At 41.6% G+C, this 288,358-nt stretch overlaps 5 protein-coding genes and 1 pseudogene across 41 annotated transcripts in view; 3 read left to right on the forward strand and 3 right to left on the reverse strand.

The window, feature by feature from the left end:
* CFAP43 (cilia and flagella associated protein 43) overlaps positions 1–67,100 on the forward strand; it is a gene marked incomplete at both ends in the record, with an annotated part of 102,198 nt that extends 35,098 nt beyond the window's left edge. Inside the window, 28 exons of the mRNA XM_080822915.1 lie at positions 1,162–1,310; positions 3,690–3,793; positions 5,836–5,976; positions 6,779–6,951; positions 8,194–8,343; positions 10,384–10,514; positions 12,455–12,608; positions 13,314–13,415; positions 14,170–14,247; positions 27,731–27,856; positions 32,290–32,394; positions 33,424–33,540; positions 34,451–34,678; positions 36,263–36,469; positions 38,584–38,673; positions 38,968–39,048; positions 39,702–39,827; positions 46,118–46,237; positions 48,973–49,080; positions 51,347–51,433; positions 52,898–52,986; positions 54,928–55,141; positions 56,292–56,404; positions 57,387–57,546; positions 63,617–63,781; positions 65,636–65,716; positions 66,357–66,510; positions 66,934–67,100. Coding sequence (XP_080679041.1) covers positions 1,162–1,310; positions 3,690–3,793; positions 5,836–5,976; positions 6,779–6,951; positions 8,194–8,343; positions 10,384–10,514; positions 12,455–12,608; positions 13,314–13,415; positions 14,170–14,247; positions 27,731–27,856; positions 32,290–32,394; positions 33,424–33,540; positions 34,451–34,678; positions 36,263–36,469; positions 38,584–38,673; positions 38,968–39,048; positions 39,702–39,827; positions 46,118–46,237; positions 48,973–49,080; positions 51,347–51,433; positions 52,898–52,986; positions 54,928–55,141; positions 56,292–56,404; positions 57,387–57,546; positions 63,617–63,781; positions 65,636–65,716; positions 66,357–66,510; positions 66,934–67,100 — 3,720 coding nt within the window. The remainder of the gene's footprint in view (positions 1–1,161; positions 1,311–3,689; positions 3,794–5,835; positions 5,977–6,778; positions 6,952–8,193; positions 8,344–10,383; positions 10,515–12,454; positions 12,609–13,313; positions 13,416–14,169; positions 14,248–27,730; positions 27,857–32,289; positions 32,395–33,423; positions 33,541–34,450; positions 34,679–36,262; positions 36,470–38,583; positions 38,674–38,967; positions 39,049–39,701; positions 39,828–46,117; positions 46,238–48,972; positions 49,081–51,346; positions 51,434–52,897; positions 52,987–54,927; positions 55,142–56,291; positions 56,405–57,386; positions 57,547–63,616; positions 63,782–65,635; positions 65,717–66,356; positions 66,511–66,933) is intronic.
* Positions 67,101–70,630: 3,530 nt separating this feature from the next.
* Positions 70,631–74,442, reverse strand: SFR1 (SWI5 dependent homologous recombination repair protein 1). Of its 4 annotated transcripts, XM_080823553.1 has the most exons (5): positions 74,229–74,404; positions 74,035–74,146; positions 73,492–73,613; positions 72,470–72,880; positions 70,631–71,259 (listed from the first exon to the last, which is right to left on the reverse strand). In XM_080823553.1, exons 3-5 carry the CDS (start codon positions 73,585–73,587, stop codon positions 71,068–71,070), a joined length of 699 nt encoding a protein of 232 aa, XP_080679679.1. In that variant the 5' UTR covers positions 73,588–73,613; positions 74,035–74,146; positions 74,229–74,404; the 3' UTR covers positions 70,631–71,067. The 4 variants fall into 4 exon arrangements, with proteins under 4 accessions (XP_080679679.1, XP_080679677.1, XP_080679678.1 ...); XM_080823551.1 differs by lacking the exon at positions 74,035–74,146 and having other exon boundaries at positions 74,366–74,442; XM_080823552.1 differs by having other exon boundaries at positions 74,035–74,415.
* A 33,566-nt stretch (positions 74,443–108,008) lies between these two features.
* On the forward strand, positions 108,009–160,321 carry COL17A1 (collagen type XVII alpha 1 chain). Its single transcript, XM_080822720.1, has 56 exons — positions 108,009–108,200; positions 114,442–114,504; positions 116,623–116,667; positions 118,096–118,200; positions 119,168–119,299; positions 122,692–122,739; positions 123,906–123,941; positions 125,074–125,121; positions 126,493–126,636; positions 127,878–128,036; positions 128,642–128,713; positions 130,174–130,245; positions 131,004–131,072; positions 132,138–132,299; positions 132,671–132,751; positions 133,881–133,925; positions 134,823–135,005; positions 135,577–135,798; positions 136,097–136,126; positions 136,312–136,338; positions 137,716–137,742; positions 137,844–137,906; positions 138,630–138,734; positions 139,427–139,489; positions 140,099–140,134; positions 140,690–140,743; positions 140,983–141,018; positions 141,491–141,526; positions 142,090–142,152; positions 143,312–143,347; positions 143,612–143,683; positions 144,498–144,524; positions 145,446–145,481; positions 147,357–147,392; positions 147,627–147,707; positions 148,982–149,017; positions 150,505–150,558; positions 150,690–150,731; positions 150,886–150,939; positions 151,605–151,664; positions 151,994–152,020; positions 152,297–152,329; positions 152,417–152,482; positions 152,778–152,828; positions 153,341–153,466; positions 154,214–154,351; positions 154,846–154,911; positions 155,251–155,355; positions 155,666–155,755; positions 155,860–155,970; positions 156,421–156,567; positions 156,815–157,174; positions 157,771–157,908; positions 158,159–158,221; positions 158,381–158,461; positions 158,848–160,321. Exons 2-56 carry the CDS (start codon positions 114,453–114,455, stop codon positions 158,898–158,900), a joined length of 4,404 nt encoding a protein of 1,467 aa, XP_080678846.1. The 5' UTR covers positions 108,009–108,200; positions 114,442–114,452; the 3' UTR covers positions 158,901–160,321.
* A 3,897-nt stretch (positions 160,322–164,218) lies between these two features.
* On the reverse strand, positions 164,219–223,163 carry SLK (STE20 like kinase). Of its 2 annotated transcripts, XM_080822721.1 has the most exons (19): positions 222,861–223,163; positions 203,185–203,349; positions 200,986–201,034; positions 200,503–200,652; positions 194,032–194,104; positions 193,672–193,866; positions 192,802–192,883; positions 191,223–191,351; positions 189,510–190,880; positions 187,455–187,585; positions 187,111–187,234; positions 183,805–183,984; positions 181,311–181,403; positions 173,403–173,532; positions 172,587–172,711; positions 171,427–171,615; positions 170,743–170,868; positions 169,716–169,829; positions 164,219–165,474 (listed from the first exon to the last, which is right to left on the reverse strand). In XM_080822721.1, the coding sequence occupies exons 1-19, from the start codon at positions 223,008–223,010 to the stop codon at positions 165,328–165,330; spliced, it is 3,723 nt and encodes a 1,240-aa protein (XP_080678847.1). In that variant the 5' UTR covers positions 223,011–223,163; the 3' UTR covers positions 164,219–165,327. The 2 variants fall into 2 exon arrangements, with proteins under 2 accessions (XP_080678847.1, XP_080678848.1); XM_080822722.1 differs by lacking the exon at positions 181,311–181,403 and having other exon boundaries at positions 164,236–165,474.
* A 38,121-nt stretch (positions 223,164–261,284) lies between these two features.
* STN1 (STN1 subunit of CST complex) overlaps positions 261,285–288,358 on the forward strand; it is a 43,582-nt gene continuing 16,508 nt past the window's right edge. For 7 of the 32 annotated variants that reach the window (XM_080823001.1, XM_080822987.1, XM_080822999.1 and 4 more), the window contains exons 1-7: positions 261,435–261,719; positions 262,012–262,206; positions 269,484–269,579; positions 275,584–275,652; positions 280,959–281,126; positions 281,868–281,982; positions 285,253–285,427. In XM_080823001.1, the coding sequence (XP_080679127.1) occupies positions 261,701–261,719; positions 262,012–262,206; positions 269,484–269,579; positions 275,584–275,652; positions 280,959–281,126; positions 281,868–281,982; positions 285,253–285,427 (837 nt within the window). In that variant the 5' untranslated portion in view covers positions 261,435–261,700. Of the gene's footprint in view, positions 261,362–261,434; positions 261,720–262,011; positions 262,207–269,483; positions 269,580–275,583; positions 275,653–280,958; positions 281,127–281,867; positions 281,983–285,252; positions 285,428–288,358 lie in introns of those variants that run through there. The other 25 variants (XM_080822983.1, XM_080822995.1, XM_080822980.1 and 22 more) reach the window with 10 other exon arrangements.
* On the reverse strand, positions 271,513–272,476 carry LOC308355062 (glyceraldehyde-3-phosphate dehydrogenase-like; annotated as a pseudogene). Its single transcript has one exon. The product of its transcript is annotated as a glyceraldehyde-3-phosphate dehydrogenase-like (transcript).

The following is a 288,358-nucleotide window of genomic DNA, read 5'->3' on the forward strand; positions in this document are numbered from 1 at the left end:
TGCCTGGGACTGTGTTCCCCATGAACATTTCAGGCAGTGGGCTTCAGAGAACTTGGCCCAGTACTATCATGGCAGGATATCTGGGCACTAGCAGCTTCCCTTGATGGTACTTGCTGAAGTACATAAGACCCTTCCAGATACTGCTGTCCATGGTTAGCCTTAGCCTACTATTGCCCTGGAATGGAAGATAATTTCAACAGATTATTTTGAGAAAACATACACACACACACACACACACACACACACACACACACATCCCATTAAAGACTTCCAGTTTAAAAAAAAAAAAAAGACCCTTGCCATTTTGTTTACAGTTGCGCATGAGGTAGCACTGAAGACTCAACCTTTAAAATTCATCTTGAAAATCAAATGAAAACTTCCTTGGTTGAGCAACTGTGCATTTTAATGAGGCAGGACACCTGAGTTCTCAGCTTCATCATCAGCTACAGGATCCTGACGCAAATTGCTATTCTTCTCTTGGCCTCCATTTTCTCTTCTACAAAATGATTATCTCTTAAGGTCTTTTCTATTTCTAATGTTCTTTGATGTTATTCAAAACAACCTACAAAGTATAATTATAGAGAATGAAGCTGATTGCTTAAGTGTCATGAAAGCAAATGTATTCTCCTAGACATCATATTCCGTAAGTGATTGTGAGATGAGCAGGAATCTGTGATGCAGGGCTTTGGTTACATAGTGCTGCGATATGGTTATTTTCTTGTCTTCTTCCATCATACCAGCCTCCCAGGGTCTACTACTATCCAACAGATGAATGCTGATTTTTAAAAATCACTAACATTTGGTGACGATGTCCAAAAGATGCTACAAATGTATTTTAAATTTTATTTTTTCATTATGGTCGGTATAATCATTTCATAATCATTTGGGAATAAAAATGAAGTCATGGTTTAAGGCTCGAGAAATCTCTTTATATTTTTGTGATTCTAATGTTAGGATAAAAGAATAACATCTAGAGATTCGTGTGACTTTTGCAGTCGATTAGCTCAGGAATGCTGCATGTCTAATTTGTAATACCACACAACACTTGCCGTGCTCCTCGTTCGGAGGACTTTTCAAATAAACCATAGGTTCTTATGTGTGGTAAAGCAGGCTTCATGTTCCGGCACAGTGAAGTTAAGCATCTGGAATTATTTTAAACAGGCAACAGTGCTGGCTTGCTCTCCTTCCTCCCTCTCTGCGGCCGTGGGCACCACGGGGGGCTCCATCCACTTCCTCGATGTCAGGGATGCTGAGGCCCCTCAGGCGGTTCACAAGGCCTTCCCCTCCGAATGGTCTGTGCAACACCTCCTGTAAGTACTTCCTGCTTCCGGCAGCGACACTGTAGTGGCTTGTCTGTTCAAATTCCAGTAAAGCCATAGCTTATTATTATTATTATTATTTTTAAGATTTATTCACTTGAGGGGGCAGGGGTAGAAGGCAAGGGAGAGAGAGTTTTAAGCAGACTCTGTACTGAGCACAGAGCCCGATGGGGGAGCTCTATCTCACAATCCTGAGATCATGACCGGGGCCAAAACTGAGTTGGACGCTTAACCATCCATCCCACCCAGATGCCCCAAGCCATAATTTCTTTCAAATTTAAGTTTTACCTGTTTTGATTTGAAAATGAACACATTGGCTCAGTTCAGTGTTCCAAAAGGCCAGAGGGGTGCATAGCAAAAGGTCTCCCACTCTTGTCCCCAGACACCCCGTACTCCTCCCTGGAGACAGCGTGTTCCCAATTTCTCATTTCTTCTTTCCAGAGATAGTCCATCCATAAATAATCGTAAAGGTAAACACTTCCTTTTAATTACACAAATAATTGTCAAACACTTAAAATGTGCTACGTAGTAGGTTCTATTGACTTCATGAGATGGATGCTCTTGTCTCCGTTACAGAGCAGGAAGATGAGACACAAAGTGTTTAAGTGACTTGCTTCATGTTACACACATTGAAAATGGCAAATGTCAGGAGCAGACCCGGGCATTGGTCTCCAGAATCACTGCCTTTGCCTTTATTTTTTTCAAGTTTTTATTTAAATGTCTTTGCTTTTAAACAGACAGCAAACCATATACAATGTTCTATACCTCTTTTTTTTTTTTTTTTTTCACTTCAGGGTTATCTCTTGGACCATGTTTTCTCTTTACATATAAAGACCTTCCTTATTCTGTTTTATGGCTACATAATATTCCATTATATGGATATACTATAATTTCTAATTTTTTATTTTAATTCCAGTATTGTTAACATACAGTGTTATGTTAGTGTACACTATAGTGTACATGATAGTGATCAACAGTTCTATTACACACTACTCAGCACTCACCATGCCAAGTGTTCTCTTTCATCCCCATTACCTGTTTCACCCTTCCCCCACTCATTTCCCCACTGGTCACCATCAGTTTGTTCTTTATAGTTAAAAGTCTGTTTCTTGGTTTGCCTCTCTCTCTCTCTCTTTTTCCTCTGCTCGTTTGTTTTGTTTCTTAAATTCCACATATGAATGAAATTATATGTTAATTGCCTTTTTCTGACTAACTTATTTTGCTTAATATTATGTTCTCTAGTCCCATCCATGTTGTTGCAGATGGCAGGATTTCATTCCTTTTATGACTGAGTAATATTCCATTGTGTGGACATACACCACATCTTCTTTATCTACTCATCTATCCGTGGCACTTGGGCTGCTTCCAAAATTTAGCTATTGTAGTTAATGTTGCAATAAACATAGGGGTGCCTGCATCCCTTTAAATTAGTGTTTTTGTATTAGGGGGGGTAGATACCCAATATACCATAATTTTTAAAAGATTGTATTGATGGGCATTTAGATGATTTCACATCTTTTGAAGTAATACTTTTTAGAAGACAGCACAAAGACATTGGATTTAAACCCATATGTTGCCATTATTCATTCTTTTGTTAATTTATCATAATAGTAAGTATTATCAGAACTGACATTTGTGCCCTGCTTTACAGTTTGAGGTGCTGGCAGACAGTATAGCTTATTGAATGTGATTCTCACTACACCGGTCAGAAAGGTATTATGCATGTCCCTATTCCACAAATGAAGGAATTCAGGTTCAGAGAAGTGAAGAGAGAAACCTTTGGAGAATTGCCCAACAAGCACCTGAAGGAGTGGGGTTTCCACCCACCTCCTTGTTTCCTACAAGAGGCCTCCTCCCTCTCGGGGGGAGAGGACCCCTCACCTGCCTCCATCTATAAGTTTGTTGCCTCCTCTTTCTCAGATCCTCTTCTCTTATTTTAATTTGGATCTTCTCATTTTTCTAATTTCATGAAGGTGCTGGAACATTTCACTACTTTCTTCCTCCCCTTGTGGGGCACTGGTACTGCAGAGGGCTGCAATGTCACACTGATCACTGGTGTGAGGGCTGTTTATTTCCCCTGGAAATACCTTTCACTTATGATGAAATGCTTACCCAGTGCTACTGCATCTTCTTGACTGTGCACTTACAAGCTGCAGTTTGGAAACAGCATTAGCCTAGAATGTCATGATTGCATTTATATGTCATCACTTAGCTTTTTTTTTTATAAGATGGAATAGTATTAAAAGTCACAAATCATAAGAATGACTAGTTTTGAGTGTATCTCCATGCTGTCATCTAGTAAATTTGTTTACCGTCTTACTAGTGAAACAAAATTGGATCCTCAGATTTCTTCTTTTCTTTCTTTTCTAGTTATGACCAGCAGGGGATCTATCTATTAGCTGGAACATCAGAAGGCTACATCTTTGTTATCAATGCCAATCCATCAAGCTTGTTTCAGATCCTTGGATTTGTAGGTACTACGTGAAGTGCTTATTAATTTAAAATATTGGTCACTTCATTCCAAAGAATTTAAAATTGTGGAAATGGAGCTCTAGTGAAACAATTATTTGTGGTATATTTTCTAAAAAAAAGAGACATTTAAATAACTGTTGTAAGTTACATAGGAGAATGCCTACATCATATTTAAAGGGTTTTTGGTACGTCTACTTGGTACATAGTTGATGTTAAATAAACCTTCTTAAATAAATTAATGAATTTAGATATTTCTAATGTTAGACATTGTATATAGTGTATATATGCATATTATATACATTATATACTATATAATATATGTATATTATGTGCATATATATAATGCTAGATATTTCTAATGTCATTACAAAATGAAGTTTGGTTGGTTTATCCTTGAAATATATTTTAAAATATTCCTATTTAATAAAGATATCTAAAGAAAGCTTTAATACATACATCTTTAATATTTCCTCTTTAAACAAAATTATATCCAGCTTTTTCAGTAATGCCATCCCCATGCCCAGGGAAACTATAGACCTGGCAGGTGAGGTAACACTTATAAATAGTAAGACCTAATACTTTTCTTTCTGACTTAAGGACCAAATGTATATGTATGTTTTTCCCAAAACATATTGTTAAATTTATTATTGGCTTTTTAAAATTAGGTGTATTAGGTGTAAAGTTAGATGACTATTAGGTGTAAAAATGCTGAGCCTAGGCCAGTGGGGGGATGGGAAGGTCAAGGAGTCAATTTAGTGCTGGAGGAATAAGCAGAGTGCTCTGTGGTCTCAGAGGAAGAAACAATTAATTCTGCCAGGTGTGAGGGAAGGAGTAGGGGTAGAGGGGAATACAGATAAGAAGGTGTAGAGGATTGGGGGTGAGTTCTCTGAGGGTGTAAGTTGTGGAAGATAGGGCATATTAGTAATCCAGCTCAAGATAAAAGACTGAGCAAAGGCACTTGGAATGGCAGGAAGTGCAGTGATGCAAACAGGACAGACCAGAGTAATGAGAGCACTGGGAGTCACCCACTCCAGAAAGAGCTTAAGGGAGGAAGGCTGGATGAGGGTATGGACCGACATAAACTCAGCTGCAGTGAGGGCTGGCGGTCAGAAAGTGAAGTCAATAAGTAGCAACTCCTGTTTTAAGGAGTTTGCAGCAGAAAAAAGAGAATTGACATAGATGGCAACTGTGGTGGGAAAGCAGGTTTGCAGCAAGGGCTCAATTTAAGGACCAGGGAGTCTTGAGAGCTGAATAGAAGAAACCATAAAAGACACAAGAAGATGTGGTCCTTGAGTACACATGGTCTAATACGAGATTGGTGGCATGGACCCAAAATAAGAGATGCAAAGGACTGCATTTTGTTCATACAAAAATGCCTTCCGGATAAGAATATTGAGGTCCACTTTGTATCAGATGTCTTTGGTCTTCTTTGTTATGTCAGGGGAAAGATCATCAGCTGAACACCTGAGGGGAGGGGCAGATAAAGTGGACACATATAAAACAGCCCCTGTGGAAAGGGGGAGTAAAGACTTTGGAGAGAGCCGAAGGTGTGCCCCAGGCATGGCACCTTCCAGAGACCTGATTTCCAGGGGACCAGACTCATCATGCCATGGGCATTTCCACCACCCCTGCAATATCTTGACTACAGATGCAAAGAACACTGATGCCTGAGTTGATTCAATATCAGGAGTGGACAAACAGGCCACAGAGGAGCATCGAGGGGCTGGAGCATTGGGGGTGCTGCTGATGGGGTGAGCATGGCAGACTCCAGAGGTTTCCTTGACAGGGAAAGAAGCTGAGCCGCACTGAGTGGGCTTGAATCTGCCAACCCAGATATCTAATCATGACAGTTCCTCATCATTCATCAAAAATGTCCCCATCACTTATACTTAAGTGACTTAAGGTCACTTTAAATATGCAGTAAATAAATTGAAATCTAAAGATTTAGAGAAGGCGATTCTATAATGTGGTGTCTTACTTGGGAAGATAAAAGATCCTTTTAACTTATGAAAGATCACTTAGGATGTTTTCTGTTTGCTTTCAGAGGTGAGCAAAGACATTTTACAAATATCCACAGTGTCTCTTTTGGATACAGACATAGTAGAAGTGATGGTGCTTTCCCCACTTCCAGAAACAGGAAGAAGCAGATTGGAAATATTTACTCTGCCTAAAATACTACCACGAGGTAAAGAAAAATCAAGCAAACAATTTTGTGCCAGGCCCAGATGAGTAGTTGCTTAACTTTCTTATTTTTTTTTTCACCTTGTAATTACATTTTTCTTCCTTTTAGCATGTGAAGAGGTAAAATGGCCATCTTTTGTGTATCTTACAAAGTAAAAATGGTGTAGCTGCTAACAATGTGAAATGTGGACTTTCCTCTAGGCCTTGTCATTCGTATGAACATATCTTGTTACAAGAGAAGAAAAACAGGATCAACTGGCACTTTTGTCAGACTGATTTGTCATTTTGATGTCATTTGATATTTGATTGATAACTCTTGTTTTGTGGCTTCTAATATACATAGTTAACTTCAGACAGGTTACTGTGTAGTTACTTCTACTGATAGAATTGTAGAAAGCTTTTTGGATAAAGAGGTCTGATAAAATACAGACTTTTAAATAACAAATATAATTGGGTAGCTAGTTTGCAAATACATAATTACAGAGTATAAAAGAGCTGAAAACCTCCAAGTATTCTTGTGTCTTAATTGAGAATCTCAGTATCTTTTAATATGTCTTACTTAATTGAGTAAATTAGCCAAGGCCTTAAAAAGGATATTTTATGCACTATCAGTCATTTAATACTCAAGTAGTTCTAATGAAGTTCTAATGAAGTTGTTTTGAATCGTTTATCCTCTCAAGAGCCTCTGCATTATTGATTGAGCATTTAAATTTTTATTTCATTTTTCGTAGTTATTCATAATGATTACAAAATAAAATCAATGTACAGTGCAAATGATCTTTCTTCTTCTTCCCCAGATCTTACAGTTTCTGTGAGCTTTACTGATGAAAGAGGGAGGCTGAAAGATGAGCTCATTCACAGGTTCCAGTATGAGGTAGAACACAGCCTGTCCTCCGCCGTGCTGGACTTTCAAAGTCAACAAATATATGGCTTCTGTAACCAAGTGTCGTACATCTGCAGCTACCTTCTTCCTGAAAAAGTACGCCAATACTTAAGTGTGCTCTTATTTAGCTTAGAAACCAAGATTCACACACTTTGCTAATCAGACACAATCCATGCTTTAATATTATAGTCCATTTAACAAATGGGTTTATTATAGTAGCATAATATTCTTGACTTAGATACATTGTTAGCATTATTAATCTGTCATACATACCTTTGAGCACCATCATACTTGTGTTACATACATCGTACTTTTATTATTTTAGTGTCTTTAAATACAACATAGCCTCAGAACATCTCTTCCACAGGTGTCAGGTGTCAGCAGTTTTCCATGGAACTTTGCACCTGAGCCATATGAAACATTGCACAAAATAGATAAACTATGTTTCTGCCATCCTTACATTACACTCATTGCAAGTGTCTCTCATATGATACCACTCCTGCTACACACACTGGCCCAGACTATATATCCCCCTTCCCTCTAAACTCTCCTCTCCCAGGGTAGCCAATGTCAGCAAGATATGAGACACAGATATGCCAAGAATGAAGAAATGTTTGTGGCAAGGAGAATTCAAGGAAAGCTTTACAGAGGAAGTAGTATTTGAATTGGTTTTTGAAGAATAGGTCAAACTTAGACATGGAGAAATATTGTGTACAATCTTGGCAGGAGGTGGGGGTTGCTGTAGAGGGGGACAGGTTGGTGGAAATGGAGTGGGGAAGGGCATTCCAGACAAAAGTCATGGCATGTGTAGGGACTTGGAGGTGGAAGTACATGAGGGAATACTGACTCATTTAACTGCACCTGAGCATGGGGATATGTGAAAAGAATTAGTAAAAAATAAAGATTGTCAGGGATGCCTGGGTGGCCCAGTCAGTTGAGCGTCTGCCTTCAGCTCAGGTCATGATCTGGGGGTCCTGGGATTGAGTCTCGGTCAGGCTCCTGCTCAGCAGACAGTCTGCTTGTCCCTCTCACTCTGCCCCTCCTCCCTGCTTGTGTGCATGTGCTCTCTCTTTCAAATAAATTAAAAAAAAAAAATAGATTGTTGGTGTAGGCTGGGATATTTAATAGTAGCTAATGTATAAAGACTTCTCTTAGTTGGTTAGAACAAACTTTAATTCGCAAACAGATGAAAATGTGGTGCAAGAAATGTGGTGTATTGGTTTATTTCTATTGGCAGTGTTTGCAGATTTGAATCTGACCATATAGAAACAAGTGCAAGCTTTAAGTTGCTGCTCCCCTGATCTTTTCTATAATGGGGTCATGTTCTTTGATTGGCAGGTACACAGTGGCATTTGCATTCTTAAGCCATACCAAAAAGTACAAAGCAAACACTATGGACCCGGAATGCTCTCTCTCTCTTCACATGGGTTGTGGCTCATAACAATAGCTAAAGGTGGAATTCTGTGTATCCGAGATGTTCATACTTTGGTAAGTTACCCTTTTTAAAAAAATCTTGGGGTGCATATCTTGATCTCATATAAAGAACAAAGACCATTGGGGAAGGAATTTGGCTTCTTTTTAGGTAAATTAATTCGTAACTTATTTGCCACTGATGGTAGTATTGACTTAAACATTTTACAGGTGATTTTATGTACTGAGGTTTGAGTTTCCAAGGGGGGAAACCAGTAGGCCGAGATCTGCCAATAAAAAGCTTGGGACAGAGATACTGTAGGTGAGCTGCAGCTCAGCTCCATCACCACTTGGTTGTGTATTTTGGAGACTCACTGAGCTTCAGATGCTCATCTGTAATATTGGGGGAACCTTCTATGTTCTCAACCTGTGGGATTCTGATGAGAGCCAGGGAGAGGGTATATGCAAAACTGCTTTGGAAATGGTGCATTATAGTGCAAACCTAGGGATTATTATTCCTGGCCTAGAGCGACTCTGGGCTGATTGCTGCTACTCTCCTTCCCCCAACCCAGTTCTTCAAGGGATGCTGGAAGAGCATAAGGGAGAGGGTGTGGCTCTTATTGAGCCTTCCCTCATCACTTGGAAACCTCAACATCACCCATAGTGCTACCAGTTCTGATTTCCATTGAGAAAATGAAAATAGTTTCTTCTCTCCCAGATGTAGAGAATCCTTTTCTAGGTTTTGAGACCAAGTTGTACTGGTTATCAGTATACTTTAATGAGGTCAGTGATTCTTACCCAGGGTTCTACCCCCACACCTGAAGCCTTGCAACTACTACTTGAAACACTCCTGCAGATCCACAGATAAACTGGGCCCTGGTATGCACATCTGGCTCTCCTTGTGCATCTGTGTAAGAAACCATATTTGGACTACAACTGGGCAAAACTGTTACCATTATTATATGGGAACAATCTTGAATCGTTTAGAGATTATTTTGAAGTTGACAATTTGCAAACTTTGCTACATTGTCTCTTATTCAAATGATTTATAATAGATGTTACTGCTGATGGTGGCATGATGTGGCAAGGCATCAGAATTCTTCTGGGTAATTCTATGCAAAGAACCTCATATATGAGGTTATTCATGGCAGCACTGTTTATAAAAGCAGCCTCATGACCACCAATGGAGGACTGGATAAATAAATAATGTTATATAAACAATACATAAAGAAAATATGGAATATTATGCAGACTGAGAAAATCTTTATGCCACAATATGAAAAGAACCTCAAGATCTACTTTTAATAAGGAAAAGCAAGGCACATAATATATTATGCTACAACTTATATTTAGAATTATGTCTACATAAAAATTTGTTCATATACATTTAAAAACCTCTGAGAGGATATTAAAAGTATTAATTATGCCGATCGGCTTTGGGAGGTGCTGGGGAATGGAGACAGGAAGGAGATTTCACTGCATACTCTTACAGTTTTTGAATCTTGAACCATTTGAATATATTACCTATTTAAAAAGTTAAATTAAAAAAAATCATGGTTGAGAACCAGTGTGACATAGAAATCCTAATTTTTAGTCAAGGATCTTAAACTGTTGCCCTTTGTAACAAATCAGTGATATGTTTTGTTTGGATTCTACTTGAACTGGTTTAGCATCCTCCACGTGGGGCATATTACCCTCCATTCTTCACAGTGCTTATTCCCCTCTCAACCACTCATCACACAGAAATGAAACCTACCTTACTCTTGAAGGCATCTGAATCTGCCATTTCTGCTCGCTCAAGTCCCCTCCCCTAACTTTGTAGCCCTCAACAAGTTTCTTCTGTGTGTCTAGTTTTCCTATTACAAATTGGTGTTAATAGTCTCTCTCCCTCCATTCAACACAGATGAGAAAGTAAATCAGTATCAGTGAGCATGTTTTGAACTAGGGATTTTCAGTACTATGTATTACTAAGAGGCTACTTCCATACCAAATAAAAATTTGCTGTTAGCAAATACAAAAAGATTTATCCACAGGCAAAAGTGCATGTGACCCTCTTAGAAAAACCATATGGTCGAATTGCATTTATAATTTCTGCACTTTGTTCCTAAAACTATTAAGGAAACGTTTGCTCGAAGTCGGAGTCATTCTCACCAGGGGCATGGGATTCAATCAGTGAGAATTTCAATGGATGGACAACACATTCTGGTGAATGGGAGAGATGATGGCACCCTTGTTTACCTAAGATGGAGGTGTGTATGGTATACAGTAAGCAACATTATGCGGTATAGTGTTTTAAAATAAAGATTTTGTTACTATTTATGTATAGCAAGGACATCATAACAGGAGACAACTGCTATCGAAAAAATTATTATATTCACTGGCCAAAAGAAGGAGGTTTGCCAACCTGTGTGGCAGAGGAAGGCACCTAGGTAGATAATGAGGCAGAAAGAACAAAGGAAATATGGGCAAAAGCCTTATTTTGGTTTCCATGGGAAGGAGCAGACAGGTTTAGCATTGGTTAGTTTGGATAATTTCAGCAGGTTCTAGGGCATGGGTGCTGGCCCTGGTTGTCTGATATTTGGTCCAAGGGTGATTAAGGCAGGGAAATGGCGGCCCTGAGTTAGAGGTGTGGGCTCTGGATTGATTGGCTTGCCTTTGAGAGGTGGCTCCAGGGTGAGTGGTTTCCTGTTTGTACCAATTGGTGGGTCTTGGAAGGGGCAGTCCCACCAGGGTCAGCAGGGCCCCAGATGTCAAAGCATCAAAATACAAAAAATAACAAGACATAGTACATATGAGATGATAGTCCTCCCTTTCACAACACCTGTTGGAGGAGTACAATGAATGAGGACCATCGTGAAGAGTAGATCATTTTTTAAGCTCCTATTCATCCCTTAAAAACCTGACATAGATTTGTATGCCTGTGCACACACAGGTAGATATACTTCCCTAGCAGGACTTTGCTTAGACAATATCAAATTATGTAGACTTTGCTTAGATTAAAATTAAAATTCTAAGTAAAATACTGCTTGAGCATATAAATGATGACCAAGGGATAGAGAGCCTGAAGATGACAGCCTGGACTTTATATGTTGTCTTGTTTGGCCTTTTGATGGATATCATTAGTTAATGTGCAATTTATTGCGGCAAAAAAAATATATCATGGTATTCCTATGATTAAAAAAGTAACAAAACATGTGACATTGAAAATGTTAAATATTTGTAAATGTTAAGTAAAAGTAAATGGAGATTTTACATCATAACAGTTTTGGTCATCACTTATTTCAGAGACTTATTTGAACACTGCATCTTCATGCCCATTTTATGCATGGAATCTGAGTAAAATACTAACTTGTCTCTCATATGTAAGTCCTAACACATCCTGTACAGTAAGTGAACAAACAGCATCTCCAGCAATAACGAACATATGCTGGAGCCCTCTTTCTAGAAGTAAGGACATTCCCATCCATGGATCATTAATCACGTGGACTTCTGACGCAAAACAAAGTTGAGTTTGAAACCTTGGTCCAGGACTTACTAACTTGTGACCTCAGGCACATAATAAAACCCTCTCTAAATCATCTATAACAATGTTCCTCAAGGTGGGGTCTGCAGCAATTGTAAACTTGTTAGAAATGCTTGTTTTCGGTCCTTACCCAAACTTTCTAAATCAGAATCTCTGTGGATGGCGCCCAGGAATCTGTTTTTAACAATCCCTCATCCATGCAGTACTGATATGTCTCAGGTTTGAGATGCCCTGGCATATTGCATGGGAGTAATGCTTCCCTCAATGGCGGGTGGGGGTTATGAGGAACAAATATGACAGTGCGATTGTGTATGTGAAACAGTAAAATGCCTAGTATATTCTAAGGCTTCACCAGAACAGTGGCTCTTCTGTGCAGTGGCCAAGGCGGGTAGGTACAGACGAGGTGTAGGGTAAGGGTCCAGGGGACAGTGTGAGAAGAGGTCACCTCAGAGAGGTCAAGAGGACTATCATGTCCTGGAGCCGATGAAAGGACTCACCTATCTAAGAAGTAGAGTCCTAATAACTACAGGGCACTGTGGAGAATTAGCCCCATATTTCTTTGTGTAGAAATGGTTAGGTATCTGGAAATAATGCTGCTAAAATGTGACTTTTTAAAATTGGATTTTGTAGTCCTTTTCTTTCTTTCTTTTTTTTTTATTAATATAGGCGGCTTGGAGGAAACCTAGCCAGTGACATTATCCATTATTCCCAGAAACTTTCAATTTCTCTGAGCAACACCATGAATGAGGAAAATGGTTATTTAAGTATACAACAAGGAGAGTCCTTGAATTTGGAATCAAAATCTGAACATGCAGTTGAGTTCCTATATAGCGTTTATCCTTCTTTCCTTCCTTCCTTCCTTCCCCTCTTCCCTCCACCCACTCTCTCCCTTTCTAAATAAGATATCAGTTTTCGGTAGAAAGGAGGAATGGGGGCGCCTGGGTAGCTCAGTGGATTAAGCCTCTGCCTTCGGCTCAGGTCATGGTCTCAGGGTCCTGGGATCCAGCCGTGCATCGGGCTCTCTGCTCAGCGGGGAGCCAGCTTCCTCCTCCCTCTCTGCCCGCTGCTCTGCCTGCTTGTGATCTCTGTCTGTCAAATAAATAAATAAAATCTTTAAAAAAAAAAGAAAGAAAGAAAGGAGGAATGGATGGTGCAGAAGGGCAAGAGAATTTTTTTTTAAAGTGTAAAGACCCTAAGAAGGAAGAAAAGACTGAGATCCTAAGTACAAATGGCAGGGCCAGGCTTGATAGGCAGGAGCACGTGGTCTGCAATGACAGGAAAGAAGCAAAGAGTGATTTGGTGAATGCGTGACCTGTCTGATCATTTTTGCTTTCTCAGTGAAAGGTGTGACTGACCTAAGGACAGACTGATATGAATTAAATTAGTAAAATATTACATCTTGGGCAGGCAAAATATTTGGTATTATTTTAAAAATGCAACAAGTGCAAAGAGATCCAAAGCAATTATATGAAGTAGAGTGGGAGGAAAAGCATTTTAATTTTAAGAAATGTCTGTCTTCTTTAAGATAAATGAGAATATGAAGCCAAGCATTGATTCATCACAAGAGGAATTAGTCCAAGTTGAGAACATAAAGGAAATTCCCTGGATACAACAAAAAAGCGAAGAGGTATTTATAAAACATGGAGGAGGTTTGAAATAATGCTCTGTATGTGTGCCAAATAGATTAGTTTCCTATGAAAACCCATTGGGAAGTTAGAAAGTAGAATGAGATACCACTGGGCAGAACATTACATCATACAAGTGTAATAACTTTCCTGAAAGCAAACACCCTAATCTAGCCCAAGCTTTTAGATGAAGTTATTAGCTTTAGGAACAGTGCTTAAGCTAATATGAAACAGAACAAACATGTCTAGGGGAAGCCAAAGTGAAGAATGATCAGATACTTCGTGTTGGGGTGAATGTTGGGGGCTGCTGCAAAGTTGATTTGAAGAAAACAGGTGGGCCAGGAACAGGAGAAAGGACATGGTGGCTTTAGATGTGCAGGAAAGTGACAAAACTAGCAGCTGGTGTCTGAATTTAGCTTGTTAGTCTCACTCAAGTTCCCAATAAAATAGCTGACTGGTTGCTTTTGTCAGCTATTCTCTATTTAATTTTTTCACTATTTATCTTCTTTCCTTTGGCCTTTGAAATGACATCAGTTGCAAGTTGCTTCCAGGGTCACTTGCACAGCAGCATTGGACTTAAGCAAGGCAGTGCAGGGGTGGTATTTCATGTACACTCCGTATTCTTAGTCTTTAGAAAAGTTGTTTCCAGAGAAGTACTACCTATGTATGTGTACCTCTGTGTGCATCTATCTACCTATCTGTCATACAACTATAATTTCTCTTGCCTGTTTAAGTGATGTACTTGTTCCATTTCAGGCCATCAAAAATGAGGTTAAACTGTTTTCCAGAAAAAGGAAAGAGATAAAAACAGGAATCAAAGCACTTGCTAAAACTGTAAGTGGTGCGAATTCATAAATGAATATACTGGCCCTCAGTCTAAAATTCCTTTTTTGAACTTCATTTTATCCAACACCACATGAGAAGCCGTACTCATTTTTCCCTCTGCCAGTAAGCTCAGTTTTCTGAGGCGCTGTAACATGGTGGAATTTGTCCCATTCCACACCATATATAAACAGTGGTTTTCTTCTCGGGCTTCCTGACGCTGGGTCTCCCTTCTTTTTTTAATACATATTTTTATCAAAGTTACATGTATACACTTTTACAGGTTAAATAATGAGTTATATAATTAAAAATAGTGTTTTTAAAACAGCACCTGCCCTACTTTTCTTCTCTAAGATTCCTGTACTTCCAAGATAAATGTTTTCAATTCTTTCATCTTTTTTGTTTGGATATTACCTTTATCTTTGTAAATGGTTTTTTTAATCCTGTTTTTTCTTGATATTTCTATTTTGGCACTAACTGTGGGCTTCCTGGTATGGAAGATGAGTAGGTTCTTTTACACCCCTTCACTACAACATACACATAAATCCGTATCAGTATGCACACTATTAGAGTTACATAAATACTCTCAAAGCTGAGCCACATGGTATGTTATGATTACATTTCCATTTTTACAATCATATTTTTCCTGGAATAATTGCCTTTGTTTTAGAGTAAGCCTTTCTATGTACCTACTCACCAATTTAGACGCTCTCAAAATGCTAAAAACTGTTCTCAAGACAGTCAAATACCTGAGGTATTCAAGCTGTCAGTGGTTTGTTTGTTTTTATGACCTCCTTTTCCATCTTCCAGCTCTAGTCTAAACACCTTGCTCCCTAGACCAGGTACATGGTCTGAGGGAGCATGAGTCCTAAGAACTCTTCTTGTCTATGCGTCTGGGAAATTCTCTGCCCCCTGAGTTGGAGCCCCTCTTTCCAAGGCCCAATGCATTTTTCTTTGTTTTCTTGGTGTACATCTTCTAGTAGCTTCCTAAGCAGGACCGCTGTGTTGTTGCCTGCTTGAGGACATCATTTATCAGATAGCTGTGCTTCTGGGAAGGTAATGCAGTGTGGATGGTGTCTGTCCCCTTAGAGTTCTACAATGCTTTGGCTCCGTTCTTGTGAAAGGGCATGTGGGAGGGATATTTTTGAAGCTTGGTTTTTCTTTTTTCTTTTTCTTTTTTTAACTTTTTTTTTTTTTTTAAGATTTTATCTATTCATTTGACAGACAGAGATCACAAGTAAGCAGAGAGTCAGGCAGAGAGAGCAGGCTCCCTGCCAAGCAGAGAGCCTGATGTAGGGCTCGATCCCAGGACCCTGGCATCATGACCTGAGCCAAAGGCAGAGGCCCTAACCCACTGAGCCACCCAGGCGCCCCGAAACTTGGTTTTTCTTAAAATTTCTTTATCCTACTGTCACACTCATTTGATGGCTTGCCTCGGTGTTCCTTGATTTCCCCTCAGAATTTTGAAGGCTTGCTCCATCATCTTCTAGCTCTCAGTGTTTGCTTTAGAGAATCCAATACCTTTCTGATTTCCCAGTTCTTTCTAGGTAACCAGGTTTTGTCTCTGCAAACTTACAGGATCCTTTATCCCAGCTGTTAGGAAATTTCACAATTATGTACCTTGACAGATTTGATGGATATTTTTGGTTTGCTGGTGCAGATATATTCCCCACCCCCACCTTTCTCAGCCCCAAGAGTCTGGCCTTTGTGGATATTATCAATGTGCTATCTTGCCTCTCGCTTCTGGCTGGGCATAGTCAGTGAGGAGCAGGAGCAGATCAGAGGGCAGGGTCTTTATTCCTCCAGTGGCCTCTTTGTGGTATTATGATTTGGCAGTGACAGCCAGCCCTTTCCTGCAACTACAGATCTCTCCAGGTTCCAGTAACTACTCCCCACCCTTACCCTTCACTCATAGGCGTGGTGATCGCTTTCGGTGTTGCTACCCTAAGATGCTTTATCATGCCTTGTTGGTTTCCTTTACCCTGACAATACTTTTATAAAAGTCCCTCTCCCCAGTTATCCCATTTGGGTGTGTCATCTGTTTTGTACCAGGGCCCTAGTTCATTTGCTAGTTTTTGTCTTTCTTGAGTGCTAGACATTGGTGAGCACTTTCTATAAAAAATCTTTGTCCTTCAGTTCTGGGAAATGTCCTCAAATTTTTCTCTGGGAATTTCCTCCTCTTTGTTTGATTTTCCTTATTACTAATTAGGTTGACTATCCTCTCATAACTCTAAAAGACCTTCCTCTTCTGTGAATTCCTTGTTCATATCCTTTGCCTATTTTTCTATCATGTTGTTGGTCTTTTTCCTTTTGATTGGGGAGTTCTTTTTTATTTTTATTTTTAATTGATATTTGTCATAATTGGGCTAGTTAAGCTGTGATAATAACTAAACTCCAAAAATAGAGTGGAGTAGGGATTGAAAGTTTATTAACTGGTCATTAACTGCTCTGTTCCCTGCAGTTGTTCAGAGATGCAGGGGGAGGAGATTCTGCTGTCTTCAGCAATGCCTTCTGAGGTTGCCTTTTTCGAGCTCAGCACAGTCAGCTGGGAGGGAGAATGAGCACAGAAGTGTGCAAGGGGAAAATCTAGAGCTGGCTTTATTATCAGATTGAACCATATGAAATCACAGTTTTATATGGTTCAACCTAATATACTACAACTGTTTTTGTCTTGTGCCTTACCTTTTACAATATGCCTTTTGAAATGCAGAATTTATAAGTTATGATCCAAATGTACTGATATTTTATTTAGAGCTTTTGTTCTGTATATCTGATTTTTAAAATGTCTTCCAAAGTCTCACGGTTTTTTTTCTAATACTCCTTTTATTTCACCTGTAATTTATTTTCATGAATGGTATGAGGTATGGATCTAAATTTATTTTTTCAAATGACTAGCCCATTTCACCCATGCTTTTTATTGAATGTCCCACCTTTTCTCCAATGACTCAGAGTACCTCCTCTGTCAATCCCTGGATTCCCATATATGCACTATTGTTTCTGGACTCTCTATTCTGAAATAGAGTATTGATCATTTCCCAGGAAAATTCCAAACTATCTTGATAGCAATCACATTATAAAATGTTTTTATACCTTGAAAGGTAATTCTCCCTTTACTCTTCTTTTAAAAAAAAAAAATTGGCCTTTTTTATGTGCATTTATTTTTCTATTTGAATTTTAAGATTGGTTTGTCAAGCTCAATGTAAAACTCTGATTTGACTTTGAGAATCATTGCTTACCTTTGATTTGGGTAAGAATTTATTTGCTATTTCTGAAAGTTTATATATACATAATATTTATAAAAATATATGATATAAATCTTTAAAATATTTTAATTAACTCATTTTAGTTAATACATAGTGTATTATTAGTTTCAGGGTGGAATTTTGTGATTTATCAGTTGCATCTAATACCCAGTTCTAATACCCAGTACTCCTTACATCAAGTGCCTCCTTAATACCCATCACCCAATTATCCCATCCCTCCACCCACCTCCCCTCCATCTACCTTAAGTTTGTTTCCTATAGTTTCCTATAATTAAGAGTTAAGAGTTTGCCTCCCTCTCTGTTTTTTTTTTTTAAGATTTTATTTATTTATTTGACAGAGAGAGAAATCACAAGTAGGCAGAGAAGCAGGCAGAGAGAGAGGGGGAAGCAGCCTCCCTGCTGAGCAGAGAGCCCGATGTAGGCCTTGATCCCAGGACCCTGGAATCATGACCTGAGCCGAAGGCAGAGGCTTAACCCACTGAGCCACCCAGGTGCCCTCCCTCTCTGTTTTTATCTTATTTCATTTTTCTTTCTCTTCCCCTATGTTCAACTGTTTTCCAGAGTGTCTGCACCAGTTTGCATTCCCACCAACAGTGTAAGAGGGTTCCCCTTTCTCCATATCCTCACCAACACTTGTTGTTTCCTGAATTATTAATTTTAGCCATTCTGACCAGTGTAGGTGGTATCCCATTGTGCTTTTGATTTGTATTTCCCCAATGCTGGTGATGTTGAGCATTGTTTTGTGTATCTGTAGCCATTTGTATGTCTTCTTTGGAGAAATGTCTGTTCCTGAATTCTCTCCATTTCTCGACATCTGTTTTTTGGGTGTTGAGTTTGATACATTCTTTATAGATCATGGATAGTAGCCCTTTATCTGATAAAACATTTGCAAATATCTTCTCCCATTCCTTAGGTTGTCTTTTAGTTTTGTTGTTTCCTTTGCTGTGCAGAAGCTTTTTATATTGATGAAGTCCTAATAGTTGATTTTTCCTTTTGTTTCCCTTGCTTTTGGAGACATGTCTAGTAAGAAGTTGCTGCAGCCGAGGTCAAAGAGCTTGCTGCCTGTGTTTTCCTCTAGGATTTTGATGGATTCCAATCTCATATTTAGGTCTTTCATCCATTTTGAGTTTATTTTTGTATATGGTGTAATAAAGTGGTCCAATTTCATTCTTCTACTTGTGGCTGTCCAATTTTCCCAATACCATTTGTTGGAGAGACTATCTTTTTTCCATTGGATAGTCTTTCCTACCTTGTCCAAGATTAGTTGACCATAGAGCTGAGGGTCCATTTAGGGGTTCTTTATTCTGTTCCATTGATCTATGTGTCTGTTTTTGTGCCAGTACCATACTGTCTTGATGATGACAGCTTTTTTTTTTTTTCAATTTTTTTTTAATTTTTTATTTTAATAAACATATAATGTATTTTTATCCCCAGGGGTACAGGTCTGTGAATCGTCAGGTTTACACATTTCACAGCACTCATCATAGCCCATACCCTCCCCAATGTACATTGCCCCACCACCCTCTCCCATCCCCCCTCCCCCCCGCAACCCTCAGTCTGTTTCTTGAGATTGAGTCTTTTATGGTTTGTCTCCCTCCCAATCCCCTCTTTTCATTTTTTCTTTTCCTACCTCCCCCCAACCCCCCCCCGCCTTGCATCTCCACTTCCTCATATCAAAGAGATCATATGATAGTTGTCTTTCTCCGATTGACTTATTTCGCTAAGCATGATACCCTCTAGTTCCATCCACGTCGTCGCAAATGGCAAGATTTCATGTCTTTTGATGGCTGCATAGTATTCCATTGTGTATATATACCACATCTTCTTTATCCATTCATCTGTTGATGGACATCTAGGCTCTTTCCACAGTTTGGCTATTGTGGACATTGCTGCTATAAACATTCAGGTGCACGTGCCCCTTCGGAGCACCACGTTTGTATCTTTAGGATATATACCCAGGAGTGCAATTGCTGGGTCGTAGGGTAGATGACAGCTTTGTAATACAGCTTATAGCCTGGAATTGTGATGCCTCCAGCTTTGGTTTTCTTTTTCAACATTACTTTGGCTATTCAGGGTCTTTTCTGGTTCCATACAAATTTTAAGATTGTTTGTTCCAGCTCTGAGAAAAATGCTGGTGGTATTTTGATAGGGATTGAATTGAAGTGTAGATTGCCTTGGGAAGCATAGACATTTTAACAATATTTATTCTTCCAATCCATGAGCATGGGAAGCCATTGGGCCCTGGACTCTTGTTTGTTGGGAGATTTTTAATTACTGCTTCAGTTTCCTTGCTAGTTATGGGTCTGTTCAAGTGTTCTATTTCTTCCTGGTTCAGTTTTGGTTTATATGTTTTTAGAAATGTAGCCATTTCTTCCAGATTGCCCAATTTGGCATATGATTGCTCATAATATTCTCTTATAATTATTCACATTTCTTCCATATTGGTTTTGATCTCTCCTCTTTCATTCATGATTTTATTGATCTAGGTCCTTTCTCTTTTCTTTTTGGTAAGTCTGGCTAGGGGTTTATCAATCTTATTAATTCTTTCCAAGAACCAGCTCCTAGTTTCATCGATCTGTTCTACTGTTTTTTTTTTAAGTTCCTACATCATTGATTTCTGCTCTAATCTTTATTATTTCTCTTCTCCTGCTAGATTTAGGCTTTATTTACTGTTCCTTTTCCAGCTCCTTTGGGTGTGAGGTTAGTTTGTGTATTTGAGACTTTTCTTGCTTCTTGAGAAAAACTAGTATTGCTAGATACTTCCCTTGTAGGTCCACCTTTGCTGCATCTGAAAGGTTTTGAACTGTCACGTTTTCATTCTCATTTGCTTCCGTGTGTTTTTTTAACTCTTTAATTTCCTGGTTGACCCATTCATTCTTTAGTAGGATATTCTTTAACCTCTATGTATTTGTCGTCCTTCCAAATTTCTTCTGATGGTTGACTTCGAGTTTCATTGCACTGTGGTCTGAAAATATGCATGGTATGATCTCAGTCTTTTTGTACCAGTTCAAACCTGATTTGTGACCCATTTTGTGATCTATTCTGGAGAATGTTCCATGTGCACTCAAAAAGAGTGTGTATTTTGCTGCTTTAGGATGAAATGCTCTGAAGATAACCGTTAAGTCGATCTGAACCAGTGTGTCATTCAGAGCCCAACTTTCCTTATTGACCTTCTGCTTAAATGATCTGTCCATTGCTGTGAGTGGGGTGAAAGTCCTCTACTATTATTGTAGTATTATCAATGAATTTCTTTAATTTTGTTATGGATTTCTTCATATATTTGGCTGCTCCCAAGTTAGGGGACAAATATTTACAATTGTTAGATCTTCTTCTTGGATAGACCCCTTTATTAGGATATAGTGTCTTCATCTTTTATTACAGTCTTTGGTTTAAAATCTAGTTTGAGGTAAGAATGACTACTCTAGCTTTCTTTTGATGTCCATTAGCATGATAAATGGCTCCCCACCACCTCATTTTCAATCTGGAGGTGACTTTGGGTCTAGAATGAGTCTTTTATAAGCACATATTGATATGGGTCTGATACCTTATGCCTTTTGACTGGAGCATTTAATCCATTTACAGAGTAATTATTGAAATGTATGATTTTAGTCCCATTGTATTACCTGTAAAGTTGCTAATCCTGTTGATTGTCTCTGTTCCTTTCTGGTCTTTGTTACTTTTGGGATCTCTCTCTGCTAAAAAGGTCCCCTTTAATATTTCTTGTAGGCCTGGTTTAGTGTTCACAAATTACTTTAGTTTTTGTTTGTCTTGTAAACTCTATCTCTCTTATTCTAAATGACAGCCTTGCTGGACAAAATATTCTTGGCTGAATATTTTCCCCATTTAGCATGTTGAATATATCATACTAGCCCTTTCTGGCTTGCCAGGTCTCTGCGGACAGGTCTGCTGCCAGCCACATGTGTCTACCCTAATAGGTTAAGGATCTTTTGTCCCAAGCTGTTTTCAGGATTTTCTCTTTATCTTTGTAAATTGCAAACTTCACTATAATATGTTGAAGTATTGACCTATTTTTTTTTTAATTTGGGTTGATTTTGAGGGGAGTTCTCCGTGCTTCTGGACTTGAATGCCTGTTTCCTTCTCCAGATTAAGGAAGTTCTCAGCTATAATTTGTTTAAATAAACTCTCTGCCTTTTTTCCCCCACTGTTCATCTTCTGGGACTCCTGTAACACAGATATTATTTCACTTTATGGAGTCACTGAGTTCCCTAAGTCTACCTTTATGATCTAATAGTTCTCTTTCCCTCTTCTTTTCAGCTTTGTTATTTTCCATAATTATCTTCTCTATCACTGATTCACTTTTCTGATTCATTCATCCCCAGTTTTATGGCCTCCACTTAGGACTGCATTCAGTTATAGCATTTTTAATTTCAACCTAACTAGATTTTAGTTCTTTTATCTCTGTAGTACGGGATTCTCTAGCATCTTCTATGCTTTATTCAAGCCCAACTACTATCCTTACAATTGTTGCTTTAAATTCTAGTTCAGACATTTTACTTATATCTGTATTGATTACGTCTCTGGCCATCATTTTTTCCTATTCTTTCTTTTGGGGTGAATTTCTCTATGTTCCACAGTTCATTTTTCTGGTTTGTAGATGTACAGCTTCCTTCTCTATAAGACTTCCGACCAATTTCATGGGTGTTCAGAATGATCCAATCTTTATCTCTCTGTGTTCCAGTGAGGAAGCAGGTTAGGGTCAGCCTACTACTCCACCATCTTACCACTCCCCCTGTAATATAAATCTTACATATAATATGTATTATGTAAATTTAATATTTATATGTAAATAAATATATGTCTATTCAATTAAAAATTCTTCAGTGACATTTTAGTCTAAAAGTGATTTTGTATAATTTTGTTGTTAGGTTTATTTTAGATATATTTTGGGGTTTTTGCTTTTGTGAATAGGATATTTTTCTATTACATTTTCTTTTTATGTTCTTTCTTTTTTTTTAAGATTTTATTTATTTGACAGAGAGAAAGAGAGAGAACAAGCAGAGGGGCTGGCAGGCAGAAGGAAAAGCAGACTCTCTCACTGAGGAGGGAGCCTGATGCAGGGCTCAATCCCAGGACCCTGGGTTCATGACCTGAGTTGACAGCAGAGGCTTAACCAACTGAGCCACACAGATGCCCCTCTATTGCATTTTCTAATTGGCTACTACTAGTATATATGAATGTTACTGATTTTATCTTTTAAATATGATCACCTTGCTAAATTCTCTTTTTAGTTCTGCTCTTTTGTCAATTGTTTCTCTTGGATTATCTAAGTAAACTATCATATCTTCTGGAAATCATGTCTCTTATTAATTTTTATGCTTCATTTCTTTCTTGTCTTATGCCAAGGGCTTCTAATATGATTGTGGTCATGAGAGTGGACATGCTTATCTTCTTCCTGAACTTAATGGGAAAGTTTCTAACTTTTAAGTGTGATACTTGCCTCAGAATCTGCTAGATATCCTTTCACGAGTAAAATTTCTTTCTATCCCTTGTTACTTAGGAGTTTTTATTGTGAATTTTGGTGCAAACTTTATCAAATATCCTATATTCCTCCCATAGACATTGGTCATTTTACACCAGATTCCATTTGCTAATATTTTGTTTAGTATTTTTGTATCTCTATCTACAAGTAATATTGTTTTTTTGTACTTTCTTTGTCTAATTATGATATCAGGCTTATACTAGTCTTAACAAGTGATTCGAGTAGTTTTTCCCCCTCCCCATGCTTTGGAACAGTTTGTATAAAGTGTGAATTCAGGATGCCTGGGTGACTTGGTGGGTTAAGCCTCTGCCTTCAGCTCAGATCACGATCTCAAGGTCCTGGGATCGAGCCCCGCATCCGGCTCTCTGCTCAGCGGGGAGCCTGCTTCCCTTTCTCTCTCTGCCTGCCACTCTGCCTACTTGTGATCTCTCTCTCTGTCAAATAAATAAATAACACCTTTAAAAAAAACGAAGTGTGAATCCTTTTTTTGTTTTAGGATTTCATTAAAAAACAAACAAAAACTCACACAAACATATAAAACCATCTGTGCCTGATTTCTGTTACAGGAGTTGATTCTTTGTTTCGAGTTTTTCTATAGTCATTAATCTTGTCAGGTTTTCTATTTCTTTTGAAGTATAGATTTGATAAATTATGTTTTCTTAGAAAATTGTCTCATCTAGATTTTAAAATATATAAATGTGTATAATATTCCAAGTCTTTTCTGATTTTTCAGTTATAGCTCTCTGTTCCTAATTGTATATTTATGCCTTTTATCTTTTTTCTTGATCACACTTTATAATAGTATTTCTATTTTATTAATATGGCACAGTTGTGTTTTTTATGGCACAGTTTTTATTGATGTGACTATTATGATAAGAGAACATTATATATAATTTTATACCTATACATTTGACTCTTTTAGGGTTTTATCAATTGAGAATTTTATTTGTTCTTCCCTAGTTCCATCAGGTTTATTTGTCCTCATTTTGTTACTTTTTTGAGTTGAAAACTTGGTTTATTTCCTATTGTTTTCCAATGTGTGAAAGGCTATAAATATACCTTTGAGTACCACTTTGACTGTATTGCATTGATTTTGATAAGTAATTTTCTAATCTTTCCTTAGTTGTAAACCTTTGTAATTCCATTTTGAACACATCAACCAAAGGGTTTCTTAGAAGAGTGTATGCATCTGTCTGTTTCCATTTTTCAGATTGCCTTGAATATTATTATAGATTGTTTTACATAACTTTTTTTTTTTTTGCTAACTTTGAATTTATTTCACTGTCGTCAGTAAATAAAACTTGTTGAAATTATCTTTGTAGCATTGTGTCCAGTTGCTTTTTGTAACTCTGTAACTATTCCATGTGCATTGTAAAGAATGTTTTATTCTCTGGGGTTTGTTTGTTTGTTTGTTTTTTGTTTTTTAATTTCCTATTAGATCAATCTAATTGTGTCAAGTTCTTTATATCTATATTTATGTTTCTGCTATTTGAACTGTTATTTTCTAGGATTTGATTAGCAGTGTGTCAATTTATCCTTGTATTTCTATCAATATTTATATTAGATGCCCAAATGTGCACAAGAGAGCTCCTCAATAAATTATTCCTTTTATCCTAATGAAATATCTGTCTTTTTCTCTTTTAGTGTTCTTAATCTACATTTTGGTTTTTATATTAACTTTTGCTATATTTCTTTTTGCTGTATTAATTTTTTTGCTATGTATTTCACTTACTTATATACCTTTTTCCATTCCTTTATTTCCAACTTTCTTTTGTCTGGTAATTAATATACAGCTGGATTGGTTTTGTAAATCATGTCTGGGCTTTTTAATAGGTGAGTTTAGGCACATTTATTGTGATTATTGATATGCTTAAAATTATTCCTGCCATTTTATTTTTGGTTTTCTATTTAACATATTTTAAACATTTCTTTTTCTCTTTTTTCTATCTTCCTGGATTGTTCATACTTTTTTTTTATTATTGTTCTATTTTTCTTTACTATTTTGGGAGTCATAATTCTATTTCTATCTTTAAAATCCCGACTCACATACTTGACTTTCTATTTTTCTGTGTGATCTGGTGCCTTCCTAGTCAATGGAAGAGCACAGCAGCACTGATGTCTCCTGGAATCTTAATCCCATCCTGAATGTCCTGAATCAGAGTATGTTCTTTAACAAGACCTCCAGGTGATTCTTGGCACATTAAATTTGGAGAAGCTCTGGTTTAGAGTGTATCATACCATATTCACTCTCCATATAAGACAAGACCCTCAGTGTATTATTATTACTTTTTACTTTTTCAGCTTCCTCTGTTTCCTTCACCTTCTCTTAATGATATCATTTGGAATGATAGCTCTAAATTGCTAGTTTTTAAGACTCTTAAAAACATGTCAATCTTATTTGGATTTAAGTCTTTCTATCCAACTTCCTCTGTATTAAGTACATCCTTAATAATCCTTTCAGAGGTATGGGTATTGGTGAACTTTCTGAGCTCCTGACTGTCCATAAATTATATCAACCTTGCACTTGAACTATGGTTTAATGACTATAGAATTACAAATTCAAGGTTTTTCTTCCCCTGAAAATTTTGATCAAAAACTATTGATCCAGTGTATTTTTGCATCCAGTGTTGCTAAGGTGGGTCTTCTATGAGACAGATTCTTCTATTTGGCAATATTCTTTTCCCCTTTAGAAATGTTTTGGATTTGGTTTTTAAGTTTCACAACATTTCTGTGTCTAGATCTGGCCCTGATCCACACTGGTTATGCCCTTTCAGTCTCGAGTGTTGATGCTGTATTATGTCTTCGAAAATTCTCTCATTATTTCTTTCAACACTGTGGCCCCCATTCTCTTTATTCTCTTCTTCTGAAGTGTATTTATTATAGGTCCTTTGAGATGTGTCATACAAGTGCCTTCAGTTTTCTTTCACACTTTTTCTTTATTTATTAATTTTTTGCTTATACCTGGCAGAATTCTTAACTGATTCTTGCAGATCACTAATTAACTTCAGTTGTGTCCATCTTGCTATTCAGCCCATCTATTGAATTCTTTTTTGTTTCAAAGATCAAACTTTTAAGTTCTATAATCTCTTAATTCTTTTTATGAGATACAATTATTTTTGCATCCCCAGTTACTGTGAAATTCCACTCCTGTTTAATGAACTCTCTTTGTTTGTGTAACAAGTCTTCTGTATATTGAATTTATTGTCTCTCTTCACTGGTCTTGTTGTTCCCCAAATATTAGTAGTCTATTATTATTTTTACTGTTCTATGCTTATCTTTAAAATTGACGTGCTCCATTGTAATTCCACCACACCAGCTGAACCTGCTTGAGAAGATGTGTGGGAGAGTGACTTCAGCAGGTATTCTGATCTGGTCAAATGAGAAGGAGTGGGTGGTGTTGGGAAGTGGCTTGGCCACCTATCTTATGGCAGGGGGAGATGCTCTCTAATTTCTTCTAGCCACTGGCACACTCCTTGTCATTGCCTTGTCCTTGTCTCCCACCCAGATATTCATTCCAGTTCCCTCCACTTGGCAGCAAACCCTTATGTTGCCATTGCTGGGCGCCCGGGGAGTTTTATCAAGTGGCAGTGCAGATACATACAGGTTCTGTTGCCTGTTTCCGATATAGTACCCCTCAACTAATCACTCTGCCAGTTACTTCTGGGTTACCCCACGCTCCTATATCTGGTGTAGCTTCTGCATTTTCTCAAGTATTGTCTCGTGGGCACTTGGGGCTACCATGTATTATTTGGATCCATCTGATTTTCATCTTTCAGATGTTACAGTTTCCATGGTACTAAAGGATACTTTTTTCCCTCTTAATTATAATAATAAATTTATCTATTTATTATACACTGCTTTCCTCTTACTTTTATGGATTGAAGCAGGAAAAGATGATTGTAAAGCCCATTCTTAGTCAACCATTTTGAAATTGAAGTCCTAAATTTTTCTATTATATTTTCTGAAATTTTTTGTTGATTTGTAAGAGTTCTATGTATATTGAAGATAATACTTTGTCATATATGTTACAATTATATCCTTTGGCCCTGAGTTTTCTGAAGTTATAAACTTTTAAAGATAATTTTTAAGATAATTTTTATTTTAGAAATGTTCAAATATGTATAAAAGGAGAGAGAATAATAGCATAATAAATCCAATGACCAATATTATTTCATCTATACCCTTACCTACTATCCCTTATCCTGATCATTTTGAAGCAAACCCCAGATATCATATCATTTCATCTTTAGTTAAGTTTGTACCTCTAAAAGACAAGAACTCTTTTCTTTTTTTTTTTAAGTAGGCTCCACACCCAGCATGGAGCCCAATATGGGGCTTGAGCTGACAACCATGAGATCAAGACCTGCGCTGAGATCACGGGTCAGATGCTTAACTGACTGAACCACCCAGGCACCCCAAAATAAGAACTCTTAAAACACATAACCACAATACCACCAGCACAACTAAATATCAACAATTTCTTAATTTCATTCAATGAAGTGATGAATTTTTACATTTTTGTTGTTGTTTTTGAATTAATGAATTTTAAGGATTAAATCTGAAAACTAAAATGACCACAATAAGCCCATAATCTAATGCTTTACTTGATAGTTACACTCAGATAAACAAAACATCTCTTTTTTACTGACTGCTGTCTAAAGAGACTCAGAAAAGCATGTCTATAAAGTTTAGTTCTTTACTTGTCATTATTCTTTCTTATTTGAAAATTCAGGTTCTCGCTATGATGGAAGAAAATGAAACAGTAGATAATATTGCAAAATTAGACCAAAAGGAATTTGGCCTAGATCTTGAAGAACTGGAAAGGCTTCATGATGAAAATGAGGAAGAAGTGGCAAAGGTATTGAAAAATCGAATTTAAGCACCATAAAGAAATATAATTAAAGAAGTAAAAAGAAAATGAGAAGGAGAAATTTCTAGGATAATGTGAACAAAACAAAACCTAGTGCATATAAATGCAGTGAGTCAGAGAATTATTAAGTTTGGGAGTTGGAGGAGGGCACCTGAGTGGCTCAGTCAGTTGAGCGTCTGCCTTCAGCTCAGGTCATGATCTTGGAGTCCTGAGATTGAGCCCCACATCAGACTCTCTGCTCAGTGGGGAGTCTGCTTCTCTCACTTTTGCTCTCACATAAATAAATAAAATCTTTTTTAAAAAATTGCGGGGGGATAGGAGAAAGAGGAGTGTCTAGGCCTGCCACACATCTGATGTTTGTCTCTCCTTCATGACATTTGTTCCAACCATCTTCCACGATATATTTAAACATTTTTAGAAATCCTCTCAGCCACCTTATGCCAACTTTGGACCTTCCAGTTTAGTGAGCCTGCTCTTTCTTTCTTTCTTTCTTTCTTTCTTTTAGGTAGGCTCCACACCCAGCATAGAGCCCAAGGCAGGGCTTGAACTCATGACCCTGATATCAAGACCTGAGCTGAGATCAAGAGTTGGACACTTAACTGACTGAGCCACCCAGGCCCCACTAGCCCTTTCTTAACGACAGTTGATATCTTCCTCTCTTTATTCACTGATTTTTCTACCCTTTGAGCATCATCTACTCTATGGCCACCCTGAAATAGAGAAGGTTAACAATTAGTATATTCCCTATGTATCTTCTCTCATCTCTGCTAGTGATTCCAGGTTGTATGGCCATCATATAAGGTAGTTTCAATAGCTTCATCATCATCATACGTTTTCCCTCTGGTTTCATTTCTTTGAGTATGGCATCCACAAAAGAATTTCAATTATTTTCTGTCCAGTTTAGAGAAAAGTATAAATTGAAACCTCCATTTCTCGGATACTGTACTTCTATTACTATAGCCTTTGCATCTCTTTCTGGTGGTGACATTACAGTTGTATGGATTTTTTTTTTTTTTAAGGTAAAAGTCCTAATTGTGTTTTACACAGAATGTTCTTAAGCTACCTTTTTCTCAACCTGCACACCACATTTGATTTTTTGAGTGTGCAAGTATAAAAACACTTTTTTCTAAACAAAAGAAAGAAATATTGGGGTGCCTGGGTGGCTCCGTGGGTTAAGCTCTGCCTTCAGCTGAGGTCATGATCCCAGGGTCCTGGGATTGAGCCCCGCATCGGGATCTCTGCTCAGCGGGGAGCCTGCTTCCTCCTCTCTCTCTGCCTGCCTCTCTGTCTACTTGTGATCTCTCTCTCTCTGTCAAATAAATAAATAAAACCTTTAAAAAAAAAAAAAGAAATATGGTTGGATTCAAAGGCATTTAAGTGAATTATAATTGGTTAAACAACTGTAGCAAAAAGAGGCTAATAATTTGATGCCTGTAGCAGAGAGGCTTCCAGTCATGTGCTCTCCTGTTAAACATGTTAATTAGTGACTGGGATAAAGATCTAGAAATGAGGCATATTTGTCAAATTAGTGAATGATGTGAGGCTGAGAATGAAAGGAAACAGACTGGATAACAGAATCAGGACTAAAAGGACCTTAATAGACTGACACAAAGAGGTAAAATTTACCTCAAGGAGGTAAAATTCGTCTATCTATTCATTCATTCTGCAATGTTTATTGAACATCTATTACATGCCAGGCACTATTGTCAGTGCCTTGAATACAATGACTGAGACATATAGATTCTGCCCTCATGGGGATGATCTGGTGAAGACAGACCCTAAACAAATCTCTCTATATTGCATGATGTAAACTGAATTCTGTGATAGATGTGGGGCATCTACTTCTGTGGTCAAAGACAGTTGAAAGAGGTGACCCTTCATTTGGGATTCAAAAGGAGAGGAGTTAGCTATGCAAAGAGTTGGGGGAAAAGAATGGCAGACTAAGGAAGCACCCTGAATGTAGGCCCTGAGGCAGAAATGGAGAAATCCAGAAACAGAAAGGCCAGAAAGGCAATAGCACAGTGGACAGGAGAGAGCTTCATAGAATGAGGTGGGAGAAGAGGCCAGCTCTGAAGACCTTGTACATCACAGTAAAGAATTCGGCTTTTGTTACACTCAACAGAAATCTATTAGAAATAATCCCCAACAACGTGAATGCAACTAGAGGGTATTATGCTGAGCAACATAAGTCAATCAGAGAAAGACAATTATCATATGATCTCTCTGATATGAGGAATTTGAGAGGCACGACGGGAGGTTGCGGGGTAGGGAAGGAAAAAATGAAACAAGATGGGATCCGGAGGGTGACAAACCATAAGAGACTCTTAATCTCACAAAACAAACTGAGGGTTGCTGGGGAGTGGTTGGTTTATGGACAGTGGGAGGGTATGTGCTATGGTGAGTGCTGTGAATTGTGTAAGACTGATGATTCACAGATCTGTACCCCTGGGGCAAAGAATACATTATATGTTAATAAAACTAATTTTAAAAAGAAGTGATCCCATTTTATTTTTATAATAAATAGGCACCAATTTAGAGGTTTTTTTGAATGTTACTTATTTTAGTGGTTGCACCCATCCCAAAAGGTAGGTTGTTGTTGTCCTGACTTAAGGAAACTAAGGAATTAGACCTAGAATCACTTGGCTAAGGTCTTATAACTTGAATAAAAGCCACGAAGCATTCTCAGTCTGCCTACCAGGGCTTTTCCCCTTTGACCCAGGCTTCACCCAAGCCTGGAATGCCTCCTCCCATTCTGATACCAAGTTCTCCTAGCTTCTCAGCTTGACCACTCTGCAATGAGTTTGGGTTGGATACCTACCCCCTCACTCTAACGTTGCTTCTCCCTCCAAGCTCATGTGTGACCGTTCATCCCCACAAACCTGCTCCTCTGGCCTGCTGACCTACAGACCACTGATAAACCCACCCTGATTACCCCCACCCCATGCCTCTGCTCCAGATGCTTCTTGCTCCTTACCAAATTCCTGCATATTCCCCCAGAAGCCTTCTTAATCCTCTGAGGCAGTCTTTGGTACAGAGAAAGACTCTCCATATAGTTATTTCCCCAATATTATTACCTTTGTTGGAGCTCTGGACTTTAAAGAAGTATCAGTCTCAGATTGGATGTGATAGTGAAACCAGATGGTCCAGCACAGAACAGTGTTAGCAGATGGCACCATAAACCCAGGCACATTTGGGAAGAGAATACTAGTCCCTGGGAAGAGTCAGTGGATCCCAGTCAGGGATCCCAGTCCTAAAGGGACAAGGATATTAGTTAGCCCTGGTCGGGATCTCAACCATAGGGAAAAGACCAAAGCCCAGTAATGACAACCTGGACATAGAACTAGGGACCAAGTCTGGAGGGGTTGATCAAATAACCTCAGCAGTGGAGAGGGGAGGGCGGGGTAGGCTGGGAATCAGACAGGTTCTGACAACTGACAGGCCAAAACAGCTGTTTATTTAAGGAAAAAATAATTTAAAACTGTATTAGCCATTAACTCAATGGATAAAAAAGAAATCAAATACAAATTAAAACAAAGCCTTTGATCAGACAGTGAATAAAAGAAACATGAATGATTGAATGAACAAATAAGACATTTTCTAATCCAGGAGATATTATTCTTAACTAGTTTGCTGATAATTCTGCGAACAAAGAGAAATGCTAAAGAGGTCCTGAAGTGGATCCTAAGGACTAGAGATTGTTGGTCCTCACTTTCACATTATGTCTTTCAGCAAACTCCATTAAAACAAGAATTCCTAATCACTTAAAGATCAAGCAGTTGGCTTACTTAAGCAGTTAAAACCAACTAAGGTAACATATTTTTCTAAATGACAAAAGGTGAAGCATATGATCCCTTTGAGTCATGGAGCACTTAATTATGGTAGACATAAATAATAGAAGAATTAAGTGACCCCAAGACAGAGGTCATGAACTGGCACTTCAAATATGCATTGATAAGAATTAAGCCAACACTTAGATATCTGGTAGTTTCATTAAAAATACACATTTTTAAACTTCTCTAATAAAACAGGAAGATCTGGCATAGTGGGTTTGCTCCCCAGCCCTGCACCAACCCACCAGATCTGTGATAGTGGGCACTTTAGGGGTCCAGTCCACCACGCAATTGGCCTCATACCACCTTGGCTCATGTTTAGCACCTGCCTGCCTTTAGAGGTTTCTGTGTTGACACCCTGGTCCTCCAGGAAGGGAATTCCAAACCTCCAGACTAAACTTTAGGAAAGGTCCTTGAGACAGGAAAGTGTCCCCAGGTGCATCTCCCAGCACAAGACAGTTCCGTGTAATGGAGAAAGAAGACATCCACTAAATGTGCAGCCGTGACTGATTAGTGAATTTGCAATTCAGATTATTTTTTAAGAAGCTACATATTCGTGTTCATTGTTTCCCTTCATCTACGTTCTGCAAGATAAGAAAGGATGCAGAGATGCAAAACCTCGCCAAAGCCTATTTGGCCGAACTTATTAAAGAAGAATGCTGGAATTCGATGGCTGTGAAAGGTCGAGCTCTTAAGGTAACAGACATAATTCCAGATACCACACCTTAGCCAATGAGAACTTCCATTGAAAGTCTCATGGCAGAAAGATTTTTAAAAATTTTAAGAAAATTCACACATGGAAAATCATTCAGAACATCCTCTCCCTCCCTGTACCAAATTCCACCAACTCACGCCCCTTTCTCTCTTGTTTTCGTTCTTCCCTCTCTGCTTAGTCCCTATGCATTTCCAAGCCACCATCTCTTAAGATTTTCTTTCCTCTATGAACCACCTGCCTCTGCTCTTCCTATCTGTCTCTTCCAAAAGGCCACCTCAGTCACATTCACACAGATTGAAAACTAGACATAATATTGTTCACAGTTCTACCTGTGCCCTCTAAACATCTGGGTTATTTAATGCTTTTTCATTGAGATTCCTCCCAACACAATTTCCCTCTTTGTATAGGGTGATCAGAAGTCCCAGTTTATGCTGGTGGTCCTTAAGTAACTATTAAGAACACCCTTCTCACTTTCAAATCTGTCTCCCCCACCACCAGTTTGGATAATGAAGTATATAGCCACAATACATATTTGTGATTGAGTATTGCTCTTAAACAGGGTTTTGTAAGACTGGCACATTTGGGGCTGGATAATTCTTTGTTGTGGGGGCTATTCTGTCAATTATAGGATGTTTTGGCCTCTAGCTACTAGGCCCCAGTAACATTCAAAATTCCCATTAGTGAAAATCAAATGTATCTCCAGACATTGCCAAATGTCCCTGCAGGGCTGGGGAGGAGGAAGGGAACAGGGCAAACAAAATCACTCCTAGTTGAGAACCACTTTTCTAGAAATAAGTCCTTCACAAAAGCTCAGTATTTCTATCCAAAGTTTACACCAATACTAATGATGTACATTGTTTTATTTTAGAGAATGTTTCCACTCTCAATTCCACTCATGCATGATGACCTATGAATTAATTTTGGTCAGGGATAATATCCCTCACTCCACCTCTGATATGCACAGTTGTACTACAAATGAATTTATTTCATCTTGCCTTTTTTTCCCCAAGTGCTTTCACCTGCCCTACGTGGTTGAGAACTTTCCAATGAAAGAACGCACGGAAGAAGAGTTGAAAGAATTAAAGAGAGTTTTGTGGCAAAAGAAGATTGAAACAGAATGTCTTAAAGTACAATTTTAAATATATATGTGTTTATATAAGTAATGTGTTTTATTTTAGGGTCTCCATACAGATTTGAGTTAGGATACAACTTAAGTTTATATATTATTTACATTTTCATTCCTTGTTAATTATAGAATATATTTTAATAAATATAGGAGCTAAATCTACACAATAAATCAAGACACCTTTAGTCCTATACAATATTAGCTAGCCCTCAAATAAGAGAACATAATTTTAAAAAATTAGATATAGGGTTTTGTTCTTGCTCTGGTCAGAAGTGGTCTTCATCTGTCCTACTCTTTTTATCTTCTTGTATCACGAGCATTGTATTTTTAAATAATTGGCCAAAGATGTAGTAGTATCTGTTTTGGTGGAATTATGGTTTTCCTAGAGCAATTCCAGCTGTTTTTTTTGTTTGTTTGTTTGTTTTAAAGCAGCAATCTCTAACAGATCACTAGAAAAACATTGCCCCATCAATGTAGTTTTGGCCAGAAACTTGCATCCATTTTTTTTCCGAAACATAAAATGAAGGCATATTTCAAGTCTCCTTAACCTACACTCACCAGTCCTCTGTGATTAAGTTTCTTTGTAAACATGAAGAAAAGGTGTATTTTTTAATGTTTCTGTTCCAAGAAAGACTCAAGATATTTATAAGCAGCTGTCATTCTGACAGAAAGATAAATATTACATACTATCAAGGACAATTTTTACTTTCTTGACTTATCTACAGTTTGTCCATTTCCAAAGCTTAAATCTCTTCTGAATCAGTTTCAGGATCTATCCATCACTTTGAATTCAGTTGTTGGCAAGACAATTTAACACCTAAAATGACTGAAATATTTAAGTTGCCGCAAAATTGCCCTTTAGAGAATTCTTGCTGTTGCATAACTTTCGTGTCACCTTTTTCTATATTTAGGTACGGAAAGAAATTATAGAGGTGCAGTCCGCAATTACCTTGGCTAAAAAGCATCATGAAGAGGAGGATGAAGAAGAAGAAGAAGAAGTGGCAGTAAAAAATCCCAACTTGCCCAACTACCTGCTTGGCAGTCTGAGTACTGATTTTGGCGTACAAGCCTCTTTCCTGTCAAGCCAATTGGGACTTCATTCCAGAGAGGAGAAAATCAACCAAATTATATTACTGAAAGTGGGTGAATTTTTTCTTTATCCTCTAAAATCTCTAAAAGTCCCCATGAGGCATCTTGCAAAGGTTCAAACTGAAGTCTAATGCTAATCAAATGATGTATTTAAGGTACATAGAGAAATATCCAGATGGCTAGTATGTCCGTGTTCTTCAAAAGGAACTTGTGTACAGGAGTTCCTTTCATCTATTTGGACTGGGTTCCATGATAACAGGTTTTCTGAAGAATACCTACCCTGGCTGACACCACCAACAAACTATTCTTCTGCTTAGATCTTCAGGAAGCTCAAAGATAAAAGAGGTTCTCAAATGCCATCTGCTAGGTAACTCAGATGTCCCTTAGGACCTCCTTGGAAGATCAAGATATGATTGCTATCTGTCCCCTTAACCTGGGGAAATACAATTTCCTCTCTAAGACTTCCATAACTTCTCTTCTGGGACTCAGGAATAAGGTGCAGCATCCCGCAAGCTCTAAGCTCCTACTCCTTACTCTCCACTGAATGAGTCAGTCTCAGAACACATCTGTATATGCCTACCAGAAGTTTTTGAAATTTCGGTGACAGATTGCACCCATGTGAATGGTTCGAGATGTAATGTTGGCTCTTCCTATTCCTGAAAGTCGTCCAACTGTATCTACCATTTGAGTTCCACCTCCTACCGTGATACTTTGCTCTCTTTATTTTTTTTTCTTTTCTTCTCCTCCAACCCCTGAAATTCCTGTGCATTTATATCCAAAACTGTTTCATTATCTCTTTTGTTGCTCAGCTTTTGCTGACCTACACCCTCAGTGTCTCACCTTTCTGCTGTTTTATTAAGGCATTTTCCCATAAGCAGGTTAATCTCAGCCCAAGAGAAATTCTCTTGTCAGCTGTTAAGATCATTTTTCTACCTGCTTTAATGGTTTCATTGTCAGTAGGATAGATATATAGACTGAATCTGATGGTAAAATAAAGGCTACTTTGAGTTGACCATCATCCCACTCACCCACGCAGGTGGGAGAGCAATCCAGTCGGACCCACTGCCGTCTGGACAACTGGCTGATGCAGATAGCCAGCTTAGGTCCCCTTCCTACATGAGAATGATATGACCATACAGAGGAAGAATATTGTGTGTGGTGGTGCTTTTCTGGGAAATTCTCCAAACAACCTCTATAAGCTATCCTTTCCTTACCACATCTCCCCCAAACAAGGTTTCAAAGAAAAGCCATTTCCCAATTTAAATATCACATAATGCTTTTTAAATATTTTATGATGCATTTTTTTTAGAACATATACAAAAATTGAGAGAATGGCCCAAAGCGTCTCCAAGTATCCATCATCTACTTCAGCATTTATCAACATACTTGTATACTGAGTTACAGCTTCCATTTCAGGAAGTAGATTGTGGTATAACAGTTGTGTTGTTGCCTTAATCCTACCCGTGATAGGAAGCCACTGTGGATTACTGAACGAATAAGTGACTTAATATAAACTGTATTTTAGAAAGATTAACTTCCTGATGATTTATAAATTGATTTTGGAAGGAAAGTAAAGCCGTGGGACCTTGTCACTAGTCATGGGATGTGTTCTCAGTGTCACATTGATATTTCAGGATGTCATTTACAAGGTAAAAACTGCTTTCAACCGTGAGTTTGATGCTGCATATAAACAAAAAGAGTTCGAAGTTGCACGTGTGAAGGAAAGAAATGTAAGAATTCGAGAAATTATTTTAGATCTGGACTTGGAAGAAGTGATCTGGCAACCAGAATTTGATGATTGTGAGAAGCCAGAGAGAGCCCTTGTTGTGGAAAACAAAGAGGTACTGGCTAGCTGTGCTATCCCTTCCCTTTTCTCTCAGGACATTTCCCCACATTCTTTCCTACTCATCTCCTCATGTGCACTACTGGAAGTGACTGTATCAGGTGGTATCCTTGGTCACAAGAAACAAAAACAATTGACATTGCCTTAGCAATAATGAAAATTTCTTTTGGAATCCTGTGGAATCTAGGGAAGATTTGGAAGCCTAGAAAGAAACAGGGAACCGAAGACCAGAATCCTGCAGGGAGTCAAGAAGTCCGCTTTCTTTATCTCTTAGCTCACTTCTCTCTGCATTTCGCCTTCAGGAGTTTCTACTTTGTTTCTCCTTACTCAAGTGGATAGCTGGTCCAAACGAGAATCTCTCAGTCCTAATTCCACATTTGGCTAGGAAGACTTTCCTTGACCCAGCCTAGGTCCAGTACCTGTATCAGAAAAGGTTGGATCACATTGTGGAAGAGAGCGTGATGAAGCTCCAGTAATTATCTGGGTCATTAAGGCAGTATGGATCCCAGAGAAAGGGGCCTCAATGGTTAGTCTTTTTCTTTTTAGGAGAGAGTATGAGGCAGGGGCAGGGGGCGGTGCAGTGGGAGAGGGAGAGAAAGAATCTTAAACAGGCTCCATGACTAGTCCAGGGACCAACACAGGGCTCAATTTCACCACCCCGAGATCATGACCTGAGCAGAAATCAAGAGTCAGATGTTTAACCGACTGAGCCACCCAGATGCCCTGCTGTTCAGCCTTCTTAAAAGTTGTTTAGCTGGGGGGCGCCTGGGTAGCTCGGTCATTAAGCATCTGTCTTCGGCTCAGGTCATGATCCCAGAGTTCTGGGATCGAGCCTCACACTGGGTTTCCTGCTCAGCGGGAAGCCTGCTTCTCCCTCTCCCACTCCCTCTACTTGTGTCCCCACTCTTGCTGTGTGTGTGTGTGTCTCTCTCTGTGTCAAATAAATAAATAAAATCTTTAAAAAAAAAAAAAGGTGTTTGGCCAGAAGTGGTTACAAGTAAATGCTTAAAGAAAATAATTAAAATATAACCAAATTTAAAATACTAAAAAAAAAAAAAAAAAAAATCCTTGCTCATATGAAACCAGGTTGATTGCTTTGGGACAAAAGCTAATAGTGTTGCTTAGAAATAATAACAAACTCTTTTATAGTCCCTGTTAAAAGCCAGGTCCTGTTCTAAGTGCCCTAGATCGATGGAAACTAATTTATCATTATAAGACCTTACAAGGTAGGTACTAATAACACCTCTGTTTTACAGATAAGAAAACTAAGGCATAGCGAGGTTATGTAGCTTGACCACAGTTAGAAAGCTAATAAGTGACACAGTTGGGATTTGAACCCAAACCCTGTCCTTCAGAGTATGTCTTCATCTCTACAGTCTACTGTACTTGTTTAAGGAAATTATTTCTTCCAGAACCAGACTCCTGCCATGTAACCTAAGACTCTGGAGCACAGTGAGAGCAAGGACCCCACTCTGCGGCTGTCACCAAGATCCCACTGTGGGCAGTCTTTGTATGTGCATAATTAACCTCACCACACTTGATTCTACATCCGGAGAGTGACCTTGTTACAAGCCAAACTTATGTCTTTCCCTTGCTTAAACCCCTGCAGTGGCTGCTCATTTCACTTCAGATAACGAGCTCCTCTGTGACTGCCAATCATGGCTCCTTTCCTCTTCAGCTGCTCTCATTGCCTTGCTCTGGGCTGGCCACGCTTGTGTTCCCACAATCCCTTGAATGCTCCAAGCTATTAACCTCTCAGGACCCTCATCCTACAGGATTTGGCTTAGATGACACTCCTTTGAACCATTTTCCTGCCCCTCTCATCTGAATTAGATCCCTGTTACAATCTCTTTAATGATGGAGAAGAGCTTTGAGAACTAATAGAGAAGTAACGATCAATTTTCCCAACACTCTCATTCTTTATTTCAAGATAGGAAATTGATTGTGAAATCTGGGTGGTTCCTTTATCCTCATAATACCTTCTAACCTCCTCCCTGGTGTGTGGAAGGGATATTTGGTTTAAATTCTGTAAGAACAGCAGGAAACCACATTTTCTCTTTCGGAGTCCAGGGTGCTGACCATTACACTATGGGGCCACATTTTCTCTTTCAGATTACAGCTCAGAGACTTATTAATCCATGGCTGAAAGCCAAAACAGAATTGACTGCGACCCATGAAATGGAGCGATGGCTTCAGACACAGGTATGCAGTTTTGCTCAAACTTACCTATGACCCTCTTTCCTTTAGGGATACTTGTTCCTAATTTGGTTGAATAGTCTTGTACTTTACTCCACTATAGAAACCCATCGGGGCATTTGTCGTGGTCAGAGGTCCCTGGAATCTCAGTGGCCTCTTTCTCCTCTTCCCTCCACGCCATTTACCACCCTGCCCAATTCTAAATGGAGTCATTCTGGGTGGGTGGGAGGCTGCCTCTGGTTCTACCAGAGGGCCAGATCTCTGTCTTAGCTGCCCTCTCTGACCGTGGCTCTTCTCCAGGGCCCCAACACAAGGCGCCGAGCCCTGATGGACATGATGGGAGGAGTTCTGGAAGTCAAGAAGGAAGATATTTTGAGAATGGTAAGATTTCTGGACGTTCTTATGGAAGATGGAACAGGGATAGAGAGAGCTACACAAATTTGATCATTCTTGTCTACATTGGCCCAAGTTTTAGAAATTCTACAACAACAAATATACAACCTCCCTGTACTTCATAAACATATCACATTAGGTAAATGAGAAATTTGAAACCTTGGACTTGCCTCCCCATCTTACATAATGCAAACAAAAGAACAAAACAAACAACCATAGTGTTTCTGGTCTCTGTAGAAAGCAGTGATAATGTTGCATCTGTAATTCTGTGGATGTAGCAAGAAACATTCCTTTTGATACATGCATTACATGTCCCTGGAGCCCAGGTGTAGTTTTATGAACTACATGTGAAGTTATCGACTTCATATTTATGAAGATATCAACATACATGTCTGAACCTGTCACCTACGAGTCTCTGTACCTCCCAAACTGCCCACTCTTGCTTATGTCACAGAAAAACAGTTGTAACGTTTTTCATATCCTTTCATCAAAGTGTCAGGCCATTGTCTTGCCAATCTGAAGAACTATATCCCTTGAAAGGGCTCTTTTTTTTTTTTTAACTGTAACGATAACTCTGACCTTTTACTGTACTGTTATATTTATGTTTGAGCCACAGTGTATGCTTTCCTTTTTATCTTCAGGTGATTCCTCAACCTGCTTTCCTGGCAAAACCTGATGCTCTGTGGTCTGAAGAAGAGAGGAAACAATTCAAAGACTATGAGAAGAAAGTCAAAGAGTTAAATGAAGAAAGAGATAAGTACAGAAAGGTCAGAAGATCAAAGAATTAATATATCCTGCCAAGACTTTGTTTCAGTATCTTTTCAAATTAAGTGTTCTTTATTCCCTCAGTGTTGTTAGTAGCTTAAGGGTACTGTTTCAACTTACATTCTCAAGAGAATTTGGGGAATTGGGTAGAGATAACTTTGAAGAGTTAACACAATTTATTTATTTATTTATTTATTTATTAAGATTTTATTTATTTATTTGACAGAGAGAGATCACAAGTAGTCAGAGAGGCAGGCAGAGAGACAGGAGGAAGCAGATTCCCTGCAGAGCAGGGAGGACCCTGGGATCATGACCTGAGCCGAAGGCAGAGGCTTTAACCCACTGAGCCACATAGGTGCCCCGAATTAATACAATTTAAAACAGAAAGAATGTATTACAATGTGTTGTTTTTTTTTTAAAGTTCTTATTGATTTCAACATTTCCCAGATTGTTAGAGTTCATTTGGTCCTCCATTCATTCTTCAAATGTTTAATGAACATCTATTAGCATATATTGTAGGCACTGCTCTGTGTCTTCTATATCTGTTAGAGTTGAATATTAACTCTTGCTTGACTTCCTCTCAATCTCAAGGAAAGGACTTGACTGAAGAATAACGCAATCAATAGCACATACTTTACAGTTCTAACTTGAGATATTTGCAAAGCAGTTCTCCTACTGATATCTCCTTGCATCACAAAGAAACATTCCCACATTAAAATTCCTTAAATTCACAGACCTGTACCCCTGAAACAAATAATACATTATATATTAATTTTTTAAAAAGAAAAAGGAAAAAATAAAATTGTTCACAATTATAATAGAGATATAAAAGCTGATGGTATACAACCAAATAAAAAACATCTATTCCTCTGTGAAGAAGGTAAAATCAGTCTGAGGCAGGGCAGTGTGTCAGCTTTATTGTGGCTGTGTGTCCTGAGCAACTTCCTTGGACCCATTGTAACCTGCTCCCATTTTTATTCACTGCAGTCCTTTAACAGTGCCCTCACATCTCATCCTAAGATAGTATTTCCCGAAAAGCCAAAATGAGCAGTCTTAAAAGCAGTAAAAATTTCAAGCAGTTAGGAAGTATAGATGCCTAAGGTGGTGGGTGGCATTTATTCCATGGTTTCATATTGTGAAATAGTCTGCTGCCTACACTCTCACCTCCCTGCTCCGTGGTCGCCCTCAGTGGATAGAAGCCAGCGGTGGCAAAGCCAGTACTCAGCCTTCTCTGCACCTGCACCATGCACCACACAGTGGGTAGAGAAAAAAATACAGCTTTTCCCTCTAATGACCTTATCTTTACTGGGTCTTTAGAGCTGTTTGGTGATGCTATTTCATTTCCCCACCCCCAGCTTAGTCCATACCACCTGGGGGATCTTGTCAAAAATGTTGATTAGATTCTGTCATTTTGAGGAAATGGAAGGATCCTGAGATTTCTAACAAGCAGCCTGGTGGTGTCGCTTGCTGCTTGTCAGAGGACAAACACTTTAAGTAGCAAGATCCTAGAGGAGCATGTCTCACGTTCTTCTCTCTCTCTAAACTTCCAACACCTGACCCCCTACCATTCTGGCCATATGCCTCTTTTTCCACATCGATTTTCCCTCTAGTATAGACGAATGTTGTAATATTATACACTGGATACATCTCTCACCGTATAAATAAGAAAATGGAAAAAAAAAAAGGGATTCCTTTCAAGAGGATTCTGGAATTCTTTCTACTATCCTTGTGACTTTTGAGTTAATCTGAATTTATTTCAAAGTAAATAAAGTTAAAAGGGGAAAAAAAAGTCCCTGGACCCCACTTGCCTCTCAATCCACAGTCCAGTATCTCCTTAGAAAAACCCTTAGAAAAATCTGTGTTCACTGTCTCCAATTTCTCTTTTCTCAGCCATTGGAAAAACCTTTATATTATGGAAAATATCAAACATATAAAAATGTAGAGAGAATAACATAGTGGCCCCCTCATCCAGCCTCAACAGTTATCAAGTCATGGCAAATCTTATTTCATTTTATATCTCCACCAATTTCCCCCAAACTAGGTTTTTTTGCCAATTTTTATTTTAGAATTATTCAAATGTACAGAAATGTTTCATGAGTAGTACCATCTGTATACCATATTCCTGTGTCAATAGTGCACATATTCTGTATATATAGTATACCTGTACCATATACTTTCACCTGTCAACTTTTAATATTGCCACATTTGTTTTTTGCATTTTTCTCCTGTATTTATATATATATATATATATATATATATATATATATATGATATCAAAACTCCATACTATTACCTCCAATTCCAATTCAACATACCATAGGGTTCATCTCTTTCCCTAATTTAGCACTTAGATCTCCTTTCCAGTGCAAGCTCTATTTCCCCATATGTAAGTATATTTATTCATTTGCCCAGTCCTACAATATACATATAATCCCTCTAATAAAAGCAAAACATCATGGCAGGTTTTAAGATTTCTTTGCACCTTGGGGCACCTGGGTGGCTCAGTGGGTTAAAGCCTCTGCCTTCAGCTCAGGTCATGATCCCAGGTACCTGGGATCGAGACCGCATCGGGCTCTCTGCTCAGCGGGAAGCCTGCTTCCTCCTCTCTCTCTCTGCCTACTTGTGATCTCTGTCTGTCAAATAAATAAATTAAATCTTAAAAAAAAAAAAGGATTTCTTTGCACCTCTTCTTGTTCTTAGGCTATATCCCATGGAGGGCAGGCTACCTGCACATTATATTCAGAATTTATTTGGACTAATCCTTTCTTTCCCCTTTTGTGTGGATAACATTATCAACTTGATAAAAAGTTCTTCATGCACCCTGTTTTTATTTCAGGGGGAAGAGGCCAGTGTGTCTTCTGATTTCATGATTTTCTTTTGTTTCTGCAGGATCCTTAATCTTCACTTCTTCATTTCTTCTTTCCTTTTACCCAAGTCTCTAAAATACACCTCCCTCTTCCACACTGCCTCACTCTCCCCAGAAGCAGCACTGCCTGAGACTGCACCTCCAGTCCCTTCTTTACGATTTTCCGGGAGCTCCTCTTTGGGCACCACAACACTGTTGTCTTTTACCCAATTTATAGCATTAGTTTCCCTGCCCTCCCCCTCCCCGATCTGTAGCCCTCCCATTTTACTTCACACCATTCTCCTGGTCCTTAGCTGTGTTAACTAGGCCAGCTCCACTGACCTCCTTGGTGTTCCTCAAAGATACCCAGCACACTATGATGCCAGCACCCACAGCTCATTCTTGCCATGGTCCCTCAACATACTATGGCCATGCCCTGGGGTGCTGTCAACCCATTTAAACATACTTTGGATCTCTACTCGGTTGTCACCTCATCTTCCTACATAACATGGCGAACTCCCTCCCACCAGCCCCGCTCTATACCCTGACCCTACTTTGTTGTTCTCCAGAGTGCTCATGCCACCTGGCCTACCTTATCCATACTTGTTTACACGTTACCTGACTCCTCTATTTGAATGCAACATGAGGGAAGAGAATAGGTCTGTTTTGTTCATTACTATAGTTTTGAGAACTGTGCTTGACCTGTAATAAGCCCTCAGTAAATATTTCCTGAATGAATGGATAAATTTATTGACATTTATTATGTGCCAGACACTCTCCTAGGCCCTAGTGATTTGCAGATGAAAAGCTACCACCTTCACCCTTAAGAGCCTAGTCTGTCAACTACAACAATACCTTCTGAAATTGTAGGCAATATTTTTGTCCAGGGCTGGGAGAAATTCTTGGTCTAATGGATTCCACATTGTTCATCCACACCCTCCTATTGAGTCTCCCACCTTTCATCTCCCCTGCTTCTCATTTTGCAGCATCTGATACAGTTTTAGTTAAAATTAGATTTTCCCAGGAATGTTAGAAGAAAAGTGATGCCCGGTTCTTTAACAAATATTCTTTTGGTTCCCAAGGAACACTTGCTGAGTAGACAGACACAGCCCTGCCCCCTCATGGTGCTCATTGTCTTGGGGGGAGGGTGTTACACATTAACTGGACACTCACAAAATAGTTCTTTAACTGCAGTATGATGAATCAGGATGGACAAGTTCAGCTACCATCTATGACAATAAAACATAGAGGCACAGATGTAGATTGGGGCCATTGGTTTTCACTAGGTCCCCTTTTCAGGCTGGCGTGCCCATCCCCTCACTGCTGTGTGTACTGCAGCTAAAGGCTCAAACCTGAGACCTCTGATGCCTTGTCCTTGGCTCATCAAGGGGGCATCCTTGTTAGAGCATACCAGGTTATACCTACTGCCCCTATCCAAAAAAGCCTATAACTGACTGATGAGACGAGGATAGAGAAGTCCTGCCCAGTTGGCCTAAACTGGGACAGCTCAGCAGAGCCTCTCCATTACCCTTGAGCCCTAGGAATCAGGTAAAGGCTGGGCCACCTAAGAGCACATTGTTGCTCAGCTCCTGCTCCTTCCCTGCCTGCTTCCCCTTCCGCATTTTACAGGTATCTCTGAAAAAGCACTCCCTCCAATAATTGCATACACTGGAATCCTGTTCCAGGTTTTGCTTCTAAGACTCAAGGTAGTGCCTAAAACAGGACCCTAGGTAGGTTCACTTGAAAAAGTGGCTTTTATGCTCAAGTTGGAAGAATGAGAAAAATGACGGGTTGAAGAGCAGAGAATGGAGATCAGAGAGATAGAAAAGCACATGAGAAGAGCCTGTAGTGAGAATAATGTGGAGCATTTGAAGCACAGAGCAAAACGCCATTCTAACACTAAAAGAGTTCCTTTCAGACTGGAGAGAAGGGTGGGCTTTGGACCCTTGGACAGTCTGGTCTCAGCAGGCTGAGCCTTTGGTCATTTGCCATGTGATGGTGCTTCCATTGTCCAGGAACACATGGCCTTGATACATAACTACTGGGCCCACAGTCTTTGGGATTTTTTTCCATTTCTATGAGATTGTGTCATAAATTATGAAAAGCAAACTGACCCTGCAGTGTGCTTTTCCTGTATTTGTTTTATTTTAATGTTTTCTCATTGCTTAATTAGCTTAATTTGAGTGGTGTTTATCCTTGCATCAAGTGCCTCTACATTTTGCTAAATTCTCTCCATCACCTTCCCAGAATTAGTCCCTCTCTTCATTAAACGAGCATAGACAGAACTTGGCCTTTTTTTTTTTTTTTTAAACTTAAAGAGGGAGAGAGTGGGAGAGCACGCATGCACACATGCACACACTTGTGTGCAAGAGGAGTAGGGGAGGGGCAGAGGGAGGGAGAGAGAGAAAATCTTAACAGGCTCCACATCCAGCATGAAGCCTGATGCAGGGCTGTCTCATGACCCTGAGATCATGACCTGAGCTGAAATCAAGAGCTGGACACATTAATGATGTACTCAGTAAGGGCTAGTTGGACATAATAATAAAATAATTTTAAAATAGAAGTAAATAAAATTTTTTTAAAGAGCTGAACACAACCACCTGAGCCCCCCAGGTACCCCAGAACTTGGCTTTTTAAAGTAAATTTAAAATAATAATGCTATTATTACCATTATTGTAATAATTTATTCAAGTAAGGATTATCAATGGATGCTAAAACTGGTGGATAAAAGTTTGATGAGGGATGAGATTTTTACATGGTTTCTCAGTATCTTCCCACAAATTAATTACAAATGGAAAAACAGTAACTGTACAATAGAGAAACTGGCAGACACTACTTAACCAAGTGATCACAGTTAACATCACCAATAATGAAACAAACCAATGTCATGTCTCCTCATGTGGAGCACTGAGGAGGATACAACATGATTCATGTAGTGTTCCTGTCAGTGATGTACCACCAGAGATTTTGTTTTACTAGGCCTATCTCTGCCTGCGCCATTAGCCATGATTAGTTATTTCCTTTTTTTTCCCCCCACTATAACCTTCTTAAAACAAAAATCTCAGATTTGGGGTGCCCGGGTGACTCAGTGGGTTAAAGCTGCTGCCTTCAGCCCAGGTCATGATCCCAGGTTCTGGGATCGAGCCCCGAATCGGGCTCTGTGCTCGGCGGGGAGCCTGCCTTCCCACCTCTCTCTGCCTGCCTCTCTGCCTACTTGTGATCTCTGTCTGTCAGATAAATAAATAAAATCTTTAAAAAAAAAATCTCAGATTCAAAATATATTAAAGAGATCTAAGTGGAACATCTCTGATTGAAGAAGGTGAAGGACCCAGGATACTTCCCAAGGCCTGTCCTCCCCAGCTCCTACCTTGCAGCAAAATATGAACACCCCTTCCTTGGAGCATTTGATATTCCTAAATGTTAACTTTGTTATTGACTTCTTTCCAGTCATTGGAGGCAGAAATGAAGAAACTTCAAAACTCCATTCAAGAAAGCACACAGAATTTTGATGAACATTTGAAAAGACTCTTTAAAAGGAGAGTGAAGGCAGAGATGGTTGTCAACCAGGTAAGTAAAAGCTTTACTTACAGGACCCTTTCTTTTATGGAACGTCCAGGGCCTCTCTTTGTTCTTAGGAAAAAGACCAACAGCCTTTCTGGCACCATGTTCTAGCTCATGCTGACCTGCTTCCTGCTCCAGCCTCTCTTGTGCCACCCTCCCCCTCACTGCCATGCTTCCTCCTCTGGTGCCTCAAGCTCACCTCAGTGCTCCTTCCTCCCAGCTCTGCCTCCTGGCCTGTGTCTACTCAGCTATGTACGGCAGGCCCCAACTTACAAGCCAGCTCCTCAAGACTAGGCTGCAGTCTCCTAGTATGTGCTCTGCTCTTTTACTTTCTAAAACTTATTGCAACTGAATTTTAATTTATATGACATTACTTTTTAATGCTCCCCAAACTATAAGTTCCATGAAGTCTGTCTTATTCATTCCTGTATCTCCAGCAACTAACAAAGGGCTGGGCTCATACTACATGTTAAATGAATGAATAATCCACCTGCCCCCCAAAAGATACAATGAGAAATCTGGCTTAATTTGATCCAGCAGGAAAAATATAAATGAAGTATACAGTAACTAGAAGCAAGAAGATCAAGGATTGAATGAAGCCTTTAAATTCTGAGGAAAAATTATTCCTAACATTGGATTCTATTCCTGGCCAGACTATCAACTGAGTATAAGAGGAGAATAATGATATTTTGAGAAATACGAGATCTCAAAATTTTATATGTGTCTCCCAAAGCAAGCGGGTCAGGCAAAAAAGATGAGAGAAGATAAGAGAACCTCTAGGTTCCCAACCTCTAGGAGGTTGTCTCTGTCCTCAGGGTCCCAACAGGAATGGTACACTTAAAGAGTTACATTTAAGAGGGTTTAATGCAAGGACTCTCAGGGTTAAGGGGAAACAGCAAGGAATGGTGAAAACTTAGAGATTAGAAATAGCAGGAAGGCAGTAACCTCTCTAGAGCTAAAGAGGCAAAGGAAGACCTATGGCCTTGAGAGAGGGTCTGCTCCTCAGGAGTCGTGACCATAGACAGAACATAACCATTGGCCCCACAGGGAGTGAGTGTGTATATGGTAGTTGGGTGGGAGGACATTGGGAATAAATGCCCTAGCACTAGTCATAAGAGCCAGATTAGTCCTAATGCCCAAAAAAATGGAAACAATCTAAATGTCCAACAACTACATATAGTTAAATAAAATATGGCTTATCCGTATAATGGAATATTATTTGGCGATAAAAAGTACTAATACATAGTACAATATGGATGAACCCTGACTTGTATGAAATGAATGATTTATGAAATATGTCTTAATAAAGCTGTTATTTTAAAAAGACAAGCTCAGAACATCTTTTCATACAAGATAATGAGGAAACTGTCAAAGACTAGCAGGTATTATCCAAAGGACTCAGGAGCCAACTTTAAAAGCTCCCCTAGGGCTCCTGGGTGGCTCAGTGGGTTAAAGCCTCTGCCTTCGGCTCAGGTCATGATCCCAAGGTCCTGGGATGGAACCCCACATCGCAGCATCGGGCTCTCTGCTCAGCAGGGAGCCTGCTTCCCCCACCCCCGCTCTGCCTGCCTCTCTTGCCTACTTGTGATCTCTCTCTGTCAAATAAATAAATAAATAAAAATCTTTAAAAAAATAAAAACAAAAAATAAAAGCTCCCCTGAAGGGAATAATTTAAGATTCAATAATGATAATCATTGCCATTATCTGAAACCCACAAAAGGTGTTCAAATTTGTTAATTTGTAATTATTTTAAAAAGAAGAACGCCTACCATTCACCTTCAGAGGATAACAACAAATTCATTATGTAAAAACTGATAGAGACCATCAAGTAGTGATTCCACCTTCCTATGTGAACTGTACTACTAGGTAACTACATTGCAGATAAGGAGAAGCATCGGTCTATTTATAAAAGAATTTTAATAAGTGAAAAAGGAACAATAGGAATAGAATATCACCATCCTGCAACTCTCCATAGATTAATGGGCCTGGGCACGGAGTGTCTAAGTTACTAACATCACGAAAAGGCAGACACCCTAATATATGTGTACTGATCAAAGAACATAGTATCACCTACGGTATTGCCAAAAGGATCAAACATGTGTTTGATCAGGCCTCTGATCAGCTGCCAGTTTTCAGGAAGTACATGACATGAAGGATACTGATGAAATCACTGTAAGTATGCAGATTTCAAAACCCAGACTAGGTAAAACTGCAAGAAAATGTGAGGAAAGGAAAGGGGTGGAAGGGAAACTGGATTATAAGAGATTTTTTAAAATGTGACAATTTTTAAATGGACAGGTGATGCTGTAGTGCCTACAGAGATATACGTGGGTAATAAAACCATAAAGAAACACAAGGGCGTGATTACTATGAATGTTGGGAAAGTAGTTACTACCAGGGTTGAGACTGTGGAGGGGACACATGGAAGGGGCTTCTGGGATGGGAAAGTTCTATTTCTTGAACGGTGTGGTGATCCCAAGTGTGCTTTACCTTTATAATAACTCATTAAACTGTACATGGTCTTATGTATTTTTCTGTATATATGTTTTATCTTACAGTGAAAAGATGAAAAGTTAAAATAACTGAGTCATTAGTGCTACAGCCTATATTCCCTTTTTCTTAAAAAGAATTTCTCTTATTTGTATGTCATTAACCTGCTTGATGAGTGTCAAGTCTATGACCTCAGCAGAAAATCCTTTCTCAAATGCATGTACTGATCACCTTTTTAAATATTTCTACAGGAGGAACTGAAAATAAATAATCTTGTATTTTCTTTACTGTTGGATGAAGAAATAAGCTCCAGAGAAGCATTCCTAAACAACTACCTTACAAGGAAACAGGAGGAGAAAGTAAGGATAGTATCTGATATCTTGAATAAAAGGATTTTCTGACAGACGTGCTCCTTGTTTAACAAGCTCTCAGGGGTGCCTGGGTATCATAATCAGTTAAATGTCTCCCTTTAGCTCAGGTCACGGTCTTGGGGTCCTGGGATCGAGCCTGGGTTCCTGGGATCAAGCCTCGTATCCAGCCTCAGGTCAGGCGGAGCTCAGCACAAGAATCTACTTGTCCCTCTTCCTTTGCCCCTCCCCCTGCTCATGTTCTCTCTCTCCCAAATAAATAAATAAAATCTATATATGTTAAAAAAAAAAATACACACACACACACTCACACAAAACAAGAGCTCACACACCTAGACCCTTCCTTTCACATTCCTCTCAGCTGTGTGTCTTCCTTGGCTCCCTGGCAGGGACTTGGCTCCAGGGTCAGGGGAAAGTACCTGCTCTTATCTGTTACTGAAGTTATGGGATTCTGCATCTGTAATCATTTAGTCAAAAGAACCATGTGACTTTCATATGACATATGGTTTATAAAATGCCACAACATAGCTTCATGGTTGAAAGGACCCACTTTTAACCGCTGACTGGCTGTGACACTGTGGGACCTTGGACAAGGCGTAAACCTTTTAGGTTATGCAGCAAGCTCTGCTCTGAGAATATTGTTCTCTCCGGATCATTTGGAACCCTAAGTTTTACTAAACATGTAAGTAATGTGTTAGCTTATAGAATGAAAAACTGTCATATTCAAGAAAACTCTAGTAAATAGCATGAATAGATACGTTTCATTAGAGATGAAATGAATGCAAAATGATTGTCACATAATATTTTTCAAAAAGATTTTGGACACCTGGGTGGCTTTTGGATACCTGGGTGGCTCAGCTGGTTAAGTGGCTGCCTTTGGCTCAGTTGTGATCCTAAGGTCCTAGGATCAAGTCCCTCATCTGGCTCCTTGCTCAGTGGGAAGCCTGCCTCACCCTCTGCCTGCCACTCCCCCTGCCTGCTTGGGTTCACTCTCTCTGATTAAAAAATAAATTAGTAATAATAATAATAATAATGAAACAAAACAAAAGATTCAGCTTTTATTAGTAGTATTAATAAAGAACATTTATGAATGAATGATTTAAGGTATCATATATATGACATATGAACTTAGTTTTTGCTTCAAGTCCATGAAGGCAGTCCTACTCATAACAACCCTGTAAGGAACCGGATTCCTTTCACGGGTGAAGAGACCATCTCAGAGAGGCTGGTAACATGCCTGTCACCCATTAGAAAGTAAAATAGCAGGAATTGGAACTGTGAAAATAAATGAAGACCATCCAAATAAGAATAAGCCAACTACTTATTGTGAACTTGATCGAGTTTAAAAGTCAGCCACCATTACTTGTGTTTGGTGGACACTCAAAGGCAGACACAGGGATGGGAAAGCTATATAATGGAAGGAAGAGAAGGGTTCAGGTGCACTCTGATTAGAAGTTGCTGACATGGGGTGGGGAGGGTGCCTGGGTGTCTCAGTCGGTTAACCATCTGCCTTTGGCTCAGGTTGTGATCCTGGGGTCCTGGAATCAAGCCCCAGGGGGCTCCCTGCTCAGTGAGGAGTCAGCTTCTCCCTTTCCCTCTGCTTCCCCTGCCCCCACTCATGCTTGCTTGTGCTCTGTCTCTCTCTCTCTGTGAAATAAGTAAATAAAATCTTTAAAAAAAAAAGAAAGTTGTCGGCATAGGGAAGCCAGGGGCAAGTTAGTTAGAAGACAGGCAACCTATGTGATTAATTTGAGGAGCATATTCGGCTTTCTCTGTTTGGTCCTAAACTGGAAATTTTGGCAAAAATTAGGAAAGGCTGAAAGTTACTGATGAAATCCTGGCAGTCTGGGACTGATCGCTGCTGAGGATATGGTTTAGTTTCCCACCTTGTTGCTACAGGGATTGTGGGTCAGAGTTCTGTTTGTATATATGGTCTGGCCATTATCTGTTTATATATTCAATTTCTCAGAAGCCAGGCCATGTGAATCCCAAGTCTGTGCAATTTCATCATCAGACTTCCCTGCTCCACAGTCACTTACACTCTCACATAGCTGGTTATACTTAGAAACAGGTGATTAGATGTTTTTTCTTTCAAAGTCTCCAATTGATTTATTTTCTGCTATGAATGTTATCTGTAATGGATATTTCACTGATTCATTTATCTTGTATTAGGAAATTTCTTATTCTTAGTATCCCAGTATGTTTGTTTATCCTGAAAAAACTCAGTTCCAGTTGCCTCTTCTTGATGTTATTATAGAACCAGACTTCAGAGGCCATCCAGAAAGCCAGAGAAGACCTTGATGTGTACAAGGAACACTATGACAACTTGTTGGCAGAAGACAAAGTGAGAACCATTGTCTTACCCATTCACCAATGCAATAGCGTTGCTGCTTCAATTTGGGGAAGATTAAAAGGGATGTAATTTAACTTCCTTATAGATTCTATCCTGCTACAATTCTCAGTTATCAGTGAACTTCACTCTGAGCCATTGTATATTTCTGATAATCAGTGTGCAAAATAAATTTTTGTAACTTGTCTGGTTTAAATTTTCCCTTGTACAAAAAAAGAGAGCACTCACCTAGACCTTAGGGCTTCTCAAACTTTAAGTTGTGGTCCCCACTAGTTGGTCATGCAATCAATTTAGTAGGCTATGAGCAGAATTTTTAAAAACTTAATTCCAGGGGCACCTGGGTGGCTCAGTGGGTTAAGCCTCTCTGCCTTCAGCTCAGGTCATGATCTCAAGGTCCTGGGATCAAGCCCCACATCGAGCCACGCATCAGGCTCTCTGCTCAGCAGGGAGCCTGCTTCCCCTTCTCTCTCTCTCTGCCTGCCTCTCTGCCTACTTGTGCTCTCTCTCTATCAAATAAATAAATTTTTTAAAAAAATAAATAAATAAAACTTAATTCCAATATAATTAATATATGGTATTATATTAGTTTCAGATGTATAATATAATGATTCAACAATTCTATATATTGCTCAGTTCTATGCATTATGTATAGGTCGTGATAAGTATATTCTTAATCCCCATCACCTATTTCACTTAATACCCCCCACCCACCTGTGGTAACCATCAGTTTGTTCTCTATATTTAAGAGTATGGTTTTTCATGTATCTTTTTTTCTTTGTTCATTTCTTTTGTTTCTTATTTCCATTTATAAGTGAATTCATTCATCTTTTTCTGACCTACTTCACTTAACATGATACCCTCTAGGTCCATCTAGGTCCATTTGTTGTTGCAAATGACAAGATTTCATTCTTTTTATGGCTGAGTAATATGCCATCATATAATCTTTATCCGTCTATCTATTGATGGGCACTTGTATTGCTTCCAAAATTTGGCTACTATAAATAATGCTGCAATAAATATAGGGGTACATATATCTTTTTGAATTAGTGTTTTCGTATTCCTTGGGTTAATACCTAATAGTGGAATTATTGGATCATATGTATGACCAGTAGTTTTATAATGGAAAAGAACAGGATAGAAAAAACATAAAGAATAGAATATAATCCCTTGCATATTTTACTGGTAAATATTATTTTGTGAAAATTTTAGTTCTGAATGATTTCTAGAACCTTATTTGAAATAATATTTGTAATTCACAGAGATACTTTCTATTCAAAATAAATCTTTGAAGATCCTTGCATAGCAAGGGTTACACTCAAATAAGGCTACTTTACAAACCAAATTTTCATGGCTTTTTAAAATCAAAGTGATTCAATCCTGTATTTTGAAAAGTATTGTCAACAAAGAAAGGGCTTCTGAAAAGAGTTGCAATCCAAGCAATAATCTCTCTATCCTTAGGTTCTAGATCGCAGCTTTAAAAAAGAATTTTCCGAAATTCCCAGCCATCAGGTGGATACACTCTACAAACTTTTTAAACGCCGGCCAAGGTTTGTTTCTCCTTTACTATCATTTTTCTGAGAAAAAAAGTTTGTAAATGAAGAGGAGTGTTGTTAGATTTTGGCTTTTTCAATCCCAACTAGATAGAAATATTCAGTGTAACATCTTTTATGTGAAAACGTTCAAGTGTCTTTATCATAACTCAGGAGTTTTTTAGACTATTCATACATCTTAAGGTAAACAATGAAGTAAAATGATTTCATTATTCAAAAAGGTAAGTATCTAGGTAAGCATTGTGCTATCATAGTCCTATGAAAGTAATTCCTCTTAAAATATTGATGTTATACAGATCTATAGTTTTTCCCAAGGTGTGTTCTAGTAAATATGAGGCCCTTGTTGTATGAACTGGGATTACATGTAAAAAGCTACCAGGATAAAATGTGTTTGATAAAATCCTGGGTTAAAAGAAAAAGTTAAACAGTTTACTAAAGAATTTCTCAGAACTTGTTTTTGGCCTTTGGATCTCCAAGTATAAAAAATAGAGGGGTATCTGGACGTCTCAGTTGGTTAAGCATCTGATACTTGATTCTGGCCCAGGTCATGATCTCAGGGTCATGTGATTGAGCCCCAAGTCAGGCTCAGCACTGAGTGTAGAGCCTGCTTCAGATTCTCTCTCTCTCGGAGTGCCTGGGTGGCTCAGTCATTAAGCATCTGCCTTCAGCTCATGTCATGATCCCAGGGTCCTGGGATCAAGCCCCACGTCGGGCTCCCTGCTCAGGGGAGCCTGATTCTCCCTCTCCTACTTCCCCTGCTTGTGTTCTTTCTCTGTCTCTCTCTCTCTGTCAAATAAATAAACAAATATTAAAAAAAAAATTCTCTCCCTCTCCCTCCCCGCTACCACTCATAAGTACACATGCATGCTCTCTCAAAAAAAAAAAAAAAAAATAGAGTAAGCAGTATTTTCCAAACTTATTTGGCCATTCAGAACATATCATGTGATTGTGTTCAAGACAAAGTTTGGAAAATGCCAATATAAATGATTGAAAATAACCATTATCAAAAAGGGTTCGAAAATAATCAGGGTTTCATACTCAGAGTAGCATTAGAATTCATTTCACAGATTTCCAAAGTTTTACATACTCGGATTTCCATAAATTTCAATGGAAGATAAGCTAGAAACCATAGAATTTGTTACAAAGGCATAAGCTCATATTCTCTCCCTTTTAACAGGTTACACGCAACCCAGGAAATTCAACCTAAAACATGACTCATATCTTGGTTTCCCTATTTTTAAAGGAGTGAGTCATAATAAGTCTTATGAAGAAAGAAGCAACACTTCCCACATATTGGGAGGCAGCAGTGGAAAGAGCATAAGCTTTATTGTCAAACAGAATTAGCTTTAAATCCTAACTCTACCATCTATCAGATCTGTGGTCTTGGACCAATAGCTTCTCTCAGGCTTTCTTCATCTAGAGAAAGAGGATAACAATAGTAACTTCACAGCATATTGAAAAGCTTCCGGATAATAAGTGTCTGGTACAAATCTTTGGTTGGCTACATCTTTAATGTAGATTTTAAAAGGTGCTTTTCCAGTTCAGTTTATATCAGAAATATTCCAGGCTACTCATCTGCAAAAAGGATACTAGCAGAGAATATGTGGGACATAACCAGGGATTATCCACACTCCCCTTGGGCATTTACTTGCCTGCTTAAAATCACAGAAGGGAGATTTCTTTAGTGCAGGTAAAGCTGCCAGTGCTGACAACAGTCAGAGACATCAATAGGCCAGCCAAGGTCATGCCTGGGCATCCAGGGAGTATGGAAGGTCAAAGTGGGTGCTTTTCTCTTTGGAAAAATCCACCCACCAGCCTCCACTTGCCAAAAGAAAATGTCATGCAATGTCATACTGATGCTAAGAGTTGTATAATTTAACTTTGATTTCTTGTGTGTGAGAATATGAAAGGTTGATGGGTTTTTATTGGTAATACCAGGATTCACAAACAAAAAATGCACTCAGATACGGCCAGTATTGTGCCTTTTGGAGAGCGACAAGAATCTGGGAAATTGAATAAGGATGCATTTGTTCAGTTAATGAAAGCCATGGATGACTTGGACAATATTAATAACATGCCCGAAGGCCTGGACCCCTCAGTCTGGGATCATTTCTGCGTGACCAGACGAGCAAAAGTGGAAAATGAACAGAAAGTATATACTAACATTTTATTTTATTCCATTTCAATATCATTTCACTTAGTATACTAATATCAAATATGTAGTTTCTAGTGATCACAGCTTCCAGAAATGCTAATTATTTAGGTTTTCCTGCTAGGATAGTAGTTAGTAACACTAGTAATAATAACGATGAGATAAAATATTAAACTTAATGGCATTGAGGGCTAAGTATAGGTGTATACTTATAAGCCTATGTTGTCCAAAATAGTTGCCCCTAGCCACATGTAGTTATTATTTACTTAAAATAATGTAGCCAGTCCTGGTTGAGACATGTTGTAAGTAGAAAATAGACATAGATTTAGCAGTCTTATTATGAAAAAGGAATGGAAATGTCTCAACGTTTTTTTATATTCATTACAGTTGAAGCGATGTTTGGGATAAATTGTATAAATAAAATATATTAGTGAAATTAGTTTCACCTGTTTCATTTCACTTTTTATGCTGTGACTCCTGCAAAATTGAAAATTAAATATGTGGCTCGTATTTGTGGCTCACATTGTATTTCTCTTGGGCAGCACTGTCATAGACACAGCTGCCTTTCTCTCTGCCCTGGTCTTGAGTTGTCCTCAGCCCTTTTTGCACAGATTAGAATGTATTTCACTGGAACTTACTTTATATTGCTAGAATATTTTTTTTAATGTGGCAAATGTAACAATTTGAGAATGTATTAATTGGGAAAAGATTCGTTCCTTTTGCTGTTCCTTAGCCACCCAGGGCCTCCCCTCCCCCAAAATTCCCTAAATTCAGTGCCACAAACTTCAGACTGGCATAGTTTTGCTCAGGAATCTATAATTTTATCATTTTATCTGAAATGACGAGAACAAATTGTAAAATAAGACATAAGGAAAATTATATTTTCTTGCATATTTGTTTTTAGTGAGAAGCAAATTGAATATTTTTCGAAATATTCACAGAATGTGCCATGTAAATTTTAGGTACCGTATATTACATAATGGCAGGGATCTAAATTTTAAATTTTAAATTTTACTACTCTCCTAGAAAGACTTGTTAAGGCTTTGTAACTAAATAAAACATCTATGTTTTCTTAAGTTCTTTAAAATTAATTTGCTTTTATCTCCAAAGCCCCATATGCTCTAAGATGTTTGTGGTTTGGTTCCTTCAGGTAAAGCAGAAAGCGGCTGGCTTAATGGAAATGATAACTTTCCTCCGGAGGAGAACAGAGGATGATGAGAAGTTGCAACAGGAAATTGAAAAAGTGTTCCATGAACAGATGGTGTAATTTGAACTTTTCATTCATTTACACAGAGTCTAAGCTAGGACTAAGTTAGTTTGTGTTGTCATGGGGGGAGAAAGCCTACTCGCTGCACAGACTGGTCTCTCTTGTCGGGCTTTATAAATTCTTTTTGAAAAAGTGCATTTTGTTACAAAAGACCTTGCTTGAGAATGGAACTTACCTATAGGTTCCATTGCTCTTATTAGAAAGAGGCAAGTTTGGGGAAAACCTTACTGTTTTTTAACCTGCTCCTTCCACATAAATACAGTACAAAGAATTTGTTTCTGCTAGTCAGCACTTTTGGGCTCAAGCCACACAAGCAAACTCTGTGGAAAATTAAGCAGATATCCAAGAAATTCCCATGTAGGCAACTAACCAGCAAATATCTTTTTCTTTAAGAGAGCTTGTATTTTGTTGAGTGATTGGGGTACTGTTCTAAGTTTTGCTTCACTTTTTCCATTTTTGCAGCCACCTTGATAAATGCTTCTCTGGTGTTCCCAAATTCATCATTATACATCATCCTCAGATTTAGGCTCTAAGGAGGAATGGGACTTAGCCAGAAATAGATATAAGTAGCATACAGATTAAACATCGTTAATAAAATATCAGAAGTCAATACATAAAGTCAGAACTTCAATAGCTGTGTTATTTGGTAGCATCTCAATTTTTTTCCACTTACAACCAAAGTTATATTAATCTTTTCTTAATCATAAAGTGAAACTTTGTGACTGCATTTCTGTCCATGCCATTCTTTGAGCAGCCCAAGTGTAATTCCGTATCAACAAGATGAGGTATCATAGAGACCTCCAAGAAAGCTCATCATCAGGAAAAGATATTCTGTGTTAATCTCTAGCAGGTTTTCCTTCAGCTTAAGTTTGAAATTCAAGTTGAAAATTAAGTTTGAGTTTTAGGTTCTCAAATAATAGATGAAGTTTGAAATATAAGTATATTACAACTACTTACTTTGAAGTTTTTTCAATGTAGATTACAGGAAGAAAAAGTGAGATTCCAGTTGAATTTGACTATCCAAGTTCTCCTTAAACAAGGACAAGTGGAGCTGGAAAATTTTCAGTTATTGCTGGAGTATCCTGATGCAATTCTTATCAACAAGAGCATAATTGAAGACTTGAATTCTGTGATTCGGGTAATTATTACTTTTTTTTTAAAGATTTTACTTATTTGACAGACAGAGATCACAAGTAGGCAGAGAGGCAGGCAGAGAGGGAGAAGAGAGCCCCGCTGAGAAGAGAGCCCGATGCAGGGCTTGATCCCAGGACCCTGGGATCATGACCTGAGCTGAAGGCAGAGTCTTTAACCCACTGAGCCACCCAGGCGCCCCATAATTATCATTTTTTAAGAAGAAAGCCAACATATAACCTGCTGTACCAAATTTGTTCATTATTCTCCCATTTCCATGATAAATCATTTTCATTCAGTTAAATCAGTGTTTCCTAACTCTGGCTGTACATTAGAATCACCGGAAGAACTTTACAAATGTGTCCAGGCCCCACCCTGAGGCATGGCATTTTTTAAAAGCCTCCCAGATGATTCTAAGGTATAAGAAGTTCAGCACTACAAAGATAATTTTCATTCTAATGTGCCATCATTTTGTTAAGCTCAATCTAATTATCTAATGATAATTTTAGATAAGATTAGCTCACTGATTTCAAACCTTGCTTATTTTCTAATATAAGCATTTAATGTTACAAATTTGTCTCTAAGCATGATTATAGTTATATTATGCAAATTTTGATATTTTGTGTTTTCATTTTCTTTCCATTTAAAATATTTTCTAATTTCCCATGTAACTTCCTTTTAGACTTATGGGCTATTTAGAAATGTTATTTAATTTCCAAATATTTGGGGATTTTGTACTGTTTGGGAATTACATGCTAATGTTGCCATACCTTTTACTTTTATAAATACTCCAAATCCACAAAATACTGTCATCATTTTTGCTTTAGATAATTATCTTTTAGAGTGATGAAAAATAAGAAGAAAGCATTTTCAATTTTCTTTCATTTTCACTATTTCAAGAGATCTTCTTTGTGTGGAGTAAAGTGTCTGTCTTATACCATATATCTTCTGCTTAAAGAATTTCTTTTAACTGAATTGCAAGTTTGTCTGTATTAAATTCTCTGAGTTTTTCTTTGTCTGAAATTGTCTTTGATTTACCTTCATTGTTGATAGTTTGCTAGGTTCCCTGGACTGGCGGGTTTTTTTTCTCTTTTTCCCTCATCCTTTTCACTATAAATGTGTTCATTTTCTTCTGACTTACTGAGTTTCTGACAAGAAGTCTACTATGTATTTTTAAATCTTTGTTCCTCTTAATGTAATATGTCTTCCTGTGGGCTTTTCTCTTTATCCTGGTTTTCAGCAGTTTGAATATATGCCTAGGAGTGTGTGTATGGGTATACAATCCTTTTAACATGCTGTTGAATTTGGTTTGCTAATATTTTATTAAGGACTTATGCATCTGTTTCCATCAGGGATATGAGCCTGTAATTTTCTTTTCTTGTGGTGTCCTTGTCTGGCTTTGACATCAGGGTAATTCTGGTCTTGTAGTATGAGTTTGGAAGTGTTCATTCCTCTTATATTTCTTTAAGGAGCTTGAGAAGGATTGGCATTAATTCTTCTTTGAATATTTGGTAGAATTCACCAGTGAAGCCTTCTGGTCTTGGGCTTTTTATTTTGTTGTAAGGTTTTATTCAGATTCAATATTTAGTTAGTATATTTTATTCAGATTTTCTGTTACTCTTTGAGTCAGTTTTTGTGGTTTGTGTATTTCTAGAATGTTTCACCTAAGTTTATCTAATTTGTTGGCGTACAATTGTTCAGAGTAATCTGTTATATAATATATAATATATATAATATATAATCTGTTATAATCTTATTAAATTCTGTAAGGTTAGTAGTAATGTCCTTGATTTTATTTCTGATTTTAGAAAATTGAGTTCTTTTCTCCTTTTTCTGATTCTAGCTGAAGGTTTGTCAATTTTGACTTCAAAGATTTTGGTTTCATTCATTCTCTCTGTTTTTCTCCTATTTTCTATTTCATTTATCTCTAATCTTCTATCTCCTTCCTTCTACTGGCTTTGAGTTAAGTTTGGTCTTCTTTTGATGATCCTATAAGGTATAACATTAGATTATTGACTTGAGATCATTTTCCTTTTTTAACATAGGTGCTTATAGCTATAAGTTTCCCTCTGAATACTGGTTTTGATGAATCTCATAAGTTTTGGTATATTACGTTTTCATTCTCATTCATTTCAAAGTATTTTCTGATATCCTTTGTGACTTCTTCTTTGACCGATTATTTTTAAAGGTGTCATTTAATTTCTACATATTTTGTGAACATTCCTCTTTTCTTTCTGTTATTGATTTCTAGTTCTATTACCTTGTGGTCACAACAAATGTTTTATATGATTTCAATCTTCTAAAATTTATTAGGATTCATTTTATGACCTAACATATGGTCTATACCTGAGAATGTTCCACTCGCAATTGCAAAGAATGTGTATTCTGCTATTATTGAGTGTCTGTTCTATCTATGTCTTTTAGGTCTAATTAGTTTATAATGTTGTTTAAATCCTCTATTTCCTTATTGATATTCTGTATACTTGTTCTATTCATTATTGAAAGCCGGATGGAAATCTCCAGTTATTATTATGCAACCATTTCTCCTTCAATTCTATTGGTTTTTGTTTCATATATTTGGGGGCTCTGTTTTTAGTGCATACGTGTTTATAATTGTTATATCTTCTTGAAGAATTGGCTTCTTATCGGCAAATAATGTGCTTGTGTGGTATTAGTATAGCCACCCCAGCTATCCTTTGATTACAATTTGCACAGATGGTATCTTTCCATCCTTTCATTTTCATGTTGTTTGTTTCACTGAATCTAAAGTGAGTCTCTTCTAGACAGAATATCATTGGATCATTTTTTAATCCATTTTGCCTATCTCTGCCTTTTACTTATAGAGTTTAATCCATTTACATTTTAAAGTAATGGCTAGTTAAAAAAAAAAGGAATTTACTATTTTGTTATTTGTTTTCTATCATATTTTCTGGTTCCTAAATCCCTCCATTATTGTCTTGTTTTATATATAGTTGGTTTTTTTGCAGAGTACCATTTTGATCCCCTTGTCTTTTACTTTTCTATATGCATTGTAGTTGTTTCCTCAGTGGCTACTATGGGAATTAAAATTCACATCTTAGTTTTATTTTTTTTTAAGATTTTATTTATTTATTTGACAGAGAGAGATTACAAGTAGGCAGAGCAGCAGGCAGAGAGAGAGAGGGAAGCAGGCTCCCCCAGAACCTGATGTGGGGCTCGATCCCAGGACCCTGAGATCATGACCCGAGCCGAAGGCAGAAGCTTAACCCACTGAGCCACCCAGGTGCCCCCACATCTTAGTTTTATGACAAACTAATTCAAATAAGCACCAACTTAATTTCACTAGTATATAAAACTCTACTCCAGTACAATTCTGTCCCTCCCCTTTTCTGTTGTTATGGTCACAAATTATATCTTTATGCATTATATGTCCATTAACATAGATTTATTATTACTGTTTGGTGCATTTTTCTTTTATATCATAGAGGAAAAAAGAGTACTTACAAACAAAGAATATAATAATACTGACTATTATATAGTTGACTGTATAGTTGCATTTTAAATTTAGCTTTTTTTAAAATTTCTTCTTATGACTTTGAGTTACTGTCTAGTGCCTTTTGATTTCAGGTTGAAGGACTCCCTTTAGCATTTCAGATACAGCAGGTCTACTAATGAGGAATTCCATCAGCTTTATTTTCTCAAAGTATCTTAAATTCTCCTTCATATTTTGTTGTTAGTGTAAATGCAAAAATCATTATCAAAAATGCTGATGGATTCAATGTGAATAATAAAGAGAAGGATCAAGAATAAATTAAAAAATGTTGGCTTTTGAGCAACTGGATAGATGATAATGTCATTAACTGACACAAGAACTAGGCGTATGTAGCTTTGGCTGGGACATAAAGAGTTTTGGGCTTTGTTAAATTGAGATGCATGTAAAACATTCTAATGGAGGGGCACCTGGGTAACTTGAGCTCTTGATTTCAGCTCAGGTCATGATCTCAAGGCCATGGGATCAAGCCCCACATCTGGCTCCTTGCTCAGTGAGGAGTCTGCTGGAGATTCTCTTTTTCCCTTTCACTCTGCCCCTCCCCCCTCCCATGCATGCTCTCTCTTTCTCTCTCCTTCTCTTTCAAGTAATAAATAAATTTTTTAAAAAGCCATTCCAGTGGATATATCAACTGGACAGAATTTAGAGCTGAGATATAAATTTAGAAGTATTCTAGATATAGATCACATACAGATAACTACATATGAATTATTATATAGAGATATTTACATATGGATAATTTAAGCCATGAACATGCTTGAGACCAGCTAGGAATGGGACTTTGGCCAATGTCCAAAGTCCAACTCTGATAGACCTATCGGAGAAGGAGTCAAGTAATAAAACTGAGAAGGAGTTGCCAATGAAGGAAAAAACCTGAAAACTATGAGAGAAATGGCTCCAAGGACAAGGGACTCATGCACTATGTCAGTTACTTGACAAGAGCAGTCTCAGTGAAGTTGGGGCAGGTCAATTGGCTATGGTTGAAGAAATAATATGAAGTGAGGTTGTAGAGATGGTGACTATAAATAAATCTTAGGAAAAAAAGTTGACCAAAAGGAGAGCAGAAAGGAGATGTGGTAGCTCTACAGCAGTATTTTCTAACCTTGGCACTGCTGACATTTTGGGTCAGATGATTATTTGTTGTGGAGAGATGTCCTGTGTATTGCATAAAGTTTAGTACCATCCCTGGCATCTACCCTCTAGATGCCAGTAGTAACACCTCCCTCCGGTTATGTCAACCAAAAATTTCTGCAAACATAATCTTAATTTCCTATGGTAGGGCAGTATCTCCAACATTTGAGAAACACTACCCTAGAGCAATGCTTGAACTTAGGATGTTGGAGTTGTTACATACAATAAGATCTCCCAAGGGTATAATTGTGGGATTTGGGTGTCTAAGTGAGATGGGTATCATTGAAAGTGAGTAATTCAAGGAATTGAGAGGCCCAGCAGTGATCAGAAGATGGAAATAATTTTTAAAAAGAGTAACGGGTGGTATGGTATAATATAATGGCATGAACTTCAAAAAGCTAAGTTTTTGAAGAAGAAAGATATAAAATGTTGACTGATAGAACTCATAAAATTTATTTTAGAGACATAAGAGTTTCACTAATAGCAATCTGGGAGAACAACTTCATGAAAATATTCCTGAACTTCATGTAGGCAATTTGAAATGAAGTGCAAAAATCTGGGTGTTTAAATATATTTAATCCACTCAATTTTATTTTTTAAATTTTTTTTGCTTTTCCACTAGCTACCAACCAGATACTGTTGTGCCTAGATGCATTAAACTACAGTCCTTTGTCTATACTGTCAGGAAGGCAGAGTAGACAGTAGGGGTATAAACACATACAGATTGGTAGATTGGTGATGGCAAAAAGAGTTTCTGCCTAATTATTGACATATAAAGTAAATTGGCTATGCTATTCAGATGTATTTTATAATCCTTTCTGTTTTGGCCTATCAGCTTTTTAGTGATCAGTAATTTTTTAATATCTGCTACACTTTTAAAAAGAAGGGGCACCTAGGTGATCAGGCTGATTCATCATTTCAGCTCAGGGTCGTGAAATCCAGCTTTGAGTGGGGCTCCATGCTGGCCATGAAGCCTGCTTAAGGTTCTCTCTCCTTCTCCCTCTGCTCCCCCCTTCTCATGCATGTACTCCTTCTCCTCAAAATAAATAAATAAATAAATAAACAAATAATAATAATAATTTTTTTTAAGATTTTATTTATTTATTTGACAGAGAGAGAGCTCACAAGTAGGCAGAGAGGCAGGCAGAGAGAGGAGGAGGAAGCAGGCTCCCTGCCAAGCAGAGAGTCCGATGCGGAGCTCATTCCCAGGACCCTGGGATCACGACCTGAGCCGAAGGCAGAGGTTTTAACCCACTGAGCCACCCAGGTGCCCCAATAATAATAATTTTTTTTAAAAAAGAAGATAGAATTACCTCCATGATCCAAGTGTTTCCTAAGAATAGCATTCAGCTTCAGATATTCTGTATTCTGTATGCAGAGTCCTATGAATATCAAAATGTACTTTTTTTTTTTCAAGACTCAAGGACAAAAGAAAGTTGCTAGCATGGTGGAAAGTAAAGATGTCCACAAAGGAATATTTCAGATTGAGTGGGAACATAGGAAAATGGAGATGGAAATGGAAGACCTAAATCAGAAGGCTTGGGATATTCAGATGCTGTTTTTTTCAAGAGATCGTCAAAAGGTGAGTTCTCCCTGCCTCACTATATAATTTTAATTTCATTCCTTAACGTTTTCTTTCATTTAAACAGTGTTTAATAAGACGCTTCTGCAGTATCAAGCACATTATAAGCCAGTAGTTTTTCTCAATGTGTCTACAAATTCTTTGTCTTCTGAGGATTTCCTGATTGTCAAATCTAGTGGTCTGACCCCTAGTCATCACCATCCCTCAACTCTTGGTAGCATTTGACCATCTTAATTGCCCAACTCTCTGACTTTTATCAATCCTGTTTTCTGCTATTTTTCTTCCAACATGTCAGGACACTCTGCCTCTTTTACTGAATTTTCTTTTGCTTCTAACCGCCCCCCTTTTTTAAAGAGTTATTTATTTATTTAAGAGAGGAGGGGGGACAAGTGGGAGGGGGAGAGGGAGAGAGAATCTCAAGCAGACCCCGCAGTGAGTGGGGAGCCTCACTTGGGGCTTAATCTCACAACCCAGAGATCACTACCTGAGCGGAAACCAAGAGTCAGATGTTCAACTGACTATGCCACCCAGGTGCCCCCTAACTCTTAAATATAACTATCCTTTATGATCCTGCCTTTTGCTCTGTTTCCGTCCATGCCCTCTCCTTTAAGGATGTCGATTTTTCTAACTTCAGTGATCACTTCTAAAAGACTGATCCAAATTCTCTGTTCCTGATCTCCCTCTAGCTCTATTTCTACGTTCCCTATTCCCAACAGCAACCCTTCTTAATGTGCTTAGTTCTGTTCTTTTCAACCCCTTACTCAGGCTTATAGTTGTAGTCATCTTTGATTCCCCTCTCCCATCTTCCAAGTCTTGCCTAGTTTATCTGTTTATTCCCTCATTCTTTGTCCCCACTGCCGTTAGCCTGGCTCAGTGTTTCTTTTCCACGATTTAGACTATTGTATTATAATCCACCTGGGGGCACCTGGCTGGCTTAGTTGGAATAACATGCAGCTCTTGATCTCAGGGTCATAAGTTCAAGCCCCAAGTTGGGTGTAGAGATCACTAAAAAAAATAAACAAACTTTTACCAAAAAAAATCTCTTAGCTGGTCTCTTGACCTTTGGGCTCTTACTTATCTATACTATATGTTGCTCTCAGATTAATATTGATGTTCAGCCCTGGTAACCTTACTACTCAGCTCAAACATTTTAAACTGCAACCTCTTACCTAGTAAATGAATTATGAAATTTTTAGGTGGATGATCTGCATCCTTCAACTAACTTTTTAAATTCATTCCCACTGTTCCTCACATTAGTGTTCTCAAAACAAACTGATTAATATTTTCTCGGATTTTACCTCTGTGTCTTTGCTCATTACTGGTTCTTCAACCTAAAATCTCTTTCCTCACATTTTTCACATCCCAAATCTATTTTTCAAGGTCTAGTTTAAATGCCACCTTCTCTAAAAGCCTCTGGATTTTCCTAGTCCAGAAAAACCACATCCTTTTCCAAACCATCTTTGAATTTGCATGTCACTTTACATATTTTCTGGCAACTAATCATATCTACATGCTTTTTTTTTTTTTGAAACCTAAAGTCATGTTATCTATCTTTGTATCTCCCTTAGTATCTTTAACTGGAACAGTATTAATATAGGGCTCAAATGAGACACTTAATAAATATTTGGTGAGTTGAATAAATGAGAAAATAAATTCTAGGCATTTGTGATTATTAAAATACAAGTGAGTGTATCAATAGCTAAATACAAGTAAACATTATGGCATGAAAGTCAAATCAATCTTAGATAATTTTTATGATAATGGTAACTTTGAAAACTAAGAATGTTTTATAAAGTTATCTATTGAAAGAATAAAATATCTTACATATTTTGTGGGGTCTTTTTCTTCTCTAAGTACCTAAATGAACCAAACTATGAGACTCTGATTGCCATTCAGATTGGAATAATGGAGCAAACCATTGCTGTTTTAGAGAAGGTAGGTCTCAAAGATATTATTCATTATAATCCCAACAGCTGTGAATTATTTGAACAAAGTAATAGTATTCCAAGTCATGAATTCAGACAGAACCTAATAAAACCGTGGTCCATTATTGTCATTCAGGATCTAATTAGAGGTCCTGGAATAGTGTCTTTGCAACCATAACAAGTATGGTAGACTGAAGTACTTCTTTTACTATTAGAATTAATCCCTTGGGAGATATCTGAGTGTACATGAATTTCTAATTTCACATTAAGTTGTGATTTATGTAACAGAAGTGTTGATAGTCTTTCTTTGACTTTGTAAAGCCTTTGTTTTTTCATTATTGCTTAAGAAATGCTCAGTTTAGCTTGTATAACTTATATAAGATGGAAACAAAGTAATCTCAAGGCTTTGTATTTTTTTAATCTCTCATTTTTAAGAATATACAAGATTTTTTCTAAAATGTCATATTAAAATACCATTCTATCTTTAAACAATTTAGTTAACTACTATGTTCAGGCATTATGTTAGGCAATAGGGATATGGGGATAAGATGATACCTTGATGATAATTTAAATTAAAAAAATAATGTCTTTGTAAAAATACTTTTTTTCAAAACTACTTTTGCGGGGTGTCATGGGAACAAAAATCTCAGACCCACAAAAAGAATGTGGAAAACTGCAAAAAACTACTAAAAAAACTGGGAAGGTACAGCAATCAAAAAGATGTAGCAAATTATACTCTAAGCTGCAATTTACGAGAAGAATTGGTGGCTGTCTCAGAGAGAAAAGACATCTGTAATGCAATAGGTAAGAATATTTTTTCTTTACTCAACTGTAGGTCTCTTTGGTGACTAACATAACATAATAAAAAAAACTATAGGGGTGCCTGGGTGGCTCAGTTGGTTAAAGCCTCTGCCTTGGGCTCATGTCATGATCTCAGGGTCCTGGAATCGAGTCCCGCATCAGGTTCTCTGCTCAACGGGGAACCTGCTTCCTCCTCTCTCTCTGCCTGCCTCTCTGACTACTTGTAATCTCTGTCTGTCAAATAAATAAATAAAATCCTTTAAGAAAAAATTATAAAAAAAAATAGTAATCATTATTCCTGAAATCTGGTTAGTAGTTATAAAGCTGCCAGCATTTCTTCCAAATATTTAATTGATTCTGAATTCTGTTTCTATAAAGTAGAGATGATAATCCAACTAATTCTTTCCTTCTTCATTTTTGGGGTAGGGTCTAAACTGACTTGTGAAAAGATTGCCAAGGAACGATATGAAAACATGATGCAACACCAAAAGCTAACAAAAATTGCAAAACAACAAGCTGAACAGATTTCAGTATTGCAGGCTGAAGTTGAACGATTAAGGATGAAAACATTTCCTGCTCTTGTTCAAATATAAAAATGCTGGTGGGAAACACAAGGGAATCAATCATTTAAAAAATAATTTCATTTTATTAAAATGATTTCTTTTTCTCCCATATCAGGAAATTTAAGTAGAGCTGCTTCTTAGTTGCATATTTTTAATAGCAAATTATTTAATTTTAACCTTAATCATTATAAAAATGTGTCTTGCATTAATGTGTAAAATATTATGAATTGTTTTCATTCAGGAATGAACTGAAAATATTCAAGATGTATTTTACTCTCTTACTCATTTAGTCTTAGTTTTTGTCATAAAGACAAAAAATTCTTCGCTACTCCTGGCATTTCTAATTTTATAAAATTACCAGAAAACTTAAGAGTTAATGGATGATTTTTATATTTTTTTCTATATTTCCCAAGTTTTCTTCAGCAGAAAAAATATAATAAGAAAAAAATTTCTCAGAACATTTAGGACATTTCTCAGAACACTTATTCCCAATTCTAGCAATGAGAACAAAGTGAACCATTTCCTTTTACCAAGCCTTAAATCATTTGAAAAGTACAACATATTTTTTCTGCATAAACATAACATAGTCTTCTACATTGCATATTCTTTGTAATACATGATGATAATTAAACAATGAAAAGATTGAATGCTCAGAAAACTGCTTCCCCCTTCCATAGACTGTGAACTGCTACATTCCAAGATGATACCATCAGGTTCATTGACCAGTCCTCACAATCTTTTGACATGTCATGGTCTCAATTCTTCTGAAATCCGTGAATTAAATGTTAAGTGTAATCTGCAACAGCATATTCAGTGTGCGTAGGTGTAGGTAAAGCAAGAGAGCTATTATCATAAAAAAGCTTGTATTTAGAAAAAAAATCTTTAAGAGATTTAAAATATTCTAGAGATTGCTCAGGTCTCTTGATCCCCCATATACTGATAAATGCTGGATGGGAATGTAAGAGAAGTGATAGGCCCAACATCACTTTTGATGGCCCTCCTTAGTACCAGAATGACTCCTCAAGTAGTCGATTTGGCTGATTTCAGCAGACAAGTGCCCACTGGTAACATTCTCTACATCTTGGATCCTTCAAAATTATCTTTGAGAGGGTGATTGTGGGGGTGGGAACCTGGATCCAAGGGTGAAGTGTATGAAGAGTACAAACACTTTGTATTAGGATGAGATCATCAAAGTTCTCTGTCCTGCTGGTTTGAGTCAATAAAGATTCTGCTAGGTGTTTTTTTCCTCTCCATTTTTTCTGGTGATATAAATTCCAGATGACCAGGATTGGTTGCCTTATTAGGCTCCATTTGCTAATAGTCAATGCCACAAATTTCACCATGGATTCCTAGATCTTAACAGCCTATGTAATTTCCTTTTTAAAATTTTTTAATAAACATATAATGTATTATTGGACCCAGGGGTACAGGTCTGTGAATCGCCAGGTTTACACACTTCACAGCACTCACCATAGCACATACCTTCCCCAATGTCCATAACCCCACCACCCTATTAACAGCCTATGTAATTTCTTTCTTAGTGGCTACCCTGGGTGACTCTGACAATTCAAGCTTTTTGCTTTGAGACATGTATAGAGTGGAGGTTAGCAGAAATCTCTTGTCTCTACTAGCAGCACTTTTCAACAGAAGTCATCTTCTGGTTTGGGGGGTTGGCTTTGGAAGGGCACGTGGGTCATCCACACCAACTCACTCTTGATACCGTCCATGGTACTAATTCCTCTCAGCTTCTGCTGAACTAACAGCAATTGTATTTTTATAGTTCTTTAAATTATATTATATAGTAAGATAATTAACTGGGTCAAATATAGCATGGTTCTTAGTAGGGCTCTCTTGCTGGGTTACCTGGTTTCAAATCCTGGCTCTGCCACTTGAGCTTTAAATAACTATTTAGTTAAATAACTATCTTAAATTTTCTCATCTTTAAAATTGGGATGCCAATAATTTTAATACTCAAATGAGTTAACATAATTTGTAAACTGGCACAAAGCAGTTGCTAAATGGTAGCTTTCATTTTTGTGAATAAAAATATAGTATCCAGTGATGTTTAAAACAAATGCATCCCATTAAATAGAGGTGAAATTCAACAGAAATTATAAAAAAGGGTCTCGCCTCATGGGCATCTTGGGCATTAAACTTTCCTGTAAGCCTGATCCATGTTCCAAGAACTATCTCCTGTTGCAGGAATGTTCACTGTGCTGCTAGAGCCCTTAGCACCCAGTCAGTGCTTTGGAAACGTCCATTACTATGTCCCCAACTGCTCTCCCCAACTCTCCCAGAACTAGAGTCCCACTGATGCTATAGTTCCTCCAAGTGGACATGTGAGGGTGACTCCAGGGGATGTGCTAATCAACAATAAGTAGCTGCAACCAAATACCAGCACCATCACTAGGGAAACCATTTCCCATGCCACATTTACACCTTCTAGCTGTGCAGCAAGCAGCAATGGAGGCTGATAGCTCCCAACAGCACAGCTTCCTAGGAATACCCATCTAGAAATCTCAGGGTCAGAAGAGGCCCATGTTAGGCCTGAGTCAGTCCTCTTGGGTTCATGGCAGCTAATGACAATACCAGTGTCTAGAAGGTAGGAATTTGTGTATGGCAAGAGGGGAGTGTTTGGCAAGGGGGAAGGGTAGTACCAGCATGGACACTAACAATTAGAATGGATGTAAAAGCAGCCATCTTAATGTCTCCTGCTAGGTCAAATATTGATTTGTTAGATCATGGGGTGGGACTGGGCCAAAAACAGGGTATGCTTGGAGGAGGGGCCTTAGGGTAGTGGCTCTTTATCTACTAGTAGAGAAGTACTTTCTTTCAGGATTTTTTTTTTATTTTATTTATTTATTTGATAGAGATCACAAGTAGGCAGAGAGGCAGGCAGAGAGAGGAGAAAGCAGGCTCTCCACGGAGCAGAGAGCCTGATGCGGGGCTCGATCCCAGGACCCTGGGATCATGACCTGAGCCGAAGGCAGAGGCTTTAACCCACTGAGCCACCCAGGCGCCCCGGATTTTTTTAACTAAGTAAAGCTGTTTTAGCCTTTAACAGGACCCAAAAGCAGAAATCCAGACGGCCCTCAGGAAGGACTGGAGGATAGAACCAGGAAGCCACTGATCCACAAAGTTCTCTCTCCATCTAACATCTTTGCCTTTCTTAATAAGGGCACATACTATCCTTCTTAGCACACCAGCTTTTCTGCTTCCAAATCTGCCTACAATAGCTTCAGCCACAAAAAGAGATGGGGTTTCTTTCCCTGAGCACAATTCCAATTCTCAGAATGGGCCAGCTTGGGTCATATTTCTGTATACAACCACAAGGAGAGGTAACGTGTACAATATAGCAGCCAGAAACACAGCCTTATGAAAGTGGCTTTCTAGCTGAGGAGTCACTATGAACTGAATGGATGAAACTAGAAAGGTAGATGAACGTGAAGGATCTTGTATGCCTTGAAGGCGGGAATGAGGATATGTTGTTTTTAAGAGATAGATGGTCATTTCACTAAATGAGATGAAGAATAAACAAATTTGAAAAGACAGCGAAGAATAAAATGACATATGGACAAGTTTAATTACCTGCTACACCATCCAGATGGAAGTATGTGGTAAATGGATAGAAACACGGTCCATAAACTTAGGAGACAGGCATTTTTAGACCACTTTAGGTTTAGACATTCACCAGACTGAACTATTTTTTAACATTTAAAATAAAACCTTAAAAAAGAAATAGAACTTTTTTTACCACAATAAACAATATATTAAAATTGACTTACAGAAATGACCAAACCATTTTTTAAACATGATTTAATTTTTTTTCACATTTCTTTAAATATGAAGTTTTCTTTGGCAAATTTATCCAGACTACTAAATTTTCATTTTAGATCTTATTTTATATTTACGTAATGGTTTCTACCTTCCTTTTAAAATGTATTAAGTATCTTTTAAGTTATCATTCTCAAAAATATTCTGGGGAAATAATTATGAATTAAACATCCATAAATTCTTCTTCATTTCTGTTATAGTGTAGCAATTTATCGTCTAACCCACAGTGGTCTATCAACTGAGAAAGGCTGAGTTTCCTGTTCTCCGCAGACATGGCTGACTGCAACTCATAAAGCAACAGCTGGCTACAGCTTCTCCACTTCTGTATTAACAACTGTAACTGAGACAGGTCATTCTAAAAGAGGAAAAAAAATAGGTTAATACCTAGCTAAGCATACTATTTTAACTTAATGAAAGTTGTTAAATTAGTAAATGAGTAGGTTTGAAGAGTAACACACTTGGTCAGGATTGGGACTTCTACCCAGGAAAAAGTAAGATGGTTTTAAGTAGAATGACTGCAATGACACTCAAATTGAGTTCTATGGCTATTTTGTTTGGTCCAACCTCTGGACCATCTTTACCCTCAGGGACAAATCAAATCATGAAATAGGGCAAAACTATGTAGAGAAGAAACAATATAGATTAAAACAAAACAAAACACTTTTTCGATTATAGCTGTACTTCTAAAAAATGAAAATATTCAATTAAAATAAAATTAAAATATTCCCAACATCACTATCTTATAAAACCCAGGTAGTTACATTTAGAAAAATCCTAAAAATTCAAGACAACAAATCAGATCTAAAATTCCAATTTATACCACGCTGTTGGGGAAGGAGCCACTACATATACATGAATGACCCGGGTCAGTAAAGGTTATCTTCTCCCAAGTGCCCAGATGAAATCTAAAAACCTACTTTGTATTTGTTGTCTTATCAAACAAAGTACCTGGAACATTGGAATAAGTTGGAAGAACACAAGACTATTACTAAAAATAGTTTTTATTGGGGTGCCTGGGTGGCCCAGTGGGTTAAAGCCTCTGCCTTCAGCTCAGGTCATGATCCCAGGTTTCTAGGATTGAGCCCCGCCTCGGGCTCTCTGCTCTGCAGGGAGACTGCTTCCCTTCCCTTCTCTCTGCCTGCCTCTCTGCCTACTTGTGATCTCTGTCAAATAAATAATAAAATCTTTTTAAAATATATTTTTTATTGTACTTTGTGGTCTATGTTTAGCTTTTTTAATCATTCACTGGCAACTATCACTTTTGTTCTCATTGTACTTGATTTTATCATTTGATACTAATATTGCTACAGGCTGGAAACTAGAGAGAAAAACTTCAAATGCATATTAAATGAGAGCTGGGACTTTCTAAAGTTGTATCTGGTGTGTAGGAGCCTCTTCCACTCGAAATCTATGACTTTCATTTGAGTTACAGTTGTTGGCAGCTAGGTTTCTCAATGTATGGCTTATTGCTTATTATGCTTAAATAAACATTTTCTCTTTGAAATTACTTTCCTATCATTTATTTAAAAATAAATATTAAGAAGTGGTTCTGAAATTATTCTCACCTTTGATCTATACATTTTGACCAGTTTTAGCCTCCGAAGAAGGTCTTCTTTCTCTTCAATCTGCTTCATCAATTTTGTTCTTTCTTCACTTAATCCCTGTTTGGGAAGATCCTCATTCACAAAGTCACTTTGGAGATCACTGCATGACTCAGTATCAAGAGATTTAGATTCACACGCACTGATATTCTTGAAGGCATTTTTCAAATATGTACTTTCTTTGAATTCACCATCTTTGTGTTTAAAATTTTCCTGAAGTTCCAAACAGTTTTCTTCTGTTGAAGATCCTGGTTTCTCAGGAAAATTCCGATCGTTTTCTTCATTCTCTACCTTAAGACGTTTTACCACACCGTAACGGGAATTAAATGAAGATCTAGTTTTCCTTAATCGTTCTCTAAGTGTTGCACTCATAGGCTGAAAAAAGCACAAAACATTAATCAAGAAAAACATTCCTGTGTAAACAAACATACTAGAAATAAAAACCTTATATTTCTTTGACAGAAGTGGTTGACACCACTAGATGGCTTTGTATCTCCACATATCTAAAGTAACCACCACAAAATGTAATTCCTGCAAGCCCTATTAATTTCATGTTTTAGAAACGTCAGAACCCTTCTAAAACAGTGTTGAGACACCTATCCTTGTCATCACAAATACCTGTTCAGCAACTAGCACATTCCTGATGCTAATGAATGTTTCAGTTACAAATTAAGTAAAAGACCTAGATCCCTGCCACCAAAGACCTTCAGAATACTGCGGATTCAAGCTTCCTCAGTTTGGAATTTTGTAGTAACCTGATCTGAAACTAAATGAAAATAACTGATTCAAGATGAAAATGAGGGGTGGGGATAGGGGGTCAAACACATTATCTTAGGCTAAAGACCTAAAATTATTTAATAGTTCGGTATCTACTTACTGATCTACACATTATGTTAATTGACAGTTTTCTGTAGATTTAAACCCACTACTGGCACAATACCTAGAAATACAGAACAGCTCCAGCGAAAGAACTAAGATATTCATACTTGTTTTCTTAAACTGCTTGTACGGGGAGATGGTGGGTTGGCGCAGGACCGTGGAGTGCTAGGTAAAATCACAGCTGAGCCGGACGGGCTTTCCATCTTGGAAATGAAATCTTCGCCTACCTCTTTTAAAAAAAAAAAAAAAAAAAAAAAAATCAGAATGTAAATAAAATTAGCTGATACCGCGATATATTCAATTTTTGTGAAAGAACTTTTTACTCTTGTACATATAACATCCACAAATACGCCAGCAACAACTTCACTTAGTTGTGATCCATTCTTGCTCTTTTTGCAGTTTCCCGTTTACTTTCCTAAGTAAGACTGTGTTGGTCCACATGGTGATTCCTGGGTTTTTTTCAGGACAAATTAGCATTTCATAATAAACACTCCACTTGTTTTATCTATCAAAATATCCTCAAAATCCGCCATGTAGAGGGTAGCGAGAATGATTTTGTAATTCTCCGGGAATCCTTTAATTTCGTTACTCCGGCTTTATAATGAAATATAATTGAAATCTTGACTCGAAAAACTGACGTATCACAGTACCTTAAACCCTAAAAAGCTGTGTGACTAGAACCAACGACCACTCAGGCCTGACGAACAAGGAACACAAGCGCAGATAAATGCCCGTGTGTGTCGTTTAAGTAGCGAAGAGACCCTGGAAAGAGAGTTGGCTTAAGCCGTTTTCCTCAAACAAAGGCATCCACTTTAATGGGGTATGGAGGGGAGTTTCTTCCTACCTCCCACTACTGCAGAACACCCACACTAGCCCTCGAGAGACCCCAACTCATTCTCATCCCCAGAACCGCAGAAAGAGAGGTCCACTCGACTCCACCACAGACACCCGAACCAGCCCAACTCTCATACATTCACTCACTAGCCGACACTCCACCACCCTCCGCCATCCCCAGAGCCCAGAGCATGCGCGCTGGCCTGGCCGGGCGAGACCGCACGAGAGGCGGAAGAGAAGCGCGATTGGCTGAATTGATCGACGCGCGCAGCTCCGGGGGGGGCTCAGCGGCCTAGAGCGGCAGGACGGCGCGCGCGCGTGCGCGCGCGGCCTCCAGCGACTGCGAGGAGGTGGAGGCCGGGGAGGGGGGGTCACGCGATGTCCACAGAGACGCGTGATTGGCCCGGTGGACTGACGCTCTCCGCTCTGCCCCGCCCAAGGGCGGAGCGCTGCGGGGGAGGGGGGGGCTAGGGCGCTCTGTGCGCGCGGCCGCGAGCCTCAGCCGGGTTGGAGGCGGGGGTGGGCAGAGTCTCTGAACGCCAGCCGGGTGGATTCTTAGCGCGCCGCGCTTCTCTTCGCGGCTTCCCCCCACCTCTTTCCAGGCCTTGCCTTCCCTTCCAGCTTCCTTGTTTTTGTGTGTGCAAAGTACGCCTGGGCGTGCCCCTCCCCCGCACCTAGGTTTTCCTGTCCCCGCTGCCCCCCCTCCTCCCGCCGTTAGTCTCTGTCCTCACTCCCCACACAAAACGTCCGTCCTCACACCGGGCAGGACCCGAAGCCGCAGACCTGGCTACGGGTTAAATTTACGGCCCTAAACTCTCCTAAGGCAAAGAACGCAAAAGAGGAGAGCGCTGGTTTAGGTGGCCTGTTGAGAATCCAACATGTTAGAAATCGCTCCAAGAGGCCGGGCGGATGGGTTGAGCTCTTTTCCAGTCACTGACGTCGCAAACGGCGGCTCTCTCACAGGTTTTCTACTGCATCTACCCCCAAATTTAGATTCTGTAGCTTGGCTTCAAGTCTGGTCAGACTGGGGTCAGACCCCTTTGGGCTACACAGGAAGCAGACCAATCACTGAATAAGATTGTGTTGGTGCTGAATTCAGATGTTTGTTTCTGTTTTTCCAGAATCCAGATGTTTGAGGCAGATCTAGCCCTTGCTGAATACTGGGCAGCGCCTTCGTCGAAAATGGTCCTCCTGTGGGGCCCTTGCTGGCTCAGTCGCAAGAGCGCAGGTCTTGATGGGGAGGGGGCGGGGGGAGCTGAGTTCGAGCCCCGCCTTAGCTGTAGAGATTACTTTTAAATATAAAACATTAAAAAGAACAAAACCCTCACTTCCTGGTAGCGATCTTCTGTTGCTGTGCAACAACAAAGTTAAATAAATCGGGTGGAGCACTGGGTTTGGGGAAAGACAATTACTCAGGATTTTCTGAGTCACCTGGAAGTTGGGAATTTTAAGGAGCTGGTGTTTTCAACCTAATGAATGGCCATTTTAAACGTTGGTACTGTCTCTTTGCAAAGAGCTGATAGCTTAGAGGTGCCAGGACCCTGAGGAATTAACTGAGTCCTAAGTAGTCAGATACAGAGAAACTGAAGACAACCCAGTGCAGTGATTAAGGAGGTAAACCTTGGAGGCGAATTGCCTAGGTTCAAATCCTGACACCATTATTTTATATGCTTTGTCAAGTAGTGTCTCTATGCCTGGGTTTCCTCATCTGTAAAACAGGTATAATAGTATCAACCTCCTAGGGATTGGAGGATTAAATGAGAATTCGTGAGGGGCAAGGAAAACAGCAGTAGATATTTAGGACCCACTCCATAGTTGTTATTTTATATATACTACTATATTCACCATTCCTTAATTGATATAACAGTATGCATGGTAATTCTTTCATCCTTCTGCTTTATCTCCCCAAAAAGGCCAGATTTTTAAAAGATGCTGTAATCCATAAAACCCCATACAATTTAAGCCAAAAGGAGCAGAACACTTGGTGCCTCCATATATAATTAATATATATTCCCCTTCTAAATTTTAAAAAATTGCATAAATTCACCTCAAGGAATTTACAAAATGAAAGAGAGAACTCATGATTTTCTTTTTCTTTTCTTTTTTTCTTTTTGAAGACTTTATTTACCCACCTGACAGAACACAAGCAGAGGGAATGGCAGGGGCAGAGGGAGAAGCAGGTTACCAGCTGAGCAGGGAGCCTGTTGAAGGGGCTGGATCCCAGGACCTGGAACCGTGACTGGAGCCAAAAGCAGGCGTTTAACCAACTGACCCACCCAGGTACCCCAAACTCATGATTTTCTGACACAAGTGTTACCACATCAAGCCACAGGTCTGTCTGTACATTTATTTCTCCCTTTACTCATCCATTGGCATCAGTTACTCACACTGAAAAGAGCAGACTGATTTGTCCTGACACTAGAAGCACAATGCAGACTCTGCATATTCTTTATACCTTGGGGCATAAGGTTGGGTTGTTTTTATGATTCTCTAAAATCAGCTGCTCCAAAATCCTTTTATCAGGAGAGCCCAAGCTTAGAGCTGTGTTTTTGCTGGCTGCATAAAAGAAAACAACATCTTGCCTTGCAAATGTTCTGACTTGCTTATTATGTGAACTGCTACATTAAATGGGATTGTTTTGGCCAGATTTTCAAAGAACTTCAGAATAACTATTCAGAAAAACCTGCATTTTAGAAATGTGCGTTTGTTGACCTACATCTCTGACTTACATGTGTTGTTACAACTGAACGATCTTCCCACATTTAAGTTTGTATTTTACTTACTCCAGTGACATCCGCAAGTGGAAACAGCTTCCGCTCTCAACTTGGTGTAAGGAATCTGGAATATAGCCCCTGTACAGTTTTCATTTTATCTTTAGATAAAGCCTAGCAAACACTTCCATGACTTTAAGTGCCCCAAATCTATTGTTTTATAAGTAGTTTGTTGTTTGTGACATGGGACATTGTATGTTACTTGAAATTTTTCAGGGTGGGAAAAACACTGCCCTAGAGAGCCAGAAGGCAAGGACTCCTTATTCTACCATAGAGAACAATTTGAACAATAGAATTCTATGATAATAGTAATTAATATTAACCTAAGGCAGGCTTTCCCTGTGTTTTTAAATTTCTCTAATACCCAAGGCTACTGTTAGCTACTTTGTTATTCATTAGGGAGTGGTGAATGTTTCTTCCCTTAGTCTGTGATTATTGTCATTGGGATGATGACATAGGCCTAAAAATCTTTATGAGGCTTTTTTATTCTTTTTTAATGGCAAGAAGAAAATAGTCTTTCTCTCTTTCTCCATATAAACCACACACATACACACACACACACACACACACACACACACACACACACATGCGGTTAAGCCACAATTTAAAATTTCATTTCACTGGGTTTATTTATTTAAAAATTCTTAGCTGTAGCATCATTTTATAAATCTTAACAGTAATCTCAGAGTGACCTACATTCCATTCCATTGACTTTTCTGTGTTAATACCATTTTTATATTATGTAGATACACCTAGTATCCATAGATTTTTTTAACAATTAAAAATATAAATATACATTTGTAAAACAGGATTAAAATCTAATTGGGTGAGGTATTGTGTAAAATCCACATGATTAAGTTGATTTATAATGTTCATTAGGGCAAGTTAAACAAAATCTAATACAAATTTATAACACTCACAAAAACTCCTAAATTCTCTTAAGTGGCTTTCAATATTGCTTCTGACATTTCTATATAGGTTGAAAATCTTCAAAAACTCTCCTCTATGTTTCTCTTGCCATGAATTCGATTCCTGCAGACCTATCCATGGTAAAGAAGATGTGTTTTAGTGTTGTCATCTTATAAATTTCCCTTTAAGTGACTGACAAACTGTTTCTATTTCTTTTCTTTAAAGACCTCCTATGGAATTCTATAATGTATAATTGATTGATTTGTAGAGACTGTTGAAGACTTTTTTTTAATCCAAGTATGACCTTTGTGGGTAAATTGTTTAATACTCTCTAGCTACATTAAGCAAAAGCAATTTTATTTTCAACCTCAAGATGAAAGAGCCCCTAACTTAGCTACTAGGCATCGCTGAGAGGTTGCCTTACTGAGTAGGATGGCTACTTAGAGTGTGAAGACATGGGGAGGGTCAATAGCATTTGTGTGATAAAAACTTGTCCACCACTGTGCAACTAGAAAACTTATCTGGTAACTAATACTGAGGGTAATATACTGAACAAGAACCTAAAGAGCTCCTTTCACCTGGTGTTCCTGTCCTTTTATTTTTATTAGACCTGGCATTTTGTCAAGTCCATTAGAGACTAGAGGAGCAAGAGTGTCTATGATTCATTGCTGTCACTGGGGTGTGTTCTCTTGGAGAAGAATAGAGTGATTCAGGTTAGATTAATAATGATGAGGAAGGGGGTAGGGTGTGTGTGGGAGGGAGGGTCGTGGCACAGGAGTTAGACTGTGGAAAGGTAATGGTAATAAAAGTATAGCTAAAGGCGACATCTTTCTCAGATCCTTAATTAACTCAAATGTCACTGCTGCATTCATTTGGGGGAAAAAAGGCATTAGATTTCAGCAATTCTTTAAGCAACAGAACATGTCTTATAATCATCCTTAACTACCTGAAGTTTGAGAGATAACAACTCCCAAGATAATTTCACAGTATTGAAATCTGTTTGAAGTGCTAGCAGAGAAGTCAGTGTAGTTTTCTACCCTTGACTCTCATTATTGTTTCAGTCTTGAGAGTGTAAAAGCTTTCTTTTAGATGGAGAAGCAAGAATGTCTCATGATACAGGAAAATAAGGAGTGAAGAGACTATTCTACCATGTTCTAGGACGCTATTGATCTTTTTTCCTATGTTCTTCTAGCCCCTTGGCAAACTTTGATGATAGTAGTAGAGAAAATCTGTAAATCAGCATATAACCAGGAATTTTCTGGTGCAATTCAGGATCTGACAGCTAGATTGAAACTTCACCCCTTTCCCACCATTCCCAAAGGCAACATAAAAATGTCTTAGATTTTCATCATGGGCCTTATGAGCAGTACCAAACCCCCCAAATGCAGAGAGAGCCCCTGACCAAGAGATCTGAATCCCCAGGGTGGATCCATTAGGGAGGCATAATCAAAAATGGGGGAGGTGGCTTGAGCAAAGACCTCTCTTCCTTGATCCTCTTTCCTGCACCTCTAAGACTGCCTCATGCCCATGTCCCCCACACCATGCCTAACTTGTCAGTGACATCAACATTATCCAGCTCTCCACTCTGTCACACCTCCGTCACCACCAAAAAATAATGTGTGAAACTTGATGATGATACTGGTGACCCTCAACTAACAAATGATACTGCCATATTTTTATAGTGAAAATATGTGTTTCCCATGGATAAGATCTTGGGAAGGAAGCATAGAACACGGCTACATTCACACTGATCTGGTCCTCCAGGACTTCACTCAGCTATTTAAATGTCCTTAACACAAAATTAAGACAGATAATACTTATCCTTCAACAATGTACACCTTTAACTCAAACTCTTCCCAAACCTCCCACCTCCCCAAATTTTCCCTTACATGCCCCTCTGGTTATTATTATAGCAGCTATCAAGTACATTATCTCAGTTATTTTTCACTTTTTGATGTGACATCATAAGTCGTATTATCCTTTCCTTAGAACTATTTACAGACTTTCCTTTTATCTTATTCTTAAGTCAAGAGAAGGTCATTCAGTTGTTTTCCAGTAGTCCACAGTGCTTGGGAATAGTGATTTAGTCTACCTCCATCGCATTGCTTACCCTCTTCCTTACACTGTGTTACAGTGTAACACTATGCTTTTCTATGAATGCTGGATATTGAAAACTCAACTTCTATGTTACCAAAGATCTACTGTGAGTGGAATTCACACCAAATGCAGGGATAACACTCATCAACAAACATGGTCTTCTCAGACTTTTGAAAGCCTGTCATTGGATAGATAGCATACCATGATACCAAAGAACACAGGCTTGGGTTTTGGAAGGCAGGCAACTAATCACGTCCACATTTGTTAAGCAAATTCCTATGAAACTATAAATTATAAACTGCCCATAGGTTAAAAAAAAAAAAAAAAAGCATTACTATAGGTTGCCATTATCTGAAATGCTTTCCTAGCCTAACTCTGGGCCATTGGAATAGGGTACTTTAAACCTGCACGTACAAGTTTAAGATTTTTGTAAAGATGCCAAGTCTTTAACATAACAATAATTAACATAAAGCTTGTGCAATTAAGCTGCCCCAGAAGGAATGAGTTTGAATCTTTGGCAAGATGTTCCTCTTTTTTAAAAAAGCAACTTCACCAGTACATATTATCTTCACTCAGAGTTGTTTCCCTTAGGTTTGTGAAGCTGACTTTGTTTCATTCCAGCAATTGTCTATAGGGATAGCAATTCATTTTCAGTCACTAATTTTCAGGATGAATCAATCCTAATCAAACCAATTTTACCCACCAATGTAATCTGCTATGTCTATTTCCATTTTTATAGTTTGAAAGAATTAGACTTGCTGATCCCCTCAACCTAAATAGAATTCTTCTGTGCTGAGAATGGGATTAAGTTCCCAAAATAAACTCTAAGAAGAGAATTCATTTCAGAAAAAGAAAATTCACTGATATCAAACAGTAGATGTAGTGAGCCAGTACCTGAAGTGACTTGATCTTAGGAAGTGAAAATAGCATATTGTTACAGGTTTGAAAGACTACAGCTTAGAATTATGTGGACAAATGAGAATATAAATCTCCCTCTACTTATGATGGAGTTACATCCTGATAAACCCATTGTAAAGTGAAAATATCATTAAGTCAAAAATGCGTTTAATACACCTAACCTACCAAATATCCTAGCTTAGCTTAGCCTGAATTAAATGTGTTCAGAACACTTACATTAGCCTACACTTGGGCAAAGTCATCTATTTCATAATAAAATGTTGGATATCTCATCTAATTTACTGAATACTGAAAAGGGTAGACAGAATACTGAAAAGGGAAGATTTGTATGGGTACAGAATAGTTTTAAGTGTATGAGTTGTTTACCCTCGTGACTGCATGGCTGGCTGCGAGCTGGGGTTCCCTTTCACTGCATAGTAGAGATCAAAATTCAAAACTGTAAGTTTAAGATTCTCTTTTTATGGTTTCTACTGAATGCATATCGCTTTTGCACCATGGTAGAGTTGAGCAATCATAAGTTGAACCATCATAGGTCTGTACTAAAAAGCTAAAATTGAACATTTGCATACTATTTAGAAGCTCTGAAGGCAAGCTTTATGAACCCATCAATAACTGCTCAAGCTAAGATTATAGGAAACTTTCCTGGATTGCTACATTAATAACTGAACCCATCCTCAAGAGTTCAAAATTCAGTGCCAAGAATTTTGTAGGAGAAGAAAAAATGAGAGGAAAAAGGGGGGAGGAATATATCTTTACTATATGTTTCTTGCCCTTAAGGAGAATAAAACTCTTGTGTTTAAAACACCATTTTTTAAAATAACATATTACTGATTACTAGGCTTGGTTATGCCATACTGCAAGTTATGCTGCAAATTTAACCTGGATTTTGAGGTCCAAATGCAGATCAAACACCATGAAACCTGGGCACATTCACTGGGGCTATATTGAGAAAATAATGACTTCTTAATGAGAAATGCATACCTCATGTTCTTTAAGGCCTTTGATACTATTGAATAAAAATGATTATGGAAGTTTAAGATTTTATGATTAATAAAGATGTAAACAGGCATTATAGATATACCTATACTTTCTTAAGACTGATGCAGTATTACAATAATCAGGGTAAAACTGATTATATCTTGTAAATTAGATAAGCCACATTTTATAGTAGGTAAAATTTTAAATGAGTAAGGCTGTAAAGCCGCAGACCTTACTTCAATTTTCTTTAGCATTCCAAACCTTTTCATTGTTGAGTTTCGTTGTTGTGTGCAGTGAGTTGGGGAAGAAATGGGCTGTGGTCATAAACTGTGAAGGTGAGGTTGCTTTCATATGACATAATCATGGGTTGTCAGTTTAAATTGGGGAAAATGGGAAAGTCGTTTGGGATTTTTGTTTGAATACAACTTTGGATGAATACAAATGATACACATTGATGTTTACACCTGTTTTTCTCTGATTCATTCATTCTCCTGGAAATAGGGCTGCACCAGGGGATAGGACTGAATCAGAGCAGCCGAGCTCTTTACGAGTTCTTTACTGACCCTGCTACTAACAACTAACGTGCTGTGTGACTCTGACAGATTCATTTAAATTCTGTGGTCTCTGTTTTCTCAACTATGAATTGTAGAAAAAAGAGTAATCTTTCCAAGCTCTGAGGTTTTCTCATTCCAGTTTGGGTACATTTTGGTCCACCTGAAATTAACCAGTTCCCACCATTACTTGGTTCACAGAAAGTTAAACTTACAGGTAAAATTCCATGTAGAAACGACGATTAAACAGACACTCTGGAAGATGTGCTAGGTGCTAAACGTGGAAAAGTAAATATTTTTTTAAGGAATTTACAAAGACAAATTGGACACGTCGGTATTTATCACATAGATTCCATCAGTTTGAGCCCTGGGGAAATTTGTTATATGGAGGATTTTTTTTTTCTTCAATGACCTTTCCTGCCTCAGAAGCCCTCCCATATCATCAGAGTCCCAGTCTCCCAGCCCTGGGGCTTCAGGCTAACTCTCACTACCTGCTTGCCATGGCAGGACACACTCCTGGTTGCTCTGCTTACTTTTACTGTCATCTTCTGGAACTCACGTCCTCGCTTCTGTTAAATTTTGTTGCTTACCATAGGTGCTCAGTAAGTGTGTTCTGAATGGATAAACTTAAGGATAAATGATTAATTTTTAAATCAGTCACTCAAAAGGTGAAAATCCCGAAGTAAGAAAAGAAAGTTACAGTGTGGTTGCCTAATAGAGCAAGGGATAGGGGAATATGAACAGCAGGCAGACTTTTCACTGCACTCTTTGGATTATTGTTGGGGACTGGTTATGAAAAAAACCAAGTCATGATTAGAAGTTTGGAATTTTCAGACACCACCCCTCCCCAACCACTTCTCTAGAGAGGGGAGAGGGGTTAGAAACAGAGTTAATAATTGATCATGTCGATGTGAGGAAGCCTCCATAAAATCCCAATGGTACGGCATCTGAAGAGCTTCCAGGTTGGTGAACACATTCACGTATGAGGGGAGTGACACATCCCATCTCCACAGGGACAGAAACCCTTCTGCTTAGGGACCCTCCCAGGTCTCACCCTATGCATCTTTTCATCTGGCTATTCATCTGTATCCTTTATCATATCCTTAATAAACTGGTAAACAAGGGCACCTGCATGGCTCAAGTTGTTGAGCATCTGACTCTTGATTTCAGCTCAGGTCATGATCTCAGGGTTGTGAAACTGAGCCCTGCATTGGGCTCTGTGCTCAGCTTGGAGTTGGCTTGGGAATCTCTTTCTCCCTTTGCCCCTCCCCTGGTGCTCCTCTCTCTGTCTTTCAAATCATTTATCAAATGAGGTAATAATATCTACTCTATGAATTATAATGAAGCAGATAGTGTTTAATATGGAACTTTCCAGATAGTTACTCTCCACATAATGGTGGTGAAGCTAGTTATACTGGTGGTAGTTACCTTAAAGTTGAGGATGGGGGCAAATGTCGGGGCAGGACAACAGAGCAACTTGATCAGAGAGCTTTTCTCATCTTTCATTTAGCCAAATTTTTTCAAATTGTGCTCCAGTAGAACAATCCTGTTCCATGAGCTAGTTCAAGGTGTTTTACAGATAAAATCGAAATTAGGGTGATCTTTTCTAAATTTGCAGAAAAAATAAAGATATAAGATGCTTCCAATTATAATTTTTTCTATTCACTCTTCTTAACACTTTTTTGTCTGCTAATGTACAAGAGATAACAAATGAATAGGTAGCAGAGGAATATTAAGAATAAACATCAGTAAACTGATTTAAATGTTTACTCAACATTTAACAAATATTTGTTTAATAGAAGTTTTTGGGATTTCTTGGGGTAAAGACTTTGGTCATTTTTCTTGATAGTATTATTGCTCTTAGTTCATATGACAAAACAAAATATAGCTTTATTTTATTTTGTTCCATAAAGAGCCCATATCATCCCCATGCTTGACCACTTGCAGAATTCCATGATCTGCTATTGCCAGCATCTCATTGTTTGAAGCTATAGAGTCCTGGGTTTTAGGCCACACTTAGGACTACTAAAATATCCATGGAAAGCCCCACTGTTTATCACCTAACCCCTTCTTATATTAGAGGAATACTATCTTAAAAATATAATCTCTTTTTAAAAACTGAAATCTTAGTTAACAAGAGTTACACACTTTTGTTACTTGTGCTACACGCTATGAACGGATAAGTACATCTGTATCTCCTAGAGTCTCTATATACGAGGATGTCCTAAAGAGTGAGAGTAAGAAGAAATGGGAAACATAGAGGAAACACGTCCTGCTTTAGCCCACGCTCTATACTAGTCATCCCCAAGAAGAGAGAACAGCGCTATTCAAATAGCTGCTCAAACTTCAGAAAACACGAATGACTACATCTTGACTCATCTTCCTCTCAGAAATCCTCTGAGGTGCAGAGTGACTTATTGATTGCTTGTTCTTGATAAGTAGGTGAATCCAGCACGTTTCTAGGTATTGACTGGCAGAACTGATTAACAAGGACTGTAGGACGCCAGTCTGCTGAATAGCCTGGGGCAGCCTCCTCTGACGGTGTGGCTCAGCATTACTTCCTCCATCAAGACCCTCTCACTAAGTCTTCCATGTTAATTCAGGAGCCTAGAAGAAAAGGATTTGTAAATCTAATTATCGAGACAAATAAAATGGCTCAAAGAGTATGGCATGAATTCTGAGACCCAAGTCTAGGCTTCTCCAGATACTTTATACCACTGAAGGCCTAGATGAACACTTCTGTTTGAATCAAGTTTCATTTTTGCAAGTAATGCTTCACATTGAAGGTATTTTTATTAACTGCTTATCTCAAGGGCTGGCTTTTTGCTGTGACGTGAATCTGAAGCCCTAACAAAAATTAGGAGGAACAGTCTCTCTTCCTAAGCTTCTGTACCCAGACCACAGTTGGGTTTATAAGAAAAGCTTGATGGTTAGCCTTAGCTTTAAACAGGGTAAATTTAGAACCCTCTTGGAAGAATTTCTTGGACAACTCTCTTACTGTAGCTATGTGAGCCCTGATATTGCTGAATATACCACAGACAAATCCTTTAGTCCACAGAATTTTTTTCTACACTCTGACAACCTTGAGCTTAAAGAATTAGAATCTTAATATTTTTTATTCTTAAACAAACAAATCAAATCACAAAATATATAAGGCAAAAATAACCAAAATGGGCTTACTACAGGTGTACAATGCTATTTTAGCACTTGATAGTCAACATAGTTCACCATATTGGCCAAAAAAAAATCATATGACCATCTAAATAGATGGTTAATAAAAAGCATTTAGATAAAGTTCAACATTAATTCATGTGAAGTAAAAGCAAATTAGTAATTTTTTAAAACTTACCTATAAAGTATTTAATTTAAAAACTATAATAAATATAATGGTCAAATGTTGAAAACTTTTCCTTTAAAATTGAGAATACTAAGAATGCTTACTATTATCATTTCTATTCATCGTTCTGAATGATGATGTAATTCTTATTAAAAAGTATAAGGCAAAAAAGAAGGAAAGAAAATATAAAAGGACTAAAAAGAAAAAAACAAAATATATGCAGATGACATGACTGAGTATAAAGAAAATCCAAAAGAACCTGCAAATAAATTATTCTAAATAATATGAGAATATAGCAAGATTACTACACATAGTGTCAAAATGATTAAAAAATCGATTAAACTTATAAAATGAAATTTTTAAAAACATTATTTCAAATAGGATCAAAAACATTACTACCCAGGAGAGACATAAAACCTCTACACAGGGGGCACCTGGGTGGCTCAGTGGGTTAAAGCCTCTGCCTTCGGCTCAGGTCATGATCCCAGGGTCGTTGAATTGAGCCCCCGCATCCGGCTCTCTGCTCCGCAGGGAGCCTGCTTCCCCTTCTCTCTCTGCCTGCCTCTCTGCCTACTTGCGATCTCTGTCTGTCAAATAAATAAATAAAATCTTTAAAAAAAAAACCAAACCTCTACACAGAAAACTATGAAATGTATAATCTATAAAATTATGGAACATATAAACTTATAAAACATATAAGCATATAAATTATAAACATTAAGACATACTAACTGTATGTTTATAAAGCATATAAACTAAAAATATATGCAGCTATATAGCATTATTCTAAGAACTCATAGACCTTAATAAATGGAGATGTAGACAAGGGCTCCTTAATTAGAAGACTACATTTTAAGACATTGAGTTCCCTCAAATTGGTATATGGATTTTGTGCAATTTCATTTTTTAAAAATTCTTAGCAGATGTTTGTGTATATGGGTGTGTTTTACAGGTTCATTGTGAAGTTTAACTGGAAATGCAAAGGCCCAAGAACATCCAAGATGCATTGAAAAAAGAAAAACAAAGAGGAACAAAAACAAAAAGAACAAGTTGTTGATATCTTGTTGATGTCAAGATATCATGATATCTAGGCAGTGTGGAATTGGAGCAAAGAGCCATGCATAACAGTGAAGCAGAGTCCAAAGTATACCCATGTAGAAGTAGAGACTTGACCTATGATAAAGATAGCAATGAGGTGCCTGGCTGGCTCAGTCAGTTAAGCATATATATGCCTTCAGCTCAGGTGATGATCCTGAAGTCCTGGGATGGTCCTGGGATCAAGCCCCATGGTTGGGCTCACTGCTTAGTGGGGAGTCTGCCTCTCCCTCTCCCTCTGCCTCTCTTCCTGCTTACGCACTCTCTCTCTCTCTCAAATAAATAAAATTTTTTTAAAAAGATAGCACTAAAGAGAAATGCTAGAAAGGATTATTTCTTTACTTGTATGTTTGTTTTTAAAGATTTACATATTTATTTTAGAGAGAGAGAGGATGGGGGGAGAGCAGAGGGAGAGAGTCTGAAGCAGACTCTGTGCTGAGCTTGGAGCCCATCGGGGGGCTCAGTCTCACAACTCTGAGATCACTACCTGAGCTGACCTGAGACAAAACCAAGAGTTCAACACTTAAACAACTGTACCACCCAGGTGCCTGGAAAGAAGGATCTTTCAAATAAATGCTGCTAGGCCAACTGGATAGCCATGTGGGAAAAAAACTAAAATTGACCCCTAATTCACACCATTCACAAAATTCAGTTCTAAGAGGATGTAGATCCAAATGTGAAAGATTAAAAAATGACAATTTAGAAGACTTATAAGAAAGGATATCTTCATGAACTTGGGAAATGGAAAGATTTCTTACATAAGAAATAAGACACAGTGATCATTAAGGAAACAATTAAGGGTTCTGTTTATTTAAAAAAATTTTAAGAAGATTGAAACATGCCACAGCTTGGGAGAGTTATTTACAAAATATATAACTGCTACCAAGAAAATGAGTAAGAAAAAGACAAACAGTTCTAATTTTAAAACGGTCATGAAACTTGAACAGGCACTTCACCAAAGGGTCTATCCAAATGGCCAATAAATACATGAAAAGGTAGGAAACCTCATTAGTAAGCAGAGAAATTAAAAATAAAACCACAATGAGATACTACTACAGACCCACCAAAATAGCGAAAATGAAAAAGACTGACCATACTAAGTGTTGGTGTACTCTTGGTTGGTTGGTGAAACTCTTACACGTTGCTAGTGGGAATGTCAAGTCCTGTGGACTATCTGGCATTCGTTGCTAAAGTTAAATGTGTACGTATCCTATAAGCTAGTGAGTGCACTCTGAGGTGTAGGTCCAAGCAGGAATTTTGTGCACATGTTCAACAAAAGGCATGTATAAGAAAGTAGCAGAATTTTTCATAATACTCGAAATTTGAAACAATTCAAATGTCAATATAGAAATAACATGTAGTATATTCATACAGTAGAAAGCTGCACAGTATTACACATGACAATGTGGATGAATCTTATAAACATAATGTTGAGCAAAAGAAGTCATACACGAAAGATTATGTATCATATAATTCCATTTTAATAATTTCAAAAACGCACAAAATTAACTTATGGTACTGAAAGTTCCTGGAAAGCAGAGTTGCTAAGGGCTAGTGATGTTATATTTGTTGCCATAGATGGTGGTTATGAGGGTATGTTCACTTTGTGATTATTCATTAAGCTGCATTATTATAATTTGTGTACCTTTCTCTATGTGTGTTACTTTTTTAAAGCAAGGAAAACAAAAGACAAGTGGCCCATAAATCAATTACTTTCTCTTCATGTTTCAAGATTTATTCCTTTTTCAAATCCAGAAGTCTTGAGGTAGCAACAAGCATTTCTACATACTAGCTGTATTATACATACTTACTGAATTTGAAAAATTATTTATTAATAGACTTTATTTTTTTAGAAGACCTTATTTTTTAGAAGACTTTTAGGTTTACAGAAAAATGGAGTAAGAAGTACAGAGTTCCCATATATCCCCCCGATCTTTTCTCCCCACCAATAACAATTTCTTCTATTATTGGCATCTTGCATCATTAGCATGATACATTTGTTATAATTGTAGGCCAATATTGATACATTATTCTTAACTAAAGTGGATAGTTTACATTAGAGCTCATTCTTTGTGATGTGCATTCTGTGGGTTTTGACAAATGTATAATGACTTGTATCCACCATTCAGTAGAATGGATTTTAAATTTTACTTTTCACTTCATACGGTTTCTATAATGATTATGCTTTTCCATTGCTGATTGATTTTGTCTCCTTTATAACTATAGCTATTTCCCAGAGAGGATATAAACTTCTTTTTATGTCATTAGCCAGTGGTTTATGTTAAGTAACATCAAGTTAAGGATTTATTGCCAAGTACTGGGCAAAAATAGTTGCTTTCTAGGCCTGAAATTTCAGAGATAGCCTATCTTGCATTTGTCTTTGGCAATTAGGAGATACATCAACATTCCAGTGAAAGATTCTATAATAATGTTTCAGGGCTTGCCATGGACCATCAACCCTCAGCCCCACACTGAGGATTACTAACAATGCTCTGAATCAACACAAGACTCAAGACAGGATGTGTAAGTTCTTACTCCTGGCACCATCATCGCAAAAGGCTTTGTATACCTTAATATGTGAATATTGAACATATTCAACCTGGAGAGGGTCTGGACAGCAGATTTTTCCTCCACTCCTCCCCCTGCATTCCTCAGGGAAGCACCTCAGAAGTGACTAATATCATGACAGGAAAAGAAGGTTCTCACCTGTCTCCATTCACATAGAAGCATGTAGTGTGGCTTCTAGTAAATACTCAGGACTAATGGGGGAAATCTAATGACTGCATTTTGGTCTTAGAGTGAATTAATTTATTTATTAATTAATTTATTTATTTGTCAGAGAGCGCATGCAAGCAGACAGAGTGGCAGGCAGAGGCAGAGAGAAGCAGGCCCCCTGCTGAACAAGGAGCCCGATGTGGGACTTGATCCCAGGACCCTGGGATCATGACCTGAGCCAAAGGCAGTGGCTTAACCAACTGAGCCACCCAGGTGTCCCTCTTAGAGTGAATTCTGTTGGATGTGTGGTTATGAGCACTGGGTTAGAGATAAACCCACTTTTTAGTCATTGAGAACAACATACTGGAAGTGTTGATTATATATTAGAAGAAGAGAAAGCAGATAACACTCAAATGTGTTCAGAAACAACCAAAAAAGCATGTCATATAAATGCAATCCATAAATAGAACTAATGAAATCCAAAGTCAAGAATAACATCAAAGGCAGCTCATAGTTATCATGAGGCAGGATGGGTTTACAACAATCTTTAAGCAAGATTATATAGAAATTATATAATTATATAAATTATATAGACCACTAGTGTGGTCTCATTATAATGCTAATTCTACTAAACCAAAACATTGGAAAGAATTAGATTGATATTTAATGATCCTAGGCTTTTTTTTTTTAATTTTTATTTATTTATTTGACAGAGAGAGAGATCACAAGTAGGCAGAGAGGCAGGCAGAGAGAGAGGAGGAAGCAGGCTCCCTGCCGAGCAGAGAGCCCGATTCGGGGCTTGATCCCAGGACGCTGAGATCATGACCTGAGCCGAAGGCAGAGGCTTTAACCCACTGAGCCACCCAGGTGCCCTGATCCTAATGAACTTTTTTCTTCATGGAAAATATTATCATGAAAATATTAAAACAACAAAATCATGAGAAATTATTTACAACTGTAAGAAAATCATTGGTTTTCTCTTTTCTTTCCTTCTTTCTTTCTTTCTTTTTCTTTTTTTGTGTTTCAGATTTTTATTTTTATTTAAATTCCAGTTAGTGGGGCACCTGGGTGGCTCAGTAGGTTGAACATCTGACTCTTGATTTAGGCTCAGGTCAAGGTCTCCGGGTCATGAGATTGAGCCCTGTGTTGGGCTCCACGGTCAGTGGAGAGTCAGCTTCTCTCCCTCTCTGCCCCTCTCCCTGCTTACTCGCTCTCTAAAATAAATAAATAAATAAATAAATAAATACGTATTTAATAAATAAATAATCAATTAATTCCAGTTCATTAACATATAGTGTAATATTAGTTTCAGGAGCAAGATTTAGTGATTCGTCACTTACATACAGCACCCAAGTACCCTCCTTAATCCCCATCACCCATTTAACCCATCCTCCACCCACCTCCCCTCCAGCAACCCTCAGTTTGTTCTCTACAGTTAAGAGTCTGTTTTATGGCTTGCCTCTCCTTGTTTCCCATGTTTATCTGTTCTGTTCCTTAAATTCCACATATGAATGAAATCATATGGTACTTGTCCTTCTCTGACTGATTTATTTCACTTAGCATAATACACTCTAGCCCCAACCATGTCATTGCAAAGGGAAAGATTCCATTCTTTTTTATGGCAGAATAATATTCCATTGTATATAGATACCCATTGTTAAACACTTTAATATCTATTTGTATGCATACAAACATGGTGATAGTTGCTTATTCAATAAAATATTGCCTTCAACTGCTAGCTACAACAAAGCAGTGTGTTACCTGAGTGTGAGTTGCTGTGAAGCTAGAAGGGAACTCTTCATTCATTAGTTCAGGTTTTCTCCTATATCACACTCTTTTGTATGAAGATCACAGGAGCTCTCAAAGTATCCAAAATTATATTTTCATCCTCTATCACCCATCTCTGTTGTTAGAGATTTCCATCTACCAGATCTAAATATTACTTTAAAATAGCAAATATATAGACTTATACTTCTTTTCTGAAAATATTCTTACCCAATGATAAACCATGATCTTGGGATTCAGGTGTGGCTGAGAAGGTCTCTGAGATACCAACAGGCTTTCACCTCTGAGCCCATGTCTGTCCTCTGCTGAACACTGTTAGCTGCCTTTGGAAGTACAAGGTTCTCAGATGTGTTCAGGTAAATAGAGCTGCACAAAAATAAACACTTAATGGAATGTGGGGTTCATCCATGCAGTTAGTGATTTGCTGAATATCCAACTCATCTAAAAATGAACAGTATGCTCACTTTCTGCTGTATGGGGGATTTGTTTTATTAAGAATGAATGTATTGGGGCACCTGGATGGCTCAATCAGCTAAGCGTCCAGCTCTTGATTTCAGCTCAGGTCTTGATCTCAGGGTTGTGAGTTCAAGCCCTACATTGGCTCCGTGCTGCATGTGGAGCCTACTTTAAAAAAAAAGAAGGGGCGCCTGGGTGGCTCAGTGGGTTAAGGCCTCTGCCTTCGGCTCAGGTCATGGTCTCAGGGTCCTGGGATCGAGCCCCGCATCGGGCGCTCTGCTCCACAGGGAGCCTGCTTCCCTTCCTCTCTCTCTGCCTGCCTCTCTGCCTCCTTGTGATCTCTGTCTGTAAGAAAAATAAATAAATAAAATTTAAAAAAGAAGAAGAATGTGTTGTTCTTCTTACATGAAAAAGATTCTTACCCATGTACTCCAATTCTTGGACAATTGGTGCGTTGTATGGGGTTGTACTGAGCCCTACCCTATACTGTTGCCTAATTTCCTTGTAAGCACCATGCCTGAAGTCAACAAGCTGAATTGTTTTTAATATTCATGTAAATTATAAATCTGCAGAAATCTCTTAATAGGGTTCATATCATGTAAATAATTTATTTTTATGAGGACTTGTACTGTTTTGTTTAAAAAATTGCAAAAAAGAATATCCTTCAAGTCTCTGGGCCAGAGCTTTCAGCAGGAAGGGACCTTCTGTTGTTGGTTTTCACATTGTGTCTCATGTGCTGACTGAGGGAGTTAGTTCACAAACTCTTGCCTATTTATATTTCAGTAAAATTCTCCATTCCAATAGAAAAACCTCTCCCAGGGATGCCTGGAATCTGGGGTGTAGAGATTGAGACTAAACATGTAAGGACAGCTCCCTTAGGAATGGCAGGTGCTTTCACTGGTTAAAAAAAAAAAAAATCACAGGAGTCCTTTAAACCTCTTTTTGGAACAGGTGTTGAAAAAGATAATTTCTCTGGAATATGCTCTTTTCATCAATCTAAATACCCTTCACAACTACCAGATGTCAGCATGATTCTACCAAACCCCTTATGATGACTGACTATTTCTTACACATTTCCCTGTGGGCTAGAATGTACCTCCACAAATAAAATCAAGGAGTGCCTGTATCCTGCCTTTACCTGAAAATGTCTTGGGGTTATAGTTATGACATGTCATCACTCAAAGAGATTAGAGCATCAGACTTAGGATAAGCTGGCAATAGAACCCAAAAAAGAAATATACACTAAGTTAACAAGACTGTAAAAACCCCAGGACCAGAAGAACAAGCAAGGTCCTGTCCCTTTACCTGAGGCAAAATAGGGAGTCATTCCCCATGGGAAAAGCAAATGAAACCTAACCCCAGACCTTCATTTCAGAGCCTCATCTCAAGAACTCTGAGGTTAGGAATGAAGAGTCTGATCACACTTTATTTTCTCCAACTGGTACCAGGTTCCATAGTGGAAAAGAGCCCAGCTGTTGCTATTACCTGTGCATGCAGGAATGGCTGAGAAGGTGGAAACACACCCACAAGTCCCTTCTCTCATCGCACTCACAAAATATAAAGAGTCTAACCCAAATTGGAAACAGTTAAGAAAATGCTGGAAGGGAAGTGGAAGAAATTGCAAGAGTGTTCTAGCTCTTCTGTTGAGGGCTCTACATGCATTCTATCCCTCCTGATTTAGGGAAAACCAGTCTAAATAATATTTCTCATCTTCCCATGCACTGTCCCCCTCTTCCCTTCTTTGTTACGTTCATGACTCCCTTCTTAATTTTCCTTCTTTTCTGCCTCATACTTCTTTTCTGTTCTCTCTTTCCTTACTTTCATTCCACTTGGAAGGAATATTTTTTGAATACTACAGTGATCTGGATACAGACCAGGCTCTGTAGATGCAAAGATGAATACAGCATCAGAGATATGTCCTAGAAGAGGGGACGGGGGGACCGTGACAGGTCTGGGTCTTAGCATGTGGATAGTGAAGTGCCAACAGGATATCCATGGAGGCAGACGGTACTGGTTGGGAAAAAACTAATCAGGAGCTCAGGAAAGAGGAAACTTATTGATTGTCTGTTACACTATAGGCACTGTGTTTGGTGTTGGGAATGGAGTTAAAAAAGTAAAACCCAGCCCATTTCTCCAAGGACTTTAAGAAAACAAACAGCTACATTCAAGTATTAGAGGTGCAGAGAAAGTTTGGGCAGGTGCAGAGGAGGTACAAAGAACAATGTCCTATGTGGGGAAGGAGATAAAGTTGGCCCCCCAGTTTCATTAACCAGACCAGCAAGGATGGTGTCCATAGGCATTAAATTTGCAGTTGGCCTTAAGTTCTATTGATACCAAATTGTTCCAGCCAGTCTCGCTCATGGGGTAGGACTAGCTTTTCTGATTTGTATTCTTCTTTCTCTAACTGGGCACTGATATCCAGGAGGAGAATAGTCTCCATCTCTTCATGGGAAAGGGGAATCTGTGGCTACCTGTATAAGGCCTCCTGCCCACGTTATTACAAGAAGCTTAAACTTGTTGGCTTTATTGTTAGGCTTAACACTCTATAGATTTCACAAAATAGCCAATGATGGTTTACATTTTCCCCATGCATTTCCTAAGCCCTAGAATAAGCCTGATGGTGTTCTGGGGTGAGTGTTCAGACTTTAATGAGCTAGCACTCTGATGGGTCGCAAGAACTTTCTGAGAGCACAAGGAGATAATTGCTGTGAGTCTTTTCAGTGGTGTAAGATCAGACGAAATTAACTTTATATTTCAAAATCCCTTCCCAGCTTTTGTGGTAAAATCCCCTTTGATTTATCATATTTTGAACTAATGGAAATTCCCTCCCATGCTACCTACTCCCAACCCCATTTGTTTAAGCATCAGAGGAAACTCTCCTGTCTTTCATCAGTCACCCATTTGTATCTCTCTCCTAACCCAAAAAACCCTCATAGTCTTACGAAGTTAAGGTTTACACAAACAAGTTAACTCTCCCAGCCCTTTCTCAGATGCCCGAATTAACTCAGACAAACCAAAAATGGAAACCCAAAGGTCACATACCTGCTGCATTTTTATCCCTTTAAAGGAAGAGTCCCCTTTTGTGTTTTTCCTTTGCCAACAACACTGCTCTCTAGCCACAAGTTATTGCTAAGAAAACAGGCAGCCTTGAACAGTCCTGTGAGGTTCTATATATAGTTAAGTCAATACTACTGCAATCAACTCAGATATTTTTGCTCAGTCTAGGTTTGTTTTTCCAGGTTTTGGATTTAGACTGTCTACTTCCCTCCAAAATTACCTATTACAGTGTTGTTTCAATTATGGTGATGTATTATTATTGATGACCTGAACTTTATTTATGATACTTTTCCAAGTTATGTGGGATTATTATTAAAAAAATTATAGTGAAGTGTAAATTGCTTCTTGTTAGTTCTGGGGGAGGAGGAGGATTATTGGATTTTTTTAATGAAGATATTTCTTTTCTTCCTCACTCTTTTTTAAGTTTTTAAATTCCAGGTAGTTAATATACAGTGTCATTTTAGATTCAGGTGTACAATATGGTGATTCAGTGCTCCCATCCATCACCCAGTGCTCATCACAAGTGCCCTCCTTCATCCCCATCTGCTATTTCACCCATCCCCCACCAGACCTCCCCTCTGGTAACCACCAGTTTGTTCTCTATAGTTAAGAATCTGTTTCTTGGTTTGTCTCTATCTCTCTCTCTCCCTCTTTTTTTCCTCTTTGCTCATTTTTTTTTCTTTGTTTCTAAATTCCATACATGAATGAAATAATAAGGTATTTGTCTTTCTCTGACCAACTTATTTCACTTAGCGTTATACTCTCTGGCTCCATCCATGTCATTGTAAATGGCGAGATTTCATTCTTTTTTGTGGATGAGTAATATTCCTCTGTGTGTGTGTGTGTGTGTGTGTGTGTGTGTGTGTGTGTGTGACATCTTCTTCATTCATTCTTCAGCCAGTAGAGCCTAGGACTGTTTCTGTAATTTGGCTATTGTAGATAAAGCTGCTATAAACATTGGGGTGCATGTATCCCTTTGAATTAGTACTTTTGTATTCATTGGGTAATACCTGGTAGTGCTATTGCTGGATCATAAGGTTAATTCCATTTTTAACTTTTTGAGGAGCCTCCACACCATTTTCCACACTGGCTGCACCAGTTTACGTTCCCACCAATAGTGCATGAGGGTTTCTTCCACATCCTTGCCCACACCTGTTGTTTCTTGTGTTGTTGATTTTAACTATTCTGTGTGAGGTCCTATCTCATTGTAGGTTTGATTTGTATTTCCCTGATGATCAGTGAGGTTTAGCATTGGATAATTGGATCTTTATAGTTTTTTGGCCATTTAAAATTTTAATTAAGTGCTCTATAGGCTGAAGAGGCTGAAGAAGTCTGAGATAATCAGAAATGATAACAGTTTCTTTTAAATGTTAGTACCCATTTCAGGTACTCTTTCTGCTGTGGCTGCTTTATTTCATATCAATGAAAAGAGCATAATCTGATAAACATAAAGTACATACCAAAAAAATTACCTCGTAAAATAAATTTGATTTTATGCCACATTAACTATCCTGCCCTTCCAAGTATCTTGTTAGTACACAGAACGGCTGAGCTTACTTCTTACTCCCAAGAGAAATGGGTGGTTGGTAAAATCACCAAGAGCAGGGTTTTTCTGCTTTAGTTCATCATTGAGAATTGCTAAAACTTGCACAGGACTTTAGAGGCACGTGCTTGGTCCATAAGGTTTGGTAATCCTTCAAGATCCTCAGTAGGCAGGATAGTTAAGAGTCCCCAAAAACATCTTGAACATTTCCCCCAAAGCCATAACAAAACAAGCAAACAAAAACCTACATCTGAGTCCTGACTCTGACATTAATGACCTTCAATAACATATTTAGTTTATTTAGGTCTCAATTTTCTCACTTTCATTATCATTAGGCGATCTCTAAGACCTCTTTGAGCTCCAAGATTTTATGATATTAATATTTGAAGTATGCCCATTTTTACTAAAATTAAAGATTCTGGCATCTTCTGAGAATTGGTACTTGTGAGTCTTGGGTGTTTGTGGTCTTGACACTGAGGGAGCTATATTTGAGTGTTTACATCTGAGTGAATCACTCTCAACCTTTGAAATGTGAATATCTAAAGTCAAAGTATTTTACAGAGTTCCACATGATAATATATGTACTTTTGGAACCAATTGATTAAAAAATTAGGCAGGGGCACCAGGGTGGCTCAGTGGGTCAAAGCCTCTGCCTTTGGCTCAGGTCACGATCCCAGGGTCCTGGGATGGAGCCCCACATTGAGCTCTCTGCTCACTGGGGAGCCTGCTTCCCCCCCTCTCTCTGTCTGCCTTTCTGCCTACTTGTGATCTCTAAATAAATAAATAAATAAATAAAATCTTTAAAAATTCTTAAAAAAAATTAGGCAATACCAGAGGAACACTTTGACTTCATTAACATTTTCAGTAAATTTATATTTTGTTATTCACAACAGCATCTATGTATATTTAGACAATACCATTACTTATTATGTATCCGAGAATACCATTATTTATTATTAAGTATCAATGAGGATGCTTTCAACTCCAATAACTGAAAATACCAACTCAGACTGGCTTAAATGGTAAGGAAGTTTATAATCTCAACATATGGAGAATTTAGAGACGGGGTGGCTCATTAACTGTTTATTCTGGCACTCAGTGTTGTCATGAGGAGCAGGGATATTTTCAGTTCTCGTCTCCTCACTGTGGTGATTTCGTTCGTGTGGCTGCAGTGTTTTCAGCAGGTCCACACCACATCCAGACATAACAATTCCCTGAAAAAGAAAAGGGTTATCTCTTGTCTCCTTAGAAGCAATAAGCCTTTCCCTGAAGTCCCTAGATAGGCTTTCTTCATGTACAATTTGCCACAGATGGATCACATTTCCTTCCTAAACCATCATTAACAAGGACAGGAGGTTAAGGTAAACAGTTTGGGGGTAGAACTGGGAGGCCAGCACCATGACTGCTATGACAGATGATCCATCCTCAGTCTATATATACAGAACGCTGTGCACAGAACCATGAGAAGTTGGCATGTGCTGCCCACTTCTTCCAAATACTCTGGAGCTCCTTGATCACATCCTGTCCATAATACCAATTGACACTCACCACACTATTAATGACTTGAATTTGCTTATGGATTAAAAAGATGAAATTAATAGTTCTAAAGCAGATCACCCGTGTGAGCATCTTTCCCAGAGGATAAATCTTAAATAACTGCAACAAATAGCACATGTCATGCTTAATACTTAATGTTGCTACTGAGAAAAACAGAGAGATCTGCCCAAGGAACAAATCTCAAATGAGATCACAGAGATTATGATGGGATGTCATTACTGCCAATCATTTCTGCTATAGGAGTGGTAATAAAAGGGGTCAGTGAGAAATATAGACTTTCTCAAACAAAAATCAAGAGAATGAGTTGCCAATAGACCTGTCTTTCAAGAAATGTTAAAAGAAGTGGGTTTTGTTTACCTTTTTTAAAGATTTTATTTATATTTTAGCTTGAGAGAGAGACCGAGAGAGAGTAAGCACAAGCAGGGGGAACAGCAGGCAGAGAGAGAAGCAGACTTCCTGCTGAGCAGAGTGCCCAATGGGGGACCTGATCCCAGGACCCTGGGATCATGACCTAAGCTGAAGGCAGACACATAACCTACTGAGCCATCCAGATGTCCCTAAAAGAAGTTTTTTGGAGAAAAGGAAAATCATATAGGTCAGGAATTCAGGTCTGCATAAAGTAAGGAAGAACCTTGAAAAAGGAATAAATGAAGGGAAATAAAAACTTCTATTTTTCTTACTACTAATTGATCTAATAGACAAGCTTATTTAAAATCCTAATACCAACCACATATGCAATTATGTATGGTTATGCTTTATATATAAAGTGTATACTTGTACATAAGCAAAATGAAAGACTGCAGGAGCGCCTGGGCAGCTTGATTGGTTAAGCATCCAACTCTTGATTTTGGCTCAGGTTGTGATCTAAGGGTTGTGAAATTGGGCCCCATGTTAGGCTCCGCACTCAGCGACATGTCTGCTTAACGTTCCCTCTCTCCCTCTGCCCGTCCTCCCACTCATGCTCTCTCTCTCAAATAAATAAATAAAATATTTTAAAAAAAAAAAAAAGGAAAGGAAAGAAAATGGCAGGTTTAACCACAGACTGGGATGAATACCCGCAAAAACACCTCTCTCTAAAAGGACTTACACTCAGAATATATAGAGAATTATCAAAATTCAATAATAAAAAAAAAAAACCCAGTTTGAGAATGGGCAAATATTTGAACAGACACTTCACCAAAGAAAATATATGAATGGTAAATAAACACACGAAATGATGGTCCACATCTTAGTCAACAGAGAAATGCAAATTAAAGCCATATTGCAATACCACTCCACACTTACTAGAATGACTAAAATCAAACGAACGAACAATACCAAGAGCTGACAAAGATGTGGAACAAAAAGAACTCTTGTACATGACTGGTGGAAATGCAAAATGGCACAAATATTTTTAAAAACAATTTGTCAGCTTCTTAACAAATTGTATCTGTATTTACCTAGGTCAACATTCCACTCATAGGTATTTGCCCACAAAAAATAAAAACTTAGGTTCATGCAATATAATTACATAATGTTTAGAGCAACTTTATTCGTAATTGACAAAAATGAGACATAATCCAAATGGGCATCAAAATATGAATGTATAAAAATTGTATATCCAAACAATGGAATATGACTTAGTAATAAAAAGAGGCAAACTAGTGATGTACACAATATGGATTAATCTCAAATACTAGTCAAAGAAGCCAGGCTTGAAAGGCTATGTATTATATGATTACATGACATTCTGGAAAAGGGAAACCATAGGAATAGAAAACAGATTATTAGTTGACAGGGGCTGGAGATGGAGGTAAATTGCAATGGAGCACAATGGAATTGGGGGATGTGATGGAACTGTTCTAGATCTTGAAGAGTGGTTATACAACTACCAGCATTTGTCAAAACTCATAGAGTACAAAAAAGGTGAATTTTACTGAATTTAAATTATCTGATTTGTATCTGATTCTGGCAAATGGCTAAAACACCAGGGGCTGCAAACACAAGTTGGGAACTTGTTTTATGAAAAAGAATAGTTTGAAACTTTTTAGAGAAGGAGAGCCTGGCTGGCTCAGTGAGTTAAGTGTCCACCTTCAGCTCAGGCCAGAATCCCAGAATCCCAGGATCCGGCTCCCAGCTCAGCAGGAACTCTGCTTCTCCCTTTCCCTCCCCTCCTTGCACACTCTCTCTCTCACTCCCTCTCTCCCAAATAAATAGATTAAATCTTTAAAAAAAAAATTGGGGGTATGAGTTTTATAATCACTGGAATGTTGAGTCAATGAGCAGTTCAGGCAATAAGATGTGATTTTCAGCGTGAATCTGTGTTAGAGATATACCCATGAGGAAAATAGTGGTAACCACAAACCAGATAATAGGGTGTGGTCTTCATCTTAATAAAGATAGTCCTTGTGTGGACATGTTTGTGAGAACCAAGCCCATCTTCTGAATCATGGCCTAAAGTACAACAGAATATTCATCACCTGATACAGATATTGCCGATCTTTGGGCTAAAAGCCATTAAAATCCAGTAATAAATCCAGCTGTCAGGTGGCTTCCTTCTACTTTGTTGAATTGTTTTTCATTGCTCCCCAATAGAGATCAAGCCTAACACACATTTTAAACAACTGGCCTATTTATATTCAGTAATTCCTTTTTTAGAGATCATCTTTTTCTATGAGCACTATTGAACTTTTCATCTCCTTGATGCTTCTGACGTCCCTTCCATGTCATTTCTGAGCATATGAATACAAATAACTTGGCTTATCCCAGTTCTTAGAAAGATTTAACAGTGCCAGGGTGGGCAGGTGAACAGTGCCAAACAGAAGACTAGGAATGACTTGCAGCCCAGACAGGATTTTCATTTCTTCCATAAATGGGGGAATCTTTTGGAATCTAAGGTGTATATTTTCTCTGATAATGAAAGGGTAGTAACTGTTAACACTAACACCTCACATATTTTTCTTTGGCTCATTGTTATCTTTGGATAAAAAGTAATCTATAAATGTTTAGTTATTAGAAACAAGTTACAGAGGCACCTGGCTGGCTCAGTCGGAGGAGAATGTGACTCTTGATCTCCAGGTTGTGAGTTGGAGGCCCACATTGGATGCAGAGATTACTTAAATAAATAAATATTAAAGGGCACCTGAGTTGTGCAGTTGATTGAACGTCAGACTCTTCGTTTCAGTTCAGGTCATGGTCTCAGGGTCATGAGATCAATCCTCATGTTGGGCTCCATGCTTGACCCAGAGTCACTTGAGACCTTCTCTCCCTCTCCCTCTGCCTCTCTCCCCCACTTGCATGCACTCTCTCTCTCTCAAATAAATAAATCCTTTTTAAAAAATAAATACATGTTTTGGGGCACCAGGTGGCTCAGTGGGTTAAGCCTCTGCCTTCGGCTCAGGTCATGATCCCAGGGTCCTGGGGTCGAGCCCCGCATCGGGCGCTCTGCTCCGCAGGGAGCCTGCTTCCCTTCCTCTCTCTCTGCCTGCCTCTCTGCCTACTTGTGATCTCTAAATAAATAAATAAAATCTTAAAATAAATAAATAAATACATGTTTTAAAAAAGAAAAGAAACAAGTTACAGATAATCTGGTAGAGCATGTGTTAGAAATAACACATGGTGTTTTAAAACTAATTAAGTGTTTTGTCTATAGGTGATATATTTTAATATTATCCTATTGTCTTAGTTCTAAATTCTTCAAGACAGAAAATGAAACCATTTTTTTAAACCTCTCATGTGTTAGGTAATGAACATAGGACAAAATGGAGGCAGGAAAAAGTCAAGGGAATGATCCCCCCCCCCCCACCCCATATCCTTCTGTAAGCTCTAACAGGTGGTCTTCTGAGGAAGGTGGAAGGACTTTGGAATTAGGGAAAAGGAGGGAAGTTTCTGTGGTCAGTGGCTGGCTTGGAAAAATCTCATTGTCATCCCAAGTCCTACCCTCTTTCTCATCCTAACAACAATCACTCAATGCCCTGTGTCTTCCCAGCCTCCCTGATATTGGCTCCCTTGGTTCCTTTCCTCTTTTCATCTTTGCCTTCCTAAGCTTCAGCCCTTCTGTTTCACCTAAACTACTGCCCCGGTGTCCTTTATTAGTTTCACTGTCTCATCTCTCTGGTCCACTCTACATTGTCACCACACTGATCTTTGTTCCACCCAGTTTCCATCATTCCATTTCTCGACTTCCCATAAATCCCTCTCACCCATGGAAGGACGTAGACATTCCTCAGACTGGCATTTCAGATTTCCCATGATCCGACTGGCACACCCTACACTTCCAATCTCTCCCATCTACTCTTTTTTTCATGGTATGTTTTACCATCTTCCACCCAACCCTTACTCTTTCCTGGGTCGGTGCCTCTCATGCTGGACTTTGTGCTTGAAAATTCAACTCTGCCCTCAGTTTCTTAATAGCACCCATCCTTTTAAGTACCGCTCAAATGACAACTCTTTTATGAAACAATAGCTGATGCCCACAGCTGGGTATCCATATATTTTTTTTTCATGTTGTGTATTCCTTAAAGGCATGTTTTATATCTCATCTTCAATTGTATCTCCACACCCAATGCCTTGCTCAGAGTAGACACTCAATACGTATTAGTTTACTCATTCAACAAATACGTATGGGTTCTGAGTGGATAAATGAATAGATCTGAAATTAGAAATGGAAGAAAAGAAACCAGGTGCTTTGCTATTATTTTAAAAAGGCAGCAAAGAACACAGTTTGAGAACAATTCAGGAACCATTATGGACAGGAAAAGCAGATGGAGACTTTAAGCCTGTGTGTGAAGGGCAGGAGTTGGTATACTGTGTCTCAGCTGCATCCTTCCAAAAGCCAGACTGCTCCATAAACTGTGACGTACGCTGTTGTCCTCATTGTTTACAGGGAAGTCTTACTATCCAGGAGTATATACAACCAAAGAGAGAGCCAGGCAGAAATATGGTCTTCTGGTCTTCGAAATAGCATAGCAAACTGCAATAATTATTGTATCATTTTTTAAATCATTTTTATTTTATTATGTAGGAATTCAGTGTTGTTTGTTTTTTTTTAAACCAGTGGATTTACTATTCAACAAAAGAGCTGAATCACTGACTGTAGGTACTGGAATTATCTCATTAAATATAAAATGATTTTCCCTCACCTCCTTCTCAGTGAACTTTTTATTGTCTCTTAGGGAGACAAAGCAAGTATATCCCAAAACTTCAGGATTCCTGGAGGAAAGTATCATCAGAACAACATATCACTATGAAGTGATGTTGTTTTATGAAAGGAGGGTCACAAAATCCATGGAAATCGATAGGGTACATTCCTTTAAACAAAATAGGTAAAGAAAACTCTGTGTTCACAAAGATTAATGAGGTAGTGAGTAGTCATTTGACAAAAACACCCTGTCACCAAAAAGTGGATTTACACATCACTTTTCAGAAACTTGGCAGCCACGTAAAACAGGGTCCACCTATACTCAACGTTGCTCAGCAAGTGATAAGAATCTGGTCACCAGATGCCAATCTGGGCTACACGTGAACAGGCATCCTTTCTCCCCAACCTATTTAAAAGTCAGTAGATAATTTGAGGAGGATGAATATTTTTCCGGTTGCCACTTAAGGGAATTTTCTTTCTAGTCCATCACACATTGATTAAACATGACTCATTAACACAGCTCTGAAAGGAGCAGGAAACAAGAAACACCTTTCTGGTGTCTTAGTCACTGCTCTATCCTAAATCTGATTCTGTTCCTTTGTTTCAGCAAGGATTTTGTTTTTTTCTGGTTAATTTAAAACATTTAAAAGACAGCTCCCTTAGTACCAGGCATATGGTAGGAACTTGATATACAAATGTTGAATGAACATAAAGATTTCTTTCACTCCATGTACCAAGATAATGTCTTCTTATAAATGATTTTGCTAAGTACAGTAAATGATGAATGTTGAATAACGAATATAAATGCTAGAATTCTTTTAATTTCCTTCTCTCCCAGAATGCTTAGTACAGGACTCTGTAAACAGCACACACACGCACACATAGACATAGACTTAGTAGCTACTGAGTTAGCTCAGAGGATCTTGGTTGAATTACTTTGGGGTTTATCTCTTTTGGGTGTGACTTTTCCATTGTCCCTGGAGAATTATGTTATTACAGTACCCCAAGGGGGTAAAAAAGCAATGCTGATTCCAATGGTTCATTAGCATGTTTGGTTTTATACAATTGTTATAGTTAAATAATTGGTCTATGGTTGCCAAGTCATAATAGATAGATTTTTATCTAAATGCATCAAGAAATTCTATCAACACCATAATGCTGTTGGCGGCAAATATCCCCACTATTCAGACGGTTTTCATTCTGATTTAAGTTGTCATTTGCTCTTGGCCTGATCTATTTTGATAATGTCTATTTTCTTTCAGTTCAAAGCTATGGGCAAATTTATTTATTTATTTATTTATTTATTTTTTGAAGATTTTATTTATTTATTTGACAGGCAGAGATCACAAGTAGGCAGAGAGGCAGGCAGAGAGAGAGGAGAAAGCAGGTTCTCCACGGAACAGAGAGCCCGATGCGGGGCTTGATCCTAGGACTCTGGGATCATGACCTGAGCCAAAGGCAGAGGCTTTAACCCACTGAGCCACCCAGGTGCCCCTGCTATGGGCAAATTTAAATTGCAGTGATACACCAGGCAGTGGGAAATGAGAGTTCAAGAGTTGAATGGAATATAGGCTTTGTCACTGTGTGTAAAAAAACAAACAAAACAAAACAAAAAACCCCAACCTAGTCCTCCTCTTGTGTCTTCCTTTACTCTCACATGTCTACAAGCCTACAGCACTTTGGATACTCTGTTTACCAAATGGGGGCAGACAGGGGGAGGGGTTCCCACATCAGGCAACTCCACAGCAACAGCTGTGTGTCCTACAATTTTTTTCAATTCTGACACTGTCTGTCTGGAGACAGTGTCGGATCCCTCAGGGTAAGGGTTCAGTCCCACGAGACTGCCCCCCACTACAGACACTGGTCACAAGCAATAGTAGGTCCCCAGGTTACCTACATCTACTGTCCAATGTGGCAGTAAATCAGAGGTTCCCATGATCTCCTCGCTCTTGGATTCAATTATTTGCTAGAGGAGCTCGCAGAACTCAGGGAAACATTTATGTTTATCAGTTTATTAAAGGATATGATAAAGGATACAGATGAATAGCCAGATGAAGAGAGGCACAGGGCGAGGTCTGGGAAGGTCCTGAGCACAGGAGCTTCTGTCCCTGTGGAGCCAGGATGCCTCACCCTCCTGGTATGTGGATGTGTTCATCTACCTGGAAGCTCTCTGAACCCCATATCATTGGTTTTGTAAGGCACCCTCATCAGGTAGCTATGATCAATCATTAACTCCATTTACAGGCCCTCTGCCCTTTCTGGAGCCACTTATTAGATGTAAAATCTTTGGCCTGGTTACTCACTGAATTTCACTTTCCTCAGCTATAAAAGAAAAAAACACAATAGTACACACCTCTTAGAGTTGCTATAGGGAATAAATAAAATAACGTAGTAAAATACCTGATGCACAATAGACCTTAGAAAACGTTAATTCCAGTCTCTCTTCTTTCTTAATCTGAACACTCACACGGTGGCAGTACGGAGTTGCTTTTTTTTTTTTTTTTAAGATTTTATTTATTTATTTGACAGACAGAGATCACAGGTAGGGAGAGAGGCAGGCAGAGAGAGAGAGAGAGAGAGAGAGAGGGAAGCAGGCTCCCTGCTGAGCAGAGAGCCCGATTCGGGGCTCGATCCCAGGACCCTGGGATCACGACCTGGAGCCAAAGGCATAGGCTTTAACCCACTGAGCCACCCAGGCGCCCCCGGAGTTGCTTTCTAATGTCAATTGAAGAACATTTTTCTAATACCTAAAAACACCTCCCTCCCGTGGCTCATGAGGCCTTGCGTGATCTTGCCACTGTCTCTCTCTAGCTTCTCTCCTACTGCCATCCTCACTTCGTTTAGGACACTTAAATAGAGTGGCATCACTTTTCCTCAAACTTACTTGGCTTCTTCTACTTCAGAGCCTTCTCAAATATTTTCTTCCCTGTCTAGATTCTAGAACAATCTCAATCCCTCCTTTCACCTGTATGACCTTTGCTCAACCATCCTCTTATTAGTCCAAATGTTACCTTCTTTGTGGGACTTGCCCTTCCATCCCTCCTCCAGATGACCTCTCCTCCTCTCTGATAGAATCCAGAATTCTTTCTTTATAGTAGTTATCACATTCTTAATTGTGTATCAATGCATAATTGTTTGTTGTGAACCTCATTTGTTATAAATTGTGCCCCCCCCCAAATTCCGATGGTGAAGCCTAACCCTCAGTTATCTTAGAAGGTGAGCACAATCTGGAGATACAGCTTTTCATGAAGTAGTTAATGTGAGGCTGTTAGGATGGGCTCTAATCCAATCTGACTGGTGTCCCTGTAAGAAATTAGGACACACAGTGAGAAGCTGGGATGCTCACACACACACGGAAAAGGCCGCATGAGAACACAACAGGAAGCCAGCCCTTTACAAGCCAAGGAGGGAAAGGCTTGGGGAGAAACCTAGCTGCTGACATGTTGGTCTTAGACTTCCAGCTCCTGGAACTGTGAGAAAACTAATTTCTTTTGTGTAAGTCACCAGAATGTTGTCCCGGCAGCCTTAGCAGAGTAGTACACTATTTAAGACCTACCTTCTTCCATTATACTGTGAATTCTGTAAGGACAGGGAATATGTCCACATTTCATTACTGAACTCTCAACATACAGTTTAATGTCTGGCTCTGAGCGTGTTTTTGTGTAATTCAAGAATGAATGAGTAAATGAATGACTGATGCAGGCTTATGTCGATTTTGTGCTGTAAGCTCCCCATTTTCCAGATCCCCAGTGCTCTCCTCCTATGAGATTGACAGCAGACACGCTGAGTAAGTATTCATTTCGGGTAGGCAGGAACATCCCAGAAAGGAAGAACCCAGGAGTGTCACATTCTAGGTCATCGAAAAGCTTCTGAGTGCGTGACTCCAGGGCTGAATGTTGGGGGCTTAGGAGTGAGACCCCCCACAGGTGGTGCTCGGTGGTCCACTGCCGTTCCACGTGGGGTGAGTGCCCACCATAGCAGGGCGCAGACACTCCAGGAATCCAGAGGCTCCCCTCAGGATTGGGAATACCATCTAAGTGAGCTCCAGGTTCAGACTCCCCATTATTAGTGATAGCATGAGTCTCAAGCTAGTCGTTAGGGTCCTGGAAAGCCAGATACTAAGCAAGTATTTGAGCATTATGTAGATTGGTATAAATTGACCCTTTAGGGGAGTCTAATGGCTCCAGGGAATGAGCCGAAACTAGAGAGTTTCTGGGAGTCCACATACGTCTTTGGGTGTGTGGAGACTCAACCCTCCTCAGCAGTATGTCTCCATTATTTGGTGGCTAAGTGCTTAAAATCTTGTTACTAACATGTCACTCTTTGGAGTAAACATCACTATATCTGGCTGCCCCTTTTAAAAAATAAATCCCTTTGTCATCAATTGTCCCACTTTTCAGTCACCAATATCTGATTTTGAATGAGTTCACCCCTTTACTCCAGGTGGGCTTGACGGGGCCTGGGTCAGAATGAAGGAAAGAGGGCAAAGGCAGATGTAGGAGAAACAGGTCTTGAATATAAATCCAGCCAACTTCACAGTTTTTCTAGGAATCGGACATTCGTCCACAGGCACCCCCACGAGCCTGGCCACACCGTGAGTCACGCACCTTAGGATTTTTACCATTCTCTGGCCACAAGGAATGGGAATGCCACGTTGTGGCAGGTCTCTGGTTATGAAAGATAAGGAAACGTGATAAAGGGCATTTCCTTTACCTTTGTTCCTTTCTCCCCACAGACCCATAAATGGTTAATGGGACTCCCCTGGTCCGAGAAATGTTCTGCCCACAGTAAAGTTTGATTCCTGGAGGCAGATCTTTTTTAAATGCACAAGTGTCAGATAATTGGAAGGGTGGAGTAACTGTAAGCCCGACACACCTTTGTCAGGACTTGTTAAGGAGCAAAGAACTGAAAGAAACGAGGGGGAGAGCAGGAGAAGTAAACATTTTTGGAAGATCACTCAGCTCTAACACACCTGGGCTGGGTCTGGATAAAAAAAGTGGGGTCTGCAAACGTCTCGGAGAAAACATCAGGAGGAGAGAGAGAGAGGGGGTTTTATTCAAAGTTGTTTCCAGTCCCTTCCAAATCTCAAAGAAGGTAAGTTACAGGAGGGATTTGTCCTTTGTCTCCCTTCCCCTGGGACTTTGACTTGGCATTTGCTATTTGGAATTTGAGTGTTTGTTAGAGCACATAAGATGAAATTGTTAGGGTTCAAGCATTGCAGCAGACGCAATTAATTGATCCAAAAGTTCCTTTGCTTTCTGCATTCTGCTTGGGGGAGGTCTTTTAAAGGAACAGTCAGAAAGGTCCCTCTGGGGGAAGAAGAAGGCCGGTTACGATAAACTGGGCTCTCGTGGCCAGTTGGGTTTTCTCTCTTGGTATTATTTTCAGTATTGTAAAATGGCTTGTGTTAAAATTGTTTTATTCAGAATAGGATAGAGTTATGATTCCTTCGATCTCAGTCTCTGGCACTTGCTCTCCCCCCTCTCTCCATTTCCTTCTCTTCCCTCGAAGCAGAGACTAGCTCAGAGGTGAAGTCACAGAGAGGGTAAGTGGGGGCTTGTAGAAACAGCCCCTGAGCGCGAAGAGCTGAGATGCCGTCTGGGCTCCGCGCCTGCGGGTCCTGATTAAGTTCGAGAGGATGGAGGGACATTGTTGTTTACCACGCTCTCAAAATACCGCCTCTAATCTAAAGCAAAGTGTAATATCTGAAACGGTATAATCCAGGAATTTCCTGGAGTCAAATTTAGAACAAGGAAAAAAAGAAAGGGAACGTTTTGTCTGTGTAACACACCTTTACTGGCCAATTCGCCCCTTCTCCCCAGATCATTCTGGGGTGAGAATTACCACCTTCAGTATCTCACTGGACGGCCTTAACTGCTCAATGACAAATCACCATGTTGCTTTTTTTGAAGTGTAGACAGAGCCCCTGGCACATGGCTTCATGTGAGTCACAGTTCATCAGTAGGTAATGGTCATATTTGCTAATGTCCATAAAATATAGTGAGGTTTTTTAAAAGATAGTCATTCTGAAAGCCGAACTGTTTTTCCTCACCGCCGTCTGCTGTGTCTTAGAGGTAAGGCACAGATCTAAGTCAGCTCCTGACGGCTGCCCTTCAGAAAATTGGAGGCACCAGCGTTACTCTGAGCCCCTTCGAAACACTCACACAAATCTGATCAGAGTTGACCTGGGCACAGTGACAGAGTCTTGCCTCAAGCTTGGATAGAAACTCAGATTCGTGAAATGGATCCCACCTAAGGACCAAGCTCATTCTCAGATTGTGCCTGACCAGAAGCAGCCTAGGTCTGTGCGGTTTGGCTTATTTGCTGTTATTAACAGCAGCAGGACTTCACGAAAAAGGGCTGTAAACAAGAGGCAACATCACAAACCCGGTGCCCAAACTCCCTCAACCCCAAATTCTGGAAATCAGGGGTGTCAGATGTAGCCAGGGGCACACCTGACGCTGAGGTATGTAGAGACCAAAGCCTCTGAGACAATCCACCCTAGGGCGCTGGTTTTCCTGGCATCAAACTGCTTGCACCATCCGTGTTAACAGATCAGAGTAGTACATGGTTTTCTCACCCTGTCCATTTTGTTGTTTTGTTTTTAGATTTGAAGCATACAGAGATGAGAGTAATAGAAGCTATAAAAAAAATACTTGCGGTTCCTTAGCAGAAGCTAGAGAGATTAATTCTTAAAATAGGAACTAGAAAATACTTAGCTTCTCCATTCCCTTCCTTATTGAAGACTAAGTGTTTCGTGGGTCATTATTTTTTTCATAAGGTTTTTTATTTTATTTTATTTTATTTATTTGAAAGAGAGAGACAGAGATAGAAACAGGGATAGTGAGAGAGCACACAAGAGGGAGGAGAGGGACAAGCAAGCTCCCTTCTGAGCAGGGTTAGATTTCAGAACCCTGGGATCATGACCTGAGTCAAAGGCAGATGCTTAACCACCTGAGCCACCCAGGCACCCCTCATGGGTCATTAGAATAAGGTCACTGTGAGAGCTGACTCTCCGTAACAGTGGTTTGTCCTGATTTGTGGGCGTGCCATTACTGGAATGGTTTTAGGTGAATGTGACATAATTTAAATGCAGTGGAAAGAAAAAATTCAAAAGAGTAGAAAAATGATTTTGAATTGTGTCTTTCTGCATAAGAAAATATCATGAGATCATTTTTCTACATCTTCTAAAGAGCATTAACGAGGACATCACCATGAGCAGCCCCTTAGCACTACAGGTGAAATTAGCATAATTTTGGAATTGAGAACCTAGAGACCTGCTCTTTCTTGGTTCTAGTGCAGTGGCCTAAACATCAAATAAGTTAAAATTAAAGAGTTAAACATCATGCTACTTGACAGTACTTCCATTAAGTAGTGTTTTGGGAGGAGTGAGCTGGGCAGGGAGGCACAGGCTCAGGCATGTGTCCGGGCTTGTAACTTTCCTTTCCCTAGCGTTACACTTCTTAAAACTATCCGCACTGAGAAAGTTTTAAAAGGAAGTCCTGCGGGGATACCACAGGCCCTATGGGACGATCCCAGTCCAGGTTTGTGCCTCGACCCATCACTTTCCTTTCGATGACTCACTTAAAAAATTTTCGTCTTGTATTTGATTTAGAGGAATCCGCCTCCCAGCATAACCCTGCCACCTCAGACTTTTGGTGGCAAAGTCACCAGAACTCTGACCTGAGTATTCCAGGCCCAGGGAATCATTCTGAGCAGCCATGGGACTCAGCCTTCTCAGGGGCTTCGGGCTGAAAGAGAGGCCGGGGCCCATCCACCCACACCCAGCTCAGGCCCATTCTCTCCCTGAGCACCTTCTAGGAAGGATTCCCCAGGTCCTGGAGGGGGGTATTTGATTTCTTAGCAGGTGGTCCCTCTCCTTGTACCCTCTGGTAGTTGGGGAACCCATGGCATTTTGCCATACACATCAAAGCTCCATCATCAGCACTTAAGAAAAAGACTTGGAGTGCCTAGGGTAGTGGGTTATTTTTCTGGGTACAGAAAGAATAAGGAAACACTCACTAGGTTTGCTGCCTGGACGCTGAGACTTTCATCAATGGGAGCTATCCTCAGTCTGCCTTGATGGCGACAAGTAAAAGAAACCCAGCCAAACCCAAATGGATGGCTGCTGACAGCCGCTTTCTTTAAAGGATCAAAACACACAATAACTTGTGGGAAGTAAAAGCCTCCAGGGCCTGTTATAAACAGTACGTTTCAGGATAGTGTTTCCTATCAGTTCGGGTACCACCCTAGGTGGCTCCCCGCAAGCCGCCAGGTGCATTTGAGTGTTTAATCTCCAAAATGCCTCCTGGTCCACAGCTAACGACCAATTAAAAAAAAAAAAAAGAAAAAAACAAAAAAAAAAAAAGGCAGAGGGGCTTCAGAGATACCAAAGGCAATTACTGCTTAAAAGCTTTCAAAAAGGGGTGCCTGGGTGGCTCAGTGGGTTAAAGCCTCTGCCTTCAGCTCAGGTCATGATCTCAGGGTCCTGGGATCTAGCCCCACGTCGGGCTCTCTGATCAGCAGGGAGCCTGCTTCTGCCTGCTTCTCTGCCTACTTGTGATCTCTCTCTCTCTCTGTGAAATAAATAAATAAAATTTAAATTTAAAAAAAGCTTTCAAAAAGGGTATCTGGTGGCATGTAGGTTTGTATGACAGTAGTCAAACACGTTATAGCCAGAATGCAGACACAGACACAGGCCAGGTTTGGCCTTCTCAAGAGGCTGGACTCCGTTGTGAAATTGTCTATGGAGCCCCTCCTCTTTGGTTCTGGGAAACATACCAGAGTCAAAGCCACCTTCTGTGGCTTTTCAGATCCAGTCAGGAGTTTTTCCATGATGCCTCATTCCTTGCCTAGAGCTGCACTTAAGAAACTCCAGTGAGCAAGAAGTTGGCATGTTCAACCAGGCCCTGAAGCTAACTGTACCCATCTTGGTTCATTCCACCAGCCTGCTGAGGAGCTGGTCTCCTGTGATCTTGGTTTTCAGTGGGGAAGTCACCTGGGGCCGCATTATGACTTTTGTGGGCCCTGGATGTATTTGATTTTTTGGACCCCTTCCTCCATTCAAAAAAACAAAAACAAAACAAAAAACTTAAAAAATTATATTTTATAACTGCATTGAAAGAATATAAACCAGGTTAGATTGTATTCATTTCTCCTTCTGATTTTAAAGATATTCTTTTTAAGATTTATTTGAAAGAGAGAGAGAGAGCGCGCGCGCATGTTCATGAGCAGGAGAGTGGGGCAGAGAGAGCAGGAAAGAGAGAATCCTCAAGTCCTCAAGCAGACTCCCCACTCAGCACAGAACCCAACTCAGAGCTAGATCCCAGGACACAGAGATCATGACTTGAGCCAAAGTCAAGAGTCGGTCGCTTAACCGACTAAGCCACCCAGGTACCCCATTTCTCCTTCTGATTTTAAATTTAAAAAAAATGTATTTATTTGAGTGAGAGAGAGAGTATGAGCAGGAGGGAAGGGAAGAGGGAGGAGAAGCAGACTTCCCACTCAGCCTAGAGACCAATGTGGGGCTCCATCCCTAGTCCCAGAGATCATGACCTGAGCCAAAGGCAGATGCTTAACCAACTGAGCCACCCAGGTATCCCTCTTCTTCTGATTGTAAAAAGAAATTAAAACACTTTCATGGGCCCCTAAAAGTGTGATAGGATTAGGTACTGTGCCTTGTGTGCCTAACGGATAAGTGACCCTGAAGTCACCAGGCAGGTAAAAAAATCTGAAAGGAGAAATCTTTTTTTTTTTTTTAATATTTTCATTTATTTGATAGAGATTACAAGTAGTCAGAGAGGCAGGCAGGGAGAGAGAGGAGGAAGCAGGCTCCCTGCTGAGCAGAGAGCCCGATGTGGGGCTTGATCCCAGGACCCTGGGATCATGACCTGAGCCAAAGGCAGAGGCTTTAACCCACTGAGCCATCCAGGCGCCCCTGAAAGGAGAAATCTTAAGCAAGGCACATCCTGGGCAGAAGTGGCTTGCCCTGAATTCCAGAATCCAACTTGAACTGCATCCAAAAGAGAAAGGTAAGGTTAGGGGGAGGAGGGAAAACACAGGAAAAGCCAGATTTCAAGTCTTCCCAGACTGGAAGCCACATCAAGAACCCAGTTGGGAAGGGGCTTCCTGTTGTGCTCCCCTGTGTGTTTAAGCCTCAGCCCCCACCCCAGCCTTTTGCTGTCAGATGGCTTCAGTCCATCTATACTTCAGGACACAGTGGACAAGGTCTCAATGGTTTTCCCTTCTGGGAGCAGTGAGTAAGGGGGAACATAGATAACATAAAAATATGCCTTTCCTACATATTTCTGTAGATTTTACACATTTTCTTCATATACTTTTTCCTACAAATAAGCATAGCGGGGCTAGCTTATTACAAAGGGAAAGTTCCATATTGTAAGAAGTGTTAAGTGCCATACAAGTACCAGCAGTACAGTAATTTTTCTCCTGATTTAAATCGATCAAATGTCGGGATGCCTGGGTGGCTCAGTTGGTTAAGTGTCTGACTTCTACCCAGGTCATGATCCCAGGGTACTGGGATTGAGTTCCATATTGGACTCCTTGCTCAGCAGGGTGCCTGCTTCTCCCTTTGTCTGTTGTGCACGCTCTCTTGCTCTCTCTCTCTCTCTCTGACAAATAAATAAAATCGAAAAAACATCATTCTCCCATCTAAACTCTAAATAATGAAGTATTCTATTCATTGAGTTCCCTGTAGAACACTAAACATTATGGGATAGAACAAAATGAGTTCGCTAAAAGCACCAAGTGCATTGACAGATATCCTTCAGCTGTCTGTTACTTTTTTTTTTTTTAAGATTTTGTTTATTTATTTGACAGATAGAGATCACAAGTAGGCAGAGAGGCAAACAGAGAGAGGGAAGCAGGCTCCCTGCTGAGCAGAGCCCGAGGCGGGGCTTGATGACCTGAGCCAAAGGCAGAGGCTTTAACCCACTGAGCCACCCAGGCACCCCTGTCTGTTACTTTAGCAAAGAATGGAGGTTTTATAGTCAAAGGTCAGGGTGCCACATCTTCCATGTAATTCCACTACTACTCAGCAAGGGGCAGTCTGGTCAATAAGATCCTGAAAAAAGAGCTCCCCATACAGGACAGAATCCAAAGTGAAACTATCCACTTTGTGCAGTCCAAAGTGGACTCCCTCTTATAACTGAAATAAGGAGTGGGAGGGACTCTGTAAAAAAATATGCACAAGAAAGAATTATGCCTTGAATTCTGGGAGTCAAGTGTTTTTGTTTCTCAGCTCGCATACTAGGGACCTGTGCTTCCTAAAAGTGATGGTAAGTGTCATGGCTGATCATGGTTTTTGGCTTTTCTGCAGGTGGCTATGGTATGGATGTAACCAAGAAAAACAAGCGAGATGGCACTGAAGTCACTGAAAGAAGTAAGAGCATGAGACATAGCATTATAAAAGTAATAAAAAAATTTGGAAAGAGTAATTCATGCCTGATTCCATCATAACTACTGTCTAATTTCTAAATTATTTATAGTCTTTCTTTTTTTTTCTTTTGTTTCACTGTATCATTTAAAATGTTTTCCTAAGTAGACTTTATTCCTTCCCATATGATGGATTTTATTGATTTTTATTTTAACATACTTGTAATCAAAATGTGTTCTGCTTTTTCTTCAAAAATGAAAACTACCATTTCGACATATAGTTCTCATAATTAGTACTTTTTTTTTAAAGATTTTATTTATTTCTTTGACAGACAGAGATCACAAGTAGGCAGAGAGGCAGGCAGAGAGAGAGGAGGAAGCAGGCTCCCCGCTGAGCAGAGACCCTGATGCGGGGCTTGATCCGAGGACCCTGGGATCATGACCTGAGCCGAAGGCAGAGGCTTTAACCCACTGAGCCACCCAGGCGCCCCTCATAATTAGTACTTTTAATAGCTGCATAATATTCTGTGAAATGAATCTGCCAAAGGCATTTAACCATTTCTTTATTTAGAAGACATGGCAACAAAAATCCAAAAGAATAATATCCTGCTTACTGCAGGGACAAAGTTAGAATAACACTGGTGTCGCAGTCACAATCTACACTGAAACAGAAAACAGACACATTTCTTTTGTGAAACTGCCCAAATCATAAATTCAGAGACATTTAAACTGTCCCCGAAACGGTTCCAACTCTTTCATTTATCCTGTGACTTTCATATATCTCTAATAAAAAAATTCTGGCTTCCCAGACTTGGAACGTTAGGTTAAGAAGTAATTTATTTTTATGTGTCCAAGAATCCCAAAGGTCCACACAATGAGAGGTTTAGTGAAAGCTCAAGGACTGTTATTCAAATCAAGCTGCCATTTTAGTCTGAAAAACCATTTCCTGTTATGCATGGAATGCAGTTTCTGCCACAGTCATCACCCCAGGTTCCTGCCAAGACAAGAAAATCAATTAGAAAAGTACCGTGTGAAGAAGGAAAGGAGTGGGGCAGCAAGACTGGTGCAGGACAGAGCAGCGTCCTGCCCGACGGCTTAAATTGGTGCAAAGGATCCTGCACCTTTTCCCCTTTAGCCTCCCGTACCGACGTGTGTGCGCACATACACAGCACGCATGCACATATACCTGGACATGCACACACTTGCACACACCACACAAGTGTGTGACGTCAGTAGACTGCTGCTCCTTTATGTCCGGCACAGAGGGAGGTGGTAATGACGGTCACCCTTAGAGAACAACGTTGGCCCTGCTGTGATTGTAGGAATCTGCCCACCTCCCCATGTTGCTGCAGGAGAGAGAGCGGTTCAGGAAGGCAATAGGTTTTTCTTCTAACTGGTGTTTAAAACATTCTGGAAGCTTTTATTACCTCTGTAGATTCATCTTCACTTGGGAGTCTAGAGAAACTCAGCCTGGGGAGGCAAAGCGCTGGTTCTTGTAGTCTGTCTTTGATATATCTGTCCCTAATTTCACCAAGCACCAAATGTGACTTACTAATAACCCCCGGCCTTCCTACACAACCCCACATTCAGGGATGGCCCTGCAGATTTTAGCATGAATTATGTCCTTCAGACATAATTGTCTGCTAAAAAGCTAAAAAAAGAAGTACAAAGTGATTATCCGCTTCACAGTGAGATCAGCCAGGAAAATGCCATGGCCCTAGCCGGACTGGGTGACCTTTGGAAGGGGCAGTTCAGATAGAGTGTGGCTCGACACATTTGAGGTGACTTGTGGCCCTGGTCCTCCTTCAGAGGTGAATCCAGGCCTGGACTGGATCTAATTGTTAAATGAGAGACATGAATGCCAAGGTAAGTCATCCTTCTAACTAGTGGGTAACTACTTTTGGTTCCAAAAGGATATAAATGTATTTTCCAGGTCCATTAAATCACATCATTATTGCACATATGTCCATGTGCAGAGAGTCAGAGCACATACCTTAAAGCATGAGCATACAAAAATCAATGTTAAACCTAATTTAAGATGCTGAGCCTATGACAGATGTTAGACCTTGCCAAGATATAGGGAATTCAGTGTAGTATATCTGATCTTTTTATTTTCTTTTTCTAGTTATCACGGAAACAGTAACTACAAGACTTACATCCTTACCTCCAAGTAAGTGACTGTGGAGAGCTTTCTTCTCACTAAGGCATGTGTGAAGCACCCCACATGTAACCTTTCCCGTGGGTACTTACTCTTCAGTTGAGCAAAACCAAAATATCTGAAATCTCTTTTTTAACAGCTATAGAGACATTAATTTATACAACCACAAAATCCACCAGTTTGAAGTATACATAATTCAGTGGTTGTTGGTATTGTTAACCTTAAAAATAAACTGGCCAGTTATTTTACCAGCAAAATATGGGTTTATTCGGGAAAAGCAAAGAATCACAACCTGGAACAAGCAAGCTAAGACTGACCATAGGCAAGTCCAACAAACAAAGAAGAGAAGCATTATTTTATGGAGATTAAAGAGGACACTAAGAGGTGTTGTTTAAATGAAAGACCATTGGAGAAAAGCAATTCAGGGTGATGGATGGTTTCTCATTGGCCAAGTTGCAGGTGTAGTAGATTTCCTGGAGGAAATGCAATGTACATCTTTCCCTGTTGAGGCCTGTAATTGGTGACTCTTTTCTGGTGAGGATTCTTCTGTGTGTCTGTAATTGACATTAAGTGGCATGGCTCCCCTTCCAACCTCCCCCTCCAGCATCAATTCACTTGAGCGAGGTTTCCTTTTATTAATTTTCATAGTATCTTTATAGAGTTGTACAGCCAATGCAACAATCTAATTTTAGAACACTGCATCACCCCAAAAGGAAACTTCATGACCATTAGCAGTCATTCGCCATTACCTCCCCTCTCCCCTGCCCCCGAGAGCTGTGAATCTATTCTCTGTCTCTATAGATTTACCTGATCAGACACTCATATCAGAAACCTTATCCAGCCTGAGCATAGGGTGGGAGAAGGGAACCACTGTTCAGGCTTCTTCTGTCTGAGTCCACTAGTCTTCTGGGGCAGTCCTTAGGTTGAGTCCTTAGGCTTCTGTATTGGAGAACTGAGCCCTAAAGCTACCCCTGCACCTGCCAGGCAGCCTGGCTTACAGAGGATGGGAACGAGAGGTCAGAGCATGACGGCCACCATGGGGAACACCAGCGACACAGAGCTGTCACCCACCCCTTCAACAACTCTAGTGGCTGCCATGTCTATGGCACTGACCAGGCAATCTCCAAAAAGCAAGTCCAACCCATGCCCTAGCCTCACAGAGCCTTTCATCACTCAGCTACCTTTTCTTCAGCTTTCCTAGTGAGCAACTTGCTATGTTCCGCCCAGAAGACTTTCCTTTTAAATCAGGTGGAATATTTGCTCTTGACATTTCTGTCATAAACAAACACAGGAGAATATGGCAGCTTGCACCTGCAAAGGGACACCAAACCAGCAGGGTCGTGGGTGATAAGCCAGGGGTGGTCTCCACAGTGGAGCTGGAGGGGACCCCCCCCGGTCTGATTCCACCCATAAATTGTCACCTGATTCTTGTTTGTGCAGAAGGGGGAACCAGCAACGGCTATGCTAAAACGGGCTCTCTGGGTGGAGGGAGCCGGCTGGAGAAGCACAGCCTGACCCATGGCAGCAGTGGCTACATAAACTCAAGTAAGTGCCTGCGGGTGGAGGGACTGGGGGAGAACAGGTGGACAGGGGCAGAGGATCCTACCAAGAGAGGAATCATCACAACTGCTTGTCATCCATTCCAAGTGCTCCCAGTTGTTGTGTAACTGACACAGAGACCAGCCAAGGGGATACTTTCAAATAAGATGCACTGGAAGCCTCCTTACAATGGGATCCGTTTCTTTTAGTCCCTAATATAAATAACAATGCTCAAGAATGCTTGGTGGGGAGGTGCTCTTTTCCCACTGAGTCACTCTCTAGAAGCTGTTTCTTTTAGGGAAGGGTGTGCACACAAGAGGGTTTACAATTTGAATTAACAACAACAACAAAAGAAATTTAACCACTGGGTTACTCCGCTCAGGGAGTCTAGTGACACACAATCCCACACTGAGTTTCCACTGGGCAACCATCCAACACAGGCCCATTGTTCCCAGTGAAGCACTCTTTCACGGTAGCTTCCAAACCGAACCGAGACAAAGTGAGGCAAAACAAATGAAAAACAAGCACACGTATAACCCCTGAGGCCATTTAAACCGTCTTCGATTGACATTGAAAAAGAAGACCCAAGACACAAATAGCCAGGTTGACCAAGAGGCGTGGCTGCCGCTAGCTGTCAAAGTCAAGGGACACGTCGTGGGATTGTATCCTAGTCCATCCAGCAGTGAGCTACAATTAAATGCCAGGTCCTCAAGAAAAATCCTGCCAAAGCCTCTCCCTTGCCATGTGCAGTCACGTCCACAAAGGGCCCCCCTGCCTTCCTTCTGTGGTCAGCTGGGGAAGGACAGCGGTGATGACGGCGATGATCTCACCTCCCATTTCTGAGCGGTGTTCTCAGAAGGCCCTCTGGGCCCCCCGTAGGACCCTCTTTAACCTTGAGCAGCCTGAGCGCAGTCAGTATAACTGCAAAGCCGGTCTGAGGTGCTGTGAGAACTGATGCTTTTCCCCACTGCAGGTGGGAGCATGCGAGGCAATGCCTCCACGTCCAGTTACAGGAGGGCTCACTCCCCCGCCTCCACTCTGCCCAACTCACCTGGCTCCACCTTCGAAAGGAAAACTCACATCACTCGGCATGGAACATACGAAGGTATCAGTCTGTATATTTCATTTCATTTCATTTCATTTCATTGTAGATGTCATTAGTACAGAAAGGTGGATTTATGATAGCCTGGGGATGGGACCCAGGACCAGAAAGAGCTCCTGCCCTGGGATTGTGAGGAGCAACTGATTATAGATTGTGGGGTTGGGGGACATAAAGACAAAGGGACCTTCCAAAAGGACTTTCAAATGCTAAAGAAGACTCATGGGATAATGGAGACCTGCCTATTGCCAAGCTAAGCTGGTTTTTCCCTCCAGCAAGGCAGACAGTAGCGCTGGTGGGCTCTTTCTCGCCTCTGCCTGCCTGAGTATTTGTCAGTGGGCTTTTAAGGATCTTTAATTTAATCTACATTTCTTTCTGCTTCCCACATCAGTTTCATTTCTTTTATGGGCTTATGTTACTTGGAGATTTCATTGATTGACCTGCCCCCTTATTCATTCATCCATTCAGTTTTATCTCATATCTACTGTGTGTTTAACACCGTATGGAATGCCTTAGTGGACACCGTCGGGGCCAAGGACTGGCTGCCTCAAAACAGGCCACTGTGGCTTGAACATTATTTTGAGTTAAAAGCAGTCCAAACCCAGCAGATTCAGGAAAAGCTCTTTACCTCCCCCTCAGCTGCCTGCTTGTACCAAGAAGGGAGCTATTAACAGAGATCCCCCTAAGACACTTATCTCCATAAGGCAATCGTTTTTCCAACCATCTCCTCTCACCTTCCTGCAAATGGTCTTCCTGCCCTTTGTATCCTCAGGCCCCTGCCCCTCTCCTCAACTCGCACAAGCATCACGTTGCCTGTTTCTGGAATTTCCATGTCTGTGTGGTTTCCCTGTATGTACAAAGCTAAATTTGATTTTCTCCTTTCTCCTGTTAATCTGTCTTATGTCAATTTGATTCTTAGTCCTGCTAGAAAGATCTTGAAAGGTAGAGGAAATTCTTCCTCCCCAACAACACTTAAATGAGTTACACGTGAGGGGCGCCTGGGTGACAGTCAGTTAAGTTTCCATCTCTTGGTTTAGGCTCAGGTCATGATCTCCGAGTCGTGAGATCGAGCCCTGGGTTCGGCTCTGTCCTCACTGTAGAGTCTGCTAACATTCCTCTCTCCCTCTTCCCTCTCCGCTTTCTCTATAAAATAAATAAACAAATCTTTTTTAAAAAGAAGTAATGAACTAGATGTGGATCTTGTCTTCAAGTTGCCTGTGGTCTGATAGATAAGCTAAGCTGACGGATAAAAACTGTGATGTAAAGTTGAAGGGGATGAGCATTTCCAGCTGAGCCTTCAGAGAAGACTGTATGGGGCCTGAGGCTGGGCCTTCAGATGTGTGACGTTGGAGGCGGGTGGTGAGGTGGGGCGCTCCAGCCTGCAGGGGGCACACTCAGCACAGACAGGCAGCAGTCGGGCTGGGCAGCAGGCAGCTGAAGGGGCTCAGATTCAGGGCTGGCCTGTTGATGTCTGGGCTCTATTCTGCAACAGTCAGAAGCCACTGGGATTTTTGAGTAGAGAGTCGATCCTTCCTATAACTCCAGATGCCACGCGCGGGAAGAGCAGGGACGAGGTGACAAGTTTGAAGATGCTTATAGTCAAGGGCAAACTTGGCTGGGACTAGGGCGGTGGCAGTGGGAGAGGAAAGGAGGAGCAGTAGATGGAATTGACGTTTGACAACTGATGAAATATGAGGGGAGAGGGAGGCCAAGGAGTCTGTGCCACTGAGACTCAAGCACAGGTGGCTGGGTCCATGGCGGTGCCAACGACTGAGGGAGGGGCGCCGGAGGCAGGCTCAGGAGGAGCAGGAGCAGGAGCTCCGTAATGCTCCCAGGCAGGCAGCGGGGCACATGAGCCCAGGAAAGAAGTCAGGCAGGATACCCAGTTTGGAACCATTTACAAAAAGGTTAGTAGAAATGGAAAACTAAGGAATCAGCCAAAGAAGGGAGCCTGAAAGCAGAAGGGAGCAAAGAAAACTTTGGGTATGAAGCAGAAGTGATGTGGTTTTGGAATATAGGTGAGGTTCCATGGGGTGAAGTCCGGAGCCAACAACCAAGAATTCTTGAGAGGTCTTTGGTGCAGAACAGTGGTTTATGAAAGCACGGGGACAGGACCTGTGGGCAGAAAGAGCTGCTGCCCCCGGGGTTGTGAGGGGCACCTGATTATATACTATGGGGTTGGGGGAGCTAAGGAAAAAGGGAGAAAGTATTTTCCTGTATTAAAGAAGACACAGAGGATACCACCGGAGGCTTTGCTATTGTCAAGTGAAGGTTGTTTTCCTTGTAGTTAGGCATTAACAATAGGATAGTTGGGAGCTTCCGGGAGGAACATTACACTCTGCGGGGCTTCAAGTACCTGTCAATGGACTGCTCGGTATAAGGACATTTAACTGCATTTGCGTTCCTTTCTGGAAGCTAGGCCATTGATAGAAATGCTTTGTTCTTGTAAACTGCTAAGACATTTGTAAACTGAGGGAGACTTTACATCTTGCAGGATTATGATCTCTAGAAGTTAACTATTTTTTTTTCCTTTAGGGCAGCCTGGAGTGCAGGAGGAATGTCACATTATTGGGGGGGGGGTGTTGTGGGGTCTCAGCTTCTGCTTTGTCCTCAGCTTGCCTTCTGTTCTCTCGTCAGAAGGACGAACCAGAGGGCACAGGAGGAAGAAGATGCTGAGGGGGCGGGGAGAGCAGGACCCAGGCAGGGACATGGAAGTCAGTGCAGGAACATGCTCCGGGTCAAGAAGCAGGAGGCAGGAGGACATTTGGATTTGGCTCCTGAAGTCCCCACAGTGCCGGCGACTGCAGAAGCCAGTTTGGTGGGAAACAGACGAGCCAGGCAGCAATGGGTCTGACCTTGACTGGAGATGGGTCATGGTGGTGGAGAAGCAGAGGACTGAGGGCTGCGCTCCCCAGTATGTGATTTCAGACCCAGAGCGGCCAAGGGGCTTGGGAGGGCAGGGAACAAAATCCAGCGGAGTCGGGTTGTATCACCACAGCGCTGTGTGATGTGAGGCCTTCCTGGGGGCCGGTGCCTTCACTGTAACAGGGTCCATGTTCAAGACGAACTTCACAAGGGCAGTGACGCTCCCATGCTGACACCACATATATTTGAACGACACTGGTACAGGGAAAACTCAGTGGAGGGCTTAAAAACAAAAAAAGCAAAGCAACCCTCCTGCTTTCATGCGTTCCAACCATTCGCCATCTGAAGCAGATCAGTGATCAGGATGAACCACGGGAACTGCGGCCCGCAGGCGTGTTCTATTTAAGAGCGAGCCCTCTGCTGAGCCCCCACCACCCTCCCCACGGCGGGCTGCAGGTGTCCCGCACACCGTCCCCCCTGGGAAGCCACGGGCTTGCGTGGCCATGGGTGCTCAAGGTTTTCTCGCCCTGCAGGGAGCTCCAGTGGCAACTCTTCCCCAGAATACCCTCGGAAGGAACTCGGTAGGTCCTTTCCTTACTGTCTGAAGGGATGGGCAAAGGCACTGGGGAAATGCCTGGGGTCAGGGGTGGAGGGTGTGAGCTCAGTGGATTCTTCTAAAACTTTGACCGCTGCTGAGTGGTTTTTTCCCTTTGCTCTTTATCCTGAAGCATCTTCAGGCCACAGTCAGCCGGGTTCACTTGCTGCCCTTAGCCGTTGCTCCTGACCCTGGTGAAATGGCAAGTTAGTCATGCAAGGGTCAGACTTGGACAGAGCAGCCCCAAGGCCAGGCAACAGCTGTAGGGTTTATCCTTCTCCAGGATGCAGAGACCTCCCAGCCAAGAGCAGCAGGGGTTCAAATGCACACACGCCAAACATCCCAGCACGTCCACCACAGTGGACTGCAAAGGGGTACATTTTATGCCAAGTGAAACCCTAGGCTGTCTTCACTTGGCCTCCAGTTTGTGGCCCGTGGTCTTGGATTCTCACTGTGTGTATGAGCTGATACGGTCATTGCACAGCGATTGTAATTTCACCTATCTGGTCATACCAGGAAGACCAAGGCAGTCTAACAAAAAGCTGAAGGGAAGATCTGGCTGTTTTTTTAAAATATATTCGGTCAGTGTAGACAGCCAGCCCCAACGACTAGGCTTCCAAATGATTACTTTAGTTAACACTCTAAGTGTGAGCTAACTTAACATTGATTTAGCTGATGCCCTGAATGCGTGGAGCCTGGCAGAACTCGCTCTGCCCTGTGGCTACGGGTTCATCCTTACTAAGCATCCACCATCGAACGCAGGTGGTTTGGGTTCACTGTGGGGCCTATGACTGAACTAGAGAAGCCATGTGGTGGCCTCCGTGTGGATAAGTTCCATCATCTCATCCTGAAGCCCAGCTGGCCGCACAAAGGGGCCGGGTGGGTCCTAAAGAGGGGAACCCAAAGAGGAAGTGGGGTGCCCAGGGCTTGAGCTCCAGGAAGAAGACAGGGCAAGACAGTCCATATGGAGTCCTTTACGAAGACTTTACACAGTGTTAGTAGAGACCTAGAGGAAGGCTTCCATCACCCATCTGGATGTAAAGGCACAAAGAAAACAGTCTCTTCCCCCGCTCAAATAGATCTCCTTCGAGGTCAAAAATATCTAGTGTGCCACCTCTTCGATGCGTAAGATTATTTTTCTTTGTTCCTCAGCATCTTCTTCAACCAGAGGAAGGAGCCAGACACGAGGTGAGCTCTGTGGCTGGGGTCATTTCAGTTCATTCAACAGGTTTTTTCTGAGCATCTAATATGTGTGTCCAGACCTGAGCCAGAAAATGGGAGGAGTAGAGAAGCATAAATAAGGCATGGTTCCTGCTTTCAGGGAGCCCACCACGTCCTGGGACTCTTCCGCAGGCCCCATCAGGATGGGAAGGGTAGTTTGTGGCACTGATCTAACATGGAAGGGAAAGCAAGGGTACAAACACCCAGGAACCACCTGGGGACTAATGTGTCCTGCTGTGGGTTACAAAGATGCTGGCACCACATCAGGTGTGCCAAAGTTTCACTTGGAGTCCCCTGGTTGACTTTAACAAGATGCACTATAATTGCCTTTATGTAGTGAGAAAGGAACGAAAGCCCTTCTCTTTCAAATTATTCCAGGGGACAGAGGGCTCCATGACAGTCTTGCACTCTGCATGTCTGCCCACAGATAAGGCTCTAGGAGGGAAATGGGGTCCTGGGGAGAGCTGGCCTGGATGCATCTGGTGAGGGTGGGGAGGAGCAGTGTGTCCACGCTGTGCTAAATGCAGAATTCTGCATGGGCCCTGGAGCTCTCTGTAATCACTCTAGACTTCCAGGGGCCTTATTGCATCAGTAATTCTAAAGTTAGGAACACATCAACCACCCACAACTTTAGGCTAATAGTTGAAAGATGTCAGTGGCCCATCTGAAGCTAACAGAATGTGAAACCACCCTTTACTGCCCAGAGGAGGCCCAAGTGGCTAAGTAAACGGTATGGGTTTTAGAATTTTCCCTCAGGCATCAGAGACCCGGGAGGCAGGAGAACAGAGTGGTCCAGAGTAGCTGGGATACAGGTCCCTGGAAGGGGGTTGGTCATTGCTGATGGTGATCGAGCCTCTCCCTCAGCCTGCGATCTCATCAGAGCATCTCTAAGTGCTGGGAGGTGTGCAGTGGGCAGGTTGGGGTGTGGGGAGAGGACCACTCCTTTTAAGCAGCACTCGTTCTGGGCACTCTTAGGTTTCCTATTCCCAGGACAGATCTCTGAGCAGCCCACATTTCTTTGTGCTGCTCAGAGCTCAAAGTCAGGCTCTGTCATCCAAGCTCCTTCACTTACACCTTCTCCATCTCCTCCCCTGTACAGAGAGCGAAATCCGAGTTCGACTGCAGAGCGCATCCCCATCTACCCGATGTAAGTGTTCATAGTCTGTCTGAAAACAAAGGATCCAGGAATCCAGAGTCACCATGGTGTGCATGCATGTGTGTGTGGTCACTTGATCATAAAACGTGTTGAAGGGCCTTCTGTGAAAGGGACTAGGTGTTGGGTCAGGAGCTGAATAACTCCTGTTCCCTGCTGCTGAAGGGAGGATAGAAAACTAACCCACCATGGCCTCTCCAGGAGCTGAAGGAGCAGGGAGCCAAAGAAACCTCCAGGGTCAGGGTCACTTGAAAGGAGACTGAGGGCTCCGTGGGATGAGCCAGCATCAGACATTTGGGGAACATATATTCAGACACTGGAGGAATGTTCCATGTGGCCCAAGGAAAAGGAATAGGAGGGGACCCGATAGAGTACTTAAGGTGGGAGAAGAGTCCGAAGTAAGCAGAGTGAGAGAATTTGAACTTTATTTCACATGTCTGAGATTCCCCAGCCCCTGTCCATCAACTCTGTTAGACTCCTGTTCCTGTGAGAGGCGATTTGACATCGAAATGAACCCAACTGGTAGGACGGGAGCCAAGTACAAAGAGTAGGAGGAGAAAGAGCTGGGTTGGTTGGCCCAGGAATTAGACAGGGCCTGGCCCAGAGCGCTCCATGCCCTGAGCCAAGGGGTCCGAAGCTGACCCCCCGGCATCCTTCCAGGCTGGGTGGGGCTGAGCCAAGGTTGGAGCTTTCAGGGAAGGGGGTGCCTGGGCAGTCCTCCAACACATGTTGTGTGCAAACCTGTCTCTTACACACTGCCCTCAAGTGGTGCCTCCCTTCTCTCTTAACTTGCCCCGTTGGAAGGCACAAGGGGCTTGCATCCCTCACTGAGCTAGCTATAGGTCACAGTGGCCACATGGACTGGAACTCCCACAAAAGCAGCATACTGTCAAGGAGTTAGGGGCCACGGGTTCCTGGTGGCCCCCCAGAGCATACAAGGTCAGTGACCCAACATGTGGGGTGTCCTGGCAGGGGATGAGCTCACTGTTGAACAATCTGTTTCCAGGGATCCGGTTCTCTCACTGCCCTGGGCATAAATCCCCGAGTCTAGCAGTCTAGGAGGATGGTCTTCCAGCCACAGAATTCTCCCCATGGTGCCTGATGAGGTCTAATTAGGAAATATATACTGAGGACCTCCCCATGGAGGCGCTGTATTTATGAGGCATTAATATTACAAAGTACCTGCTTAATATGTGCTATAAATTGACAAAATGCAAAAATTACAGTGCTGACCAAAAATATCCCGGCATGTGAAGCAGATGCCATCCCCCCTCATATTCCAGATACCGTTAATGTCCTTTCCGCTGCAGCTGGGCTGGGGGAAGAACCCTGGGCCTAATGGAAAATGTGGGCATCACCTTACAGGGACAGAATTGGATGATGTTAAGCGTTTGCTCAAGGGGAGCCGATCAGCAAGTGTGAGCCCCACCCGGAACTCCTCCAACACCCTCCCGATCCCCAAGAAAGGCACAGTGGAGACCAAAATGGTGACAGCGAGCTCCCAGTCAGGTAAGTCCCGTGGCTCCGGCTGCCGTGGAGGGAAGGGAGCCAGGTGGCAGAGTTGGCCCAGCCCAGGAGCTCAGCCACCCCAGCAGGCCTTCTGGGGGGTGGCAGAGGCCTCACAAGGTACTGTGCGTTCATGCTTCGTGCTGCGTGACCATGTGGGCTGCACACTGTCTGCCCCACCGTCCCATGAGCATGGGGCTGGCCTCTACACCCTAGAGAGTTTCTCCCAGGACATTGTTGACCTCCCTTGGGAATGTGTTGGCCACGTTCCCCAGATGAAGACTGCTGGGGACACTTGTAGTGTTTCCCTTCATTTATTCAGTGACTATTCCATGCCTCCTCTATGCCAAGTACCAGGCACTGAGGAGAAGCGGCAGAGAGAGGAGATACTGCCCCTCGTTGTGGGGGGGGGCCTCTGAGGGAAGTCAGACCGATAACCAGGAGATGGTAGTCAGGTAGGAGGAGTGTTGCGGAACCCTCGGAGTTCACATGCCTACCGAGTGCCAGGCAGGTTCTGTGGGGGGCAGAGAGATGAATAAGCAGATCCTCAGAACTGGAGGAGGGAGGGAGCCAGGTGTGCTGTGATGTAGAGCTTTCTGTCTTTGACTCAAACCCTTGAGATAGTGACCTCTTACGTAAATATAAGACAAACCTCGGGCCAGTGTGTATGGCTGCCTAGCCGGCTCCCCCTAGTATTGTGAGGAGACACAACTGCCTCAGATCTTCAGGAGCACCGAAGCCCCCTCCCAGGGGCAGAGTGGCCCCTGGGTCTGGTGGGCATGTAGGAATGTTGACAGGGTCTTACCAGGGAAGACTGCCCTGAGCACAGACCCAGGCCTTTGCTGTCTGTGCCTGCCCTCTGCCTGGAGGTCTGTGTGGGATTTGCTGTTCCTGCGCGTCTGTGAAGGTGGAAGCAGCAACAGATGGGAGAGACCATTGGTCACCAGCACACCAGGAGGTGGGGAGGGCCTCTTGGAAAAATGGGCAGACCCCAGAGCAAAACTGACCTACTTCAAATTTCACCAAGAGCCAGCAAGAATTTCTAACACGAGAGACCAAGTTTTCACCAGCTCCAGGGTTTCAGATGGAAGTGGGCTGACCAGTTTCCCTGGACTAAGGGAGTTCCCGGACAGGGGACCTTCGGGGCTAAACCCAGCTGGGCTACAACGGCCCGCCTGGGTTACCCCAGCACGGAGCGCCGACTGGTCTCTCACGGGGGTGCGGGCATGCCTGTGTGATTCCAGTGTCCGGCACCTATGATGCCACCATCTTGGACGCCAACCTTCCCTCCCACATGTGGTCTTCCACCTTGCCAGCGGGGTCCTCCATGGGGACCTACCACAACAACGTGACAACCCAGAGCTCGTCCCTTCTCAACACCAACGCCTATTCTGCGGGATCGGGTACGTGGTACGGGGCACTTCCCCTCCCACCGCTGGGCCCCTTGCACCTTTACTGGAGCCGAGGGACCCCTCTGGTATTGGCCCTCCCCGAAGCTTCCCTGAGGGGCTTTCTGTGGCCCGGCGTCCCATGATTTTCCCAGCTTAGCTCAGTCTCCAGGTGTTTCTTTTGATGGGTTCCATATGAGAAAGACTGTCTAGCACAGTATCAGAAGAAAGTGTCACGAGAAAGAACATGAAAACAGATCTGAGGAGCCTCGTTGCCCTCTTCATGGATAAACTGTGACCTTGAGTACATCAGTTAACCTCTCTGGGCTTCAGATGCCTTTTCTGCAAAGTGGCGACTAACAAGAGGGGCTCTGGCTGGACCCCATGTCCACTCGAGGCCTGACCATCTGAGGACCATCCCTTGGCTGGGACCCAAGGCCCACCACAGACAAATCGGTTCTCTGCTGCAAGGCAAGAGCCCACGATTTCCTAAAACCAGAAATGTAACAAAAGCTCAAAATGCAGCCCTGCCCTTCCTTCCCCGGCTTCTATGTGCCCCCCCCCCCCAACCCAGTTCTGGGCCCGCCGTCCCTCTCACCTGCCTTCCTCCTCCCCTGCAGTCTTCGGAGTTCCAAATAACATGGCATCCTGCTCTTCCACACTGCACCCCGGGGTCAGCACCTGCTCCTCAGGTCAGTGCTCGCCAGCTTGCGTGGCCTTTTTCAGAATGTTTGCTTAAAGCATTAGGATGCTCCCTCCTGCTGAAGAAAATCGTGGTTTCCTCAGAAATGTCCTCTCCGCCCCTGAGCATGAGGACCTTCCTCAGTGCGCACGGGGATGCAGACACAGGGCCCAAGGGGTGCCCGCCCGCGGTCAGAGGTGGAGCTCAGCCCCCAAGGGCAAGGCCTAAGGTGGAGGGGCCAGAGGCCTCACCTACCTGCTTGTCCTGTGCTGGTCCCTTTCTCCTCTGTGAGCAGTGGAGAGATGGAAGCAAAAGGGCCAAGTCAGTGCTCCGGACATTTTTCAGGTGGAAAGTATTGATACGTTAGAAGGATCTTACTTCAGATTTTTTCATAAATACTGTAGGTCACTGGGGGCTCAACCAATGTTACTGCTTAGTTTCCAACGCAAACATGACCACTTTAAAGGAATACATGTTCACTCTGTTTCCACATATGTCATAACCACACGTTATGTAAATGTTGCCAGCCACATCTTGTTTTTTGTTTTTTGTTTTTAAAGGCTTCTGCCTTCCCTCTCCATTACTGTGAATAGTAAATATAACGGGGGCCTTCTTCATTTAGCTGGCTGGCACACCCACAAGTGCAAATGTAGCATTCTTGTTTCAACACTTCTGTTTGACTAGAGCCCCACCAAACCCAGAAGACACCGGGTTCACATTTCATTCCTTCTGCCTTTGCCCTTCTGCTTTGCCAAGTCCTGACTGAGGAAGGGGGCCGATCTTGGATCCAGGATCTGTGCCCCAAACACTAGAGATGATGAAATAAGAGAAGCTCTTACCTGGGGAGGAATGAGCTTCTGCTCATTATTTAAAGACCAACAACAGCCTCTGAAATCCTAATGGGGACTAGGGGAATTTTATGTGTTTGAGTCTCGAGGAGGAAGTGTTCAAGGGAAAACCAAGGGTATGCCGGGTCAGCCCTCTTAGTCCCCCTGCGTCTGCGTCCTATGCCCACAGTTCCCCACCATGCCCCAGGGTGCCCCAGGATCCCCCAGCAAACATGGACTCCCTGGGATATTAAGTTGGCTCCACACCCAATGAGGAGCCCAACAGACCTGAGCTGAGATCGAGAGTCAGACACTTAACTGATGGGGTCACCCAGGTGTCTGGACCCCTGGGATATTTTTTAATGTCCTGGGATATAGCGACCTCGTTCGGACCCCGTGCAAATGACCACCTTTCAGTTGTGTGCACTCACTACCCAGGGTAGTTCAGGACCCAGTGCTGAGAGCTTTTGGCCTATGGTGGGGATCCCTGTGTCACTCACAATGTAAGAACTGAGAATGCTGGGTAATCTGTCCCGTGTGAAGGCCTTCATCGTGGAAGTGATTTGGAGGCTCTGGGGGCTGCCTCAAGCTAAAGGATCCCCCCCCCCCACCTGCACTCACCTGCCTTCAATTGCTTTTGCAGTGTTTGGCATGCAGAACAACCTGGCACCCAGCTCGTCCGCCCTGTCCCACGGCACAGCCACCACCTCCACAGGTCTGTAGCCGAGGTTGTTACTGCAGGCCCAGGCAGTGACACACCTCAGCAGCTGTAACTCACAGTATTCCTTTTCGGCAACCAAATTGGAGGGACCAAAATATCTCCAAAAATCAGTCAACCTTTCCCCACCTCCCAACCTAGAGGTGCCAACTTCTGTCACGTGCGGGCTCAGACATGAGGGAAAGAAACCACAGGGGAGCCTGTGCTGTGGCATGTCCCCTGTATATCCCTGTCTCACTGCTGTTTCTGATGGACCCCCGTCACTGTACATTGATCACCTGGGTGATTTTCTGGTGTACCCCCTGCGTATCCCCTGTGCAGGCCTGGGCGGGGGGAGCAGAAGTGTGACCCTTAACCTTTGCCCTCAACTTGCTTACTGTTTACTTGGGGTAGAGTCTAATACATGTGGAACAACTGGGCATCCTGTAACACAACATGCATCCAGTTATGCAGAGCATGTGTTAAGGTTGTAGGTGTTCTGAAGGGAAGAAATCCTAGGAGGACTTCATGGAGGAGGAGGAATTTTGGAACAGACCTGAAAGGATGAGGATTAGACCAAGGAAAATTCATCTAAATTCACTGCCGCCCCCGTGGCTGGAGAGCGTTGTCTTCCTTATTATTGTTCATTTTATTTATTCTGTGTTCTCCTCGCCTTGGGAGGCTGCGGAGCTGCTAGGGCTGGTCAGACTACTTCTGAGCCTCAAGAAGCCACCCTCCCACCCTGGCCTGCTCACTCAGTGGTTCCTTTCTTGCAGCGTATGGTGTGAAGAAGAACCTGCCCCAGAGCCCTGGCGTTGTGAGCACCGGCATGTCCACCTCTGCCGGTGAGCATGATCTCTGGCTGCTGAGGGCAGCATGTGCAGGCGGAGAAGTGCTCCGCGGGGACACCTGCTATATGAGAGGAGAGAGAACCCACTGCTGGTCCGAGGCCTGCAAACATGACTCACCCCGAGGCCTCCCAGTTGCCATGACAGAGCAGAGGCAGCTGTGCCCCTGGCCCTACCTTGGCCTTCCCGTCCAAGGGGTGGGGCGGGGAGCTCCATCCTCCACACCTGCCTAGGGTTGGGCATTTGTGCCCCAGTCCCCACCCATGTCTGTAAGCCCCCGGCCTGCTTCCTGTTATGTGTCCCCCATTGTAAGAACCAGAGAGCCCCTCAGGAGCTCCGCACAGATTTCCACTAGGATCTTTATCAACTTGGGCTCACTGTAGCTGGTGGGTTCTTTCCTCCATTGATCTGATCCCGTTGCTTCCTTCCATTCAACAATTGGTTGATTCAAAAAAGACTGAGCACCTGCTTTGTATGAGACGCTATTCTCCGTGACTGAGCAGAGCCGTGAACAAGGCAGACTAGGTTCCCGCCCTCACCAGGCTGACCGCCCAGTGTAGGAGGCCGATAGACCAGGAGACCAAGTACAGGAGAGGATGAGAGAAAATAACACCCACCGGAAGAAATAGGCGGGTCGCTAGAGATAGGAGTGTATGTGCATTAGATCAGGTGGTCAGGAAGAGCTGCCGGCAACCCAGGACAGGAACCCTGGAGGCTGAAGGCTAGACATCAACCAGCCATGTTAATTAAAGGAGTGCCTGCGAGACAAAGGGACTGTAGCCCTTTCACTAAAGATCCTGTAACATCCAGGTGGGGAGGCAGCATCAGAGGTCAGCCGCCCAGCACTTCTGGCATTGACCTCTGATGGCCAGGCCCAGCCGGGCAGGGTCAGTGCCTTTGGTCCCCAGGAGGGTCTTAGTGACTGCTGTTGGCGAGAACAGGCCTTTGGACATACCCGCTGATCCCTCTCTTTCCCTCCCCGCTCCTCTTGTCCTCCTCCTTCCTCTTCTCGTTTCTTCTCTCTCCCTTGTCCTCCTCCTTGCCGGCTCCTCTCCTTTCCAGCCTGCACCACAAATGTCCAGAGTGATGACGTCCTGCACAAGGACTGTAAATTCCTGATTCTGGAGAAAGACAACACGCCAGCCAAGAAGGAGATGGAGCTGCTGATCATGACCAAGGACAGCGGGAAGGTCTTCACTGCCTCCCCAGCCAGCATTGCTGCAAGTATGAGGGGGCCCGCTCTGGGCAGGTTTCCCAAGAAAGGCAGACCCTGTAGGAGACTGACTGTCCCCGCAAGGTAGCTGGAGACATTTTAATAAGAAAACCACAGTCACCCCATTCAAATGAAAAATGCCTGCCTGAATAGGGTGTTCCAGGGTCTGCCTTGAATGTAGATAAACATTCAGGAAAGTTCTGGTAAAATACTCCCAGAGGGGTCTTTGGGCAACGGGAAGCCTAAGCACCAACACAGATGCGGGAGATGAACTCAGGGAAGCTGGGCCCTCTTCCTACCCCGGTGTCCACGCAGGAGCGGCTCTGGGGTGGGTGGGGCGGGAGCACAGAATATCCCGGGTGATCCTGGGTTGTGTTCACAGCGTCTTTTTCAGATGACACCCTCAAGAAAGAGAAGCAAGCTGCCTACACTGCTGACACCTGCCTGGTATCAGAAGCTAATGGTGAGAGGAAATCGGAAACTGTCCCTCTGACTTTTATCTGTCTGCCTCTCATTTATTTATCCTCTGAGACCTCGCTGCTCAGAATGCAGCCTCTGGCCCTGCAGGATGGGCGCCACCCAGGAACCTATTGAAAATGCAGAGTGTGGGGCCCTGGCCCAGACCTGCTGAATCAGAGGCTGTATTTCTGCAAACTCCGCAGTGGTCTCGGGCTTTGTGTGCATGTGTATGTGTGTGTGCGCGCACACGCATGTGACTACAGCAGACGCCTTCCCAGGGTGCGTTTGCCGTCTCTGGCGGGATTGTTTTTCTCTGCTTATTCCCTATCCCATAATTTTCAGAACTACTAGAAAATGCTTCACAAAGCACTTGCTATGTTTATTATTATTTTTTCTTTCCAAATACTTGGGTTCTCTCCCAGCTAACTGCATTTCTCTGCATGCTCTGGGCCCTGTAGACTCTCCCCAGATCACTGATTTCAGGGAGGTCAGTAAAGGAAGAGTAGAGTTGGGCCCTAGAACATCTTTTCAAAATGCAAATGCAATCCATTATAGTCTTTAGCAGGCCCTACTCTAAGGAAATGCTCACTTTGAAGACTTACGTTTTAGGGTGGAAATGGAGCTGTGGAGATAAAAGAGGCTTTGCAGAAGCTGATGAAAGCTATAAACAGTTTTCCCAAAAAACTTCACATGTGCTCACAAGCACTCTGTGGTTGGATAGCAGGAGGAGCTCCTGCACCAGCCCTCCACCCCCCTGCCCCAGGTGAAGAAAGTGTTCCAAGTCCCTGAACCAAGAAATCAAGAGTCCTTTCTCACAAGCACCTTGATTGTTTGGATGCGAATATTGCCCCTAACGTGGAACCCCAAAGTTGTCTTGGCTTGGAAGATTTAAGGTCACAAGAAGGTTGAGACCCTGCTTTTCCCACCAACCATTAATTGCTTGTCAAGCCATGTGTTTCTCGATGGAATTGTTGCAAACACGTTATCAGCGAGGACTGAGTGAGTGAATGTCTGCTGCTGGGATGGCATCATTCCCTCAGGTTCTGCCCACAGTCAGCTCACGGGCTGTCCTGTGGGCTCCTGCAGTTCAAAAGCTCAGGTCCAAACCTGTGTTCTTGGTGTTTGCCTTTCAGGAGACGTGAAGACTGTGTCCACCAAGGGCAAGGCCACCTCCGCAGGTGGGTGACAACAGCAGGTCCTGCGGGGACAGGAACTGATGGGGCTGGTGGTAATGAATGGAAGGATGACCGCCCCCTCGCCTACAGCTGGGGCACACAGGAGCCTCACCTCTAAATCATCTGGAAGGCGGCAGGGTAGAGGATGGCAGGGACGCAGGCTGGGGTCTGGAGCAGGGCTGCAGCAGGAGGCCCTGCCTGTGCCCTTGGGCACTTCCGTCCAGGGTCCAGGGTCTCCCGGCAGGCCAGGAGCCAGAACCCCCCACCTGGGCTTCGAGGGCCACCGAGACCACATGCACACCTCCAGCCCTTTACGTTGGCTCACTTGCTTCCACAGTTTTGAGAGAGAAGCAGGTCAAGGGTTATCAGCCTATTTTAGACACTAAAAACCCTTTCCACTAAAAACAAACCAAACCCACAAAACTTCCTGGCCACCCTGAGTTTAATTCCAGGCACAGCAGGGATTACAAAGAAGGAGCAGTGGGAACGGAGATGAGGAGATGGGAACGCTTTGGGTTTGGCCATAATCAAATGCAGGAGGTGGTAGGAAATCAGGGGTCATCATCAGGATTTTTAAACTTTGTGCCCTGTCCTGTGCTAACTACCTTAAGTGCCTTATCTCCTTCATCCAGCAACCATCCTAAGAAGGAGGCAAGCTCTTAACCCCATTTTATAAGAAAGGAAACCACTCTGGCCCGCACAGCCAGGCTGGTCGGGCGCATGCTCTTCACCGGCCGGGCCTGTGTTCCATCCTCGAGCCCGGCTTCTCCTTTAGGGCCTTACAGCCCCGACCAGCATTCGCTCAGCCCCTAGGAAATCTCCAAAACCTACCTAGGGAATTGGGAGGGAAGAGGGCACGAGTCTACTGCATTCACCTTACCCTTCCTTTGTCTTCCACAGAAATGCACAACTACAACCACCGCGGGGGGGGCGGCGGCGGCGGCGGGGGCGGTGGGGGTCCGTGGGGGGCGGCGCCCGCCTGGTGCCCCTGCGGCTCCTGCTGCAGCTGGTGGAAGTGGCTGCTGGGCCTGCTGCTCACCTGGCTGCTGCTCCTGGGGCTGCTCTTTGGCCTCATTGCTCTGGGTACGTGCCCGCAGGGGGCCCCACTGCCCGTGCAGAGGGTGGGAGTTCGCAGGTCCCCGGTGTGGAGGGTAGAGGGACTGGAGAGGATGGGTGTGGACCCCCGTTACTGTGAATGAGCAGATGGAGCTCCAGAGGCACCTGGCCAGGGTTCCCCCAGCTGCCGGGGTCCTGGTGTGGCTCCCAGCGTGGCTCCCAGCCTGGCTCCCAGCCCGGGGCCCTCTGTGCCTGGAACAGCCTGCCAAGCAAGCACAGGGCGGCTCTTAGGAACCAGGCCAGGCCTTCCCGGAGCTGCTTCGCACCTTCTGCACGCCCTGCATGGGCCTCTGTGTGGCCCCCACCCTAACCCCCAGGGAGGAGGAGGAGGATGAGGAGGGCCCGTGCCGCGGCCACAGCACAGGACGAGGCAGACCCCCAGGCCTAGTGTCTTGAGCGCCTGACTGCCGTGTCACGTGCCCCCCCAACCCCGCTCATCACGACAGGTGTCCTGTGTGTAGGGGTTGTGGCGAGACGTCCCTAGAGCCCCAGGTGAGGCCATGTGGAGGCCTCCTGACAGCCCGTCCCCACATTGCAGCTGAGGAAGTGCGGGCTTTGAAGGCGCGGGTAGCCGCGCTGGAGCAGGGCCGGGGCAACGTCCTGCTCTACGACCAGAAGATGGATCGTGCCAATAAGGACCGGCTGCTGGGCACCGCCCCTGGCGTGGGAGCAGATGCGGGGGGCCTGGGGCTTGATCACCACAGTCAGGAGGTGCTCTGGCTGTTCGTGAGGGACAAGCTGAAGGCTGAACAGGAAAGCGGTGAGCATCCTTGTTCCCCTCATTTGCTCCTGCGGCGGGTGGGGTAGAGGCTGGGACCTGGGGGCTGGGCCCCAAGGGGAGGGGGACTGGCCTTGCCATCCTGTCTGACTGCTGGGAACGCCTGGGCCTGGAGGCCCGGTGAGGAGAGCTGCCCCAGGTCACACAGCCAGCACCCCTTCGAGTCTGGGTGCTAGTTCCCACCACAGTCCCCCTCATGTATGTCTGTGTGTCCGTGTGTGTGCATGTGTGTGACACACACGGGATGTGCCACTAACTCCAGGTGTACCTTCCCTTGTAGGAAATCTCCGAGGAAGCCCCGGCCCGAAAGGTACTAGGTAGACTGAGCCTTGACCCTGGTCTCTTTTCCTGCCCTTGGACGGGGGTTTCTGATTGGAAATTTTCCAGACTGAAGGATGAGTAGTGAAAAGATCTTACAGTGTCTGTCGGGAGGGTTGAGAACGGCCCTCGGGTTCTCATCCCATCTCATACTTCTCGTTATCTGTCTGATTTCAGGTGACATGGGAAGTCAAGGCCCTAAAGGTAAATCAAGCGGGGCGCTTTTGACCTGGAATATTAGTAAGGGCCGGTTTAAGGCAGTCAGCCAGGCTCTGCATCCCGCACGCCGTCTTCCTGGCCAACTCTCCTCATGTCGGGACTGCAGACCCTTGGGCTTTCGGGGATTTAGTAACAGAGCAGGGCTCTCTGTCTCTGGGGCATCCCTGTTCCTCATCCCTCCTCAGGGTTCTCGGAACTCCCCCACCAAGGACTCTGAATGTATCAAGGGCCTGCGTCTCCCTCAACTCCAAAGGGCAGCTCAAGGGCCTGGACTGTACATAATCCTTAGGGAAATTTCTAGAAATACAGATTCCTGGGCCCTGCCAGGAATCAGATCCTCTGGAACTGGATCTCTCCCTCCTCCCCACAGGTTGATTCTGATGACCCAGGTCCGGGGCAGCCTGCTCCCAGAGGTCTTTGTGGGGGAGGCTGGAAGTGACTCCCAGCAATCAGAAAGGGGGTTCCTGTGGGGGAATCCAGCAGGGGCAACACCACCCGCCTTCGGGGAGAGGGCAGTGTAGCAAGGAGGTGGGACATACTCCCAGGAAAGGGGGCCCCACAGTCTTAGTTGGGAAACAGTTGTGGGCTAACTTGTGTGACACACATTCATCTGCCATAGGAAATGTATCTATTTCCTCAGAAAAGTGGTTGACAATCAGTGGGACAGGCCCGTGGGTGGAAGAGTTTTCCGAACCCAATGACCACAGCAGCACCCCTTGATCTAGCTGAGTGGGGTGTGCAAGCTTCAGTGTGTAGGAGAGAAAAGTGCCAGCAGAGGCCGGGCCCCACCCCCAGAACCTGGGATCTGGCAGGTGTGGGTGGCGCTGGGAGTCCAGGGTCTTGCTCACCCAGGTGGTTCTGAGGCCAGGGGAGGGAGCATGATCCATTCTGAGAACCACTGTTCAAGGTGACGGGGCGGCCCTCCATCCCCAGCTTTACCTCCTCCCGGAGAGAGCCCAGTGCAGGAATGGGCGTTCCTCCATCCGATGGCTTCCACTTCCCTCCTGGACCCCACGCTCCCCACCCCTCACCTGGGTCACTGTGCGAGCTCCCGTCCGGAGGGCTCCAGCTTGCAGGCCACACACTGCTCCTGAGCATGCTGGATGTGAGGACAGCTGGTCCTGGAGTCCCTGACTCTCCGGTTGCCATGAAATACAAGATGTTACATTTGAATTTCAGAGAAATCATTTGTCGCTATGTCGCAAATATCGCATCAAATATACTTAGGCTACAAACATACTTAGTGTTTATCTGCGTCCTGTATATTTACTAAAGTTGGCAAACCAACTAGTCCTACCAGTGGCTCTTTGAGGTAGCGGGCACGAGTCCTCTGACTTTTCACTTTTCTCTCTGTCCCCACAGGTGACCGAGGGCTCCCTGGGACTCCAGGTGCGTAACCTCTGATGGTGTGGCCAGTGTTGTGGGTGGCTCGGCCCTGGATCCTGGTTCGAGGGGGAAAACAGGGCTGAGGTAGTCTTGTATTTCCACAGGCCTCCCTGGGCTCCTGGGCCACCCAGGTCCGGAAGGACCAAAGGGACAAAAAGGCAGCGTGGGTAAGAACCTCTGTCCATTCTTTCGTTTCCTTACTCATTTGTTGATTCAGTAGCTGTTTATTAAGTATCTGCTGTGTGCCAGGCCACATCTTTGGGTCGGGGAGAAAGTGCACAGACCTGACAAATAAGTGAAGTACAGAGCAGGGCCGGGCATGGATCGTAAAATGGGGAAGACAGAGCCAGACAGGGCCCTGGGAGCGCCGAGGGGGTAAATTTAAATAAGGCTGTAGAGAAGGCCTCACTGAGAAGCAGGTGCCGTTTGAACAGACTTGAGCAGACTTGAAGGGGGTGAGGTAGCTGGGGTGAGGAGTTGGGGGAAACACTCCCCTGGGCCTTGGGGCAAGAGTGTGCCATGGTCAAGGAGTGGGGAGGGGGAGGAGGGGGGCCTGGCTGGAGCCCACCAGAAGACTAAGGGTCCGGGCGGAGGTGGGGTGGGCCTCTTGATTGGGTGGGGCCTGGGAGGGTGTGGTAACACTTGAGCTTTTCCTCCCAGTGAGTTAAGAAGCCATCTGCAGGTTTGGGGCAGAAGTGGCTTGTGATCCACTTGGATTTTCTAAGGGTCACTGTAGCTTCTGGGTTGAGCCTGGGCTGCAGGGGTAAGGGGAGAAGCCGGGAGAGCAGTGTAGAGGCTCCAGGCAGGTGTTCTGCCGGCGAGATGCTGCCGCTGGAGCTCTGAGCCGTGGTACTAGACCCGAACTCTGAGATGGCTGGTCCTTTCTTTAGGAGAGCCAGGCATGGAGGGACCCATGGGCCAGAGAGGGCGAGAAGGTCCCATGGGACCTCGTGGTGAACCAGGGCCTCCTGGGTTTGGAGAGAAAGGTGACAGAGGTAAGAGGCTCTTCCTTCCTTCTTCCTTTCACTTGCTTTTGCTGAGCACCTACCTCAAGCTGGGCTCTGTGCCAGGTCCTGCAAAAACTGTGCTCTCATGGGGGAGGTGGGCCAGGCTGTGCGTTCAGGTTGAAGTTAAGAAACTGCAGGGCGTGGAATCCACAAACAACACGGTCACGGTCATGGGGAGAAGCAGAGTCATGGCTGAGGTGAAGGGCTCTGGGCAGAGCAGGGCCTGGCTGAAGACAGGCTAGGGTGTAAGTCCTTAAGCCTCTCGTGGCTGGAACTGGGCAGGGAAGGAGACCCAAGCCCAGCCCTGGGGGAGGTGGGGAAGATTTTACATTAGATTCCTAATCATGAGTCTGCTTTGGTCAGGGGAAACCAAGCACAGACACCAGAAATGCTTAAAACGCCAAAAGATCATGAGCAAGAAGCTTTAGTTTTAGTTCAACTTTCCCTTAAAAATATTGTTCAACCAGGCAACAATTACCGCACACCCGCTGGGTGCCAGACCTCGTGCAACGTGAATAAAGGCTCTGGGGGCAGAAACTGAAGGGGTTTTGCAGATTCGTGGTCTCGAGGAGGTATACGATGGATCAGAGGCCACCAGCAGCCTGGGAAGTGTCCCCCCATAAATGGCACTGCCTGGCTGGGTGGGCAACCAAACTGAGGGGCCTCTCCTTTCTCCCCAGGGGCTGCTGGTGAACCTGGTGTTCAGGGCCCACCCGGAGTCCCAGGTTCTGTGGGTCCCAAAGGTAAGACAGGTGCCAGGATGGTGCCCAGATTTGCCATGTCCAGGACCAGAATAGATTATAGAGTCCAGGCACTAGGATGCTGGCAGCCAGGACCTGTTGCCCCGGGCCTGCACAAGGACAGTGGGCCCAAAGAGTGTCCCCCTGAAAAACAGTCTCTGGGGGTCAGGACTGGGGTTGTATTTTTGGCTTCATGGAAATTTGGGACCATATTTCCATCTCTCTCCAGTGGCGCCCCGTTATGTGGCCCCTAACTGGGTGGATGGGCCAAGAAATCCACAGTCAGACAAGTTCCACACCTGACTGGTGCCCAGACACACTTGTTCAGAAGCAACATGTGTGGACAACTCAAGGCGAATGGGGCCTTCTCAGTTTGACGCCCATGTGGCCAACTGTCCTCCCTACTGCTGCCCGGGCCCAGATGTTTTACTCTGACTGGTCGCACCAACTGCAGCTGCCTCCCTAAGGAGAACTTTGCACTTGGGTCACCCTCAGACCCACTGACGTGGGGTCACCTGGGAGTGAGCACCACCCCCTGCCCTCCCCGCAGGGAGGGTCGGACCTCCCTGGCCTGTGCCTTGCCCCTGATGGTGGCTGTCTTGTCCTTCTCAGGTTCCAGCGGTTCTCCTGGCCCACGGGGTGTCCCAGGTCAGTGTGCTGTTTATATAAACAGATGCTCTTTCTGGGGAAAGAAAAGGGATGCCTAAGGGAAAAGCCTTTTTTAAAGCAAAAGAGGTAGTTATAAAGTGAGCCCGTACGTGCATCCCCTGAAGCTGAGGTCCGGCTCCCAGTGCTTCCAGTGAGATCCAGTCCGACCCAGCTCCAGCAGCAGGCAGTCCCCTCCTGTTGCTCCCGAGCAGAGTCCTTGCACCACCTCCTCCCTGGGAGCCCGCGCCCCTCTGCCGCCACGGGAATCTGGAGCCGCGGCGCACACCATATTGCAGGCCATTGTCTCTGCCCAGGTCCCACTCTGTGTGTGTCCACCCCACTCCCTACCCAGGGCCTGGTAACACGGGCTGGGAGCTGGCCCTGGACGAGGGAGCAGGGATGTGGGGAGGCATCTGCGGAGAAAGCCCCCAATGTTGCCCCAGGGTGCGTGTGCCCCTGTGTTTGCACGTCCATAACCGTCCGTGCCTGTGCGCATACCCCTCAGCCCCAGAGCCGGGGCCGCTCATCTACCTGTGTGGTTTCCTTCATTTGCAGGCCCGATAGGTCCCCAAGGGCTCCGAGGGGAAGTTGGACTTCCTGGTATCAAAGGTAAGCTTGGGAGAGGGCCTGGAGGGGGAGGGGATGTCGCCCTGTAGATGCCACTCACTCAAGGAGGAGGTCTGGGGGGCCGGGAGGGTCTGGCAGCTGTGACCAGTGGCTGGTGCAGGCTGACAGGGAGGTCAGGATGGCGGGAGAGCCTGTCTGCACACACAGACCCTGCCCTCGCTTGGTCACCGCTCCTCCCCACCCCAGGGCTCTTTACACAGAGTTGCCTATTATCTTTTCAGGTGACAAAGGACCCCTGGGGTCACCAGGACCCAAAGGTACATTGCTGCTGCTCAAACAGCCCTATTACTTGACTCCTAGGAACCCAGAAGGGACCCCTGCCTCAGAGTCTGGGGGTGTGTGTGAGGGCCCATTCCAGCCCAGCCTCTCACCTAGGGACACTGAGGCAGGAAGAGGAGAAATAGATGCCATGTCACAGCACTATGGTCGGGTGGTCCACAGGGGGCCGGGATACAGGTTTGAGGCATGTGCCCTGTAGTCTGGTTCTCCTTGTACCCGTGGCACCCACTTGAGTGCCAGTAGGGCTGGGGGCGGTCTGTGGGTGACCCTGGGGGGAGGGCAGGCTTGCTCCTTGGTTCACCAGTGCCCAGTCCTCACCATCATCCTCCTGACCGAGGCTCATGGGCACAGAACTGCTCGACACCGGGGTTCTCTCCCGCTGAGTGAGGGGGTTTTCTTGGCTCCCGACTAATGCTCCTGCCACCCTGCCCTGCCCCGTGTTTGTTTCAGGTGACCAGGGAGAGAAAGGACCCCGAGGCCTCACAGGTCAGTCTTGCACAGGCATCTGCTGTGATCCATTAAAGACTTCTAGCAAATCCACTGGGCTCTGGAGGCAGAAAGAACCACAGAAGCATGAGACAGTATCTCTGTCTAAAAACCTCCAGAAAACCTGTAATCTAAGAAAACAAAACAAAAAACAACACAAGATAAAATAGTGAAGGGAGTGGAAGCCAGCATCATAATGTATGCGTAGTCCAGATGGTAAACATTTGGAACAGAAAAGGGAGTTTCTGGTTGTCTTGGATGATTTGGGGGGGATCCCGTGGGGACAATGACGCTCTTCCCAAAGTCGCAGAGGCTTGGGAGCCTCTCATCCACTTACCCTCCTGCCACCTTGAATGATGGAAAACGTGTGTCCACACCTGCCTGGGGACCCTGACCATTGCCGCTAAGCAGAGGCTGTGTCCCCAACCCCTGCTGGTCACCTCAAGCTCCCTGGCTGGGCAGGTGGCGGTCTTGGGGGAGGGCAGGGAGAGAGGAGCCTCCTGTAGGTGTCTAGCACGCGTCTCTTGGAGGCCTCCAGGCAGCTTGGCCTGTTTCCTTCGCAGGTGAGCCAGGCTTGAGAGGCCTGCCTGGTGCTGTGGGTGAGCCTGGAGCCAAAGGAGCAGTCGGTGAGTGTCTCAGAGGAACGGATGCCATGGGTCTGCCCTGCCGGTCGTCATGGCCGCAGAGCTGAGCACCTGCTTCTGGAGCTGCCTCTCCTGTTCCCCAGTCTGCCGGCCCCTGCCAGAGGGCCTGTGTGCAGGTTGCTGCGGGGCCCGGGCAGTCGTCTCTGGGTTTCTCACTGCTGGGGGGTGAGTGGCCCATGTACGCTGGTCCCTGCCTCTAAGCCTCTCTGGCCACTGGGGAGGACAGACGAGTATCGAGGTCCTCTGGGACCCGCAGCGTTGCGGGCCCCAGTCCTCCAGAGCGGGCGTCCTGGCCAGATCCAGGGCTTAAGCATTCTCCCGATGCTTAGCAAAGTGCTTGTCATCCAGGACGTGGAAGCTGGCCACCGACCCTCCGAGGGGCATTTTGCACCAAGTCCCAGAAGGGTCTGAGCTCCACCAATGGGGCTGTGGTGTGTTTGCTGCTTCTTCATTTAAAAGTGAGAAAGCTCTGGACACCCACAGGCTGCCGCGTGGGGCAGGTCAGATGCTTTATCTCCCACGAGGGAAGACAAAGCTCGTACAAGGTGACAGGTGCCCGGAGGTACAGAGGGCTAGGAGAGCACAGCAGAAAGAGTCCTTCCAGCCAGAGAGGTGAAGGAGGGGCATTTCATGTGGCCTTAGAAAGTAAGGAAGATTGCGTTGTGGTCAGTGTGGAAAACTCCATGGAGAGGCAACATGAGTGAGGAAAGACAAAGGTGGGGGGAGAGGGGAGAAAGGGCAGGCGCCCCTTCAGACAGAGGTTAGCGTAATGCCCAGAGGAGAGGAGAGCTTGGAGGACCTCGATTCCCAGGACCTTGAGTGAACGAGGCAGACATGCGCTGAGCATCTGGTGTGAGCGGAGTCTCACAGTAGGCCCTGGGGATGCAACAGAGAGTTGCTGACCTGTGAGTTCCCTGCAGGAAAATACACAATTCCTGGTTGAGGGGAAGAGGCCAGGGAGAACATGGCAGCCGAGGGGGGTCCCAAAGATGAGGCTTCTTCCACGGTTGGCAGCTGTGGGAGGGGCCACATGGGCTCCCAGCTGGGAGACAACCTGCTGAGAGGCTGCAGGGCATTTGAGGGAGGGAGGCCCGAAGTCACTCCCTGGGGTAACTGATGAGCTGTGGTTTTGCTTTCCTAGGACCCGCTGGCCCCGATGGACACCAAGGTCCAAGAGGTGGGTCACTGTCCTGCTTTCCTCACACTCCCTGCCAGGCCTGTCCTGCCCATGTCCCAGCAGGCCGTGCCCAATCCCCCGAGTCATCATGCCAGCAGGGCACACATCATGTGGACTCTGAAGGCCCAAGTCTTACTCCCCTTCTCCTTTCCACCTGCCAGCAAGTTCCTCAGTAAAACCCCAAGAAACCAGAGGTTCAGATATGCTGGCTGCTTCAGCTTTCCTAAAAGGAAAACCTTTCTATGTTGCTCATGCTGTCTTCAGGTGAACAAGGTCTGATGGGGATGCCTGGAACCCGAGGACCACAAGGGCCTTCTGGAGACCCAGGAAAGCCAGGTAACAGAGGGAAGAGGGAGCCACAGCCGTGTGTGTGTGTGTGTGTGTGTGTGTGTGTGTGTGTGTGCATGTCCATGTGCATACGCCCCAATGCGCGTGCCTTATCCCATTTTCCTCCAGCATCTCAGCTGTCGCAGCAGCTGGCCTGTGCTGTGTCCAGTGACTGCAGGTTCTGACACTTTTGAGTCACCAACTCTGGTGATCTGGACAACAGAGATGGACAATTGACAGATTAACAGAAAATGAATTCTAGACAAGAGCAAGGAATGTCTTAAAAACTGCAGAGTTTAAGGCCATTTCCATCCATATTTTGCTACTCTGAGCACCACTATCCATCTCCCCTCTGGCCATCCCTGGGCCCTCACCAAATACCCTCCAGTCTGAGAAGAGGGGCCATTAGGGTTTCTGCTCAAGGCCCAGTAGGAGCAAGAGCCACCGGTCACAGGAGGTCAGACCAAAGCAAGCCCAGAGAGCCGCAAGGGCAGGGGGGCGTTCAATCAAGGGGCCTACTCCGGGCCGGGGGGCCGCCTGGCTCCTTCGGTGGGCGCTTAGATAGGGAGCACCGAGGGAGGGAATCTTGGGGGGCCAGCATGAGTGTATCAGCTTGCTTGGTTCTTGGCTCTCAGATGCCGGAGTGTGTGACCCCAAGCAGGCTAAGAACCATCGCCTGATGGAGCAATGGTCCTGTCACTGCAGAGTCCAAACAGCACTTTGTCCAGTGCTGAGAGGACCCTGGAGTCTGTCCTCCCTCGGCTGAGGTTGTGGCTCCTCAGCCCTTCATCCATCTCTCTCTCCCTCTCGTTCTTTTCCATAGGTCTCACCGGACCCCAAGGACCTCAGGGTGAGTCATGGGCCCCTCCCACCTCCAGATGACACCTGCCCAGCCTCCTGCTTCCAGCTTTTGGCAAATGCCTCACCAGTCACCTTGGGGTTTCCTCTCCTCCCTGCGGCCCCCTGACCCCCACAGATTGGTTCAGGTCCTTTCACTGTGAGTCTTAAACACCTGAGGAAGGAAAAATACACACAAAACAATCTAGAAAGCCCTTGTGGAAAAGTGAAGTTAAACCATGGGCCGGTTCGGTCTGTCTGGTACGGGCTGCAGGAGCTCCAAGGAATCCCCAGCACAGGAGTTGCACTGGCCCCATGGAGGCCCCCCTCTCTCACTGGCAGGGTAGGAAAGGGGGCTCCCTGCATGCACAGGCCCAGTGTCCCTCGGACAACTTCAGTGGCAGTCTGTTCCACAGTTGCACTGGCATTTGGATTTGAGAAGTTGTCACCGTGCCCAGCCCCAACTCCTAAAGGAAATTAGGTGAAGATGTGAAGTAAAATCAAGCAGCAGGTCTCCCCCCACTAGCTGAGTGCACGGGCCTCCTTCACATGCTTCCTGGTAGAGCGCAACAGACAAAAGCAAGGCGGAAAGAAGCAGCCCAGCCCTTACTCCCCTCACGGCTGGGAAATGTGGGGACCATGGCTGCTTTGCAGGCTATAGTGGGGCTCATAATCCAGACTGACTGGGATCCCCCAAAGCTGCTTCCGCGGGCCTCTGCCTCCCTCAAGCCCAGCGGCCGTCCCATTTCCCAGAGAGGGAGAAGGGCTCAGAGCAGGAGGCCCTGAGGGGCCCCCAGACTACAGCAGAAGGCAAAGGCAGGTGGCTCTGTTGGGGTCTCCATGGGGCCATGGCGCAGCCCATGGCCATTACCGCCACGGGGTCTGGAATTGCAGGTCTTCCAGCATCCCCACTGACTTGTTTTCCTCTCGTCAGGACTTCCTGGTACCCCTGGCCGACCAGGAGCTAAAGGTAAGTGGTTTTCCAGTTCAGAAATTCGTTCTTTTTACTAGCCATTTTTGCAGGAAGGGAGAGATGGGCAGGAGGGAGCCCCTCTCTGGCCAGAATCTGGATCAACAGTGGCATCTAGTGGTTTTAGCAGAAGGCAGTGCAACTGGGGAGCTATGAACTCCTTCGTTCAGATCCACTGAGTCCTGAATCCTAGAGCCCAGCACCCACACCTCCTATCTCCTGCCTCCATCCTGCACCCTTCCTGATACCAGGCATCTCCAGGCCGTTGTTGGAGCAGGAGCTGGAAGGGTGCTGCCTCTCAGAGCCTTTGCATCTCCTGGCTTGCCTCTAAAATATCCCTGTTCATATTCTGTCTCCCTGGCTTAGGGCTGGTCCCCCACAGTGTGACCCTTCCCTGGGCAGGGACTTCCTTCGTCCTTTTCATTCACGCAGGCCTCCATGTATCTGTGCACCCCACAACCTTTTCTAGCAGAGGAGAAGCACCTTGATGCCCCTCAGATGGCAAGGTCTAAGTTCCAAGAGGGGGAAGTCCTCTGAAGGGGTCTGATCAGAGCCAGCGTGGTAACCCCACATGCAGGGGACACTCTTGTCCTGCTCCACTCCTCTGCCATTGTCCAGTTCTGCAACCCCTAGATACCAAACCCGAGCCAGTCCAGGGATAAAGTCTTTCTTTATCAGTCTTTCTCCTGTCCCCAATCCTGACATTCCGTGGAGCTATTCTGACATGAGCAGTCACTATCATCTTGGGAAGACCCTAGGAATGAAATTACTACTTTCCAGAAACTATTGCCAATGAATAGTTGGGCCAGGAAGTTCATTTGGGACAAATTAATGTAATTCCAAAATGATAACAGCTGGGTTCCTGCATCCCAGGCGGACTAACCTCTGGAGCTATAGATCTATTCATGGATTGAGGATCTCTGAGGATACCAGACACCCTCTCCTTCTCTAGGGCCTCTGACTTCCTGTCCAAGAGGGATTTCAGATTCTCCTCTTGACCTTGACCCCAGGAAATGGCAGATAGGAAGCACAGAACCACGCTCTGCTTCCTCTAAGGGTCTTCCCCCTCTCCATCATGGTGCAGGTGATGGGCTTGCCCACAGATCATGGGAAATGACAGAAGAGGCCCCTGAGGAGCTCCCAGGGGAAGGGTTTTTTGTCCTCAACTCTGTTCACTCAGTTCCCTGGAGTCTGTCCATTTCCAGTCCCGAGAGGTGCCTCATGGAGGCAGTGTCCGGTGGTCCATAAGTTTGGGAAAGTGGGAACCCGAACCCCCTTGTTGGAAGTCCTCCACCCACATTTGCATTTTCAACCCTCTCAGCTACAGGTAGGAAAGAGCTCTCTCAACCCCCGTGTAGCTCAAGCTCCTCCAGACTTACCAGCCACAGTCTACTCTGCACAGCCTGTGACTAATGTCCCCGGAATTAGCATCCTGAGGGGCACTGCACGGACCAGGCTGTCCCTCCCAGGCTCTCGGCCTCTGTCCTTTGGTCTCTTGGGACTCTTCCGTCTGAGGCAGCTCCCAGTAAGAGCCTGCGAGGCCCGGCCTGGGAGTGGGGATGACTCCTCATCAGCCTCCCTCCGGCCTGGCAGAAAGGGAGACTCTCCTACCTCCGAGGAAGCCCCTACGTGGAGACCCAGCTGCTCCCAAGAGCTGATGTGGGCCCGGAAGCCTGATGTGGCCTCAGGGTTTCTGGCCCTGAGATTTGGGCTTAATGCATCCTGCGAGCTCCCCTGCGAGTCATTAAAATGCCTTTAGCCTAAGGGTGGGAGGCGCAGAAGTGGCTCTCACACTTGATCAGAAGACTTGGAAGTGATCTATGGAGCCACTAACTGATCCTGGGAATAACTGTTCACCTTTTCCTTCCCTCCCAGGTGAACCTGGAGCTCCAGGCAGGATCGTGACCTCAGGTGGGCAGGCCCGGGAGGGTGGTCCTTCTTCTCGTGTCCTGGGCATCTCCCCTGGCTCTGCCTTGGCACCCTCAGGCAGCGCCAGTCAGGGCTTCTGGCAGCTGGGGGGAGGGCTCTTGGGTCGAGGTCATGGGGGCAGGAGGCCCCAGCCTGATCTGCCCACAGGCTGGCTGGGGCCAAGTGCCTCTGAGCAAGAAGATTGAGGGTCCCTGTTCATGTGCTTTCGGTTTTCAGAGGGGTCATCGACGATCACTGTCCCGGGCCCGCCGGGGCCTCCTGGAGCCATGGGACCACCAGGACCTCCAGGTGCCCCAGGTCAGTCGTTTTCTTGCTTTACTCTGAGGTTGCATTGAAGGACAGCAGTGTTGGCTCAAATCCTAAACCCCAAGAAGAGTAAGAAGCCCCCTCTGGCCCAGCCTAGTGAGTGCCCATCACACCCTAGCAGGTACCCCATGCACCCACAGGCCTTGCTTCACCAGGCCCCCACACACCCGTGGCGGTTCGGGCAGGGCCAGGACTCCCTCGGCTGAGAAGCAGCAGAGGCACAGCTTGGCCCTCGTCCTTCCGCCTCTGGAGCTTGTGTGTGACTTCGATTTATTGCCTTTTGGAAAACAATTGGATAAAATGCATTAAGGGCAACAAAAATGCTAGGCATCCGGAGAAACCCTCTCCACATTGTCCAACCACAGTGCCATCGCTGCGCAACCACAAAGCCTTCGAGCCGTTATTGAGAAGCGCATGTCCTTTGAGGCTGCACCTGTGTTTTTACAAGATGAGAAAAGATGCTGTAAGAAAATGAAATGCTTACAAATTAAGGGATTATAGATGATACTTTTTACCTGTGATTGTGTTATCTATTTTTTAAGGGTTTTTTTTGTTTGTTTGTTTTTGTTTTTTTTTTAATTAAATAATCTCTACACCCAATGTGGGGCTGGAACTCATGACCCTGAGATCAAGAGTCACATGCTTTCCCGACTGAGCCAGCCAGGCGCCCCTAGCTATTTTTTTTTTTTAGATTTTATTTATTTATCTGACAGACATCACAAGTAGGCAGAGAGAGGGGGGTAAGCAAGCTCCCTGCTGAGCAGAGAGCCTGATGGGGGGTTCAGTCCCAGGATCCTGAGATCATAACCTGAGCTGAAGGCAGAGGCTTAACCCACTGAGCCATCCAGGCGCCCCCCCAGCTATTTTTTAATTTAAAAAATGTTACATGTAAGTGATGTAGATGATTTAATAGAACCAATGCACGTATGGATCAGCCTTCTGATACGCTCCCTCCCGTGAGAGGAGGATACTGAGGGTGCTGCAAAGTCCCTAACCACGGTGGGGTGGGGGAGGGTGGGCAGAGAGGGTAGCCCTGCCGGTCGCAGAACCCTGGGTTCAGGAAAGGAACTTTCACAGGATGGACCACAGAGCTGGTCTCAAATTGCTTATTTTCTCAAGGAAGCAAGCTGACCTTTTTGGGCCACTGTACTGTGCCTTGGGAGGAAGCTACATGTCTCCCCAGGGACCTGCCCTTTCTTCAGTTCTTTCTAGAACTGTAACCCTAGAGGTGTGGTAAAGCCTTTTCTTTCCGACTTCATCTCTAGGTCCTGTGGGCCCAGCTGGTCTCCCTGGACAGCAAGGTATGTCGGTCCCACAAGAACAAAGGACTGTGGGCTGAGTGGGGAAGGCTTCCTTCCCAGGCTGGACTTGGGACCCCATCGCTAAGTGAGGTGACAGACCTACATTTGGGGAAGGGAGGTGAGGGGGTGACCTGGTGCTTCCCTAAGGGCCTCGCTGGGCCTTAACTGCAAGGGGAAACACCGCTCTTCTTCCTGTGTTTCTGAGAAGGCAGGGGTCTTCCAGACAGGGGACCAAGGCTCTGTGGCCCCCAGTTAGGGTCAAGCTTGGCTATTTCATGGGTGTCACGCCTCTTGTGACCAGACCCGATCACTGTGCCACTGTTGAGTGATTTATCCAAACACCAAAAAACGGGTTTAGGAAAAGGTGGTCCAGTTGCTCCGCGGCTGTTGAGGCTGCAAACAGGAATGTTCCCAGCGGGCTCTCCAGCCCCGGCCCTCGCCCCTGCATGGCTCCAGGCCCTCTGGACAGAAAGCAGGGTGGGGTCACTGCAGAGGGTGCTCACGTGACCCTGTGTCCTTCACACAGGCCCACGCGGGGAGAGAGGACTTGCTGGTGAATCTTTTGTGGGCAGCAGCAGCTCCATCGCTGAGGTCCTCTCCACCCGTGAGTGCCCCCGTGTTCTCAAGTGATGAGGTGACGCTGGGGCGGCAGCGGGATGGGTGGTGGTGCACTGGGGGCCCATAGCAGCTGGACCAGTGCGTCATCCTGGGCCCCGATGGGACCGGGAATGACAAGTGGCTCTGAAAGGCGATGCTGGCCTCAAAGCAACAGTGGGGCTTTTGTCGGCTCTAGGGGGTGAGTCACTGGGATGCGGCAGCTGTCAGAGGTTCTTGGGATTCTAGGGGAACTGGGGTCACATAGGGCTTCTGAAGTGAGCTGGCTGCTAGGCTGGCAGGAGTCCTGCATCCCCACTCAGCAGGGACCGGGCTCCATGGGTTCTTGGCCATAGGCCTGGCCTGGGACGGTGAGTTCTGGGTTCTCTCAGAGTCGTTTAAAGAGTCCCTGCAAACATGTACTGGGCCTCCCACTTAAACAGCTGAATAGCAAAGACCATAGCCAAGCCTGGCCCAACAGTCACTGTGTGCTAGACTTATGTCGCAGGACGTCCCTGGGTCTGCACGGGGCTCCTGTGACATAGGTCTTAAGCCTCTGGTTTAGAGAAGAGCAAACAGAGGCCAAAAGAGATTGAGAACCCACCCAAAGCCACCAGCTGGAAGGAGCGGAGCAGGAGCTTGAACTTGGACTGATCCCAAAGCCTCGTACTTAGCTCTCAGGGTGTCTGCCTGTGGCCTTGGCCTCCCTTGCTTGTGAGCGAGGAGCACTGCTAGCAGAGGGCCCTGCACCATGACTCAGAGCCGGCCTCTGGGGTGTGAGGGTGTGAGTGGGGCGCGGGGCCCTGGCACTAACGATCCTAATGAGGGGTGAGGCCGGCAGAGAACAGCCTCGTGAAAGTTTCCGCTCATTTCTGTTTTTGTTCTCTCCACAGAAGGTCTTGATTTACGAGGTCCCCCAGGCCCACCTGGACCACCTGGGCCTCCAGGTGAGCATCTCAGGGGTCACTGGAAGGTGGGGAATTGTGGGGGACATGGCACTTAGGAAGCTGAGATCCTGCTCATAGCATAGGTCAGCTCCCCGAGTTCAGCATGGCCTCTTGCTTGTTCTCTTCTGCAGGACCTTCCATTCCAGGCCCGCCAGGACCCCGAGGCCCAGCAGGTGAGAGCTAAGCTCCTTGGTGAGAGACATAAGACCATGGTGCCCAGAGCCCAGGCCTGGCTCTCAGGAAAGAGCTTCCCTGCCACTTTTCCCGGGCAGAGGGATCTTGGTCCATGACTGGACTTTATAAAGTCTTGGTGGTTCTTTTATCTAGGAGAAGGCCTGCCAGGCCCACCAGGCCCACCGGGATCTCTCTTGACCAATTCAGGTAATGTTACAGAGTCAAGCCCCCGCCCCCACCGCCACCCCCATCCCCACCCCATTTTCCACCTCAGCCCTGGCTCCAGGATGTGCTGTGGTCACAGGCATATTGTCTTCCTGACCTGCTCACCATGCTTCCTCCTTCGGACCTTCTACCACAGGGTGTTTGCATAAACTCCATAGAGCAGGAGTTCTGCAGTTAGAACAGGAATCCATACCAGCTCAGCCACCCTGAGTGCGCCTACTAACCTATTCGAGGGGAGGGAGCCAGTTCTGCGCTTGGGGAGCTTCTGGGCTGACTGGTTTGTGACTGGGCACCTGGTTTCCATTCTTGGGAAGACTTGGTCTGATAAGCAGACAGGACACACACGTGAAAGGAGATAAATGTTGACAGTACGACACAGAAACATATGGAAATAACTCCTGAGCAAACGTTAGCCCAGAATTTGTCCCTCGTGGAAAACCCACTCCGCCATCTTTCTATCCAACCATCCCTATTAGTTTTTTCTCTCATTTACATTTCTACCCAACCTTCTGGTTCTCCATCTGTTTATTTATCCGTGCCTCTGACAAGCGCGGAGGGAGCAGCTGCAGTGTGCCAGGCTCCGTGCCGGGTGCTGTGGTCGCACAAGTACCACGGTGCCCGCACTCCAAACTCCTTCTCCTCCGCAGAGACCTTCTTCTCAGGGCCCCCCGGCCCCCCGGGACCCCCTGGCCCCAAGGGAGACCAAGGTGAGTCCTGTCTCAGGGCACAGAAGGCTGTGTGCCCCTGCTTGCTCAAGGGGACCAGGAGAGGCGGGACGACCTGGGACACGTGTGTGTCCTCCTGCATCCCCTCAGGGGCTCGGCTGGCAGGAGTGTGGGGTGAGGGTCACAGTGGGTAGAAGCTCCACATGGAACCCCCGCCTCGGCAGGGGCTGGCCTGCTGGGAGCAGAGGCGCGAGGAGCCCCACGCCCCATGTCTGCTCCAGCACAGAGCCCCAGCCCTACCCCTGTAGGCCCCTTGAAGCCACGGCACCCAGTAGGTATGTATCTCACCCCTGTCTGTCTCCTTCCCTCAGGCCCCCCAGGCCCCCGAGGACACCAAGGTATAGTAGAGCTGGCATCAGACAAAATGTGGGGTGGGGGAGGGCTGGGGGTGGCAAAAGCTGATCCTCTGAGAGCCTTGAGCTTCCTGTGAATGCGTTTTGTCCAAATGCGGGTGGACATGTGGGCGTCTGAATGGTTGGGAAGGCGTGTGCACGGTGTGTGTGCCCGTGGCAGCTGTAGGTTGGGGAGCCTTGGGAGGGAACGTGGGGTGAGGGCTGGGCCTTGGGAGGAGGGAGGAGCGTAGCTGACTGGCCCCTCTCCGGTGTGTCCCTCAGGCGAGCAAGGCCTCCCCGGGTTCTCCACCTCCGGTAAGTGCTAAGCCCCCGCCCCCACTGCTGGCTCTGACTGGAGCCCCTCAGCCCTGGCTGACGGCTCTGTGTGTTGTTGGCTTCCAGGTTCCAGTTCCCTCGGACTCAACCTGCAGGGACCACCCGGCCCCCGGGGACCCAAGGGGGACAAAGGTCAGTGAGGAGAACAGCCAAGAAGACAGGCCTCAGCGCAAGAATGCCACCCAAAGTCCGAACAGAAGGCAGGGAGCACTCATGCTAAAGGCTTGGGAGGAAGGCGAGGCTGGAGGGAGAGGGGGATGAGGACGTGAGGACAACCTCTGCCTGAACGGAGCCTGTGGTGGCACTGCAGAAACAGAGAGACAGGGGACAGCTGTGGAGTCACATGGGGATAAACGAGGTTGGGCTTAACCAGGGCAGGGTTCCTGGAGGAGGGGATGCCAACAGCGCCTCTCGTTTTGGATTCCAGGTGATCCTGGGGTCCCAGGGGCTCCTGGCATTCCTGGTGGTCTCTCTCAAGGTAAGAACCAAAGGTGACCAGAGTTCTTTTCCCCTAATTAAAGCAAGGACACGGATTCACTCATCAGTCCCCTCCAGACCCACCCACGATTCAGTGTTGATCAGGTCTCTTCTCCACGTGCTAGGCCTCGGTGCTGCCTTTATGATGGTTCTAAGTTGGTGGGGGTGGGAGGGGAGGACCTTGCCCAGCAAGGTGGATAATGACGGGCAATGATGAACAGAACAGACATTGGAGCCAGGGGTACTCGGAGGCGAGGGAGCCTCTGGGGTAGTGAGCAGGTTGCTGAAGGGAGGGTCTGGCCTGGGCAAGCTCAACTCTGAGCCCCTTTCAGACATGGCTGCTCCAGGCACTCCCTTCCTCTCTTTTTGGAGGGACCCTCCTCTTCGCCACCATCCTCTTTCTCCTGCTAAGAGACATCCTCTGTCCTTGGGCTGTGGAAGTAGTGTCTGGGCCCTTCTCTGACCCTCTGGTGGGCTTTTCTTAGTAGACTCAGAAGGCTTTCCTTCCTGTAGGGGGATCGTCGTCAAGCACAATGTTCATGCCAGGCCCCCCAGGCCCCCCAGGCCCCCCAGGGCCTCCAGGCTCCATCAGCAGCTCTGGCCGGGAGATCCAGCAGTACATCTCTGAGTACATGCAGAGTGAGTACCGGGGTCTGAGTGTGTGTGTGCACGCGTGTGTGCGCGTGTGTCTGCTCTGGCTGGGGCATCTCCAGTGCTTTCTGGAGCCCGGCTATTTCAGGAAGCCTCCAGTCTCCTCCTCCTTATGTAAGTAAACATGGCAGGTCCCACTGCCTGTACCAGTGCGGGGCGGTGGGGGAGGGGAGTGGGTGGGAGCTGGAGGTGGCGAGCAGAGCCAGAGGGGTGTGCTTGCGTGTGCATGAGTGCGCGCGTGCATGCGTGTGGCAGAGGACAGCAGTGTGCAGGCCAAGCCTAGGTCAGAAATCCACCCTGCAGCCAGGACCGCATATCCATGCGCTCCCCTAACACCCGCCTTCTCACCGCTCGCCATACAGGTTGGTCCGGTCCTCACCCACACACTCACATGCTTGTCCACATGTGCAAACAGCCACACACACACTTTCACACAAATGTACGCCCCCAACCTCATCCCTGTACTCCCCATGTATGTGAGGCTGTGAAGCCCAAGAATGTGGGCACAGAGCTTTGTCAGAGCCTCATTGTCCTCAGTCTTCAAGTAGCACCTGACCCAGCGCAGGGCTTGGCCTCAGTTTCTCTATCTGTAGCCAGGAGTCTAGGCTTCCTGCTGGCCCCGTCTTGGGCCATGTATGTGGTGGGGAGGGCATCCCACCAAGTGCTTCAGGTCATCTCTGTGGGGAAGACATGCCCTCTTGGGGACAGGCTTGACTTTGCTTTCTTTGTTGGCAGGCGACAGCATTCGGGCCTATCTCTCTGGAGTTCAGGGTCCCCCTGGACCACCCGGTCCCCCAGGGCCTGTCACCACCATTGCGGGGGAGACTTTTGACTACTCAGAGCTGGCAAGCCGTGTCGGGAGCTACTTGCAGAGTAAGCCTCGCCCCACCCCTGTAATGACCCCTCCTGCCCTTGGTCACTTTGATTCAGAGCACCTGCACTTACTTTGCCCTTCTGGATGTGGAGTTCAGTTCTGAATTCATGGCTCTCGGGCCACTGGGATTGAGCTTCAAGAAGGGGTTGCTCAGGTTAAGAAGAGGCCACACTGCAGAGCCACGCTGAATGAGCCTTTTTGTGATGAACAGACGTGTCCTAAGGGTGTGAAAAGGGAACAACATTGGCGGGATCTGGCAGGAGTTGGGCTAAAGCATACTCTGGAAGACAAACTTCATTTCTCACCCAACAAAACAAACACAAAACCAAAACCATCTTTGGTCTTTTTCCACGCATCCCCAACAGCCCCTCCTGCCCCCATTGATTCATTTCCGCAAATGGACCCGCTGGCTGGCTGGTCTTGGTGGGGCTGCAGCGAGGAGAGGGGGTGCTTCAGTCCTGCTGAGCGGGTAACACAGTCTCCTTCCCCACAGCCTCGGGGTACAGCATCAGCTCCTCCGCCTCCATCTCTTCTGAGGACATCCTGGCTGTGCTAAAACGTGAGTGCCCGCAGCGTGGGCTTGTGGGTGGGGGCTCTGGAGGTACAGCTGATCCAGGTCTGAGCTGAGCCCGGTGAGGGCTGCAAAGGGAGGAGGTGCCCCTCCTCAGTCCTGGCCCCTTGAGTCCATACTCACGGGAACGGGGGCAGCAGATGTCCCCATCCCCAGTGCTAGGTAACCAGCAGGTGCCTTATTAGGTACCTGGAAGCTCCGCTCTGTGGACTGAGATCCCAGAACTCCCCGGCCAGCCTGTGGGGGCGGATCTAGCTATGGCTGCGTGGTGGTGCGGGAGCCCTGTGGCCTGGGGAGGGCCCACGCCAGTGCAGCCTGTCCTTGCAGGGGATGACGTGAGGCAGTATCTGCGTCAGTATCTGGTTGGAGATTGGTCCCTCCAGTCTTTGGACTACGCCGAGCTGAGCAGTCGCATTCTCAGCTACATGTCCAGTGAGTGTCTGCCCTCCTGGCCTGCCCACTGCAGGCAGATGGTCAGCAGGGCCCTGGGGGGGCGAGGGGGGGGCACTGAACTTGTCTGCACTGGCCCCTGATGTTCCCCTGCCAGGTGGCTCCAAGCCTAGAGGGACTGGGCCTTGTTCAGAGCCATTCCCACCTGTGGCCCCAGAGCAGGTCGCCTGCCGAGCCTGGCCAGGGAAGCCAGGAGTGAGTGGCTGGGCCACTGTCCTGTACGGAGTTCACACACACCTCGCATACACCCATGCAGTGTGAATCTGTCACAACTTGGGGTCTTGTTCCTCAGGCTCTGGAATCAGCATTGGGCTTCCTGGCCCCCCGGGACCCCCTGGCTTGCCAGGAACGTCCTATGAAGAGCTCCTTTCCTTGCTTCAAGGTAAGGCTGGTCAGGAGCCATCTGTCCACGTGGCTTGGGGATGGAAGGCAGAGGCCCTTGGCCCAGACCCCCCACGGACTCTGTCCTCTTCTTTGGTGTCTCAGGGTCTGAATACAGAGGCATCGTTGGGCCCCCTGGTCCCCCTGGGCCCCCAGGGATCCCAGGCAACGTGTGGTCCAGCATCAGCGTGGAGGACCTCTCTTCTTACCTGCACAGTAAGGCTCAGGGAGGAGGGCAGCCATAGAGAGTTAAACTGTTGGACCGGTCACCCAGTCCTCTTAAAGCACATACAGGGCTAGGTCCTGGAGAGCAACACCCTTGCTTCTGAGGTGCGTTCAGCTATGACAAGGGGACTGGTTGGGAGAGACCATACTCCCAGGTGCAGCCCTTAGAGAAGTCATGAAGAGTGTGTGTCATGAACAGAAGTGTGATCGTGTGGCAGGGGAACGGGGGAGGGGGGATGGGATTTGGGTTGAGTGAGGCTCCAAACTGGGAGTGGAAAGGCAGGTCTGAGCAGTGGCTCCAGGGTAATGCCAGGAGCTGGGCCCCCGGTATTCCCTCCTCCCCTTCTTTCCAAGAGGCGCTGCACTCCTGAGTACAGGCTGGGAACTCAGCCTCCCCACTGGGCCATCCCTGACCTTTCTCTTTCTCTGGCCTCCATTCAGCTGCTGGTGTGTCCTCCATCCCTGGCCCTCCAGGCCCTCCTGGGCCTCCGGGTCCTCGAGGGCCTCCAGGGGTCTCGGGAGCTCTGGCAACCTACGCGGCCGAAAACAGCGACAGCTTCCGGAGTGAACTGATCAGCTACCTCACGAGTAGGTACCCCCTTCCCAGACCTTGCTCCTCCCTGGGAGAGGGCAGCTGGTGCTTGAACGAACACGGGGGGCCAAATGCCAAATGCGGGGAGAGCCCACGTGCTTCCTCGCCAGCACTCCTACTCCAGTGCCAGTGCCTTAAGGTTCACATCCTGCTTCGGGGCCGTGAGACCTTGGGAGAGGCCTCTTCACTCCCTCCTCTCCATCCCCAGACCTAAGCCCCACTAACACGGCCTCCTTCCTGCAGGCCCGGATGTGCGGAGCTTCATCGTGGGCCCACCGGGCCCTCCAGGACCCCAGGGGCCACCTGGGGACAGCCGCCTCGTGTCCATGGACGGCTCCTACAGCAGGGACAGCAGGTCCTCCTCTCACAGCGCGTCAGTCAGTCGGGGCTCCTCCTACAGCTCCTCCATGGGCATAGGAGGATCCAGTGGAGGCTCCCTTGGTGAAGGGGGGGCCTTTGGCCTGGACATGGGCCTGGACCGAGGCTATGGGGGAGCAGCAGAAGGTGGCATGTACGGTGGTGAAGGTGGACTGTTCGGAGCTGGCTTTGCTGGAGGTCTGGACTACAACGAGCTGGCTCTTCGGGTATCTGAGAGCTTGCAACGTAAGTTCTGACCCGTAGGCCTCGGTGCTGTGGGGAGGGTGGAGGCGGGGAGTCTGTGAGCAGCTCAAATTATAGGCTCCAGAAGCTCACCCTCTTGTTTTTGGAATGCCTAGGCTGTGGGGACAGCACTTCTCGAATCAGATGGGCAGGGACTGAAGGCAGGAGGCCCAGACCCAAGTCACAGGCAGCCTGGTTCAGGAGCCCCAGTCAGGACAGGGCCTGTGCTATGGAGAACAGGGCATGTTGGGATCTTTGGACTTGCTTCCCCAGCTAACTAGTGGTGGCTCTGAAAAGTCTTTATGACAAGGATGGTTTCTGGTGGGGCTGAGGGAAGGTTGTTTGGTTAAGAAGTCCTCTCTCCCTGTACCTTCTCCGCACAGCTTTACTATCAGCAAGCCTCTGATAAAAGGCTGTGGCAGCAGAGTACCGGGCCAGTCCACAGTGTGGGGGGCGGGGGAGGCCAACAAAAGAGGCTAACAGGGCTTATCCCTTGCTGCCACCTCGTCTAGTGGGACGCTGGCAATCTGAGGGTTCTTTTCTGTGAGGAGGGGGCTGAGGGACTCTGCTGCCTGTGCCCACACTCTGGTGCTTCACAGGTCAGGGTCTGCTGCAAGGGATGGCCTACACTGTCCAGGGCCCACCGGGCCAGCCAGGGCCCCAGGGCCCCCCCGGCATCAGCAAGGTCTTCTCTGCCTACAGCAATGTGACCGAGGACCTCATGGACTTTTTCCGAAGTAAGGGCAGCTCCTGGTGCTTTCCCGACGCTCACTTTGCTGCACAGTCTCCCATGGGAGAAACCAGTCTCCCGAAAAACCTCGGGCTGTGAACACCCGATAGGCTGAAAAATCTGATAAACTCTGATTTACTTTGTTTTCTTTGGGTCCTAACTCTATCACTCCCTTCCTGTGCCTCCCTGAACAAATCCCTTTACCTCTCAAGCTCTAGAGTGACCGCTTGTCTGAGGCCAGTCTTCTCCCCCTGCAGCTTATGGAGCCATTCCAGGCCCCCCTGGCCAGAAAGGAGAGGTGGGCACCCAAGGACCCAAAGGTAAGTGGTGGCAGGGAAACAGTCACCAGGATCCTGTGTAACCACCCCCTCTTGCTGGGAAGCCACCCCCTTGCCAGTGCTGTTTAGGAACCTATGTGTGTGGCCTCTCCAGGCCCCAAGCCCCCACTTGACTAAGCACAGCCCTCTCTGTACTCCCAGGTGAGAAGGGCCCCGCAGGACCACCAGGTCGGCCTGGGCCACCCGGGCCTCGAGGGCACAAGGGAGAAAAAGGAGACAAAGGTAAGCCTTGTCTGCCAGTTTCTGCAGTGCTGGGAGGCTGATGCTCAGAGTAGTAGGCAATCTGTTCCAGGGCAAGCCTGAAAAATTAAGGCAAATGCCAATTACTACAGGCAGATGCTGCCATCAGCATCATTTGCATAACAATGACATGAACAGCTAGGGAGAAAGGAAAGAGACTGCCAATTCAAGCAGAAAAGAGCAGGAAAAGAGAACAGCTTAACCACTTGGTGATGAAATAGGGTAAACAATTTAAATACACCAAGTCTTACAAAAGAGTTCATCTTTCAAGCCTGTTTTGCAGTTGTCACAGTTGCTATATAACTGCTCAAGCTGAAGGCCCATAGGCCACAAGATATTTAACTTCCTCCTCCTCTTCTAACTTCCAGGTGACCAAGTCTATGTGGGGCGGAGGAAGAGAAGCATCGCCATCAAGCCATGAGCTTGGAAGAGCAGCCCCTGGCTCCAATTCCTGCAGTGGCTTATGGCACTCGGGTCAGCATCTCTCCAGAGGGCGGAAGCTGGAGGCTCCCTTCCTACTGCGACAGCACAGCCAGACAGTTAAATAGAACACCTGTTTTAGTCTGGAACATTCTCTGTATAGACATATCATCCAGTGGAAACCTGAACCATTCCACAGCATGCCGCTACAGCAGCCGCAGCTGCAGAGCTCAAGCCTGGCTGCTCTGCTGGAGCGACCTGAGCCCTGGGCTGCTTTAGCTCTTAGTTCTAGCTGCAGCCCAGGGACGCCCAGCACCTAGAAGTAGGCTTAGGAGTCCTTGAGCTTTGCCTACGAATGAGCCAGAGAAGGGAAGACAGGGATGCGGTGTGTTCTGGTTATCACTGAGAGGCTGTGCTGTCTGCTCCTTCCTCCCTGTTTGTTCTGCATTCTCTAGTCATAGAAAGGAGTTGGCTAAGAAGCAATTCTTGCAACTGAAAAAAATTAAGAAATTCACTTCCCCTGAAGTGGTGACAGGGTTTCTAATAGTCATTTCTCACCACATATCCTATTCCCACTTGCTTAGAAAGTCTGATTGTAGGTATGGTCTGTTTCTACAGGGGCATGCTAGCATTTAGAGAGGTGTTCTATTGAACTAGACCACAGCAAGGGGGGAGGGGGGACGGGCTGTGAAGAAGGAAGGAAAATAGAAAACTCGATGTTGGGAAATGGCATAGGGCACTGGGCGGAGTTGGTTTTTAAGCACTTTTCAGTATCTAAAACATGTATGTGGTCTGTTAGATGAAAAGTCATTTCAATTGCAAAAATTTCCCATTAAATTTTTCTTAATATTATGTTTAGTGTGATCCATCTAACCAAAGTGAGAGGAAGAAATAGAATGAAAAAGAAAAGGGGAGGAAGGGGGAGGGAGACAAAGTAGGAAAGAGAAATGGGGGATGCAGATGGAGACAGAGGCAGGACAAAAGGAAAGAAAGACAAGGAGACAGAAGGGAATGAAAAAGGGAATAAAATGGAAAAAAAGGAAAGAGATAAAAGAGAAAAGGAAAATGGGGAAGAGAGAGGCAAAGGTGGGAAAAGGGGAGAGGGAGACAAGGAAAGAATGAAAAATGAAGACAACGAGTAAGAAGGAAAAAGAGGGAAAGAAAACCAAAGGGCAAGAAAGGGAAAGATAAAGGGGAAAAGAAAGTTTGTGGTCAGCCATATGCTATGAACTCTTCATACTACCATAGAAGAAAACAAAACTCTTTGTGTTTGGAACACAGATTTTGGCATTTGTTTGGTCACCAAGATTTTAAAGGGAGACCTTGATCAACTACTAACTCACTCTGGACAGATTACAAAGCATCTGAAGGTTTTCCCTGAACATACACTATTTGAAATAAACACATATGCAACAGATGGGCAATAAGATTATTTGCAATTAATGGAGTGATTTATCCTGGAACAAAAGAATTTTGATTGTAGGGTGCACATAACAATGTATGTTTGACCAACGACCAAAACTCCCTAAAAGAAAAATGCACAAATATCAAAAGCCCCACAGAAATGCAAAGTAAAATCACTCAACCTCAGAGACGGCTACACTGGGCCAACTTGTGAAATGTGATCAGCGTTAACTCTCCACTTCTGGATCATTTAAAAATGGGACTAAAATGAATCAACTTCTCTAGGTCTACCTTCTACAAGTCTGGATAGTTTGCTTTCCATGTGGTCTCTTCCAAGTACCTCACATTATTATCCTGGGAAAAAACATACCATTTAGTTGTGCATTGAAACTGCTAGCAGCAACACCTGGTGAGGCACCAAACATTGTGTGTGGTCCGCTGGCCAGCTTTACCACAACCTGACCGCTACCTGCTACAAATCAGCATGGGAATTCTACAAAATGAGTTCATAAGACCTTCAGAATTTCAAACTTTTCACTATGTAATGAAAAGTTCTTGTGTATAAATGACTGCATCTCACCTTTTTTAACTGTTTAAAGGCCGAATCAAGTTATTTTTGTAATAGTAGCTTTGGGGGCTCAAGTATTAGATCCCCATTAATTGATTCTTACCCTTATATTAATCACACTTGAGCAGAGTGGTCCTTAGTTACTTCGTTTACCTTTCCAAATTATCCAGAATCTTCAGGGTCCTATGTGCGACTGAAAAAGGGTAAAAGTCCAAATTTGCTACCTTCTCTGGACAGAATCAGAAGATGGGCAGACATGAGATATGTCCTCAGCTGGATGGCAATGGATCTGAGCCTCTTGTTTCACTTAAAAAAACACAACAAAAAGGCAAGAATGAGCTTGATAGTGTGTGATGCTCCTGGGTTAGAAATGGACACATCATGCCTCCCTCCAGCCAAGCTGAACACTTGCCAAATGACGGCACCTGGATCTTGTATGGATCTTGCTTTGATTGAATCTTGCATGAACATATCAATGAGGAAAAGAGGTTATTTTTAGATGTGAGGTCATACGGTTAAGTGAAATGTTTGGTGAGAAAAATAATCCATCCCAAGGGAAGAAAAATTTAAAGCATATATATATATATATATACACACACACACACACACACACAAAAGTATGTATATACGGAACTATTTTAAGCACCACCCAAAGGAGGGGTTTATATGCTAAAAGACACCTCCCTCTGAGTTACCAGTAAAAACTACATTGTTGTGTGTGGTGACGAGTCAGGTAGGAACACAGGTAAGTCTAGAAAGGTCCAAAGGCCTGGAGGACTGTGAGGGTTAAAGATAAAACTAGGCAAAAAATGCTGCAAAATATTCTCAAGAAGGACAACCCAGTATCAAAGATTCTTAACAAAAGACTGCTTCCCAGAGTAGATTAAGAAATAACTTTATTTTTCATTTGTCAATCCCATGATTGAAAAGACATGTTGCTCCCAAATAGACAAGAGGCATAATCGGAAACAAAATTCCTTCTGAAAATTTAGCTCATGAAGTTATTATGCAAAAATCAGCAAAGAATCACTAAAAGCTGCAGCCAACATTTAAAACTGGTGTAACATTCTACTCAAGCTTAGCAGAAATTTTAAAGCCATGTCAAAACCATGTCAGCCACAGACTAGCAACAATAGCGGCATTAACTGTTGTGCCTTCAAGAAAAGCACTTAAAATATCCCATTTTCTATAAAAGATCATTTCCCCAAAAAGAAGTGATTTATTTCATCGGAAGACTCTCAGAACTGGTAAGTAACTCTCCTCTTCCACCCCAGTTCCAGGCTTTCCTTTAATCAACAATATCTAGAGCTCATCTTGGACAGAATTTGGCTTCTCAGAAGTGTCTTTGTCATCTAAGCACAGTGTGGAATGGGAGAAAGTGTGTAGTTACCAGGGAACTAACAGAGTACAAAAGACAGTCACTTCTGAACTCGCTGATGCTCAAGAAATCAGAGACTCTCCATTAAAGAGGGTCTCATATGCCTGAGAGCTTTGTGCTTGAGGAAACACTACTTAGAGGTAGCTCTGGTTCTGGTTTATATTTAATTACAATTTGCTGTATCCTGTCACAGGAAAGTTCTAATATTTTCAACAAAGTATAAGCACTCTCAATTTCCTCTTTATTCCCACCGCTCCCCCCCAGCTTCCCCACTGAAAAGGGTAGGAAAAAGCTTAATTGTGACTTCATAAAGAATAGCAGCTAATTCAGCAATTCACACCCAACTACGACTGACAGGACAAGGAAAGGCAACATGGTGCGACCAGCTCTGCGAGCTAGGCCTGCAGAAGTGCAGTGTGTGGCATATCCACAGCACACAGGGAGAAGGGGGAGGCTGTCGTCAAGGCGCACACGGACAATTTCTTTTACGCGTTTCATAGCACATTCTGCCACCGCCAACAAAACCACCAAGTCAGGAATGGATCTGATTGTACTCTTTCAAAGAAGTCCGTGCCCCTCCCCAACTCCCCACCTACACCTCATGCAAGAACAAACAATCACTATTAAAAAAAATAAAAAACAAAAAAAACAAATGATCACTATTATCTATTTGGATATAGGGCCCAACAAGAAGTGAGCAGGGATGGGTTAGAACAGCATATTCTATAACAAAACACCTTCTTTGAAAAGATTCATGTAACTTTAAGCATTAAAATGAATGTTCCACCTCTACACATGTATCATTTTGCAGTCCTGCCCCCACACGAATATGGTCGTATTTGAAAGAGAACCCCTACATGAACACTGAATCCAAAAGGCAGTTTTAAGGGTTTTACAAGATTTGCTAACAAACTTACCAGAGTGTCAACCGTTCTACTCTGAGCCTCTTTTCTTTATTCAATACTCTCATGTCAAGTTGAAAGCAATAAAAAGAATCAAATATTCAGACCAAATTAATTATGTGCCACAAACTATTTAAGACACAGGATTATTCTTTAAAAGATACTGAAAAAGTATACACTACCTGAAATATTTTTTTATAAAGCCAATAAACTGAAAATTTCAACAGAGAGAATGGTATGAGAACCTTCCTCCTCTCTCCCTCTGCAAATAAATCATTAAATACATTGGGTAACATTATACTGTCATTTTTAGCATAACAATATAAACAATTTCCATCATCATCCTGAATATTACTTTATAAAGATATATACTTTAAAAGGCTTTCAAAACATTTTCAACCCAGCATTTGAGAATAAAGCATTAAAAGAGTTTTGTATACAGTAACACATTCAATGTGATAAGTGTATGAATTTACAACCATACATAATATATATATATATATGTATATATATTTATATAAAAAACAAACTTGGCCAGAAGTTAAGGCTACCTACAAAGTTGTCCAAGAAATTATGCTTGTCAAAACAATTACAAAATTAAAATCACATGCATTTTCAAATCATCTAAATCACTGACAAAATAAGGTCCAGCATTCAAAGTTTTCAAATTAACTGCAAGAAAGTGCTACAGATATTTACATTTTCTTATTATGAATCAGTGTTCCCACAAAATTACACTTAAATTTTTCACCAGCCTCAAATGTCATATAACTAAAAACTGAAACGTTTGCAGTTTGGTACTTAGTACTCTTAAAAGTGAATAGGTTGAAAATGGCAAACAGCAAGCATCATTTACAAATGGGCCATCTCAGTCACCAAAGTACACTGCATAATACTGTCTTACCGGACTTGGGCTTGGAATTCTGAGTCACAAGAGGGACCGAGAGTGAACATTTCATTAATAATTACATGTATCAGCAACCACATGATATTCAGGCTTTTCCCACTCAAATCAAAGTAAATAATTTAAACATGAAACTAAATAAAACCAAAATACAAATGACTTTCTCTCAACAACAAAGTCATTTCTGACATTGCCTAAATATTTTATTTAAATCCTTTTTTGAGTAAGAAAAAAGTATTCTGAACAAAAGCCTCTTTTACAATAAATTTCAGAAAATACATTTATAAGTGTAACTCAGAGCCTGCAGGCCTCAGGCAGAGTTTTCAACGAACAAAATGTGCTAGGATGAGAGAGGCCACTTAACCAACTCACGGATTATTGTAGGCAATAAGCTAGGACCCTAAGTCTATAATTCTTTCAATTTGGTGAGTGTTATATTTCCAATTTCAATATCTAAAAGCTACCTTTTTTAAATCTTTCCAACTTTGCACAACATATATTTTAGGATGAAATTTTCTATTGAATGGTAATAGGAACAAGATTTAAAAAACAATAATGCTTAATGCTAAGGATGTTTGTCCCTGTTGAATCAAAAAAGGAAATCATACTTCAGACCCAACTGAAATTTAGTGTTTTAGGCACTATTTTAATAAAATTAGCACCCTTAATTATTAACTCATGACTAAATAGGTAATTACTTTAGACAAATTACTTCAGTAATGTTTCTTTTTTAAAAGAGTCTTTGCTATGTAAAGACAAAATAGATTTATTTATTCAATCAATATGGTATTTTGAACAACTCATAGCTTTATCACTGAGAGCTGATTCACCAAAAGAAAATTATTCCAACTTTCTACAGCAGAGTTGCAGCTATAGAATTTAGGCATCACTGAGAAGTCAGGCCAAGTAAAAAGATATTTACTAATACTCAATGGCCTAACAGCTTTTTAAAAAAATAATAATAACTTCAAACATCAATACTAACAGTTTTTCAGGTAACAGTCTCTAAAGAACACAATTTTTAAGATTAATATACAAAATCACCTTAGGGAATTACTGCAAGATGCCACTTTGCCAACATGGCCCAGCATCTGTCTGGGTTCCTTTCCCTTCATCTTTGCTAAACAAACAAAACAAACAAACAAAAAACACCTAGAAGGTGAGGCAGGTGATTGTCTTCATAAGCTCTCTGATATAGATTGTGGCAGAAGATGAAGAGAACAGAATGACATATCTAAAAAGCCAAACCCAACCACAGAATGCTTCCTGTTGTTATGACCCAGTGGAATGCAAGCTAGGAATAGGATAGAACTTGGAAATCCGGCTCTGTGTTGATGGGTTAAGGCATTCAGACTCCCCAGTCATTTTAAAGAACACCTCCTGTTCCTGCAGTTTCCTGGCAAACTCTTCTTCCAGTGTCTTAAAAAGGAAGGGAAAAAGAAATTATGTGCTGGTATTACAAACAGAATTTACTCGGACAGCCAACAATAAAACTATTTGCTCAAACACTCTGTATCTTATCCTAAGGATAGGAAGACCTATCCTAAGAAGACCAGAGTGCTCAACTGTTAGATTAGGCTGTGCATAGCCCTAGGTTGAAGTCTCTAGCTCAGCCATACGAATGTGTAACGTGGATCAATGACTTAACTTCTCTCTATTACAGAATCATCTCATTCTTCTGTTGTAAAACAGGGAGAGTATCACCTACCTCACAGGGTTGTTATGTAAGGATTAAATGTGATCGTGATATACTCAACACATACCAGACACTCAACAGATGGCTCCTATTATTAACTACTACCTTTCTCTCCCACATGGCACATTCCATTTTCCCTTTTTTTTTTTTTAAAGATTTTATTTATTTATTTGACAGACAGAGATCACAAGTAGCCAGAGAGGCAGGCAGAGAGAGGGGGAAGCAGGCTCCCTGCTGAGCAGAGAGCCCAATGTGGGGCTCGATCCCAGGACCCTGGGATCATGACCTGAGCCGAAGGCAGAGGCTTTAACCCACTGAGCCAACCCAGGCACCCCAGCACTTTCCATTTTCTGTTTTTTATTTTGATTTTTGATGTGCATGTCTTTTCTTCCACACCGAACTTTAAGCTGTTTGAAGGTAAGCCCTAACCCAGATCATCTTTACATCCCCACAATACAGAGCGTATATAGTAAGGGCTGGATAAACACTTGAGGGATCAGTGATTTTGCAGACGAGTGACTCAGGGATATGTGCTGCTGCAAAGGCTTAAAGTAGAGCAGAAGATGGAAAGAGACAGGAACATTTCTCACAAGAGGTGAAACATAAGTTCAGTCTTAAAGGAAAGAAAAGAATTTGATAGGACGCAGAAGGCATGCCAGACGGAGGGGCCTGAGACGATTCCTGCATACAGGCAGGAAACCACAGACGTGGTATGAGTAATGGTGATTATACCCAATACCAGAGTATGAACAGGGAACAAAGTGGCTTGTGGGAGGTAACACTAGAAAGTTTGCTGGTGGCCAAAGTATGGCACTATGACAGCCACAAAGTCAAACTGTAGCATTTCTATTTTATTTTGACAGAACTAAAGATTTATCAACACCACAATGCCAGTGCCAGAGATGTCCCTGAATATAAATACTCTGATGGCAGACAAGTAGGAAGAAAGGAAAAGGAATCTGAGATCAGAAGGCCCATTAGGACATTACTGAACATTTTTAAGCAGCAGAATGATAGTAATGGGAAAAAGAAATATTACAAAGAGAGTTAAAATTATTTGTCATCTCACTGAAACGAGATGTGATAGAAATGAAAGACAATTCAGGTTTTTAGACTGGATGTCAATTAAGAGGGCAGGGATGTCAAAAAAAAAAAAAGAGGGCAGGGATGTCAGGAAGCACACTGATGCTATGTGGGGACACGGGAACAAAGTGAGATGGGGATGATAGAGAAGGGCTGTTAAGTTCAGCAGTTTTTTTGTTTGTTTTTAAGATTTTATTTATTTGAGAGAGAGAGAGAGAGAGCACGAGAGGGAAGAAGGTCAGAGGGAGAGGCAGACCCTACAGAGCTGGGAGCCCGATGTGGGACTCGATTCCAGAACTCTGGGATCATGACCTGAGCCGAAGACAGTTGCTTAACCAACTGAGCCACCCACGCGGCTTGTTTTTGTTTTGTTTTGTTTTAAGATTTTTTTATTTGACAGAGAAAGAGACACAGCGAGAGAGGGAACACAAGCAGTGGGAGTGGGAGAAGGAGAAGCAGGCTTGCCACAGAGTGGGAGCCTGATGTGGGGGCTCGATCCCAGGACCCTGGGATCAGGACCTGAGGCGAAGGCAGACGCCTAACGACTAAGCCACCCAGCTGCCCCTGTTAAGTTCAGTTTTATCTCCACTGAGCTTACAATCTTTAGTCAATGTTCAATAGGTATGTATTGATCATTACAATATGCCAGGAACTATTCTAGAAGTTGATATATACCAGTGAACCAAGAGATAACACTCTTGCTTTCAAAGAGCATGCATTCTTGTGGGAAAAGACAGACCATAAATAAATGTGTCTGGTGGTGAAGAATGTTATGAAGGAAAACAAAGGTGAGGAGATAGGGAATGTCTGAGGTAGGCATGGAGGCTATTTCATATATAGTCATCAGAAAAAGGAATCTTCTGTGAGATGATGTTGGAATACAGGCCTGAATGAAGTAAGAAATGGAACATCCAGGTGGGAAATGAGTGCTTAGAGTGAACCAACAGTAACAAACAAGAAACAGTAACAGCAGTGGCAACTACTTCCAGCCCTGACCACAGCTCAGGTATTAGGAAGTGCTGTGCACACATACCACTTCTTTTGGGTCTTAACAATCCCAATTATGGACCCAATGTCATCTTTGTTTTATAAATGAGTAAAACTGGGCGCAGGAATGTTAGGTGACCAAATTAATCATGTCATCACTGAGATCTGAACCCAGATCTATAGGACTTCAGAATTTGTACTTTATACAATCCCTACTATACAGGTCCTGGGACTGTCCTTAAATATGCACCAGATGAAGCCATGACTAGGCACAGGATCATCAAGGGTGTAAAGCTGCAAGATGTCTAGACAAAGAAAAAGTGATAAAGAGCACAGACAAAGAAGTTAGGTCATAAAAGTCAGATGAGAAGAGAATTTTTTTTTAAAGATTTATTTATTTGAGAGAGAGAGAGAGAGAGAGGGAGAGCACAAGCAGGGGAGGGGCAGAGGGAGAGGCAGAGTCCCCAATGAGGGGAGAGCCCAATGTGGGGCTCGATCCCAGGACCCCACGATCATGACCTGAGCCAAAGGCAGATGCTTAACTGACTGAGCCACTGGTGTCCCGAGAAGAGAATTTTAAGAAACAAGATTTCTAATGACAACAGTGAGATAATACCATAGGATTTGGCTCTTAGCAACTCACTTATGACTACTGTCATACGAGTTCAACTGGGGAGTCTGAGGTAAAAGCTAGACTACAGAAAGTTAAAGAAACTGGAAAAAATGGGGGCGCCTGGGTGGCTCAGTGGGTTAAAGCCTCTGCCTTCGGCTCAGGTCATGATCCCGGGGTCCTGGGATCGAGCCCCGCATTGGGCGCTCTGCTCAGCAGGGAGCCTGCTTCCCCCTCTCTCTCTGCCTGTCTCTCTGCCTACTTGTGATCTCTGTCAAATAAATAAATAAAATCTTTAAGAAACAAACAAACAAACAACGCCCTTCTGCACCTTTTGAATTCCAATCCAAATGAATGTATTACCTATTCAAAAATTTAACAATAAATAAACTTTAAATTAAAAAGCCCCACTAATAAGTGACTTGGTCATTTCACTTCTTCTAGAAACATTTAGCCCACAGTGGGTGCTAAATGCAGATTTTTCTTGACAGATTGACTAATTAAGTGGATAAACGGAAGAAAGGAATAGATGAAAGCTATAGCAGGCAGGAAAGCCAAGAGAAAACAAAGGTTTGAGCTTGAGAGTTAGCAAAGGGAGAGGATCACATAGTTATAGAAAAAAATGAGTTGAAGAGGTTGACCAATCAGACCAGTCCAGCAGGGAGCCAAAAAGGAAGTACAAAATGGGAAGATGGCTGATAGCTGGATGGGGGAAGGGGAGCCTTTCCTATTTTACTAGATCGTGAATTTACTATCTCACGAGGGCCTTGTAATTTGGCTCCTGTCAATGTGTCCAGACTAAGCTACCCTCACTTCCTTCCTTCTCTCCCTCTTTAATGCCTACATACAGGCACACTCCCCCAGGGCCCCAACGGCAGGGAGCGACTTGTGATTCCTATACACATCCTTTTCACCCATTCACTTCTCTGTACTTACACTGCCCATCACACCCCAACCTGTCCGTATGCCTAGCAAGCTCTTACTCATCCTGAAGTCTTACTTGGCTTATAAGGCATCTTCTCTGTAAAGCCTCCCTAACTTACCAGGCAGACTGAAGTACTCCTTGTCCTTGGCCTCAACACTGTGCTCCTATCTCCTGTGCTCACCTCCCTCACAGCAATGATCCTACCGCACTGCAATTGCTTGTCACTACATTCTGAACATTTGCGGGGACAGGGACTTGGTCTCTTCATCTCCTGTCCCTGACATATATTAAACAGCTAATAACTGGATGGATAAATGGATGAACACAAACATATTTTATCTAAAGCTTTAAAAAATTACCTTTTTCCTGGGTCTCAATTTCTCTCTCCATTCCTTTAATTCTTGGCTGTGTTCCTCATCTAACTCCTTCAGTTTCTGAGTCTCATGCTCAACCAATAGGTGGCATTTTTCATTCTGAAAACAAAATTTGTATTAAAAATTTTCAGATCAACTAAGCAATTTTTTACAAATGTAATTATCTTCAAATAATAAAGCATTTATTAAACATCAAACTATTACTGAGATTCAGGCTCTCCCCTGAAAACCAAAGGCTAAGAACTATGAAATGAGTCATAGCTTCATTTCTGCAAGTTTACAAGCTAGATCTATTATTTACCATATGAAAAGAACTTAAATAGAATTAGTTTGATCCTGTTTCTTCTTTCTAAGAAGGTTTGCTCATAAAACTAACACTTAAGGGCATCTTATATGGATTTTACACACTGTTACCAGAATGTGGGATTAGGAACTATTCTACTCTAGTAAATTAAGCAAATATGTAGAGTATCCATAATGTACACACTATTCTGAAATTTTAAACATTTTAGGCTACATACTAGATGGGCTGCATATTCCATGCAAGGCCCCCAAACAGTCCCCCTAAAGTAACCTTTAAATTTCTTAGGGGAAAAATTCTCATTTCTTTAGTTTATCATTTTTAAACACCTAGAAGAAAATGAACTATTTTTCCCTAAATGAAATTTTAAATTCAAAATCTGATAATAAAACCACCTATCTCATTTTGAAAACTTTGTTCAGTTTTTCTGCAAAATAAACTAAAATTACTCAGTACTGCTTTTGAACGACTCAACTTCTTAGGTTATAATTTAGCCTCATGTTTATATTAATCATGTTACACAAGAGCTAAGTAAGTGCCTATGATACTAACCTGATCTTTATTTGGGTCTATACAGAAAACAAAACCTCTCAATCCCAGCATTTTCATGAGTAAAGCATACTCTATTTTGGTCAGCTACCGTTTTCTCCAGACCAGCCGCTTGTGCTGCCCCGCTCCCACCAGCTCAGTTTCCATGTTCCTGTTTCTGACCTGCAGCTGATGCAGCTCCCGGACATTGGCTTCACACTGCAGCTGAAGATCCCGCATTTGATTTTCATGTTTTTGATGCTGAGCCATTCTCTCATTTTTCTGCCTCTTTTCTTCTTGAGCAGCAAACTATAAATAAGAAAAACGGTTAACAAGCAATGTAATTTCTTCATCTTCCAAAGGAGTAATTAAGGAATTTAACAAGACTTAAAGTACAAATAAACTAAAGTTGCAAGTAATAATAATATGCTGTAACCTGAGCTGGAGTCTACATTATGGCTTTGGTGGGGAGAGGGGTGCTTCTGATAAAAACCTTATTCCTCCTATCTGCTTAGTGACCTCAGTTCATTTTTGTGTGGGACCTATGACTACAGAAGCAAACCGAAGCCCTATGTTTTAACTTCCCAAAAGTTGTCCAAGTCACCTAATTTCTAAGACTGGTCTTAGGACCAGCCTAGCCCAAGATCTGGTGTGGGGCATGGGACAAAGGGCTTTGCCCTCTGTGGCCACCAGTGTAGGAAAACTAAGTTGGTATATGCCACATATCTAGCCCCAACTCATAAAGCCAAAGAGAACATCAACAAGCCCAAGGTGGCTCGACATGTTTACAACATAATTACGTGACACTTCTAAAGGACACTCAAATTTTTTAAATCTAAAGAAGAGGAGAGTAACTGGCTTATTTACCTGTTTAATTTTGTCACGGTCCTGATCTGGTGTGGCTGTTGGGTTAATTCTCAAGCTTTTCTTAAACATGGCCATTCGAGTCTTGGCTTCACTGCGCTGAATCTTAGGCAGTCTTGCTCTTTCTTGAGTCTGTCTGTTTTTTAATTCCTCAATAAGTCGTTGATTATAACGCTGCATTTGTTCTGTTTCCTAAGAAAGTATCAAACAGAATCCTGTGATGTAGATATAACTCAATACTCAACACCCACATGTATGCTCAAACATGTCATTTTGTTGTTGTTTCTCAAAATTGCTCTTTCCTTTGTTGCATTATCAACCAGCAAGCTTTCACTCAAAATATAATTTATAATAAAAATAAAGCTTTTGGTAATAACAATCTTTTTTTTTTTTTTTTAGATTTAATCTACCTATATTAGAGACAGAAAGAGAGCACAAGCGGGAGGGGTAAAGGGAGAGGGAGGAAGAATCTCAAGCAAACTCCATGCTAAGTGCAGGAGCCTGACATGGGGCTTGATCCCACAAACCCAAGATCATGACCTGACTGCAACTAAGTCAGGACACCCAACCAACCTGTGCCACCCGGGGGGCCCCTCATGAGTCTTATATTGAAATTCTTTTACTAAGTCAGGGAGTCCACATTTTTAAGATACTTGGACCATAAATGGAGCCACAAAAGCTACCTTTGAGACAGGAAGATTATAATGTAGAAGAGGACTTAAAGCACTGTACTAGTCACCTTCCGTGAAATTCAGAAAGAAGTTGGCAATCATGATAAGATATGATTAATTACTTTAAACCTCACCAAATACATTTTAGGATTAAAAAAAAGAAAGAAATCTAAAATTCATTCTCTAAGTAGAAGTTTCAGAAATAACTCTGTAAACTTTAAAAAGTAAACTTTTATTTTTTTTAAATATTTTATTTATTTATGAGATAGGTAGAGAGAGGGAGAGCAGAGAGCACAAGCAGGGAGATGGCGAGAGGGATAGAAAGAGAGGCGAAGCAGACGCCCCACTGAGAAGGGAGCCTGCCACGTGGGGCTTGATCCACAGACCCTGGGATCATGACCTGAGCCAAAGGCAGACGCTTAACCCACCGAGCCACCCAGGTGCCCCTAAAAAGTAAACTTTAAAAAGTAAACCAATTTTCCTTTCATTAACCTTCTCATGGCGCTTAAGTAGCTGATGTCTTTGCATGAAATATTGATCTTTAAGTTGCTGTTTAAGCAGCTGGTGTTTTTCTTGTAAGTGTCGTTCTTCAAGCTCCCAAATTGCAGCTTCTCGAGCTAGAAGAAGAAAGCAATTTTCAAAATGTCACTTTGTTCTTTTTACACATGTACTTTGGTTTTCATTTTAATATTTAAATAAAAGTGTCCTATAAATACTAACTTAAACACACAATGACATTCTGAACTATAAATGAAATATTACCAGAGTACAGGTAATATTTTTTACCACTTACCATTCTGTTCTCATGTCCTATAAACAGAGAATGTCCCATCACCTAACACTAAAATTCCTTTTAATCATCTTAATGAGAAATTTTAAAATATCAGCTTTTTATTAAGGGAAATAAGTGCTTAAAATTCCATTCCATTATGTAGCCATTAAGTATAACAACAATTGTAAGGCATAACAAATATACAAAACTATTCAGGTAAAGTTCTAGCATGATCTGGACAAAAAGATGTTTTAAGGATAAATGCTTGCTGTTTACTTCTCTTGTCATAAAGGCAATTATTCGATGTCTTACAGTATATAGCTTTATAAAAAATTTTAAAATCTAAAATTCTTAAAATTTAATATAGTTTTTCCTCCTATTAACCTCAATTTTCTTTATTTTTCATCACTCAAAGGAGAGCAATCAAATAATTTCCGATTATTTGATATAATGGATATGAGATATATCCACACATCAGAGCCATGTCTTCAGGTTATCATTTTGTATACACACATACGCTGCGTAATTTCATATACCTCTCATGAGTTGCTGTTTGTTATTCAGGCACTCTCTTTCAATATTGGCTAGCTCTGCCTTCTGCTGTTGGATGATCTTTTTCAGAGAGCCATCTAATTCTTGTTGTTGCTTCTGAACAAATTCCTGTTCCTATTAGACACAGTTAACCATCAGTTAATAAGCATCTACTGAGTGAAACATCCATTTATCTATATGACTATATTAGTGGTTAACAAGATTTCTAAGCCAAGTTTCTAAAGTTAACTGGATTTAAAAATCACCAATTATATAGCATATATAATATAAATGTATTAGTCACTCAATTCAAGCCCAGAGGAAAAGTACTAGAATAGATAATATTCTAAACTCACTATTAAAAATAATACACACAGGCAACCCTCTCAGGTCCCCTCCCTCCTCAGGAGCTTTGCACTATCACTCAATAAACCTTACTAAACTCTCAAACTTTGCTTTGCTGCCCACCAGAGGGGGAAAAAATACATACAAAAGAGGTCTATAATTCACTCATAATTAAAATGCCCTATTACATGAACAGCTTTAGGAAAAAAACAATTTAGAGCTTCAAAACTGACTATTCATTACACTATGGTGTGGATACAACAAGAATAAACAAGAAATGCCTTTTAGGAAAAAGAGAATAAAGGGCAAATAAGTAAAACACATATCAGAATTTTAAATATCTCTATTTTTCCAAGAAATAGAGTTAGGGAGAAATACCATGACTACACTAACAGAGAAAGATAGCTTCTATATCTACAGTAGTTGCCTAGAAGGAACAATAGTTTGTAGAAAACGAGAAACAGTACATTGCTAGAGAAAAGTGAACTAAGAAGAGTAAAGTGAGTTAAGTTTTATAAATATATATATACAAAATTCCTTACAATCAGAGAATTCTACCAGCATGTTGGGGATTCACTCTTTCACTCAACAAATATTTACTGAGTACATACTATTTTGCCCAAGTGCCAAATTTATGCTTAAAAAAAAAAAATCCTACAGTAACTGTGTAAGAAAAGGAAAATGTTAAAGTGAATGTTTAAGAAAAGGAAATGTTAAAGTGACTTTTGGTCTTTGTGCTAGATCACACATTTACAGAAGGAAGAAATACTATCCAAACTGAAGAAACATAAGTTTTGCCAGTAAATGTTCAGCTCTCCATCCCTCTCTTGCAGTTACAGCAGTCTGTGACTAGAAAAGGGATATTCTGATAATTTTGAGTGTGGATTTAGAAATTTAGGATTGAAGCAGCGCTCCACAGAAAATCCCTCCCCTTGCACATCCTAGAGAAGATAAAATCCCAAGATCCATGTGGATCTACTCTTTATGCATTGGACAGAGTCTGACAGGGTCTGGATCACTACCAGCCTTGTCTTCAATACATGAGAAGTGAGTCTAGCAGTGTTCCTCAAGGTGTTTGCCTTACTACTATGTCTTTGGAGGCAAGAATTAGGTTGTACCATTCGTGACGTCCTGTTAAAATCATACAGGGTAATAAATACTGCTCTCTCATCTATGTCAAAATTTGTACTTTAGCATAATTCCAAATACACACTAGCAGAAAGACTAATGAACTGCCTCTATAAAATACAATTGTGAATTGACTACAGTCACCTACAACACTTTATCACAGAAAAATATCCACAATATTTAATTTCAACTATTTAAATTAAGGCCTTTTGAGTTTTAAAGAGATGCAAAATCTCCATGCCTATCTTTTAAGCAATTATAACAAAGTTGTTTAAGCTTTACATTTCCCAACAATAAATATTACCTATAATAAAAATTACATTGTTCCTCTAATTTCATTGTAAAATTTCTGAATGTAAACTTGTATAATAAACTTAATATAATCTGCAGCTATATCAAAGGGTTTTCTTTTTGTTCAACATTTGTACCGTTAATTTTCATAAGGGACTTTTAAAATATATCTGTGTAACAGAAACAATGGGCTCAGTATTTAATTACTCTAGATACAAACATTACATGTAGACTCAAATCAAATGGAAAAGTTTAAGATGGGGCTGAACTAATACTTATGTGAAAATTAAGAAGAGTAAATATAAGCCAGTGCCACTAAAAAAGTGAATGCAATTGCTTGTCAATTCAATTCTAGGTTATATTACTGTAGTATAGTTATGTCTAGATCAAGCAAGATGAGAGTTCAGTTCAAAGAAAACCTTTACTAAGTACTTAGTAAATGCTGGACACTGTACTAGTTATGGGGTTACTAAAATTTAAAAAAGACAATATTGCCTTTAAGGAGCTTCTACTCTAGTGGTTACAAATTGGTTTTGTCTATCTATACAGAGAGCAGTGGGCCCCTTCCCTTAGTATCGCATTTTCAAAAGTTCAAAAGAAAACCACAGAAAACTGAAAGGTAGGATACAGGGTCTAGAAAGCATGACATACAATGAATGTCCTGAAACAGCTAATACATAAGGAGAAAAGAAAAGCTAAGACTGATATAGGAGGAGGCAGAATTAGCATTGTGGTTAGAACTGCTCCAAAAGTAAAACAACGACTAACAGGTAAGAGTCAAGGTAGGCTATGTATGCAAGTGCTTCTGACCACGAGAGTTAGCAAAGACACCAGTTGCCTTACAGAGTCACAGACTTAAATAATTAAGCAGAGTCTGGAAAATTACATAGTCAAGAATATTGTGCAAATAATTTTCTTTCTCTTGCTCTCTTTCTTTCCGTCACTTATTTATTTATTCATTTTAAGTAATCTCTACAGCCAATGTGGGGCTCAAATTCACGACCTCAAGATCAAGAGTTACACACTCTTTCAACTGAGCCAGCCAGGTGACTCAAATAATTTTCTATATTAAAGCTAAAATTTGAGGGGTGCCTGGGTGGCTCAGTGGGTTAAGCCTCTGCCTTTGGCTCAGGTCATGGTCTCAGGGTCCTGGGATCGAGCCCCGCATTGGACTCCCTGCTCAGCGGGGAGCCTGCTTCACCCTCTCTCTCTGCCTGCCTCTCTGCCTACTTGTGATCTCTGTCAAATAAATAAATAAAATCTTTAAAAAAAAAAAAAAAGCTAAAATTTGGGACACCTGGGTGCCTCAGTCATTAAGCATCAGCCGTGGGCCTGCTTCTCCCTCTCCCTCTGCCAGCCACTCTCTCTGCTTATGCTCTCTCTCTGTCAAATAAATAAATAAAATCTTTTTTTTTTTTTAAGATTTTATTTATTCACTTGACAGACAGAGATCACAAGTAGGCAGACAAGCAGGCAGAGAGAGAGAGGAGGAAGCAGGCTCCCCGATGAGCAAACAGCCCGATGTGGGGCTCGATCCCAGGACCCTGAGATCACGACCTGAGATGAAGGGAGAGGCTTAACCCACTGAGCCACCCAGGTGCCCCTCTGTCAAATAAATAAATAAAATCTTAAAAAAAAAAAAAAAGAAAAGCTAAAATTTACCTGAAAGGTCCAGGTCCCTCACATACTAATTCATATATTTTATTACCTCAAAAGAAATGAAACTTTACTTTTATTTTTTTAGATTTACTTTTTTGACAGAAAGAAACACAGCAAGAGAGGGAATACAAGCAGGGGGAGTGTGAGAGGGAGAACAGGCTTCCCATGGAGCAGGGAGCCTGATGTGGCACTTGATCCCAGGACCCTGGGATCATGACCTGAGCCAAAGGCAGACACTTACCAACTGAGCCACCCAGGCGCCCCATGAAATGAAATTTTAATATTATTGAGCTTTCATTAAATTTCCTAATAAAAGTATAGTATATTCACGTTGGAATTTTTCATCAGAAATTACTCTTAGGATCTAAAAGAAAAGGGATCTTACATTCCAAAAAGATTGAACAAATTACATTTACCTTAAAAAAAAAAAAAGATGGGAATTGATCACTAAAAGTAACAAATAATTTTAACTGAATGAACACATAAACTGTAAAATGAACGCCCTTTCAAAGTACAAGTTTAAATGCTGATAAGAAATTTTATCATATTAATCAGATAACTATAAATATTAAAAGTACAATTTTGGGTTCTAGAAAACTGTAGGAAAGGGTTATGATACATTGGGTTATTTGTACAGAATTTGATCCTAACTCAAAAGAAAAGCTAAAAATGGTAATGATCAGAAAAGTGATCGTAATTCAAAATTTCTCCCTCTCGTTAAAAAAAAATTAATGTTTTGCCTACCCTTTAGACTACTATAGAGCCCAGTAGCTGCCAATAAAAAGAAGAAAAAGTCTAATTTCAGGAGAGGGGAAGGGAGGGGTTGAAATCAAGCTGTATTCTATCTACTCCAGTTGTGTATATCAAACATCACAAACAAAAATTACAGAGTTAAATGAGCTAGTCACTTCCCTATAGAAACTGTGAGAAAGAATACAGCCTGGAATTCCAGACTTAATTTAAAACTACAGCAAGGAGAACAGAAACTCACTATTCATTATGGACAATCTGAATAGTGAAAACTAGAGTTAAATGGAACTTTAATCACCAATTTTAATATGGCTTTTCTGACCATATCCATAATTAAAACATATATGTAAACAAAAATGCAATCAAAATGTCACTTCACACAAAGATAAAAATCTACTCACAGCATTCAATTTCTCACATGTGCAAAGCTTAAAAAATACTGCTGGGAAGGTATTTCTTGAAAAAGATGAAAATCTCAAAATTTGTGGTGAGGGTAGACAGAAAAATGAACACTATTGTAAGTGTTCCAATTCCAGCTCTACCATTAATATCTTTTCTGACTTTCAACAGACCACTTAGTCTTCTGTGCCTTGATTTCCTTATCTGTAAAATGGATACACTCCATCCCCATATTAGGGTGGTGGCAGTGAGAATCAAATGTGGAAACTCTTTGAAGAATACTACACTATAAAGTTTGTTTCAGGTTACTATTATTGTCATTACTGACATTATCATCTATCAGTCTTCTAGATTTTAACAAATGAAGCAAACAATGAAAAGGCACATGTGAGCTGAAGAAAAAGCAGATAAAACAAGAGAAGGCATCCTCCCACAGACACGTGGGACTTACGTCCTGCAACTGGGCCTTGAAGACTGCACAAGATGACAACTGAAAAGACTGAATCATGACCTGAGCAACACCCTGTGGATTAGAATACAATGCACCTCCCAGGTGAGAACATAGCGGATGACTTTTTGTAAATGGAAAGAATAATCACACAAATTTGAGTTTCAGGAGGTGTAGAACAATTTACTTTGAACAGACAGGTCTCTTTCTCATCTGTAAAAGGAAGGTTTGGAACTAGATCAGTGGTTTCTGAACTCTAGTTTGTATTGTTGTTTCTTAAACCAGTCAAATCCTCTTTTAAAAAATGTACCATAAAATGTATGAAACAGATGAAACGGTACTGTGTTACATGAAGCAGAAGCAGGGATCCAGAGCTCCACAGTCCTCTCTTTTTGAAGGATTCTCAAGGTGCTTCTTCCAAACTCAAGAGCTCCTGGGAGTAGTTTAAAAACCACTGAACTAGATGATCAAATACATCCTAGCTCCATGACTATATAACTATGATTCACAAATTCTAAGAAAATTTAAAATAGACTCTGCAAAGTTACTGTTTTAGCACCTTCATGAAAAGCAGCAGAAAAAGGGAAATATTTTTAAATTTGTTAGATTGCTAAATTCTTCATTAAATTTACAAAAAGAATTTCACTATTGCTTTCAGCTTTAGTTGAAAACATAGGCTAGCGTCCAAAATTTTACGAAAAATCACCAACAAAGGTTTAATAAACACATAATCACCTATCCTTCAACACCAAATTCTCAATTTCAACTCTAGCATCTGAAACATTACCTTTTGGAATTTAAAAAGTCTATACTCCTATAGGAGGAAAAATCATATTGTTCTTGTTTGAAATCTAAATTATCCAAAATTAAATGTGTGGCAAGCAAGGACTCCCTCTTCAACTACCCACATATGACCAATGACCACTGGACTAAGCTGACAGGAGTTTAGATTAGACACAGAAATAACAGCTTAGACAGAAGAGGCAGTGTGGTGGTTCATATGTGCTCTCATTTCCTCCCCTGCAGAACAGAGGAGTAGTGAGAGTAACTACCTCATATGTTGTGACGTTCAGTAAGTTCAGGCAGGTGAAGTACTTAGAATAGTGCTTGACAGATAGTAAATGCTGTGCTTGCTATTATCACTTTTTTAAAAGAGATTTTATTTATTTGACAGAGAGAGTGCGGGAGAGGGAGAAGCAGACTCCCCGCTGATCAGGGGGCCCAACACGGGGCTCAATCCCAGGACCCTGGGATCAAGACCCGAGCCAAAGGCAGACGATTAACCAAGTGAGCCACCCAAGAACCCCTTACTTTAACTAGTAATTCCCACACTAGGCTAAGACAAAATATTTCACTGGACCAAATCAAAAAAACTTTTTTTAAAGCACCAAATTTATTAAAATAGGCTAGTTTTGTCAAAATTTTAAATTCCAAAATATCTTCCTTATTTTTGATGGTGTTAAAATATTCCCTCTTTTAAAATGATGGTGACAAGTCAACAGCAGTTTCAAATACCCTTCTCAAAATAAAATAAAAATATCCTTCTGGGGGCGCCTCAGTCATTAAGCATCAGCCTTGGGCTCAGGTCATGAACCCAGGGTCCTGGGATCGAGCCCCACATCAGGCTCCCTGCTCAGTGGGAAGCCTGCTTCTCCCTCTCCCACTCACCCTGCTTGTATCCCCTCTCTGTCTCTGTCAAATAAATAAATAAAATCTTAAAAAAAAAAAAAATCTGGGGCACCTGGGTGGCTCAGTGGGTTAAAGCCTCTGCTTTCGGCTCAGGTCATGATCCCAGAGTCCTGGGATCGAGCCCCGCATCGGGCTCTCCACTCGACAGGAAGCCTGCTTCCTCCTCTCTCTCTGCCTGCCTCTCTGCCTACTTGTGATCTCTGTCTGTCAAATAAAGAAATAAAATCTTTAAAAAAAAAATCCTTCTGGGCAAAAAGAGAAGATTTTTAAATGTCATTCCATTTGTTATGGTCCCCAGTGGCTTTTGTTTCTTCTATTTTTATTCATGGGTCTGTAAAAGTTTGGGAAACACTTTTTAAATCACATAAAACCACATTCCACATTAAAATGATAATGGAAAAGTCATTAATATATAATCCATGTCTCTTCTTCCTTTAACTGATATGTAACTACAAATTGACCTCACTTCTCTCTTTGCTTCCAGGCTGAGCGTAAACTTAAAGAAAAAACGATTCCTAGTAAAAAAGACCTTATAGAGTCATATGAGATAATTCTACAAAAATCTGTTTAAAATACTATCTTGTTTAGTTTTGTAAATAATTCACCCTTCTTTATAGGCCCAGCCTTATCATAATCTAGAATCAAGTTTATACAGGCAGTATATTTTAACTGCTCAATTCTGAACCAAAAAGAAAAACATACTTAATATTCAAAATCTGGTTTTAAGGTACTTATGTTGTTGAGTTTAATAGTAATAAATATTAGATCTCCATTTAACATTACCATTCACCACTGTTCTTTTAACTTTCAACTTTAGAGGCATTCTTCTCATATGCACAAAGCCTATACACTAATCCTCTATATTTTGTCATAAAAATCTTCTAGCAAATACTGACTACTTAAAAATATAAGCTTCCATCATGATTATAATAAGAATACAATGGATTACACATTAACATACTTGTTTAATTCATTTGGAGTCAGCTTTCCAAACATTCCACTTAATTTCTTATTAGCAACATTTAAATGTCACCATTAGTGTGATTTTAGTTCTCTATAAAGAATGCTCTGGGAACCTTTGTATGAGCAGAAGTCAACATCATATAATAAGTAAAGCAGGAGTTTGCCCTTTCAACCATGGTTTACTGAGCTGCGAGAATAATACTGCTTTCTGTTTTTAGTAGCATTAAGCTGCTGCTGTTACCTGAGCATGCTGGCTTTGTGCAAGCTCCTCTTTCCTGCGTTTCATGAGCTCTTTTCTCAGCTCTTTGGGTGCTTTCTCCACTTCATTTATAACCTACAGTGTATAAGCATGCAGGAGGTGGGGAAATAATACTTTCTCCACAGCAAGCATTTATGTGAGCAGACAAGCTACAAGTCAAAGATTAAAGCTGTTAAAAAGTTCCTTTCCAACATGCAGTAACATAGGTGTTAGTTCGGTGAAAAAGAATGAAAGGATAGAACATGCTTAATCTCAGTGCAGAAAGGGCCACCACACCACATAAAGGTTAATCAGATGCTTAATTATCCCTACATATTATTCTCTCTTAAAGATCCAAAACAATCAGTAAAGGATTACCAGCAGCATTGATTCTGAACTAAAGATGATAAACTCAACTGACCTTCTTGAAAGATCATAAAACTATCAACATATCTATTGACATTGTTTGAAATGTTGAAAGTAAGCAAAGTTAATGCCACTTATGAAAGTGCAAAATTTCATAATTGGCTTGATAAAACCAAAGAAATAACTCTAAATTAAATTCATTTAATGAGTCCAAAAAACCAAAAAACAATAACAAAAGAAGAAATAAATGGACTATGTCTTCCTTTTTCAGAAAACACACCATTTTATAAATGGTGCGATAAAAATGAACATATTTGATGACTTTGTGTTGGATTAGAATAATACTCTCCTTTGCTGACAATTTAAGCCAAACTTAATTGTCAATGTCAGTATTATCAGCACTCACAAAATAAGAGTTTAGTATGCTATGATTTATTACACCAGGTAAAATATATTATAAGATGAAGTATAATTTAAAGTTCCTTCTTTTAATCATTTCAAAATCCTAGATATGTATTCCACCTAACAGCAGACCTGTAACCCAACTATGAAAAACAATCATGTGTTTATACAAGTAGAAGCACCAAAAGCAATCAGATTCCAAATCACCACATGCTACTGATGGTCTATGAAAGAGACGGATTTTGATTGAAGAGAGTGTATTTAAAATTCCCCATCAGTAATCCCTCATGAAACCAAATCACCATTAAAAGGAAGACATTCCCCAAATGCAAGAAATTAGCGATAAGGAAGAAAATACATTAATATAATTATTTAAAATATGCATATCATGATCTCAAACATGTTCACCAGCTAAAAATCTCCAAACCCAAAACAGCAGAAATAACTACAGACTTTTATATATTTAGGATTAAATCATATATTTAACTATACATTTTAAAAAATTTAATTTGGTATTAAAAAATAACCTCTCAATAAAAACTATGCATAGTTTCAAGAAAACTGACACGGAGCCTCAGTCAAGTCATACATCATGGAATACAGAGAAACCTACATAAAATACTCAATGGTAAGAAAACTAATTTTTAGAAATGGAAGCTACTTCAAATAAAATTATATACCATTTCATTATTTACCTAAAGAAATTATAGAATGCATTATATTTATTAATATTAGATTCTATGCTTTTTAAAGTAGATCCTCAATATTATATTCAGTTTTATGCATAATTAAATGTCAATGAGCCTTGGTATTTTAGATGTACAACAAAGTGAATATGCATTTACAGGTTTGGCTGAGATTTTTATTCCAATCCTAATAGAACTAAATCATAATTATTATCCCTGGGGTCTTTTCTATCATGAAAAGGTAAATTCTTCCCCCACACCTTTAGTGAATGAGTACAGGATAAATCATAATATCACATTTACTAATAGGTAAAACTCTTTTAATTTGGTGAAGAAAAAGACATCAATACAATATATAAATCTTCTTTCTGAATCAATGACCATCTTTCATAGTAAATAACAGCACAGACTCTATAACAATATGGAAGTTTCAGGAAAAATTTAATAATTCACTGTAAAAAAATGACTTTACACAGATACTTTCCACACGTGATTCTTAAAGTATCTCTCAATTTGATGGACTTATAATTTCAAATTTCAGTGGTACTCAGCTTTTGTTTTGGCACAATGCTAACCAAGAAAAAAAATTTTTTTCAAGAAGAAGTCTTTTAGTATGAATTAAATATTACAAATAAATGATATGATGAATTATTGTTGCCACCTGGAAACACAACACAGTAAGTTTTCTTGAAAGAAACAATTTCTACAGAGGCCTTTACTATTACATTAATAAAGGAAAAATGATAGACTGACAGGAAAATGAATTAGACTTAATTTGAAGACTTGGTTCAAGGTTTAGCTGGACATTTAATGGTAGTTTGTGAACTTGAACAGACCATTAAAAACCTCTTCTACTCCAGTATTCTTGACAGTAAAATGGGATAACACCTCACCTTACTACTACCCTACATAATTGTTGGGAAGACCAAAATAAAGAATGAATGACTACTATTTAACTCTCATGTATTATTTCTAATTCTGTAGTCTTAAATGTACATTAAAAAAAACCAGCTTTTGTAATTAAAAGCAGTAGTTACACTTACCTCCTTCTTTCGGTTCTTTAACATATTCTGAAATTTGGACAACTCTTTCTCTTGTTCTCCTTTAATGCGCTTGGCTTCATCTCGTAAGCGATTTGTGTGCTCTTGTTCTAGACGTTCAATAGTTTGTTTCTGCTGTTTTTCTAGATTCTCAATTTCTTGATCATATTGTCGCTTTTTGCTCTGTAAAACAATGTTGCTCAAGATATTTAACTTTTCTATTATTCATATTAAACTCATTATAATGACAATGTTTACTAAGAGTACATAACCAGCATTTAAATTTAGTGATGAAATTTAACAGATCAATGGATAAAGAACCTGTGGTATGTATACACAATGGACTATTATGCAGCCATCAAAAACCCCTGAAATCTTGCCATTTGCAACGATTTGCAACGACATGGATGGAACTAGAGGGTATTATGTTAAGTGAAATAAGTCAATCAGAGAAAGACAACTATCATATGATCTCACTGATATGAGGAATTTGAGAAACAAGACAGAGGATCATAGGGAAAGGCAGGGAAAAATGAAATAAGATGAAACCAGAGAGGGAGACAAACCATAGGAGACTCTTAATCTCAGGAAACAAACTGAGGGTTTTTGGAGGGAAGATGGGTGGGAGGGATGGGGTGGCTGGGTGATGATCGGTGGGGAGGGTATGTGCTCTGGTGAGTGCTATGAATTGTGTAAGACTGATGAATCACAGACCTGTACCCCTGAAACAAATGATACATTGTATGTTAATAAAATTTAAAAAGAAAATTTAGTGATGTGACACAGAACCTTTGCAATATTGAAAAAGCTGAATGCACTAAAACACGTTAAGGAATTTTTTTAAAAGGTAAGAATTCTGAGGTATCTGGGTGGCTCAGTGGGCTAAGCATCTGCCTTCAGCTCAGGTCATGATCCCAGGTCCAGGGATCAAGCCCCACATTAGGCTCCCTGCTCAGCAGGGAGTCTGCATCTCCCTCTCCCTCTGTCCCCCTACTCATGCATGCATGCGCTATCACTCTTCTCTCAAATAAATAAAATCTTAAGAAAAAAAAAAAAGAGCATTTCATTTTTTTCTAACACAGAAAATACTTTTGTCTGTTATACAAGGAGTAGAATGTTTAAAATTTTTAAACCATCCAGAAGACTATCCAGTTGCTATAAAGTACTAAAGTCAGAAAAATTTCAATATTTATCCAATAAATGTTTGATAAATCAAAGGTATTATCAAAGTCTATTTTAATAATGTACCATTATTTGTCATATTCAGATTTAGTCTTCTTAAGATTCTTTTTTTTTTTAAAGATTTTATTGATTTATTTGTGAGAGATAGAGCGTGCGCAAGAGCACAAGCAGGGGAGGAAGACACAAAGGAAGAAGCAGACTCCCCACTGAGTGGGAAGTCCAAAAAGGGGCTCAATCCCAAGACCCTGAGAACATGACCTGAACTGAAGGCAAACACTTAACTGACTGAGCTACCCAGGTGCCTGCCCCCATTAAGAATCTTAAACATCCTATTTCACTGAGACAAATCTTTTGAAATCATAAATCTGCTCTTTCAACAAAAGATTCCTGCTTATTTAATATCTGAATATTATATAATTTTGGATATAGGTAGAGTTTAATATTTGTAAAGACTATTTAAAAAACAAGTAAAGGGGTGCCTGGGAGGCTGTTATTAACCATCTGACTCTTGATTTCAGCACAGACATGATCTCCGAGTTGTGAAATCAAGCTCCACAACAGGCTCCAGGCTGGGCATGGAGCCTGCTTAAGATTCTTTCTCCCTCTCCTCCTGCCCCTCCCACCAGCTCTAAAAACTAAAAATAAAAGACAAAAAAAATAAGTAAAAAGCAAAACGTTTTAGAAAATATTTTGGGGGAAAAGAGATGTAATTTTTTTTTAATTTTTTTAAAAGATTTTATTTATTTATTTGACAGACAGAGATCACAAGCAGGCAGAGAGAGAGGAGGAAGCAGGCTCCCTGCTGAGCAGAGAGCCCGATGCGGGGCTCGATCCCAGGACCCCGGGATCATGACCTGAGCCGAAGGCAGAGGCTTTAACCCACTGAGCCACCCAGGTGCCCCAAGAGATGTAATTTTTATAAGGTTCTTGAAAATAGAATATTGAGTACTGGGGCGCCTGGGTGGCACAGTGGGTTAAGCCTCTGCCTTCAGCTCAGGTCATGATCTCGGGGTCCTGGGATCAAGCCCCGCATCGGGCTCTCTGCTCAGCAGGGAGCCTGCTTTCCCCTTTCTCTGCCTGCCTCTCTGCCTACTTGTGATCTCTATCAAATAAATAAATAAAATCTTAAAAAAAAAAGAATATTGAATACTATAAAAATAGTCAATGAGAATAAAAGTTCATTATTTTCTTAAGAATTCTCAGGTATGGGGGTGCCTAGGTGGCTCTTAAAGTCTCTACCTTCGGCTAGGGTCATGATCCCAGGTTCCTGGGATGGAGCCCAGTATTGGGCTCTCTGCTCAGCAGGGGGCCTGCTTCCTCCTCTCTCTCTCTCCCTCTCTCTCTCTGCCTGCTTGTGATCTCTGTCAAATAAATAAAAAAAATCTTAAAAAAAAAAAGAATTCTCAGGTATGATTCAACAAATGTAATCAACAATGCCATATTTCACAGAAAACAATCCTTATTACTTATAAGAACAGCAAAAGAACTATATTTAAAACCTTCATTAAGCTAGATGTTTCAATAAATTACCAAAATTTTTTAACACATTACTTATTCCTTTTCCAAGTTTGGAAACAAGGTAAAAATTGAAAGACTCCGTGACAAATACCCGTGGCTAGTCGGCACCAATTTCTCTAGGAGTTGTGAATAGGGATGTGGAAGCTTAACTGTAGGAGCAGAGAAGTAAGTGTGTTTGAACAAGCCCCAAGTAGTTCTAATACCCAGACAGGCTTAAGGAAAACTATTCTAGACTGCCTTAAAATCTTGGATCCTAAGTCTGAGAGGTCAAATTTTAACACTGAAAAATTACCCAGAAATAGGCACACATAAGAACTTTCTAGACCATCCACTGGCTTTATGATTCCAGGTTTTCATGATAAATTTTAAGCAAAGAAAACTGGAAGACACCCATCACACTGTTAAGTCAGTGACAGGAAGACTGAGATAGAAGATCCTTTCATGCAAAAGGAAAAAAGACATACTAGAATACCAAAGAGATAAAGTCCAGAAATGCTAACAAAGCCAGAGAAAAATCTCATAATCAAAGAACAAGTTCTAAAAGTGGGGTTTTTTTTTAAAGCACTAAATTTCAGTATTAACAAAATGGTACAAAATCTAAGACTTTACCATCATTTCTTGCTCAAAGCGCCGGAAAATTTGTTCTCGCTGTTGTTGTAGCTTGCTATTGAGCTGTTGTTGGGCTCTCTGCTCTTCTTTTTGAAGGAATCTTAACTCCCGAAGTTCCTGACGTCTGATAAAATTTAACAGCAATAATGGGGAAGATAGCAAAAATTATACCTTTGAAGTAATGCTTTTAAAAAAAAAACAACTTTAACAATATTTTCAAATGCCAAAGTAATAAGAATAATCCAAAATTAGCCAAGACTTAACTCCTGTTTCTCTATTTCTTCATACTTTGCAGAGACTGAAAGGAAATCATAAAACCAGTTTTAATTAAATTCTCTACTCACCTAAGAAACCTCAACTCTTCAGTTTTGGAATCACTATCCGTAACTATCTTTGACGTTGTTACACTTACTTCTACACCATCAACAACAAATTTGCGTGTTTTCTTCAATGTTTTCTTTTGTCTTCTTGTTTCCTGAGTGAGATTTTATTTTAGTTAGGCTTTATACAGAAAATACTGGAGACAGAAAACATTTTCTCCTCAACAAAACACAACACAGAGCTGTGCATGTATAATTTTTGACACCACACTGTAATTAGGCACAGGTGGTAAAAAACAATTCACATAAATGACTAATTAGCTAACTTTTACATGTTAATCATTTTTCTTCCTCTTTTGACCTTAAGTTCTCAGATACCTCTGCTTTTCAGTTTTAAAATCACTGAAAAAACACTTAAAAATGAATGCCTGGGGCTCATCCCTTAAAGAACCTGAATCAACAGGGTGGTGAGAATTTGCATTCTAGAAAGGCTCCCCAGGTAATCTTTATACACTGCCAGGACTTGTAATCAGAATCCATTTCATCAGCAACAATAATATCAACAGCTCTCCTCCATCTCAGAAACAGAGATGAACATGTGATTTTAGAGTTACTAGAAAGATAACTCTTCTACTGCCTGAGTTATTGCCTATAATTCTCTATCAAGACCAATCCACTCCTCAGTTGGTATCCAAATGCTTTTTAAATCCAAATAGAAATAACAGAAGAATAACATCCCAAAAAAGATAGTTGGCATACATATAAGTATTGAGAGCAAATAATTTTGAAATGGGGGAAGGATTTGAAAGCAGAAGGAGCAAAAGGAGAATATGAAAGTACTTAAATTCAAAATGCCTTAGGATTTTAGTTTGTCTCTAGCACTTTCCAATCACGTTTCTGCAATCTCTTAGTGTTCAACTCTACAGGATGCCAGTATACTCATGCTTCTCTTCCTAAGCCCTGGACTATGGAACCCTATGTAGCCAGGCTTCCCCTAAAACCTAAAGTGGGTATGCCACCCTGTAAATCCAAACATCCTATTTTCTTCAGTCCCTACTCAAGTATCTACAATTAATATCACCTTAATTTTCAAAAAAAGTATTTGAATTTTTTAAAAAGGTTATTCAGTTCAAATTAATGGAATTTAACTGAAAACAATCTAGGTAATAAGTGTAATAATTTGGTGCAGAGAGGCAGACTCATCAGCCACGCCCTGGAGCTTCTAAGGTCAGTTTCCTAAGTTCTTCCTGCTTTATACAGTCTTCTCTTCTGCTGTCAACCCAGAGAATTTAAGTAGTCTATGGCTCACCTGTATCAGAATTCCATGGATCTTCTGTTACAAATAATGATTCTTGGGCCCTACCCCAGACCTCCACATAGCTCCCCTTGAAACTCATTTTTAAAATAATTTATTCATGTTGAGTATACTTGACATATAATAAATAGTATATTAGTGTCAGGTGTACAATATAACAATTCAACATTTGCATGTATTGGTAAATGATCACCATTTAACACCACTAAGTCTAGTTAATATCCCTAAATCATATATACCCCTGGTAATTCTTAAGCACACTAAGATTGGAGAATGGCTCTAAAAGCTCTAAGTGTTCTGCATTTTAGTTTTTGACTTTTCGTTTGTTTTCTCATAGTGGTTCTCACAGCAGTAGTGGTAACTATGAATGAGGAGGCAACAACGCATGGGCCACTGATAAATCAAGGACTGTTACACTCTAAATGTGCTTAAAAAGTGATCATTCTTTCCTCAATTCTTTCATATACTAAGGATTCTTCCTAAAATATATCTAAATATGTGCAATAAGAGAACTCAACCACACCAAGTAACTTCTACTGTTTACATCAGGTTAGCAAAAATATGTATTACCAAAAAATTAAAAGATTACATCCAGCATCTCTCTCCTTCATTCTTTTAGTTGATTGCCTTCATAGGCCTTAAGAGTTTTACAGGGTTGGTACTACACTGATTAAGTGCTGTTTTATTTTCAAAATGTCTGTTTCACCTAAACTGTAAATAGCCAAAATGATGAAAAACCCAAACAAGGACCCACATATACTTACTTGCAAAGAAATTGATCCACTGTCTTTAGTTTTGCTTAGGAAGCTGGAGATGGATAAATTCAAGTCAATGCTGCTATTATCAGTAGTGGAACCAGTGCCTGAATCAGTATCATTTTCCTTTTGATTCTCAGATTCTGGAACAAGCATGGTTTCAGTTTTTGATAAAGCACCTATTTCCCCTTTATTTTCTGCATCTTCAGAGTTGACATTAATACTCGGTATTGGAACAGGCTGAAGTTCACTGGGCTGTGAAGACGGAGTCACTTGAGGTTCTGTTTTAATTGGCACTTCACATGGAATTGCTTTTTGCTCTGTATCTATCTGAACAGTGGCTTCATGAGCATCCCGAGTTTCACTTCCTAAAGCCTTGTGGTCAGTATGAGTTACTGCACGTCTGACCTTTTTTTCTTCAGCGCTACTGGACTCAGTAATTTCCTCACCTTCATTTGTCCCAGATTCCTCACTGGTCTTCACTATGTTCTCTAAACTGTTGATTAATTGTTCCTCATCTTTACCTTCCACAGATTTCTGATCTATCTCATTAGTTTCCACTACATCTTTAATAGGAACCTTCTCAGTAACACCAGCCTCGGGACCCTCTGTGGGCTTACTTACTAATTTCTGGTCTACTTCAGTCACTTCTTTCCCATCATTACCCTGAGCACCCTCAGCATTGTTTTCAACTGCCTTGTGAGCAACATCTCCTGCCTCATTCCTTCCTATCAAATTGCTTGTATCATTGATCACATCTTCTAGAATTCTGTCATCTTTTCGCAATTTCTCTTGGCTGTCTTCCTTTGTAAATGCAACTTCATTTTCAACTGGCTGAATGTCTGCCTCTTTTTCTCCGGTCTCTTGAGAAACTAAATCCATTGTCTGAATAGCAGTATCTTTAGTTTCTTCAGATTTCATAATCTTATTTTCAAATATCTGTTGTTTTTCCTGATCCCCTTCTTCCTCAGGTTTCAGATTCTGTTCAGTATTTGTTTCTAAAGTTATGTTATTCTCTCTTCCTTCACAGACTGAATTAATGTCCACTATTCCTTGATTTTCTGTGTCAGGCAAATTTTCAAGCTTGGGTCTCTTCTCCTCTCTCCCATTTTCCTCGATTACTGTTGTTCTATTATGAAGTTCATCCATAGCTTCTAAATGAGCATCGTTAGTATGTTCATTAACACCCTCTGCACCTTTCTCAGGTTCGTCAGTAGTGAGATTTTCATTAAGAACTTTGCTGTTAAATTTATCTTCATAAGCATTACGTTCTGTTTTTTCTGAGACAGATTCCAAAATACAAGCGTTTTGTGAAAGTTTATCTTCTTCAGAGCTGGCAATACTGAGGTCAGATGAGGCACGCTTACTTGCAGGTATTGGCTAAAAAAGATTTTATACATGTTTAGTGTTAAAACATAACTTCAAGATGGAGTCCAAAACAATATACATTTTGTATATAGATATAGGATTTAAACAATACATAATGATTTAATATCTTAATTAAAATTTGATGAAGTTATAAAAATAATTTAAAGAACTGACAAATCTTCAAATAAATATGACAAAAATGGGGAGCAAAAGGCAAACTTGTTAATCTTCACCCCTAAAATTAAAGGTTTTGTACTGCTACCTATCAAATCAATCTTTAGACACAGGTGCAATTACACCTCAAAACCTAACTTCAAGTATTACCTAAATAACATTTTGTTTCTAAATACTGACCAAAGAGTTTTCTGTTTCCTCATCATCATCTTCCTCTTTGCCATCTTCAACTTCTTCTGTTACTTCAGCCTTTGCCTCTGCAATCAGCTCTCGAATTGGTTTGTTGGAATCAACCGTAACAAAGGGATGCTGTTTGAGCACGAAGAAGAGCATACTTAATAACAGCTGAAACACTTATAAAATTTCAGACACATAATACACATGTCATTATGTGGTAAAAATATAAATACGTGGATAACAAAAATATAAACAACTTCATATAATGTTGCATCTGGGCAAGGAAGGAGGAGAAGGGGACTGAGCAGTAATAGGGCTGCCTTCAACCATGTACTTTCTTAAAAGAATCTGAAGGAAATATGTCAAAAATGGTAACACGTATCTGGGTACATGTACTTTTCTACGTTTGAAATTTCATAATCTAAATTAAATTTTAAAGCAGGTTTCAAATGGATACATTTTTAGCTCTTAAAAAGTAACAACAATATATATAAATCCTGGAAAAAGCCTCAATAAAAGAATTACAAAAAGCTTTAGAGTTCTGTTAAAAACAAAAAGCTTTAGAGTTCTGTTAAAAGTGTGTGCAAATAAGGGCACCTGGGTGGCTCAGTGAGTTAAGAATCTGCCTTCAGCTTAGGTCATGATCCCAGGGTTCTGAGATCCAGTCCTGCACTGGGTTCTCCGCTCAGCAGGGGGCATGCTTCTCCCTCTCCCTCTACCCCTCCCTGCCACCTGCTCATGCCCTTTCTCTCTCAAATAAATAAAATCTTAAAAAAAAAAAAAAAAAAGGTCTGCATATAACTGGTTTTATGACATGGTTCTAATATTCTTAAGAGTAAGAAGACATTTTATTCATTTTTGTACACTCAGCAGCACTTAATAGTGCCTGTCACAGACTAAGTCCTTCTAAAGTTGGGGTAATAAAATAATAAGAGAAAGAGTGTTCTAGGGATCTACCTGTTGCACAGAGCAAGGCAATTTTTTCTGCTTTTTCCCCAAGATAAACAGATCAACCTAAAATACTAGGATGCAAAAGTAACTCAATCTAACAGTAACTGCCTCAAGATTGGTCATTCTGTTTGTCTACCTGTAATATTATTTAACAAGTTTCTATTTCAGATATTACAAATAGGTCCTCCTATAAAACAAACTGATCCAATCACTTTAACACCATTTTTAAAAAACTCAACAGTCAAATATTATTGAATATTTATCCTCACTCTAAGAGACAGATAAAAAAATTAATTAGCTCATGACCCCTGCCTCCAAGGGGCTTGCTTTCTAGAAACTGGAGAGACAAAGTGGAAATAACTAACAAAATGGAAATAACTAACAGAATAAAAGGAATACAATTAAACTTAATCAAAAAAGCACAAAAGGAATGACTTGTAAGCTAAATGCCTTTTGGTAATGGCAGCACATATGTTTGTAAAGTAAATGTTTACTACTACAATGTATTCCAATTTCCACAGGGAAACCTGAGTGAAAAGAGAATACGCTGAATGAATCTGAAATTGTATTCTTCATAACGAGATGTTAAAACAATGACATGATCACTGTCATCATATTTCTCTTCTCTTACCTGCAGTAGCTGAGATGTAGTCCACCTGGAATCCACATTCTTTTCCAAGCATTTCTTTAGAAAGTCCTTAAAATTTGAAGACCTTCAAAATAAAATTTTAACAATGATATTGTTTTATTTTCTTGTTATTAAAATCAAAACTCTGGTGAGTTACAGTTGTGTTTTTTAATGTATGTCATACTATTCAACATAACAAGACTGGTTAATGAGAATACTAAGATTTCATAATAATATTAAGATGAATATTAAGATATCATCTGTAAATATAAAATGAAATATATATGTATGTAGAGTCATAGTTTCAGACATTATGATATAGTCATATATTCCACGTATGCCAAAAATCACAGAAACTCTTCTATTAAATTCCACAAATATAAATTAACCACATATATTCCTCACTTTCCTACAGTATAGAAAATACTGTATTATGGGGCGCCTGGGTGGCTCAGTCGTTAAGCGTCTGCCTTTGGCTCAGGTCATAATCCCAGGGTCCTGGAATCGAGCCCCACGTTGGGTTTCCTGCTCAGCAGGAAGCCTGCTTCTACCTCTCCCACTCCCGCTGCTTGTGTTCCCTCTCTTGCTATGTTTCCCTATCAAATAAATAAATAAAATCTTTAAAAAAATACTATATTATATACAGTTGTTTCAAGTAGACCTCAAATCATTGATACTTTCAAATTTATGGAAAAAGTGAGTTATAAGAGTTTGTGTGGTTCTTAAGTCTTATTAAAAAAAAAACCTACCAAAAATCAGTTTTCTACTCATACAGTCTTCATACCATGTAACTAAATTTAAATACCCTTGAGAAGCTGGGAGAATAAAACATCAAGTTTTGCTTTGTAAAAGGCTTTGTTTAGAGGATTTTACCATTTTGATGGCTGTGCTAAGGTAGGGGGCTCTGATTTTGCTATTTTTAGCAGCACTCGCATTGGATTTAATTCATGATGAGGTGGTTCTATCTCAGCCATTTCTATTAAAGTGATACCCAGGGACCAAACATCAGCTTTGTAGTCATAGGGTCTGTCCTTAGATGTTTCACACATGACTACTTCAGGAGCCATCCTAGGAAGACAGAGAATTGAAAAGTTAAGATGTTTAACTTAAGAATAACAATTGCAAGCCACATAAAAGATAGTATAATCAATTATGTGAGCAAAATTAATGAGTGATAATAGGTGATAAGAACTTCTGACATAATACTATAAATCCATAGAGCTGAATACATACCAATATGGTGTGCCAATAAAGGAATCTCTTCTTTGAATTGTCCTTGTGTTTTTAGCTGATACTCCGAAATCCGCTAGAAATAAAAGCAATCATACAAAGTATTAATAGTTTTTAGCAAAGCTCACTGTACTTCACATAGGGAAAAGCATTTCAAGTCTTTAACAAGACCACTCTTATTAAAGGGTAAACAAAATAGAGTAACTTCTCTACCATCCTAATTTTGACCGCAATCTTTTTACCACAACACTCTCCAAAAAAACTGCCAAAGAAAATATCTTATCATTAATACATTTAATGTTACCACCCTTATACATCTTCAGATCAAGAATTCTTCAGAATTGATAAAAACAAATAGTAACTTTAAAACAGACCAGTCTAATAACACTTCAAAGCAAATGCCAACTAGTGGTAAATGATATAATTAAATTGATAAACATAAACATTTTTTTCTATAGGGTGAAAAGCAGAAATTATAAAGTAGCCCTTATAACAGCATATGTCTTGCTAATTCCCTCATAAAATTATATTATAAAGAAAAAAATAAAAAAACATGTTTTTAATTTAAAATTATAGAGAACAGCAACATTACAGCTTTATCAGTTGTTAATCTCACCTTTTCAGCTTAGAGAACAATAGCAACACAATTTGCTCTTGCTGCCTAATTACCTCATACCATTTATACATAACTTTTAAAGTTTCATGTTTGAAATGCCATAATTCTCAAAATGAATAAATATCAAAAATCCAGTATTTGGTGCTCATACCCCCAAAAGTGACACAGAATATATACTCAATAAATGGTAGGTACCATTAGCAGCCTTATCTATAACTTTAACCTTTCTGCTATTTTGTTGGTAGAACTCTTAAAGCTCATGAAATCCTGACTGTGTTCTAATTATTTGTGTCTATTTCATGGTGGGGTCTTTTTTGGACCACATAATTTTGGGGGGTTTTTTTGGACCACATAATTCTCCCACTTAAAAGACAGTGGTAGCTATCTATTGCCTATAGAATGAATTTCAAGCTTCCTAATGTGGTGTACAAAGTCCTTTATTACATTAGATATTTCATTAATGTTTTATAATGAAATTCATAAATGAGTAAGCAAATAAAACATATTAAACTTGGAAGATATATCTGTAGAAGATACAATGTAAATAGATTTATTCAGGACTCTTTACCACTATCCCAACCTCCTCAACTTACAAGCTTCTCTTATGTTTTTGGAGGAAGGACTTGAAACCACAATTTGAATTCCTGCCAGAAGAGGTTCTGTACTCAGGTAAAATGAGCTCAGTACTTATTCAAGTATTTTCCTAGAGCCTATTAATGCTCTTTTCTTTTCAACTTTCTCCCCTGACGAATATGACTGGGGAAGGAGATCCAGAAACAGACCTAAACAACTGTCCCTTGTCAATATTCACATTTCTCTAAGCACCCTTATGAACAAGAGGTAAACTAAAGATGGACAAAAAGGTACCTTAATTGTTGTGCAAAGGGGAAAATTAAGGTTGCTATACGCTTTGTAGTTCTATTTATAATGATGCTGAATGTATATGTTGGTCTGTTAAAATAGCATTTTACTCATTTATTTCCATTTGTAACCATATGACCTGATAAAATCATAAAAATTTGGTTACTGTGGTGTATTAAATAGTTCTTGAGGATAGCATGGTTCTTTACATCCGTGTACATGTAACAGGGTATCGCAGAAATAGAAGGTTCTCTAAGTATTTATAAATTAATAAAACAAAAACTGCAACCGTTTTAAATGTCAACCAACTCAAGACTATTTTGGTATTCCTAAATCTTCAATAATTTACTTATTTTTAGAGGTATGCACTCTTTTACACAAAAGTATGTTCCTATATTCAAGATTCTAAATACATTTACAGAAAAATATACACCAAAATGGATCAAAATGATAACGTATCATTTTTAAATGAGCTACCAGAGTTTAAAAAAATGATATAAAACATAAAAGAGTAACATACATCATCAGAATTACAAAACCTCAATTATGAGGTGAGAGAACTCAAGAAAAATTAGAAAAAGTCATTTTAGAAACAAAGACTAAACTAGAAAAAATGCAAGAGCAAATAAGCACAAAAAATTCACACCCATTACCACTTTACATTCATTAGGATGGCTAGTGTTGACAAGGATGTGGAGAAACTGGAACCCTTGTGCATTGCTGATGGGAATGTAAAATGGTACAACTACTATGGAAAATGGTAGTTTCTCAAAAAATTAAATACAGAATCACATGACCCAGCAATTCCATTTCTAGAATAGCCAAAAGAATTGAAAGCAGGGAGTCCAACAGGTATTTGTATATCTATGTTCATAGCAACATTATTCACAAGAGCCAAAAGGTCCATCAATGGCTGAATTGATCAACAAAATGTGGTATGTATAAGTAACAGACACTGCTCATCCTTTAAAAGGAAACGAACATGTTACAACATGGTTGAACCTTGAAGACATTATGCTAAGTAAAATAAGCCAGTCACAAAAAGATAAATATTGTACGATTCCACTTATATGAGGTATCTAGAGTAGTCAAATTCATAGAGACAGAAAGTAGAATGGTAGTTGCCAGGACCTAGGGGTGGAGGGAGGAATTGGCAGTTAGTGTTTAATGGGTACAGAGTGTCAATTGGGAAAGATGAAAAGAGTTCTAGAGATGGATAGTGGTGATGGTTGCACAACGATGTGAATATGCTACAGAACTGTACACTTAAAAACAGTTGAAACTGTTAACTCTTATATTTCGCCACAATTTTTTAAAAATGAAGAAAGATAAAAAGAATCTGGGACAAAGTTCTTAAATATTGCTGACTGGAAAAGCCAACAAACAAAAAAGGTTCCTAAAAAAGATAGGCAATGAAAGGGAACAGAACAAATACTCAAACCTGTAATTCCAGAAAACCTTCCTGGAAAAAAAAAAGGCTTGAATATTAGAAGAACATATTAGAGAAAAGTCTAGTCAAATTATTGGTCCTTGAAGAAAAAAAACTCTTTGGCATCTAGGCAAAAAGAGTACATGACTTGAAAGAGAAAGAAAATCAGATTATCATCAGACTTTTGAACAATAACACTTTATAACAGAAGAAAACAGGGTAATATATTTCAGATAACTCAAGGAAAGAAATGTAAGCCAAGGATTTTCCATCCAGCAAAACTGACCTTCAAAGTATAAATATGGGTAGAAATTTTATCATTATGTAAGAACTCAGAGAACCCCTCCAGAGTTATCTACCAGAGAATAAACTTCAGACAACCAACATGACCAAAGAGATATCATTGTAAGGACTGGTGGTGAGCATTAAATATAGAAAAAGGAACGAAAATAAGTAATTATGGGATATTCTAAATCTATCATCAATGCCCTTGAGAACCAGGACTCTTAGGATAGAAGGAGATACACATGTAACACAGAAGAGGTTAGGATAAAAAACAAAACAAAAAGAAAAACAAACATCCTGAATTTGATTAGGAAATACACAGGAACTTAGACAGCCTAGCTCTGTCCTCTGGAAAGGCCTAGAATCATGGCCAATCCAGAAACTGTTAATCACTTCTAACATTCAGACGCAGTCTTGAAACACCATATCCTACTAAAAGAAACTAGGGCTTTGGGCGCCTGGGTGGCTCAGTGGGTTAGGTCTCTGCCTTCTGCTCAGGTCATGATCTCAGGGTCTTGAGATTGAGCCTGGCATCGGGCTCTCTGCTCAGCAAGGAGCCTACCTTGCCCTTTCTCTCTCTACTTGCCTCTCTGCCTACTTGGGATCTGTCTGTCAAATAAATAAATAAATAAATAAATCTTCAAAAAAAAAAAAAAAAAAAACTAGAGCTTCTTTAAGAAATGGCTAATTACAGGCTGGAGGCAGGAAATACACAAGATAATCCTGAAACACCTCAACCTAACCTATAGTAACAAGGAAGCTATCAAAGGGTACTAAAGTCATATCAAACTTAACATATCAACTTAAAGAGGCTCCCATCGATCAAAGATGGTATAATGTGAGCTTCAATTAGATAAAAATTATAGTAGATTTCACATCTATAAAGTTAAATTCATGAGTTAAAAATATTTTTAAAAATACTGGTCACCAACTGAGGATGAGAGAGAACCAATTCATGGTCTTTAGAGCTACATAAATAAAAAGAAGGAATCAAGCATTTTCCTGTCTTGTCCATATGAACTATATTCCTCAGGAATCAAATAGCTGAAGGAAAGTGTCATCTTATATAATTATTCTTAATTTTATAATGATAAATAAAAATAATAACATACTTGGTTAATAATTATATCAAAATTATTATCAAAAAAAGTAAATGAAAACAAAGTGGTAAAATTCTCATTTTGCAAACTCAAACCAAAGAACAGATCTAAGCATTAAGCATCAACAGCTGCTAACATTAAAAAAAAAAAGCTAAAGGCAGACATGTGCCTTCCAGTGAAAGGACACAAAACCACCTATATATAGTCTGGCCAAAGAATCAAATTTGAGACTGATGAGGCCTTTGCATTTATCTGCACATCTGAAGGAAATACAAAGAGAAACTTACTAAAAATGATCATGAGTATACAGCTGGCAAAATGCAGATTGAGGGAAACTCAACAGGTCCAATACCCAGGTCTCATAGTTAGTTCAGTGCTTCTCAACCTTTTTTTCATCATCATTCTCCTATAGAGCCTTTTTAGACTTTCTTTCCTAATCCTCCTTTCCTCCATGAAATTTTAACACCACAGACATACTATATGTTTGTTTTCTGTGGGCCATTTGGAGGATTATTAAATACTGTAATATTTAAGATTTTTTTGCCCCCAAAGAACCAATTTTGGCCCCCATGAAAATGCATGACATAAAATGTAAAGAAAAGAAAGAGATGGGATGGGGAGTGGGATCCTATAAATTAAAAGACTTAGAACAAAAATGAGGTTTTAAATATGGGCAAGTCTAAATTCTAAAGTCAAGAGATGAACATTGGGTAATAAAGCCATAAAGAAATGAAAAGGAAAAAAAAAAAAAACTCAAAGAAGTGATTACTATAAAGGTCCAGACAGACAGCCTGTTCAGAAGAGAGAGACATTGATTAAGATGGGACACATGGAAGTGCTGCTAGTTCTATTTCTTGACCTAGTGGTAGTTACAAAGCTATCATCTACAAAGCTACAAAATCACTAAGCTACACAATTACTTGTGTGGTTTTCTGTATCTGTATTATTTCACAATAAAAAGGTTAAAATTTAGTATATCAACTTATACTTGTTTTCTTTTTTAAGCTTTTATTTATTTGTCAGAGAGAGAGCACGCACACACACATACAAGCAGAGGGAATGGCAGGCAAATGGAGAAGCAGGCTCCCTGCTGACTGAGGAGACAACAAGAGACTCCATCCCAGGACATTTCGATGATGACCTGAGCTGAAGGCAGATGCTTAACTGACTGAGCCACCCAGGCATCCCAAATTATATCTGTTTAGATGTCATGAAAAAAGTGAAATGACTATGATCAATGGTATCACAAGATGGCCTGTGAATATATTTTTTCCTTTTCATCCTTGCAAATTACATAAATTTAGACTTAACAGATTTAAAAAAAAAATTCTTATCTTGAGTACACTTAAAGATAACTGTATCTTCCATTTGTTTGTGTACATAGGAAATTAATCAGTTTTCCATCTAAAATCTACATCTATTTTCTTCTTATGAAGTTATTTATTTCCTCGGTGTAAAAAATAAAATTAAAAACTCTGGTCCTTGATACTTATTTTAGGCATCCTTTTCAGGTCTACTTTGTTAGTTTGGCCAGGACACTTTATAAAATGGAGTATAAAACTAAACAAAGGAAAAGAAACACACTAGACATGAGTTTTGGAAATGAAAAACTAAGTTAGCTGGGTTTTTTTGTTTTTGTTTTTGTTTTTTTAAAGAATTTATTTATTTATTTGACAGACAGAGATCACAAGTAGGCAGAGAGGCAGGCAGAGAGAGAGGAGGAAGCAGGCTCCTCGCAGAGCAGAGAGCCCGATGCGGGGCTCGATCCCAGGACCCTGGGATCATGACCCGAGCCGAAGGCAGAGGCTTTAACCCACTGAGCCACCCAGGCGCCCCTAAGTTAGCTGTTTTATATATTCTCTCATTCTAAATGTATTACAAGTAACTACATACAAAAATTTAGGAGTAAAAAGAATTAACCGGCTTTCTAAAGTTTGTCTTTTTGAAAATGAAGTCCATCCTTTCTTACCTTCTTTTTAAAGTGTCTTTATATAAGTTTCCTATACTTAGGAATTCTGGGAGTTAATAATTATTTATCCAAAGCAGTATTTAAAAAATTAACATGGAGTAATTTCTCCATGCTTTACACAGTTGTGTCATAACAAAAGAATATTAAGTCACGTATATCCAGGGGAAAAATCTCAGCACAAATTCAAATGTTTTATTTAAGGGAAGAAACTTACCCAACTTAATATCTCCATCTAAGGTAAAAAGAATGTTGCCAGCCTTTAGGTCTCTGTGGATGATTTTATTATCATGCAAGTAGTTCAAGGCCTCTAGAGTCTGTTTACAAACTACTTGTATTTGGGACTCAGTTAATGGTCTCTCGAGTTCTATAAGGAAAGAGTAAACAAATCTGCATTGTTATACAGTGAAAACACAAGGTGTATACCCTCACCATCAATGTCAAAGGTAACATTCAGTGAATTATTTTAGAAGAACTAAGTATCTACAAAGATTATTTTCTTTACATATTATATTCAACATTTCATTTTAGAATTGTGTTATAATTATTTAAGAATATATAATGTAATTAGGCTGATTTCTTTATTTACTGAGCTTCACTCAAGATATATATTCAAGATGTATATATATAGTTAAATGTTTGAAATCCTTTGATTAAATGTAATTTAAAATACAAACATAAAGAACAAAATGATGTTTACCAAGCATCACTGCATCCACCGCTCCACCTGCACAAAATTCAATAAGGATCTGCAAGCAAACAAAAAAAAGCATGTGTCTAACTCAAAACTGAGTTTGAGTATTTTTTTTTCAATTTATTAAAAAAGATAAAGGAATAACTAGGTTATGGAAACAATATTATGCTGATATCTTTACACCATAAAGATTTTCTGTCAAAAAAGTTGTGTCTTAATGATACACATTTTGAAAAAGCACAAACACATTATAGACATATGATCACCATTTTTAGCGTCCCTGCTTCTGTAAAATTACTAGGTACACAATTTTTCTTGGGAACAGTATTTTATATCCATTTCATCACTACCAAGAGATTTTACTATACTCATTTTTAATTTAACTACTGTGATTTAAGTAATCAAACCTATTTTTTAACTTTTCTAATAGGAATAAATCCTCAAAATACTTAGAGACTTCTTTAAAACACACACACACACACACAAGCTTCCAATCCCAGCTCAATTATCAATCACATTCTGATGGATGCCTTCCCAGATCTCCCCGGTACAAACCACCAGGTACCTTTCCATCTTACCCCATCACAGCTGCAATTTTATATATACACTTCCTTTAAGTATTAATTATAGATGACTAATTCTACATCTCTCACTAGCCTGTCCCTCACAGATTCCAACTTTTTATTTTGCAACAATTTCAAGTAAAGATCTTACCTGTTTACTGTCCAGGAGTTCACTTTCACTATAACTCTGAGAACATACTACTAGAGCCTTGAACAACTACATTAGAGGACACCACACTAATGATAACTACAGATAATTATTAAAAATTATTTATTTTGTCAAATTGTGTAGCTTCCTGACTTATTCACCTTTGTATATACTCTAATTTTTTACAGGTGCTTGCCAATTACAAATTATTTTCAAATTTGTTGTATCATGTGAAAAATAATTTGGAAAGCAGATCACTCAACTCATAGATAAATAAACAGACTCAGAGGTTAACTGACTTATTCAAACTCCTACCTAGCAGCACAGGATCAAAAAAATATAGGGCTTTCAATTTCCAAAGTATTACTTACACTACACTACCTACTCTTCTCTCCTAACACTTCCATCGTAACACTTTCCTTCAAGGAGAAAAACAACATCTCCCATTTCAGTAAGGCCTCCTGATTAAATTAGTGTCAGTACAGAGAAAATGACTGACCAGTTATAACAGATATGATTTTATTTCTATATGTATTTGTGCCTAATATTTTCTAAAAATGAACAAAATTTATATATTCAGCCTTAGCCACTACATCATACACCAAAGGTGAGTCTGATAATATAGAAGATAAATATTTAACATTTGTAGTAAGTATTCTATAATTCATTACATGATCTACAAAAAGTGTAGGGTAAGAAATTATAAACAATTTCTAAGAAAACAAAAGATATTTCCAAAAATTTTAGGAAATGTCTAAATTTAAATTACAAACAAGAAAGACCATATAATTTCATAATTTGGAAAATTTAATATCCTTCTTTTTTTTAAGATTTTATTTATTGGGGCACCTGGGTGGCTCAGAGGGTTAAAGCCTCTGCCTTCAGCTCAGGTCATGATATAAGGGTCCTGGGATGGAGCCCCATATCGGGCTCTCTGCTCGGCAGGGAGCCTGCTTACTCCTCTCTTTCTCTCTGCCTGCCTCTCTGCCTAGTTGTGATCTCTGTCAAATAAATAAAAATCTTTCAAAAAAATTTTTAACTATTACAAAAAAGATTTTATTTATTTATTTGACAGAGAGAGAAAGAGATCACAAGTAGGCAGAGCAGCAGCAGGCAGAGAGAGAGGGGGAAGCAGGCTCCCCGATGAGCAGAGAGCCCTATGTGGGACTCGATCCTAGGACCCTGAGATTATGACCGGGGCCGAAGGCAGAGGTTTAACCAACTGAGCCACCCAGGTGCCCCAGAAATTTAATATTCTTAACCAAGCTTTTCTATTTGGGTCCAATGTCAATCATGAAATACTGTACAAATGGAAATACACATCTGAACATCTATTGAAGCTAGGGATAATTATGTTGTTAATGACCCTCTTATCAGATCAATTCAAGTAACATAAGTAATTAAACAGTAGAGGTAATAGGTTTTCACAACTTATAAACCTCTTTCAGAAAATTAACTCATTTTGGCTCTAATAGATCAACAGAAAATAGTTACCCAAAGATTGTTCTCATAATAGAAGGCATCCAGAAGTTTGACTATATTTGGGTGATCACAAGATGCTAATATATCAATCTCAACCATGTAATCTTCAAGTTCTTCTTCAGATTTCGTGTCAATCACCTTTGCAGCAGCTAAAACATTGGTCTCCTTATTCTGGGCCTAAAAATGAAAGCATCGCAAATGTCACAAAATGCATACTTGATTTTTTGAAATTTTATTTTCCATTTTTTTTTAATAAATTTTTTTTAGAGTAGTTTCAGGTTCACAACAAAGCTGAGCAGAAAGTACAGGTCCCAGCCCCTGCATAGGCACAGCCTCTCCCACTATCAACATTCTGTACCATAGTAGTACACATGTTACAACTGACGAACCTCCACTGACACATCATCCCCAAAGACCACCGTTTTCATTAGGAGTTACTCTTGGAGTTTACTTGATCGATTTTGACAAATGTATGACATGTATCTACCATTATATCATACAGAATAGTTTCACTGCCCTAAAAATTCTTTATGCTCAGCCTATTCATCCTTCCCTTTTTCCTAAGCCCTAACAACCACTGATCTTGTTACTGCTTCCATAGTTCAGCTTTTCCAGAATGTCACATAGTTGGGATCATACAGTATGTAGCCCTTCCAGATTGGCTTCTTTCACTTAGTAACATGAATTTAAGTTTCCTGTCATGGTTTGGTAGTTCATTTCTTTTTAGGACTGAATTGTCCATCACATATAGATGTGCCACAGTTTATCCATTCATCTACTGAAGTCATCTTGGTTATTTCCAAGTTTTAGCAATTATGAATAAAGCTGTGCAGGTTTTTGTGTAGATTTAAGTTTTCTTTTGTCTTCTTTTTTTTTAAGATTTTATTTACTTATTTGACAAACAGAGATCACAAGTAGGCAGAGAGGCAGGCAGAGAGAGAGGAGGAAGCAGGCTCCCTACTAAGCAGAGAGTCTGATGTGGGGCTCGATTCCAGGACCCTGGGATCATGACCCGAGCTGAAGGCATAGGCCTTCATTTATTTGACACAGAGAGAAAGAGCACAAGCAGGTGGAGTAGCAGGTAGAAGGAGAGGGAGAAGCAGGCTCCCCACTGAGCAAGAAGCCCAATGTGGGGCTGGATCCCAGGACCCTGGGATCATGACCTGAGCCAAAGGCAGTCGCCTAACCAATTGAACCACTTAGGTGCCCCTAGATGTAAGTTTTCAGCTTCTCTGGGTAAATACCAAGGAACACAATCATTAGCAGGAACCTGCTTAAATAATTCAGCACATTTCTTTTTTTTTTTTTTTTAAGATTTTATTTATTTGACAGACAGAAATCACAAGTAGGCAGACAGGCAGGCAGAGAGAGAGGGAGGAAGCAGGCTCCCTGATGAGCAGAGAGCCCGATGTGGGGCTCGATCCCAGGACCCTGAGATCATGACCCGAGCCGAAGGCAGAGGCTTAACCCACTGAGCCACCCAGGCGCCCAATTCAGCACATTTCTACAATGGAAAATGATGCAGCCATTAAAATCAATAACTAATCAATTAATATTTAAGATGGAACAGTAGCTGTAACACAACACTGAATGGAATAAAAGCCAACTTACTAAACACAGCAGTATATAATTTTACAAAAACCACACATCCACTTTCTGTATTTTTCGTATTGTTTGACTTTTTTTTTTAAGATTTTATTTATTTATTTGACAGAGATCACAAGTAGGCAGAGAGGCAGGCAGAGAGAGAGGCTTGTTTGACTTTTTAAAATCAGCTTATTTAGGGGCACCTGGGTGGCTCAGTGGGTTAAAGCCTCTGCCTTCAGCTCAGGTCATGATCTCAGGGACCTGGGATGGAGCCCCGCATCGGGCTCCCTGCTGAGCGGGGAGCCTGTTTCCCTCTCTCTATCTGCCTGCCTCTCTGCCTACTTGTGATCTCTGTCAAATAAAGAAATAAAATCTTAAGAAATACATAAATAAAATCAGCTTATTTATTAGAAGAAATAAAGTACTAAAATACATCAGTATATGGGAGATTTCTTAGGGACCTATTACATAACCTTGGAAATGATATGAAAAGAATAAACATATCAGGTATCAGCCTGTATACAGAATTTTCCTAAGTAGACTACTGTTACGTTTTACTTCCTTAAGAAAAAACAGAAGTAAAAAGTAATACTAATTACTAATTAAGTAATTAAGTAACCCTAATGTTTAAGGTTCAGAGAATAAGTTTTGGATAAAAAGATGACTTTATACTGGTCATTGCTACCATTTCAGAAGAATATTCTGATCTACCACATTTGTCAAATCTAGGACGCAACACAACTGGAGCGCCTGGGTGGCTCAGTGGGTTAAGAGTCTGTCTTTAGCTCAGGTCAGTGATCCCAGGGTTCTGGGATGGAGCCCTTCACCTCAGCTCTCTGCTCAATGCGGAGCCTGTTTCTCCCTCTCCCTGTCTGCCACTCCCCCTGCTTGTGCTCTCTCTGGGTCAAATAAATAAAAAAAAAAAATCTTAAAAAAAAAAAGCACCATCTTATGTTCCACTAAGGAAAGAAAACTGCCAATTAAACTACAACAATATTTTATCTTTTTGAACTCTTAATGCTATGCCTTTTTTTTTTAAAGATTTTATTTATTTATTTGAGATAGAGAATAGGGAGCGCACAGGCTGGAGGGAGGAGCAGAAGGAGAGGGAGAAACAGACTCCCTGTTGAGCAGGGCTCCATCCCAGGATCATTACCTGAGCCAAAAGCAGATGCTTAACCAACTGAGCCACTCAGGCACTCCACGTTATACCTCTTTAGCTCTTTTGGACACATTTAGACAAGAATTGTTATTGTATGTCTATTCTCCTTGTGCACAAATAAGAAGTTAAATACTTAAAGTTTGACTCCTCTGAATCACCTTTTCACTCAGAGTTATCTAATGTCTGTTTTTCCACAGGATATCATTCTCTGGCCATTAAAAGCTTTGGGGCTTAAAACAGTGCTTCTCTACTACTGTCAACCAAGATTTTCTCTGAAACCACAGTCTCCCATTTTGCAATTAGAGTGCTGATATTTTCTTGATCTTAACCAAGGTGCTAAAAGATTTTTAGATAACAACCTGGTCTCACATTCTTCCTTCAAAAGGTTTATTGACTGAAACATCAAGGGGCTGTAACTATATGACACTAGGGATACAACTAAGTTCACATGAACAGGCAATGACGGATAGATCACAACGTCACTCAGCCAACAATACTATGCCATCTACAGATAAAAGACATATCCCAATTTCAGAAATGCTAAAAAGTAAAAACTGTCATAACTAGTGAAACATGGCATCAACTGTGTCTCTCAAAGAAAGAGACTACAGTTGAACCAACAATAATTAGAACTCACCCTCCTCTGAGTCAGAGGAAATAAGCCAGTGAAAGATAAGGTATACTCTCATTATTTTAATGTAACACTTTGGGAGGAAAAAGACTAGAGGAACTGTCCTTGAAGAGGAACACTATAAAATATGAGCCCTGGTAAGAGACCAAGTGGGGTTAAAAGTCATCTGGCTTCTGCATGCCTCTACTGATGTCCTTGGAGATTTTTAAGATCTCTCTTATAAATGGATGACATAAAGGGGAAAAAAATAATTAACACTAGATAATCTCTAAAGTACTTTAGAGTGACAAACTCAATTATTCCACTCCTCTGGATATAATGATTAAACCAACAATGGCACCATTTGGTTTACTGTAAGTAATAAATAAAAGTTACATTAGAAAATATAGTGCATTTTACATTATTGCTTGAAAATAACTTGATTACTTATCAGGATCTCTTTCTAAAGAACTCTGAAAATCAAAACTAAAATATTGGTAAATGTGTGAAAATATACTTTGAACAAATATAAAATGTTAAAAAAGAAATAGCTTCATCTACTACCTAAAAGCATGAAAATTCTTCACATAAAGATTTAATGAAATAACTAAACAGACGTTAATAAAAATGATAATGGAATAATGAATACCCAGATATTAATTTAAAGAAAATATAATTTCTATTGATAAAGTTGTCAAAGATCAGTCATAATCACCTAAAAATCAATGCGTTTCTTTTCTTTTCTTTATTTTTTTAAGAGTTCATTTATTTATTTGACAGACAGAGAGAGAGAACACAAGCAGGGGGAGCAGCAGAGGGAAAGGAAGAAGCAGGCTCCCTGCCAAGCTGAGAGCCCAACCTGGGGCTGAATCCCAGGACCCTGGGATCATGACAAGAGCCAAAGGCAGATGCTTAACAGATTGAGCACCCAGGCACCCCTCAGTATTTTTATTTTCATGAATCATGAATAGAGTGTGGCCTTATTACTGCAGGGAAACATAACTTATCTATGAATTTCCTGAACTGGTTTTATGTTCTAAAAGAAAGACTATCTCCTCCTATATTACTCTTGTTTCAATAGTAGTTTATTCCCTGGGTAGTGAGCCTATGAGTAATTTTTAAATCTTCATTTATTTTCTTCCTACATTTCTATATTTTCTAAGACTATTTAGTACTTTCATGAGAAATGTATGTTAATAAAATTGTCAGCTGGAAATTGAAATACCAGCACAGAAAAAATTTTAGAGGACTTCTTTAGTACCAGAGAGGTGTCAGTTAATCAAAAGGGGAAGGTCAGAAAAAAAAGAAAAAAGAAAAAGGATAAACATAGAAAGAAGCTAAAAGACAAAGAATAAAAAGAGAAAGAGAAGAATTCAATAAGCACTGAGACTGATTCTACTGATTTGGATGATTTGAACAAAAAGTTGAGAACTCAAAGATATTCCTCCCCCCACCAAGACCAGAGGCAAGTAAGACCCTAACTGTCCAGTGCATATAGGACATGCAACCATAACAAACTATAAAAACTAAACAACCCATATCACAGCTAATGAACATCAACTACACACAGACATTGGTCAAAGCTGGAGAAACACAAACACAAACACAACTCTCCACAAAAATCTGCTGTAGGAAAGAAACACAGTAACACAATCCATTAAAGTATGTTCAAGAGCTAATCTGCTAAAATCAATTATCCTTTCAATACTTACTGGGTGCCTTTTATGTAAGACACTGTCCCAGACACTGACAATGTAAAGAATATAAAAAATTTCTCTGCCCTCATGGCACTTAAAAATTGTGGGGAGAGGACAGTCAATAGGCAAATAAAAAATATATTAGCAATTAGTACTATGGAAAAAATAAGGTAGTAAGATGAGGAGATGGTCGAGTGGGCAGGTACACAGGAAAGAGGTTACAATTTAAATAGGGTAGTTAACGTTAGACTTCACTGAGAAGGTGATCATTTGAGCAAATCGAAATTAATGACTCCAATGATTATGTTTTTTTGAGCTATGTAAGCTGGAAATTTTAGTATTTTGCAAAGAAACAGGCTATAAAAAGTCTCACAATAAATCTCTTATTTATTAACTTATTTTAAAAAAATGTATTTTGGGCACCTGGGTGGCTCAGTGGGTTAAGCCTCTGCCTTCGGCTCAGGTCATGATCTCAGGGTCCTGGGATTGAGTCCCACATCAGGCTCTCTGCACAGCGGGGAGCCTGCTTCCCTCTCTCTCTTTGCCTGACTCTCTGCCTACTTGTTATCTCTGTCTGTCGAATAAATAAAGAAAAATCTTTTTAAAAAAATGTATTTTAACAGAATTTAATATCATTATTAATTATGTTAGTATGTAGGTAACTAAAAAGATAAAGAAAGAATATTAAAGATGAGGGAGGTAACAAGTGCAGGGAGAAACTACCATCCTTAGGACCAGAGGAGCCAAAGTAGAAGACTGGAATCAGTAAGACCCCAGGGCTTGCAGGGAAGATTCTACACAGCTGAAACTCAGATCCCTGAGGAGAAAGTGCTGCATGGCTGGTGCCAACATCTCTGATTTGGAAGAGGGGGTCCTGTGGGACTGGGGTGTCTTTCAAGGAAGAGAGGGCTAGCCAAATACAGCTGGTGTTATGAAAGACATTGATGAGGCCAGCTCTTGAGTCCTGGAAAACTACAAACTGGATTCAACTGCTGCTACAGAGAGAAACTGCTATTGCTGGGGTGAACAACTCCACTAGGATGGTGGTCACACTAACACAAAAGCAGAGATACAAGGACCCCACAGGAGACAAAGAGAAAATCCATGCAAGTCCCTTCTTTCTCCTCCTCCCTACCGCCTACCTCTAGCACCCTGTACATGTGAAACCTAAAAGTGAGCAGCTGACAAGGCAGAAATGTGGTTTGCAAATACTTAGAACAGCATTATAAAGCAGAGCACAGAAGGCCGTGTTTGAGCTGAAAGACAGTAACTTAATAGTTGCTGGCATAATCCTTAATCCTTCTAAAACTGATGAGAATAACAGATGAGAGAAGGAAGGAACAGAGTAGTATGAAGTATTGGGGTAAAAAATATCTACAGAGTTCCAAAGAGCTGTTAAATGAAAAGAAAGGAAATAGCACCGAAGAAAGCATATACTTTTAAACTACTGATACTGTTATGTTTCCAATTATATGCTAATTCTAGTGATCTCTTCAGAGTCCTGATAAGATTTTGGTAGGAACAAGTGTCAGCATTAGAGTAAAATTATTAAACATAATAAAGATACCCAGCTGATTTTCATTATTTGTGGCAGTTATGTCCTAGAAAGTCACTGCAAACACTAAATTAGCAAATACTGACCCACTGCTCCTAGGAGAAATATGTATACAAACACACATCTCTCATATAGATCATAATCCAACATACTAAACACAATTCATTCTGGTAGATTCTATTCTCTTTATTTTACAAAAGAGAAAATGAGGTTCAAAAGTATTACATGCCTTGCTTGAAGCTGTCCCAAAGTAGGTGCCAGAGTTTGGGATTCAAATCCCATCCCACTGGCACCAAAGCCAGACTTCCTACACTACACTGCACTGCCCTCTACTGTCTCCCATCTTCCGGTCAAGTCGATATGAGGGCTGAAACAAGTTCCATCTCAGCTGGGAATGTGCAGGTCTAGGGACTCAACTTCCCCAGCTCTGCACATATAAGCAAATGACTGAAAGCACTGAGTGCAGACTCTGGGGTTACAAATAAATTTTTTTTTTTTTTTAAAGATTTTATTTATTTATTTGACAGAGAGAGATCACAGTAGACAGAGAGGCAGGCAGAGAGAGAGAGGGAAGCAGGCTCCCTGCTGAGCAGAGAGCCCGATGCGGGACTCGATCCCAGGACCCTGGGATCATGACCTGAGCCGAAGGCAGCGGCTTAACCCACTGAGCCACCCAGGCGCCCACAAATAAATTTTAACAAGTAGACAAACTCACAAATATAGAATCTGCAAATAATGAGTACTAACTGTACATGCTTTTTCTAAAATTTCTACAAAATATTACAGAAATCCTTTCTTTAAAAATCATTTTCATGTCATTTTCTCAATTCTGCAGAAATAAAGGAATATACTTTATATTCTCTTTATATTTCAAGACACTATTTTATTTATAGTGTTCTGGTTATTTATTCAAAATTTAGTCACTGATCAGTCAAGATAACCACCAACAAAATGATGTCAGTAAGTTAACATTGGATAAATCTGCACTTTCCAAATGTTTTACCAATCTCAGATCACATAGTCTTCCCACTTATTTCAAGAACTTACTTAACTCTGTGGAGCATGAATAAACTAAAACATACTGACGACTGTGTGATAGATAGCTGATAAAAATCTGCACAGATCCCATAGTTGAAAAAAACGGAAAACAGAGAACCCAAAAGGCAATTACAAAAATATATTTAAATGACAAAGAGTACACTTCTGAAAATTCATCCAAGAAAAATAAAGGTGTTTACATGGCAAAGATCATTTCCACACAAATATTCTCAACACTAAAATTATAAAGGACCAAAATGCACCAGCTATTAAGGTAAGAAACTCCCCATGAAATGTACAAGAAAACAGAAAGCCAGCATGTTATAGTTATTTTTACAGTCCAAAGTTTCAGCTACCTCTTTAAAATATAAATATATATGTGCTAGGAATCTGGGCTTCAGGTGATATTGAATAAAAGGCATAATATTTAATAAATACCAAATAATTTTAACAGTATAGTATAAGTAGTCACCTGCCTGAAAGGAGACTTTCTCCTTTCACAGAAAAAAGGAGAAAAAAATGAATGAATATATGGAGGGAGGGAAAAATGTGAAAAGGAGAACTATTAAGTGAAATAAAATAATGGTGCAAAGTATTTAAAAGTATGACTCCATATATGCGGCTCCATTTGTGACAACATAAATGGACCTTGAAAGCATTATGCTAAGTGAGGTTAAGTCAGACAGATAAAGACAAATACCATATGATCTCACCTATACGCAGAATGTAAAAACAAAAAACCAAGCTCATAGATACAGACAACAGACTGGTGATTGCCAGAGGCAGGGGTAAGGGGTGGGAGAAATAGGTGGAGGAAGTCAAAGTACCAAACTACCAGTTATTAAAAAAGCCAGTCATAATGATGGAATATACTGCATGGTAACTATAGTTAACAATGCTGTACTGCATATTTTTTTAAAGATTTTATTTAGTTATTTCACAGACAGAGATCACAAGTAGGCAGAGAGGCAGGCAGAGAGAGGGGGAAGCAGACTCCCAGGGGCTCCATCCCAGGACCCTGGGATCATGACCTGAGTTGAAGGCAGAAGCTTTATTTAACCCACTGAGCCACCCAGGCGCCCCTGCATATTTATTTTTTTTTTTAAAGATTTTTATTTATTCGACAGAGAAAGAGAGCACAAGCACAGGGAATAGCGGAAGGAGAGGTAGAAACAGGCTCCCTGGAAGCCTGATGCGGGGCCTGATCCCAGGAGGACTGCAACAGAAGGCAGCCGCTTAACTGACTGAGCCACCCAGGTGCCCCTGCCCTGTATATTTAAAAGTTGCTAAGAGGGGTGCCTGGGTGGCTTAGTTGTTAAGTATCTGCCTTCAGTTCAGGTCATGACCCCCAGGGTCCTGGGATCAAGCCCCACCACATCGTGCTCCCTGCTCAGCGGGAAGCCTGCTTCTCCCTTTCCTCCTTCCCCTGTTTGTGTTCCCTCTCTATCATTCTCCTGTCAAATAAATAAATAAAACCTTAAAAAATAAAAGAAAAATTTTTAAAAAGTTGCTAAGACACTAGATCTTAAAAGTTCTCATCACAAGAAAAAACGTTTTTGTAACTATGTAAGGTGACAAATGTTAACTAGACTTATTATGATCACTTTACAATATATACACATATGGAATAATTGCACTGTACACCCAAAACTAATATAATGTTATATATCAATTATACCTCAATTTAAAATGTTTAATAATAAAAGTACTTACTTCACTTTGAAATATTCAAACCTACAGAGAAAGTGAATGAACTGAACAATGAACACTCATATTAACCCTCACCAAGTCACCAATTATTAACATTTTGTCACATCAGGTACTCTGGCTCTCATATACACGCACAAGCATACGTACACATATATTTTACATATAGATATGTACACACAGACACACACATACGGGCATTTCTTTTTTACTATACCATATGGAAAGTAAGCTGCACTTCAATTTCCAAAACTTCAGCATGTGCCCACCAAGAACAAAGCCATTCTCCAACATAACCACAATTATCATGCCCAAAGAATTTAACATAGATCTAATATCTAATATTATTCCATATTCAAATGTCCTCAAATGTCTTTACTTTTTTAAAGATTTATTTATTTTAGAGAGAGAGAGAAGGAGTGAGAGCACACATGAGGGGTGGGGCAGAGGGAGAGAATCTTCCAGACTCCCCATTGAGCAGGAAGCCTAATGACAGAGGGCTTGACCCCACGACCCATGACATTATGATCTGAGTTGAAACAAAGAGTTGGATGCTCAACAGACTGAGCTGTCCCTCCTCAAATGTCTTTAAAAAAATCCTTTATTGTTAACATTCTTTTTTAAAGACTTTATCTATTTGAGAGAGAGAATGAGCAAGAGAGATAAGAGGAGCAGGGGCAGGGGCAGAGGGAGAAGCAGACCCCATGCTGAGCAGGTGGCCTGACAAAGGGCTGGATCCCAGGACCCCAGGATTGTGAACTGGATCAAAGGCAGGCACTTAACTGACTGAGCCACCTAGGCACCCCTAACCTTTTATCTGTAGAATGTCCATTATCGGGATTTGTTTGTTCTTTATATTAAAGTTAACTGTATTAGATTTAAGTTAAGTTATTTTTGACAAGAATACTACATTAGGTGATTATATACTTCCCATCGAATTACTTCAGAAAACACATAATGACAGTTTGTCCTATTACTGGTAATTAACCTTATTTGATCATTTAAGACAGTACACACAAGATCTCTCTAATGTAAAAAGTACCCTTATAGGGTGATACTTTCAAACCACGTATATAAATCCTGCTCCTCCAAAACTTTTCACACAATGATCTTAGCATCTATCAATAATCTTTGCCTGAATTATTATAGTATGGTTGCAAAACAGTGGTTTTTCTAGTTTTACCAATCTGTGTATACTAACTACCATTCTTCTATTAAGTTACTATTTTGTCATTGATTTTTTTGTTCAAACTATCGTGAATCTTTGGCCTGTCCTCAGTTTTTGAGCATGTCCTTGCTTTCTGGCATATTCCAGGCTCCTTTGGGAAAAAAAAGGACTAGTGGGAAGGCTTTTACACTTTTCAATTTTATCATTTCTGTACTTTCCTACCCTAAACCTGGATGAGCCATTTCAATGAGCTCTGGTTCTTTTTAGTGGGGAATGGTATTTAGAAGCCAAGAGCTAGTGGGGCACCTGGCTGGCTCAGGTGGTAGAACACGTGACTCTTAAACTCAGGGTTGTGAGTTCAAGCCCCATGCTGGGCATGGAGCCTACTTAAAAATAAATAAAAATTAAATAACAGATATTTAAAGTCCCTTTAAAAGAAAAAAAAAAAAAAGAAGAAGAAGAAGAAGCCAAGAGCTAGGAATACTAGTTATAGTATAATTATTTGTAGGCCATTTCAGAAAGAATAGAAATGTGTGTGTGTATATGTGTGTATGTATATTTAATATCTGAATAACTGAAATTGCAAATTCAAAAATCAACATCACGGAGTTCTTCCTCATCTTTTCCCTATTCCAAGTTTCTAACTCCTTTCTCCCAGAACTTCAACCCTAGTTTCTAAAACATCAATATATCAACTCATTTGCTCTATCCTATAATATATACAAAGGTAGTTTCAGAACTATATCAATATAACTACTAGTAACAAACCTATTTAACAAGAATTCTTTCCCATTTGGAAAGAAGAACTGGTGGGGAAGGCTTTCATTTTTTAATTTTCTCATTTTTGTACTGCTCAAAAATCTAACCATATTAATATCCCGAGTTGTTTTTTTTTTTTAAGATTTTATTTATTTATTTATTTGACAGAGATCACAAGTAGGAAGAGAGGCAGACAGAGGGGGAGGGGGGAAGCAGGCTCCCTGCTGAGCAGAGAGCCCCAATTCGGGGCTCGATCCCAGGACCCTGGGATCATGACCTGAGCCAAAGGCAGAGGCTTTAACCCACTGAGCCACCCAGGCACCCCTATCCCCTTGAGTTTTTAAAAAACTGCTAAAAAAATTATCTGGATGGTAAATTTTTTTTTTCCAAAGATTTTATTTATTTATTTGACAGAGAAAGATCACAAGTAGGCAGAGAGGCAGCTAGAGAGAGAGGAGGAAGCAGGTTCCCTGCTCAGCAGAGAGCCCAATGAAGGGTTCGATCCCAGGACCCTGAGACCATGACCTGAGCCGAAGGCAGAGGCTTTAACCCACTGAGCCACCCAGGCGCCCCTGGATGGTAAAATTTTTTAATATATTCTTTATACTTTGCTATATTTTCAAAACAATAGCATTTAAATTTCTGAAAATGATAAAATACACATTTTTTTGTTTTTCGGGTAGAAATGGAGCCTCATATCAATCCACAGAGAAAATTAAATTCCAGGTGAATTAAAAGTAAAATTCTTTATAACTGAACTATTAAAAAGTCAAGAAAAATGTATAAATACTCACCTAATTTCTGGGTAGGAAAGATTTCTCTTAAGCATGAAAGCAAAGAAAAAACAAGAACAAAGTAACACACTGACAGATCTTCTAGAATAAGGAATATTGTGTCTTTATATCAAAAAAGCAGCATAAACTAAGGTAACTACAAACTAACTGCAGCATCTATGATAAAGTATTCATTTCCATAGTACATAAAAAGTACTTTCAGGGACACCTGGGTGGCTCAGTCAGCCTTCAGCTCAGTCATGATCCTGGGGTTCTGGAGTCGAGCCCCGGAATAGTTCTCCCTACTCAACGGGGAGTATGCTTGTCCCTCTCTCTCTGCCTTTCCCCCCAACCAGTGCTTCCCCCCCCCAAATAAATGAAATCTTTAAAAATTTAATAATAAAGTACATTTAAATCAACAAGAAAACACTCTATTAGAATATGGATAATTCAATTATTTTTTAAAATGTGTAATCTCTCTAGAAATCAAAGAATGTAAAATGAAATAAACTGATACTTTGCCCACTGAAAAACCAAATAACTTTTTTTAAAGAATAAGAACACTGTTAAGGAAGAAAGGCACAGAAAGAGATCACTGTTGGGCTGTCTTAACAGGTAGAACTCATGTACACATATAAAAGTACATACAAAAATAATCTGGAAATACATATATGAAACTGATAATAGGTACAACTATGGATATAAAAGAAGGAACAGTAACTGGAGTAATGGTCAAGAAGAATAAATTTACTTCTAGTAAGTTAATTTTTATAATAAATAGACATTCTTTATTTGTATAATTAAAAATTAATTGAAAAATAAATTTGCACAACCTTTCTAGGGTAATTTCATAGCAAGCAATTAATAAATGATCTTTATTTTGCCCTAACAATTCTACTTCTAGGAACTTGTCCTAAAGAAATAATTTATACCATGTATATGGACACTTGATATATGATGGAGGCACTGCAAAGCAGTAAGAAAAGGATAGACTTTTCAGTAAATGGTCCCAGGATAATTGGATACCTATACAGAAAAAATGAAACTGTTGAGCAAAAAAAGCTAGACACAAAAGAACACATAAATAATTACATTTATATGAAGCTCAAAATGTACCAATAACTTGCAGTAGTCTAGGTAAGAGGTAATGGCAGTTTTGAATAGTACTGCAACAGTGAAGAAAAAAGATAATTCAAGAAATATTTAATAGAATTAACAGGCCTTGGTTACATTGGGTTTGGTAGGTAAGGAAGCAGAAGGTGTTAAGAATGACCTCCAGGTCTCTGGCCGATGTAACTGGCAGACAGAGATGTCAATTACTGAACAGAGAACATAAAAGAAGCAAATACGGAGCTGACATGAAGAGTTCGGTTAGTTTGTATTTTGGACTTGTTTAAGAAAACTGTGGGATATCTAAGTGGAAATCTCTAATAGATACTTGGATACTTGCATCTAGAATTCAAAGGGGGAGGAAGTCTTGCAATAGAGACATAAATTGCATTTAGACAGTAACTGAAGCCACGGGAGAAGATGGACTCTCATAGGAAAAGAAAAAGAAAACAGGGCCTATACCCAAGTCCTGTGGTAGCCCAATACTTAGAAGTCAAAAAAGGAAAAAAAGCCAGCAAAAGTCTGAGGAGTAGACACAGAAATGGTTAAAACACAAAAAAATGTGGTGATCTAAAAACCAAAAGATAAGCTTTTTAAAGAAAAGGACTGGTCAAATGTCTCAAATGCTTCTGAGAATAAAATTATGGTGTAAGTATCTACTGAATATAGAAACATGGGAAATCCTAAGACCATAGCAAAAACCATTACCTAGGGTGTTGATCCAAATGAATAATATAAAAATGTCACAGAACCAAAGGATATGGGTTTTTGGATTGAAAGAACTAACCAAGAGGCCAGCAAGTTGAAAAGCACAGGGAAAACCTGTATCAAAGTGTATATCACCGGGCGCCTGGGTGGCCCTTAAGTGACCGCCTTCGCTCAGGTCATGATCCCAGAGTCCCGGGATCAGGTCCCACATTGGGCTCCCAGCTCCATGGGGAGTCTGCTTCTCCCTCTGACCTTCTCCCCTCTCATGCAGGCACGCGCGCGCTTGCTCTCTCTCTCAAATAAATAAGATCTTTAAAAAAAAAAAAAAAAAAAGTGTATCACCATGAACAGGGAGGGGATTAAAAGAAATCTTAAAAGCTATGAAAAGAAAAAGACCACAAAGAATCACAAAACAAAATAGCATGGGACTCTTTTTTTTTTTTTTTAAATTTAAGATTTTATTTACTTATTTGTTAGAGAGAGAGAGAAAGAGAGAGAGCGCACAAGCAAGGGGAGGGGCAGAGGGAGAGGGAGAAGCAGGCTCCCCACTGAACAGGGAGCCCTGATGCAGGGCTTGATCCCAGGACCCTGAGTCACGACCTGAGCCAAAGGCAGATGCTTTTTTTTTTTAAATAGTTTATTTATTTATTCGGCAGACAGAGATCACAAGTAGGCAGAGAGAAGAGGGAGACTGCTCTCCCTGTTGAGCAGAGAGCCCAACGCAGGGCTCGATCCCAGGACCCTGAGATCATGACGTGAGCCGAAGGCAGAGGCCTAACCCACTGAGCCCCCCAGGCACCCCACCAAAGGCAGATGCTTAACCGATTGAGCCACCCAGGTGCCCCAGATAAACTTATTTCTGAACTAGAATTCTATAACCAAACTATATATCAAACATGACATTATAATAAAGATGTATTCAGAAAGACAAGGTTTTTTTAAAAAGTACCTTCCCATGGATCCTTTCTCCGAAGACTTACTCAAGACTATATACAACCAAAACAAACAGGAAACTCCAAAAGGAAATACAAAGCATTTAAGACACTCTTGAAGTGCCTGGGTGGCTCGGTCAGTTAAGCATCTGGTTAAGCGTCTGCCTTCAGCTCGGGCCGTGATCTCAGTGTGGGATCAAGTCCCACACTGGGCTCCACACTCAGTGGGGAACCTGCTTCTCCCTCCCCCGCTACCCCTCTCCCTGCTCATTCTGTTTCTTGCTCACTTGCTCTCTTTCAAATATATGAAAATTAAAAAAAAAAAAAAAAAAAAAAAAGGCGTCCCAACTCTTGACTTCAGCTCAGGCCATATCTCAGGGTTGTGAGATCAGGCTATCAAGGCTCTGTGCTCAGCAGGGAGTCCACTGGAGATTCTTGCCCTCTCCCTCTGTCCCTCCGGGTACTCACGCTCTGTATCTTGCTCTTTCTTTCTCTCTCTCCCCGCCAAATAAATAAAACCATCAAAAATAAAAGAAAGAAAAAGACACTCTGGAAGCAGTTTGAGCTCCCAACACTTCTAGGAAGAAAAATTATAATCCATTATTGAGAAATACTAAAAAAGACCTAGAGGTAAAACATATGCATAAATAGGACAACTCAATATCAGAGATATTAATTTTTTCAAAATTGATTTTTTTTTAAAATTTATTTGAGAAAGAGAGAAAGCATGAGAAGGGGGGAGGGTCAGAGGGAGAAGCAGACTCCCTGCCAAGCAGGGAGCCCGATGCGGGACTTGATCCCAGGACTCCAGGATCATGACCTGAGCTGAAGGCAGCCGCTCAACCAACTGAGCCACCCAGGTGCCCCAAAATTGATTTATAATTTTAATAAAATCTCTCCAAAAAAACACAGCAGGGTTTTGTGGAGCTTAAGCTAATTCTACAATGTACACGCAAGCACTAAGAGCCAAGGACATACTAGATACTGTTGATGAAGAACATGGGGAAGTTGTCCTCTAGCAGAAGACTTATTTTAATGCTTTCCTAACTAAGTTGAGAAATGGTACAGAAACAGAAACAGATCAATGGAAGAAAATCGAGATCACAGAAACAGATGTTATATAATAGGACCCTGTAAAGTAGTGAGAAAAAAAAGTTTACCCCTAATGATGGGTTCTGGGATAACTGAGCATTCAGACAAGGTAAAAAAATGAAATTAGAACCCTACTTCAAACCATTTATAAAAACCTATTCAAGGTGAATTGGAAATTTAACTATTAAAGGCAAAATCATAAAGATTTTAGAAGATAATACAAGGGGTTATCTTCATGATCTCAGGTTAGGAAATAATTTCTTAAACACAATACAAAAAGTATTAACTGAAATGAAGAAACTGACAAATTGCACCACATTAAAATCAAGAACTTCCTGTTCATAAAAGGGCACCATAAAGAAAATGAAAAGACAAGTCACAAAATAAGGATATATTCAGTAAATGGTTAAAATCCAGACTACACTACAAATAAACAAGAAAAGGGCATCCAATAGGAACATGAATTAAAAACTTGAACACAAAAGAGGAAATCCAAATTACCAATAAGCTTATAAAAATTTACTTAGTAGTCAGAGAAAGATGAATTAAAACCATAATGAAAAACGTCACATCAGATTGTCAAAAATTAAAAATTCTGACAATACCAAATGTTGAAAAGAAGATGCAGAGCAAGGAATACTCATACACTCCTGGTGGGAATGTAAATTGATAGTTTGGTATCACTAGTGATATTAAAGTTACACTACTCTATAACCCAGCAATTCTCCTCCAGAGTTAACTCTAAGCAAAAGTTACATATAAATACACCAGAACTGTGTATAACAGCCCAAAACTGGAAAGGAATGATATATCCATTAATAGTACAATGGTAAATAATGGTGATATAATCATAAAATGGAATCCATGCAAAAATGGAAATAAACTACAGGTGCAGGTGATAAAGATGAACCTCACATGCGTATTTCACTATTTTCTTTAAAAAGGCACATGCCCATCAGGGCCATAAAAAGAATCACTTTCATCCAGCACACAGTCACGAATTCAGTTTCTATTCAATACATGATTTTATGTCAATCCAAACATTAAAAAACTGTGAGAGATACTACGCATCTTCGTTCATAAGTCAAATAATACTACATTTAAAAGAGAAAATAAATTTAAAATAGTGAAGATTTTTCAGGTAAGAAAGTAACTGTTACAGCTGTATAGTGCTGAAAGGAGTGGAAGGAATACAACTGTATGACAGAAAAATGTTTCAAATAAAGTAATATGTACATGAGATGATTGCCTGTTCACCATTGATCTTTGTAACAATTACTAATATTTACGAGCAAATGATAGAATCAATTTTAGAAACAGTTTTCTACTACATACTACTACATACAATATTAAGGTTTGCTAGCTTGTTCCTCCACAAAGAGGAAGTTTATAAATTTAAAATTTCAAGAGATCTTGGAAAACAAAAAAACTTTTAGGAAAAAGGCAAAACAGGCCAGGTAAGCTTAAATTTTAAATTTTCTTTAAAAAAAAAAAATCTCAGAGCCCATTCCCTGGAAGTACAGAATAGTGAAATGAAAAAGTAAAATGCAAAGAACACATACTCTTTAAATATCACCCTAGAATAGTAATCAAGCTCACAAATATTATCTTTGACACAATTTTGTAGTGTTCAACTACATAGAGTAAGTCTCTTATTTTTTCAGAAAATTTTTAATTCACTATAGGAAGATATGTTACGTTTCGCAGAAAGTATCATTAAAAAATGAAATCCCCACAATCTGCCTGTGCCGTGGGAAAACAAGAAAATGGTTTACTATCTTTGTAGGCCCCTTTTCCTGTCTCGTCCCGTATTTTACTTCTGAGCTCTAAATGTAATAACAGTAATTCCTACCACTCGCTGAGCCCTTTCCACGTGCCTTACATTTATTCCTTTAATTCTCACACACTGACAAGCAAGTCTTACTGATGAGAAAAGTGAGACATTGAAAGGTTAAGGAACTTGTCCAAGGTCACAGGCTGCTATTGAGAGGGCCCACATATATAGTCCAACTCCAGAGCCAGTGTCTTAATACTACACTGTTTCTATTTGATAAAACATTTATACCATGAAAACTGCCCATAATCACCTACTGCCTTTTAACTACTGGATTCCAGATGCCCTGAGGATTTATTTTTGCCTTTCTTAGATAACTGCATACTCACAGTATGATAGTTCGTGAAGGAATCTAAACAAATGTTTAGGGAAATGCAGAATTTTCCAGCTAAGAAAATGAAGACCCACAGAAGTTAAGTGTTCTGTCAAGACCACAAAGCTTGTTTGTGACAGCCAGCACTAAAAGACAATTCTTGACTCCCAAAAGTGATCTTCCCACAGCACTAAAAGCTCTTCCTATCTTTCTTACACTATACTGTAAGCTCTTGCTGCAACCCATACTCTACCCTCCACACAAACACTGAAGTTCATTTTGCCAACTTTGACAGCATAGGATAGCTTCAATAACATTCACATGCAAGTAACATTCTTTCAATCCAACAGATACAGAGATGTGCTCAGGCAATACATGAATATCACACAAATGTGTATCATAATTCTGGGCCCTAGTTTTATCATTAACTACAGTATGTAACAAGTGCTATAGTAGCCATGTGACAACATGTTTTGAAAGCACACAGAGAGGAGTAGCTATTCCAGCTTAAGTGAAAAAATAAGGACTGGGAGCTGTGACAGGCATTTGAGGCAGGGCAAAGGCAGAAATGTGATGATACTCAGGAGAAAAATGTTATCATTTCCACCAATGGATATTAAGTAAAAAACAACAGTAAGTACAGGGTCAGAAGATGAGAGTTCAAATCTAGACTGTGACTTCAGTGACTTTAAAATTTTTCTGAGTCTCAGGGTCTGGGGGTGGGGGGCCGAATTATGTGAAAGTGACTTAAAAACTGCAAAACCCGGTATAAAAGTTAAGTTATTTATGTTTCCACTTCTAGGCAACCCTGTGGGTCCTTCCTCCTGAACTGTGTCTCATAAAAACCTCACCCTTCGGATGAAAATATTCCAATGACATCATTCATATACTGCTTATGAAATAACAGTTACCGCTAATCCTTCACGTTGAGACATCAAAACTCAACTGAAATAAATATATATAAAAATATGTCTGCATATATGGGTATTTTTAAAATTTCTTAAGCACTAGTATTGACTTCTAGTCAATGACTTGTAATTATATTTAGAAACTAGTACCAGATGCAGGTTTTCTTCTGGAAAATTTCTATCAGAAATTCCATTCCGTTTTATAGCCTGCTGTCAAGCAACCAACTGAAGAAGAGCCTGCAAGCAGCAATCACTCTGCTCTCATCCAAGAAGACTGGTTGTGTATTAGCCATAGATAAAACCAAATACATGCCCTGGACCCTAAAAAGGGAACTGCTTTAGTCCAAGCATACATAAATGAATGCGAACAGCCATAGACAAATATAAATCCACTGAAAAGCAAACTGAGTTTCTGATTTTAAAAACCAGACCCCTCCTTTACATTAACGAACACCGTCATTTCCTTTAAAGTTTGACAGAGGAGACTCTATAACCCTGCCTCCTTCTAGCTATTAGTCTCAACTACAAGCAGGCCCCATTTTGTTCAACCTTACACCCTACGGTCTTAGCTACTCCTTGGATGAGAACCTCAATAAAGTTCTAATGTACCTTTACTTAGTCAAAAGAAGGGGCAAGAGACGGGAAACGGACCAGGGGAGCGAGAAATCCTCGTGCCACTCCGGACCAGGGGCAGTTTTATCTTACAAGTGCAACTTCCCGTTTTCCCCTTCTTACCTTGTACACTTTTCCAAAGGCTCCGTCCCCCAGTTCTCCTATAATTTCCCAAAACTCCTCGGGGTTCAGATCCCTCTTCACATGTTCGTATTGCTTCTTCTTCTTTTCGCTCCCCAACTTGAAGATCTTACGGAAATTGAAGAAGGACATTTTTCCTCCCGGCAGAGTTCCTTGCACTTAAGGACTAAAAGCAACAATAAAAGGCAAAGTTTCTCCTCCCTCTTCTCCGCGCGAGCCCGGCCGGCGGGCGGCGACGGCGGGCGCGGGCTTTCCCGGCTCCCGCCGCTCCAGCCGGGCCAGGCCCGGGGAGGGCGGGGCGCGACTCGGGCTCCGGCCCTCGGGGCGAGGGCGGGGGGGGCGGGGGGCTTTGCGGGCTGCACGGGCGGCCCCTCCGCCGAGCCCGGCTCGCGGGCCGCGCGGGTGGGCGCCGGGCGCCCGGCCGGCCCTCAGGGGGCGGCACCTGCCCAGACGCTAGTCCCCACCCGGGCCGGCCCGACGGGTTCGAGCGGTCCGGACGTCCGCGGTCGCCGCGGCTTAGGCCCGTGTCACGGCGAGTCTCCTGGGGCGGGGACCACTCCGCGCGAGGGACGCGGCCGGTGGCCCCCGAACAGGACAGTCGACAGGCCGAGCTCTCCCGCCTCCGGCTACTAGCCCAGGGTCGCCTCCGGAGCCGTCTGCTCCCGCCGCGCGAGGCCCGCGCGTCCCTTCGCCTCTGAGGCGCCGCCGCCGCCTCGCTCGCTCCCCAGCCCACACAGCCTCGTCCTGGAACGCGCGCAGACGCCGACGCCGCAACGCGCCCGCGCTCACTCGGCCGCGCGCCCCGCTCACCGCGCGCTCGCGCGGGGGCGTCCCCTCTGGCCCCGCGCACGCGCGTTGAGCTCTGCTTGGTGGCGGCCGGGAGGGGCTTGCAGGCAGCCTGGAGGGGCGTGCAGTGTGGGTGCGGGGGCTCCTAGCCCATTGACGGTCGCTCCGGGTTTGCCCTCCAAGCCCCAAATCTTTGACAGCCCACCGCTCTGGTGGCGTTGCCGGGTGGACACGACCCTGTTGGTTGTGCTAGCCGATGTTGCCTCCGTTGTGGATCTGGAAAATTTATGTAAAGAGTGAAAGGGGAGCCGATGTTTGGGGCCGAAGGTGGAACTTTTCCTCCCTAAGGGGTCCCAGAGTATTGTGAGAAGGGAGTCTGTTTTGTGGCTGGGAGCTTGGGAGCCAGAGCTTGCCAGCTCTGTGACCTTGGGCGGGTAACCTCTCCGAGCTTTAGTTTCTTCATGATGAAATGCAGACCTGGGAGAGTTGTGGCGAAGAATAAATGAGGCAATAGAGCTAAGCCCTTACCGTGCTGCTGCACGGGCAAACGCTGTTTTCGTTCTTGCTGTTGGTACAAGTGTGCAGGTAAGAGAGGCATTGATACATAAATACAGTTTAAGCCCACTTCTCAAGTGATGACCGCGACACTCCCTTGAGGGTCATCTACCTTCTCCTATCCACTTCCACAGTCGTAACCCTGCTGCCACCCTTCGTGACTCCATCTGAACCACTGACTAAGAACTTCACTTGACCTGGCTCCGGCCCCCTTGGGCAGCATTAGTGGAAGACTGCCTAGGGCCGCTATGTGGGCGTTGGCTGGAATCAGCCGCTGGTGACCTGCCTTCCCCTCCTCCGGCAGAAGAGAGCTCTTTCAGGGCAGTGATTTGTTGCTCATCTTGGTATCCAAGAACCTGGCAACATTCCTGACATATAATGGGAAGGCAGATCCCTGGAAGGAAGGAAGGAAGGTAGGTTGGTTATCGGAGCAAAGGTTGCGTTGCTATCTATATAACACCCCCCCAACCATTTTGCCCTCCAGCCCCAAAATGGCATAATAAACTCCTCTTTCGGTAAGGTTATGATGATTTTGTTTTTCAAGATCCCCTTGTCTTCCAAATAGTTTTATTGAGGTATAATTGGCATGCAACAAGTTGCACATATTTTAAATAAACATTTAATGTTTTGAAAAATGTATACACCTGTGAAAACAATACCATAACCCATTCTAATTAGTGTCGTTTATGTAGGTGGCACTACATGTAAAGGTAACATACTCATTATGGAAAATTAAGAAATGCGCAAGGAATAAAAAGTACTGTAATTCTACCATCCAGAGATAACCATTTGTAAGATTTTATTATACATACAGTATTTCCAAACTTTTTTTTAACAGGGGTAAAATTGTATTGCATGTAAGAGTTTACATCCTGTACTTTTCATATTCCAGTATTATTAGTAATTATTTTCTTCCATCATGAGATATTTAGATTACTTAGAACTTTTCTCTGTTTTAGATAAAACACTGATAAATACTTTTGTTCACAAATACTTTTTCACATATTTGATTATTTCCTTGGAATAAATTGCCAGAAGTAGATTTGGGTCAAAGGGTATAAACCTGTTTCCTTTTTTGTTGTTGTTGTTCTTTTCAAAACGGAAAACCCTTTACTGTTTTCTCAAATTAAAAGAGAGCAAGCATATCTTTGTTGTAAATTAATTCAAATAATACAGAAATTATAAACTACAAAGCTGCCTGTCATTCTCTCCTCCTGCTTTCCCCTCCCTAACTTCACCTCCATCCTAGACACTGAAATTTAAGCCTATGAGCATCAGGGAACTTTGGGGGTGGGTGTGTAACAAAAAAGTTCTAAAACTGGATGGTGGTCATTTTTTTAAAGATTTATTTATTTCAGAGAGAGCACGTGTACACATACAAGAGCATGGAGAGGGACTGAAGGGGAGGGAGAGAATCCCAAGCATACTCCCCACTGAGTGCAGAGTGTGAAGATGGGAGCCCCACAGGCCACCAGATCCCACGACCATGAGATCATGACCTGAGCTGAAACCAAGAGTTGGATGCTTAACTGACTGCACCTGATCCAGGCACTCCTGGATTGTGGTGATTATTGCACAACTCTATACATTGACTAAAAATGATTGGATTGTACGCTTACAATGGGAAATTTTATGGTGTATAAATTAAACCATAATAAAGCTGCTTTTAAAAAGTTAGATAGAGGGGTTCCTGGGTGGCTCAGTGGGTTAAAGCCTCTGCCTTCAGCCCAGGTCATGATCCCAGGGTCCTGGGATTGAGCCCCGCATCAGGCTCTCTGCTCAGCAGGGAGCCTGCTTCCTCCTCTCTCTCTCTGCCTGCCTCTCTGCCTACTTGTGATCTCTGTCTGTCAAGTAAATAAATAGAATCTTTAAAAAAAAAAAGTTAGACTTATACAGATATATTTAACCATATTTTTTCTATGCACACACTTTTTTTTTTTAAGATTTTATTTATTTATTTGACAAACAGATCACAAGTAGGCAGAGAGGCAGGCAGAGAGAGAGGGAGGAAGCAGGCTCCCTGCTGAGCAGAGAGCCCAATGATGCGGGGCTTGATCCCAGGACCCCGAGATCATGACCTGAGCCAAGGGCAGAGGCTTTAACCCACTGCGCCACCCAGGCACCCCAATGCATACACTTTTTAAATATAAAAATAGTATCAAGTATGGATCATGGACATCTTTCCATGACAAATAGATCAGTCTAATCCTTTTTAATGGGTGCAGGGAGTCCCAGTGTACAGCTCTACCATAATTTATTTAACCATTTCTTTACTGTTAGGTGTATAGGTAGTTTCCAATTTTTGGTCATCATAACACTGCAGTGACACGCATGTGCAAACATCTTTGTATTTCATTTGTGTATTACATTTCCTTACGACAAAATTCAAGTGGAATTGCTCGGTCAAAGACTATATTAATATTAGAACTTCTTTTTCCCAAATTGGCCTCTACAAGGTTGTGCTGATGTATACTCCTACCAACCATGTATTAGTGTGCCAGTTTCACCATACCCTCAATAGCACCAAGGTATTGTCCCATATTCATAATGTTTGCCAAGCTGATAACCCAAAATAACCTCTAATACGCAATTATCTGATAATTAGTGGTGTAACCCCTTTCCATATGTATGTTGGCTGCCTTTATTTCTTACTCATCATATCAATCAATAATATCAAATGATGTTAGTATTATATCAATGAGGTGATGAAGTCCAACATGTTTTGGTGAGATGACCGTGGAGTTAATAATAGCTTATACATTTTTTCCATGAAGTTATAGCCACAGAAATTATTTAATAATACCAGAGGAGATGTCATGTAGACAGATTTAGATTTTCCCAGTTATGACCGTGATATCGAGATGTTTGTGTTATTTATAAATTATAATTTGGCTTCCTTGAATTTTTTAACCCTTAAAAGTGAAGTGTAAGCAGTGGCCATGTATTCATTTAGTACACAAATTTTGGCTCCACCCCCTTAAAAACAGTTTAAAACATTCTCACTAACACCTGGATGAGGGGAGACCCGTCTTCACAATTTACGAGATGACTAAACTTCCCGGATAACCATTAGGATATCATCAAAAATTGAAAATGTATTGAGTGGTTACTACATGCCAGGCTAAGTGCTGAGTGGTTTTCACCCATCATCTCATCTCAACCTCCTAGCAACCCAGTGAGGCTGGTGTTATTGCTGACCTGATAGAAAAGCAAGAAAAACTGAGACAGAGTTAAATAACATGGTCATTGCCTCAGAGGTAATAATGGCAGATTGGAACTTAAATCTGAATCTTGGAAAACCACACTCCCTAGCATTTAGCAACTCCTTTGAGACTGTTTCTTTAGCCTTTCTGATCTTCTGTAATAGCCGTCTCACAGGACTGTTGGCACTGAGATTTCTTTCTCCTGCCCTTCTTAGTTTGAAAACATACTCTACTCACTGTCTCTATGTCTTTAACTCCCAAACACACATGTATGTGGGTATGTATTTCTGGGTGTATATGTATGTGAGTATACGTGTATGTATATTTGTGTATGAGCATGCGTACATATATTGTGTGAATGTATGTATAGGTATGTAAATATATGTGGATATGGGTATGTGTGGGTACTTTTCTGTGTGAAAATGTGTATATGTGAGATGTCTGTGAGGATATGTGTATGTTTGTCTCTTTAGGCCAGGGCGCTTTGAAGGCAGGGACTGGTTCTTGTTCACATCTTGTTACATCCCATGTATCAAATTCAATGTCTTCCAATTCCATAAATTTTTGTTGAATAATGAATGAAACTGAAAGAACTTTATACCTACTGAAAGTACATTACATGTCCATTTCTTTCCCCTTCCTTATTTCTGACTTAGGCACTAAATTTACCAGCACATTCTTTAAATACTACTGCATAGGTTACATGGAAGTAGCAAATTCCTTTGGTGTTCAAGTGCTCTGTGGTGTAAATACCTTTTTCTGTCCTTGTGGAGTTATATTTTTAGGAAGCATTTTTTCAGGTATTTTAAGAAAATAACCTGCAATTATAGCAATTATTCTCCTAAAATAAGATTGTGTGTCTTTCAGGAATTTCAAATCCGATTTTCAGTTATTTTTTCCTATTTTAAAGTAAACAAATCACCTGATTTAAGCTGTTTTTGTTTCAAAAGGGGGATCTAAAAATATCCTTCTTTCTACTTCATCTCCCTTTTTGCGTCATACAAAATTGGTACACTCACACTCCCACCCTCTCCTCATTCCTAGCTACTTCTGCTGAAATGAATCATAAGCTTTTGGCAGTGTGATGACAAGTCTTAACATGTTCAGATCTTGAGAAATTAAAAAATGAAACTGTACAGACATACTTCTTTTACAAGTGGTATTCAAATTACAGTTTAAAAAATGTAGACACTAACATCTTTTGAACCATAAAGACTTGAATGGTCAATATGGAATTTATTTCATTCAGACATTAACTAAGTGCAGAATTCGAGAAGTCAGTCCTCTGGGGTTGATGAAAGCCTTTGTGCTATTTTATTGCTCTGTACTCTTATGTATTATATGTCTTCAGTCTTTGTTTCATAAGATATATGTTGGATGTGATACTTTAGAGCACTGGCTCAAAATTGTTTGTCCCATCATTAACTGGCTCTAAGGGCAAGTCGCTTCTCAACACTGAGTCTTACACACAAGCTTCAATTTTTAACAGAGATGGCTTCAGGGAAATGAAACCATTCAGAATCACCCAGAAAATAGGAAAACTGATCAGGTAAGATTTTTGTAGCAGTTTGCCTCTTCAAAATGATTAAATGATCTCTAAGAGCCCTTGCAACTATAAAATTCTGTTTTCATTATGAGCCTAACTTCAGTTGCCTTACGTATTAGTACATGTGTCCATCTTTCCTTTTTTTTTTTTTTTAAGATTTTATTTATTTGACAGACAGAGATCACAAGTAGGCAGAGAGGCAGGCAGGAAGGCAGGCTCCCTGCTGAGCAGAGAGGCCGACACAGGCCTCAATCCTAGGACCCTGAGATCATGACCTTAACCCACTGAGCCACCCAGGAGCACCGTGTCCATTTTTCTGATCTAATTGTGACTGAAGAGTAAACAAATACAGCTGGAATTTAAGAAAGCAGGGCATGTCTGTCAAAAATCATTGAGAATCCTATTTACACTGAAAAAAATTTTTTTATTTTGAAAGAGAGAGAGGCAGGGGGAGGAGCAAAGGGAGAGAATCTTAAGCAGGCTCCACATCCAGTGCAGAGCCCAATCTCACACCCCTGAGATCCTGACCTGAGCTGAAATCAGGAGTCAGGTGCTTAACCGATTGAGCCACCTAAGCATCCCTGAAAATTTTTCTTGAGATGACCCTTAATAAATTTACCAAGTGAGGGATGCCTGAGTGGCTCAGTCAATTCAGCATCTGCCTTTGTCTCAGGTCACAGTCTCGGGGTCCTGGGATCAAGTCCCGCATCTGGCTCCCTCTTCGCCCCCCACCAACTCGTGCACATACATGCTCTTTTTCTCAAATAAATAATATCTTTAGGGGCACCTGGGTGGCTCAGTTGGTTAAAGCCTCTGCCTTCGGCTCAGGTCATGATCCCAGAGTCCTGGGATCGAGCCCTGCATCGGGCTCTCTGCTCAGCAGGGAGCCTACTTTCCCTTCCTCTGTCTACCTGCCTCTCTGCCTACTTAAGATTTAAAAATCTTTAAAAAAAATAATATCTTTAAAGAAAAAAAAAAAAGAAATTTACCAAGTGAGTACGGAAATCCTACTACATGCATTATCTAGGGAGGGAGGGATATTTTCAGAGTAAAGTCAATGCCTATCTTCTATGAGAAATGTTCAGGCTTTTGCTCTAAAGAAATAACTTCCCAGGTCCTTGCTACCTTCTTGCACTCTTCCTCATTTCCTCTTGTACTCTTTCGGAATCTGACATCTCACCTAGGTTTTTAATGAAAACTTTGTGACTGCAAGTTCCTCTTTCACAAAGCTATCACAGCAATTACAAACCACAGTTTGTGGTTTATTACAGTAAATTATTAACACAATCATGAGACACTCCCCCATTTGTCTGGAAAATCACAATCTTCTCTATTTCCATGGCTCATTTTTCATATTGCTACAGGAAGAAATTAACCAATATAGATTCCTATTAGAAGTATATTTGTTCTCAATATATATCCCTGTGAACTTCATTTCTAACAAAAACGGACAGATTATTTGTGATGGAGTGTTCAGCTGAATACAAAATATGTATCCCAAAGTTGACTCTTTAAATAACTATTTAGAATTAGGGGCACTCAGGTGGCTCAGTCAGTTGAGTGTCTGACTTGATTTCAGCTTAGATATTTATTTATTTATTTATTTATTTATTTATTTTAAGATTTTATTTGAGAGAGAGAGAGATTGCGCATGATGGGGGGAAGGGGCAGAGGGAGAGGGAGAAGCAGACTCCCTGCTGATCAGGGAGCCCTATGTGGGGCTCCATCCCAGGACCCTGGGATCATTATCTGAGCTGAAGGCAGAAGTTGAATCGACTGAGCTACCCAGGCACCCCTTAGCTTAGCTCTCGGTCTCAGAGTCATGAATCCAAACCCCACGTTTGGGCTCCAGGCTGGGCGTGGAACCTATTAAAAAAAAAAAAAAAAAAGAATTGCTACCTTTTATTCACTCCCTCACTGAACTGACAGTGTGATTTTCAGCTATATGCCAGACAATCTCCTAAGGACTGGGGAATCAGAATCAAAACAGACCAAATAAAACAAGACAAACAAAAATCTATACTTCTTGGAATTTATATTCTAGATGGATAAGAGGGATTTGAACAAATAATAAAAGAGATATTATCTTCTAGCCCAGTGATTCTCAATTAGGGGTGATTTTGTCTGTTCTCCAGGCCCCCAGGATATTTAGCAATTCCTGCAGACAGTTTTGGTGGTCACAGCTGGGGAGGGGGATGCTACTGGTGTCTGATGGGTAGAGGCCAGGGGTTCTGCCAAACATCGGGCCCAGGCTGTAAGGAACAACCCCCACCATACCCCCAACAAAAAGCTATCCAGTTGAGATCAAGAACCCCTGTACTAGTCTTTAGGGTTAGGGGTCAGAATGTTGGTTACCCTTGGGGGGGGGGTAACTGGAAGAGGGCATGAGGTGGTGGAGGCTTCTGGATGCTGATTACGTGACTGAAATTTTTATGCAAAAATCCACTAAACACTGCTGTTGTGATTTGTGTTTCTGTAGGTATAATTTACCATACATAGTCACTGCATTCTTTGAAACTCCTTCCATCAAGACATGAGGGGTCAATGTCCCCTGCCTTTGAATCTTGGATCTGTGACTGCTTGATCAATGTCATAGAGCTGAAGTGAGACTGTGCCAGCTTCCAGACACAGACCTTAAGAAATCAGCATCCTCCACTTCCCATCACTTGGGACACCTGCTCTTGGAATGCAACCACCATGATCCCAAGAAGCCTTAACAGCTGGGGGGAGGCCCCGGGTGGAGATACCTGTGTGGAAAGGAGCAGAGGCCCCAGACCCTCTGAACTGATTGACCTCCCCCTGACAGCCGGTATCAACCTGCCAGCAATGTGAGTAAACCATCCTGACGCTGGTCTTTCAGCCGCTAATCAAACCACCCTGGCTGACATCAAGTGAAGAAAAGCCAAGCCTTTGCCACTGAGCCCTGCCCAGATTGCAGATTCATGCACTAAATAAGTGACTGTTGTTAATTTAAGCCATGAAGTTTTGGGGAAGTTTGTTAAGCAATAGTCTGTAACTGGAACAATGTTAAGTAAACCAATTTTTACTTTAAAAAGTAGGACCATAACCACATAACTTTGGGAAATGCTTGGTTAAATAAAACTTTAAAGGTTTTCTTACTATGGAATTTTAATGGGCTAATGTGCTTTGTGTTTTTGCATGAAGAGTAGCCAGTGTTTCTCAAACGTTTTTAACCCCAGAATCTGTATTTTAGGGCATAATCTGGCAGAATTGGGGCCCCATGGGCCAGAATTTAAGAAAACTACACTAACCTTTCAGTAATTCAGAGTTAATTAATATCAGCATAATTTTAACTGGAAAATTTGTATGTAATACAGTTAATTCTGGTAATAAGGTAAAATACCTTAAATTTGCCTAATGAAATATTTTTTAATTACTTGAAAAGTTTTAATGGTAGCTAAAAAGTTTAGATGACATACCAGCAGTTATTTCAAAGTCCCTGAGGTCATAATCAATAGCTACATAAATTTTTAATTTAATTTAATTTTTTAAAAGATTTTATTTATTTATTTGACAGAGAGAGATCACAAGTAGGCAGAGAGAGAGAGGGGAAGCAGGCTCCCTGCTGAGCAGAGAGCCCAATTCGGGGCTCGATCCCAGGACCCTGGGATCATGACCCAAGCCAAAGGCAGAGGCTCAACCCACTGAGCCACCCAGGCACCCCAGCTGCATACTTTAAAAAAACAACAACACTAAATCCCATTTTACTTGGAAAATATTAGCCGCAATGTATACTCTGATTGAGATGTTGAATGTTACCAAGTGCTTTCCATGTTTCCTTAAATTCTTACTTGATATTAGGTTGAACTATACAACCTGATACAAAGTTGTCTGTTTATTTGTGTGGGCCTTAAAAGCAACATTGGACTGAACTGGATAAATTGAGAAAGTGTATCCTGCCTCATGTCTGGTGGAACTCAAGTTTATTCTTCATGGTCATCATCCAAAATCAAATGGAGGTTTTGTTTTGGTTTTTGTATCAAAGACCAACAATCCTCAGTTCCCCTATGTCTCAGCCTAGGCATTTCATTTCAGCATGAGAAAACTTTGGAATAAAACATGGTGTTGGGGCGCCTGGGTGGCTCAGTGGGTTAAAGCCTCTGCCTTCGGCTCAGGTCATGATCTCAGAGTCCTGGGATCGAGCCCTGCATTGGGCTCCCTGCTCAGGGGGGCGCCTGCTTTCTCCTCTCTCTCTGCCTGCCTCTCTGCCTACTTGTGATCTCTCTCTGTCAAATAAATAAATAAAATATTAAAAAAAAACACACAACAAAAAAACATGGTGTTAAGGCACAGCATTATGAAGGCTAGGATGCTGACCAGTTTCCCAGTAGCCCCTTGGCATTGTTCCCCTTCAGCCTCTCAGACCCTCTGTTGGAAGCTGACCTCTGGAGGTAGAGTTCTCCAATCAGTCTTCTTTAGTCCGTGCTCACTCTAGACCTACAGTGCCTTGCTTTCCAACCCAGAGCCTTACCACCAAGTCTTAGCCACCCTCATCTGCACCTGATTGCTGGAAAAGTTATTGTCTGTGTGAACCTTCATCTTCAAACTGTGCTGACAGTAATCACTGCACTCCCAAACCAACTGAGTTAAGAATTCTGGTTTCTAAATTTCTCTTTGGCTAATGGAAAGACCATTTTATTTAGGCTTTTGTGTACCACACAGAAGCACACCACCAAAAGGGCAGGAGAAGGCTGAAATCCAGGCCACATATCATTAACAAGGTTGAGTGCCTGGGAGTCTGTAGCCCAAAGAGACATCTTTTTCTGGATTTAACAAAGGTGATTTATAAAGTAGTGTTTGCACTGGCTTCTAGCATAGGCCTCTGGGGCATCTTTTGAACACCCAGGATATTCTCTTTCCTATCTTTTCTGTTACCTCAGGCTCTGTTCCATTCCATAGTATTTCAGACATGTCCTTTAAATATGAGAGATTTGACGAGTGACTTCTGAAACAGTCTGTGCCCTCAAGTTCTATGATTCTATATTCTGTTCTTGCTATCTCTCCTCTTCTTATGGACTTGGTGCCCTATCTCTACCTCAGCAGACTCTTCAGTTCTTTCTGATCTTCCTGGACATAATCCCCTCACTCAAAGAGATGACCAAACACCCAATTAAAATTTAAAGGTAAGTTCTATTGACCTCTCTTACAACTTTTAAAATAGTTGAAAACTATGATCACTTTTTAATGAGATCATTTTTTTTTCCTCAGAGAAAAATCTAAAATAATTGTAACATGTTGTATATACCTCACTGAGAACATGGAGTCCCAGCTCAGAGAGCTAAATCACTCTTCCTCTGCCTTTTTGGTCTATACAGGCCCTCAGCAGGTAGGTGATGTCCACCTGCCTTGCTGTGGGTGGGTCTCCTTTACTCACTCTACCAATTCCAATTCTGATCTTCTCCACAGCACCCTCACAGACACACCCAGAGATAAGGCTTTACCGCTATCTGGGCATCACTTACCCCAGTCAACTAGATACATGAAGTTAACCATCACACCATACCACATAACACTACTCTGCAATGAAAAGAACGAATCGTTAGATGCATACAATAACAAAAAATTGTACTGAGTAGAAGAAGCCATACAAAAAAAAAGTACATTCCATCCATACACTAAATGGAAACTAAAATGCAAACTCAAATATAATGATAGAAAGCGCATCAATGGTTGTCTGGGGTTGGGGGGAAGCAGTTACACAGAGTCACATGGAAACTTGGGGGACAGTAAATACGTACCTTAGTTTGATTATGGTGATGGATTCACAGGTCAATATATATGTCAAAACCTACCAAATTGTACATTTTAAATATGCAATTTATTGTGCCAGTTATACCTTGATGAAACTGAAAACCTGGGTGCCTGCATGGCTCAGTCCGGTTAAGCGTCTGCCTTTGGCTCAGGTCATGATGTTGGGGTCTTGGGATTGAGTCCCACATTGGGTTTCCTGCTCTGCAGGGAGTCTGCTTTTCCCTCTGCCTCTCTTCCCACTCATTCTGTCAATTTCTCTCTCTCTCTTTCAAACAAATAAAATCTTAAAAAGAGAAAGAAATGGAAAACCACATTTTAATCATGTTATCTAATCAAATAATAATCATCTAACTATTATAATCAATTCATGATTATTGGGACCTTGTATCTTATTCAAAATCAACTCATAGGTTTGTCTTTAATAATAATATAATAGTAATAAAACCAGGTTTATATCATGGATGTACCTAACTAACGCTTAGACTCAGGGTCCCTAAGCAAAACATTAAGAAGTGATTCTTCACTGGTAACTGAAAATTGAAAATCCACTTTCATAGAAAAGACAAATCGTAGCATGGAGGGGTGAACTGAGGGGGCTTTGGTAGTCCCATTATCCCTACTGGCAACCATGCCCTCCATTCTTTGAAATGAACAAATATTATAGATGTAGTTTTTCTCAACGTTACACAAAATGCTACGTAAATAAAGCTTGGAGGTAAGTCCTCCGGCTTCCAGTTCCAAATCAATAAGATTCCCAACCCCACATACAATTCTGGGTCACCAGTAGGAGAAACTTGGCCTTTTTGTGACCCTTCCTATAATATGGAAACCACTTGGGTGGTTTTCATACCTGTGATTAGCACCAATAATTATGCTGAGATTTGTAGAACATTTTTCTTCTAAGCATTATTCACTCAATTTCTTAAAACATGGGCTCCGAGTGGAACCCTGCAAGCTCTTTGCTCCTGTTGAAACTTCCTGCCTCTCTCAGGAGACCATCCTAATTCCATTGTACAGCTTTGCCTTTCAGATGTTTGCTGGTTCACATAACAACGAGGATTAGGAAATTATTAAAGGATAAAGACTGCTTTGAAGCCAACCAATCTTGCTAAACCCACAAACTCAGAAGCACTAGCTCTCTTCCAGAAAGCTTTCCTTGTCTTCCTCTCGAGTCCCATGATTTACTTTCCCAAAGGGAGGTTATGTTCCATTATGTTTTGATAGCATCCAGATTCTCCAGATAAACTCATTTACAATGTGGTACACTCCTGTAAACCAGGCCAACTGAATTATTTTCAAATTACTCACCCCTTTATTGAGCTGGCAAAACAGGCTAGCTGGATTATTAATGTAAAAGCACTGTAAGGTGATGTTTCTTCAGCTTCAGTGAAACATCATTTTTATTAAAGAATGAGGGTTTCTGTGTAGTCAGAGTATTACTTTTTGCATGCTATGCAGAAAGAGAAATTCAGTCTTCTCTTAACGAAGATCAGGTAACAAATTAACCAGAGGATTTAAAACTGTTTTAGTAGCAGTCTCAAACAGTGAGCGGGTGGAAGTAGGGTTTGGAAAGAAGGAAGGAAAGCAAAAAGGAAGGAAAAGAGGGAGGGAGGGAGGAAAGTGATATTTCTTCTTTTTTTTTTTAAGATTTTATTTATTCATTTGACAGAGATCACAAGTAGGCAGACTGGCAGGCAGAGAGAAAGGGGGAAGCAGGCTCCCCACTGAGCAGAGAGCCCAACACCGGGCTCGATCCCAGGATCCCAGGTTCATGACCTGAGCTGAAGGCAGAGGCTTTAACCCACTGAGCCACCCAGGCACCTCTTTTTTTTTTTTTTTTTAAGATTTTATTAACTTGACAGAGAGAGACACAGCGAGAGAGGGAACACAAGGAAGGGGAGTGGGAGAGGGAGAAGTAAGACTTTTGCCAAGAAGAGAGTCCAATGTGGGGCTCGATCCCAGGACCCAGGGATCATGACCTGAGCAGAAGGCAGATGTTTAATGACTGAGCCACCCCAGGAAATGCACCCCAGGAAAGTGATGTTTCTGATATAGAAGACATTTCATCATTTACAATTTGCTGAATATGAGAGTTAAGAGTTCAAAAAGACTGACAACTAAATGATGTTAGTTGAGGGGCGCTTGGGTGGCTAATGGGTTAAGTGGTGATTTCAGCTCTGGTCATGATTTCACGGGTCTTGAGATCAAGTCGCGTGCCAGGATTCCTGCTTATCAGGGTATCTGCTTGAGATTCTCTCTTTCTCTCTTCCTTTGCCCCTCCCCCGTCCCTCTCTCTTGCAAACTAAAATGTCTTTTTTTTTTTTTTTAATGATGTTGGTTGATACCTTAATATGGGAAGCCGGAGTTGAGGACCAAGAGCCCAAAGCCTGTGCTGTCCTTAACCGTATCAGCTGTCTTTGAAAGAGCTGTGTGGGGTTTTACTGACAAATTGGAGTGTTGTCAGACCTGCAGAAAATGGGCTTTGCTACAGAAATGGTGCTGAATGTGTCACCCATTTCCCTTTTCTGAAGGGCTTATTTCCTCAGATGCCATTTCCAGAAATGGCTCCACTCAAAAGCTTCCTCTCCCCAGGTCACCTGGTCCTTCTGAGATGGCCTCAGCCATTGACTGATTGCTGCCAGGGTCCATGAAGCCTGGCCCTTCCCCTGGGAGTCAGGACAGCTCTGAAGGGTCATCCCAGCCCCAGAGATCACAATGGGTTTCATTGAAACTGTTTCATGGTGTACCTTCTTCCCACCTGATCCTGTTTCCTTCCTTTCCCCTCTCTTCCACACATGTTGAACCTAAAAGTGCTTGCCAAGTAATAAACTTTCAGCACACCTATCTCTGTCTTTGAGCTGGCTTCCCCAGAGTCTCCTTTTTTCCCCAGCTTTTTTGAGACATAATTGACGTGTAATATTGTGTAACGTTGAGGTGTACAACATGTTGACTTGATACACTTACATATTGCAAAATGACTGCCATCAGAGCCTTTAGCTAACACCTCCATCACTTCACATAATTACCATCTCTTCTTTTGTGGTGAGAACATTTTAAGGTCTACCCTCTTAGCAACTTTCAAGTACATAATGCAGTATTATTAACTATAATCACAGATCCCCAGAATGTATTCATCTGGAAGCTTGTATTCTTTGACCAACGTCTCCCTTTTTCCCCCACACTGCAACCCCTGGTAGCCATCCTTCTGGTCTCTGTTTCTATGGGTTCAGCTCTTAGATTCCACATATAAGTGATATCCTACAATATTTGTCTTTCTCTCCCTGACTCATTTCATGACCCAAGCCAAAGGCAGAGGCTTTAACCCACTGAGCCACCCACGGGCCCCAAGAAGGAACCGCTTTTAACTATTGCTTGTATTTCCTTCTAGAAAGGCCCTTTAAGTCAGCAACCACATATACATACATGTTTACCACTAAGAGTATACTATGTAAGGGTTGTGCAACCTGATTGACTTCATTTAAATATATTCTGTATATCTTTTCATATCATTACAGGTTTCTGCAGAGTGGTTCCATATTATATCATTGTATAGATAAACCATAATTTTTTTAACCAGACTTTCCTACATGAACAAGTAGGTAGTTTTCGGTTTCCTCTTTCACAAATAATATTGCAGGAAACATCCTTGAATGTTTATCTTTCCCCATTTCTGTGGCCTATCTATAGCATAAATGTTAGAAATAGAATTCCTAAATCAAATGTTGTGAGAGTTCAAAAAAAATTTTAAGACATTGTCACATTGCTTCCCTAAAAAGCAGCCCCAATTTAAATTCCAAAAATTCCCCAAATCAATACAAGAGAATGCCTCTTTCCTCACACCCTCAGCAGCTATGGACATAACAAACATTTTAGTCTTTGCCAATAACAATAGATGTGAAATATTATTTCCAGGTCCCCTGCAATCCCATGGGGTGCCTTTGTATGAATTTTAAAAAGGTGTCCCCTTGGGTGAATGAGTTTTAAAAATTCCTTGCGCCACCCTCACAGTCCTGCAACGTTTTAGGTAGACAGAAGCCAGGCCAGAACATGGAGTTTGGCACTGAGAACTTCACATTCACCCTACTCCCTTCCTTGACTACTCACATTTGCATAGCGCTCAAACTGAGCAACTGTGCATGCAGGGCTGAAAACACACTGTTTGCAACTGCATTTCTTTAACTATGAGTCTAGTCCATACAACCCTCAGTATTTTTATTGGCCATTTGTTTTTCATTTTTTCTTTATGGAGAGCTGTTCTGAGTAGCTGAAAACCCATCAAGGCGCTATTTTCATAAATCTGGTGATATTGCAATGGCACAGATGACTAGTAAATGATATGATTTGGTAGTTGACGTACTGTTTGAAAACAAGTCATGTTTACCTTTTGACATTCCAGGCCATTAGCTCATTAACCTCAACTAAAATTGTATATCCAAATGTATGAAGTAATTCCCGGGTACTTGCCCTCTTTTAAGAGCACTAGAAATAATGATCATAATAATAGATATCGTTAATTCAGTGCCTAGGATACGGTGAGCCGATGAGGAGGACTCACACGCTCACTAGCTGTGCCAAACCTATGACACACATTCTGAGGTCTCATTGATTCTAGTCTGGCTTCTGCTCTTTGCCTCTTACAAACTGGGCATCTTGGATAATTTACTTTACCTCTCAGAAACTTAGTCTCCTTGCCTCTAAAATGGGGCTAACAATAGTACTACCTCCCTGATGAGGTTGTGGTAAAGATTAAATGATATAGTATATGAAAAACACTTAATATGGCGCCCACTATCTAGTATGTGCTCAACTAGGGAGCACTGTGAGCTGTGTTGACCGTGTGTTGTATGCACATTATGTGACTCCTGATTTAACCTAACGAACTCAATTGATTCCCTTCCACCAGCACAATAATGTTATTTTTGAAACTGTTCCTTGGATATGTAGAGGTACCCAGGGGCTGCCATAGGGAAAAGGACTGTGAGAGAGATAAGTCCAGTAAGGCTTCTAGAACCTACTCTTCAATCAGAATTGTTCCACTTTCAGCAGTCTCTTATGCTGTGGTTCCAAATAAAACTTAACATGAAAAAAAGTTTGTTTTTTTTTTTTTTAAGTGAAACTTACCCCGAGCCACGGGACTAGGGGGAAATCCTGGTTTTCAAGGTTTACCATAGTTTGGTCTTAATCTGCTTTCCCGGACTTATCTTCCTTGATAGCTACAAACTTATCCTATTCACTATAATGGTTTGTTTGCTTCCTGCAAACAATTCGATTACTTATTGCTTAGAGACGGTCCCTCTGTCATTTATCTTAGTATTTCCAGAGACTAGCAGGGGATCTGACACCTAACAGACATTCAGTTAATATTCATTAGATCAATAAATAAATCAGTAAATGAATCCTCCTTTTCAGTTAAATTTGTCTCCTGGACACCTCTCAAATATGTCTTGTGTCTCTTTCCTGCCCTTGTCCTTGAAAATTCCCTTGTCTGGATGTCACCTCCACCAAATTCTTAATTCAATCTTTAGGACTAAAATAAAATGGCATGTTTCCTATAAATCCAATCCTAGCCCTCCTATTTGGAAAACCTCCTTCCTCTCAACTCACCTGGTTTATGAGTTGCCGGTAAACTCACTTAGTATTTTAACCTGGAATATTTTCTATCAGCATTATCTGTGTATCTTATCTTCCTATTGTAGAGAGCAGTGACTATGTTTTAAAGTCTTTATTTTTTGCCTTCATTGCTTAGCCTTGTCTCATACATAGCATGTGCTCAATAAACATGTGAGGAATGGATTAACAAATAAATGTTTGATCCCTGGATAGCCCGGCCAGCATACCCCCAGAAAATGGGAGTCATACTACAAGAAGTGAGAGTGAAATGTTTCTCAAAAGTTTCAAACACCAGACTCTTGGAAATGAATATTCACGCATCCAGGGCAGTCAGATGAGGAAATCCTCAATTCCATACCTACCAAGTGACAACTTTATAGATTTATAGCAATGTGAGGTTAAGTTTAGGTCACAAAGCAAAAATAAAAGGAAGTACTTTTTTACTCTCTACTAACCACCTGGTACATTAATATGTTTGGAGAGAAATCCCTTCTTTCTGCATCCCCTGTGAGGTATGAGTTACATGGGCAATGTCAGCATCGTGGAGAACAGAGCTTCAAACATCTACTCCTTAGTAACAAACCATTCCAAAACATGGTAACATAAAATGTTGATATGACAATCTGGGCTCCTGTGTTTCAGGCTCAGCTGGGGTCACTTATGTGGCTGCAGTCTTCTCAGCATCTACCTGAAGCTGGAGGGTCCAAGATGGTCTCACTTAGTGTCTTGTGGTTGGTGCTGGCTGGCTGTTGGGGCCCAGTGGCTCTCCTTCATCTAGGCTAAACCAGGCTTCCGCACAGCACCGAGTGTCTCAGGGTTTCAAGAACGTAAGGGCAGAAGCTGCAAGGTCTCTTAAGGTCTAGGTTCTGAAATTCACATAACATCGCTTCTGTCACATTCTGTTAGTCAAAGCAAGTCACAAAGCCAGACCAAGTGGTGGAAAATTAGACTCCATTTATTGATGGTAAGAACAGCCAAGTCACATGGCAACGGGGCATGGACATTAGGAGTTGCGATTCCTCCAGGGGCCGTGATAATGACCTCCCTCAGGCAGCTCTATACACTTCATTAATGTCGCTCATCCCATTTATACCCCCCATTATTCTAGGGAGTGAGAACCCCCTGAGTATTTTTCGTCAAGGAAGATTAACTTTTGTGTTTTCTTTATTAAAGAAAAAAATAATACCGGCTCATAGGAGAACATTTAGAAATCTTATCAAAGCAAAGGAAAGAAAATAGCCATCACCCATAATCCCAGCACCCCAAAAATAAGCATTGTTAAGATTAAGTATATACCCATCCAGACTTTGTTCCAAAACAATATATATTCTACATAATATATTATATATTCCAAAACAATATATATTCTACATAAACTGTATATAATTGTATAATATGTATAATTATATACATAAACTGTATATAATTGTACACTTTCTTACCAGGCACTGTGCTATGAACTTTGCATAGATTACCTCTTTCCACATTGACCACAATTGTATGAGATGGATACTATCATTATTTCCATTTTACAGAAGAGGATATTGAGGTTTAGAGGTGTTTGCTAACTTGCCTAATGTCATACATATACATGCATGAATATATACATATCTCATAGTATTGTAAACTCCCTTTCTTGATGTAATTTTATATCATTCAAATATCCTTACTTGATAGCTTTTGAATGGGCTAAATCAAAATGGAAAAGCAACAGTGACTTTATAATATTTGAGATTTGGGTTCCTGGCCGTGACTGCTTCTTGAGTCTGTCAGGTGGTTGCAGATTAGAGCAAAATAATGGCATATGCCCTTCACTGCAAGGCACTAGCTGAACTTTTAATCTTTTATAAGAGCCTCAAGGCTTGATTTTAGCAAAGTTGGTTGGAGGAGAAAATAGCATCGGACTTCTCTGAATGTTATGACACATTTCCTAAAAGCCCAGCAGTGGGAGTACGAAGTTGGAGCATGTCCATTCCTCTGAAGAGTCAAAGAGCAGGAAGTGACAGGCATCATTAAGGACCACAGTGAAACCCAAAATCTTTCCAGGGTGTAGAATGTTTGTTTTTTGATACCAGGTATTAAGTTTCGTTGGTCATCTAGTTCTCAGTAAATGAACGTGTCCAAAGGCAATTACATGTGCTTTATACTTTCATCTTTATTGTCTAAAGCTTGTATATTCTAGGGTAAAAACTGGCAGGGATTTGTGGTAAGTAGGAGGAAGTGGCAGGAGGAAATGTTTGAGAAGAAAAACTCAGCAAGGTCCCTTTTTACATGAAATTGTAGATTAATAACAGGAGAAGATGTGAACATAGGAAATATAATATGAGAAGCAATATAAATGTACAAAATAAAATTAAGTACTTTACAATTACTTTGTAAGTTTAGTGTTCATTTGTTCTTGTTTGTGAGAGGTTGACTAATTAATGATTCATCTCAATTCCCATCCATCAGAAATAAAAGATTCCCGTGCTTTGCTGGAAGGACTTTCTAAGATTAAGTCCTTTAATCCAATTATGAAAATTGTGCTCACAGTTCTCATTTCCAGCTAGCACTATAATAACAAAGATAAATTTATAAACAAAGCATTTACTAATAAATAAGAAAAATTTGTATAAGTCTGATGTAGCTTTTTACTTAGCACATAACATTGTGTTTTCACATTTTGTGGAAATGCACAGAAAGAATAAACCAATTAGAATGGACTTTCCATGTGCTGTTGGTTATGCAACCCTCCTGTGGATATTTACCTTTGGAAATGAGAAACCTTCGATTCCTGAATTTCTCTTTCTTAATACTATCACATGCCTAGGGCACCTGGGTGGCTCAGTCGGTTTAGTGTCAGCCTTCGACTTAGGTCGTGATCCCAGGGTCCTGGGATAGAGTTCCACATCGGGCTCCTTGCTCACCAGAGAGCCTGTTTCTCCCTCTGCCTGCCACTCCACCTGCTTGTGCTCTCAAACTCTCTGACAAATAAATAAATAATCTTTACCAAAAAAAAAAAAAAAAAGAAAATCAATAGTGTTTTTCTGCATCATTGATACTAACCAGAAAATGTTATAATAAAAAAACTCTTTGTCAACCACAATATGCAATTTCAACCAAAATCCCAGTCTCATTATTTGTGGAATTTGACAAGATCAACCTAAAGTTCATATGGAAATACAAAGGGACAACAATAGATAATTATGCAGATCAACATGGAGGGATACTCACATTATTAGATATCAAGACTTATAAAATTATAGTAATTAACACATGGCCTTGACCCAGAGACAGACAAATAACCAAGGAAATAGACTAAAGAGCCTATTAAACAGACCCCTGCTTAAAGGACACTTGAAAGGCGGCAAAGTTGTATCACCATCAATGGAACAGAAAAAAATGAACCACTCAAGAAATGATGTTGGGGAATCAGCTATTTTTATGGGAATAAATAATGTTCTTACATTACATCACACATGCACGTTATTACAGGTGGATTAAAGACTTCAAAAAATAAAAAGCAAATCTTTGAAACTTTCCAAAGGAAATACAGAAAAAAATGTCATTGTGACCTTGAGATAGGAAAGGATTCTTACACAAAGCAGAACAAAACTGATCAATTTAAACTTCCGTTGTAACAAAGATAATTTAAACAAAGAAAAACGATAAGCTGCAGGTCTGGGGAAAGTATTGCAAGGAGTGTAACTGATTAGTTTCCAAAATGTATAAATGATTCCTATGAACCACTAGGCTAACGAGCCCCACTATCACCATGGGTAAAGGATAAGAACAGGGAGTCACAAAAGAAGAACCCAATGACAAACGAGCATTTGAAAAGATGCTCAGTATCACTTGTCATCAGCAAAATACAAATTGAAGCAGTGATTCCATACCATCAAACCGGCACAAAAGCTTTAAAAACAGACAAAACTCAGTGTTAATCAGGATGTAGAGCAAGGGAGATTCTCAAACACTGATTCATAGCAAAACTTGACGGGCGGGGGGGGAGCGTGGTTGATGGAGACTCCAGAGTTCTGATTCTGCCATTTTATTTTTTTTAAGGATTTTATTTGTTTATTTGACAGAGAGAGAGAGAGAGAGAGCAAGCATACACAAGCAAGGGGACCAGAAGGCAGAGGAGGAGAAGCAGGCTCCCCACTGAGCAGGGAACCCGATCCTGGACTCCATCCCAGGATTCTGAGATAATGACCTGAGCCAAAGGCAGCTGCTTAACCAACTGAACCAAACAGCCCCCACCCCATTCTGCCATTTTAAAACATGGCTTCATGGCCCCCGCAGCTGGGGAAGACAGCACAAAAAATTGCCATTTTTCTATGCTTACCTTGGAAGAAACACACACACCACATCTGCTTATAGCCCATTGGCAGATCTAGTCTCACAGTACCAGTCTAACTGCAAAGGAGGCTGGGAGATGCAGACCTTTGTGTACATGAAAAGAGGAAAACACAACAGGATTTGATAAACACGTGGCATTCTCTCCACCACATTTCACAAAATATTAAAATTTCATGAAACTTCGGGGTAGATAGATGTTAATTGTATTATTCTTCATATTCTTCACTTTCACAGTTTTCAAATTTTTCTTAAAAGGAGGAAAATGAAAAGAGATGAAACCGTCTGTCCAGGGTTGGAGAGCTAATACATTGTGAATTGGCCAGAACTGTCTCAAAGAAACTCTTCTTTCAAGAGTCAAATCCAGATACTGCAGTGAGATTCATTTAAGAAATATTTATTGGGGACACCTGGGTGGCTCAGTTGGTTGGGCCGCTGCCTTCGGCTCAGGTCATGATCCCAGGGTCCTGGGATCGAGTCCCACATGGGGCTCCTTGCTCAGCGGGGAGCCTGCTTCTCTCGCTGCCTCTGCCTGCCTCTCTGCCTGCTTGTGTGTACTCTCTCTCTGACAAATAAATAAATAAAATCTTAAAAAAAAAAAAAGAAAAAAAAAGAAATATTTATTGAGCTCCTATTTTATTCTTGCCCTTGAGGAGAGCAGAGTCCAAAGTTAGGGGAAATAGATAATAAATAAATTATTGCAATACATGACAATTATTACAATGGGATGTGAAGAAAAGTCTGTACAAAGGGCTCCTGACCATTACAACCTGGTCACATAATCACTGGAAACTTCTTCATAATGATTTTGATTCCCAGTAAGTTTTAAAATGTGTGCTAGCGGTGCCTGAGGTCAACGTAATCTTCGGTTATGAGAGCTGAATTTTTCTGGAGAGTTATTTCAGGAAATTCCTGAAGCAAAACTTTACCACAGACTCCACCCAATTCATACTCAGCCTGCAGAGACTTGTTAGGGAAAAGCTGCTAGAATAATATATACAGTCTCCTTTGACCTTGTGTCTTCAAATAAGCTCTTCAATCTTGCATATAAGAGCAGAATAGAAACAATTCCCAATGGAAAGGGGGATTGTTTAGTTTATTAATATTGAAGTCCTGTGCTTCCTTGGAGCAACTGGACTGACAGCTGTCAATGCCTAGCTCACTCGTGGAAGTCAGAGTATGGGGTGTTAGGCTGGCTCAGTTGGAAGACCATGTCACTCAATCTCGGAGTCCTGAGTTCAAGCCCCATGTTGGGTGTAGATTACTCAAATAAACAAAAACTTAAAAAAAAAAAAAAAGACCTAAGCATGTTTCCTAGACAACCTTCCATGACCAAGTACACACTTGCTTCTGGTACCTTATCTCCTTCTGTCCTCCTCAGTGTAGTTTAAGAATATTGCCATAAAATATACAGTTATGTCTTTCCAATGAGTTCCACAATCTAGTCCATTCACTCATTCAACACAAATGTTTGAGCTGGGGGTACGGTGACTGGCAAAACAGACGTGGTCTTTGACCCCATGGGTCTTATAGTCCAGCTGGAGAAGTAGGCATTAATCAAACACGCACGCCAGTACAGCATAGGCAATATCATCGATAGTATTGTAATAACGTAATGATGACAGTGACAGTTGGTAAGTATACTTGTCCATGGTGAGTTTAGGGTAATGTATAGAATTGTAGAATCACTATGTTGTGCACATGAAGCTGACAGAATGCCGTATGTCAGTTATACGGCAACTGAAAAAAAACAAGCACACCAAAAACTATTCCCATATATGGATGAGTTATGAAGAAAAATAAGGAGTGCTGTGAAGGGGAACAGAGACCACTAGGGATTCTAATTTAGACCAGAGGGATTAGGGAATACCAATCTGGGGTAATGAATGGTAAAGTCTTGGGTGAAGGCCATGGGAGTGGAAAGTCTAGATATTGGCGATATCTTCCGGTGGCCAAATTGATAGGACCTGGTAATGGTATTACATTTGTACGGTATTACATATCATAGATACGTAAATGGAAGGAGTCAGAAGTCCAAGATGACTCCCAGGCCCAATCCCCAATATAAATATTTCCCTCAAATTGTTAGAATGCTTTCTCATCTAGTTTTACAAAAATGCCCGTATTTATCACACATTGTATTCCTCACATCGGTGTCCGATCTTTGGACTCAGGTTATTTCCCTACCCGACAGGGAAGTCATCAGGATATCAGCCACCTTTCATATTGCTGTGCTCCATGTCCCTTGTCCTTTTTTCCCCCTGTAGCTAGGATAATGCCAAATTCCGAGAAATACAGGGTTTCACCTCCTCCCATTAGTTTCCGCAGTTATTTTATACTTTTTAAGAATTTTAAATTTATAATTACTCATCTAATGTTAATAGATTACTGATCTATTTGTATTTAATTACTAATCTAAGATATTAATAATAGAGGAAACTGGCTGCAGTGTATGTGGGAACACTATGTACCCTCTTTGCAACTTTTTTTTATAAATCTAACACTATTTTCAAGTTAACAGTTTGTTTAAATATAAAAAATAAGATTGGTTTATGGATAGAGGAATGGATAGATCAACAATTGTGTGATGAGGCAAATACAGTAAAATATTACTGATAAGATCTAGTGCTACACATGTAAGTATTCACAAACTTTGCTCTATGTTTGAAAAAATTCTTTGTAAAATATAAAATGAATATAAAAAATTCATTATAAAATATCCATATAAAATAAAATATGGATGATAGAAATTCATTATAAAATATAAAATAAAGAAAATAGGCTCATGTAATTAAAAGCAATATTATTAATTTTTTCTTTTTGTACTGAAATCTGTCCTTTTCTCCCTTTCTTATTTATTTACCAGCATGATTATAAAAGTTCAAAAGAAGAAAATTTTCAAAAAATTTTTTAAATAAAAGAGAAGAAGAAAATTTTCACTTCTGGCCATTGTCACTTTTCTTTTCTTTTTTTTTTTTTAAGATTTTATTTATTTATTTGACAGACAGAGAGCACAATTGGCAGAGAAGCAGGCAGAGAGAGAGAAAGGGAAGCAGGCTTCCTGCTGAGCAGAGAGCCCGATTCGGGGCTCGATCCCAGGACCCTGGGATCATGACCTGAGCCGAAGGCAGAGGCTCTAACCCACTGAGCCACCCAGGTGCCCCTGTCACTTTTCATTTTGTTTCATGATTATTATTGAAAATAATTTTGTCATACAGAAGGATGTTTAGAAATTATCCCCTCTGGGTTCCTACCCGCTAGAAATCACTAGATATGCTACTGCTGAGATCAAGCGAGGGTGGGTCCCCAGGTTGTCCCCCAGCCCAGCTCCCGTCCTGGGAGTCTGGGAGTCTGTGAGGGAGGGAGGTCAAGTCTGTGAGTATGGTTTGGCTGGACTGGCCTCCTCAGAGGCTCCTGCTCTGCCCTTGAGGCAGCAAGGACACCTGCAGGATAAAACTGGGCACTTTTGGCCCAGACATTAGCTGCCTCAGACCCAGACAGAATCCCAGGGAGCTGGACCTGAGCCAGTGGCGACACCTGGTATCTGGGGGAAGAGCCAGAGAAACACAATTTTGTAGGGGGATCCCAATGTGATCCCTGTCCTGGGCAAGCCAGGAAATGTGGGTTAAAGCTTCAGCAGCACCTTTATATTTTCTAGGCAAATTGTTTGAGGACAACAGTAAAAAGCATTAACATTTTGGTGACTTTTATAACTCATCTGGCTTATTTTCAACACCCCTTCTCCACCTTCTCAACTTATATAATGAGGAATTAGGTGTGCAGCCCAGGGGTCCGCTGGGGCCTCCCTGCCCATTTCATCTTTGGCTCAATTTCCCTGGTTTTCTGAAGGTTTTCAGGGTACTTATGTTCTCTATGGCCTGGAGCTTTACCGTTCCATAATTAGGACTCTATTTGGTCACACAGGAACCTAGACATGAAACCCTGCCACGTCTTCACTTAAGACTTCAGAGGAGTGATGGGGGCGGGGGTGTGGCCGGAGTGGTTACATGGTAACACAGATGACTTCAGGCGCACAGCTCCACTCATTAGAAAGGCCCAAGTAGCCGGGCCGCTGTCACCACATCCTGGACTTGCTTCAAAGCTAAAAATCATCTCAGTCCCCTGAAAGGGGCAGAAGTAGCGTTCATGAGTGTGGAAAACACTGCCCAAAGAACCCTGACGGCTTACCAGGTTCTGTGCTTCTTCCTCAGTAATGGAAGGGAAGAAATGCAACAATCTGTCCTTTACTTTGGGGGAACATCTCAGTACAGGCCAGCCTCTAGACCCCTAAACATTTCACAGATACAGCAGAGCCTTGGATCTCCACCCTCTGAAAGACAAGGATCTTACTGAGGCCTGCAACTTACTCTTCTGGCTCACCAGTGTGATTAATATGGTTTCATTGATAGAGCAGACCAATTGGAAGGGATATTTTCTTCAAGCTTCTAAGAGTCATCCCAGCAGCGTGGTGACACCATCTCCTGGGGCCCTTGCCAGGGTGAACTTCTGTGTCATGGGAGAATGCTCTTACCAATGAAATCTTCCTTATTCAACTTCACCTTCTCTGCCCCCTCCTTAACCCTGCACGCAGGATCTACCCACGCTCTTCTACTTTTGCTCCTTTGAGGCATCGTCTGGTTTCTCCTTTAGCAGGCCCATCGTCAATGTTGGACCGAACCCTTGTTATCGGTTTGGGGGTATGAGATGGGGGTTGTGCAGGGGGTTAAGATTCTCTGAGGGAAAATGGTGTTTTCCCATAAGGCAAAAATCTCTGTACCAACTTCAGAAGTGAAGAGAGCTAAATTTTAACTTGGAGAGTGGGCCCCTTCTGCAGCCCAGAGGATTCAGGGGAAAATCTGGGGAGTCAAGAACATCAACCCATGTGTCCTTACCCCATATCTCAGGATCTCATTCCTTCTTCATTAAGGGCATGACTTTGGTGTAGCTAACTCGCTAGGATTGAGAATTCTGTCTTCACTGCGGCTCAGCTACCTTACACATTAAGTTCTGGGCCTCAGCCTCACAAGGTCTGGCCTCTTCAGTTGGTGATTAATCACTCCCAGCCTTTCTTGTCTCTCTCAGTGACCAGTAACAGCCATCCCATCACTACCTTCCCTGAAGCTCTAGATCCCTCAGAGGCCGTACCCTCCAGGGCATTGCCTCTTGCTGGCACTCCAGCCCAGCTCACCACTGCTGAAAGTTTTCCCATGGTACCTCTACTTTATCAGGGACCTTGCCTACCACCAGTGAGGGCTTCTTATTACCCTCCAGTCTGTAGGTGACCCATCTCCAAAATCTTATTTTAGAATGTGTTTCCTAGGACCACACCACCTCCATACCAACTACTGGAAGGCAGGTTCTTCCCCATTCTTGGACTCTGAGATTTGCTTGTAGGGGCATATTAGGGAGTGCTTTCAGGAACTGCTACCCTGAGGGAGAAGTTGAGTTGAAGGACAGTTGAAGCAGAGGCCTCTGGGCCTCTGGGCCACAGGGAGCTCTGGAGCTGGGGTGGTCAATCAGAGGTGTCCTGAACTGAGGATTGAGACCATATCAGTGAGTTACTGCTCCTGAGGACAGGACATATTTGGAGTGAGACAGCTTCCTGAGTAGGGTCTCAAGGGTGGGCTGACGCTACCAATAGCTGGTGAAATGAGTGTCTTGGTTCTGAAGTAGAGATCTGAGGGTATACCATGACATCTACTACAGATAAATGATCAAGGCCAACCAGGAGTAAGAGATAGCACAGAACATGGGAATATCAGCACTAAAACTGAACCAGTCCCAAATGAGCTTGGACATCTGGTTGCCCTCAAAATACTAATGGGAGCTGCAAATTTACCCACTACAATTTTCTCTGTAACAATAAATGTGTATCTGTGGAATAGACATCAGCAGTTAAGATGCTGGGCCATTGGATGAATTTTCAAGGGGGTAGCTTAGCTACAAAAGGGTGCTAGAGTATTTGAGATAATTTGACTTATAATCTTCAGGGGGCAAGTCATGGAACAGGAATATCCACCTCTCTTATGTTAGGTCCCTGATAGAAAAACACACTGAAATTGCTCAAATAAGGCCTCTCTGAGGAAATAAAAGTTAGTATCAGAAAAACTACAAACGTCCTAGATGTCTTGACACCATGTCAGCTAGCAAAAGCACCAGAAAAACCTGGGGTTCTTCTCATTGCAAATGCAGAATCCTACCAGCAGAAATGCTGATTTTGCATCTCTAGGGTGAGGGTAGGGGACCTCGGGGAGCTGCCTTTTAAATGGGCTTCATTGGGATTCCAGTGCAAGTGACACTAGACCACACTTTAAGAGACACTGTACTGTTTCCACTATCCCCTCCCTTTCAGCCCGTTGATTTATCATCAGTGACATTTTTAAGTTTCTAGCAAGTCAGGTTGCCAGGTACGATACAGGACAGCTGGTTAAATTTGCATTTCAGATAAACAATAACTTCTTAATGTAAATATGTGTTATGATAACATATAAAACAATATAAAAGTATAATATCAGTATGTTATAATAAATAGAATATATGAATAATATTATGTTATATGATTAAATTAAATGATATGGAATATTATAGTATATTATGATAAAATATAAATTATGAATAATAAGAAATTATTCAGTATTCATCTGAAATGCAAATTTAACTGGGCACCCTGCATTTTTATTTGGTAAATCTGCCAACATGGCTATCAAGGGAATTCTCAAACATACAGAAGTAAAAGGAATAGTAGAATAAACCCACATATAACCATCACTCTGCTTGGACATTTTGCCCCAATTGTTTTTTCATTTAGTTTTTGTGCCTATCATTCTATTCCATGCTGTGGCCGGGGGGGGTGGGGGAGGAGATGCAGAAAAAAGCTCGTGTCCGTAAACAGCTTATCTTCAAGTGGGGGGAACTCAATGAACATTCCTAAAATAACTAGTAAAGAAATTAGTGTTAAAGTCTATAATGCCTACTGTTAGGAGCATAGGAGCCTGGAGAAGGGAGCATCAGTGTTGACAGGAGTGGTCTTGGATGAAACAAGCCCAGAGCTGGGGTTGTGTAAGGCCCAGTAAAATCTGTTGAATAAAGATGAGATGAGCAGGCTTTCCAGGTAAGGTAACCAGCATGACCAGATTGTATTCACTTGGCTCCATAAAAGTCTCTCTCCATTTGAAAGTACTTACTGCTCCCCCCTCCCACCCCCGGGCTTCACACTTTAATCATCAGGGCCCACAGCAGCTGTCACCCATCCGGCTAATATACACCAAGCCCTACTGCAAATTACATCATCAGAACCGATTAGCCCTTGAATGTGTCAGCACAATGGCTGTTCAATCTTCTCTGGATGACTTGTTAATTAACCTCTGCAATATGCTGTCTTTGACATCATTGGGGAGTTCAGTTTTTTCTTGATTGAAAGTAGCCCTGGGGAGAATTATAAATTGATAAGAGAAACAAAATTCTATTCAGATGCCCAGCTTTATCCTCATGCTTATGAAATGTCCTGGCTACTTGAGCCTATAGGCATAGGTCCAATAATTAGGAAAAATTCAGGATGATGCTATAGCTCATATCTTGAATTGCATTAGCATTTGAAATGGCCTATTTTCTTATGCATGTGCTAATGGCACAAAATCTAGGGTCATACATTTAGTAAGTTTTTGCTTTTTAATTCCTCTCAACTTCAAATGCCACTAATTCAAGTACTAGGGATGAAAACTTGAAAAAATATTTTATTGAAATATAATATAGATACAGATCAGGATACATTACCAGTATCCCCAGGAGCCCCCTTCACACTCCCATCTGGAAAGTGACCCCCTCCACCCAAACAATAGCCACTATCCGTACTTCTAACACCACAGAGGGGTTTTGCCTGGTTTTGTGCTTTATGTAAATGGAATCATACAGTATCTGCTGTCTTTTATATCTGGCTTCTCTCAATCACTCAACACTACCTTTGCAAAATTCAAGGGATGCTAATTTTAAAATGGCTTTTGTTATGAAATAGATAATATGTACCCCACATTAAAAAATTGGAGAACACATGATTGCTTTTCATTAGCTTTAAAATGACACGTGTGCTTGTACACAATTTATTTGATCAAGGTTATAAGCTTTTATAAAGGTCCTCAGCAAAAAGAAGTGTTCTCATTTCTTTTTTTGATATTTTTATTAATCCTCTTATCCTGGCCTAATATTATGTCTGTTAATCCCATTTCTCCAAAATTTAATCCTTAGCCAGCCCCAAGTACCTTACCATCTTTACAGCGCCTTTATAATAAGAAGAGAAATACAGGAATAAGACGCAGTTTATTTTTCAGCTGGTGTGCTCGCTGGTAGCTGGTGGCCATTAGGAAAGTAGTTATGTTGCCAGCTCTGCCCCTGTAAGGACATCTGTCATCTGTCAGAGTGATACTCTGGGACTTTTCTCAGAAGAGTGGGTGTGTGCCTAAGAGTTGCAGTGAAGAAGCAAGTTTGGGTTGTTCATGCTCACCTTATTATGAGCATGAGTTCAGCTGAAAATAGCCCACTTATCTCATAAGCCACCCAGTAAATAAGGGAACCTCCACCCTTAGCAAAATGCTATGTAGATTTGTGGCTTGAATGATCAGGCCTAATGTAGTGCACAGGTGACTGTCACAGAAATTTACATACCATTAACCACAAATCATGCCCAGTGTTGCTTTAAGATAGACATTTTTTTTCAGTTTTTAAAATTATGGTAAAATACACATAACATAAAATTTAGCTTCTTAATCATTTTTAAGTGTACAGTTCAGTGGTATTAAGTAAATTCATTCACATTTTTGTGCAATAATCACCAGCATCCATCTCCAGAACTCTTTCCATTGTGCAAAACTGAAACTCTGCAGTGTTAAATAATAACTCCCCATGCCCCCTCTTTCCCATCTCTGGCAATCACCATTCTACTTTCTTTGAGATACAGACTTTTAAAAAAATTACAAAATTCAAAATTCTTGCTCATGTACTCAATCCTGGCTCTGGGACCCAAGTTTTCCTTATAAGAAAGTCATTCTCTGCTCTCCAGGATGAACCCCAGCCCATTATCTTCTCCTCTCTTCATCTTTGCAAAGGTCATCATCCTAACCTCAGGATTCCCTTTGGTGTATCAGACCATTTGCGGAGGTAGGAGGAGTTCCTTGTTTTAAATATAAGGACTTAGAGTGTATCTCACCCTCAGCCATCTCTTGTTGTCGTTTCTGGTTCTCCTCATTCTAGAGTGTTTCAGTGAATTGCATGCTGGTTCACACCATGCCTCATGCTGACTTAGGAATCTTCTTCAAAGTCCATGAGGCAGGATAGGTTGTGAGTGACTCTTTTCTCACACTAGGTAATTTCTGACCTGTTCTATGATTCAGTCCCTCACCCCTTATTTCTTGAGCCACCTCACCTTGCCTGACCCAGTGGCCCTTCTTAAAAGAAGACCTACCATCAGGGACTTTCAACCATAGCTAGTTGAAAAAGTCATCAAATAAACTCTCCAAAATTCAGCCATAAAACTGGACAAAATTGACTAGAACAATTATTTCAGTATTCTGAGAATCGATGAAAAGCCCACAACAATCTGAAAAGCACTTATGTTTGGACTTGAGGGAAGAATGGTAGGTGTCTGTGGCATTCTGGCCTGGGGTTGCCCCCGTTCCCTCCCTGTCCCCAAGCCTGGGTTGGCCAGTGTCGACGATGTTCTGGCAGAACAGGTCACAAGTACCAGCACTACCTCTGCCATGATCAAAAGGGTTCATCAGTTTGGTCTGCCCTTCCTGCAGGGAAACTTGAAGAGCTCCAGAGATGTTAATTACATGGGCTAATACAAAAGACTATAGTTATCTTGTTCTCATGTCTTGTCTTAACTTCTTTAAAAGACATATAGTTATACAAAGCAATAATTATAACATTGTATTGTTGGACTTATAGATATGCAAATATAATAAAAATGACAATAATAACACAAAAGGGAAGAGGAAATAGAGGTTTATTAAAGCAAAGTTTCTACCTTTTTTTTAAAGATTTTTTTTTATTTATTTACTTGACAGAGAGAGAGATCACAAGTAGGCAGAGAGGCAGGCAGAGGGGGAGGGGGAGGCAGGCTCCCCGCCAAGCAGAGAGCCCGACTTGGGGCTCGATCCCAGGACTCTGAGATCATGACCCGAGCTGAAGGCAGAGGCTTAACCACTGAGCCACCCAGGTGCCCCATCTACCTTTTTCTAAAATTTAATTAGAATTGATTTGAACTAGATTATGATAAATTAAAATGCATATTGTAACCCTTAAATTACAATCCTCAAAAAAGTAACTAATTTTTTTTTTCAAAATTAACAAAGTAGGGGCACCTGGGTGGCTCAGTGGGTTAATCCTCTGCCTTTGGCTCAGGTCATGATCTCAGGGTTCTGGGATCGAGCCCCACATCGGGCTCTCTGCTCAGCAAGGAGCCTGCTTTCCCCTCTCTCTCTGCCTGCCTCTCTGCATACTTGTGATTTCTGTCTGTCAAATGAATAAATAAAATCTTAAAAAAAATTTAAAGTAATTTAAGGATACATTGAAATATTTGACATAAAAAAGCCAGTTAAGGAGGAACAGAAGACTGAAAAAAAGAATTGACATGTAGAAAACAAAGAGGGAAAAATGGCAACTCTAAGTCCAACCAAACCAGCAATTGCATTAAATGTTAAAGGTCTAAACACCCCAGTCAAAATGCAGAGATTGTCAGACTGGATGAAAATACACAGTCCAACCATACACTGTCTTTAAGAGAGACCTTAGATTCAAAGACACAAATAGATTGAAAGTGAGAGGATGGAAAAGATATACCCCTCAAACAGTAATCATTAGAGAACTGGAGTGGTTTTATTAATATCAGACAAAGTAGATTTAAAGACACATATTACTGGAGACAAACGGGGACATTTCATAATGATAGAAGAGTCAGTACCTGAGAAAGATATAACAATTATAAATATATATGCACTTAACAAGTAGGTCTCAAAATATATGAAGTGAAAATGGATGCCTATCCCAGAGATAACCCAGGTGAAAGAGGCAAGGATAAGGTTGCTCTCTCCCCCTCCTCCCAACTCTGGTCTCCTGCCTGTCCTGCCAAGTTGCACAGCATTTATATTGACATGTTGTAATCACACATTTACTTGTTTGGCTCACTCAGAACCCCTTTGCCCTTTGTATGCCCAGTATTGAGCACTCTTTAGCATATGCAGTATATTTTAAAAATTAACCAACAACTGACTGGTATTCTAGGAAGAAGGCAAGAAGCAAAAGAGAATATGGCATATTCTAGGAACTCTAAGTTGTTCTAAATGCCTTCAGTAGCATTTCTGAAACTGAATTCCTTGAGCTGTTAACAGAGTTTAGTGCTCAAACTGAACCCACTGTGTTCCTTTGTTGGACATTCTCAATGTCCATTACTGTGTTGAAATTTGTTTCCATCCTTTCTCAAACTGATTTGACCAGACTTTAATAATATCTTGAGGAAGTGCTCCTCAGAACAACACTGGGGAGATATGAACCTAGAGAGTAGGATAGCTGTGAAGGGTTGTGGGAGATGAGCCCAGAGGGGTAGGCAGGAGCCAGGCCATGAGGAGCCTGGTAAGAAATGCTAGGAAATTTGAATTTTATTCTTGCATAAAGTCATTGAATGATTTTACTTAGACAAGGGAGTATCATTGTGCAATTTGCATTTCATAAGGATCATCCTGGCAACAGCATAGATGATGTATTGGAGGAAGGCCAGGCTCAAGGCAGAAGAACTGGTTGGGAAAGTGGTGGCAGCAGCCCATGATGAAAGCTTAGACTAAGTCTATGGTAACAGGAATGAGGAGGAGGGACTGAACTAAGAAAACATATTTGGGAAACAGAATTGACAGGTCTTCATGATCAATTTCATCTAAGGGTGAGAAAGAGGGAGGTATCCATGACACGTTCTAGTTTTCTGACTTAGACTGTTGGTGGGTGGTGGTGACATTCATTTGACAGAGAAGAGACAGGCAGAACTGTGGGGGTAGAGGTTTAGTTTGAGGTACTCAGGAAAGTTCAGTTGGAAATTCAGATGTGAAGCTCCAGAGAGTTCTGGGGCGGATGTGAAGAGGTGAGAGTCATAGAAATACTGGTTCGGTGGAAGTCACAGGTTTGAATGAGGTGATTCAGAGAGAGTAGGGTGATAAGGAAGTGAGCAGGAGACTGATCCTTGGAAATCAATATGTGAGAGATCAACAGAGGAAGGATTAACTAAGAAGGAAGAAATGGAGCAGTAGAAGGGAAACCAGGGGCGCCTTGGTGGCTCAGTTGGTTAAATGCCTGATTGTTGATCTCCGCTCAGGTCTTGATTTCAGGATCTTGGGTTCTAGTCCCGTATTGGGCTCCACACTGGGCATGGAGCATACTTTGAAGAGGAAGAGGATAAGAAAGAAGGAGAAGGAGAAGAAGGAGAAGGGAAACCAAAAAAAGGATATCAGGAAGCCAAGATGGGATAGGGAGAAAAAATGATCAGATCAACAGCAAGTTCTAGAAAATCAGAAAAAAATGAAGAATGGTAAGTAGCCACTGTATTTAAGAATGTGAATAGAATTGCTAGCTTTAGGGGGAAAGTTCTAGTAGAGGGGTGGAGAGGGGCAAAGTTAGTTGAAAGTTAAGGTGAGCCAGACTGTGGTTGGTTGAATGAGAGACAAGTGTGAATAGTGGACACCTATTACTCTTGCAAGTAGTTTAGCTTTGAAAGGAGAGCAAGAGAACTACAGGGCAGTAGCTCGAGGGGCTGGGGTCCTCAGAGAAGCTGTTTCCTTAAAGCTGGATGGCACTTAAGGAGAGGGGTAGAGCACACGTAAGTGCCAGAGAGAAGCCAGAGAGAGAGGCGGAAGGTGTCATCCCTGGGGATTGAGCAGTGCTACTGAGGAGGCAAGAGAAGATGTGATACAGGTGAGGCCCGTGATAACAGGCCCAGCAATGTTTTCTGACTCTAGTAGCTTCCCCATCATTTGACGAATATCCTTAAAACAGACCTGTTAGGATAGATTCAGTAAATCAGGCAGAGAACTCTTGTTACATATTTTTGTATTCTCTACCATAGCATGCCAGATGGGGCAGATATGCCTACAATTCTGAAAGTGTGTTAAATCATTCCTCTGATCCAGACTCAATAACATTCTGTTGCTGACAGGGAATGAAAGTAGAAACCCATTCAAGTCCTTCAGCATCTAGCTAACATCAAGGGTTGCTCCTGTTTCCACTGCGGCTGTCCTCTCCCATCAGGCTGCTGTGTCGACTTGCCCACAAAAATGTGCCTGGCTCATCCCACTTCCTTTGCCCTGCTCCCACCCTATCACAATATTATCTCCCTCTGTATATATAGGGAGACTGAGAATACAATCCCGACCTATCCTAGCCTACAGGACCCTTAGGAATGTACCATCTGCCCATCTCTCCAATTGGATTTGAAACCACTCCCCCCCATGCCTTCTTTGCTCCTCCAACCGGAATGTATTTTCCTGCCCCCAGACATTCGCCCTGAATCTGCCGCCTGGGATGCGCTTTCTTTGGCATTTTTTGTGGCTGGCTCCTTCTCATCCTTCAGGTCTCAGTGTGAATGTCACTTCATCTCATATGATGAAAGTCAATCTATGCAGAGTACATCTCGCACCCCATTATGAGTGATCATAATACATTTTTTATTTCCTTCAACGCACTGAGAACTCTCTCTGTTTATTTTGTTTATCGTCCTTCCCTCCTTCCCCCAACAGAATGGAAGCCCCCTGAGGGCTCTTCCCAGTCTGTCCTATCCCTTTCTTACCCCCAGTGTCCAGTGTAGTGTTTGACAAGTGGTTTATGCGTGTATTTCATCAATAAATGAACAGCTCCTCCACACTCTCAAACCCCAGCTTAAATCCCACCTACATAGTTAATGATAATAATAATAATAGCTTATATATATTGAGTGCTTCCTTTGTGCCAGCTGTCACATATGTTACCTTACTTAATGGGCCTCCTCCCCCATTCACCTCCTGTAACTCATACAGTACTTATTAACCAGGACACACATTCTGTGTTTACTTGAAATTTAGCCTCCTGCTTTGTTATTTGATATATTATATGCATCATTCTTTTTGCTCCAGCGAAGTGAAAATTGTTAGTGCTCCCCCATAGCACTCAGAATGTTCAAGGTATGCTGAGTGACTAAAGATATCCCCCCAGGTTATAAGATTCACATCATAAAAGTGTTGATAAGGGGGACACCTGGGTGGCTCATCTGACTTCGGCTCAGTTCCACATCTGGCTCCTTGCTCAGCCGGGAGCCTGCTTCTCCCTCTGCCTGCTGTTTACCCTGCTAGTGCGCTCGCTCACTCGCTCTCTCTCTCTGTCAAATATTTTAAGGATATTCGTCAAATAAAAAATAAAATCTTTTTAAAAATTTTAAAAATATTGGGCACGTGGGTGGCTCAGTGGGTTGAAGCCTCTGCCTTTGGGTCAGGTCATGATCTGAGCCCCGAGTTGGGCTCTCTGCTCGGCAGGGAGCCTGCTTCCTCCTCCTCTCTCTCTCTGCCTGCCTCTCTGCCTCCTTGTGATCTCTGTCTGTCAAATAAATAAATAAAATCTTTAACAATTTTTTTAAATGTTGATAAGTTATGTTTATTATAAACTTCAGACAGAAAATCGAACCCAATATACAAGGGGACAAAGGCCATTCAACCAGTAAAATGTCAAAATGGTTAAGGCTAGATAGTTTGAGGTTTGAGGTAGGAGATATGCAGTTCAATCCCCTCCATTTCCAGGTGAATTTGCTAAAATCTTAACTTTCTAGAAAAAAAATTGTCCAGCCTGGCAAAATTGTTTGCAAAACCCAGCATTATCTCACACAAAGAAGTGCTGTGGCAGGTTCCATAAGAAAGGTTCCCAGCATGAAGCATTGGGTTTTGAAATATCTGCTTTGCCGTGTCATGCAGTCCCAAGCTGAAGTGCCCTCCGTTGTGCATGATCTCAGGAATCCGTTTGCACATGCCGTGTTTAGGAGAACCTGGAGTCTATCCTGATGAAGATGGCAGGAGGAAGATCCTCCCAAACTCCTCTAGATTCTTCTGCAATCTGGAAATTCTGACCCACATCTCACCTTGTGTTTCAGCTGCAACCTGCTAGTTCAAGTTTTGAGCTCAGATCAAAGGAAATATCCCTATTCTCCAAGGAATCCACCCTTCATCGTAAAGATGATTTCAGGGGAAATCTACTCTGCTTACCCCATATGGGGATGGTCCTCCCCAAGGCTGTTAGTAAGCTTGGAGTCCCCAAGGGCTCTTATTGCTAGCGCTCTACCCCTGGGTGAACCACAGGAGTCACTCCTGAAGTCTCGGGCTCTGAGGACACACAGTAGTGATTTCCTTCTTGGGTTCCACCCCGAAGCAGATGTGTACAATCAGGAAAATGTCACCCGACCTATCTCTCCTCATCTGATAGGTCAGCCAGAAGCACCCATTCTTCTGGGTGTTGTACTGGATGTGCTTTCTCGAAGAGAGCTCCCTTCTATTAAAAAAGGTATCTTCTCTTAATTGTATTGTAAGCTCTATAGAAACAACCGTTCATTGCAATAGAATATGGGCAATGCTGTACTTTGCCAAGGATTCTGTTTTTCACCTTCTTCAGTGGTCAGGGATATAATTAAATGCCAGCATTCTGATGATACACATTTTCCATCCCAGCTGCTTGAAGTTCCTTCTCTGCTAGTTTAGTAATTATCTCTTTGGACACTACCTGCCTCCCCCAGGGAACGGCCTGCCAGAACGACCTCTACTCCTCCTTCCATTTTAGAATCTCTATAAATTAGGAAGAACTCTTGTCATCTTGAGTAATGTCATGATGTAGCTTATTTATTTATTAATGGGAGTGGAATGTGGCTATCTTTTCTCACTTTAACTTAGGACCACTGGGGACAAGCAACCTCAAGGTAGCCATGATTTACCAGAATGTCGGTTTTTCAAAATCTTTATATGCACAACATTCCAGAGTGTAAATGGAATAAGAGGAAAGAAGACAAAATTTATTGTATTTATTATAATCGTGTGGGGCTAGCTTTGGGACAACCAAGTCCTCACATTCATTCAAGAGCCCACATTTGGATACTGACATTATCTTCAAGTGAAACTGTAGAATCCCAATGTGTGTGTGTGTGTGTGTGTGTGTGTGTGTTAGCAGATCACTCACCAAGTGTAAATAAACATTTAAAATATGCCACAAGGCAATCCTGCTCTTGGTGTTGCGTTTTTTTATTTGTTTATTTAATATATCAGGAACCAACTCCCCCTTACTCCCGCCTCCTCCCCACGCAAGAGCCAGTCCCCGGCTCCTGGGGTCCTGACTCAGCATCCTACCACCAGCGTAAGGTGAAAGGGAGACTTGGAAGATGGGATTTGGGAAGCAGGAATTGCAGAGTCAGGTCCCAGGCCTCAGAGACTTGGGCTCTGTGCTCCAGCGGAAGCCCATGAGGGACGGATGGAGGGACCAGAGGACAGCTTGGGTCCCGCAAACGCCAGACAGCCTGGCCGCCACCTGCCGGAGAGCTGGGGGCGGGGCCTCGCCGGGTTGGAGCGGAGCGGCAGGCGCGGCGGGGCGGAGCTGTGGCGAGGCGCGGGCCGCGGGAGGGCAGGCCCCGGCCGGGAGAGGTGGGTCGGTGGATGGCCCGGAGCGGGAGGCGCCTTGGGCCCCCGCGCGCTAGCGCCGGGCGGGGCCGAGGCGCCCGCGGCCTCGGAGCGCCGGGAAGGGCCGGGCCTGCGCGCTCCTGGGGGCCGGGGGCTGGCGGCGGGAGCGCGGCGGGAGGGGCTTCGAGCGGGTCTGCTAGTCGTTTCCGTTTTCCTCCTTGTCGGAGGCTCATTCCCAGACCGGAAGGTGCCGGGGCCGAGCGATGCACAGTCCCACCCACTCGGACCCCCTTGTGTTTGGCCACGCGGGCCCCCATACCTCCCCAGACCCCGCCCATCCAAGCGGTTTCAGGGTACGCCTGTATGGACACAGCCCCTCAAGGTGAAAAGTTAGCATTTAGCCGTTTTGAAGTTGGTACCTGGGGGTAAGGAGAAACACTCCCGTGGGGCAGAGGAGATGCCAGAGGGAGAGCCGTAAGGAACGCACAGGCCCTCACCCGAGGAGTGCTTTTTTGTTCTAGGCCCGTGGCTTGAATTTGCCAGGCCCGGGGCCCCTGCTTTTATCCCTCCCGGAGTTCTGCATAGCCACCTGGGAGCAGCTTCGGGGCCATGCCGATTTCACCCTTTAAAAGCGTTGCATCCTGATTGTGTGTGTGTGTGTGTCTCACATTTAGATCCTCCACTTAGTGACGCAGAGCCTTTCAGGGTTGGCTGCAAGCCAAACCCCAGCTTCCCGATGCAGCCCGAATCCAGCCAGTGTGAAGAGGAGACCCCTTCCCTCTTGTGGGGTTTGGATCCTGTGTTTCTAGCCTTTGCAAAACTCTACATCGGGGATATCCTGGACTTGAAGGAGTCCCGCCAGGTACCAGGTATGTGGCTGGTGGGCCTGGAGGATGCCCAGGGCTGCACCTGCACCTCACCCTTCTTTCTCCAAAGCTGCAGGAAAGTGGGGCTTAGTGGCTTTCGGGAGAACCTTCCCTGCTGCAGGCTCTGAAAATGACCTAGCGTGGACTCTCAAATGAATACTTTTCTGTGCAAGTTACAGAGTCTAAGTCTTATTTTTATTTTTTAAAATAAATGCGTGGGGAAGTAACCTTTGTACCCTGGAATGTTTGGGGCTTTTTGGTTTTTTTTGTTTTGTTGGTTTTGGTCTGGCTTTGAGGTCTTTAATATTTTAACATGCTCGGTTGTTTTTCTCTGGGACAGCTGTTGGTGGAAAGCTTCAGTGGACCAGACATCTCTAGGCCTGTTCCCTGGCCCGGATATGTGACTCACCTGCAAAGCTTAGGTGTCTTCTTTGTAAAAAAATGGGGATTAACCAGGCCTGATTTACTTGTGGGGTTTTGTTTTGTTATCAACTACTTAGAACCAAGTAATATAAACTCCCTGAGAGGAAAGACATTATCTGCTTTATTCACCTACATAATTCCAGTGCTTAGTGCTGTGCCTGGCATGTGGTGGGCCCTCAGAAAGTAATTGGAGCAACAAAGTATTATAAATGTAAAGTTAAAGAAATCATTTTTTTTTTTAAAGGTGGTTACTAAAGATAGGTTCTTCATGCCTAGAAACATAACAAATATAATTTGGGGTAGATTTAAATAATTCACATAGCTGTGTATGGATCTTCACATGTTTACTGTGCTACATGAGAAGTTTGGTTCATCTCTTTGCTGTTTTGAGTGAATAGCAAGCTGTGAGTCAGAAGTCTTCAAGAAGCTCAAGTATGCACGGTTTTAATGAGAGGATGTTTTGTGTGTTTCCAGTTCTATGTACAAATATATTTGGAGGACCTTATTCTAAAGCCTTGTGTGCAAAACACCTTGGTTTCCTAATTATTGTTGGAAATGTTCTATGTTTGGTTTTTTGTTTTTTTTCTTGGAAGGCAGCCGTCCTCCCCCACAGTTGTCCATTTTCCAGAACAGGCTGGTATTCTTCGTAGCTCATCTCAGGAAGAAAGTAATTCACACCAAATGCCAGCTTTGCATTTTGAAAGAAAGGTCTTATGGAGTGGCTCAAGGAAATGTCTGGGCATGATAGGGGCTTAACTTACTGCAGGTGAAGGACCTCATGATGTATTAACAGCCAACCAAGGAAAACAGATCCTGTTGGTCTTTGCTAGGTCACTGGTAATGCTGTTTTAGATGTGATTTTGTTGCCAGGTGGATTGGGGAGACTCCTGACCCTGACGCCTCTGTCCGTCCTTTCTCAGAGATGTTGCCAGAGGCTTTTGGTCCCATTGCAAGAGAGAATTCAAGGAGAGACCCGAGGCAAGGATTGAGCGGTGCAAATCAGAAAGTTTATTAAAGTGAGAGTACACTCTCGACACAGAGGGAGGCAAACCATAAGAAACTCAACTTTAGGAATCAAAACTGAGGGTTGCTGGAGGGGAAGTGGAGTGGAGGGATGGGGTAACTGGGTGATGGGCATTAAGGAGGGCATGTGATGTGATGAGCACTGGGTGTTGTATGCAATGAATCATTGAACTCTACTTCTGAAACTAATAATATACTATATGCTAATAAATTGAATTTAAAGAAAATTAAAAAAAATAAAGTGAATGCAGGTGAGCTCAAGGGAGAGCTGCATCCCAGGTTTTGGGTTCCTGCCTTTTACTGACAGATGTTAATTAGGGGTTGGAATATTTATTACTTGGGGAGGCATTTTTTGGAGGAGCGGGGCTCTGTGTCTTTTCCCCCTTACTTGATCCAGGTTCTTGGCTTTCTTTGTCTTGAGCCTGTCTGATTTGATCCAGCTTCTTATGGCTTTGTTTTTGGGGTGCTGCAGGGACAGGTCTCTGACTTCCCCCATAGCTAGCCATGACTCCCCCTTTGTTGGCCTCCAGGCATCCTGTAAAAACCTAACTGCTGACTGTAACAGTTTTTAAAATGAAACATCATGCTTGAAGCAGGCACCAACCATAATTGCAAGAGAGTGATCTTCTTGAGATTATACCGTAGGGCTCAAGGGATGGGAAATTCCCCTAGTCTGGGTTTTTCTTTCTGTGTTGTTTTCATTGGTTGTTTCTGGTTTGGTTTGAGGATAGGGGTTGTCCATGCCGACCCCTGGGGAAAGGAGTGGGCTAGAGATTGAGTTGTCATGTGGCCAACGATTCAATCATGCCTGCAAAATGAAACCCGAATAAAAACTCTGGACACCGAGGCTCAGGTGAATTTTCGTGGTTGGTAATCGTGCATTGATTTGTCAGGGGGGTGATCTGTTGTGTGGGTGTGGAAGCTTTGTGCTTAGAGTCTTCCAGACCTTGTCCGATGGATCTCTTTAGTTAGTGAGTCCTGGTTTGTACCCTTCATTATAAAACTATAGTCATAAGTCTAGTACCTTCCTGAGTTGTGTCCCATTGTAACAAAACACCAAAGCTGAGAGAGTTGTAGGTCCCCTGAAGTTGTAGCCAGTTGGTCAGAAGTGTGGGTGGCTTGAGAACACCCCGGTTCAGGGCTGGTAAGTGAAGAAAGCAATTTTGTGGGAGGCTGTGCCCTTGATTTGAAGTTTGACCTGACTCTGTATTTGCCATCCGTCAGAATTGCCTTGCAGAATGGTTGCAGAATGTCTACTTCTCTAAATTAATCTGCAAATTTAAACTAATAAAAAATATTATGAAAAAATAGTATCAAGTTTGTGGTGGTGGTGGTGGTGGTATTTATAGGTTTTAGGGTCTTTTTTTTTTTTTTTTAAGATTTTATTCATTTATTTGATAGAGAGAGACAGCGATAGAGGGAACACAAGCAGGGGAAGTAGGAGAGGGAGAAGCAGTCTTCCTGCGGATCAGGGAGCCTGATGTGGGGCTCGATCCCAGGACCCTGGGATCATGACTTGAGCCGAAGGTAGAGGCTTAATGACTGAGCCACCCAAGTGCCCCTTGGGGTCTTTTTTAAAAGAAAGATTTGTGAGAGAGAGAGGGAGAGAGAGAAGGAGCGTTGGGGGAGGGGCAGAGAGGGAGAATCTTCAAGTAGACTCCTCACTGAACATGGAGCCCATGAGATCTCACCCCCATGAAACCATGACCTGAGCTGAAATCCCAGGTTGGCTGCTTAACCAACTGAATCACCCAGGTGCCCCAGTTTTGGGGTCTTTTTTGCTTTATCTTTTTGTTTATAGCATGCAGAAATAGTCTTTATTATTCTAAATATCCGTGTCAGACTTTAATAATGGGATAAATAATGAATCTGATGTTTAAATCAAAATCTGTTTCTTAGGGGCGCCTGGGTGGCTCAGTGGGTTAAAGACTCTGCCTTTGGCTTGGGTCATGATCCCGGGCTCCTGGGATCGAGCCCCGCATTGGGCTCTCTGCTCGGCGGGGAGCCAGCTTCCTCCACTCTCTGTCTTCTCTCTGCCTGCCTCTCTGCCTACTTGTGATTTCTGTCAAATAAATGAATAAAATCTTTAAAAAAAAATCTGTTACTTATATTATCTAATCTTAGAGGGTCCGATGAAGTGGGAATAGTATATTTGTAAGAATTATATGCAAAATAGTATCTTGGGCACTTGAATATTATTAGACATCAATTAAGTAATGGCAGACTAAAAAGAGATCAATCAAAAGTACTTTTCAAAGAGAGAAACCAGGTGAATGTCTTGCTGTGGCAGTGGCTGTTTGGGGATGAGCTGCTGTGAAAGCTGACTTAGTCCTCCCTGTGTGACCTGGGTCCCTCAACCCTCCCCACATGATCCTACTCCTTCCTGGGGACCTGATAGTCCAGGGGATCCCCCAGTATGTTTGGGCCTCTGGGGGCTGCATGTGGAACAGAGGCAGCAGGAACAGAAGGACCACGTGGGGAAGGCTGCAGCTTGAACTCCCCCATCAGCCAGTATCTGTTGTCTGAGTGGTTTTCTGTTGTTTGTTTCCTGAGCTTTCTTTCAGTCGACAGAGCCTCCATCCAACTATTTTTTTTTAATAATTTTTTTAAAGATTTAATTTTTATTTATTTGTCAGAGAGAGAGAGAGAGAGAGAGAGAGAGAGAGAGAGCACAGGCAGGCAGAGTGGCAGGTAGAGGCAGAGGGAGAAGCAGGTTCCTTGCCAAGCAAGGAGCCCGATGTGGGACTCGATCCCAGGACACTGGGATCATGACCCAAGCCGAAGGCAGCCACTTAACTGACTGAGCCACCCAGGTGTCCTCATCCAACTATTTTTAAGTTCTTCTGTCGTAGAAGAGAATCTTCTGTTGATAGAAGGACGTGGTCCTCTCCACTTCTTGTCCTTCCCTTCAGCTTCTTCTCGTGGGTTGCGTTTCTGATACCTGTGTCATGTTTCTCTACAGTTGGACACGTGTATTCTCTATTCCCAAGCAGAGTGTTTTCTCCTCGCTTGATTTTCTCTGAATGTTTTGATTCAACCCATGCATTAGTTTCTCCTGAATTTGCTCTCCTTTGTTCAGAGATGCTTTAGAGATGTTTTCTATACCAATTGCTTGAGATTGGAAGGATTTTTTTGCATTTCTGAGTGACTCTGTTTGCCCTTCAAGGCAAACCATTGTCAGCATAGAAGATGAAAGTTTAGGGAGCGCCCTTTTCTGTGCTTTCTTTGAGAGAGAGTCTGTTGTGTCTTCAGGTGAAGACCTGCTCAGATTTTTATCTAGTGGCCTGACACAGTTGGTAACCTTGGAGGGTTGGCCTCCATCGCAGGTGACTTGAGGACCCTCACTGGCTTGTGTCATTAGTCCTATCTTTTTATCACCTTTTTCATACGCTTCAACCCAGGCAAAACACCTTTTGGCTAGCTCTGTTTCCCTTTTCAAAGTGTGTCGGCTCTTTACTATAAAACCACCGTAGTAGTGCGTGGCAGAGTGTCCCAGGGAAACCCAGAGAGTCCTGGGACTATCTTGAGTTTCCAGACGTCACCAGAAGAGCACCCTGTAGTGGCTGGGAAGACACTTCAGGGATAGGCGGTGGGCTCTCCAATGGGTCCAGAGGCCTCCATAGTTCTGCTTCCTACTACTAATGTCCTGGGGGCCACAAGTGACCACATGGAACCCTATAGAGTGTTCTGTCTCTAATGCCAACAGATGCCTGGCAACCAGGACAGAACAGCCATTGAGATGGGGTAGGGGAAGACCAGTCAGGTTCTAGAAAACGATTCTCTCTAACTTTGCTCAGTGCACCAGTAGACAGTGTTATTACCTGTCCAGTGCCTTTGGGGAAGCAGAAAGGGCTGACTGCAGCCAGAAAACAGCGTGGAGCTCAGGCCACTCCAAGCCCCCCGGCCCTATAGCAGACCCAGAAGTGCCATGCCATAGCTCTTCTCTGGACACAAGCACATCAGGCCATGGTGCTAGGGAACACTTCAGTAGAAGACTCAGTGTCCACATCCCTAGGGGAGGCTCATAGTTTCCCGATTTACCCTTCTTTCTGCCGCTGGGAAGTCTGAGCTTGCCTGCAGCAGTCCTGCGGGGCTCTCACTCTGAAATCGCCCATTTTCCTTTGTGTTTGGTCAGTGGAGGCAGGTGGGGGCAAAGGCCCCAAGGGTCTCACCAAACGTCGTAACTAAGGGACCTGGATAGCAATCCTAAGAACTCAGGAGGAGTCGATCAGAACTGTCCTGCTCTTAAAATTGCATGGATTTTCTGTGGAGCCAGTTTGTCCCCATTCAACCTGTGTTCCTGGAAGAGAGTGACCCTCCTTCGGGGATGACACAGTGACTCCAGCTCCTTCCCTTGTGTGGCCCTGTCATTTCAGCGCATGGCCCACACGGTTACCCCGCGCAAGGTCTCTAACCGACCAAGTATTCTTTAGAAAAATGCCCTGCTTGGGAGAGGGCCCTTCTTTAGACTAAATTGCCACAATTTTTTCCCTTCCAACCACAGCTAACTCTCCTAGAATCTCCAGCGGGCTGAGGCTCAGAGCCTCCTTATCCATCCTCTGGGACTCTCCATGAGTGACTTGTTCCCAACCCTTTATCTACATGGGATACAAGAGAACCATCAGCAGAGGCCAGTCTGGGGGTTTTGAAGGGCATCGGGGTTCAGGCCACAGGTCTGTCCCACCGTCTAACCCCATGGATGTGGAGAACAGAGGCTCTGCCAGGCTTGGTGGGGAGGGAGGAGGTGGCTAAAAGTCTGTGCTGATGAATGTTTACAGGTCAGATCTTCATTGAAAAAGGAAATTGCCATTTAGACAGTTATAGCCTCTTCCTGCAAGTAAAGAATTCAGCCACCATGGGGGAAAAAACAGGCTGGAGAAGATTTTAGTCTGGACTCAGGAGCTGCAGGAGACAGACGCACATGCAAGTAGCTTACACCAAAAGGGTCAGGATGTCGGGGGGCCGCAGATGGGAGGCCTGCAGGGGCCAGGACAGCGCTGGGACCCGGGATTGGAATCAGGGAGTCTCTGCAGCCAGGAGTCCCTCTGTCTGTGTCCCTTCCTGGTCTAAAAAGACATGTGAGGTTTCTCCTCTCAGTTTTCTCCTCTGGCGGGAACCTGCCTGCTGGCATCTGTCCTCTGGGTTTGGAAAATAGTTTTAAAAAAGAGAAGTTTGGGGGGCACCTGGGTGGCTCCGTTGGATTAGTGTCTGACTTGACTTTTGGTTTTGGCTCAAGTTATGATTAAACCCACATCAGGCTTCGCACTCAGCGGTAAGTCTGCTCCAAGATTCTCTCCGTCTGTCCCTTCCCCCACCCCATTCACTTGTGTACATGTACTCTCTTCCTCTCTCTCAAATAAGTAATTTTTTTTTTTAAGAGAGAAGTTTTTGAGTTATAATATGCTGGCTCCAAAGAGCAGCATTTTTTTTTTTGTAACCTAATTTATCTTCTCTTTAAAAAAAAAATCAATGTTAATTCATAGAAATGATGACTGGCTTTCTAGAAAAGTGCTAGTAAAAAAAAATCAAGCCTTTCCTGTGATTTCCTCTTTTCTTTTGCAATCCCTCAAAATAGATTTGGTCTCATAATCTAATGACTGTTTTCAGGCCTGTTGTGAGAGGTCCACAAGGAGGCACATTTCATTTTCGCAAACAGAAAGAAGGTTAACCAAATCTAGTTGGGCAACGTTGGTTTTCTCTTTTCTGCATTAGTACAGGCTTCTTTAAAACCAAACTTGCTACTTTGGACCCTTAAGGAAAAGACACCTGAATTTCTTAGGGCTTGCCATTTGTCAAGGACTGATTCTTTTTTTTTTTTTTTTTTTTTGTTTCAGGTGTATTTTTTTACAAGGGGCACCCAATAAAGCAGGTAGAGATCTTGGGAACTGTAATTGGAAGGAGAGAAAAAGATGCTTTCTACAGTTATGGAGGTAAGAACAATTGTGTCTGACATGAGTTTATGTGGAAGGACCTCACTTAGCTGATCATTGCCTTTGAAGCAGCTGCAGCCTTTCCGAGTGGCTGGGGACGCTTATGGAGCCCATACACTTGTCCTTTCTTAGGAGCCCCTTGGAGCCACCGACATGGACTGAGTGTAAAATGAGGCAAAATGTAGGAATGAAGCTGATGAATACTGTCGAATGACAGCTGATGGGGAGTTAGGAGGTAGAAGAACTAAAATATGACCATGTTGATCAGGGACAGACACCTGATACTGGAGGGCGTAGCTGTAAATAGCAATGGATGGTAGCAGATGTTTATATTGATACCTTTAAAAATCAAAAGGCCAGGGGCGCCCGGGTGGCTCAGTTGTTAAACATTTGCCTTTGGCTCAGGTCATGATCCCAGGGTCCCTGGGATTGAGCCCCACATTGGGCTCTCTGCTCAGCGGGAAGCCTGCTTTCTCCCTCTCCCACTCCCCCTGCTTCTGTTCCCTCTCTCGCTGTGTCTCTGTCAAATAAATAAATAAAATCTTAAAAATAAAATAAAAAAATAAAAATAAAAAGTCCAGATTAATGTTAAGTAAGACACTCCAAGAAGACAGGGAGGTATGAAAAATAATTGACAAGATTTATATTCAGAACAGGAATTTTAAAAGGCCTTTTGGTACTCAGGACTGAATATCCATTATCAGAAAATTTCCGTCCCCTCATGATGATACAAACTAAATAAAGGGTTTCTGTAGTTTGGACACCAGCAATTAGCGTTGTGGGTCTTGAGTTTTTTCATTGAGTTTAATGTAAGCATTTTAATCTGTTGACTTGTGAAGCTCTTAGAGTCTCCGCAGTTAAGAGGCCAAGATGGGTATTTCCTGGGAAGCTGAACTTTGGATTCCAAACCTTTGCTCTAATTAGTGGTGTTGCTTTCTGTTGTGTTGCCCTGGGTTTGTGTCCTTGCTCTACTTGTGGAAACATAGAAGGCAGTTGAACTAGGGGACGAAGAACATCTCCCTGGCGGTCTGTGCGCTGTAGATAATGTAGAGTATGGATGCATTTCATTGTATTTCATCAACACGTGTTCATTTTCCTGAGGATGATTGTCTCGTGCTTATGAAATAACGTGTGAGGGAGGTTTCTCATGCCTTCTTCTTTTCCCCAGCATATATATTTTTTAAACTCCAAAATAGATCATCTTGTCAGGCATCCCCATACTGGATCTCTTCTCTATTTTACCAGAGGTATTGGTTCTGTTTTTCTCCAGACAGTTTAGGAAGTACTCACCAGTTTCCTATTACATACTCAGCTGTGGGCAAGTACATTTTCTATAGTATAATCAGGTACTTCCTCTCCAAATCCCACTGATGAAGTAACAATTTCAGGTTACAGAGCACTTTTACATGTGTACTTTTGTGTTATTCTTCTCCTGATGTTTTGAAATAGAAAGGACAGATGTTCTTTCCATTTTGTTGATGAGGAAAAGAAGGCTCAGTCACTTGCTCAAGATTCCACTGATGGAGGTTTATAGGCCCAATCTGCTTACTGATTCCATTGTGATGTATAGTCTCCATATAACTCAGTTTGATTTTTCTCTGTCCCATCACCTCACCACCCACCCTTGCACCAGAAATCAACTTTGTCTTCTTTTTGTTTTTGTTTTTTTGTTTTGTTTTGTTTTTGGGTTTTTTTTTTTTTTTTTTTTTTTTTTTTTTTTTTTTGCTGGAGACAGTATATTTCATTGATGGTACATGACAAAGTAGGGGTTCCCAAACCCACCCCTTCTCAGGGGTTCTGGGATGGACCTCTACTCTATAGAGGTCAGGAGATTCTCAGTATATTGGGGGATGAGTTGGGGCAAGGACTCCCCAGCAGCTGAGGGCCTTTCTCTTCCTCTTGCTCTCACTAGGGCTGGTGGTCCAGGGGGCCCTTATTCCTTGGAGGCCATGTGGACCTTAAGGCTCTCCCCCTGGTTGCTGTAACCAAATTGATTGTTGTACCAGGAAATAAGCTTGACAAAGTGGTCCTGAGGGCAATGCCAGCCCCATCATTGAAGGTAGGAGAGTGGGTGTCACTGTGAAAGTTGCAGGACACAGCTTGGTCCCCAGTGTACCCCAGCGTGCCCTTGAAGGGACCTTCTGATGCTTGCTTCACCACCTTCTTGATGTCTTCGTATTTGGCAGCTCTCTCCAGGTGGCAGGTCAGATCCACAACTGAAACATTGAGGGTGGGGACACGGAAGGCTGTGCCAGTGGGCTTCCCATTCAGCTCAGAGATAACCTTGCCTACAGCCTTGGCAGCACCAGTAGAAGGAGGGTTGATGTCCTGGGCAGCCTTTCAGCTATCACATCTCAGCTTCCCAGAGGGGCTGTCTCTGGTCTTCCAGGTGGCAGTGAGGGTATGGACCATGGTCATGAGTCCCTCCACAATGCCGGAGTTGTCATGGATAGTGCAGGAGGCATTGCTGACAATCTTGAGGGAGTTGTCACTCTTCTCATGGGTCACACCCATCACAAACATGGTGGCATCAGCAGAAACAGAGATGATGACCCTCTTGACCCCACACTGAAGCTGAGCCCCAGCCTTCTCCGTGGTGGTGAAGACCCCAGTGGACTCCACTACAGACTCGGCACCACCTCACCCCATTTGATGTTGGCCAGATCTCACTTTGGAAGGTGGAGATGGGCTTTCCATTGATGACAAGTTTCCCATTCTCAGCCTTGACTGTGCCATTGCACTTACAGTGGTGGAATCACGCCGGAGTGCGTAGACCATGTTGTTGAGGTCAACCAAGGGGTCATTGATGGCGACAACATCTACTTCGCCAGAGTTAAAAGTGGCCCTGGTGACCAGCACCCGATACGGCCAAATCCATTTACTCTGACCTTCCCCATTGTGTCTCAGGGATGCTGGGGCGCTGCACCGGGAGGTGCGGCTGTTTGTCCGTTGGGGAGAGACCCGACAGAGCCCCTCTGGTCTTTGATTGTTTTTTAGGTCACATGAAAGAGGCTATTCGAAGATCTTCATCCTGGCCCTAAAACCAGGCCAGTTATTGTACCTGTGACCTAAAGGGGCTTCACTTAACCCCTTTCCCATTCTAGAAATATTAAGGAGATAGGTATGACTGTTCCCCAATAAATGTTCTCTTCAGGGTGGAGGTTAGAAGCAACGGGACACATCTGTGGGCAGTGGGAAAACAAAAAGCACCTGAAGGTTGGGGTAATTGAGAACAGAAAGAAGTTTAGTTCTTGTGAGGCCTGTTCAGGGGCGAGCTACACCCTCCCTGCTGTCCTCAGGGCCAGCTTGGCTCTTGGGCCACCAGCCAGGCAGCCACTCCTTGCTGTCCTGGGTCCTGCTCCACCTGACTCACCATAGTCCTGTCCTGGGGGGTGTTTCCTGTTCCCACTGACTCATTCCATTGCTGAAACAAAAGGCCAGCCGCCCCGGCGGTGCTGCCCAACTGGGGAGGATGTTGTGCAGCTCTGCAAGGATGCTCCCTTTCCGGGGCATTCCAGCAGCCAGATCTCAGGCTGCCGGCTCCCAGCACCTGTTGGGAGACGTTGCAGGCCAGAAAGTCCAAGGATTTGGTGGCCGTGCCTGGCAGAGCACTTGGCAGCAACTCAAGCTCATACCTAGAATCCTGGGAGACTATACGTTAGTGTCTTCACATTTTCTAGAACAAATGTTCATGTGCTCATGTTTTTACTTTACATGATAAACCAAGATTTTACACTGGCCAGAGAAGTGGTGTGCCTAGAGGTGTCATACAGTTGTTGTTGTTTTTTTAACTCAGAATGTCCTCATTGATTTATTTTAAAATGACACTCATATCATAAAATAAAATTTAAAACTAGAAAAACTTTTACTGAAGTACGTAAAACTCATGTGAAACCCTATAAATAAGATAAAAACAATGTCACTGTTTGGGTGAACATCCCTCCTAATGTTTTTTACTTGTTCCTAGTATTGGAGAAATAGAGATGTGTCTTATTTCCTTGTACTATTATGCATATTTCCTTCTCTTAAAATCTCTGAAATGAGGCTTATAATCAGGATGTACATTTGGTGTGGAGTTCCTTTCCAGTGTTCCAGAAAAACCCTGCTATTATCGTTTCACTGTCTTAAAATCATTTCTGTCAGAATACACTACTTAATGTTTTACATAAATTAGATTATATATAAGATTTCTTTTTTAAAATGAAGCATGATATCTTTTAATAGCAGTGAACGTAGATCTTCATTATAACTTTATTTTTATATGGTATGCCACTGTAATTTATTTAACAAATTCCATATTTATAAGCATTTAGATTATCTCCAACTGACAATATTATAAACAATGTTGCAACAAACAGCCTTATACAAGATGTATAAATCTGTGTGTATTCTGTTTTTCTCTTCAGGATAAATTTCTAGAAGTAATTGCTAAGTCGAAGAGTATATACATTTAAAAAATCAACACGTTTCCAAACTTGCTCTTTAGAAATTTGATATGAATTTACATTCCCACCAACAGCATATGAGGGTATCAGTATTTTTAATGTTTGTCATTCTAATAGTCGAGAAATTATTTAAGTTTGTTCTTTTTCTGGTAACTAATGAGTTTAGTGTACTGACACATGTTTATTTGGCTATTTTTATATCTTCTGTAAATTATGTATTCTTTCTCCTTGCCATTTTTTGTCTGGTGGTTCTGATCTTTTCTTTATTCATTTGTATGAGCTATCTATCTATCTATCTATTTATTTATTTGAAAGGGGGGGCAGAGGGAGAGAGAGAATCTCAAGCAGACTCCGTGCTGAGTGCAGACATGGGGCTTGATCTCACAGCCTTGAGATCATGACCTGAGCCAAAATCAAGAGTCAGATGCTCAACGGATTGATCCACCCAGGCGCCCCTGTGTGAGCTCTTTATATATTAAGACACTAGCCCTGTCATTCGGAAAATTGCTGTAAGGTATTAATTTTTAGTTGGTCATCTATGTCAGACTTCTAAAAATGAGTTCTGATCTTCAAGTCTGGCTAAAGAAGTCTCTTCCAACCAACTATAAGTCCAAGGTCCAAACGTATTTACCCATATTTTCTTCCTATCTTTTTAAGTTTACCTGTTTTACATTAAATAAAATCTATTTAGAATTTATTTTCGTATAAGAAATATTTTTCTTGGTTTCTGCTTCCAGTGCAGATTTAAACCAGCAATAAAAAAATTTGCCTTATATTCAGTATTACATGTGCATTTACAACAGTCTCGCTGATGATTTTTTAAAAAAAACCACTGGTCTCTTTTTTGAGTTTTTCAGAAATTAGAGAAAACACCTCTTAAACCAAACATCTCCAGTTCCTCTGCAGTTATAAATCCATGTACAATGGGAATTCTGTGTGTGTGTGTGTGTGTGTGTGTCTGTGTTGCACTAAGGATAAAATAAGCCAAAATTATTTATGTGATTAAAGTATAATTATGTTCCAGTATGAAAACAAAACTTTGGTCTTCTGCAATATGCTTGGCTTTCCTTATGTCCCCTGCAGTATTAAGGACTGAGCAGAAGCTCATTCATAAAGAGAAGTGGGATGCTTTGTCTTGGGAGGCTGTAGAGCTCGTGAAAGAGTGGATGGTGAGAGATGGTTGCCCTCTGAGTCTTCTCACCATGGGCTGTATCAGCGCACTCTTGCTTCAAGGTGGGAGGTCAAGGCCCAATTTGCATGTTAGCATTCATGGAGATCTCTGTACTTAAGCTCCTGAGGACGATGAGGACAGGAATCACCAGTACCCCCATGGTGATCCCACCTTGGCTCACGTATGACAGCGAGCCGTGCAGACAGGCAGTTCCCATTGGTGGACCTGCAGACATTACTTCTGAAAATAGAAGGAGAGTTTCACAAGGGGTTTGCCCAGCCAGGCTATTGAAAGATGCATTTTGGGGTATGGCTGAATGCGATGACGACCCGCTCATTCACTCGCGATGCTCGGATCTCTCTTCTGCCCTTTTGCACTTCTCTTGCAGTGGACGACAGCACTGGAGTTATCAATTGTATCTGCTGGAAAAAGTCGAACAATAACGAGGCTTCATCAGGTACTTTCATTTGACGCCCTCCTCTACTTTCCAGCTAACCAATGGTTTTTACTCAAGGGGGCTCATCAGAACAGCTATAGGGCTAAGTTTACATATTTGTCCACTGGTGAATTCTGTGGATCAGCCTGAAGCACTAAACCCGGAGCTCTGGGCCCTCGGCTGACTGATGTCACAGAAGAGCAAGTCGTGTTTCTTTCTGCCATCTCCTCTTTGGTGCTCACTTCCTTCTGAGCCTGCCTGCCAGCGTGGGACCAGGTTGCTGGGAGGTGGAGCATTTCCTTTTTCTGTGGTCATTATCACGGAAGTCGAGGTGTTTTAGCCTAGTTGCCAGTCGGCTCAGAATCCCCTTGTTCCACGTGTAACCCTTGACCAAAGAAGGTTTTGGAGATTTTTCCTTTTACATGATGGCCACTAACTTCTGTGCTACCATGATCCAGATTTTCTGAAATCTCAAGGATACCAGAAATTCTAAGATTGATGAGAAGGTAAATAGGATTCCTTTGATGTTAACTATTGAGTAACATGAACTGAAAAGAAACTTTATTTATTGTTTTTAAAGATTTTTATTCGAGAGAGAGAGAGAGAGAATGAGAGAGAGCATGAGCAGGGAACAGGGGTAGAGAGGCAGAGAGAGAAGCAGACTCCCTGCTGAGCAAGGAGCCTGATGCGGGCTCCATCCCAGGAACTTGGGATCATGACCTGAGCCAAAGGCAGTCACTTAACCAACTAAGCCACCCAGATGCTCTGGAAAGAAACTTTAAAATTGTGTATTGAACCCATTGACTGTAACTGAAACAGCATTTGGAATTCCTTGAGTATATTTTAATAGGCCCTAGGGAGTTTTTAAAGATAAGTTCATAATTTAAAAAAATATATTGGACAGTACTGATGATCATTTTTGGCTCTAGAGAAGCGACAGCCACTGGGACCTTGTCTTCCCGTCTTGCAGCACACACAGGGCAGTGCCATACACGCTGGGGTCATTCATGAAATACTGCCTGCTATTCCATCTAACATCTGTATCCATCTCCTTGGGTGATACACGGTGTCTTTCCTCTTTGCCATTACCTGCCAGGATCTCAGCTTCTTTCTTTGACTGTCCTGACCAGTGCACTGGCTCTTGACTTAATTTTTGGGCGTATTTACATTTAGAACTTGGCCACCAGTTTCCTATGACTTCAGTGTTCCATTTCCTTCTTTGGGAACGTCTTAATCATTGGCACTGCTTTGCTTAGGATGCTTTATAGATTAAAAAAAAAAAAAAAATTAAGGGGCGGCCAGGTGGTTCAGAGGGTTAAGCCTCTGCCTTCAGCTCAGGTCATGGTCTCAGGGTCCGGGGATCGAGCCCCACATAAGGCTCTCTGCTCAATGGGGAGCCTACTTCTCCCTCTCTCTCTGCCTGCCTCTCTGCCTACTTGTGATCTCTCTCTGTGTGTTAAATAAATAAAAATCTTAAAAAAAAATTTAAGACGACAGGTTTTTATATGGCTGTTTCAGAGGTAAGAAATAAACCTATAAGACAATCAGATTCTTGAATTTTCATATAGCTGTGTCTAGGATATTAAAATCAATTTGCAGACTTAAGGTTTTAGTGTTGTCAAAACCTTCAATCAGAGCATGTTGTTTGAATATATGTGCTCGTTTCAGGCCATGGAGCAACAGACTTGTTCTGTACAGGGTCAGGTAAACAATGTTTTCTGCTTTGTGGGCTCTCTGGTCTGCACCTTGATTACCCAGCGTTGCCATGGTACACAGAAGCAGCCACACACAGTACATACAGTAAAACTTTATTTACCAAAACTTTATTTACCAGGTTGTGGGTGGATTTGGCCCAAGGGCTGTAGCTTGCAGATTCCTATTTCAGACATTGTTTTAATTTTCAAAATCAACTCTTTTTTTTTAAAGAATGACCTTCTTTTTTAAAGAATGACCTAAAGAATATTGTGTAACTTATATTTAGTCATTTTTTAGATAAAATGGCTACTAATACTGAGAGTGAGATTTTTAAAAGATTTGTAAGTAGATGAATAGGTGAACAGTCACGGTGGGCAGCCTTAGTTGGAAATTGCTTTGAGAAAAAAGAGAGAGTAGGAATACAAGGAGAAAGCCCAAAAAGGATTCTCATCGTGTTACATACGAAGTGATTTTTTTTTTTAAAGATTTTTATTTATTTATTTGACAGACAGATCACAAGTAGTCAGGCAGGCAGAGAGAGAGAGAGAGAGAGAGAGAGGAGGAAGCAGGCTCCCCGCTGAGCAGAGAGCCCGATGTGGGGCTCGATCCCAGGACCCTGAGACCATGACCTGAGCCGAAGGCAGAGGCCCTAACCCACTGAGCCACCCAGGCGCCCCCGAAGTGATATTTTTAAATTATTCCTGACTAGCCCATTCTCTCCTTTTCATCTAATTGCCCTCAATTTAAAATCTTTCCCCTGGAACGTGGCCAACGAAGACAATTTTTTTTAAACAAAATTTAGTCTGAGTCAAAATTTTGTTCTAGTCCGTTAAGGTGTATGAGAATAGGCCATTAATTCCTATAAATGTCCTGTTGAATGTACCATGTGGACTGGCTTGTGAGACAAGTTAAGAAAGCTTGGCCCTTGATACTAGAACTTTGGGGGGGGGCGCTATCTTCCAGCGTGGAATACGCTGCTTAAAATGCGGTTCGGGCAGGCTCCAGCCATCTCATTAGGTTCACCAAATTACAGAGCTCGAGCCGTCCTTTTGGGAGTTTGGCTCACCCTTTAAATGAAAGCTGGGCCTCGTTCTCAGACCGGCTGCCTGTCCAATCACCTCAGCAGTGCTGTGGGAAGCATTTGTTACGACGTGTTTTCAGTTCAGCCCAAGTACAAGATGGCTGGATGGGACAGGAACACAGATGGAATAACATTTTATAAAGTAACACTTGGGTGTTTTTTGAAGAAAGCCGGTAAGCTGAGTACCGTTAATGCCGATAGTGTCTAGATTCCTAGGTGTTGGTTACTGGATACAGAGTGCCCTGTACTCCGTGGGTTGCTCTTTCCCCGGATAGAGTAGATGCGGTATAAGAAAAGTAGTGCCTTTTCACTTTACAAAGCCACAGTCATCTAAGCTGTATTAGATTAGAAAGACAGTGTGATCAATAGGCTAATAGAACATTTGTTCATTCATCATAGGAACACTAAGTGTATGACAGACCAGAAATAAATCAAGAGCAGGAAATACATGAGCATTTAACAAATGTTGTTGGCTCAGATAGATAAAAACATTTTAAAAAGAGGTGACCATGATCCGTTATCTTCCAGCTTGCATGACATAACCCAAAGAAGATGGAGTATTGTATTTATCACAGCAAATATGGGGGCACATGTTAAACTCTGATAAGTGCTTAGCTGTTAAAGCACCAAAAACTATCATCAGTGACAATAGGATAGACTAAACATTTTTTTCAAACTTTTATGTAGTAAAATGAAATAAAAAAGCATAGAAAAGCAGTGGAATAGGGGGAGTGGATGTAATTAGCCGAAGTGATAAAGCTTCCCTAAAAATTTTTCAGAAGTTAACATGAAGTATTCAAAAGACACAAAGGATACATAGAATGAGTAAGATGATTCCTTACACGTAAAGAAATACAGAGAGCGGATCATCTTATATAAAAACACAGAGCCTGTCTGGCAGTTTAAAAGCAAAAATAAAACATCATGAAATCATTATGTATGTTTTAAGGTACTAAACATCCAAGCCAGTGTAGGAGCTACAAGTGTGCGTGCATCGCTGGCCACACCTTGTAAAAAGAGAAGGGTTGGACTATTTCTTTCTGGCAAACCTTCTGACAATATGTAATGAACTGTGAACCTGTTTTTAACTTTTCTGTCCAGTAATTCCCAACAAAAGACCCCAAGAAAAATACATAATTTTGTCTAGAGGGCTTCATTACTCATTTTTTACAAATAGCTGACATTTATAGACCATTTCCTGCGGCTCTGACATTGTGCCAAACCCATGATGTAAGGGTTAACTTAGATCATGTGCAACAGTTCTGTGTGCAAGGTGGACTGTGTTGTTACCCACAACTCATAGTTGAGGCAACCCCAGCGCAGTGAGGTTAACAGCCTGCCCGCGGTCTCAGAGCTGGTAGGAGGTGAGTGGAGATTTCACCCTGGTCTGTCTGACTGCGTTATCCAAGTGCTGACCTCTAAGTCCCATCCGGTGCCAGTGATTAAAGCCAAAATAAAAAATTACAGAAAGAGGGGAGAATGGGATATTTAACGCGACTAGCTCATCAAACTGTGGCCTGTTAACACGCCAGTGCTCCGCGATTTTTTAAAGTGCTTGAGTCGTATAGATTCTGTAGATACACATGTGTATCTGAACTTGGGCCAGGCAGAAAATCAGAACATCGAATTGTTTACACACCCCAGCTGTAACTGGAAAACGCGAGAATGCTCATGCGGCAGGCAGCAGAGAATAAAGAATAATAAGCAGGAAGGGGCAGGAGTCAGGGACCACCTGGATTCAAACTGCAGCTTTGTGGCTGGCTAGCTGTTTTACTTTGTGCAAGTCGCTTGACCTCTCTGTGACTCAGTGTCCTCCTCTATAAAATGAGGCCAAGAATGAATGAGTGTAGCGGTGAGGTTTAGGTGTGCTGATCCACTGTAAAGTCCTTAGAGCAGCTCCTATAGTACCCAAGTATTCACAGCTGTGCTTACTATTTAACTAATACAATTTGAAATTAAACTTAAGTAATAGAAATTACTTAGAATTGAATGTGCATTGGGTTATTTTTACCATGAAGTAGCTTAAACTTAGGTTTTAAGTGGTGTGAGAATGTGTGTGTGAGAGAGAGAGATCACCGCAGTTACCCAACAAAGATGAGAGGCAAGAGATTAGGGTGTTGGGTACCAAGGTGGGAAATCAGCCTGAGGCACATTCGCCTTCCCCATAAACAGAACTGCGTATGGAGACCTGGGTCCCCTTTTCTCCTATGCCAGACTTGTCTTCATGCAAGGACACTTTAAAGGGTTGTTGAGAGCTGTTTCTGCCAAACCCAGATGAATCCTAGAGGGCACTGGCAATGCAGGAGCAGGGGAGAGCATGTTGGAGCCCTGCCAGAACTTTCTTACTCGGGTTATCAGGCCTCCTAGACTCTGTTCCCATTATCCTACTTTCGAATAGTTACAGCTTAGGTTTTGTGTTCAGCAAAGGATTTCAGAAGGGTGTGCAAGTTTCTTACAGTAGAGCGGCTTATCAGAAGGAGAATGACCCAAAACCATCTCACACATGTGGTGCAGTGATCATGTTATGCTTTTGTCTCTTTTCTGGTCCTAGCAACTACAGCTACTGCAACCCTAGGGGAGCTGACCTTAACTTCACAGCTTAAGAAGCTGCAAGACACCATTGAGCAGAAGACAAAGATCGAAATTGGGGACATTGTCCAGATCAGAGGTTATGTCCACACATACAGAGAAGAACGAGAGATTCGTGTCACTACTTACTGTAAGCACAAGTTATCTCTGCCAAACTGGTTGGTATTCTGGGTGTATGTCCAGTAAACTCTGGGTTTGCTGAAAGTCAAATGGTGGAAAAGATTCAGATTAAAAAAAAAAAAGTAACTCTTTACTGGAGGAAATTTTATTTCATAACAGGCTTTCTTTAGAAAAGCAGCATTTCTTAACTTTATTTTGAAGAGCAGTAACTAGAAATTGGGGAAGAAAACCAATGATGTAGTATATATACCTGGCAAATTTATTTGGGCCACATCAGAGCTAATGTACTTTGAAGTTTGAAGTGGCAGTCCACTTAGGGCACAGTGTTCATATTCTTTAAAATGATGGAGATTTCTTGAACACTGCTCAGTCCATTAACTTTGAAGGAAAAGAGCTCATTGGAAATATGATAGTCCTACACCCCCTGAGTGATACGTTTTGCAGGGCTCTGGCTGACTTGGGTTGGAAATCCCACGGATGACCCCCGTTGTTAGCCATTGTAACAGATGGGTGAATAAAGAAACGTGCTTTCCCTGGTTCCAGTCTGCTGCTGGACAAGCCTGTGATTCTGAGGGCATTGCATTCCCTCTCAAAGGATGACTGGGACCCACACTAAATGTGCATCTAGAATGTATGCTCCTTGGGCACCTATAGGAAGGGTGACCCACTGGGTGCCTAGCAGCAGTTTGGACGTGGGAAAGAGCTGATCTCATTGTATTTCTATGGCACGTTTTCCCCCATGGCTTGTTAGATAAAGTGGATGATCCCGTGTGCAACATTCAAATCTCGAGAATGCTGGAGCTGCCCCGTATCTACAGGAAGGTTTACGACCAGCCTTTCCGCAGCCCAGCCCTAGAGCAAGAAAGGTAAGCTGTGGCCTCTCCCTGCTGAAGATGTGATGATGGCAGTAAGGCCAAGCAGTGGGCGCCCAGATGCTGGGGCGGGCCAGGGTTCAAATCCTGAATGGTCCACACTCACGGAGGGGCTCCGGGCAAGTCCACTTACTCCTCATATGCCTTCATTTTCTTACGTGCAAGGTGAAGATAATAGTACAGATATTCTAAGGTTCTTGTGAGGAAAATGTGTGTGTAATAGGGAGTCCCTGAAGGAGTACAGGGAGCAGAGAAAATGTATTTGAAGAAATAACGGATAAAGTTTTTCCAGGTTTGCTGAAAACTATATAAATGCACAGATCCAGGAAGCTCAATGAGCCCCCAAGGCAAGAAACCAAAAGAATGCGCTGCCCTGGAACCTCAAAATCAAAATACTACACTATGACACATTCTAACAAAAAACTGTAAAAAATGATACCCGTCATTCCCAACCCAGACTGATTTTACTTTCTTGTGTGTGGAGGGGGGGAGCAGGAGGACTAAGAATATATGTATACTCGTTAGTGTCTGCATCAGAGAACTCTGAGAGCTGCCAGAAAACCAGTAATAGCTTCTTCCTACGGGTAGAACTGAAAAAAGTTTAGAAAGGAGACTTCACTGTGTACCCTTTAATTTTTTTTTCTAAGATTTTATTTTGAGAGAGAAAGAGTACATGGAGCTGGGGGTGGATGGGGAGGGGCTGAGGGCGTGGGAGAGGAGGAGAGAACCTTAAGCACACTCTGCACTGAGCACAGAGCCTGACGCAGGGCTCTGTCTCACGACCACCAGATCATGAGCCAAGCCAAAAGCAGGAGTTGGCCACTTAGCCGACGGAGCCACCCAGGCACCGCGCCCTCCACTGCCGCTTTAATTTTTTTAAACATACATATGTTACATATTCAAGAAATGTATGTTAAAAAAAACCCAAACTCTAGACCTGTGGGAAGTAAGAGTGGAAGCTCCCCATTTTCCTGCCTCAGTACCATTCCGCAGAGGTTGCCACCATTCATAGGTTGAGGTGTATCCTTTTAGACATTTTTCTTCTGTGCCTATACAAGCATGAATATTCACCCATATATTTTATGGGTTGTCATTTGCTTTTTAATACAAATGGGAACATACTTTATATACCATTCAGCAGCTTGACTTTTTTTCAGAATTTCTCATGAATATTATAGTTCCTAGAGTCCTGCCTCATCCTTTTAAATGACTGCACAGTACTCACTGTACGACTGCCCTTTATGTCAGAAACAAGCATTATTATTGAACAGACTGATTACCAGTAATGTTTTTGAATCAGTGGTCAGAACACTCCTAAAACACAAAAGTCTAGGACCAGATGGCTTCACAGGTGAATTCTATCAAACATTTAAAAAAAGAGTTAATACCTATTCTTCTCAAACTATTCCAGAAAATAGAAGGGGAAGGAAAGTTTCCAAATATTCTGTGCTGCAGGCATTACCCATCACCAAAACCAGACAGACACACTGCAAAAATAGACAACTACAGGCCCATATGCCTGATGAACATGGATGCAAAAATCCTCAACAAAATACCAGCAAACTGCATTAACAATGCATTAAAAGGATCATTTGCCATGATCATGTGGGATTTATTCTGGGAATGCATGGATTGTTTAATATCCACAAATCAATCAACATGAGACACCACATTAATAAAACAAAGCATGAGAGTCGCGTGATCATCTCAGTAGATGCAGAAAAGGCATTTGATAAAACCCAACAGCCATTCATGATAAAAACTCTCAACTGAGTAGGCTTAGAGTGTACATAGCGTAGTGAAGGCCATATAAGAAAACCCCACAACTAACATCATATGCACTGGTGGAAAACATCGTCTCCTCTCAGATCGGGAACAAGACAAAGAAACCCACTGTTGCCCCTTTTCATTCAACATCATACTAGAAAGCCTAGCCATAGCAGTCAGGCGAGAAAAAGAAATTAAAGGCATCCAAATTGGTAAGGAAAGAGTTAAACTGTTGATATGTGCAGATGACATGATAACTATATATAGAAAAATCCTACAGGCTCCACCAAAACAAATCATTAAAAGTACAAATGAGTACTGTATGGTGACTAACAACATAATAATAAAAAAAAAAAGAAACTACAAATAAATTCAGTAGAGTTGTAGAATAAGAGTTAACACACAGAAATTGGTTACATTCCTATACACTAATAACAAAGCAGAAAGAAAAATTAAGAAAACAATTCCATTTACAGTTGCACCAAAAAGAATAGAATATCTAGGAAAAAACTTAACCAAGGAGGTAGAAGACCTGTACTCTGAAAACTATAAAACATTGATGAAAAAATTGAAGGTGACGCAAATGGAAAGATATTCCATGCTCATGGATTAGAAGAATTAGTATTGTTAAAAGGTCCATACTGCCCAAAGCAATCTATGGATTCAGTGCAACCCTTATCAAAATACCAACAGCATTTTTCAAAGAACTAGAACAAATAATCTTAGAATTTCTATTGAACCACAGAAGACCCAAATAACCAAAGCAATCTTGAGAATGAAGAACAAAGCTTAAGGTATCACAATCCCAGATTTCAAGATATGGTACACAGCCACAGTAATCAAAACAAGTATGGTACTGACACAAAACTAGACACATAGGTCAGTGGAACAGAATAGAGAGCCCAGAAATGAATCCACGTTTATGTGCTTAATCTCTAACAAAGGAGGCAAAAATATACAATGGGGGAAAGTTTAAAAATTGGTTTAAAAAAATAAAAAAATTAAAAATAGAAATACCATATGATCCAGTAATTCTACTACTGGGTGTTTACCCAAAGAAAACAAAAACACCCCCATGTTTATCACAGCCTTATAAACAGAGGTCAAGATATGGAAACAAGCTAAGCGCCCATCAAAGGGGAGGAGTGTGTGTGTGTGGGGGGGGGAATGGACAAAATGGGTGAGGAAAGTAGATACGGGTTTCTAGGTATAGAATGAATATGTCTTAGGGATAAAAGATACAGCACAGGGAATACAGTCAGCAGTACTGTAATAGCTCTGTATGGTGACAGATGGTACCCGCGCTTGTGATGAACGTAGCGTAGTATAGACTTGTCGGTTGCTGTGTTGTACACCTTAATTTAAAAGTGGGTGTCAGCTGTACTTCAGGCAATCAAACAAACATCAATATAGTGTCACATGTCCCAGCCGAATTTCTGTTTTAAAAAGAAGCAAAGGTGATAGTTTTCTGCAGGGCTTTTCAAAACTTTCCCCCAGCAGTGATCCAGGTGCCTTGGACCTTGCCAATCTCACGTGTTTGCTGAGTGAAAGAGCCAAAGAATTCCTTGTGGAGAACAAAGTGCAAACCTTTTACCAGCAGGAATTGGAAATTGTGGAATCTCTGTTGTCCCTTGCCAATCAGCCTGTGATTCATAGCGCCGGCCCTGAGCAGGTAGGTGCAGCATGCATACCCATGTGAGAATTCAGGTCCCCTGTCCCGTATGTGCAGCTCAGAGGTGTGGGCGAACATGACTGTGGCATGGACACTCAGAGGGTAGACCCAGGGCATAGAAGTTCTGGTGCTAGTCCATGTGTCTCTTCTGGAAAGGTCACTGACCACTAAGAATTTGAAATGAGAATGCACCTGCCCTTTTCCCTCCTCACTTAATCTCAGTAAACTTAATCTTTGGGTAGGGGGGAAAAAGTAGTATAAGGTTCATACTCTTCCTTAGTATTCATGAGATGAGTGTTTAATCTCAGGAGCAGGGAATAAATGAGAAGAGGCAATTTTCTTTCCAAGATTATTTATTCAGCAAGATGATTTTTTAAAAAAGATTTTATTTATTTATTTGACACAGAGAATAAGCACAAACAGGAGGAGGGGAAGAGGGAGAGGAAGAAGCAGGCTCCCCGCTGAGCCCAGAGCCTGACGCAGGGCTCGATCCCTGGACCCTGGGATCATGACCTGAGCTGAAGGCAGTTGCTCAACCCACTGAGCCTCCCAGGAGCCCCCAGCAAGATGATTCTTGAACCAAAGTTTTTAATGACTTGCGCTCTCTTCATCAAAATAAGGTTATCTTATTAGGAGTTGTATAAAGACCAAGTTGTATTCAGTCTGGTTTATAAGTAAAAATTTCTAGAAACAATCAAATAATTTCTTACTCCTCTGAAAAAGAGCTATCCCTCCCCGCCCCCCCATGTTACAGGTGAACTTAAGTTGTTCGGTGTTTATTCACTTGTAATTAAGAGTTATTTGAAACTTTGGTTTTAGGCTTTCCCTTTCATTGTGATTCTCAGGTTTTTTGTTGTTGTGACACCATTTATTTTATTTATTTTATTCCACCAGGGAATGATCTCTCCTGAAATGTCACCTTCTTGCCCTCCCCCTATTTTCTCTGATAGCCACCTGCTTCCTCACTGTGTTATCACCCTGTTTTCATATCTCAGGATATCACTGGTATTTACTTGTTTGTTTGCCTATTCCTCTGCCAGAATTTAAATTTTACAAGAGCAGAGGTCTTCCTTATCTTGTCTTCACTCTCTAGAACCATGGCCCAGAACAGGGCTGCCATAAACTAAGTTCTTGATTATTTGTTGGTTGAAGGAATGAATAGTTTTAAAAATTTAAATAGGCCCCGAAGGTATCTAGTTAAAGTTTCCTTCCCATCCTCCCTCGTACCCCCTTTCCCCAGAGATAAGCACCATTACTAGCCTCATGAATATCCTTCCAGAGAGAGTCTGTGCATTTATAAACTAGGAGTGGTTATATCCCCCTGCCTTTTTTTTTACACAATCGGTAGCAAGCTAAACTCTAATCTATACCTAGCTTTTCACTGAATGGCTTGTCTTAGCCTTTCCTAGCCATTCATACAGATTTGCCACTATAATGATCTCTTGTTACATGTACCATAATTTATTTAACCACTCTCTCCATTTCTGGACTGTTTAGAAGTTTTCCGGTCTTTTGTCACTGCCAACAGGGCTGCCGTGAACACCTTGTTAGGTAACATAAGTTACTCCTCGTGATTCTGGTGGAACAGATACTGGGTCCTCACCCTGACCTCCTCATCCTGAGCCACGGCCGCTGCTTCTCAGTTTGGTTCACGAACCTAATTATCTTCTCTTGGCCGCAGGCTGTGTGCCCGGTGCCCCTCGATGTCATTCTCAGAGACCGGGATAGCGTGTCAGGGATGCCCCAGTGGGGAGGGCCCGGACTGGCAGCTGCCTTCTGCGACACCGTCACTCCCTCCTTCACAGCCGGGGCCCTCCAGCTGGCCACCGTCCACAAGATTAGCCTTCCTCTCATGTAGTCGTCCAGAGGCAGCTCACCGCCAAGTTAGCCCCATAGCACTTCTGACCACTCTGTCGGCGTGTTTGGAAAGAAACCGAAGCTCAGCAAAGACCGCATTCTTCCTGTGAACCCGCTTTTCTGTCAGGGCCAAGGATTCTCTCAAGGCCTCTCCATTCAAAACAACCGTAGGGAACTTCTGGCGTGATATCTTTCTGAAAATGCTTAGAGCAGAAACTTACATCTGCCCTGTCATGTATGTTTAAAGAGATATGAATGTGGCACTTTGTTTTGTCTTTGGAAACTCTTTTCCATCAATTATGAATTACTCCCTCATATGACTCTGGTCAGGGAGGTCAGCGTCATTAAGTTGAATTCTGCTTAATAGAGCCTAGGAGACGAAGGATGCTTTACAATGATGGTGAAACCCTAGATCCTTTGGCACTTTCTGTTGTCATACAGATGAAAGCTTCACAAAAAAAATTGTTGTGATCGTGTTATACAGTTTAGAGGCCAAGGGAGAGGGAGTTTGAATGTCCCCTGCCCCCTTTTCTTTTTCCGTAATGGCCCTTCTCAGCACATCCAGAAACTTGATAAGCAGACCTTGCAAAACCATTGTTTCTTTGACAGCTGGATAAATGTGGAGTGTGTTTGAGAATGAAGACTATATATATATTTCAGAGATCCACCCAGTTCCTGACCTGTGGCTCGGAGAGGCCCGCTCGGGCTTAGCATGATCCGCCAGTCACTTTCTGTCTCTGTGCAGTTTCGGTTTCCTGAATCGGATGAGCCTTGTCTTTAGAAAAAGACAAGAAGGACACAAACCCAGGCCAGGCCAAACTACTGGCTAGCAGGGATGATTGGAGGCCTTGCCCCCTGAGACTGTGGCGTTAGAACCACTAGGGAGCTGTGTTCTGAGGTCAGCTGAGGCAAATGTTTTTGGAAAGGAAGTTTCACGTACTGTTTATATTCACAGAGCCTCTTCTGTTGGGTCCTTGTTCACAGCTGAAACTGCTTCGGATCTCACAGACCTAGCACACTGTCTTTCTGCTGCCTGAGCTTACAGAAATCCGGGAGGAGGAACTGAGCTTTTGT

Source organism: Martes martes (genome assembly GCF_963455335.1).
Source record: "Martes martes genome assembly, chromosome: 14".
Classification (NCBI taxonomy): Eukaryota; Metazoa; Chordata; class Mammalia; order Carnivora; family Mustelidae; genus Martes; species Martes martes.

Coding starts and splice junctions, on each gene's coding strand:
- SFR1 (XM_080823551.1), bottom strand. CDS start 74,411: ATGCTCTGGGCTCTGGGGATGGCGGAGGGTGGTGGAGTGTCGGCTA. Junction 72,881..73,491: donor CAAGCAGTTTAAGAAAACAA/GTATGAATATCT, acceptor TGCTTTTTTCAG/CCTATGAGTGCAACACTTAG. Junction 71,260..72,469: donor TCAAAATGTATAGATCAAAG/GTGAGAATAATT, acceptor TTCCTCTTTTAG/AATGACCTGTCTCAGTTACA.
- COL17A1 (XM_080822720.1), top strand. CDS start 114,453: ATGGATGTAACCAAGAAAAACAAGCGAGATGGCACTGAAGTCACTGAA. Junction 119,300..122,691: donor TCGGCATGGAACATACGAAG/GTATCAGTCTGT, acceptor CTCGCCCTGCAG/GGAGCTCCAGTGGCAACTCT. Junction 150,940..151,604: donor ATCTCTCTTGACCAATTCAG/GTAATGTTACAG, acceptor TCTCCTCCGCAG/AGACCTTCTTCTCAGGGCCC.
- SLK (XM_080822721.1), bottom strand. CDS start 223,010: ATGTCCTTCTTCAATTTCCGTAAGATCTTCAAGTTGGGGAGCGAAAAG. Junction 190,881..191,222: donor AGGAAACAGAAAACTCTTTG/GTCAGTATTTAG, acceptor AATCTTTTTTAG/CCAATACCTGCAAGTAAGCG. Junction 165,475..169,715: donor AATTGAGACCCAGGAAAAAG/GTAATTTTTTAA, acceptor TTCCTTTTTAAG/ACACTGGAAGAAGAGTTTGC.